The sequence below is a fragment of the Sarcophilus harrisii genome, chromosome 1 (assembly GCF_902635505.1).
Source record: "Sarcophilus harrisii chromosome 1, mSarHar1.11, whole genome shotgun sequence".
NCBI lineage: Eukaryota > Metazoa > Chordata > Mammalia > Dasyuromorphia > Dasyuridae > Sarcophilus > Sarcophilus harrisii.
In genome coordinates, this window is record NC_045426.1 from 171273619 (window position 1) to 171517411 (window position 243793).

Below are 243793 nucleotides of genomic sequence, written 5' to 3' on the forward strand. Positions count from 1 at the left end.
TAAAGAAGAAATGGAGGACGGACTTTGATTATGTCCTTCTTATTCCTCTCTACACAGATAAGTTATACAAAGGGATCTACCTCCACCCAAGTTTGTCTGAAGAGAGCACAATGGGCTAGAATTTGCCCAGATTAGATTATTTTTACTCTTTAATCTGAAGTAAACTTCCCCAATTAGGTGAGGTTTTAGAATAAGATCTAAAAGCTTGTACCTTGAGTATCTGGGCAATCTTTTCTATCAGCAATGTCTTTCAGATGCTCTCTGAATAATGTAGGAGGGATGATTTCTGAAGGAGGAAATACAAAAGCTCCATCCATATGTTTTGAAAATAAAAATCTTTAATAAAAAAATTTAAAAAGAAATACAAAAGGGAAAATCTTAATCTTAATTAATGTTTCATTAATACTATGAGAGAAATAATCGTTTCTCTCAATAGCATTTTCCATAATGGATCCTTTGGAATTGTCTTGGTTCAGAGTAGTTTAGTCTTTCATAGGTGATCATTCTTGCAATATTGCTCTTACTGTGTACAGTGTTCTCCTGGTTCTTCTCATTTCACTTTACATGAATTTGTATGAGAAAACATTTTTTCTTTAAAAATTTTTTATTAATTATATGTAGTTATTTTTAACATTTCTTTAAAAAAAAATTGAGTTCCAAATTCTCCCCTCTTTTACCCCTAAAAGGTAGGTAGGTGTTTGGGATGGCAAATCCTAACTCAAAACTGATTTCTCAGAGGTCTCTCAAAATGAAGGATAGAAGCTTTATTCAGGCATCTCATGAGAACCAGACATCCTTTTTTACTGGGGTTCTCCAGTAAAAAGGAGGTCACCCCTTCAGAAGTCAGGGGAGATTATATAGTCACAAGACATAAGAAATCACAACAACCCCCCTTCCCCTTATCCAGTCAATTCTCAATTAATGCCTGGAAGCAATATGGATTTGTTAAATTTTGACCTGAATTTTATGATGGTCAGTTTCACAAGTTTTACAATTGTTTTACTTTATCCAATATGAGCACCCTATCTCCCAAATTCCCCAGGTAAACTGAATCCAAGTTATAAATTCAATCTACCTTAATGATTTTATAAGAAACCATATAATTCCCTCACAAAGAGATTTGTTTAGAGGTAAGTAATCCATTAAACTAGGATAATCTAAGAGACTTGGTTTACCTCAGGCTTCCTCAACAAATAGAGATTACCTAGTTTACAGATCCCTTAGAATGTCTCCAGTTCATTAACTAGTTAGCTTCTTCTAAGAAGTTAAGTAAAGGTCCAGGAGACCAAATATTTCTACTAGATGAGCAGGTCTTTCGTTCTCTTTCCCAGAGCCTTAATAATTAACAGACCCTTGAAATTGGGTCTGGAATTATCAAGTGAGAGATCCTCAGTTTCCCCATTATACTCAGTAGGCAAGTAGTTTGACATAGGTTATATATTTGGAGTAATGCAAAAGATATTTCCATATTGATCATGTTGTGAAAGAGTCAAAAAACAAAAAAAGAAGAAAAAGTAAAACAAAATCTGTAGTCAGACAACATCAGTTCTTTTTCTGGAGGTAGATAGCATTTTTCATCATAAGTCAGAATTGAAATATATATTTTTGAATGGAAAAATTTAGGTACTATTTTACTTAGGGATAAAGGACATACCAAGTAAGGGAACAAGGATTTATTCAACATCTTATTGTGCCCAGTCTTGTTTAGGTTCTTGGCAGGAATGCTATATAAAAGGGGGGGAATGCAAAAAAAGTACAAGACCTTACTTTTAAGGACCTTATAATCTATTTGGGGAGACAGAATCTATACACATGTGAAAATTAAGTAACAACATAAAGTAGCATATAATTAAATGTCAGAATAAATGGTTACAGATTCTATTGTATCTTTTTCAATGAAAGATTTTCAATTACCAGTATGAAAATGTAAGAGTAATTTTTCTTCTTAACTCTAATAACTCTAACTAGGAAGCTTTGGTTCTTTTTTTACTTTTCTCCCTTTTGACATCATTATTGTTATATCTGTTTGGAACCCTTTCTTCTTAGCATAGCATGAATAGGTGGGATTGGATTCCATTCCCACTATATTTTTGGTGATTTATAATTATATGTTGTCATTCACCTTACTATTCTGTGCAACTTTATAGTATTTAAACATACATTACCATTTTACTTCTTATTCAAACTAAATGTAACACTTAAGGCATTTGAAGCAGTCTTAGGAAAGTGTCCAAGAATAAATAAATAAAATTTGCTAGAAATGAAATTGTGTTTGGAGGAAATTAAAGAGAAAAATTTTTCTTTGAAAATTTTAAGGTGGTTTATTGTGTTTTGTCTGAGGAATATGTTTGTATTTTTTGGTGTTTTGCTATAATTATACTGTATGATGCCATGTAGTTTATATTTGTTATTGTTACAGCATATACTTTGACATTACTTCAGGCCTGAGACAATCACTCAAAACTTACTGGTGTCCTCATTGGTGTGTTTTATTTTTCTCAGACATCTAGAAGACCCATTAGTACAAAAGACATTTAATTGAGTAGCATAGTAAATCCAATACAACACCAAGAAAAGGTTCCCTGTCACTTGTGTACACAAGATGCTATAGCTGCTTGACCTTCATTCTTGAGGAGACCATGACATCAGGGAGGTGTCAGGACATGCAAGTTAATTAGATTTGAGGGAGGGAGGGCTGGGAAAGGTTACCTGCCTCACTTTCCCCTGCAGAGCCCCCTGGATCCAGTGGGGACATAGAGATCAGAAGGACTGGAGATCGCATGTGGAGGGCACGGACAACGAATATGTATGGCCAGGGAGCGCACACCCCAGGAGCCCATGCAACTCGGGAATATTTTTGAAGGGCACAATTTAGCAGACACAGGCCAGGTAGATAGGTGGGGTTTCCGGGCTCCTGGTATTTTCTGGTGGTGTCATTATACCCAGCCAGGGCAGCTAGGATTGTACAGGGGGTAGAATGCTGGTTTGGAGTCAGGAAGTACTGACTTTGTAACCTTGGCAGGTAGGTGGAGGAGTGAACAGAGCCTGGCTCTGGAGTCCAGAAGGCTTATCTTCCTTGTGGTCAAATTGGGCCCCAGACGCTAAGTAGCTGTGTGACCCTGGGCAGGTCATGACCATGATTGCCTCAGTTTCTTCATCTGCAAAAAATGAACTGGAGAAGGAAATGGGAAACTACTCCAGGATCTTTGCCAAGAAAATCCCAAACCAGTCATCCACAACTGAAAAACAACTGAAAAACAGCACTTGGCAAGTTGCTTAACCTCCGTTTGCTTCAATTCCCTTATCTGTAAAATGGGGATGATAATAGCATTTATCTTCCAGAATTGCTGTGAGGATCAAGTGTTGTAAAAGATGGCACCTGACATATAGTATTATATAATTGTTGTTGTTATGTCTACTGCATCTCTTCTCCCCCCAGACCCATTGTCTCTGCTGAGCATTATTTATTGGTCTCCTGCTTCTCAGACTTCTTAATGTCGATGGCTGCTAGGTTTAATTTCTATATAGTCACCTGCTGGTTATTTCAGTTTGCATATGTTGTGGTACGATGACTAGGACTTTTTCAGCCAGCATAATGCTGGATGATGATTTTTTAAGTCCTTATTGCAAGTTTCTGAGGTAGTGTGATATGGTGGACTCACCGAACCTGGGCTTGTCTTTTAACTATTTAACCATTCAGTTGCTCTAGGCAACTTTCTAAGACCATAACAGGAATGACTTGCATTGCCTGAGATATTCACTATCACTATTTTTCCTTCCTTCCTTCCTTCCTTCCTTCCTTCCTTCCTTCCTTCCTTCCTTCCTTCCTTCCTTCCTTCCTTCCTTCCTCCTTCTTCTTCCTCTGTCTCTGTCTCTGTCTGTCTTTTTTTGAGAGTTTCTTAAATCAATGAAATCACAGGTCTGGTCCCTATGCCTTTCCTTTTATTTTAATATTTATTTTTCTATGTGAACTAGAGCAAATCACTGTTTACATTTAAAATTGTAATTGCTAAGTTTGATTTTTTGCTCCACTAAATCTTGCTTTGTTAATTATCTTATTACCTCTAAGACAATCTGCCATGTTTTATTGACATATCCTTCTCCCAGGTCCCTACTTTTTTCCTAATAAATTTATTTATTTTTAATACACATTGCTTTACAAATTACATTGGAAGAGAAAAATCAGAGCAAAAGGGAAAAACCATGGGAGAGATTAAAAAAACAACAACAAAAAAGTGAACATAGACTTTTTGTTGATTTATATTCAGTCTCCTTAATTATTTTCCTAGATTTCCTAGAAATTTCCTAGATTATTTGCCTAGATGGCATTTATTTGTTCTTTGTTTTGGCTCATTTGACATATTATTATTTCTCAGGTGATCTAAATCAGGGCTTAAACTTTTTCCACTCATCACATCTTTTTGCCCCAGAAATTTTTACTCAAGCCTGGAAATATAGGTTTATAAACTAGGTATACAAATCAAACTCTTACCGTTAATAAATTACAAAGAAATTTATTTTAAAACAATTCTTTGGTATACCACTTATTAAAGATGAAAGCAAATTTGCATACTAATGAGATGGATGTGCTTGTTTATTTTTACATAAAGAATTAAATCTTGGCAGAATATTTTGCTATCACCAAAATTTTCACAACCCCCAAATTCAATTACATGATTTCCCAAAGGGGTCATGACCTATAGTTTAAGAAGCTTTGATCTAAATAAACTGGACTCATTCACAATGACTCATTCTTCCATTTAGCTAGAATCCTACCTCTGTTTCAAAAGCACTGAATACCAGTTCTATCAAGATACAAATTTTATCTATAGCAGGATTAAAAGATTTCTTGATGAATTTTCTCAAAAATCCTGGTCTCATTTAATTTCAGGCAAATCGATTCTTTCTCTTGGTTTTAATTTCCTCATCTTGTTAAACTAAACAATTTGTGAGGTCCCTTCTAGCTTTGATATTCTATAAGCTTCAATTCTTCCCTTCCCTAGGAGGAGAGGGTATCAGCTAGATACCCCATGGACATGGCTGTACTGAATAGTGAAAGCAATTGGCCCTTTAACCTGAAGCTCAGGGGTAGCACAGGTGAGAACCTTGTAACTAATAAGCCCATAAACATTTATTAAGCACCTGCTAAGTGGCAGGCACTGTGCTAAACTATTCCAAAAAGAAGGGAAGTCAGAAAACTGGAACCATCAATTCCTACCCCATTTTGCTGCCTGCAAAGTATTCCCAAAGAAAACAAATTTTCTTTCTTTTCTGAGTTAAACAGATCTGAGCTCCTTTAACTTTTCTCAAATGCTATTTATAACAATTGTTAGAAATCCATGTACTTTTCAAGCAGTGTATGCCTGTTTTTTCCTTTTCACTGTCCTTCCTTCTTTATTAAATGGTCTTAGTTGCAAATGAATTCTATGGTAACAAGAATTCACTTATCCATCATGGTTCAGCTGGTGCCAGATGCACTCCTCTACTCTTGCCTTCTATCCTGTCTGGCTCTTAGTGAATGCTTGTTGAATTAAACAATTTGAAATGAATCTTTTACTTTAGTTATCTCTGACATGTGACAGTTTTGGCTACCCTAATCTCCAAGTTGTATTGGCAAGTTGGGTTACCTGAAGGATGACTATCATGGATTCAAAGTAATCTGTGAATATCTGCTTTCGTGAATTCATGAGCCCTAACCTTTAATAATCACTATTCTAAGCAAAATATACTGAGATAGCATTCTAATAATAACAGTAACCAACGCTGTCCCCTATTTAGTTTTTCATGCTTTAATGCTTTATCTAGCAAAATCTTGGAAAAGATAAAGGGAATTATGGATTATAATTTCATGCTTTAATTATTTCATATTTATTGTTTTGTTAATTCATACTTTAGCCTTATTGTGTGTGTATATGTAGAAAATAAATAGCTATGACTATATGCAACGATAGTAGTGAAAAGATATTTATATGAATAATATGTGGTTTCCTTCAAAGTCTTATACAATTTGCTATATCATTTTTTCAAGCCTATGGACCTTCACAACTGCACAGAATTATATTATTTGATGCTTCTTAAAATTGTTATTCTGTTATTAGGCTTAAATTCTGATAGAATTATAATAATTGATAGTTGAGTAGCTCATTAGCATTAATATTAATTATATCATTCTTATTCTCTGCTCAGATGGTTTAAAGTTTTACATAATATGTATTTTTTTTCCCCTCAAGGTGTGTTTTCAGAAATGTAAATTTTTTTTTTCTGTCATAAATTAAAAAAAAAATCTGGCTATTTCTAATAATTTTTAAATAAAATATATACATAGTACATATATGTACTATGTATATATTTTATTTAAAATTATTTTAGTATTTTCTCCAATTACATGTCAAATAAAATTTTAACATTTATTTATTTTTTTAAAAATTTGAATTCCAAATTGTCTCCCTTTTCCCCTGTTCTTGTCCCTCAGTGAGAAGGCAAGCAATTTGGTAGAGGTTATACATATATATGAGAAACATTTCCATATTTAGTCATGTTGTGAAAGAAAATAGATTTTAAAAATCCCCAAGAGAAATACTTCAAATTTTATTAGTTTTTTTTCTGAAGGTGGTTAGTTAGCATTTTTCTTTATCCTTTAGAATTGTCTTGAAGCATTGTATTGTTAAAACTAGCCAAGTCATTCACACTTGATCATCATATGATATTCTTTTGGTTCTGCTCATTTCACTTTATTTCAGTTCATGTGGTTTTTCCAAGTTCTGAAAGCATCCTGCCCAGCATTTCTTATAGCACAATAGTATCCATCACAATCATATATCACAACTTGTTCAGCTATTCTCCAGTTAAAGGGCATTCCCTCCATTTCCAATTCTTTGCCACCACTAAAAGAGCTGTGATAAGTTTTTTTGCTACATATAGGCCCTTTTCCTTTCTAATTTTTTTTTTTTTTATCTCTCTGGGATACAGATCTAATTGTGGTATCAGAAATCTAAATTCCTCGTGGAACCATGTCCTTTACCCTGGAGTAGTCCTATGGTCTTTACATATATTATCACTTTTAATCATTTCTAAGGAAAATATTTGCAAAATTTCAATTTTGCAAAAGGTTATCCTAAAAAAAAAAAAAACCCAAACCAAATAGCAACTTTGTATTAATTATCAAGATAGGTAAGTCAGGTGGGGGTAAAATATTGTAGCTTTTATCCAGTGTTGCCAGCCTTAATGATAACTCCTAGGCAGAATGTGCTGATAAATGTTTAACAAACAGTTATCCAGGAGAGAAAAATACCTACAATACACTTTTAAGTTTAATTCAATCAAAACAATAAAACAAATCCTGATTTGTGGCTTTTGCCAATTTCTGAGGTGTGATTGCTCACCCTGAAGTTTTAATAATCAGTTCTTTAGAGTTGATGTGAACCAGTGCTATTATACTATTCCTAGGAGATAGCACTATAGCTGGTTAAGTGGTTCTTCACAGCCTTCAGATGTGCATGTAGGAGCTTACAGTTACTTCATAATCATTTCAGTGACCCATGGAAATAGTTCTTGTAGCTAATAATTATAGCTTTGGTTCTTGTAGTTAATAATCAGAGTGTGAAAAGCTGTTAGCTGTCTAAGCTTTTACAGAAAACCCAGTGTTAAGATTATTGTCAGCTGACTTAGATGATTGTCACACCAAAATAACATTGTAGAAAAAAGAAAGTCAAAGCAAATCGGCAGAAGGTATAAGGTGCCTTCTGAATGCCTTACTCAAACAGATCTGGAGTTCATTGAATTGATGAGATGATGCAGATGCAGCTCAAGCCCATCTGCCCATCCTTTGGCAGTCCTCCCCCTGGAACCTTCCACATTATAAGTGTAGGGGACATCTCTGGTTCTCAAAACCTACTCCAGTGGAGAAGTGTTGGCAGGTTCTCCATGTTGCAAAGGCAACAATCCTGCACCAGACTAATATTCTGAGAACCATCCAAGCTAAGTACATAAGGGCTCATCAGTTCCATCTATAAGATTTTATTTGGCTGTCAGTGTTCTAAACGTGAGTCTCCTCTATCAATCAATTAATGTGTAGTTTAAGTACTGGAGCTTACACACACACCCCTAAAACAGTAAATGAAAGGCTTCATCCTCGATGCTGCATCTTCAAAGTCTTTTGAGAAGATTGTAATACTGTTTTAAACAAAGCTCCAGGTTTACTGCTAGAAGGCAGGGGAGTTCGGTGAATCTCTTTATGATTCTTCAGACCTTTTTCCTAAGGCACAGGAACCTTCCAGTTAACCAATTTTGATCAACTCTCCACCAAATTATATGATTTTTGAAATTCTGCTACTTCTATGAATATTTCCATCATGGATCAATGGAGAAGTGATTATTATGTTTGGGCCCTGACTTTTGCATTGGAATTTAGAGTCTGATGGTATTCTCTTCATGCTCTCTGCTCTTCCCAACTCCCCCACTGCTTTGACACTTGGTTGTAATGTTATGCTATAATAAGCTCTTCAGTCTGATTCTTAACTCCATTTCCAGCCTTAGAAATTTCTTCCCTTCAAGTTGCCCACAGTTTAGTTAAATTGATCTTACTACTTCTCATGCTTGGTCCTCCCATTTTTTCATCCCCCATATCTGGAATAGACTCTCTCCTCACCTCCATCTTTTGGAATCCCTAGTTTCCTTCAAGACTCAATTGAAATCTCACTTTCTTTGTAAAGCTTTTCCTGATTCCTCCATAATTGCTAATATTTTACCCATCCCATTACTTCATTTCTATTTTGCTGTTGTTCAATTATGTCCAATTAGTGATCCCATTTGGGTTTTTTTTTTTTTGACAGAGCTACTAATTTGCCATTTCCTTCTCCAGCCCATTTTATAGATGAGGAAATTGAGGCAAATAGGGTTAAGTAAGCTGTTTAGGGTCACATAGTGTTTAAGACCAAAGTTAAGCTCAAGAGAGATGAGTCTTCCTGACTCCAGGCCTGGTACCCTATCCACTATCCACTTTATATCACTTAGCTGCCCCATTTTGTATATATCTATATAGTCATGTACTGGGTTCACCAATAAAATGTAAGCTGTTTTGAAGGCAGACAGTGCCTTATCTCTATTTTTATATATCAAGCACACAGCACATTTCCTGGCACATAGTACTTAACTGTATTATGCAGACAGAGAAAGGTTTAGGGAATCAGTAATTTAACATAAGGATAGTAAAGCAAATTTGCTTTATTGAAGCATAAAATAGGAAGGGTAATTGAGGTTTATGGTGGAAACACACATCTGGTCTGCTGGGGCCCCAGGTGAAACTGTATACTCTCCTAGGATTCTGGAGGGAATGGGGCACCTTAATCAGCAATGTCCAGAGAGTTTTTGGAAAATTTTTATTTGGGTTCAGCAGGACTATGTTTTGGGAGAAAAGGAACATCTTAGACCTGGGGAGGGGGTAAGTCAGTAAACATTTATTAAAGTGCCTACTATGTGCTAGGCACAGTGCTGAGGATTATTAGTGGGCAAAGAAATATTGCTGGGGAATCAGCTGCTGGTTGACATCCAATTCCCTGCTCTGGAAGAGAGGAGGGGAGCTTTGGTCATCACTGCAGGTCTCATTCACAGGGTGACTCAGGGGTTTGGATCTTTCTTTGGGCTTTTTTATTTAGCAGGTTGGGGATACTACTGTATTCCTCACAGTCATTAAATATCTGGGGACTGAATTATTGATAAATATTCCACTGTGGCTTTTTAGCCTCTTCTCTGCATTGGCTCTACATCCCTGTCTACATCAGGGCTGTCTGTTTTAGTAAATTCCTTTGGGTCACTGAAAGTGCAGTTTCTTAGATGGATTTTGATGGTAGCGAAGACACTGTAGTTTTGTAAATGGTATGGGAGGTTGATTAAATCCTCAAGTTAAACCTATCAATGGCAGATCCTTAGAGAAGTTAATTATGCTTTTTCTCTTTCACTCACCAGGCTCAGGAGGTGAGGTCGCTCCTGCTCATAGGCTCCATCTGTTTTCCCTGCTCATTCCATGGAAGCCATGTGAACGAAGTTTTTAAAAACTTCCAGTCTGAAGGCTGATCTGGAGAGCAGCCTATCAATAATTTCCTTCTCACTTGTCCCTTTAAACATGTGGAACAGTAAATAAACCTTCCAGGTACAAATTGTTCTCTCCATTAGCTGCTTACGCAGGTTTCCGATGAGAACATTAGGACCCAGCCACACTTAATAGTGCTGCTCAAGGACAATTCTAGGGGCTCTTGTTTACTTGATTGGTGTCTTCCTTTCTATCTTTTTGTCCTTTTTCCTTGATTCAGATTTTTACATTGAAAATTTAAAATACCAGACTGCTGAAAGCTCTCCTCCCCATCCCACTTTACCTAGCTGTGGGAGAAAGCAGCTTCTATAAATACTAATAGCAGGTACTTAGAGCTTTTCATAGGATGAATGGACATGTGCTTGAAAGGCCCAGGAACACAGTGTCAGGGAACAGAGAGGCTCATTCACTCCCACATTTCTCTGAAAAGATGCCTCTGCTCTATGATTACCTTGCTGGGGGGAGGGGAGGGAGTCACATTTTTGAAAATGAGTGAAGAAGTCTATCGTACAATCAACAATTCCCTGAAATCACTAACAAGCATAGGCGATAAAAAAAGAAGTGAACTTTTTTTTTTTTTTTTGACAAATAACATCCAATTTCTTGTCAAAAGTTTCAATTCTGAAAGTGAGCCTTTTTTTTTTTTTTTTTAAGATTTGATTTTCCAAAGCAGCATTCTCCAAGCTATAAACATCTGTGCATTCTGTCTGACTAAAAGCAGAGAAGGTAAGGGGGAAAAAAAGGAAGATTAATTCCTATTTTAATTGTGGTTCCTGAAAAAGCCCACAGAAATGCTTAAACCTGATGTCTCCTTTCCATATTTATCTTGAATTGAAACTGTTAAAGAAGGAAATGGCAATTTTTTTTGTAGTGGCAAGGAACTGGAAATTAAGCAGATGCTCATCAGATGGGGAATGGCTGAATAAGTTGTGGTATGTGAATGTAGTGAAATATTATTGTTCTGTAAGAAATGATGAGCAGATTGATTTCAGAAAAGTCTGGAAAGACTTAGATGAACTGATGCTGAATGAAGTGAGCAGCAGAACCAAGAGAATATTGTACATTGTACATGGAAACAAGATTATGTGATGATCAACTGTGATGGACTTGGCTCTTTTCAACAATGAGGTGATTCAAGGCAATTCCAATAATCTTGAGATGCAAAGTGGGATCCACATCCAGAGAGAGAACTGTGGAGACTGAATGTGGATCAAAGCATAGTATTTTTTTTTTTTAACCATTTTTTGCTGTTGTTTTTCTTTCTTGTGTTTCTTTCCCTTTTAATCTGATTTTTTTTTTTTTTTTTTGCACAGCATGACAAATATGGAAATGTTTAGAAGAACTGCACATGCTTAATCTAAAAAAAAGAAGGAAATGGTAAGGAGGGCATACCCATAAACTAAAAAACAAAACATTGTGCCTGTCTTTCTCACTGGGATCAAATCATCTTTGGGGAAAAGAAGACCTTCCCTGAAAGAGAAACAATCAAACTAGGAAGATATTCATTAGAATTACATGTGGTTTTTTTTTTGGGACTACCTGCCATCTAGGGGAGGGAGTGGAGGGAAGGAGGGGAAAAGTTGAAACAGAAGTTTTTGTAAGGATCAATGTTGAAAAATTACCCATACATTTTTTTTTATATAAAAAGCTATAATAATAAAAAAAAAATTACACGTGTTTTGGGTTATTGATTAGTAAAAATGTTTGTTATTTCCATTCAGGTTTCTGAATTGTTAGATGAAAATGTTTCTAAGCTGGTGATTTAAAATCCACACATCTGCAAATTCCTGGTCAGGAATGATTTTTTTTTTCTTATCCATATGCAGGAAGAAGGAAAGGGAAAGGAAGAGGGAGAACAGAAGGATGAAAGATCTTCAAGTTTTAAAAGGTTTCAGAGCTCCTGGTTAGGACCAAGCAAATTATCTCTCAATGTTTCTCCCATTGTCCTGTACAAAAAGTTCCAACAAAATCCAATATGGCTTCCCAAATGCCACACAGAAAGTCCCAAGCAGTTCCTTTAGCATTATTTTTCAGAATACTGTTTTAGGAATAGTATGCCAGTTATCTTTAGGATACAGCTGCTGAACAACCATAGTTTACTCTCTAATTTTCCTTTGGCAATGGGGGAAGCTCTAGGTAAGTGGCCACTCTTGTTAGAAGTATCACCAGAAATATCCTTACAAGCATGGAGGATATTGAAAGACTTGCCTTTTATATTTCCCATCCTTCCTTTCAAAGACGTTATTCTAATTTTAATCATACATGACAATTGCCATCCTCACTCAAAACCTACTTATTCTTATTTTTAATATGATTCCAAGAAGCTTGTTTGGCTATTTTTCAAACTCATTAAAGATTAGAAAGAACAAATTGGTAGGTGGTAAGGCAGATGTTTTGCCAGACAATAAATGACTGATATAGAGGAAACAGAAAAACTATAAAAATCAAATAAACTAAAAAATTTCAGCATAATCTGTTTCATTATAAATGCTCTGGAACCAAGACTGTTACTATATTTAGTTCACATTACATATAGTTGTGAGCTCTTTGATTTAGAACTAGAAAGGCACTTAGAAGTTACTTAATTATCATATTGCTTACCTTCTTAGTGGGTGGTGGAGAAATTGAAGAAATGGAGAGAATTTTTGACCTCAAAATTTTAAAAAGTGAATATTAAAAAAAAGCCAAAAAAAGTTACTTAGTAAATCTGGTCATTTAAGATATGAAGAAATTTAGGTTTGACTGAGGTCCCATCGATAGTAAATTATAGGGTTAGGATTTGAAGTAGGGCTGGGATTTTTATCATTGTATCATGCTGCTTTAGTTATTTCTGGATTGACTTTAGATACCAATTGAAAGAAAATTGGAGAAACTTCTGCATATCATGGGATACGATTATCTCTTGTTCTCTCTTGGCAACAATGAAGCATTATTTTTATAGCCCAGCAGAGAAGCATCCTGAACTAGCAATGGAGTCACCAGTCCTATAAAGAAGTCAAAACAGCAAATTTTATGATAGTCTCTGAGACAGAAAGGACATCAAGATCTGTAGTTTCAGAGCTGAAGGAGTTGCCTTGGCTACATGTGTTCCCTATAATTATGCCATGGTTCTTTACATTTATGTCTGTTCTTCCTTATAGACACTACATGTGTAATGGTGGAAGTGTGCCTCAGCTTTATTGGTAGAAAATTGTATTATTGTTCTTGCTTTACCTTCTGAGTAAATACTTTTGTAAAGAATTGAATGAGCAGGCTATTTGTTAATGGAAAAATGTACATTCCCTGGTTATTGTTTAGTCAGTAGAGATGATCTGGTCTTCCACAAAAAACCTACTCTAACTCATCATAGCATGGATGTAATCTTGGGCTTTCAAATACAATTGCAACTGAGCACAAACTTGGAGGTTCTTCCATATTGTAAAGGCTTCTTGTATGGTCCTGAAAAATAAAGTAATATTGTAGTTTTCAGGCTAATCGTATTTGATGATGGACTTTATTTTTTAGCTTATATATATTTTTAAATTTTTAGTGATCACTTTTTACTTTCAAAATACATGCAGATAGTTTTCAACATTCACCCTTGAAAAATCTTGTACTCCAAATTTTCTTTCCCTTCCCTCCAATCCCTCCTCTAGATAGCAAGTAATCCAATATAGGTTAAACATGTACAATTCTTCTCTCTCTATATATATATCCACATTTATCAGGCTGCACAAAAAAAATCAGATAAAAAAATGAGAAATAAAAAAATAAGCAACAACAAAAAAAGTGAAAATACTTATGTTGTGATCCACATTCAATCACAACTCTCTTGGATGCAGATCACAAGTCTATTGGGATTGGTGTGGATCACTTCTTTGTTATAAAACAGCCAGCTCTTTCATAGTTGACCATCATAGTCTTGCCGTGTGCAACGATCTCCTGGTTCTGCTCATCTCACTCAGTATCAGTTCATCTGAGTCTCTCCAGGCCTTTCTGAAATCATCCTGCTGGTTATTTCTTATAGAACAATAATATTCCATAACATTCATACAGTATAACTTATTCAACCATTCTCCAATTGATGGGCATCAACTCAGTTTCCAGTTTCTTGCCACTACAAAGAGGGCTGCCACAAACATTCTTGCACATACAGGTCCCTTTCCCTTCTTTAAGATCTCTTTGGGAGATAAGCCCAGTAGAAACACTGCTGGGTCAAAGGGTATGCAGTTTGATAGCCCTTTGGGTATAATTCCAAATTGCTCTCCAGAATGGTCAGATCATTCCACAACTCCACCAACAATGAATGTATTAAGAGTCCTAGTTCTCCCATATCCCTTCCAGCATTTATATTATCTTTGATGAACTTTTTTCATTACAGAAACCCCTGAAAAGATACGTGTGTTTTATGTAGAAGTCTATTAATTTTGCTTCTATAGTTAGTGTCAAGGTATCAAAAAAAATCAAAAAAACAAAAATGGGGAGAGGGGAGGAGACAGAGTTCTAAGAATCATAATTTTTAGAATGACAATAACCTTTAACCTATTAACAATATCCAATGACCAAATAAATATACCCCTAAGAGAAGCCAAATCCTATTATTTTTGACACCTTTACCATAAACAAAACTTCAAGAAAGAAGGAACTTATGGTTAAATTGAAGGATAGCTCAGATACTCCTTGAAAAGTAAATAAAAGAATTGGTCAAATGGGTTTTATTGTATTCTACAAAGCTACAAGAGATACTTCCTAGGGACATTTAGTTATCATATATTGCAGTGCTACTAGTAAATATTTGCAAAAAGATCAATATTAAAATAACTGCAGTTATATACTACCATCAAGTGCTGAGGATGACATAGTAGAGAAATTCTATGTAGAACCTCATAAGACCCACTTAATCAAATCAACATATTCTTTGATATTTAGCAACTTCAATGTAAATGTGGGAAAAGGTGATGGGGTGAAATATATAAGATAATATGGTTTATAAGAAAGAAACAAAGCCCAATACCTTTAGATTATTCAAAAGTTTTACACCTCTGTTAATGCACTTTTTTTAAAAGAAAGGATCAGTAGGAATTAGACATAGCAAGCACAAAACAAAAACATTTAGAAAAAGTGAAATTGTTTACATTTTGACAGACAAGAAAAGATCTATTACGGATGTGGGAATTATTCTTTTTTTTAATTTTATTTTTTATTATAGCTTTTTATATACAAAACATGCATAGGCAATTTTTTAACATTGACCCTTGCAAAACCTGTTCCAACTTTCCCCTCCTTCCCCCCACCCCCTCCCCTAGATGGCAGGTAATCCTTGTAATGGGTTGAAGCTCGAGTTGATGCACTGAGGTCCCAAGCACGTGAGGCTAAATAGTAATTGGACCATACTCTATTAATATATATGCTTGGCCATTCTTTAATGGCCCCCGCCCACTCTCTGTGCAAGTCCTGATGTGTTGTATAGGAAATGGCGATTTTGGTGAGTGGAGGCAGAGGGGCAGGGAGAGACTGCTGGCTGGGGTCCTGTATTTAAAATACATGGTCATCATAAGTCCTATACATGTTAAATATGTCAAAGTATATGTTAAATAAAATATATGTATACATATTTATAATTAACTTGTTGCACAGGAAAGATCGGATTTAGAATGAAGGTAAAAATAACCCGAGAAGAAAAAAACAAAAATGCAAGCAAACAATAACAGAGTGGAAATGTTATATTGTGGTCCATACTCATTTCTGTGGGAATTATTCTTGAGTCATCTATCTGTGTATAACACCACTGACATTATCAGAGATAAAATCAGAATTTATAATATATAGACACAAAAGACAATAATGAGAAAAAGAAATAATACATAATTAAGATTTAAACCTGATTTAAAATGATCTATTGAAGACTGAAGATGTATAATAGAAATTATATTGACACAGACTATAATAACTTTATCCAGTTAAACTCAGGTAAATTAATTGCTTCAATAAAGGAGTTGAAAAGAATATAGAAAATGCCTTAGGATACATCTGACTTGGAGAAGGGAGAAAGATGACTGCCAAAGGCAACACTGAATTAAAATAGAAACTTTTTAATAAAATGTTGCAAAGGGTGTCAGACAATTTTAAGCATCATCATCTCATAAAGTCCAGAAAAGTAGTACACAATCAAATCAGTCTAAAGAAAGCTTGGCAAGATGACCAAATAGACAAAGTTATCTCAGTCATTCAAGAATAAAAAAGACTTATAAATGGAAGAAAAGTAGAAAAGATCTGCAAAAATGATTACAATAAACATTTTTTTCCCCATCAAGGATATTAGAAATCCTGCTCTTGGACCTTAACATCACAGTCCCAAAATACTTACAGAGGAAACAAAAATAGGACTAAAGAGAACAATGATGGGAAAAGCTGATAGTTGGATCAAGTGTATAAAGATGAGATCAAGCTAGATATGATACAATTGTGAAGGCATCAAGTTATCTAAAGGGGAAGATACCACAAGTGTGGAAAAATATCAGATTTTATTGATTTCAGCCTTCCTATCCTCTCCCAAAAAAGTGCCCGAGAAACTCAACAAATACTGACCCACATGCTTACTCTCTCATCTACACAAAATTTTTTTGAGGGCCTCTATAAACCAACTGAGGATAACTTTTTTGATGGGGAAAGTCAGCAAGAAACAAGAAGACTTTCAAAATTGTTATCTTTACCATTTCAAATTGAAACAGATATAAAATTTCATTGTGATTATTATTTAAATTTTTATTACTAAAAAAGCATTCAATAAAATAGAACAAAATGCCATTTTATAGATTCTTCTACAACGATGTCATTTTCCATTCAATATCAAGATCACTCAAGATTCCTTGGAAGATGTAATCAAGAGAAACAACCACATTCAATGGCTAGCTAAAAAGAAACACCAGTGAGGGTACAAAAACAGGGAGTTGCAATCACTCAAAGGAGTTTGGCCTGTCCAAACTGTGGAAAAAGAACTGAGAGAAACATGGTGAGTTATGAGTATAGCATATTACTGATCATGACACATATGTAAGAAGTCACATAAAGGACATCATCCAGAAATTAATGACAGCAAAAGGAAAAGTTATCTAGCTAGAAAGAGGAATCCAGCTGTTGGATCTGGAAATGGGAAGATCTAGATTGAAATCATGTCTCAGATAATTACTAGTTTTGTCACCTGGGCAAGTCACTTAACCTCCATTTACCTCAGTTTCCTCAGCTGCAAAATGGGGTCAATAATAGCACCTACCTCCCAGGGGAAACCTTAAAAGAGTTGGTATCCATGGAATGTAAGATTAAATGGAAGGCACATATAGTCCATTGGATAGAATTAGATAGACCTTTGGAAGATTTTGGACAAAAATAGCACAGAAAGAGAAAGGGTGGGTAACTTGTGATCTATACACAAGAAAGAAGCCACATCAATCAAATTATAAATACACTGCAGTCTTGGTTTGCTTTTATGTATTTTCTCTTTCCCCTTATAAGTTAACACACTATAGTGTTGATCTATAAAGTGATACTTCATATTTGAGAGACTAACACAGTTCAATTTAAATATTTTTTTTTAATAGTATTATAGACCATAGAATAAATGAATTGAGAGCAGAAAGAGACCTTAGGAAACATCTCATTCAAATCCTTCATCCTCCAAGTCTAAATACAACTTCCTTTCCATTGCACCATAATGCCTCCTAATTAATGGATTTTAAAATGTACATTATTGATGTCATATTGTATCACAGGCATTTCTATATTTATCATTTCTTATTTTGTTTTTTTTTTTCTTTCTTAAGGATCAGACCTTAAACCTTCTTTGAGCTTAGCTTTTTCATGGCACTCAGAGTGTGGAATCCCTTTCCGAGATCTGCTTCTATTCTCTAATCCCTTTGATAACCTTTCCACCACATGCCTTTTTTCAAGCCTTTCTTAACTCTCAACTTATTGGGTGAGTATATTTGCTATTTCTTAAAGAGAAATAGTATTTTTTGGTTTTGTTTTTATCTAAATTTTTCTTATTGTTCTTTTGTTTTTCTCACACTTCAGATTTCCTTTTCCTCTTAGAAAGACATCTCTTACAATAAAAGATAAGAAAAGGAAAAGCAATACATTAAAATTAACCAATATGTTAAAAGTTTGGTTATTATCAGTATTCCTCACCTATAGCTTCCCACTATGCAGAGAATCTGGAGGAGGTAGCTTCACATTACTTTTCTTTGAAGCTAAACTTGGTCATTATGATTTCCCAGTATTATTTCAATTATTTCATTATTATTTTCATGTACATTCCTGTAACTATAATTTTCCTGGATTACTGTAATAGTATGATGCTAAGTCTATGTGCTTCAAGTCTTTCCCCACTCCAATCCATTTGCCATTCAGTCACTAAAGTAATTTAAATAGCAAATTCCACCCACTCCTCTGCCCCTTAATTAATTTAGTGGCTTCCTATTTTCTCTAAGATCAAATACAAAATCCATTGTTTGGCATTCAAAGTCCTTCATAACCCAGGCCATCCTACCTTTCTAGTCTTCTTATGTCTTATATTCAACATATATTTTTCAATTGGATGACTCTGGCCTCCTGGCTATTCCATAAGCAGGATACTCTTACCTCTGGCATTTTCTCTGGCTGTCCTTCATTCTTTTGACTGTAATTTCCTTTATGTCTCAACTAAAATCCTACCTTCTATAAGAAGCCTTCCTCATTCCCTTATTTCTAGTACCTTCTTCTGTTAATTATTTACTATTTATCCTGTCTATTACTTACTTGTACATATTTGCTTGCATGTTGTCTTTCTCCATCATGACCCCTCTGAGGATAGGGACTGTCTTTTGCCTCTTTTTGTGTCCGCTGAGCTTAATACAGTGCCTGGCACATAGTAGGTGCTTAATAAATTTTTATTGGTACATTAAAAATAAAAAGAAACATTTCTATGAATGATTTTTAGACTAATGTCACACATACTTAATTTTTAGTGAAAAAATTATTTGGAAACAGCAGTCTTCAAGCTTTTCAAATTAATCATGTTTTTCATATACTTCAAATTTATACTGAATGCCTTTTTCTTCCTGGATATCAGTAAGAACACCTGGATATCTGAAAGAGAAAGGTATATGTATTAATAAATAATGTGACCCTCCTCAAAAAAATGTTAACTCTTTAAAGAAAGTCTGTTAAAATTAGTACTACTCACAACAAACAGCTTAGCTTAACCACAATCTTAAATTTTCCTTCTTTCTAATCAGCAACAGATTCAAAGAGTACTAACAACAAAGAACTTATCATGACTTAAGTAACTACTTGTTCTATAAGCAAAATGCAAGAGTTAGCATTAAATGATATAGTTTGATAAGTAGGTTTTATACTTATCAGAAATTGGGGGGATATTTTGGAATCCGTACTGTGTCTTTAAAAGAGATAGGTGCTACCAAAGCCAAAATAAAACTAGCCTGTTGATAAGAAAAACTTAATGAAAAACAGTGCAGAGAACCTTTTAAATTAGAAATTGGGAGAATGACCTTATTAGTTAGATCTGAGAAGTTTTGATGACAAACTCAACTCAAGAAAATCATGTTTTTAAGGCTGCTGACACATATGGGATATATCATAAAAATCATACTAAAATATGTAAGATTTTTTTATACAAGAAATTTAAATAATAAAACAAGTAAACTGAAATGCTTGAATTTAACTAAAGACCTTCTTGTAATTGGTATTTTAAAAACTTGCTAGAAGGGATAGCTAATGGTACTATTCGGGAAGTCAGTTCTAAGAAGAAATGTATTGCCCTTTTTGTAGTGGCTAGAAACTGGAAACTGAATGGATGCCCATCAGTTGGAGAATGGTTGAATAAATTGTGGTATATGAATATTATGGAATATTACTGTTCTGTAAGAAATGACCAACAGGATGATTTCAGAAAGGCCTGGAGAGACTTACACGAACTGATGCTGAGTGAAATGAGCAGCACCAGGAGATCATTATATACTTCAACAACAATACCAGTTCTGATGGCCCTGGCCATCCTCAGCAACGAGATCAACCAAATCATTTCCAATGGAGCAGTAATGAACTGAACCAGCTACACCCAGAGAAAGAACTCTGGGAGATGACTAAAAACCATTACATTGAATTCCCAATCCCTATATTTATGCCCACCTGCATTTTTGATTTCCTTCACAAGCTAATTGTACAATATTTCAGAGTCTGATTCTTTTTGTACAGCAAAATAACGTTTTGGTCATGTATACTTATTGTGTATCTAATTTATATTTTAATATATTTAACATCTACTGGTCATCCTGCCATCTGGGGGAGGGGGTGGGGGGTAAGAGGTGAAAAAATGGAACAAGAGGTTTGGCAATTGTTAATGCTGTAAAGTTACCCATGCATATAACCTGTAAATAAAAGGTTATTAAATAAAAAAAAAAGAAGAAGAAATGTATTATTATGAGAACTATCAAAAATTACAATGGCATAAAATCTTATAACACAAAGGAAATACTAGAAAATACCTGGGGGTATAAATGGTTCACTTAAATAGTAAGAAGTTGGTTAACAGGGTTATTTATTGAACCAAAAAGTCAGAAGACCAAAGATGAGGAATATTTCCCATACTGACTGAGGTGACAGATTGATCATATATAAAAATATATGCCTAATTCTTCAATGTGGGAATGTTTTGCTTGTTTATGCATATTTGTTACAAGATTTTTGGTTTTCTTTTTCTTACTGCAGAGAGGTCAGGGAAGGGGATGGAGATGGGAGAGAGAAAATAAATGTTGGTGTGTTGAAAATAAAAAGTAAACAAACCCCAAACTAAAAATCACAAATGATTCTGGGTATCATTGTCAGCAATGGGAAACAACAGAAAATAAGATAATATGATTTAAAAGAATTAGATGGCATGATCTCTATAATCCCTGTGGCTTATGACTCTATGATCTCTATGCTGAGAATACTCAATGGCAGGACCAATAACTTGCAAGAATACTTAAAAAATGCCCAGCAACTTCCTTTTTTCCATCCATCAATGAAAGTAAGAATGATTTGAAATACTAATTATGAAGTCAAGGCTCAAGAAAACTATTTGACAACGACTTAGATAATAATGATGAGTTTGGAGAAAGTATAAACCTGTGTTCTCTTTTTAAAACAAAAGACCTTAGGAGCCTATACATTTTTGGAATAATTTTTTTGGAATGACCTTCAGTCACAAAAATTAGAAACTGTTTCAGTGTACCACCCAGAAACAAAAACAACAAAAAATGGAACTGTTTAGACTGATCATTTACCATTTCTTTATAGACTTGGCTAAAATAACTTAGCTATTTCCAAGAATCAAATTTGCCTTTCACAGTTTAAATATCTGCCACCACTAAATATAGTCAAGAGGATGTGCTTCAGGTTCTGAAGGAAATTGCAAAAGATGATGTCCAAAAGTATAGGCAGTAACTATAGCCTTACTGGAATAAATATATTGTTTCTTAAGGAATTACTTTGAAGGGGATACCTTTCTCCTAAAAATAGAATCAAAAATGGAAAAGAATCAAACTCTGAAAAGGAATGAACAATGAAAGAAAGTTGAAGATGTTTCACTTTCTTGTAATAGTTGATCTAAGATTAGTAAAAGCTATAAAAAGCTTTTCCAATCCATATTTCCTTACACACATATAACTCTTGAGCTCAAAGTCTTTCAGTGGCTTCCCACCTCCAGTCATTCATGAAACCACCATCTACAGCCAATCTCTGCCAAAAAAGACCTTCCTTTCTTTCAAGTCCAAATTTGAGTTACTACCTTGTCAATGAAGCCTCCCCTGACTGTTCCCTAATCTCTATAATGTTGATGACTGTTTCCTAAATTTTTTTCACAGGACCTATTTTTGGTGCTATTTGGTGCTAATAATGACAGCATTTATACAGTTTTTTTAATGTTTAAAAAGCATCTTCCAAATATTTTTTTCATATAATAAATTTTGGATCTATTTTTGAACTTTTTTTTCCCTCAGCAACAAGGAGAGTGCCTCACACACATTTAGTATTTTGTCCGTTGAATGAACTGACTAAATGGAGACTCAGAAGATATACATACACATATTAAATGTATTTGTAACAGATTAGAATAACACACATGCACACATACTCCTTAGAAAACTTTCTTTTAAGACTATATAAGACACAAACAATTTCATGTAATTGCTCTAAGTAGCTTGATAATATAGTCACTATTCATTTGAGTTATATAAAAATCAATCATATAAGATCATAAAATTATCAGTAATTTTTAATGATTTTAATGAACTTCTATTTGACCTGCATATATTAGGTATTTAATAAATATTTTTGACTTGAACAGAATAGGCTACAAAATATTAATGTATATATATTATAAATTCACATCAAAGCCAAAACCAAGAAAAACTAACTCCAGATAAAACATGCTTTCAATTACTCTTTAGTGTAAAGTTCAAGAAAGTCTTCAGACGATAACTTACTCTGGGAGAAGTTTATATTTCTTTAGATCAATTTCTGGAAAAAATGTATCACACTCAAATTCTTGCAAAATTCTTGTCACAAACAGTCGCTGATGACCAGGTTTCTCCATTGCTTCCTTTGAAAAGAAGACAAAAATAACGAAATAAATGGATTAGCTACCTAATACAACCTGAGGGAGTGGTATTGGGAATAAATCACTGGGCAGTTAGGTAGTACAGTGGATAGAGCATCAGGGCTGGAGTCAGGAAGACTCATCTTTTTGGGCAAATCAATCTTGTTTACTTCAGTTTTCCTATTTGTCAAATAAGCTGTAAAAGGAAATGGCAAACCACTCCCAGTATCTTTGCAAAGAAAACACCAAATGGGGCCACAGAGAATTAGATGTGACTGAAGTGACTGACAACCAAAGACACTAAAGAAGAATGTAACTTGGTGAGAGGTGAGGGGTTTGTATTAACGATCTTATCTACAGTTCTAAATATCTGACAAGACACATATTGGTGATGATCTATAAAGTACTCTATTTAAATGTCTTAACTTATGGTTTCATATTTCCTTACGTTGGTGCTATGCTAGCACTGGCTATGGCTAAAGCAATATTAATGCTAAGAATGTGAAGCTACCAGCGATCTTTTGACCTTTTGACCAGCATCATGCTTTATAAACACTTCTATTTGTGGTGCAAGAAAAAAATGAAATTAAAAACAACTCATTTTGTTACTTGTTTCCAAAAAGTAGAGGAAGAAAGGAAGGGGAAATCATTTGTCAACAATTTCCAGATTATCTGTGATTTCAATGAGCTACATGCTTTTTCTGCCTGTGCTTCATAATAATGACAGCATTTATACAGTTTTTTAATGTTTAAAAAGCATCTTCCAAATATTTTTTTCATATAATAGTCCTGGGATATAGCTACTATTATTATATCCATTTTACAAATGAGGAAACAGGCCAACAGAAGTTAAGTGATTTGTTCAGTCACACAACTTGTAAATATTTGAGGCCAGAACTCAGATCTTCCTGACTTCAATCTATCTATAAGTCAAATAGCATTATTTGCTGTAGGAATAGAAAAGTTCTAGAACTGAATTTAAAAGAGTTTCTTATTTTTATTTTTGTTTAGGCAATGATTGGAAAAATGTTCTGGTTCTTTTAGAAATTCTAGATGTGTCTAAATGTGGCTTGTTGAGTAGTAATGTGATACCAGTACCATTTTTGCAGAAATTTCAATTCATTTCACAAATATTTACTGAGTACTTATTACAATGAAGATACCATGATAATGCTAATGATTAAAAAAATTTTTTTAGCTTAATGTTTCTAGTCTGTGACACAATGTTAGCAGGTTAATAAATATTGAATTGAAGATAGTCTGCCTTTAGGTAACATTCTAAGAGTTAATTGGCTGAAACTTTGAACATTTTTCTCAAGAGAAAACAGCATAAAGGTGAGTTAGAAGAAAATGAGGATGTGGATATCACCTTTGTAGAGATTCTGAATGGTGCTTGTGGGTACTTTCAGGGGTTTAAAATGTTAATGGCATTGTTTCTTTATTATGCTTAAATTTCTTCTCCACACTTATAGCTTTCCTTTTCCTTGACAGCACTATACTTATGCTTATTAGTCACAACAGATTAATTTTCTAACTCACAATTAAAATGGAGATGAACAAAGAAGATAAGAATATCAGAAAGATAAATTTTTTTCTAAGCTAAGCGGGCCAAGTATTAGATTATTATAGGACCACATAATAGCTAAAAAGGACCTCAGAACTCGGTGTAATCCTCCATTTTAAAGATAAGAAAAGTGAGAAAATCATAAAGATTTTTTTATAATCATACCAGCAAGAGTGACATTTGAATCCAAATCCTGACTGTAAATTCAACACTCTTTTCCTATGTTCCAGAGGGAGGGTAAAGAGGATGTAATTGTATGTATATGGTAAAAAGACTAGCTGAAGTATCGACATGTGAAGAAAAATGAAGAGTCGATGGTCTGGTAACATTCCAAAGGAGGAAGAAAGTTGTAGGAAGAAACAGTGGACAGAGATATTTTCCCATGTTAATCACTAGGTGAATCTGTTGGCCTCCTATAGCTTGATTTATTGTTTCAAAAAATATCTGAGGATTTGTAGGATGGGCATTATTGGTTATTCTTAGTGATAGGAAGGTAAGGAGGGGAATGGGTTCAGTATGTTATGGCCTAAGGCTTGTGAGGAAAGACTTTGGGCAACCAGCTACTCACAGTATAGGCTATTTCCAAGTGAGATTCAGCCAAGCAAAGGGATTCATTTATTTATTTAGCCAAGGGATTATTCTATTCCATAAGGTACCATGGTAGGTCCTGCTAGAGATACAAAGATTCATAAAACAGAATCTTCCACCCTAAAGGAGTTTCTGATTTAATAAGAGAGAGAACCCATTCTATCTTCTATAATAGTTTAAGATGATAATAATAGCTAGCATTTATACTGTATTTTCATGTTTGCATAGCACTTTCATGGCTTTAATTCTCCCCTCTATATGAATCTAAATAATATATGGAAAATTCTTTGCAAATCTTAATGTAAATGTGAGCTAGTATATTGTAACAGTCTAAACTATTATATATTATCCCATAAGATTTCAGTATAATATTGTAATATATCATAACAGTTCACATTTACATAAGGTTTTAAGGTTTTTGAGGAACTCATATTATTTCATTTGCTCCTCATAACTATCCTGGGAGAGAGAGAGATTATTATTCCCATTTCATAGATGAGGGACCCAAAACACATAGAGGATAAGAGAGGCATACAAAAAGAATTATGGGAATTTGGATGAGGGAGAATTAGACGATATTTTGAGATAATAATTAAAAAGCTATAAAAGTGAATGAGCCATCAAAGGAGAGTAGGTTGACTTTTTTTTTTTTTTAAAGAGGTTATTCTTTTCACCTCTGGGTAATGATTGTTAATTGAACATAAGGAAACATTCTCTTGCCAAGTTTTTTTTTTTTTAAAAAGCCAGTTTAGAAGGTCTCTTTTTTATTTACAACCAGGAGTTTAGTCTAAAGACTGAATATACCACATGTACATATGGAGAAAGGGTTTTTTTTTTTTTTTTAAATTAGTTAAAAAAGTCGATTGGTACCTTTACTCAAATCTGACTGGTGCTTTTGTATTTCAGTTATCTCTTTCAACAATGAGTGTTTCTGAAAGCCGCTCACCTGCCTCATACTCCTTATAACTAGACTTTGCCATGTTGTTAATGACTATGCCAAAGACTACAAAACTTATTCATGGAACATTAATCCAATGATCCTAAAAGCAGCACTGCTAAGAAAATGAGAGTTTTCAGAGAAACAACTTCGCGAATGATGGGTTTCTGAAAATGCTAAAAAGGAAAGAAATAATATTTCCTAAAAATAATTCCATGATTGTTTTGGAGAGGATGGATCTTAAAGCAACTAGGATATGAACATCATTGATGTCCTTCTGAACCTGTGTTAAGGCCTGGTCATAAGGCCAAATTTAAAGTCGTGCAAATTTTTTATTTTTCTATTTCTGAGGCCTTGTACCCTGCATTTCAACAGACTGTCTATTATGGTGGAAGAAGAAAATGAGGAATTTTGACAGGACCATGGAAAAATTTAGTTATTTCTTGTTATTTAGTAGGGAAATCTAATGTTATATAACACAGTACTACAAAGGACTTAAATCTTTTGGTGGATTAGCATATTTTTCCTAGCTTAATTTTTAAACAACATATTAATTGATGGTCACAAGATATCACATTAACACCTAAGATGACTTGCAGGTATACAACCTAGGGGCAGGACAATCAGACAGATGCTGGTAGATGTTTAACAAATTCTCAGGAGAAAAAAATTTTTATGCACAACAAATATTTATGTTTACTCTGTATTAACATTATTTCCATCCTTTTCTGAAGTCCAGGCAATCAATAAAATAAGACTTTGTTTGTAATGTTTGCCAATTTCTAAGGTGTAAATAGTTACATAGAAAATTTAACATGGTTCCTATGAGCTGGCTCCAATATACTCCCAAATATACCAATCTGGATATATGTTGGGCTTAATAATGATAACATTTTATCCTAGCATTTTAGAATGCTACTATGTGCCAGATACTATACTGAGCACTTTATAAATATTATTTCATTTAACCTTAAAGCAACTCTGGGAAGTAAGTGATAGTATAATATTAAATTTAGGAAACTGAAGCAAGAAACTGCAGTTGAAGAAACTGAGACATACAGGATTAAGTGATTTGCCCAGGGTCCCACTGCTAGTTGTGTCTGAGGTCATATTTGAACTCAAGTTTTCCTGATTCCATCCAGAGCTCTCTATTATGTCACATAGCTAAAATAAAATTTTAATAAATACTATAAGTATTTAAAAATTTCAAAGAAACCTTTTCTCAAGATGAATTCAGTATTCAACACAACAAACATGGCTACAGTTCCAATAATGGGAGAGGGAAGGGGGAAGAAGTCCCAGGATGGGCACTGAGTAGATGCAACACCTGAACTGTTTTTTTTTTAGGAAGTCAGGATGTCCATTAAGCAGAGATGATAACAAAAGAGGGCATTTCAGAAATAGAGGAATCTTTATACAAAAATATGGAGCTAGGATGTAGGACATCATGTACATGACTAGTAAGTGGGCAAGTTTGATTGGGGGAGGATAAAATAAAATAAATATGGAAAAACACTAAGTTGGGAGTCTGAATATAACATTTTATTAGATCTTATGGATGATTGGGATCTGTTGAAGATTTTTGAGTACAGATGGTGACATGGTTATATCAGTTTTGGGAGCATCAATTAGGCAAAGTCAAGGAATCCATGGGCTATCCAAGTAGAAATATTTAAAATTCAGAATGATATAGTAGGGGAAATTTGCATTCTAAATCCTGCTACTGATACTCTGAGTATCAGCATTCTTATCTGTAAATTAGGGAAAAATAAAACATGGATATACAATGGTTATTATTTATTATTATATTAATAAGTTATTAAATTGGGATCCAGGCTTTTCTCTTTGATTTTTTTCATTAAGGCCAACCCCTATAAAAGGTCAGTCTCTTGAAATACATGAATGATTGAGGAAGATTACACTTACCCACAAGGAACAAGCTTTTTAAATCATGGGTGGAAGCCCACCTGACTAGGAGACATTATAAAACAATCTAGTCAGGATGACTTCTTACCCAGGAGAAAAGACACTATTTTGTACAATTATATGCCAGTAAACCTAACAGAACACCCAGATTACAAGAAATAAAGAAATTCCTTAAATCCCTCCATTTGAGTTTAGGGTCATTTGGCTCATAAAGGAGAAAATCAACCAGAGCGATCTGGATGGAGATGGATTCTCCTAGCCAGGTTGCTGGAAGGTGCTGAATTTCGTGATCAAGATTTTAGCAGGAGGAACTAAAGATTTCTTGTCCACCTCCTCATTAAATGTCCACAATCAAGACTGACTTTCCTTTGTTAGAGGAATTCTCTTTCAAAAATTATTTGAGGCTTTGAGGCTCTTCAAGGGTCATCTCTGATTACTGAGAGAGAAAGCACCAATCATCATTTTATTGATTGTGACTAGCCTAATTGATAAATGACTTTAAGTTACTCAGAAACTCTGTCTTTCAGAGTTCTTCACTCATGACAATATCATAGGATTGTCAAGAGGATCAAATGAGATAATGGCTATAAGAAAGGTGGTCCTTGAACTCGGGTAAAAATGATCTTTGAAAAAGGGGGGGAAATGAGGATAACTGCTTTTCTCTATTCTTTTTCAGCTGTTAAACAGCTGCTCAGATAATTTTTTTTTTTTTTTTTAAGGGGGAAATGGAAATAGTGGGAGATTTTGGCTTATGTAGAGAACTGGCATAGAGAATTCCTGTTGTGGAAAATTATATGTAATTTTTACCCTAAGAACATTGCCTGGGGCATTTAGAGAGGTTAAATGACCCATATTCGGTCCCACTGGTAGTATATATGAGGAAAACATTTGAACCTATTTTCCTGACTCCTGAGATTTGCTTTCTACACTGCCTCTCCATCAAATAACAGATTATACTTTTACCTCTTTAACTAATTTTAAAGAACATAGTGAAAGTCCTCTTTAATGTTAAAGGTGGAAAAGACTTTAGTGAAAGAAAATGAGGCTTATTTTCAGAGGTGTGCTGAAGACAGTTTAAATAGACCCCTGGTTACATTTTCATTGTGCACACTACAATTTGGAAATGCTGTAAATGAGGGCTTGATTTACTATTTTGTTGATCATCTAGATTTAAGAAAGTATGGGAGAAAAATGAGTAGCACCCTATTTGAAAGATTAGAATCATCTACTTTTAGCTTGGCACGAAGAAAAATAAATGGATCTGGATTAATCAGAAAATTTCCCCTAAAAATGTTATTAAAAAAAAGGAATTAAGAGTATCCATTCTGTGATTATGACTACTGACCACTTGGTAAATCTTTTCCCAATATTATTACATAATATTATATAATTATATTAAAATTATATAATAACATTATCAGTCTGGGTCAAGCTACTTCTAGAAAAACTAACGTATTTGTTATCAATGACACATGTTGACCAAATTAGAAGAATCATATCTTAATCAGACCACTAGGGTTGGATCACAGGGAATGCAGGATAGCAGTGAAGGCAAGTTTTATTTCTCAGGGAAAAATCTAGAATGGCTTTTAAATTTGAAATGTTAAAAATATGAGGAAAAAGATGGTTCCATAAAATCACACAACACTATTTAAAATTCTACTCTTTAAAATGTAAATGGCTCAAATAAACATAGTCTGATATGAAGAATGATTTATTTGAAGCAAATCATTTTAAATCAAGCTAACTAAGAAAAAGTGGTAACTTTTCAAAAGAAAGCTTTCAAATCACAATGGTTGCGATTAAGGACAGTGGAGGAGGAATTTCTGATTTAGAAATGGGGCTTTAGTTTTCATTATACTCACATTTCATTCACACATGCAAAGGGAAAATTTAAAAATGCAAATTATCAGCATTTTGTTCTTAAAGAAGATAAAAATGTTTAAAAAGCTCTTGTTCCTCATTCTTTTTTATATTAAAAAACCCCCAGAAAATAGTTCTAACAAAACATAAGTTTTGTTAAAAGCCTTTTCTGTCTATCTCTTGACGTAATCATGTGATTTTTGTTATTCTGTTATTAATGTGGTCAATCATTTGTAGTTTTCCCAATACTGAACCAGCTCTTGTATTCCTGGTATAAATACAACCTGATCAGAACATAAAATTTTTGTGATGTATTGCTGTAATCCCTTTACTGATATTTTATTTAAAATTTTTTGCATCAATGTTCATTAGTAATATTGATCTGGGGCTTTCTTTTTCTGTTTTGACTCCCTTTAGTTTAGTTAGCAAAAATATATTTGATAGACAGAAGAAATTTTATAAAGTCCCATCTTTTGCTATTTTTGCAAATCCTTATGTAATACTGGAATTGTTTTTTGAACCTTTGATAAAATTCACTTGTGAATCCATCTACTGCTGGTAGATTTTTTCCTCTGGAAGCTCATTTATAACTTCTTCAATTCTTTTTTCTGAAATTTCTTTATTTCTTGGAATCTGGGTGGTTCTATTAGATTTGCTGGCAGTTGCACAAAATAGTTTCTAATAACTTCCTTTATTTCTTCTCCATTTGTTTTGAATTCTCTTTCTTCATTTTTGATACTGATAACTTGGTTTTCTTCTCTTTTAATCAAATTAGTAAATATTTTATCTATTTTGTTTTTTCTTCCCAAAACCATCTTTTAGTTTTATTAATTCAAAGGTTATTTTATTAAATTTCATTAATTTCTTTGATTTCCAGGATTTCTATTTTGGCATTTAGGTGAAGTTTTAAAATATTTTAGTCTTCTAGAGTTTTTTTTAAGCTATCAAGACAAATTTATTGATTTTTTTTCCTTTTATTGATTAAAATGCTTAGAGATAGAAGTTTTTTCCTAAATTGTCTTAATTATTTTTTAATTTAAAAAAGCTATATAATATTATAGCGAGGATGGATAGTGGGTAGTACTTCAAAATGTTCAGGATAAGATTATTTCAAGCATACACAAAATGTAATGAAACATCCTTGTTTAGATATACTATGAAATTGTAACTATACCTTATAAACAGAGCTGCCTCCAATTACCCAAATCATGTCCACTTTATCTGCTAGTTCTGGAAGTTCAAGAAGGTCTAATGCATCATCCAGACTTTTGGCAAGATAATGAGCTCCAGGAGGAGGTTCTCTAAGTTGGAGAAAAACAATAACAAGTGACTATATTTACTAGTCAAATAATTGTAAAAATCAATTTGTCAACTAGTATTTATCAGGTGTCTACTATGTGCCAGGCATTGAGGATGTCAATAAAGGCAAAAAACAGTTCCTGCTCTCAAAGAGTTCATGGTCTAAGAGTGGAGGCAACAAACAATTATATATATAAACAAATTATATACTGGATTAATATGCAATAGTCTCAGTGAGAAAGTACTAAGATTAAGAACTGGGAAAGATTTCTTGCAGAAGGCGAGACCTTACTGAATCCTGAAGGAAGTCAGGAGATAAGAGATGAAGAAGGAGAATCCCAGGAATGGGAAACAGCCAGAGAACCACTCAGAACTGGGAGATGGAGGATTGTGTTTGCAGAAAAGCAAGAAGTCAAATGTGACTGGATCTTAGTATATGTGGAGGAAATTAGATGTAACAAGACTGGAAAAGTAAGAAGATGGTGGGTTATGAAGAGTTTTAAAAACCAAAAAGAGGATTTTTATATTTGAATCTAGAGGTGACAGAGAATCACAGGATTTTATTGCAATATGGCAAAACCTTCATCTTTATAAACAAAAATTATAATACAAATTAAGTCAACATGATTGTTAGTAAAAAAAATGGAAGACAATTTTAAAGTACAAATTCCTGAAATAACTCTTGGTTATTTAGGACCTGCTTGGTCCTCCTCTTCCCCTTTAGCTAAAGAAATACAATTTAATTAAACAAGTGAATAACCAATTGATCTTTAAAACTGGTTTCTGAGAGGCAGCAAGGTGGCAAAGTAGACACAGCACCATCCTTGGGGTCAGGAGAACCTGAATTCAAATCTGGTCTCAGCTGTGTGACTGGGCAAATCACTTCATCCGAACTTTCTCAGAAAAAATTAGTTTCTGATTTTCACAAAAATTCCTTTTTATAAATTAAAGAACTCAAATCATTAGGGGTAAATTATTGATCTTCATTCATATGGTTATTAGAAAAACCAGTAAGTATAACTTAAAACGTTAACTTCTTAGCCTTGTATTTGTATATCCAATCTCTCTTTCTCTGTTTAAGAACAGTTTGTTTACATATGTGCTCTGATTTCTTCTTTGTGCTTCCTGTTGCTTTTTGCTTATTTCATTGGTTGTGGTTACCACTGGTGTATTTACAGTGAAATATAAAAAGAGAAACTCAAACCTGTTAATGCTACTTGCCAATAGCAAAGTTTGATGATAAAAGGTTGACAGAAGTAGCTATGGTTTTCTAATAATCTTTTCTAACACTTCAGTTTATATATAATCTCATTGATTTCCCTTCAGTGATATAGATCTCAACCCATCCATGCCTGCCCATCCTGACTAACTCTTGTTTATGTTTTCTGAAGAAGGAAGAAAAAAGGAAATAAGCATTTGTTAAATGCTTAATATGTGTCAGGCACAGTCCCAAACACTTTATAAGTAAATAAATATTATTTCATTTCAAACTCATAATAACCCTGGCATACATGTGCTATTATTACCCTGTTCTCCCCCCCCCCCCCATTTTGCAATTGAGGAAACTGAGGCAGACAGAGGTGAAGTCATTTGTCCAGGGTCACATGGCTAGTTAAGTGTCTAAGGCCAAATTTGAATTCCTGAATGCTGAACCAGTGTTCCATCTATAAGCTCATTCTAGGGAATCCATCAAATTTTTTCCTCTTTGGCTTCTCTAGACATCAAGAGGATAGCAAGCAAGCATGTGAGCTGCTTGTGTCATTATTCAAAGGATTAAATGATCCATTTAAAAATTCTCAAATGCCTACTCAGATGAGTTTTTTGGGGAATGAATGGGAAAAGAGCAATTCTGATAGGTGGGGAAAACAGAATACATCGAGGATTCCAAAAGTAGGTGACATTTGCAAATAGGTGTCCATAATTTCTTTCTATTTTAAAGACTTGTCTAAGAATCAGATCTAGGCTCCAATTTTAACAGTTACTGCATGTACTCAGGTAAATTCATTCTTTCAACAAACATGTTGCTAAATTCTTTGGAAACAATTACCAGTGGGGGAATTAGATAAAGATCAATGCAAGGCAATAGGCAAGAGAGGCAGGAAGTGGAAATTTGGAAGAGATAGCTTGGCTTAGTGATGTTCATTGATGACAGGGGCTCTTAATGTACAGTTTGTGAATTTTTTTTTAAAATTCAGAAAATGGTATTTCAAAATAATTGGCTTCATTTTGTATACACTGACTTTAAGATGATGGAGGAATATTCACCTGGAGATGTCTTGCCACTATTTACACATAAGACATTTTAATAGCAGTAAGAAATGTGACTTAGAGATTGAGGAATCACCCCCTAATAAAGTGATAGATGAAACAATGGGAATTAAAGACTCATTAAAAACATGTAGAGAACATCTAGGATAATGAATACTGCCTTTAAATTCACCCATTAAGAAAGGAAGTTACAGTCAAGGAGTCAGAAATATGGTTAGTAGTGGAAGAAAGACGAAACTGTAGTTTCATGGAACTGTAGGACAAGACAGAGTCAATAAAGAATTGTTTTTCTGCAACCTCCAAAGAACTAACTAAGAATAGAACAGAGAAATGACCATTGCATTTAATTACTATTAGGAAATTTCACTGAAGCAGATTATGGTGGAAGCCAGAGTCCAGAAGGATAAGAGAATAGACTGATAGGAAGAGGCAAAATACTTATACAGAATAGAAATTATCAGATAACCAGTTCCAATGGTCTTGTGATCAAAAGAGCCATCTATACCCAGAGAGAGACTGGGAACCAAGTGTGGTTTACAACATAGAATTCTCACTCTTTTTTTCATCATTTTATTTTCTGGTTTGATGTGATTTTTCTTGTATACCAAGATAATTGTATAAATATGTATGCATATATTGGATTTAACATATATTTTTTACCATGTTTAATATGTATTAGACTACTTGACATTTATGGGAGGGAGGTGGGAGAAGGGAGGGTAAACTGGAACACAAGGTTTTGCAAGGGCTAATGTTGCAGAATTATTTATGCATATGTTTTGAAAAATAAAAAAAATTATCAGGTAACTGAGAGAGCACAGATTTAGAAAAAGAAGTAACTTAGAGGTCAGATAGTGGAAGGACAGTAGCTGGAAAGGTTGGCATGGTCAAACAAAAGCTTTTTCATTTTAAGATAGGGAGACCTGAATATATCTGAAGGTAGAAAAGAAAGAGCCCAGAGAGAAGGTTATTAGACAGCTCCCTAAGGATGGAGATAATGCCTTATTCTTCTTTGTACTGCTTCAAGAGTCTCCAAATGCTTTGGTGTAGGGACTCAATAAATATACCAAATAAATGGATAATCATAGATTTGAATCCCTAGAGGTAGGAAAAGACAGGGTCCAGTGTTCAAGTGGAAGGATTGATTTTTGATTTGAAAAATCTCACTGAGTTTGGAAGGAAGATTAAGTTGTCAATTGTGTGAACAGGGATATACTGAGTTCAGGATTACAGGCATATTCTCACTTTTCTCCATACAGTAAAAAAAAGCACATCAGATAAAGTGGGGTCTGGCTGAGAATGAGGAGAATTAATGGTTTAGGTAGAAAAGATAAAGCCTGGAATAATTCTTGGCCATATTATGTAGACAATGAGTAAACGAATAAAAAAGAAAAATCTTCCTTTTGTCTATTTATACTATAGTTTTTTTTTCTCAATAGTATTTAATTTTTCCAAATACATATAAATGTAGTTTTCAACATTCATTTTTGTAATATTTTTTGTTCCAAATTTTTTCTTCCTCTCTCCCTTACCTCCCCAGACAGCAATCTGATATAGGTTACATATGTACAATTTACTTTTAAACATATTTCCATATGTCATCAAACTCTTTTTTAAAAAAAAGTTACAGTATCATATAAAAGTGCCATGTACGATAGTAGTTTTATCTTTTCGCTGGAGAGTTTTTTAGACTTATTGAAGAGAAGTGCTTATGAAGGTACTAAAAAGTGATTGATTTAGAGCTAAAAAGGATCAGAGGTGTTAAGCTGTCACTCATCCCCTGAATGAAAAAATTGAAACCAGGAATTAAATGTCTTTTTAAAAATCGTACAGGTCTCCACCTGTATGTATATCAAGTCTGGATTTAAACTCTGATTCCAAATCCAGTTCTGTTTTTTCATTCTACCAGTCTGATACAGAAAGGAGGTAGTTAGGTGATACAATGGACAGACAGAGCACCAGGCTTGGAATCAGGAAGACCTGAGTTTAAATGTGATCTCAGATATTTACTAGCTGTGTGATCCTGGGAAGTCAATTCATACTGTTTACCTTAATTTCCTCATCTGAAAAACAAGCTAGAGAAGGAAATGGTAAACCACTCCAGTGTCTGCCAAATAAACCCCAAATGGGGTCATGCAGAGTTGAACACTACTGAATAACAACAAAACCCAGAAAACTCTTGAAATCTGCTTCTGGTATGGTTCCAAATAAATCTTTCTAAAATGTAGCTGCCCAGATTAATTAAAATCTTTTAATTTAGGATTTGCTATATTATTATTTTATTTTAACCCTAGCTTGTTATTTTTTCTAGTGAATAGGGAAGGGGAAGGTGATAGGAAGAAAGTAAGTAAGAAGTTAGATGTCTGCAGTGCATAGGGCTTTTACAAAAAAAGTAATAATTTACATATGCAAATCTCTACCTTTTCAATCCATTTCAAGAATGGTTTTCCCCCTATGTATTTCAAGAGTGAGTAAGGGACCACTTGGGACAATATGAAGTAGCTTAGTTAATATTTATTTTAATTATTTGGCACCAACCCAACTCCCTACAGTACTTGATAACAAAGCTGTAAAATAAAATAAAAGTATCTACATGCCTTATAAATTTTTAATAAAGAGGCAAATAAAAACTATTAAATATAAATAAATAAAAAGCATCCCAAACCAATTATCTGCACCATTGGAGGCACATAAAGAATAAATTGTGCTTATTACTTTAGAATTGCTGACCTGAAATTGCACATTCCCTAGCAAAATATCTTTATGATTTGTTTTGGGTCTTGTTAACTATAAGTAACCTCTAGTATTTGGGAATGTATTATTAAAGAGTTCTCAGGAAAGCTGATATTGCTTACTGATTTGGGATTTACCAACATTAAAGAATAAATTAGATAAATATTCTGGCAACATGGGGGAGGGGGAAGGACAGGAAAAAAGTTTAGAAAACTACAAGATATACCTGCATTATTAAGCTGGAATTAATAAGATAGTTTAAATAACACATACTGTCCCCACTCTTACTTGGGTATTTAAGAAGAATTAACATTTCATTCTCAATTTTCTGAAAAACTCCAAGTCTATTTCATTATATATATGTAATCTATGACTTTAAAGAAATTTAAAAATTTTGAAAGTAAGACTTATCACAAAACATCAAGAAATAAAAGGTGAGGGCCATTAATTATTTCTGTCATGAATTTTGTTTGTTTGTATTTGTATCCTATTGCCTAGCACAGTGACTAGCACACTGTACATACTTAATAAATGCTTGCTGATTGATTGGATTTGTTGAATTATTATTCAATTCACTAAGCACTATAAGTAATAAAAGGGAAAATAAAGATTTCTTAATATTGTCTCTGCCTGTTATTTAGTCTGAAAAAAAAAAAGGAGAAAATTTAGGGTATATATTTAAAAAATAATACTCTTTTTGCTTGCCCTGGGAAAATATTTCAGTAAGACTTGGACTTGCTATATAAATGTTAACTACATATTGACATGGTAGGTCTTTCCACTGCAATGTATCAAGGGGAAAGAACTGGGTTTCGAGCTGACATTCATAACCTTGAACAAGTTGGTGAACTTTTTTTTCAATTCTACAAATATTTATGAGCCACTTATTGTATATAAGACTAAGTAATGGGAAAGATATCACTGGCAGTAACTAACATATCCTATCCCTGCTAAAGGAATGATTTCAGGTCACTGCATTCAGCAGTCAACTCTATGCAAAATTTGTGAAGTCCCAATAGGACACAGTGAATTCTATTATAGCTGATCAGACTAAAACAAGCTCATAATTCTCTACCACAAGTTGGACACAAATAGTCCATGTGAACATTTGGGGTGCATTTGCTAAATCTGCACTTTCTTTTGAGCTACTTAAATTTTGCTTTGCTTATAGAGCACAGCATCTTCTCTGATGAAGGCACATCATACTGAGTGGTCCTGTGCCAGCATCTTCCATGTCACAGAATCAGTTCCAAGGTTCTTAACAGTGACTTTGAGAGTGTCCTTGTACTGCTTTTTTTTTGACCACCATGTAGCACTTGTGTGTTCTCCATAAAATAGTCTTTTGGGGAAGTATATGTTGGCATTTGAGCAATGTTGCTAATCCAACAGAGTTGTTCTCAACAGACTGTCATCAATCAATGTTGAAGCCATTGCCCATTTATCTCAGGTTGAAGTCAATCCCTTCCTAACTGAAGTTCCAACAGAAGAGGTTTTGAATGCCATTTGGTTCCTTTCATGCAGCAAAGTACCTGGTGCTGATTCTATTCCAGCTGAGATTTACAAGGGTGTGTGTGTGTGTGTGTGTGTGTGTGTGTGTGTGTGTGTGTTTTAATGCTTATACAAAAGCTGACTAAAATTTTCTGGGTTTTGTGGCAAGAGGAAGTTATCCCCAGGAATGTGTGTGTGTGTCTTAGTTATTGTTGGCAAAATTCTTGCCAGAGTTCTCCTGAATAGGCTGATCCTTCACCTGGAAGATGGTCATCTCCCTGAGAGTCAGTTGGCTTCAGAAAAGGGCTCAGGAATGGGGATAGAGTATCCAAACCACTAATAATAAGTGAAATGTAAATCAAAACAACTCTGAGAATTTGCCTCACATCCAGTAAATTGGCAAAGGTGACAAAAGGAGGGAATGGCACAAGTTGAAGGGGTTGTGGGTAGAAAGACTTACTGATATCTTATTGGGCCTGGGAATTGGTACAATTATTCTGGAAAGTAATTTGGAAATATACAAATAAAATGAGATTCTACTACAAGGCACATACTTCATGGAATTCATGGATTTTAAAAACGGCTCCATTTCTGTAGTTCAGTTATTCCGCTGTATCCAACTCTTTGTGACCCCTATGGACCATAGCATTCCAAGTCCCTCTATCTTTCACTATCTCTCAAAGTCTGTCCAAGTTCAAGACAACATCTTTCCCATCCTCTACCATCCTGATTTTTTTCCTTTCACCTTCAATCTTTTCCAGTAACAGGGTCTTTTTTCAATGAGATCCATCTTCTGAATATGTGGCTCATTATTTAAACTTCAGCTTTAGTATTCTAACCTTATAATGAATAGCCTGAATTAATTTCTTTTAAGTATTGATTGATTTGATTTCCTTGTCTTCCAAGGGACTCTTAAAAATTTTCTCCAGTGCCCCAATTTTAAAAAAGCAATTCTGTTTTGCTCAGCTTTCCAAATAGCCTGTAATAGACATATACCGCTATTAGGCAAACTATAGCTTTGACTATTCAGACCTTTGTTGGCAATAGAGATTAAATGACTTGCTGTGGGTCACATAGCTTCTAAGTGTTTAAGTGTTTGAGACTGGATTTGAACTAAGCTCCTATTGACTCCAGGGCTGGTGCTCTATCCACTGAGCTACTCAGCTACCCCCACTTCATCCCCCCCAGCATATGCAAACTGATCTTTTCCAATCCAGTGGCCAATGGTAATATTTACAAATCTGTTGGCATACTGAATTCAGCACCTTAATACTTTCTTTTATTTTAGAAAGACTCCATAACCATCAAAATATATGTATCAGTACTTTTTGTAGTACCCCCAAAATAGTGATAAAACAGATGATCTTGATTAAGAAATGGCCAAACTGTGGTACATGAATGTATTGTGTTGTTGATTGTGTTGTCAAAAGCCATGGACATCATGAATACAGAGAAACATATACGAATTGATGCAAAGAGAAGTAAGCAGATTCAGGAAAATACCTACATATCTATACACTTATGCCTATATCAATGCAAATAGAAAGAACAACTACAAAATAATTAAGGATGAATATTGAGAAGTGATGAAGAACAAGCTTGGTCCCAAAGATGTGATGAGGGGGGGTCCACATCTGTGGAACATTACAAATAATGTCACATTTTTTTTTTTTTTGGATATAATGAGCAGTTTTGCTTAAATTTTTTTTAATTCAAAAAGTGACCAGTCACTGGAAAGCAGACTCTTTGGTTTTAGTTCCAGGGCAGGGAGGCGAGCTGAAGCTTGAAGCCCAGGAAAGGACTAAGAATGTTTGCGAAGACAGTGTTGCTGGGGGCCCTGGTATGGCTTTGGGACAGAGAGGAGTACTTGAGGTCAGGCCCCTACATACAGCTCAAAAACAACATCTCAAAAAACTTGAAACTTGAAACATTATTCCCCACACCTCAGGACTAGCACCCAACTAACACAAAATAAATACCTAGAAATAAGCTGCTAAGAAAAAAATATGAGTAAGCAAAAGAGAAAGATCTGAACCATAGATAACTACTATGGTGATAGAGAAGATCTGAAGTTAAAATATCTAGTTCTGCTTCAGAGAAAAACAGGGTTCTTAGAAGAGCTTAAATTAAAAAGGATTTTAAAAATCAAATAAGAGAAATTGAGGGAAAATAGGGGTGAAATCAAGAAAATTATGAAAAGAGAGTCAGCCAATTAGAAAAATAGATCCAAAAACTTACTCCTGAAAAATTAGAAACGGGCAAGGGGAAGCTAATGACTTTATAAGATATTAAGAAGTAATACAATAAAATCAAAAGAATGAAAAAAACCAGAAGAAAATGTGAAACATCTTATTTGAAAAATAACTGACCTTGAGAAAAGACAGAGGAGATGCAGCATAAGAATAGTTAGACTAGGGGCAGCTAGGTGGTGCAGTGGACAGAGCACAAGCCCTGAAGTCAGGAGGACCTGAGTTCAAATCTGGCCTCAAACACTTAATACTTCCGAGCTGTGTGACCCTGGGCAAATCACTTAATCCCAAATGCTTCAGGGGAAAAAAAAAAAGAATTGTTGGACTACCTGAAATGATCAAAAAAAAAGTACCCTCGCTACTATACTTAAAGCAATCTTTTAAGGAAAATTGCCCTGAAGTTTTAGAAATAGAGGGTAAAATACAAATTGAAAAAATCCACCAATTATCACCTGTGACCTGAAAGTCACAGAAATGTTATAGTTAATGAAGCTCTCATATCAAGAAGAATATACTACAAGCAAATAGAAAGAAACAATTTAAATAATGTAGAGTTACAGTTAGGATAATACAAGATTTAGCAGACTAAAGGACATGGAACATTGTATTCTGAAGAGCAATGGAACTGGATGTGCAACAAAAAATAATTTACTCAGCAGAGTATAATCCTGCATGGAAAAAAAAAGGATATTTAATGAATTAAAGGACATTCAATTCTTTGAGAACTGAACTGTGAGAAACAGAACTGGAACTATAAGAAATCTGAACTATAAGAATTGGCTGGAACATAAGAAGGTAAGCATTAAAGACTAATTAAAAGGGATTAAATAAGGTCAAACTGTTTACTTCTTACATAAGGAAAATATTACTTATAACTTTTAAAAATGTTATCATTACTTGGGTACTTGGGTATTTTGAAAGAGCATACATAGATAAAAGGCTTGGAGTTAAGCTGAATATAATGGGATGATCCTAAAAAATAAAACTGGGTAAGAAGAGTAAAATGGCACAATTATCCCATACAAAGGAGGCATAAATAAAGGAAGTGTTGTAGTGGAGGGCAGGAAGTACTAGAAACTTATTTTCATTAGAACTAAGTTAAAGAGGGAATAACCTAAAAATCTAGAAGGTTATAAAAGTCTCCTTAATTTATAAATAGGAGGAGAGAGGGAGAGTAAGTTGATAAAGGAGGGACTTTTACAAGGATGGACAGATGAAGTTTTAAAAGGGTAAGGAAGGGATTCTTAGTAGGGGTGATGGTTAGGAAGGTAGTAGTGAGAAATAAATTAGAGGAGGGACTTGGCACAACAACAAAACTAGCCTACTGTATCTACAGGCATCTAAGTGGCTCAGTGGATAGAGACAGGAAGACCTAAGTTCAAATCCAGTCTCAGATACTTAACTAGTTGTGTGACTTTAGGCAATTCACTTAACCCCATTTGCTTCAGTTCTTCATATGTAAAATGATCTAGAGAAAGAAATGGCAAACCATTCTAGTGTCTCTGCCAAGGAAAACCCAAATGGGGTGACAGAGTCAGACACGAATTGAAAAATGACTGAACAACAACATAATAGAGAAGGAGAAAATTAGATCCAAGACAAAGATCTTGGTGGAAACCCAAGGTCAATGAGTATGATCAGTGATCCAGCAAAGGAGACTTGGGAAGTGTGGTACAAAAATCCAGGAAGAGAGCAATGTCATGAAAACCTAGAGAAGAGAGATTATCTAGGAGGAGAGAGTGGTTGACAGTATTTTGAAAACATTATTAACAACCTTTATAGTAAAAATGATAATATTAAGAATAATGTTTTTCTATTTTAAAAATCCTTTTCCAGACTTCCTAACTGGACCTTGAGTTAGATCAAGGACTTTATTAAGGAAGGAAATACATCAAGGCTGGTAACCAAAACTTAATATAAAGAAGATTTTTAATCCTGTTAAGAATATAGCCAGAACATGATAACTGGATAAACATGTATGCATATATTGGATTTAACATATATTTCTACTATGTTTAACATATATTGGACTACTTGCTGTTTAGGGGAGGGTGTGGGGGAAGGGAGGGAAAATTGGAACATAGGGTTTTGCAAGGACTAATGTTGAAGAATTATCCACACATTGAGATCTCTTGTTTTAACTTCAGGAAAGTACTTAAGATAACTAAATAGTGACTTGTTGGAATGTCAGCCCTCAATTATAGTTTAACCCATTATGATCTTTTCTTTGTTGAAGATTTCTATAAATGCTTAAATACCTCAAATTATCTTGGGATAAGGAAATATATCAGAGAGCATGGAGGAAATATGTCACTTTGGATATCTACTCCCCAAGCTAGGAATGACCTGCATATGGAGTAATATTAAATGGGAAAAAATTATTGCTGGTAGACTTATGCTTCAAACATCTTATAAATATTAATATATTTTTTTGGTTTTTCAGTTGTGTCTCATTCTTTGTAATTGCATTTAGGGTTTTCTTGGCAAAGACACTGAAGTAGTTTGCTATTTTCTTCTCTAATTCCTTTCATGTATGAGGAAAATGAGGTAAATAGATTTAAGTGACTTGCTCAGGATCACACAGCTAGTAAATGTCTGAACTGCACTTGAACTCAGAAAAATGTATCTTCCTTACTCCAGATCCAAGACTTTATGCACTGTATCATCTGGGCATCTTATGTACTTTTTCAGACAGTGTTAAAGATCAGAAAAAAGTCAAGATGGTACAAGGTGGCACTATGAAGGCAGCCCAGGGCTTGGAGTCAGGAAACCTTATATTAATTTTGCTTGAAATATTTTAATAGTTATGGAGTGGATAAATTGCTTAAAATCTATGTGGCTGAGTTTTCCTATCTGTAAAATAAAAACAATAATGACAGTAATCTCACAGAATTGTTGTGAGGACCAAATGAGTTAACATATGTAAAATTTTGCAAAATTTACAATGTAATGTAAATGCTAGCTATTATTACATTTAATAAATCAAAAGATCATTGATAACTCTGGAAAAAGCTGATTCAGTTGAATAAGGAGGGATACCACATAGTGGAGAAGAGTGAGAGAGAGGAGGGAAGGGACAATGTAGAGAGCTTTCTCAAGGGGAGGAGATATAGGATGACAGTTAGTGAGAATGGCTGAATAAAGGATTTTTTTAAAAGGATGGTGGGAATTTGTAGTCAGCAAAGAAGATGCCAAAAGAAACAGAGATATTAAAATTTACAGTGAGAGGAGAGCATAGTCAGGGCAATGTACTGGAGGTCAGGTGATGGGTCAGGCAAGGAGACTGTGTACAAATTAATTCACTTAATCTACTGCTTGGCCTTGGGCACAAGACTGTTTTATATTCTATCCATTCTAGCCACTGAATCATTGGATGTGTAATGATAATGCTGCTTAACTGTTTCTACCACTGTGCAAGTCTTCTTTGGTTACCTCTTCCATATTTGTAATCTTTACCTATTAGAATATAAGCTCCTGAAGAATAAGTACTTTTTTACTCTATCTATAGTACTTAGCACAGTGGAGCAACTGGGTTGTTCAATGGATAGAATCCCAGACTTGGAGTCAGGAAGACTCCAAGTCAGGCCCTTACTATCTTTGTGATTCTAAGAGCAAGTCTATCATTTAATTTCGTTTGCCTCAGTTTCCTCATCTGTCAAATGAGCTGGAGAAGGAAATGGCAAACTATTCCAGTATCTTTGCCAAGAAAACCCCAAATGGGTTCAAGAAGACTCAGATATGATTAAAAGGACTGGTAACAATGCTCAGTAATCACCTGGAAAGCAGTGCTAAGAGCTTAATAAATGCTTCTTTCCATCCATTCATTCAGTCTTCTTGGTGACATTACCACCTGGTCATGAATAATGATAATGGTATCATTTCTATAAAGATGACTCCCTCTCTGTATCACCGGCTCTCTTTATCTCTTTCCTGAGATACAGGCCATCTCTGCTTACCCATTGGACATCTACAATGAGTTTTCCCAGTGGGACCTCAACTGCAACTTGCCAATAATAGAATGCATTATTTTCCTCCCAATCCATCTCTCTTCCAAACTTCCTCATTTATATTTAGGGCCCCACTATCTTTCCAATCACTCAGAATCATGACCTCAGAGTCACCTTTAACTACTGACTCATATTTACCTCACATTGAATCAGTTGCCAGTCTGACCTTTTCTACTGCTGTGAGATGTCTACTATCCATCCCCCTTTCAATAATCAATCATCGCCTCAGATTTTGGCCCACACGACCTTTTTTCTGGCATTTTGCAATGGCCTCTCATTGATTTCCCTGATTCCAGTCTTTTTCTCTCTAACCTTCATACCACTGACCAAATGAAATTCCTAAAGTATAGGGCCAAACACATTACTTGCATCCTGAAGATGATGTAGTGACTTTCTACTGCTTTTAACATAAAATAAAAATTCCTGTTTAGCTTTTAAATTTGTTCAAAATTTGCCTCCAATCTAGCTTTCCAGACCGATTTCATATTACTTCTCTAAAACTCGACTACTTTCCAGGCAGACTTACTTTTGATTGCCCGTAAAAATCATTTCATCTTTTCCCTTCTCAGTTACTGGAGAGAGTTCTCCAGGCATGGAATGTGTTCTATCTCCTTTCCATCCTTTGGAATCCCCTAGTCTCCTTTATGGATTATTTCAAATGTACTACCTTTCAAATTCCCTCTGATTTTTTTTTTTTTTTTTTAATTATAGTAACTTTTTATTGACAGAACCCATGCCAGGGTAATTTTTTTTACAACATTATCCCTTGCACTCACTTCTGTTCTGATTTTTCCCTCCTACCCTCTACCCCCTCCCCTAGATAGCAAGCATCAAATTCCCTCTGATTATCAGAGCTCACCCTACACTGAAATGTTTACATTTTATCTTTATTCCTTGATGTTCATGTTGGATCTTCCCACTAAAATGTTAACACCTTGAGGGCAGGAAGTATTGCTTTTTAATAATAGCAGCTAACAATATAGTGCTTATTATATACAAGGCATTGTGCTAACTTTTACAAATATTATCTAATATTTGATCCTCACAAAACCTGGCAAGTGGTTGTTATTATTATCCTTATTTTACATATGAAAAAACTGAGGTAAATAAAGACTAAAGACCTTGCCCAAAGTCATATAATCTACTATATAGTTTTTCTTGCACAAGTTACTTCAAGATGGTTGTTGAAATGATTTTTTTTCCCCCTCCAAGGAACATTTGATTTAGTAAATTTAATTTTGTTTTAAAATCATAGGATTATAGGTTTGGATGTAGGAGAGAACTTGAGTCCAATTTCATTTTATGAGAAGGGAAATGCAGCATAGATGAGTTAAGTAATTTGCTTAAGGTACTAAAGTTAACAAGCATCTGAATTGGACTATGAAACTAGGCCTTCCTGATTCCAAGTCCAGTCTCCTATATTTCTGCATGCTACCTCTCAATCTTTTGGTTCAGACACTGACTAAATCCTCAATAATTTTAATGGTGAATAACAACTAAGGGCTTACCTTTACTTGCTTCTTTAACAGTCATATATTTAATATAGTCTTTTGAGCCTGAGAAATGACTACTTACAAGTTTTAGACAACAAAGGCAATAAAACAATTAATAGATGTAAATTATTGCTCACTCCATTTTCTGCTTCTTAATTTATCTTGTTTCACAGGTTAGTAAGTTTAAATATCAGAGTTTAACAGTTCTTTTTCATTAGCTATATTCTCCTATTCCATCTTGTTACAAACTAGTCTTTAGGAGCTGAGTATATAACAAATGTGTTTGTACCAGTAACACTTACTTCAGTTCTCTACTGAGAACTAAGTTAATCCTATCTTTCAAAGGTCGATGCTTCTCAGGAATGGAGAACCAGGTTTTCTTTCCCATTATCAACAGATTCTGTTTACCTGTAAATCAAATGGAAAATTTAAGAGTCGAGTTTTATAATTAAATATAGTTATTATAGTGACATCTAGTGGATACTCTTTTCTCATATCATTTTCCTTATCTAAGAATATTTTGAAACAAAGTTAAGACTAATACCAAGTCAAATCGTGTCTCTTTAACCTCAGCTTTTGAGCTTCTTTATTAAATGTTTACTGTTTTCTGTATTGTGGTAGATGCAGAGGCTAAAATAATATATATGTGTGTGTGTGTGTGTGAGAGAGAGATACATCCCATCATACTACAATCTTTTAAATCTCTAAGTCTTTTTCTTTTTTTTTTTTTTTTAACTTTTAATGGCTTTTTCTTTTCAAAATACAAAGATAGTTTTCAACATTCACCCTTGCAAAACCTTGTGTTTCAAATTTTTCTCCTTCCCTTCCCTCCAACCCTTTCCCTAGATAGCAAGTAATCCAATATAAATTATACATGTTCAATTCTTTTTTTTTTTTTTTTTTAAATTTAAGCATTTTATTTACAAAACATATACATGGGTAATTTTTCAACACTGACCCTTGCAAAACTTTCTGTTCCAAATTTTTCCCTTCTTCTCCCTACTTCCTCCCCCAGATGGCAAGTAGTCCAATATGTGTTAAATCCAATATATGCATAGATATTTATACAGTTATCTTGCTGCATAAGAAAATTCAGATCTAGAAAGAAAAAAAAACTGAGAAGGCAAGCAAACATCAACATTAAGTACGAAAATGCTATGTTGTGATCCACATTCAGTTCTTACAGGCTTCTCTGTTTGTGTAGATGTCTCTCTTCATCACTCAACAATTGGAACTGATTTGAATCATCTCATTATTGAGGAACTGGTTTGAATCATTTCATTGTTGAAGAGAGCCACTTCAGAATTGATCATCACATAATCTTGTTAATGCCATGTATAATGATCTCCTGGTTCTGCTCATTTCACTTAGCATCAGTTCATCTAAGTCTCTCCAGGCCTCTCTGAAATCATCCTGCTGATTGTTTCCTACAGAATAATAATATTCCATATTCATATACCATATTCTTCATATACCATAATTTATTCAGCCATTCTCCAACTGATGGGCACCCATTCAGTTTCCAGTTCCTTGCCACTACAAAAAGGGCTATCACAAATATTTTTGCACTTGTGGATCCCTTTCCCTCCTTTTAAGATCTTTTTGGGATATAAGCCCAGTAGAAACACTGCTGGGTCAAAGGTAATGTGCGCAATTCTTTTAAAGATATTTCCACATTTGTCATTCTACACAAACAAAATCAGATCATAAAAGGAAAAAAATAAGAAAAAAAAGAAAAAGCAAGCAAACAACAACAAAAATGGTGAAAATACTATGTTGTAATCCACATTCAGTCTCCCACAGTCCTCCCTTTGGATGCAGATGGCTCTCTCCATCACTGTTGATCATCCCATAATTTTGTTGCTGTGTACAATGTTCTCTTGGTTCTACTCACTTCAGCATTAGTTCATTTCAAATCTTTCCAGGTTGCTCTGAAATCATCCTGCTGGTTACTTCTTATAAAACAATAATATCCCATAACATTCATATATAATAACTTATTCATTCTTCAACTGATGCACATCCACTAGGTTTCCAGTTCCTTGCTGCTACAAAAAGGGCTGTTACAAACCCATTTTTATGATCTCTTTGGGATATAGAACCAGTAGAAACACTGCTGGATCAAAGGGTATGCAGTTTGATAGCCCTTTGGGCATGGTTCCAAACTGCTCTCCAAAATGATTGAATCACCAGCAATGTATTAGTGTCCCAGTTTTCCCATATCCAACATTTATTATTACATTCTGTCATCTCTAAGTCTTTTTCATATAACTACTGTTACCTAGGCTACCTATATTGCATAGTTTATTCTTTTTTCCTTTTTTTTGCTGAGGCAATTGGGGTTAAGTGACTTGCCCAGGATCACACAGCTAAGAAGTGTTAAGTATTGAGGCCAGATTTGAACTCAGGTCCTCCTGACTTCAGGGCTGGCACTCTATCCATTAAATATGCTGCCTTATCTAGCTGCCCCAGTTTATTTTAAAAACAAAAATTTATTGAGAATGTTTTTTCCATTACTTAAACTCCTCCAATCTCTCTCTCCTTTTACTATATACTCATCTTTATAAAATACTAAGAACTGTACTGATCTCAGTTATTTCTTATTTGGAGCCAAAAAGATTCCCCCCCCCCCCAGTATATTTATTAATTTTTATACATATTACTTTATGAATCATGTTAGGAAAGAAAAATCAGAGCAAAAGGGAAAAACCATAGGAGAAATTAAAAAAAAAAAAAAAAGAACCAGAAAAAAGAAATGAACAAAGCATATGTTGATTTACATTCACTCTCCTTAGTTCTTTTTCTGGATAAAGATAGCATTTTCTATTCAAAGTATATTGGGATTGCTTTGGATCACTGAACTATTGAGAAGAACCAATTCTTTCATAGTTGATCATTGCACATTCTTTCTGTTATTGTGTACAATATATTTTTGGATCTGCTTGTTTCCTTCAGCATCAGTTCATGTAAATCTTTCCAGGCTTTTCTAAAATCAGTTTGTTCATTATTTTTTATAGAACATCAATAATCTATTATCTTCATATACCATAACTTGTTCAGCCATTCTCCAATTGATGGGCATCTACTCCTTTTCAAATTCTTTGGTACCACAAAAAGAGCTGCTACAAACAATTTTGCACATGTGGGTCCTTTCCCTCCTTTATGATTTCCTTGGAAAATAGACTTAGTAATGGCACTGATGGATCAAAGGGCATGCACAATTTGATAGCCCTCTGGGCATGGTTCAATTGCTCTCCAGAATGGTTTTATCATTTCCCAACTCTACCAACAATGCATTAATGACCCAGCTTTCCCACATACCTGGAGCCAAAAAGTCTTGACACTAATTTTTCACTCTTTCAATTTGATGGTATCCTTGAAAACCTTTAATGACCCTGTCCCCATATATGAAAACCACCAAATTTCTCAACCTAATATTCAAGGCCTCTTATTGTCCCAGCCTAACTCTTTTAAGTACCCTCTGCACTAGCCAAATTGGACCTTTGCTTTTCCCAGCACTTGCTCCCCAGTCTCCCTAAGCTCATACTTTTGCAGACAATGTCCTGTTTTTGAGCAAAAGCAGAGTCAGGAATTAACATTTAATGTAATGGGCTGAGGCTTGAGTTGATGCACTGAGGTCCCAAGCATGTGAAGCTAAATATTAATTGGACTATACTCTATTCATATACATGCTTGGATAAAGAATGGCCCTGCCCACTCTCTGTGCAAGTCCTTATGTGTTGTATAGGAAAGGACGATTTTGGTGGGTGGAGGCCCAGGGGCAGGAAGAGAGGCAGAGAGAGATTGCTGGCAGCGTTTGATTCTGGTGGCTGCTGGTCTGGCTAGCTTCTTGACTCAGCTGCTGACATTGCTATTGCCGATTCCCTTCTACCTCCGATCTTTCTTCATCTCTGTTAAGAATAAAGATTGACGATTTTCCCCTAACCTGAATTCCTGACTCCGTCTGATTTTAAAATACGCGGTCATCACAATTTAAGTGTTTGTAGGATAACATACAAAATCATTTTTCAAGGCACTGGCTGTGCTACTTCCTCCATGAAGCATCATATCCTTTTACTAAGAAGAGATCTCACTTCCCAACTTTATTATCCTCTTATGCTACAAAGGTAAATTATAAAGCATTCCAACTCCAAACTCTGGGCACTTTTATCGCAGATTAGAATGATCTACCTTTTCATTTCTATCACCTGGCTTTCTTCAGATAACAATCCTACTTTCTACAGGGAAACTTCCCAATCCTCTAATTCTGAAGTCCTGCCTCTGCTGATTATTTTCAATTTATTCGCTATGTTTATCTCTACACAGTTGTTGGAATGTTTCCTCCATTAGACTGGGAAAACCTTGAGAATTGGATTATCTTTTGTCTTTTTTGTATCCCTTGTGCTTAGCACAGTACTTGGAACGTAATAAATGTTTAATTAAAATAAAATAAAATGTTTAATAAATGTTTATTGACTGATTAGACCTTGCTTTATGTTTCCTATTATAGCCCCAGCTTTTGGCATGGCACCCATCCATCAGGAATCAGAGATTTAATTAAAGGAATGAAAACATCTAGCAGTAATAATAAACTTCAGGAAGAAACTGATTATAACAGCAGTCAGTTCAGTTTACCTTTGTAGCAATTTAAGTAGTTGTACTCAATTATTGCTTGCATTAATCCAAATACTGATTGCTAATTGTCTTGAAGAAAAGATGAATGTATACAAAAACAAGGTAAGATAAAAAGGAATAAAGAAATCAACAAACTGAGTAAAGAATCACTACTTTTGAAAAATAACCCAATGCTTTTTAAAATGGACAAAGACTGCAGTATTAAAAAATCCTTGGGAAAATTTGCTAAGTTTATCCTGGTAGAGGAACTGAGGAAATAAATTGTCTTCTAGAAGCTTTATTTATTATTTTTCTAATGTAAAAGATGAATCAAATCAACAAAAGATTCTGTTTTCCTCTATTTCTAAGCAATTTTGCTGTATTTAAAGTGACCCATTTATTTTTATGAACAATTTTGGAGGGAAGATGCATTAGTTTCTACCAATAGTAGGAGAATGTAAAAATCAAAGTCCATAAAGAAAGGAAAATGCATAATTAAAGGAAAAAATTCCCTTTCATTTAAATCCGTTTTGCTGACCACTTTGAGCATAATGGCTCTTGTGCACATTAACACAGGTTCCATAGTCAGTTAAAAAAAATGCAATGTTACCTTCTACTGAAGAAGTTGTAGTCATCTTCTGGAAGTAGTTGAATTCATTCCTAATAACAGGAGAGCCACAAGATTAGGCAACACCCACCGTACGAAGTGCGTGCTGGTGGACTTTGCTTAGGAAACTCCAGTTGACTCCTTAACACTGCCCAGCCCCCTTCAACTCCGTTCTGGCCAGATGACTGACCTTTGCCCCAGAATTGCAGCCCCTCCAACCTTCCCCCACCCCTTCCCCACATTTCTAAAAGTAAGCCTAAGGGGCGCTGCAAGAGCATCCTTTACAACGTGTTTCACCATTCTCTTAAGTGCCTATTACAGGCCAGGTACAAGCGCTAAGCTTGCAAAAAAGAGGCGAGGCAATTGCTGCTCTCACGTAGCTAACGGCGAAGGAGCTCGCGCGCACTAAGCCCCAGCTCCAGGCTCGGCCCAGGAGGGGTGGACGGGGTACCTGAGCGGGGGCCACGGCAGGTCCCCGTTCTTCCCTATGCCCATGTTCTGGGACACGGCCGCGATGCAGTTGATCGGACGCACCATGTCTGCACGCAACGGGGTTTGAGAAGGCGGCAGCTCTTTTCCGGGCAACCTGGGAAGAACCAAGGAGGGCGCGTGATACGCTGATTGGAGGAGGGAGGCGCGGGGGGCCCCCTCGGGCCCGCCCTTGACCTCCTATGCGCTGGCGGGCCGTGACGTCATTGTCGCGCGGGCTGGGACTTGGAAGAGGGCAGCGCGTGCTTTCTCACGCTTGCGCACCGGACCCCGGTGTAGTGGGGGCGGGGGGAGGGTTACTTTCGCGCTGGGCTCTGCTTTTCGTGTCCTCTGGCCGCCTGCTCCTAATGCCGCGGCGGAAGCCAGTCGCCGGCAGGGCCGGGGCCGCCCTGCCTGCTCCAGCGGCGGCCAGGCAAGCGGTGTTGAGTCGATTCTTTAAGCCGGCGGGACACCTTAAGTCCTCCTCCCCAGCGGGGGCACCTGGGGACTCCAGCTGTGACTCTGGAGCGCCCCCGGAGCAGCAGGAGCAGCAGCAGTCGGTGCGTGCTGAGGGAGGGGGTGGGCGGAGGCGGGCGGAAGGAGGCGGGGGCGGGCGGAAGGAGGCGGGGGCGGGCGGAAGGAGGAGGGGGCGGGCGGAAGGAGGCGGGGCCTGCACTTGGAAAAGCGCGGGAGGCTGTCTAAAATGCTGTACTGGTGGGGAGATGGCAAGGGAAGGGAAAAACGAGCTTGGGGCCGTGGTACCTCGATGCCGCCAGTTCTCGGAGGCTTCCTCCCGTTCTTTGGGTTCGTGAATCCCATCACGTTGACTCCTCCCTCCAGCAAGGAGTATTACGCTCCGTGCCCCACATCGCCCTTAAGTTCGACTCTTCCGAACCTCCCCAAGTTTGCGCTTTCATGGGAGACTCGTAGGAAAAGAGGGACTTAAGGACAACTCTAATTTATATTGCACTTAGTAGTAATAACAATCCGGATGGTGATAATAATTAACATTCATGCAGTGCTTGCAGGATGATAGACACTTTCTATATGCTTTTTTTGGTCCCGTCCGACTCTTTGTGACCACATTTGGGCTTGTTTTTTGGCAAAGATACCGGCATGGAATAGTACCATTTCCTTCTGTTTTTTTGGTAGATGAGGAAATTGAGACAAACAGGGGAAAGTGTTGGTGTTTCTTTTTCCAAAACACAGCCAGGTGATAAAAGTTCAAATCTTTTATTGTGTCCTTCAATATAGCCCGGTTAGCCCAGAGAGCTATCTCTCTGCAAAGCTCTTGCAGCTTTGTCCTTGGCTTCTGCCTCTGCTTTCTTCAGCCTCCAGCCAGCACCAAGGTAGAAGGTGCAATGGATCTCTCTTGCCTCGAAGAGAGGGCTTGTGGGCTTCCTCCCAGAGTGCTCCTCTCTCTCACGTGGCTCACTGGAGCTGTATTTATGCTACTTCTCCGAGAGTGGGATTGTGGGATATCTCCCAGCATGCTCTCTGAAATCTCCCAATCGCGTGAACTCCATTGAGTACTTAGATGCTTATGAGCTCTCTGAAGGTGTGAACACAAGCATTGTTTCCATCAGTTGTACTTAGTACCTAGTTCAAGTTCTGGCCCAAAATAGCTCCTTCTAAGATCAAATCAATCATATTGAACCATGCTAAATTAGATAATTATTGTCTCTATCAACTCCAATGGCTTAACACTTTGTAAAGATTCCAACAGGAAAGTAACCTGCCCAGTGTCATACAGCTAGTCTCTAAGGTCAGATTTGAACTTGGAAAGATTAGTTTTCCTAATTTTAGACCTAGCTCACTGGCACACACTTAATAGTAATAATAATAGATGATGATGATAGCTGATATTTATATAGAGCTTAATAATAATAGTTGATGACAATGATAGCTAATATTTATATAGTGCTTACTAATATAGCTAATTATTACTATATAGTCATAATAAAAGGTAATATTTACATAATACCTACTATGTGCCAGGCAATATGCTTAATCCTTTACAATTATTATCTCTTTTGATTCTCACAACAATCTCATTTGATTTTCTGGGAGATGGATGTTATTTACTTTTTTTTTTTTTAATTTAATAGCCTTTTATTTACAGGATATATGCATGGGTAACTTTACAGCATTAACAATTGCCAAACCTCTTGTTCCAATTTTTCACCTCTTACCCCCCCCCCCACCCCCTCCCCTAGATGGCAGGATGACCAGTAGATGTTAAATATATTAAAATATAAATTAGATACACAATAAGTATACATGACCAAAACGTTATTTTGCTGTACAAAAAGAATCAGACTCTGAAATATTGTACAATTAGCTTGTGAAGGAAATCAAAAATGCAGGTGTGCATAAATATAGGGATTGGGAATTCAATGTAATGGTTTTTAGTCATCTCCCAGAGTTCTTTTTCTGGGCATAGCTAGTTCAGTTCATTACTGCTCCATTAGAAATGATTTGGTTGATCTCGTTGCTGAGGATGGCCTGGTCCATCAGAACTGGTCATCATATAGTATTGTTGTTGAAGTATATAATGATCTCCTGGTCCTGCTCATTTCACTCAGCATCAGTTCGTGTAAGTCTCTCCAGGCCTTTCTGAAATCATCCTGTTGGTCATTTCTTACAGAACAGTAATATTCCATAATATTCATATACCACAATTTATTCAGCCATTCTCCAACTGATGGACATCCATTCAGTTTCCAGTTTTTAGCCACTATAAAGAGGGCTGCCACAAACATTCGTGCACATACAGGTCCCTTTCCCTTCTTTATAATCTCTTTGGGATATAATCCCAGCAGTAACACTGCTGGATCAAAGGGTGTGCACAGTTTGATAACTTTTTGAGCATAGTTCCAAACTACTCTCCAAAATGGTTGTATTCGTTCACAACTCCACCAACAATGCAGATGGATGTTATTTACAATCCTTATTTTACAGATTAGGATACTGAGGCAGATTGTGGTTTTTGACTTCTCCAGAATTACAAAATTCCTTGGCATTGAGTGACAGTGGAACAAGTCAACTGTTCATTAATTAACATTAGCTATAGCTATATGTCTGGCCCATCTTCTTTTCTTATATGTCTCTTAGAGTACTTCCATATCATCGCCTGTGCCCTTTGTTGGCAATGTGCTGAAGTCTACCCCTGCCCACCATGTGAGTCATCATCCTCTAGGAGATATGATATTTGGATACTGTGGTATTCCATGATTTCCTTCCATATATGGAGACTATTTATATTGAAAAGTCTGGCCTTTGTGTTATGGAAAACTTGGCATCATTATAAGATTGTATAATTTCCTACATGCATTCTGGTTCACATTGCCTATACAATTGTTGATCTCTGCCCCTCTCATAACTTCATCAAGGTTTCCCTGTGTATCTTTGTAGACTACTTATAAAGATAATAAGTGAGTAATAGAGAGATGAATAATAGAAATGGTAAGCAGGCTAGTGGATTGGTAGTTACTGATATTACCTTAGATATTATCTCAAAGATATTATTGCATCTTCTTGGTAGTAAACATTTGGCGTCTTCCTTTCAGATATTTTGAGAATCAATCTGTTAGCATCATCAAAATTGTGTCATTTCCAGCATGAACATTCTTTGTGTTTATTTGGCCTATTGGACCTATTTTTTCCTTTTTTCTTTTGTTTTCTTTGGCATTTCTTTAATACTTTTCTGGAATGTAACTTAGGAAGTACATAGAAACTCTTAGGATCCTACCTAAAACTTTTCTAGTTTAGCAAAATTACTCAGAACTTGTGTTCAGATGGCCTTGTCTTCAATCTACCAATCAACAAGCATTTATCAATTGCCTTTTGTATGTCAGGTACTGTGCTAGTACCTTAAGGATCCAAAGCCCAGAATGAATATTCCCTTTCCTTTGGAACCCATGCTCACGTTCATATCATAGCAAGCTTTGGAGTAGGACTTTAGAGGAAAAGAGATGAATGCAGAGAAAAAGGCATTAATAAGAGTTCTTGGAGTTTTTAGAGAGAGTAGTTTCGGTAGAATGATGAACATGCAAATCAAATTGCAGTAAAATGGGTGGGTTTCAAAAAAGTGGAAGTAAGCCCAAAAAGTTAATAAATTTCTGTGGTGTTTCAAGCTACTGTGAGCCAATGTGCAGTATACCATAGGTATAAATGTGCTCCACTGTAGTAGAGTACTGAAATTAAATTGTGTGAGTTTTCAAGGGACCTTTAAGCAATAAACATGCATCATTATTTCTGGAATTTTAGAGGTAAGGGGCAGGAGAAATCTAGGGTGATAACTTAAGGATAAACTGGAGTAAAAGGAATTTATTTACTTATTTTAAGATAGGGGGACCTGAGCAGGTTTGTTGGCAGATGGAACAGATTTGATGGAGAGAGGAATTAGAGATGGGAGAGAGAGAAATTAATAGAATAGGATATAAACTTGTCCTTGAGAAAAGGGATTGTTTCTTTCTTTATTTTTTTGTATGCCTACCACTTAACATTGTATATAGCATGAGGTAGGTGCTTGATAAAAGTGTATTAGTTGATTGAATAAGGCCTAGGAGAAGTTGGAATCAAGGGATCAAGAAATAGTTTAATAGCTTGACTTGGAGGAAAACCATCTTGATTTAAAGAGCTCCTTCTATGTCGAGGGTAATCTCAATACAGTCTTCTGAGTTAAATAGGCAGAGAGAGAGGGCAAAACTTGGAATACTTTCTGCAGGCTATGTTACAAAAAATCAATGAGAGATGAACAGAACAATTATGGCAGAGTAATGATGTTCCATTTGAAGCTAAATTGTGTGACTGCAAGGAAACAGTTGGTATATTTTTGCTGTGATTTCTTCTTTTTTTTTAATAATAGCTTTTTATTTTCAAGATACATAAGTTAGTTTTCATTATTTACCTTTGCAAAATCTTGTATTCCAGTTCTCCCTCCTTTCTTTCCCCCCTCCTCTAGATAACAAGTAATCCAATATAGGTTAAACATGTGCAGTTCTTCTCTACATATTTCCACATTTATCATGCTGCACAAGAAAAATCAGATCAAAAAGGAAAAAAAAAACGAGAGGAAAAAAACAAAAGCAAGTGAACAGCAACAAAAAAAGATGAAAATATTTATATGGTGATCCACATTCAGTCCACACAGTTCTCTTTCTAAATGCAGATGGCTCTCTCCATCACAGTCTATTGGAGTTGGCCTAAATCACCTCATAGTTGAAGAGAGCCAATCAGAATTGATCATCACATAGTCTTGTTGCCACTGTGTATAATGTTCTCTTGGTTCTACTCAGTTCATTTAGGATCAGTTTATGTTAAGTCTCTCCAGGCCCCTCTAAAATCATTCTGCCAATCGTTTCTTATAAAACAATAATAATCTATAACATTCACATACCATAACTTATTCAGTCATTCCTCAACTGATGCGCATCCATTCAGTTTCTAGGTATGATGTCGTTTTAATAGAAATTTTCTAACAAAGTAGAATGGGTAGGTAATAGGTTCCTTCAAAACTGGAAGTTTTTAAGGGGAAGCCATATATGACCACTTGTTAGTAATGTTATAAAAAAAAGATGGATTGGACTAGATGCTCTCTGAGGACCTTTCCAATTCTGATATTCTCTGTTTCTGTGAATCATGAATAGTTTAGCAAAAGTAATAGACATGACCTGTTGCTATGGTATAGAAGAATAAGGAGGCAGAGGATTCAGGAGTACAGGACACTATTGAAATGAAGCCAAATAAATGTTGATGGTTTGGGGGAAGAGGGATGGAACAAATGACAAGAGGTCCCGATCAAGGTGAAAACCAGGTTCGTGAGGAGCAAGTTTACAGGAAAAGGTGGATACAGAAGATTGCAACTACTTTTTGTAACTTCTATCTTTGTGACAAGGGCACCATCAGCCTTCCATTCACTCAGGTTTTCAGCTTTGAAGTTACTCTTGCTTTCCCCATCCCTTCATTACCAATCAATGCCAATTCTTATTGATTTTGATCCTGCAACATATATTCCATCTACTCCTTTCTTGATACCCATGTGAAAAACATACTGATTTGGATCATCATCATCTCTCACGGGGGATATTGCAATCAATCTTCTTTTTTATCTCTCCCCTCTACAATCCACTCTACAATTGATGGTTATATATCAATTGAATAACACTTTTTTTTTTTAAATAGTGTGTCTTATTATCTTGCCTAACAGCCACATAAGGGTCTGTCCCCATCTCCTCATTAGTGGACTGATAGATTTTCAACTTGGACTGTTTTACTCCTTAAACCAATGTGGTAGCCCACTTATCTCAAGGATTCATTGTATTGATGCTGGTAGCTCTATTTCAGCTGAGAATTCTTGAACTTATATCAATCCAGCAGCCTGAGCCTTCTCTATAGGTGTGGGCTTCTACTGATATTCAAACTGATATTCCCAAAGGGCAATCAGCATCAGTAGCTCCTTGATTCTCAATCTTGCATCTGTGCTGTCCTATCTTGCCCTCCTTTAATTCTGCCTTATTTAAACTGACAATCATTCCAACTCTGACAAATTGATTAGTGGCTCCCTAATTATATGTAAGCTTAGAAGATAAGTGTACAATGTATAAATAGATAACTAAGTAGGTAGCAAGGTAGGGTAGTAGATAGAGGGCAGGGCCTGAGTGTCAGGAATATCTCAGTTCAAATCCAGCCTCAGATGCATAATGACTATATGATCTTAGTGAATCACTTAAACTCTTTTTGTCTCAATTTCTTTATCTGTAAAATGGAGATAATAAACCATCTCTCAGGGTTGTTATGAAGATTAAATAAAATAATTATAAAGCACTTAGGACTGTGCCTAGCACATAGTAAGTGCTATATAAATTCTTGTTTTTATATTATTAGCTGAACTTAAATGGGGGCAAGTTGAGTTATGTAAATCTCAAAAATCGCTAAAGTGCAAAGCACTTTAAATATATTTCTTTTGATCCGTGAAACAACCATGTGAAGTAAGCTCTACTGTAAATCTCATTTTATAGATGAGATGACTGAGGTTAAGTAGTTTGTTCAGGTTCATACAACTAGGAAGTATCAGAAGCAGTATTTGAACTCAGATTTTCCAGACTCTAAAATCAGAGTGCCATCTGTGATACTAACTAGGTCTACTGAGTGGATGAGGAGTGAATCTGGAACCAGGACTGCTCTTTGGGAATGTCAGTTTGGCTGGGCTGCCTTGGTTTTAAAGAGATAATCTAGTATTTAAAAGAATGAAGTTTTCTTATGGTCGAAGCAAGATTATGAAGGATATTTTTCACATAGGGCATGTGTATTAGGACATTTCAGAAAAAAGACTTAAATTTGAACTCCACGATATTCATTCTCCAGGTCCTACAAATGGACATAATGATAAATCACATCTTAAATTTTCATGTTTTAGGAGTCTGGAGTTAATGGAAGTAAGAAGAGGATGCTGGAATATGATGAGCCTGTTAACAAGAGGGCAAAGAAAGCTCAAGGAAATAAAGGAGAAGAAAATGATGCTGGAATGATCAGGAGCTGTGGTTAGTTCCAGATTAACAGACTTTCAATGTAACTAAGCAGCCAAGAACCTGATTCTCTTGCTTTTTGGGTAGTGATAATGAAGTTGCTGGAAAACCTTATGCTTTTTTTCTTTCTCTTTTAAAATTGTTTATTGATTTTTTGTTGTTATATTATGTCTGTTTTCAAATATATTGCTCCTTCATCTCCTATTCAAAGATTATCTCTTATAGGAAAAAATAAAAAGTTTAGGAAAGAAAAAAACCCAGTTCAGCAAAACCAGCTTAGCACACCTACCAAATCTAGGAGTTTATTGTGTCCTCTGCAGAGAAGGGACAGATATTTTATTTTCTTATCTCTTCTTTGTGACCAAGGTGGGTCGTTGTAGTTACGTAGTGTTCCAGTTTTTAAATTTTTGGTTTTTACTTTTTTTTATTATTATTATATTGTTATTGTATTTATTACTTTCCTGGTCCTGCTTATATCACTTCTGTAGGAGTTCATAGGTCTTTTAGTGTTTCTGTAGTCTTCATTTTCATCATTTCTTATGGCCCGTAGGTAGTGTTGTGACTGGAGGACTGGACTTCGTGATTAGGAAGGCCTAAGCTTGAATCCTGCTTCAGTCATTTTTACTTGGTCAAGTCACTTTCCTCTTTTAGTATCTGTTTTCTCATCTATAAAATGAGTATTATAATAACAATAACAACTATCTCCATTGGATTATTAGGAAGATCAAATGAGATAATACCTGTAAAACAGCTTGCAAACCTTAAAATGCTATAGAATTGCTAGCTATTATTACTAATTATTGTTATTAGATGGTACTAATTCAAAAGTCTTTGTAGAGTTTTTAAGCTTTCATAGCTTTATACTTTTAGATTTCATAGCTTGAAACTACATAAAGACTTTTGAGACATTCTGTATCATCATGATGATAATGAAGTAATATTTCATTTACATTCATGAACTACATTTTGTTTAGCTATTCCCCAGTTCATGAGTGCTTTTTTTCTGTGGGGAAAGAACATTTTTTCCCATTATTTATGCGTGGAAGTATCTATCTATTCCTCACTCAGCATCTCAGGGTTTGGGGGAGAGAGGCCATGAAGGTGCTCCATGTTGTCATTCTCTAGTACCTTTGGTAACTCCTCAAGGGCTGGGTTTTTGTTGACTAAAGGGGCATCATTCAATCACTGTTTTTGATGAGTGGTTTTATTGTCATAGTCTCAGTAAACCTCTGAGACAGAAAAATTGGAGATGTTTTCTTCCCACAAAAGGTATTGCTGGGAGGAGTTAAAAGGAAAATGTGTCATATCATTGCTGCCATCATCTCTTACCCTCTTTCCCAAGGCATGATTTCACTTATTATAAATTTATAAGCCTCCACAGTGGGTAACTTACAGAAATAGTTAGAGTTTAAGAAAATTACATATCTGATAAAGTATTTTTTCTTTTATAAGAGAGATGGAGTAGTGATGTGGATGGTGGTGGTAGATATATGTAGGATCCTTGTGCCTTTTGTTTTTAGATTTGCTTCATCTCTTTTGGGTTTTCCTAATGAACTCTGTTCTTTTCTATTTACATCTAATACTTTCTTTTCACTTCCAAAAGTAATTTTAGAATTCCATTGTGTCATTTGATCTCTGGAGCCTGATGTTCCTTGTAGCTAGAGCAAGTATAGATGTAGCAGCTTTCTACTTGTAAGTCTCATTTCCTATCTGAGGTTGAAATGTGTGAGAGTGTGTATGTGTGTCTATATATATGTCATCTGTCTAGGTTGTCTAAAGTAACCAACTTGCATTTTATTTTATTTAAATTATAGCTTTTTATTTTTAAAACATATGCATAAGTAATTTTCAACATTCAGTTTTGCAAAACTTTATGTTCCAATTTTTTTTTCCTTCCCTTCTCCCCACCCTGTCCTTTAGATGGCAAGTAATCCAATATGCTAAACATGTGCAGTTCTTCTCTATGTATTTCCACAATTATTATGGTGCTAACTTGCATTTTCATTGCAGTACAGTTTTCCTTTGGGTTACATGCCTGATGGACATCAGTTTTGCTTTTTGTTTTTTTTAAACCAAAAGTGGAAGCTTGTTTAATATTGTTCCCCCATTATCCTGAAAGTCATAATAATTTGATTTACACATCTGAACTTATGGGAGTTTCAGAATCATATCTCCTTTTTGCATTTAACAATATATACAGTATAAAATAAATACATTTATACAAATGGACATTTGTTGGAGCACACAGAAATATATTGCTTTACAGCTGTGAAGTCCATCTACAGCTACAGACATGCCTTTTGGTTTTATTTCAGTTTGGTTTTTAACTACTGGCTATTATGCAAGTCCTGGATTATTATAAGCAGTTTAAATTTTTTGTCCTTTTATGATCTTTGCACATACGATTGTCATAAAACATTATCTTAGGCAGGTAAACAGAGATGCTTAAGTAATGAAGATGCAATCATCAACACCATTTCCTGTTCTCTAAGGAAAATAGCAGTTTAAAAATCTTTATATCTTTTATGTTATTATTTAAATGCAAAATAGTGGAATGAATACAATAATCTGATCTGATTGAAACACAAATGTAACTTCTGGGAATCACACAATCATATATAAGAAAAAAATAACTGAAGCAAACATAGAAGTTAGAATCATTATGGCTAAAACATACATCTTTAAAACTCTCCCAAACTTTGCATTAAGTAAGTGGTTTTGGTTGAACCTTTCAAGAACTCCCCTTCAGCAAAGTTTAACATAAACCTACTGTCTTTTGATTAGTTTTACTTTAGAAGCTTGGGATGGCCAGAAGTTACTGAAAAAGAAAGCTAAAATTTGTACTGTACTCCTTTAATACATCTCTATCACTTAGGTTTTTTGGCTTTTGACCCTGAAATCCAGATTCTTCAATATGATAGAATGAAAACAGTGTTTATGTATTTTTCTATATCAATTTCACTTTCAAAAGATGCCAAATCATATGCAAAACAAATATTTATTGTATAATTTTCAAAGGCTTTTTGATTTTGAATAATGAATGAATGAATGCCTTTATAAGTCATCCACTTATAACACTGGCCATCATTTATTTACATCCTTTGTACAGAAAGATCTATTTCTTAGTGTAGAACCTACTTTTAAAAAAATCTACTCATTATTAACTGTTATTTGATACTGAGATCCTGAAGTTAAATTTTCTTTTAATTTAAAAAATAAACTTCTGTTAATTATTAATATTTTTTGATACTGAGATCCTAAAATAATAGTTCCTTTTCCTTTTAAAAATAAACTTTTGCTCATTATTAATTATGTGATATTGAGATCCTAAAGACATATTTTCTAATTTCAAAAATAAACTTTGACTAATATTTGTTACTTTATTATAAAATACTAAAGTTATGTTTTCTTCTAATTTCATATGTAAGAACCAAAGAAATGTCTGAGGCCCAGGATGATTTTAAAGTCTCTGGAAAAATTAAAAGAATTCTGCTGTGATTCTGAGCTTCCGTATAGTAGATCTTCAACTGAACTGCCACAGAGGAGATTGGCAGTTTTACCAAAATGTACAGATTTTGAAGACATTAGTCTAAATGCAAAGCATATTGTTCCCTCTGAAGATTCCAGTTCTCAGAAGGTATGTATCTTGTGTCTAGAGGAGCATTTATTAGAGGACAATAGATTTTGGTTCCCACATAGGGTCTACTAGCTCTATTTAAGGGACTCAGAAGTGTATGCTTTCTTTCTTTCTCTAGCCAATTGTATTGTGGCAGTGGGTTCCATTTAGATTTTGACAGTGGAACAGAACCAAAGATTGCTCATTTCACTTTGGGATAGCTCTGTTAGGAAGTTTTTCTTGTATCAAGACTACTTTTGCCTTTTGTAACTTCTACTCAGTATAACTAGTTCTGTGCTTGGATCAGACAGAATAAATATTTCTGCTCTTCCAAATGGCAGCTTTTCTAAACTTGGGCACCTAGAATTGAACTTATTCCACCTGTGTTATGAGCAAAGCAAAATGCTGCTGGACTGCCTTCCCCCTATAAGATCTTGGACACTATGCCTCTTGATGCAACCCAAGATTGCATTAACTTTTTGTCTGAAATATTTTACTACTATCAACTTACGTTGAGTTTATAATCTCTTAAAATCCCCATTTATAAATAGATAAATTGCTGTGCAGCCATTCCTTTGCCATCTTGTCTTGGAAAAGTTGATTAGTTGAACTTGAATGTAAAACTTTACATTTGTTTTTTCATCTTGTGATTTCAGTCCAGTTTCCCAGCCTGTTGAGACTTTTTTTTTGGATTTTGACTCTCATGAAATGAGTCAGATACCCCTCCCAGTTTCCTGTCATTTACAGATCTCATTTAAGTCTTTATCTAAATCCTTGACAAAAGTGTTAAGTAGCATGAGTCTAAGTATAGATTCCAAGTTCAGGAGGACTTCAAGGAATGCTTTTCTATGACACTAAAAAAAGCTTCAAAAATCATAGTTTTTAGTTATTTTAATCATTTGCTAAGAAAAAGTCTAGCAGGTTATTAATAATAGAATGGCCATTTGACCATTCTCCTAGACCAAAGACTCCTAAGGGTGGTAGGGTTATAATTTATATGACCGTTGAAAAGGAAGTATTCCTGAAGGATGCCTAATTACCTCTGATTGGTCAATCAAATGGGAGATAGCTATCTTGGGATATAGTAGCTTAAGTCACTCAAATCTTGGTCTAAGAGATATTGATTTCTTTATCACCTGTCTTGATAATAGGGAGAAAAAGCATTTCCATAGGATCTAACTGAGCAAACACAATGAACAGGAATATACCCATTAACCCAAACTTAGAATTTCTTTTACTGTCTGACCTAAGTAAATTTTTAAAGGAATTTTCCCACATTGATTGGTGTCTGGATGAGGAAGTAGAAAAGGGGAAAAACTTTGGACTTAGTATAATAATTAATTATTAAATATAAGAGAGCAATATTCATTTCTCACATTTCCAAGTTTATGGAGAATCACTAATTTGAATCCAGCCATTTAACCAGTTCTAAATCTATCAATTTGTTCTGTCATCTAGCTTAGGCCCTCTTAAACTCTTTCTACTAGTGAGTGACCCTTTTTGCCTGAGAAATTTTTACATTATCCTAGGTATATAGATATATAAAATAGGCATACAAATTAAACATTTGCTAATAATAATAATTTCACTATTCCCACATTCAGTTATGAGACTACATATGCTATTATAAACTACTGTTTAAGAAGCTGATATCTAGCTCATACTGTAATGCCCGAGATAGAGATTAGAGAGTTTTAATATTTTATCTGAAAGGAAGAGATTTACTGGGACCAAATGGACCCATGGTTTGGTCCCAGGGCTGATTGAGACTATTGTCTCCAAGAATCCAGCCAACAATGTGAGTTCTCAATGATATATATAGATATAGATATAGGTATAGCTATAAATATAGCTATACCTATATCTATATATACATGTGGCTCAGGGGTATACTGAGGCAGGGGCGGAGTTAGAGTGCTAAGAGTGGGAACTGGATTAACAATCTGGTTCTGATAGTGTGTGGGGAGGCATTCAGATAAATTGGAATTACAGAATGGGGAAAGGCACCCAGCATTCTGATGATGTCTAAAATAGAAGGTCTTCTTATCTGGATTATCATGATTAAGAGGGAAGGGTGGTGTTGCAGGATTGAACTAAACAATTAGGAACTGAGGCAGAACAATTCAGGGAAATCGAGTCAGGACAGCAAAAGAGAACTGTGGCACATCATTGTCTTTTCCATATGAAGAACATGAAATACATTATCTAACACACTTCTAGCACTGATGTCTTGTGTTTTACATATCCTCTTGCATATGGGTTTGCTAGAAACTATGTAATTTCCTTTTGGAAAGAAGTCTAGAAAATTTGGTATTATGGTTTAATAGCCATAATCGTGTGGGGGAGATGATATGGGAGTGTGTCCCTCAGTACAGTATCACATTGACAGCAAATAGATAACTGGATAGCAAAGACAGGAGGTCAAAAATCACAGGAGACAAATCCAAGAACTCAAACAGACATTTAAAAAACTTTATTGATACCTTTTCTTTTTGAATCCCCTTTACTTCAAAACCTCTCTTTCCTGTTTTAAATTTGGCCTCAGACACTTTCTAGATGTGTGACCCTGGACAAGTCATTTCACCTTGTTTATCTCAGTTTCCTCAACTATCAACTGAGCTAAAGAAGGAAATGGCAAACCACTCCAGTATCTTTGCCAAGAAAATCCCAAATGGGGTCATAAAGATGCAGAACAATAACAAACAATAGATTATTAAAGTTACACAGTATTTAGCAGCGTTTTTCCTCTTCACATTAACATTTTTGTTGTTATTCTTTATATTGTTTTTCTCATTAAGCTTGCTTCACTCTTCATCAAGCATTAGAAATCATCCCTTAGCTTCTTGCATCTTTAATATTCATTGTTTCTTAAAGCATAATAATATTCCATTGTCTTCTTGAATTACAATCTAACTGTTCTCCAGTTGTTGGTCATCTACTTTGTTTCCAATTCTTTGCTACTTTGAAAAAAAACATTGCCATTTTTAAACTTACTTCTTTGTTACTTACTTAAACTTACTTACATCTACCCCGTAATTCCATTATATCTCGTGGTAATCTTTGTAGCCATAGGATTTTCTCAACAAATTGTTTCAGCTTCTTGAAATTAGTCTCTTGCCTTCAAAGAGAAAAATCTGCTTTTCAGGATAATTTCTTGAGGTTGCAGCTGTATTTTTCTTAATTTTGTATAACTTTTTTCCCCCTCCTTAACATACTCATCCCCCATCCCCCAAGTCTGAGTTCTAAGGTTATTCCCTTCTCCCTTCCCCATCTTTAAATGTTATTTCTCTTTTCTTCTTGACAACTTGGAAAATTGTAGCTTTTCCATTTAAAGTTAAAAACTTGGTGTGAATTTGGATTTGAGGATGTGCCATATTCTCCTCCCTTGCTGAGTTTATCCTTTTAGAAAATTTTCTTTCATTCTTTAGAACCAAGTATGTAGAGTATTCGAACAGTTAAGGGGACCTCTATGTATCAACATAGTTCTCACCTGTTCCTGGAGTGCATTTCCTCATCAGAATTTCAGAATCTTCCTTTTCTTTTTAATATTTCATTCAAGTTCTTTGTCCTTTGTCCTGCTGATAGTATTCTCTCCCATATTTTCCTGAAGCATTTTGTGTAGCTTTCTCCTGTCCCACTCTACTTTTTGATTCACTTTATCTGTATCCCTTGTCCTATTCCTTTGATAGAAAGTAGGCCCCTTTATGTTAGTTCTCTGAACACAGACAGACTACTGGCTCAGAGATGTGAGAAATAATTTCATTGAACTTGGGAGAAGTGAAGTTTAAAGTCTTTAATTGCACAACTGCAAAAGTGGGTATTCTATAGAATATGAATCCTTAGGATCAATAGACATAGTTTTTTTAATACTCCACATGCAAGTCCCTCCCCAGATTTCATATTGACTGAGTACCACTGAGGTCACAACCTCCCTGGAGGGCCTAATCTCCCCCCCCTTCTCACCCCCTCCCAATGTGAGCATGAATCTCCACTCCTGATTGCATCATTATACTTTCCCTTGGTGTTCACCTTTTTTGGATATAGTTCAGTTCTTCCTCTGATTCCCCACTGACTACTACAAAGGTTATGGCGTATCTGAAGAGCCTGATTCCCCTTGTGAGTTTAAGTCTTCTCTGATCATATTTCCATACTTTCTTTCCAAATCCCCAACTCTAATTATATTTTGCAATGTGTTTTCTTATTCTAAATTCTGAGTACATTTTTCTTCTGTTTTCAACTCTGAATCCCTCACCCCTGACTCATTTTCCTTTTATTAGTTTTGTTTCCTTTTTTTTTTTTTTTGCTTTTTCTGGGGGAGTAGGGGGGATTAGCCTCAAAATTTAATATAATGCCTGGCATACTTAATAAATGTTGATCAACTTCATTTGACTTGACTAATGATGTGGACATCCTTTTTAATTATTTTATTCCTATTCTTATTAGACAGATTCCTCTCACTTATGGTTAATGTTACTGCTGGGTTTGATATTGGATACTATTTAAGAAAATTCTTTTATTGTCCTAATTCCTATGCTTCACCTCATTTCTTTGTAGCTCTCCAATTTAGTTTTTGTAACTGGAAACCAGACCCCCATCCAATTCTCACATAGAGAGTTAGAATATTTGAAATTTAGGTGGTGTAGTGGACAAGCTTTTGTGACTTGGAGTCAAGAGGACATCTTTCTGAGTTCAAATTCAGCCTCAGACACTTAATAGCTGTGTGACCCTGTACAATTTGCTCTTTGCCTCAGTTTCTCATCTCTTAAAAGAGCTGGAGAAGAAAGTAGCTAACCACTCCACTATCTCTACCAAGAAAACCCCAAATAGGATTATGAAGAGACAAATATGACTGAAAAATTACTGAACATCACTTTTTGTCCCATTGACCAATGTTGTTCAAAGAATCATAGGATCTCAGGGTTGGAAGAAATCCCAGAAATTCTGGGATTTCTGTGTCTGAACAGAAATCCTTTTTGTAACGTGGCTGATGAACAGTTATCCAGCTCCTTGAATACCTGTGGTAATGTAGAGCTCACTCAGGCAACCCATTTCATTTTTGAATGATTTTCTTAGTAAATATTGTCTAGTATTAGATAGAATTAGCGGTGTCTGCAGCTTTTAATGCTTTGCACAGAGCCTCCCACATAGCATATGCTAATAAATGTTTGTGGAATATAATGTATTGCATTCTTCAGTGCTGTTAATTCTTATATCTGGAGTTAAATAAGTCTAATTCCTTGCCTGAGTCGAGCAAAACAAATATTCATATCTTAGAAGGGTTTCTTTCATGTCCACAGTTTCTCTTCCCTCTATGTCCCCTTCCCTTTTAAGTCTTCTCTATTCCACTTCCTTCATGACATCTTGCCATCCTAATTTATCCTCCTTTAGCATTGCCTTCCAGCTTGTGGGTTCTGTTTCTAAACTGTGATACCTGGATTTAGGCACAAGGCCTGATGCAGTTTGAACAGTCCTCCCAACTTACCTCTGCCTCCCAGACTCGCAAGATTCTTTCAAGTGCCATCTGCTTTAGGACACAAGTGTGCGCACGCACACGAACACACACACACACACACACACACACACACACACACTTTTCATTTTATGTACAGGTTATTACTTTTGTCCCCAATAAAAACTTAGTTCTTGAGGGCAGGAACTGTTAAGTTTTTCCTTATATCATTCTTAGTACCTAGTAAGTTGTCTGATAGTAGGCTCTTAATACGAGCTTCTTTGAATGGATGAATTTTGGACATTATCCTTATGGAACTATAGCCTGAGGTGACATTGGTGTTTTTGTTGTCACTGCACACACACTGTTGGTTCACATTAAGGTTGCAGTCTGCTAACAGCTTTTGATCTTTGTCACACAGCCGAAAAAATTATCTCTTGAATTAAATCCTTTGGCATCCAATTTGGTAAAGGATATAGAGGGTGTTTTGTCTGACAATCTCTTGAAGGAACTGGAGTTGTTTAGACTGGTGAAGAGAAGACTTGGGGTAGCCATCAAGTACTGTCCTCAAATATCTCAATAATTTTTTTTAATGGAAAAAAGTTTAAATTTATCATGTTTGGCTTCAGAAGGCATAGCCAGAAGTTTGAAGGGGGCAAAATGAGGTTTGATATTTTGTAACAGAACTATCTATAAGTTTCATAGACTGTTTTAGGAAGTAGCAGTTTTCTTTTAACTGCAGGAATTTAAGTAGAGACTGAATGACCATTTTAGGGTGTCTTAGAGTGGAGATTCTTTTTCAGATCTGTGTTGGTTTAGTTGGCTGCTTAAGACCCTTTTAGCTATTAATTCTTAACATATCAGCTTTCAATTTATTGGATTTGGCTCATTGCTTTAGCCTGATGAAATGTTTGTGAGTCTTGAGTTTGTCATTTGCTGTCAAATTATTCTTTTACAAATTTGGCTTGACTTCTGAAAAGTTGGTATGTATATAATCTATGTCTTTAGTTAAGTTCTTGATAAAAATGTTAAACAGAAATAGGCCAAGGATGGCCCTCTGGCATTCCATTATGTTTTTTTTTTTTTTTTTAAATCTGAGATTTTCTTGTAGTTTCTTTTAGGAATGTTTGATGGGGATTCTAATGTAAACCAAGAATGTGCTGAATTGAAGAAATGGAGTAATTTGATTAAACAATTAAAATGATATATGAGATATGATTATATATTTTAATTTTTCTTTTTCTTGACAGGGAGGATCACTTTTTGATTTTACTCATTTTTCATTATCAACTAAAAGTCATGAAAGCCTACAGAGTACATCTGAGCCCAAACCTACTAACAGAAGAACCAAAAGCATTTATACCCCATTAGAACTGCAATACTTAGAAATGAAAGAACAACATAAAGATGCCATCTTGTGTATTGAATGTGGATACAAATATAGGTTCTTTGGAGAAGATGCAGAGGTAAATTGCTTCTTTCAAATATTTTAGATTACTTTTCTTATCTAGTAGCATAAATTGTAGCTTATAGCATTTTCAAAAATTTTTGTTTCATATTTCTGACTTGGTGAGATTATTTTTAGCTAGTTAGGAAAAGTGAATCTTATCAAGCCCTTAAAATGTACCTATTTACTTTTTGTTTTTATGTAGAAAAATTAATTCAGAAGTGAATGAGGTTTTTTTAAAATCATATATATATATATATACATATATATATGTATATATATATATATATATATAATATGCAAATTTGTTTTTGTTTCTAACTGCCTACATCCTTGGCTGTTTTGATAGATTTGGGAAGATAAAGAAAATCCTTTTATATATCTTTATAAAAAGCTTTCAGATTCATTTGTTGATTCTTGAGGTCTAGTAGTTATATTTTGCAAAAAGGAAGTAAAGTATAGGATTCTGCACAGAAAAATAAGATTGTGAATTTAGTGAGTTTGTATGTATTTATATTTGTATTTTGCAGATTGCAGCACGGGAACTCAACATATATTGTCATTTAGATCATAACTTTATGACAGCAAGCATACCAACTCACAGACTTTTTGTTCATGTACGCCGTCTTGTGGCAAAAGGACATAAGGTAAGTGTTAGCTTTGGTTGGTTGGTAAATGAGCATGGCAGTTCTTGACATTAGAAAAAAATGAGTCTTTCTAATGAAATTTGAAAGCTCTCAGATTTGTATTTTGGCATATGGAAGAAATTTGTTTTTCTTGGTACTTTGTCTTTGTTGGGGTTTTTTTTGGTCATTTCCCTTTTTTAGATGCAGTTAAATGTGGCAGAAATCCAACTAGGTGGTGGAGTAGATAAAACAGTGGGTCTGCAGTCAGGAAGACCTGAGTTCAAATGGGGCCTTAGACATTTATTAATTGTGTGACCTTGGGAAAATCACTTAATTCTGTTTGCTTCAATTTTTTCATTTGTAAAATGAGCTGGAACAGAAGATGGCAAACCACTTCACTAACTTTGCCAAGAAAATCCTAAATGGGGTCACAAAGAATCAAACATGACTGAAAATGACTGAACAACAACAACATTAACATATATGGCAAAGCAATTCTAAATAATTTGTCTGGATAAACTTTTTTTTTTAATTTTAAATTTTTTTATTATATCATTTTATTTATAAAACATATGCATGGGTAATTTTTTCAACATTGACCTTTTCAAAACTTTCTGTTCCAGATTTTCCCCTCCTTCCCCCACCCCCTTCCCTAGATTTCAGGTTAGCCCTGGATAAACTTCTTAAGCTATTTCCATGTAGTACTATTACTATTACTCTCTACATCCAGCGTGCACAAATTAGCCTCTCAAGTTTAAAATGTAAGTATTTTAAAGTCTGACACTTGATTTTAAATTTTTTATGGCATAATCTTTTACAGGTGGGAGTAGTCAAGCAAACTGAAACTGCAGCACTGAAGGCTATTGGAGAGAATAAAAGTTCTCTCTTTACTCGAAAATTGACTGCTCTTTATACTAAATCTACACTTATTGGAGAAGATATCCTTTTGGAGTTGATAATTTAGCTTTTAAAAGTTCCTAATATTTTTTGTAGAATTTTTTTTTAAAGAAGAAGGTTTTATATAATCTTTCTTTCAAGTTGATACTTTTTGACATAGCAAACATCAAAATATGGGTATGTGCTATAATGATGTTTGATGGAAGATGAATGGGGAAAAAATAGTCAATTGAATTAGGGTTGAGAAAATAAATTTTTGGTAACAGCTTGGTAGAAGACAGTGATAATTCATGAATATCTTTTGTTTTTTGGTAATGTGGTTATGTTATGATACATCTATTATTGGAGAGACTGTCCCTAGGGACAGATTTTGTGATCAGAGACTTCATTACCAAAGGTAGAAATAAGATGAGATGCATAGGACTCTGTTCCAGGACTTTGAGCTTCTCTTTTTGCCATATCTTTTTTGTTGCCATACTTTTTCTGTTACTTGAGCAAGTATTTCCAGCTTTCTTGGCTTATTTTGTTATATTTCTATATATAAATATACTACATATGTATATATGTATATGTTATATATACACATACGTATACATAAAGATCTCCCACATCCTTCCCCCTTCTCCCCTTAGCACCGACACACACGCACATGCGTTGCACATTCATCTCAGTTATCCATTTATCTGTCTCATCTGCTGAATCAGGATTGAAATCCATTCATAAGATTCTTGCGCATTAGATTGCATAACTGCCTCTTACATAGATAGCTGCTGCTTCTGCCTTCACTTTTAGAATTTCTTTCATTTCCCTCAAAACTCAGGCCAATTTTTGTTAAAGGAAGCTTTTTCTTAAAAATGTATCAATTGAAGTCTTAATTGAATTCTTCCCTGTATTCTTTTAGTTATCTTCTCTTTTGTACTCTTAAGTCTCTCTTATTTTATATTTTTCCATTTCTTTCTACTTCTTTTCAATTTTTCCCAATTTTTCCTTGTCAGTTACTGGGTATTTTAAGGTTAAAAGGACGATTGCTTATATTGTGTCTTGGTTGCTTTGGCATATTTGTGCTTTTACTTTTGGCATTAATTTTATGATGGTGGCTTAGACCTCAAGTAGTATAACTCAGGAAGATCAGTGGTAACTATTAGAGTATCTACAGATATATATATATTTTTAAATACTCTGTAAATAGGAAGGTAGAATATTTTGAGGACATTGTTTCTGTGCTAGCAGAATTTAGATAAGTTGAAACTTAGAATTATAGAATAATAGAGCGGGAAGTACAGAATTGTAGAATAATAGAGCTGGGAGGTACTTAGTTAAAACTTCTTGCAGTTCTAGAGGGAACACTGGTTTGGCAGTCAAAGGGTATTGGTGCAAATCTCTACTCTTCTACTTATTACCTGGTTGACTTTGGGCCAATCATTTTCTTTTTAGTTTACTCACTTATAAAGTGAGGGGTAAATATCCCATGACCTTTCAGGTACCTTTTAGCTCTAAATCTATAATCCTATGAACTAAGAGTAAAAGTAAATAAGATTAGATGCTACTTAAACATGAGATATAAAGCTATATGAGAATGAGGTATAAAAAGTATGGATAACTGATCAGCTTTCTTGATGGAGAGAATAGATAGTAGATTTGCTGTTATTAGTAGGAGTTGAACAAATCAATTTTATTTCCTTAAGTAACTATTAAATGTGAATCCTTTGATCAAGTTAGATGACCCTGTAAATGTTGAAGAAATAACAAGTGACACATCTAACAATTATCTCCTGTGCATCTGTGAAAATAAAGAAAATATGAAAGATAAACAAAAGGGGAATATCACAATTGGCATTGTGGTAAGTAATATTTGGGTAAAATATGAATGTATATTTGACTGCAGATTTACTATAAAGCTTGTCATAGTGCATGCAACTGATATGGTGCCAAAATATTTTTCTGATTCATCATTAATGTAAACGTGTTCCTATTATATGCTTCATTGTGATTGCCATTTTATGAAATTATTATAGAAACTTCACTAGGTCAGACCTTGTTCTCCACAACTTTACAATTTAAGATGGACATACTTATGTGGACACACATGTGGTACTTTAGGATAGCAGAATGAAAATATTTAACAGTGACAGTGAAGTCATGTTTTATAAATTCAATAAGTCCATTTTATGTATAGCTTGCATAGGTAAAAAATTGTTAATCATTGCAGGTAATTATGGGAATATAATGCCTAGCTTTGGAAAAATAGGTCAGACAGAAAAAGATTAAATTCATTAAAGGAAAGTTTTAATCTACTTTATAGATAAAATTTATACAGCTTTATTTTCCTAATCTTCTCCAGTCAGTTTAAATGTAGTATATATGTTATACACTAAAGTCTTCTTCTGATGCCTCCTTTCTTGGCCAGAGGCTAAAGGAATTGGATTATATACCCATAAAGTTATTTTTGTTGTAAATTAAGTTGACAATGTTATTATATCATGCCTCATGGCTTTCTTCTGAGATGAGAATCTAGGAATCTAAATACTTGGTCATCTTGCCAGTCAGGGCTCAAAATGAATATAAATGTACATGTCTTTATGAAAATAATCCATTGCAGAAGCTGAGAATCGTGTGAAGTAACTTTTATTCAATGTGTACTTTGATAATCATTTACTTCATTATGAGATGAATGTGGGAAGATAGTGAAAACTTTGTTGGAAATTTTAGGTTCATGATTCAAAGACATACTTTTTTTGTTATGAATACTTTTTTAAGAAAAGAGTTGTAAGGCAAGTGTTGAATAACACCATTTTGAATGATCAGATTGACTATATCTTAACAGAAAATGACTGGCATTCATGGCCATTTAATTTTTTTTAATTTGAAAGATTTCATATTTTATGTTTTTCAAATTGTATGTGGAAAAAACTTTGAAACTTTCTTTTTTAAGTTTTCATCTCCAGATTCTCTTTCTTCCTTTTTACCTTCTCCCATCCTGAGATAGCAAGTAATTTGATATAGATTAGAAATGTGTAGATATGCAAAACATATTTCCTCTTAGAAGTATTGCAAAAGAAAATGCACATAACCACCTCTCCTCTCTCCCCCCCCCCCCCCCCCAATCAAGAAAAACTTTAAAAAGTGTAATGTCCAGGCTAGCGTTCTGGAGGTCTTCCAGACGGGCCTTGGTCTCAGCAGGATAGTCACTATGAGGATGAACAGGAATAGAGTCTAAAGTCTTTATTGGCTCCTTCACAGTCTGTGTCTGTCACAGTCTGAGTCTGCTATAGTCTGACCCAGTCTTGATCTTAGTGGAGGAGTGCAGAAGGCAGTGGAGCTACCAGGAAGATGGTCAAAGATGGAATGTGTCTGTTTCCAGTTCTCTCAGCTATTAAATACCTCACTATCATTACATCATTATAGCATGCTAAATGTGTGTGAACTAGAGAACCATTATATCACCATACAAAGTACTAAATATATGTGAACTAGAGAACCATCATCTCATCAATAACACTGAGTTAACACTTTGTTGTAAGTATCCTTGTTTCAAGTATACTTCTCCAGAGTTCTGGCCTTCTACGTCTCCCACTTTCTTTTATTTGAGAACACAAGCAGTTATTCCCTCCCTGACTTCTCAGAAAGAGAAGTGAAAATATCAAAAAAGAGGTGATCATACCTTCTCTGACTTCTCATGGAGGTGAGAACACCAAACCAGATATTGTTAGCAGGTTTCCTCTGGACTGAAAGGTCTTACTTGAAACAGATATACATAAATCCATTAGTATGGGAGGTATCACACAAACACATAGTAATATAACATACGCTGGTAGTGATGTAACAAACAAGATGAATCAACATGAGGAATTATACATATCCATAAGTTCTAGAAATATTCCAAAATCAATCTATTGTCTATTACTTCATGTGTCAGGGATTCCAATGATTCCTGCAAGTTTTGAAGTCCTGCAACAGTCTCATCATTAATTTTTGAGTTTTCTATGTGTAGTTGGATCATTAGCCCAGTTAAGCAAAGATCAAAATAAGCAAAATTCAAAGAAAGGATAAAGGTAGAGAGAAGAAACACTAGACTAGATCTGTTAGAACAAGTTGTGTCCAAAATTAGGAGATGAAAAAAAATAAAGACATTAACTCCCTGCATCACCATTGTTTAGAGAAATCAATGCAAAACCATTGCCAAAATAAGGCTGAAAGGACTTAGAACCTGTGTTCTACAAATGTCAAATAGAATCTCAGACTTGGAGACTTCATAGTTAATTTCTTCCAACCTGCACTTAAATACAAATTCTACAACATCCCTAATAAGGTGTGTGTGTGTGTGTGTGTGTGTATGTGTATTTGTTGTTGTTGTTGAGGCAATTGGGATTAAGTGACTTGCCCAGGATCAGACAGCTAGGAAGTGTTAAGTGTCTAAGGTGAGATTTGAACTCAGATCCTCCTGATTTCAGGGATAGTGCTCTATCCACTGCACCACCTAGCTGCCCCAACAAGGTATATAATCTTGTGTAGGCCTTGTGTAGGCTGTGAAACTTTCCTCAAAAACATTGTCTAGGAGAAACAGTGTAAGGAACATCATGAAGAAAAATGTGTGCCTGGAAAAGGAAATGTACGGGCCATATAGCATGAAAAAATCCTATTGAATAGCTAGGGTACTCTTCTGTCTATCACAAATAACAAAAAGTTTTCAGAAGGACCACAGAAAATTTAACTAAAGGAATGGAATCCTCCCTTCCACATATATTGGCTGCGTGCTTTTGGTCATTTAAAGATTACAGTTCTAGTAATTAGATCTTTTAAATTGTAGCAAAGAGATTTAGAAGATAAAAAAATTAATGGGAATTTCCTTCTTGGAAGATCCTCTACCAAGGAAATCAGAAGTCCTGAGTCTGCCTGCCTTGTCTAACCAACATAACACTCAGGTTGTCTATCTGTTGTCTCTCACTGATTGGCTACCTTCTTTTTGGGTCATATATGTTCTCTTTCATGCTACTTCTCATATGTATACTGTCTTTGATACGATGCTGTACCTTACTAATGTCCTCATGTCTGTAACTTTACATTACTTTGGGATATTGATCATTATTGCTCTTTTGAGATCATGCATTTCCATGATTTGTATCCATCTGATATAGCATTGGGAGAACACTGCTGTTAAAAGGATGGAGCAGGTTGGGATTTTGATTAGTGTTAAACAAATTCCTCATTGTTATACAGTCTAGTCACTATGTCTTCTAATGTTCTGGGTCTTGTTCAATATCTGCTTTTAATAATCAGGAGTATCCACCTGTGCTGAAGAAATCACAGACCTGTGAAAGTGCTGAAATACAAAATCTGCCTCATTTGTGAAAATCTGCCCATTTAGGATCATTTAGAACTATTAGAGTCATAAGCTCTGAGGTATATTATATACAATTGAGATCTTTTGACTAGCCAAGAACTTATGCTTATCTTTTCTGCCTTTTAAAATGTTCAAAATTGTCTTCAAAATGTCTTTCTATTAAGAGTTTGTTCTTTATTCTGCTTATATCAAATCAGGGAATGAAGTTTGCTTTATCGTTAGGCTATTTCTGAAATGGCTCAGCATAGCATTTGTTTTGGAATGGCTGTAGATTGTGTTCAGGACCAATATAGTAGCTCACAGTTAGGTATTGGTTAGGTTATTGGGCCTTATGTGAGTAGTAAAAATAATGATAATGATGACTGATATTTATATGATGATTTAGGTTTGTAAAAATCCTATATATGTTAGAAATTAACCCTAAAGAGCACAATAGAGGATGATGTCCTTAGCATTAGGTTTGCTGGTTAATTTACTCCTTAGCAGGAGGCAGGGGGACTGTATGAAATTGTGAGAAAAAAACATTGGATTTGAAGTCAAAGGATCTCTCTTCATGTTCTGGGTCTATGAAAATGGGGATGAGCATGAATTCCTACAAAACTTTTCTCTGATACTGTAAGGACACTTGGTTGGTCAAATGAGAAAATTTCAGTATATTTTGTGCTTGAAGTTTATTTTCGGTAGCAAGTTCACACATTCATAAGACAATAAAGATAGGACAGTAAAATATGACATAGCTTACTGTGACGTAGCTTATTGTTACTTCTTGGTTTGACTGATGCTCAAGCAACAGATATTGATATGTATACAATCTATACTTTAAAGATTACAGACTTATAGCTAAAGAATACTTGAAAAACAAATGTCAAATTTATAATAATACAAGTCATTCTCCAATTTATAAATGGTAAAAAAGATATGAACAGACAATTTTCAGATGACAAAATTAAAGCCATCTATAGTTACAAGAAAAATGCTCTAATTTACTATTAATTAGAGAAATGCAAATTAAAACAACTCTGAGGTATCACCTCACACCTTTCAGATTGGCTAAGATGGCAGGAAAAGATAATGATAAATGTTGGAGGGGATGTGGGAAAACTGTTACACTAATGCATAGTTGGAGTTATGAAGTGATCCAAGCATTTTGGAGAGCAATCTGGAACTATGCCCAAAAGACTATAAAACTGTGCATACCCTTTGACCCAGCAGTGCTATTTCTAGGCATTACCAAGGAAATCTTAAAGGAGGGAAAAGAACCCACATGTCTTTTCACCACAAGAACCCACAAGAATTGAAAAATGAGTAGATGTCCATCATATGGGGAATGCCTGAACAAGCTGTAGTAAATGAAGGTAATATAATATTATTCTATAAAAAATGATGAACAAGGCCTGGATTATAGAAAGGCCTGGAAAGATTTACAGGAATTGATGTTGAGTGAGAGAAGCAGAAGCAGGAATACATTGTACACAATAATAGCAAGAATGTGCGATGATCCACTTTGAAAAGTTTGCTTCTTTTCAGTGGTTCGGTGATCTGAAGCAGTCCAAATGGATAAAAAAGATCTAAGGAGACAGAATGTAGATAACACATGCTGTGGTCACTTCTTTTTTCTTTTCTTTTTTAAAAATTTCTCCCACAGTTTTTGTTCTGATTTTTCTCTCCCAACATGATTTATAAAGCAATGTGTATTAAAAATAAATAAATAATAATAATAAAAGAACAAACATGGAGTTTTACAAATGAGAGCAGACACTGAAAAAGCAGAATTAATTAAGGTCTGAAATGCTGAGATGGGCACCTTTGATTGCTGTTAATCCTTTGTTATTCTTGCCTCTTGGCCACCTCACTATTCCCTCTTTCCTCAGTTTTGTTTTCTGGTTTTTTTTTTTTTTTTTAATAGTTCCTCTTTAACTAAAAAGCATACCAAAAGCATTTTACAATATTAAATAGTATAAAGTCTGTTCTTTGCTAATCCAGCATAAACGTTTTTGGCTCCAGGCAGTTGGCTAATTGCAAAGCAAAGCTGTTTCTAGTTTTGGAATTTAAGTGTTTATTTTCAAACATTAATATTTCATTTTTGAGTAAAGCTATTTGTTTCTCTTAACTGCTTTTCTTTTGCTCTAGTCAGCATCATATGATTGTAAGGTTTTTTTCTTTTCAGAGTGGATGGGTGATCGCCTTGAGATAAAGGGGAAACTAAAGTGGATTACAGCTGTTTATGGGTTTTAAGAAATGTTTTCTTTAAAATCCACTTATTAAGTGAAGTTTAGAATGCTACTGTTCAGGATTATAATTCTTTCTTAAAAAAGAAATCATGTTTTCCATTAGGTTGGTGAGGGAAATGATTTGTTAGCCTTGGAAATGTATGGTAAGAGTCCAAATAGTTATTGTTGTTGCTGTTGTGATGTGATGATCAGTGACATAGTTAATTGATATTTTTTTTAACATCTCTTGTATCTTTGTAAAATATTTGAACTGTGAGGCTTATATAATCTATTATAAAGACTGGTATATAATAAGTGCTTAATAAATACTTAAACATAGCAAAACACCTATTTTCCATATGACATGGCATACCTATTTTTCAGGGAGTGCAGCCCACAACTGGTGAAGTCGTTTTTGATAGTTTCCAGGATTCAGTATCTCGTTCAGAATTAGAGACCCGTATTTCGAAATTGCAGCCTGTGGAACTTCTTCTACCCTCGGAGATGTCTGATCACACGGAAAGATTCATCAGGAGTATAACGTCTGTCAGGTGTGTATTTACATTTTTAATAAAATGGATTTGGTCAAGGTTGTTTAAAGTCAATTGTCTTAAAAGCTAAATTTCTTTAATAGTAGTCATTTAATTAATGAAAGCCATCTAAGGTTCATTCCTGAAAAAAATTTTGTTTAATTTTGAAAATGCCTATTCAGGTATCAAGTTTTATATTTTATAACTTTTTTCTGTGAGTTTTCTTTAGATGCAAATTCACATAAATTTTAAATATTTTTATATAGGAAGTTCCATACTGGTTGATTAACATTCAAGTTAATATGGGTTTTTTTCCTGCTTTAGTTTAGCTTCATTCTTGCAAAATGAAGTTTTCTATTTATAAAAGCTTCCCTGTAAAAAAATAAAAAAATATATTTTAGATAATTTTAAATATTACCACAAGAGGTCCCCATAGCATTTCCTATTTCATGAGTCACTAAGCCAATACTTTAAATGATTGAGAAACTGCTTTTATTTTTCAAGTTGCAAAACTACTTATATATATATATATATATATATATATATATATATATATATTTTTTTTTATTTAGTAATATGTGTTCATGTAGGATGAAATTAAGTTGCAGTTATGTTTATCTAACTGTTAAACTTTCAGTGTATTAGTTTCTTAGTTCTTGTTTTATTTAAACATGAAAATAAAACACTTGTGATTGATAGCAAGAGAATGGACATAATCATCTCTTTGTGTGATTGAGGTGGAGTGAAGGAGTGGATTATGGGAGCTGAAGAATTGTAAAGTTGGAGAATTTGAAGGATCATCAATATGTATGTTGACATTCTCTCCTATGAGGGAAAGAGTTGGGGTTGAGAAAATGATTGTGACCCACGCTCATGAATTTAGGAGGGAAGGAAGGAGAATGTCATAGCCATTGATAGTATTGGCTGCCAGGATCTGCACTGGCTATTAAATTGGAATGGTATAAATCTTAAAGGAAGAGAGTTTCCTGAGTGATGGAGGGAAAGAGATAACAGGAGTAGGGGTATGCTGACTCCTCCAGTATAAGCAGTAAATCAGGGGCTATGAGTGAAAATGTACCCTTTGCCAAAAAGGGTGACAGTAATGCTATATCATCAGGAGGAAGCCAGAAGGTGGAAGGATTGAAAGATTCAAGATGAAAGCAAGTTTTTAAGTTATAGAATAAATGTTCTAGAGAACATATTTGAAGGGGTAGAATTGAGGGTGGTGGGAATCAAGGGCACATAAAGCTGGGAATGAGGCTTATGTATCTTTGGTCATCAATTCACAATCACTGGCGTTATATGTTATATGTTAACTATTAGAAAATTAGTCAGACTTATCAGTGGTTTTCCCTGGTTCTACAGAGGTCTGTTTAGGGAGACAAGTGACTATACTCTTCTTGTTCTTATTTTAAGGACCATCTTTATATAAGGTAGTCATATTTTGTCTTGAGGCCCAGAAAACTCACCTCACTGCAAGCAGGAGCAAACTTGGGAGAGGCTTGTCAGGAGGTGGAAAGTGGAAATATGAAGTGGGATATGCCCTTCAAAGCATTAGAGAAGGTCCTGGGGTCAGTCACAGGTCTCACCCTTATTTTCCCTCTCTTTGTGCCTAGTTTACTCAGAAGACTGTCTTGAGGCTATCTTTGACATAAAAGGTCTGACACATAGCTTACTGGGAAGACTCTGTTCTATTGTGTTTCTGCCATATTACTCTGACAATTCAGAGAGAAGAGGCAAAGAATGGAGACAGATTGCTAAATTCTAGATGGAAGCCTCTTTTTGTGCCCTTTGGAATATTGTGTTCTCTATATATATTTATATATGTATTTTTTTTTTTAACTCATATCTATAGACTCAGTTCTTTATATGTGTGTTTGTGTGTCTGTGTGCGCATGCATAAAGTTCATTAAGGCCAGGTCCTCACTCTTAGATGGAGTAGTTAGGCCCTATTTACTCATAGAGCCTGATTTTTTTTTTAAATTGGATTCCTGCTTTTGACTTCCAGAGGGGTGGCAGACTTTGTTGTTTCTAGTTGAGAGACAGATTATAGGTAGAGGCGAAGGAACCAGTATAGAATAGGAAATTAAAGATACACTTGTGGGGATGATGGATAAAGCAAGATTCCAGAAGACAGGAGAGGCTAATAAAAGAGGATTAGTCTTGGCAAGGAGGATGGGCACTATAGCTTCTCCGACAAGAGAGGAAAAGATAGTTGAAGGAGAGAGAAATATTTTAGTATGGAAGAGGGGAGACAAAGAATCTCAATCATAAGGTTTCATTCTTATCAATAAAGTTAGAAGGAGGCCATTGGTGAAAAGAATAGGTGAAGATACAGGTGGAATTTGATAGTGAAAAAGAAGGAAGAGAAAACTTTAAAAAGCCTGTGTAGGAATGTATAGACAGAAGATTGTCTTATATTGATGCCATGAAGTCAGTCAAACTCTAGTGAAAATTGAAGGATTGAAATGTGAAAAGTTTCAAAAGAGAAAAAAAAATTGTATATTGAGAAAAGCAAGTACAGGAAAAACTGATGAATTAGAATAATACTAATTCTTAAACCCAGTATTTTATTAAACATAGGTATACCAAGTATGGGCTCACATATGGCTTCTGGAATGGCTTCTCAAATATGGACTTTGAATCTGAGAAACAATGCCTTAAATTTTTTTCTTCCTTTTCTCCTCTCTCCTTTTTAAAACCCCCCTACTTCCCTGGCTCATGTATCCTATATGAATAGTTCTTTGAGGGTTTGCCTTCCCAACTTTGGACCAATTCTTTTTAAAAAGACAAAAAAATTTTAAAAATTGATAAAATGGAGTTGCTTGAGCTATATATGCTTTCAGAAAGATAGTGTTAACATTTTTGAATAATATAGTAAAACTCTATAGATGCAAATTCATGTAGCTTGCTAAAAAGTCAGAAAAATCCCAAGTCTGAAAAAGTACATCCTGGCTTTTCTATAGCATTTGTTTCACCTCCTGGATGAAACTAGTGTCTTCTGACATTATTGGCAATTTCTCTCTTGACAGGTGCCAGTAAATTAAGTTCCTTCCTAGGTATAAGCAGACTAGAGACAGTTTAAACTGTTCTCAACATGTGTTAGTGCCACAGGCTTCTGAAAAATAAAACTTTTTGAGACTGGAAATTTTTACTATCTTAGAATTTTCAAAAGTGTCATGCATTATTTTTAACCTGTTGCATCATACAACTTAATGCATGAATGGACAAAGATCTCCTACCCCATAGTGTTAGTGCACTGATTAAGCTTTGCACTAAAATATTATTCAGAATATAAAATGCACTTGAAGAAGGTATTTTATGAAAACTCATTTGTCACACAGGTATCAGATTGGACTCTCCATCCCATTACTACATTAAAGATGCATTTTTAAATGTTGCCTGGAATTCTGATCAAGATCAGTATTAAATAGTACTTACATAAAATTATGATCTCAGATCATGTCACTGTGGTAATGGAAAGATCACTGACTTTACAATCAGGAGAGACCTAGATACAAATCCTGTGTTTTACACTAACGGTAAGTCACTTAATACTACCTCTGTTTCCATATCCTCATCAGCAAAATATAGATTATATCACCCATCTCATTGGGTTAATGTGAGGATCAAATGAGACAGACACTATCGCTTGAAAGAGCTTTATAAAAATTATTGTTGCTGCAACCATTGGTAGAATAATTTAGTTCCTTTTGCTTGCATGGACCAGTTTAGGACAGTGGAGAAAGAGAAATGAATACAAACTGCCATGGGGATATTGATGCTGTATCATGAGAGTGAGGTAGAAGTCTTGATGATTTTGGTATTGAGAAGTCAAAGAATAATTGATGGTAATGGATAAAGTCATGATTTTCTGAAAAACAAAAAAAAAAAAACAACTTAGAAGAAGTTTGCTTCAGTTTTTTTTTTCTTTTTAAGGTTTTAATTTTGTTGAAAACCAATGATGTACTGCTGGTCAGAAATTCTGCATTGGTGCTTGAATTGCTTCTTGTTTATGAAAAAAGATAATTTTTTTTTCCAGTCATGTCTGACTCTTTGTGACTCCATTTGGGATTTTCTTGGCAAAGATAATTAAGAGTAATTTGCTATTTGCTTTTTTCAGCTCATTTTATTGGTGAGTAACTAAGGCAAACAGGATGAAGCAACTTGCCCAGGGTCACACAGCCAGGAAGTGCCTGAGGTCGGATTTGAACTCAGATTCTACTCCAAGAAAGACACTCTACCTATCTATCCCTTGAGTCACCTAGTTGTTGAAAAAGAAATAGGAACAAGGGAAATAAACAGGAATAGTTTATAGAAAGTGAGATCTAGGGCCATTGCTAAGGTGAGTACTCATTCTTACTGTGCCCTCACCATCTGCATCCACAGCTGTGTTTTCAGCATATCACAGTAAGTTTGTAAATCCAGTCAGAAAATTGTTTGTTTTTCATAGTTGTGTGTGCCTGGGAAGGTCCTTCTCCTAGGTAGTGGCCACTAGGTGGCACCATAGTACACAATGTCAGGAAGATCAGAGTTCAAATTTGATTTCAGACTCTTCTGTTTTCCGTGGACAAATAGTTGGAACTCTGCTGCCTCAATTTCCTCAGCTATAGAATCAGGATCGTAACATTTTATTTACATGAACATAGTTTTATATTCATAGCAACTCTTTTCTCAGGGCAAAAAAAATAATGGAAATTGAGGGGATGCCCATCAGTAGGGAAATGACTCAATAAACTGTGGTATATGTTTATGATGTAATGTTCTATGGGAAATGATGAGTAGGATGTTTTCAGAAAAAAAAAATCTGGAAAATTCTCCATAAACGCAAGCAAAGTGAAATGTACTATATACAAAGTAAAAACAATGCTCTGGGATGACAGCTGTGAATGACTTTGCCATTCTCAGCAGTATGATGATCCAAGACTATTCTGAAGGACTTATGATGAAAAATCCTATCCATATCCAGAGAAGGAACTGATTGTATCTGAATACAGATAAAAGCATTCTCTCTCTTTTTTAACTTAATTTTTCTTGAGGGTTTTTATTTTCATTGGCATTGAAGATCTTTTTTTTTTCTCACAATTTGACTTTTATGGAAATGTTTTGCATATAGATGGAAATAAAGGAGAGAACCTAAAACTCAATAATTTTAAAAACAAAAAATAATTATTTTGAATGTAACTGGGGGAAAATATTAAATAAATAAAATAAAGCAAACTAATTTTAATTGTAAATTTTCATTAAATAAAATTGATGATAATATTCTCCACATGCTACTTTTCTTTGAAGTTTTTCAGTGAATCTGACCATGTTTGGAATTATATTATCACTGTGATATTTAAAAGGTTTGAAAGACATAATTTCTGGGTAATTAATAATTTTATTAATAATGCTAGCATTTTGTTAATAAAGTGACACTCTCGAATCCCAGAGACTCCTCATGGTGGTAGGCTCATAGTTTATATGATCTTGGAAGAATAGATCTTCTTGAGAGTGGCAATCAACTTATTTAAGTCCATTTGGACTTAACAAAAAGAACTGGACTCACCACAGTATAGGGCTGGGAGAGTGACATTTGGTAGCTCTTAGACAAAGAGACTATCTTACACCCAGACCATCCCCAGTCTTGAACAGTCTAGACTGAATATCTTATCTTTAGCTAAATTTGCTTGAGTATAACACAATGGACAATTTATCTAGATAAGATAGTGTTGGAGGATAAATTTTTGGCTGAGGTCTGCTATGTTCTTCAATAGCTGGGCCTTGAACAAGGAAATAGGACAGGGAAAAAATCTGCATCTCTCCCTTAATTAGTTATTGATAATCATTTCTCTTATCACTTTTGGGCTATGAATTTGCCTTTGAAATAGTAGAATAAAAGTAGTTTTCTGTGAAAAAAGAAAGTTATGTTGATTAAACAAGATAACATAAGATTGTGATTAAATGACAGTACATATCTATATCTATATCTATATCTATATATATCAAAGTACTTAGCACTGCGTCTAGCACATAATATAGGTGTCAATCAGTGTTTATTTCCTTCTTTCCTTACACAGAATGGGCATTTGATAAATGTTAAGAAGGCAGGTATGTTTTAAACACATTTTAGGAAGATTTCGTTTGAAATTAATTTTTATAAAGTATTTTGAACTTAATGCTAAAATATCTTAAAATTTACTTATCCAGAACAATGGATGAGATTAGAAGTTCTTTAGAAATAATTTAATTCTCTCATTTCACAGATAAGACTGGAACCCAGAGAGTACCCAGTGACTTGCCCATAAATTGCAAAGCAAGGGTTTAAACTCATAAATTATAGTAATTATTTCTTCTCTTTGTAATGATCTCCTGGTTCTGGTCATTTCTTACAGAACAATAATATTCCATAACATTCATTTATCACAATTTACCCAACCATTCTCCAGTTGATGGGCATCTACTCAGTTTCCAGTTTTTAGCCACTGCAAAAAGGCCTGGCACAAACATTTTGGCATATACAGGTCCCTTTCCCTTCTTTAGTATCTCTTTGGGATATAAGCCCAGTAGTAACACTGCTGGATCAAAGGGTATGCACAGTTTGATAACTTTGGGGACATAATTTCAGATTGCTCTCCAGAATGGTTGGATTCATTAACAACTCCACCAACCATGCATCAATGTTCCAGTTTTCCTGCATCCCCTCCAACATTCATCATTATTTTTTCCTGTCATCTTAGCCAGTCTGACAGGTGTATAGTGGTATCTCAAAGTTGTCTTAATTTGCATTTTTCTGATCAATAGTAACAGTATCTTTTTAAAAAATTACTTTGGCATTGCTCCCAAATGAACAGTGAATATGGGAAGATTTGTTTTTAAGTACCTTCTCATTTCCTATGGCAGCTAGTGATGCAGTGGATGGAGATCTAGGCTTGTGGTCCAGAAGACCTAAAAACTGGGCCTCAGACATTTACTAATTGTGTAACTTTGGTCTAGTCATTTATCCTCTGTTTACCTTAGTTTCCTCAACTGTAAAATGGGGAAAATAATAGCACCTACCTCTCAGGGTTATTGTGAGGATCAAATGAGATAATATTTATAAAACAAAAAAAAATCAAAAAACTTAACACAGTGTCTGGCACATAGTAGTCATTTATATAAATTTTTAATCCTTCTCCCATGGAAGTTTATAGATTATGTGAAGTTGCATCACCAGTTTTCCTACATGAGTTACTATTTCTTTTTTGTTGTTGTTGTTTAATATTTTTATTTTCCCTAGTTACATGTAAAACAATTTTTACATTTGGTTTTAAAACTTTGAATTTCAGATTTTCTTCATTCCTCTCCCTGCTCCCCTATTGAAAAGGCAAATGTGAAGTTATGTGAAACATTTTCATAAAAGACATGTTGCACAAGAAAACATATGTCTCCTCTGTGATTCCCCCTCCCCCCCAATTAAAAAAATCCCTCAAGAAAAATGAAGTTAAAAAAAGAGTATGCTTCAATCTGTATTCAGACACCATCAGTTCTTTCTCTGGTTATGGACAGGATTTTTCATCTGAAGTCCTTCTGAGTAGTCTTGGAACTTTGCTGAGAATAGCAAAGTCATTCATAGCTGATCATCCCACAACATTGCTATTATTTTTTACACTGTATATTTCACTTTGCTTAAGTTCATGGAAGACTTTCCAGGTTTTTCTGAGAACATCCTGCTCATCATTTCTTATAGAACATTAATATTCTATCATAATCATATACTACATTTTATTCAGCCGTTCTCCAATTGATGGGCATCTCCTCAATTTCCCATTTTTTGCCCTGGGAGAAGAGCTGATATAAATATTTGTAAATATAGACTTTTTCTTTTCTTTTTTCTTTTTCATTTTTTTTTTTTTAAATCTCTTGGGATTCATGCCTAGTTAGTGGTATTGTTAGGTCAAAGGATATGCAAGATTTTATAATCCTTTGGCCATAATTCATATCTTTTTATCATTTATCAATTGGGGAATGGCTCTTATTTGTTATAAATTTGTTTTAGTCCAAATACTTTTGAGAAATGAGAACTGCATCAGGGAAACTTGTTTCAAAAGTCTTTTCACAGTTATTATTGCTAATTGTATTTCCCCCATTTATTCTGTTTTCTCTCTTCTTTTACTCTGTCACTCCTCAAAAATGTTTTGCTTCTTACCACCCTCTCTCCTAATGTCTTTTATCACCCTCCCCTTTTCTCCGTCCCTTTCCCCTTTTACTTTCCTGCAAGGTAAGATAAATTTCTATACCCATATTGAGTGTTTGCATTATTTCCTCTTTGAGCCAATTCTTATCAAAGTAAGATTCATTCATGATGAGTGACTTTCAAAGTTTCATTCTAATAAGCATTAGATTTCACTTTCTTTATTGACTTTTTCTTTTAGTGTTTGTAATATATTTTTTCTCAGACTATATTCCTTATTTCTAGCCTATATAATATATAGGTAAAGTTGTTTATATGCATATTTGTATTTAATTTAAGAATGTGTATGTGATTTCATTGGTGTGGATATTCCAACAGATAAAGAGTACATTTCAGGGGCAGCTAGGTGGTGCAATGGATAGAGCACTAGTCCTAGCTGTGTGACTCTAGGCAAGTCACTAAACCACAATTGCCTCAGCAAAAAGAAAAAAGAAAAAAAAAAGTACGTTTCATCTCATGTCAGTAGACAAACATTTTGCTCATCAGAAAACTTTATCACCTGGTGGCAACCACAGATAGGTAATTAATCTCTCAACATTAAATAAAAAACAATATGTGAAAATTCAAATTTTCAAAACAGATAAATTCATGTTTATTTACTCACACTCATTGGGAAAGGATTATTAGGATTTCTTTGATTTCTGTGTCATTTTAAGTGATTCATTTTCATATAACTTTCCCAAAGTCATCATTTTTCAAAGGGAAAATTAATTTTAGTTTGTTGTTCAAACATCTCCTACTCCTTGTGACCCCATGGATGAACCCCAGTATTGTCTGTTGGGTTTTCTTGGCAAAGAGACTGAAGTGGTTTAGCATTTCCTTCTCATGTGGATTAAGGTAAACAGAGATTAAGTGATTTGCCCAGATTACATAGCTGAGATTACACAGGTGAGATTACAAATCTGAGGTGAGATTACAAATCTGAGGTGAGATTACAAATCTGAGGTCAGATTTGAACTCAGGTCTTCCTGACTCAAGGCCAAGCCCTCTGTCCATTGAGTCATCTTGCTGCTTCCAAGGCAAAAAGAGGTTAAGTGATTGATTGCCTTGGGGTAATGTTGCTCAATCATTTCAGTCATATCCAATTCTTCAGGATCTTATTTTGGCATTTTCTTGGCAAAGATATTGGAATGGTTTTCCATTTTCCTTTTCCAGCTTATTTGATAGATGAGGTAACTGAGGCAAACAGGATTAAGTAACACTCAGGGATGGATATTCCTGAGCCCAAGCCAACTGCTCAATTTTCTATGTCACCTTGCTGTACTAATTTTAGTAAAATTGTCAAATTAACAACATTTGAATAGAAAATGAATGTTATTTAAGTGGGTTTCTATAGAGAAGGTCCAAATTTTTGCAACAAGGGCTTTGGAATAGTTTTTTAAAGAAAGCACTGTCATTGTTTTCTAAACTCTTTGAATTTGGCAAACACATCTTTTTGTGTTGGGTTTGGATTAAGTTGCTTAAAACCACTAAGTGTTTGAATTGATCTGTGTGTTTTTGGCTTTGCTTGCAACTTTGTGTTGAAGATTCTTATGTGTTGGCAGCTTTTTGTTTTAAAAAATTGTATTTTTATATATTTAGTATGTAAAATGTATAGGAAAGACATACACTCAATGTGTTGCTTTGTTAGATATTGTAATTTTGATATTTATATAATTTAGGGAAGCCTGCTTGACTGAAAAAAGGAATTTTTCAAAAAAATTTCTTTTTGGCATTTTGGAGTGTATGTAACTTTTGTATAGGCCATTTGTTTTTCATATTATTATAATTAAATCTGATAAAACTGTTTTAAAGGAATTCTTCATTGGTTGAAACATAAGCAATAAAATGAGCACTTTAAAACTGTCCTGTATACTTGGAAAACTCTTTCCTTATATCTCCTCCTGGATTTTTTGGCCTCTTTTATATTTTAATTTTAAAAATTTAATTATATTTTAATTAATTAAAAAAAATTTAAAACATATTTTGTATTTCAGCTTTTTGGGGGGAGAGGGGGAGGCAAAGCAATTGGGGTTAAGTGATTTGCCCAAAGTCACACAACTAATAAGTATTAGTGGCTGAGGCTGGAGTTGAACTCAGATCCTCCTGACTTCAAGACCAGTATTCTTATCCATTAAAGCCCCCTCTTCAAGAAGGTGCCAACTGGAGGGTACAGTGAATAGAGAGCTGGACCTGGAGTTAGAAAGAAGGTTTAAATCTGTTCTCAGATACTTTTTAGTTATGTGACTTTAGGTAAGAAACTTAACCTTTTTTTTTTTGCCTTAGTTTCCTCAAGTTTAAAATGGGGATAATACTAGCATCTATGTCCCGGAGTTACTGTTGTAAGAATAAAATGAAATAACATTTGAATGTGCACAGCACCTGATACATAAAAGAGGTGCTAACTAAAAGCTAGCTATTAGAAGCTTTCTTCATTCATTAATCTTAGTGCCTTCTCTCTGAGATTTATTTCTAATTTATCCTGTATATATGTCTGTGTATGTGTATATATCTTTTTTGAACATAGTTGCTTGCCTGTTTTCTTCCCCTTTAGACTATGTGCTTTTTGAAAGCAGGGACTGTTTTTTGTCTTTCTTTAGCACAGTGACTAATATTTAGTAGGTATTTAATAAATGTTAGTTAACTATATTAAAGCATGCTTTTAAAATCTGTCTTTTGGTGTGTATAATTTTTTTTCCATCTTGCTGACATATCTTTATCTTACCCATAAGAATATCTTAACTATGTCAAATGCTTTGCTGAAATCCAGATATTGCTATTTCTTCTATTTAGTAAGTTTAGTAAACTTACCATGAAATGTAATTAAGTTAGTTTTATATGACTTGTTTTAAGGCTATTAGTAATCACTACTATTTCTTATGAGTTCATAAACACCCAATTAATAATTGGTTCTAGAATGTTTGGGAGGATTTTTGTTATGGTCACTCCTTTATAACTTCCAGAATCCATTTTATTTCTTCTCCCTTTTGAAAATTGGTGCATTTGCCCATTTCTGGTCTTCTGTCACCTTTGGGAGTAGCAAAAGAAAGGCCCATAATTTTGCCTTCCTGAAACCATACTAGCCAGAATTCTTTGGCCCAAGCTCTGATTATATTTTAGGATTCCAATTCTGAAAAACTCATTTAAACTTTAACTCCCAGCAAGTTATCTAGCTTAAAATCTCAATTTCATAGTGAAAATGTCCAGGTTAAGGATAGATCTTTGTATGACTTCAGAATTTGGGTCTAAGTATTTGAATATATTGCAATAATAATATATTTATTCATGTCACATTGACAATTTACAAATAACATTATTCATAGCATAATAATAAAAAGTAGCAATTATAAAAATAAATAAGTAGCAATTCAAGTATAATTGAGTTCATTTTATTTATTTATTTTTTTTGCAAAGCATTTGGGATTAAGTGACTTGCCCAGAATCACATAGCTAAGAAGTGGTAAGAGTATGAGGCTGAATATAAACTCAGGTCCTCTTGACTACAAGGCTGGTGCTCTATTGCGCCATCTTGTTGATCCCTATAATTGAGTTTAAATAGCAGTTCAAGTAAAATCTGTATTTATAGTTGAAGAAACAGGCTCAGCCACAATTTACCCAGAGTCTCATACCTAGGAATTGTCAGAGCTGGGAATATAACTCAACTATTCTTATCCTGTGCTGTTTGGATTATTGAGAGGCTCAAGTGACAAATTTTCCTGTCATGAAGGTAAGCTATTATTATCTTTCAATTTTGTATTTTTAGATACATAATTGTACCTAATAAATGTAAAAAAACCTGTCATCTTGCACTTTATCATTTGGAATAAAACTAGTATATCTAACATTCTCCACTTCAATTCTTCAATTTAATAACCAGACAGTTTACTTTGGTGAAAATCCAGTTTGAAAGAATATTCTCAAGGTCCTCACATTGTATCATATCTCCCTAAGTTTTCTCTTTTAAAGACTAAACATGCCATACAAAGTCCTCCAGCAAGTTTCATATCACATAATTTTAAGTCCTCTTATTATTACAATTGCCCTTCTCTGATCTCATTTGAACCTACCATTGTCCTTGATAAAAAAGGTATTACATTCATTGTCCTCTGATGTCCTTTCTAGCTCAAAAAACAGGATCATACATTTATGATCCTATGAAACTAAGAAGTAATTTCCAGAACTTAGTACAATGTCTGACTGTGGGAGCTTAATATATGTCTGTTGATTAATTAGTTCTGAAGAAATAATTTTGTTGTTGAATCATTTCAGTTGGATCTTTATGATCCCATTTTGGGATTTTCTTGGCAAAGATATTGGAGTGGTTTGCCATTTCCTTCTCCAATTCATTTTTACAGATGAGAAAACTAAGGCAAATTGGGTGAACTGGCTTTCCACGGTCATATAATTAGTAAGTGTCTGTTTCTAGTTTTGAATTCATGAATGTAATGGGCTGAAGCTGAGTCCTTGCACTGAGGTCCCAAGCACTTGAGGCTAATCAGCAATTGGACAATACTCTATTAATATATGCTTGGAGAAAGAATGGCCCCGCCCATTCTCTGTGCAAGTTTGATGTGTTGTATAGGAGATTGCATAGAGGATTTGGTGGGTGGAGTGTGAGAGCCAGAGGCACTGCTGGCCAGATTCCTGCTCTCACTTCTTATCGCCATTCCCCTTCACCTCCGCAAAGAATAAAGATCAAGCATTTTCCCTTATTCTGACTCCAGCTGATTTTAATATACTCTGGGTGCTAAACACAGTCATCACGATGAAGGTGATTGATTCTGATTCCAAGCCCAGTTCTCTATCTACTGTGCCACCTTGCTGTTCAAAGAAACTGAAAAATACTTGTTAAAAGTGATGAGGGGAGCCCAGAAACTCTATCTAAAACTCCTTGAAGGAGAGATTCTCCTTGAATCCTGGCCTCTATAAAAGACCCCACCCGAAGGAAACAGGACAAACAACTTTATTCTGTTATCTAGGTGAGGCTAGTTGAGTCTGTAGCTAGAGAATTCCAACCCTATTGAATTAAACGATTAGCCCAAAGACTCATCCAGTTATATTCAGATTCCAGCTCAAGCTGACCAGCCCCCATCAAGAGCAAACCCTAGCTTGTAGCCATAAAATGAGCCAACTTGGGGCTCAGTCCTTGCAGAGGACCTAACATGCCATACCATGCTATGCCAAGGAACCCTTTGCCTGTTGAATGATATTCTTTTTCAGCATTGCCCTCTCTTTATCTTTTTTATATATTTCCCAAACAAGACTTTATACCTCTCTGTCAGGATTTTTCTACTAGAAACTTTACTTCTCTGTCCGGACCTTGGCACTAAGGAATTCAGTATTTCTATTCATGCATAGCAAAGGCTGACTTCCCAAATGCCAATAATAAACTTCTTTTTATCAGTCTAGCTTTTCGGGTTCATAAATTCCTTTACGAAGGACCTCTGCGCTACCAGAAGGGGGTTCCTACAGCTCCCTATCCTCTGCTGAACCGTAAGGGGATTTAGGGGAGCCAAACCTCTTCATTTGGTTCCTTGAACCTGGAACCTGCCACTAACTTCATCATTTAACTCCCTGACTACCAGATACCCTAATCTCATCATTTTAGTTCCCTGACTGGGAATCCCGAAATCTAGATATCATCAAAAAGTATTCAAAATAATTTTTATGAGTTAGAATGCTTTGTGTAATATCAGAGAAACTGAGGCAAGACAGAGTTTAGGGCTTTTAATAATTTAATAATTTGGACTAGTGGCTGAACAGGACCCATGTCCAACCCCAAGCCAGCTGAATGGGACTCTTGTCTCAAAGTACCCAGCATCTAGCAATTAATTCCAGAGACTAATTAATAAGGCTCCAACTATCAGGGAAACAAAGGCAAGGTGGGAGAAACATTTAGTAAGTCATAATTTCAGGAAGGACCATAAATTCTGATAAGTTGTGAGTGAAGAAAATGGTCAAGCAGAAGATGGAGGGTGCCATCTAGGTATTTGAGATAAGCCATTTGGAGTTTTATGTTTTAAGTATAATGACTCTTTGGAGTGCCAGAGTAGCCAGAGCTCTTTAGCCCTAATTATCTGAGAACTAATGGCCAAGAAAGAGTGATGGTGGGGTCATAGCATACTAACTCAGGGAAACAGATATTATAATTCAGGGAAACTAACGCAGAGAAACTGAGGTATTACAATTCAGGGAAATTGAGGCATTTCAATTGTTATTCTATTATCTATTTCTAACTTGATACACCTTCTGTAAGCATAACTTATATAAGTTTATAAACAATTTTTATAAGGTACCTCAGGTAACAAAGTTTATTTGTCATAGGTAATGAATTGATAAAGGCCAAATGAGATTCTCTGTCTTTGCTTTCAGAACAAAATCTTGTGTATTCTGTCTTCCCTTGTGCTGAGAAGGGTAATGGAAAAAGCTTACCTTGTAGGTTGACTGTTATTTCCTTAGGGTGATGATTCCTAGCCTTTTTTGTTTCTAGAATTTCAACAATAACATCAATGTGTTGTGATCCTCCAGGGTAATTTGATGTACTACTGATTATATTCTTTTAGATTTTTTCATTAAGTGCTTACAGTAACTACAATGGTATCTCATGCCCCCCAAAGCTCCAAATTAAAATTTATATTACATAATTGTAATATATAAAATTTTATATTACTTATAATTATGAAAGCTCTAAATATAAAATTATAACAGTAATTATAAAATAATTATGAATATTTTATATGGGAAGTTCTGTGATATTTAAAAGTAATCCAATAAGACTTCATTTTAAATGTCTTTATTTTACAAATTTTGTTGGATATATATATATATATATATATATATATATAACTTTTTAATGAAATAAGTCATAATTTGGAAGATGTTTAGTAATGTAATAATCATATATAAAATTAATTTTGATGATGGACTTTTTTTCTATCAAAGTTTGCCTTACTGGCTTGATGCCAGACAAACCCAAGTTTAAATTTGGTTTTTCATCAAGTTTATTTCTGTTTTGATTTAAAACAATAATAAAGTAAAAACTCTTAACATGAATATGTGGTAGGAAAGTGATGGGAGAATTTTCTAAACTTGCTGACAACAAGTTAATGTATTTACTTTTTTTTTTTTACTGGTTAATGACAGGCATTATATTAAATGATAAACATCTTTAAAGTGCAATTGTATTTATTATTTCATTTTTTTAAAAGGATGTTCACAAATAAAGTTATCTTTAAAGGATAGAATCTCTTCAAATAGGTCTGTCCTTTATTCTCCCACTAGCACACTGGCTAAATTCTGAAAGAACCTTTACTGATTGACTGATCAATGTTGCCAATCAGTTTATTTGAAAATCCTCTATGGAATAAGAAAAAAAAAACCATAAGCATAGAATGTGTTTACATTGAAAAACAGCCAGAATGCTGTAGTGTGAGACAATAAAAAGTTTATTTCTGCAAGAAGATTGTGATGGTTTGGGATGGTTTTTTAAGATGATTTGTAGTGCTCAGCTATTGTAATTTGTTATAAACTGCTTGTAAACTTTTTTTTTTTTTTTTAAATTTGGCAAGGCAGTCAAGGTTAAATGACTTGTTCAGAGTTACACAGTAATTTTCAAGTATTTATGGTGAAATTTGAACTCAAGTTCTCATGCTTCCAGGGCTAGGGCTCTGTCTATTGCACCACCTTAGCTGTCCTCATAAGCTATTTTGTAAGGATAAAATCCATTTGTAACATTTTGATCTTATCATTACTTATCTGATTAATTGCTATTATGGAATAGCAAGAAGGGAACAAGGAAGCAACTCTAATGTAGTATATAAAGCATAAATGAAGGCATATGCGTACATCAGAACATCCTTTGGCCACCAGTTTGTGCTGTAATGTTGAACCCTTGTGGCAGTTTAGAAACATTTTGATGACACGTTGAGAAACTACAAGAACATGTTTGTGGCTTAGTCAGATGTGGTCAAAGTTTTCTCTAGTCACTACATGTACAACAAAATCATTGTGTGCATAATGGTGATGGTTTTGAATCCTTACAGTACGAAAACTGTAGTGCTTCAAACATGCATGTGCTTGTCAAAGAAAAATATATATGTAACATAATTGGATGATTTATGTACCTTTTCCTCTAATTATCTTGTACTTGCCTGTATGTATAATATGGATCCTAGATTTAAGCTATAAAGGAACTTGGAAATCATCTAGTTTAACCTCTCACACATATGTAAATTGAGGCCCAAGACTGAAAATGATTGACTTAATTGCCTAAGGCCATGTAGATAGAATGCTGTATATTTCTCCTGAAGAATATAAGCTCCTTTAGGGCAGGAGCTCTCTCTCTCTCTCAGGGCTGATTCATCCCAACATACTTTCACATTGGTAAGCCTAGAGTATTTTCTAGGAATAGAGGCCAACAGTGAATGGCCTTATTACTACAGCTCATTCTTGGGATTCTAGGGGTTAATCCAGCATGGGAGAAATTTACTTTTATTCTCCCAAATGTAGCTTCTGAGCCTCAGTCCATATATTTTCTATTTACACAAATCACTGAGAATAACAGAATAAACTTTTATTTTGAATATTTTATTTGTTTTAATCAGCCAAACTCTACTTTCTTTTCTCTTTACTCCCATCCTATTTACCTTTGTGGACATAAGAAAAGCAAAATCATATATATTATATGTATCACATTGATATATATGACACATGATATATGACACTGACATATATAGTCAATCAGAATACATTTGTACATTTGTCATATTCAAAAAAATTGTTTTTGTTTCATTCTGTGTAACGACTGCGCTCGCACCCAGGATACCCCAGAATCAGCCGGAGTCAGGATAAGCAAAAGTCCTCAATCTTTATTCTCGGTCCCCTTAAGCAGGATTGAACAGGATAGAAGCAGAATCAACCTGACAGCCTTCCCTCTCGTGTGCCATGAGAGTGTGTCCCTGGCTAACTTTTACTCCACCCCCTAGTTCCTCCTACAATCCTCTATACACCAATCATTGAGCCAGTATGGATAGTGGAAAGGACCATTTTCCCAAGCATATGCCCATAGAGTACTGTCCTATCAGTTTAGCCTCAAGTGCTCAGCAGTCCCGACTTCAGTGCATCAACCCAATAGTTTCAGCCCTCTACAATTCTGCATTCTGAATCCTTCACATTTTTATCAGGAAGTAGATACCATGTTTCGTCATTAATCCTCTGTGCAAAGTGTTCACACACTTATATGCTCTAATTTATTTCTTCATTCTCCAGTTTATAGGCATCCCCTTAGATTATCATCTTTTGCCACCTCAAAAAGAATTTACAAATATTTTAGAGTTTGTTTTTCTTATGACTAATCCCTTCTTAAATCTACTTTCCCTTTAATTATCTCTCCACTCTTTCTCTCCAATTTCCTTGTTGAGTGGAATGTATTTTAGTACCTAACTGTGTGTAGGTTCTTTCCTTTTTTGACCAATTCAAATCAGAGTAAGGTTCAAATTTCAGCTGCTCCCTTCCACCTTCTTGTTTGTATAACTATCTACTTATATAGCCTGATTATTTAAAATAACTTTCTTTAACATTTCCTTCTCTCTTCTACCAAGCATATCTTTTACCTTCTCTTTTCATCAAGACAAGAGAACAAATTCCAGGTCTGGTAAAATTAAGACTTTCTCTATGAATCTTGATGATGATAGGGGACACATGTATCATCTCCCTATATTTGAATCTAAGCAGTTTATTTTTATTTAGTCCTTTATTATTGTTCATTTGTCTACCTTTTTATACTCCTGTGTTTGTACTTCAGAGTTCCTCTATAGCTGTTTTTTTTTTTCCCCATCAGAAATACTTTGATGTTCTCTAATTCATTTAATATTCCTTCTTCCTGCCTCACTACCCCCATCCTACTCTACTCCTAGTATATAACTTACATAGTAAAACTGAGCTTAATATTAATATTAATTATTTGATTGTAAGCCCATATCCTTTGCCTTCTGGAATATCATATTCCAAGTTGTGGTTATTATGTAATGCCGGAGAAACTGAACAGGATAGAGATTAGAGAGTATTTAATAATTTATTAAATGGGAGAGAGATGCTGGAACCAAATGGATCCATGGTTTGGTCCCAGGGCTGAATGAGACTATCCTCTCCAAGAATTCAGCAAACATTGAGAGTTCTCAATGACTTATATACACACCTGGCTCAAACTCAGGGGGTAAACAAACTGAGGTGGGAGTGGAGTCAGGGTGCTGAGAATGGAACGGGACTCTGACAGGGTGGGGTAAGCCTCCTGAGAGGGGTGACATAATCAGGGGGAGGCACTCCGGACATGGAGAGAGGCATCTTGATAAGATGGTATCTGATATTCTGATAGCTTGGGATGGGGAGAGGCATTCTGATATTCTAAAACATAAGATCTTTTAAGGATAAAAGATCTTTTATCCTTATCAAATATTCTGATAAGGGAGAAAGAGGTTTTGCAGGACTGAGAAGCAGGGAAACTGAGTTAGGACTGAGTCAGAATAATTATGGAAACTGAGAACTGTGGCATAACAATTAAAGCATGTATGATCCTGACTGTGGTTCTTTGGTACTTGAATTCTTTCTTTCTGGCTGCTTATGGTATTTTTTCTTTGCCCAGGAAGTGGGAGATTTTGGTATGATGTTCATTGGAGTTTTCATTTTGGGATTTTGTTGCAGAGGTGATTAAGAGATTTTTTTTTTTTTTTTTCTATTTCTGCTTTGGTTTTTGGTTCTAAAAGAACTGAGCAGTTTCCCATTGAAATGAGACATCGAAGTTCTTTTTTAATTATTGAAATAGTTCAATGATTCTTAAATATTTTTTCTTCAAATTTTTTTTTGTAAGTTGTTTTGTGAGTTGATATATCTTGTAATTTGATATCATGTTAGCTCTGAGTTATCTTACATTTTTTTCTATTTCTTCATCATTTTGACTTTGTTTTAATATTTCTTGTTTCCTCATAAAATCATTAACTTCTTGGTCGATTCTGATTTTCAGGAATTTGGTTTACATGGGCAAAGTTTTTGTACTCCTGTCCCAAGTTGTTAATTCCCTTTCCAATTTTTCCTTTCATAGTTCTTATTTCTTCTTCAGTTATTTCCTTGAACACTCTCATTTTCTTTATAATAGCATTAAAAAAAACCCCAACTCTAGCTTCATCTATTTTATGGATTCTAATTGAGTTTGTGCCCAACCTGGTTTTTTTCTTGATATATTTCTTTTGGATGTTTTGGAGTCATTTTTGTCTTCATTCGAATCTTAAGCATCTCTGCTATCACAATAGATTATTATGCTGGGGTTCTTTTTTAGTTATCCATTCTTCTAACCTATTTCCTGATCTCAGACTTATTGTTAAGGATGACACTTTTGGAGGGAAGGTCTGAGCTGGTCTACTTGCTGCTTTCTTTGAGTATTAAGTGTTCTATTATTCTCAGGATAAATACTTAAATAGAAACATTTACTAAACTAATAGACAAAAGAGAGAAGGCAAAATCAGAGATTATTAAAACATAATATTCTACCTAATAATCATGAGTTAACACTTTTCCACTATTGCAGATAGTGTCAGTTCAGAGGAATGGACACAAACTGAGAAACTTAGCATTGAGGCAAACCCATGGAAAACCCAGAATAACTCTTGACTGGGGAGCAGTTTTCATCAAATGTCATTTGTTAAGAGAGACTTCCTGTTCTGCATTTCTCTGCTTCTCTGTAGGACAAGACTATCTCCGCTCTTCTTGGGCCAATAAAACAATTTTAAGCTATTAAGTAATATTTTCTTTAATTCTGGGTAATGCAAAGGTTTCCAGATCTTGGCAAGTAAAAAGTAGTTCCCTTTAATCCTAAATTCTATAATACTATTCACACTTTGCTTTCTGGAGGCTTTGAAGGAAACATCCCAATCCATAGAAGGTAGTAAAGGGCAACATAGGTAAGCCTTTGAGGGATTTCTTTTATTTTCATGCTATAGATGGTGCTGGAGTTCAAGTCAGCCTTTCACCAAACTGGCTCTTCCCTTCCAATTAGTGATTAGCATGATTAGCAGTCTAACTGTATATTATTCCCTACCTCAAACTCTTTGTTTTAGTGACATTAGCCTCTTAATTGTGATACAAACAAGACCTTCCATTTTTCTTCTCCAAGAATTTTTTTTCTGGCTATCTCTCCTGATTGAAACACTCTTACTTCCTCATGTCCACAATGTGTTATCTCTGCTTTCCTTTAAGTCTCATTTAAATAAGGAACCTTTCCCAACCTCTCTTAATTCTAGTATCTTTTTTCTCTGAATTATTTTGCATTTATCCTGCATATAGCTTGTTTGCACATCTTTGTGTGCTTATTGTCTTCTCCATTAAATTGTGAACTCCTGGAGGGCAGGGATTGTCTTTTGCCTTTTTGTTTCCCTTCCACTTAGTCCCATGCCTGGCACATAATACTTTACTTATTGACTGCCTAATTAGCAGAGCTTTTCTCCAATTTTGTCAGCTTGCTTCATCCACAGCAATCTTTAGTTGTCTGGTCTCAATCTCCAGCACCATTAGTTCCAATGACTTCTTAGTTCCCTAGGCTGTTATATTCTTATACCTTAATTTATGTAAGCAACTTTACTTGGTGGCTTCTGATCTCTCCTATACTCAGCTTCTTCTTGATCCTTTGATCTGGCCTCTAATGCTCAAATCAGGGCTTCCCATAAGTAATGACCGATAATCTAATTTAGATTATGGAAACCTTAAATTCATTTTTGTCTCACACATGACAGAGAAATCCATATACTGTAAATTACAAACAGTTCTTTGATTAAGAATTTCTCAGCAATAATTTCCTTCCCTTCTTCCTTTCTTCCCTCCCTTCCTCAAATTTCCTTTCTTCTTTTCTGCCTCTGCCTCTTCTTTTCTTCTCTTACTCCTTCTGATGAGGTCTAGATATGGGGTACCTAAATGAAATTAGGGTTTAATTGAGGTCTAGTGGCAGGTTCGAGATACAGGGAGTCACATGGAGCTCTCCTGCAACCCCATTGGATTCAGCACAAGGATGCGGTGGTAAATGAGGTCTAGTAGCAGAGTCTGCAATAAAGGCATTTATCAGCCCGAAAAGCTAGATTGATAAAAGAGGTTTATTATTGGGTTTGGAAGCAAGGTTAAAGTGTAGGTGAAGATAGAGATAAGAAGGGCACTGGACAGAGCGTCCAGTGGATAGAAAGTCCTGACATGGCTAGCATGTTTGGGATCTCTGCAAAGAGGGGGTCCCAGCGTGTCACTTTTATAATGGGAGATTTAGCTAGAGGGGCCTGTGGTGTAGCCCCAAAGTTGGTTCAGATCCGGATAGGGGATGGGACAGATCTGGATCTTCTATTGGAATTCAAAGGGACCAGGATTTGTGAGTCAAAAGGTAATTAATTACATTAACTAGGAGGGGTTGGGAATCACAGAGAAAGGAATATTAAAGGGGCCATATCCCCATCATTTCCTCTCTCCCTCCTCCCTCCTTCTTTCCTTCTTCTCTTTTTCCTTCCTTCCTGCCTTCCTTCTTTTCTCCCTCCCTTCCTTTCTTCCCTTTCTGCCTTCCTCCTTTCATTCCTCTTCCCCTCCCTTCTCTCTCTCTTCCTTTCTGTATCAGAGTTAAATTGAAGCAGGTTGTGGTCCCTTTAAGAAACTGTATTTCCTATTATTCTGTGATTCCTTTCAGATCCCAGCCCCTCCTGGCTAAGGCATATCATCCCAGACAAGTTGTCTTTCCAGGATGCCAGAGCCTTTGATTCAATTACAAATCCCGGTCAAAAGCATCCCTTTGAAGTGTTGTTAATTCCAGTAGGAGATTGGGCTGCCCCAGCCTCCCACTGGTTCTGATCTGCTCCGGTTGTCTCAGACCCCACCAAGACACCCAATTTAATAGCTTCCATCAACAAAGGCCTTTTGCAGATGGACCTTCGCAGTTCCCTTTGCTGTCAAGACCTTCTGTCCACTGAGAACTGCATTCTCAGTGCAAAACTCCATTTTCCATAGATCTGCTACTATAGAAGTCAGTCTCTTGGTAAACTGAGTTCTATCTAACAATAAACTTTCATTTTGCAACTAATATTTGGGAATGAGTGAATTCTTTCACTCCTAAAACCTGCGGCCAATTTAAAGGGGATTCTTAATAACTTTCTTATAGCCACTAACCACTAGACCACTAGGAATCTAGACCACTCAAACAGCATCAAAATGACTTGGCTAAGGTCATACAGCTGTTAAATGTTTGAGGTGGTATTTGAACAAAGGCCCTCCTGATTTCAGGGCTGGTATGCCATCTAGCTGACCCCAGCAATATCCTTCAATGGCCTGATAATAGTCATATTCACATTACTTGCTAGGAAACAAGTCATAGCCACTATTTCTACCATCATTCAGTGTAGCATCTTTCCTATTAAACAGCTGCTCTCTCTCAGGTAGTTTTAAGACATTTATCTAAGAGGCTAATCTTTTTTCAGTTTCTCCCCACATAGTGTTTATTCCTCTTCAAGCTGCTTTTCTCAGTATCTCACATAAAATATCCCTATTATGCCCCTTTCAACAGATGAAATGTCTACATAAAAAAGGCACAGTACCTTACAACATTATTTCAGAAAGTTATCTGTGGTAGTATGAAGCATTCATGAGTTTACTAATGGACCTAATCTATGTTTGAGTGTTACTCTTTGGTTCTGTTAGATCACTAAAAATGCTTGTGAACATATATAAAGAAATGGTGTAGTTATTCAAGAAAGATTTAATGTTCAGTGTTCAGAATTATGTAGCACTATAGAGTGTTCAGGGAAGAGTGGTGACTGCTATTTTTCCTCAAGGGAAGAATGAATGTTACATAATGATTTCGTGGCTTTGTCACTTAAGAAAATAAATTGTGATCTACAGGAGAGATTCATTAGGTTTTTGATATAAAATATATTAAAATAATCTTTTCATCAAATCTTGATAATAGCGAATAAAATATAAACTAATACTTTGAATTGGAATGTAAACAACACATTTTAAATTATATCGAACCTAGCATAATGCCTAAGGATATGTAGTAAGAGTTTAATAAATGTTGTACAATTCTTTTCCTTCAATGCATTCACTTTGATCACTGAATTAAAAATAGGGACCTGATACTAAAAATGCATGTGATCTCCAGTAGTTTGCAGAAGAACATTGTGAAGTATAAATAAATATGGGATATTGTAAAACCACTTATTTGAATTTAAATTAACTATGGCATTGTCTGTACATATATTAACTAATTAATGTCTCATTAAAAAACTTATTTAGTTAAAAAGTTTTAATATTTATATCTTTTTTTGATCAATTAACATTTTCTAATATTTTTCTCTCTTTCCTTTCTCCTACACCAAGAGAAACATCTCATAACAAAGGATAAAATATATAGGAGAAAAACATTACAGAAAAACTTAACAATATATTGAAAAACGGTGACATCTTATGCAGTGTTCCATATCCATAATTCACTATCTCTATTTAGATATTGAGTGGAAGTACCTTTTCATCCTCTACTTTGGGGTTCACCTTAGTCTTTGTAATTTTGCAATATTGTTGCCCTTGTTCTGCTTTCCATTTACATGGTTGTAGTTATAGTGTATATTGCTTTCCTGATTCTGTTTCACTTTTTATCAGTTTGTATAAGTTACCAAATTTGTATTAGTCAACAACAAGTCAACAAGGATTATTAGTTTTAAACTTTTTGGTAAGTGCTGGGTATACAAATACATGCAAAAAAGGAGGCACTTATCAGTGGCAAAAAGATGCCATCAGAAGGCAGGGATGTTTAGTGAGAAGGTTGCAGGGGAGAAGGGATCAGAGTTTTCCTATGCATCTTTGTATTCATAGTGTGCATTGTTTCTTACAGCATAGTAAATCTTATGTTACTTTCCCATCCAACATTTTTTTTTGTTTAGCTATTACCCAGTTGATTGGCATCTACTTTGTTTCTAGGGCTTTGCTACTCCGAAAAAAAAATGCTCCTATATATATATATATATTGTGTGTGTGTGTATGTGTGTGTCTAGCTAAATTTTTTTATTTTTATTAATCAGTAAGATTTTAATAAACTTATTTCAAAGATTATTATTATTGTCAATAATCCTTCATATTGATAAGTCATTCTTGTTTCATTTCAGATTGCTTTCTTTTGTTTCTTTTTTTAGGTGAAGGTGGGTAAAATTTTTTTCTTCCCTTCCCTTTCCTTACTTTTGATTGGCCATTAATGGCCTTAGTGTTTGCTCCAAACTAAATGATCCCAATTCCTTTTCTTCTTCTTTTTTAAAAATAGTACTTTATTTTTCCAAATACATGTAAAGATAGTTTTCAACATTCACCTTTGCAAAATCTTGTGTTCCACTTTTTTCTCCCTTTCCTTTCCCTACCTCCTTCCTAATGATGCAGGAAAGATTCCTTTCTTTGTGACTCCCAATCCCTCCCTAGTTAATGTAATTACCCTTTAACTCAAAAATCTGGGTTCCTTTGTATTCCAATGAAAGATTCAGACCTGTCCCAGCCCCCATCTAGATCTGAGCCAACTTTGGAGCTATACCCAAAAGTTCTTGGAGCTAAATCTCCCATTATGAAAGGGAGGTCCCAAACATGCTAGCCATGTCAGGACTCTCTGTCCACTGGACCCTCTGTCCGGTCCCCTTCTTATCTCTGCCTTTGCCTATTTCCTTAACTATGCATTAGCCTTACTTCCAAACCCCATAATAAACCTCTTTTATCAATGTAGCTTTCGGGCAGATAAATGCCTTTATTGGGGACTTGGGCAGCTACTAGACCTCATTTATTGCTGTATCCTTGCGCTGAATCCAAGGGGGTTGCAGGGGAGCTCTGTTTGACTCCCTGTACCCCAAACTTGCCACTAGACTCAACTAAACCCTAATTTTATTTAGGTACCCCAAATCTAGACCTCATCCTAAGGCAGAAAGCAGTCTGATATAGGTTAAGCATGTATAATTCTTCTAAACATAATTTCCACATTCATTGTGCTGCACAAAAAAAATCAGGTCAAAAGAGAAAAAACATAAGAAAGGGAAAAAAAAACCTAACCAAACAAACAGCAATTAAAAAAGGTGAAAATACTATGCTTTGATCCACATTCAATCTCCATAATTCTCTTTCTGGATGTGGATGGTACTTTCTATCACAAATTTATTGAAATTGCCTTGATTCATCTCATTATTGAGATGAACCAAGTCCATCACAGTTGATCATCATGTAATCTTGTTGCTGTGTACAATGTTCTCTTTGTTCTATTCACTTCACTCAGCATTAGTTCCTGCAAGTCTTTCCAGGGCTTTTTGATACCAGCCTGCTCCTCATTTTTTACAGAACAATAATATTTCTTTATATTCATATACCATAACTTATTCAGCCATTCCCTAACTGAGGGACATCCATTCAATTTCCAGTACCTTGCCACTACAAAAAAAGGACGGTTACAGACTTTTTTGCATATGTAAATCCTTTTCCCTCTTTTTTGATCTCTTTGGGATGCCGGCCCAGTAGAGACACTGCTGGATCAAATGGTATGCATAGTTTTAAAGCCCTTTGGGCATAGTTCCCAATTGTTCTCCAGAATGGTTGGATCATTTCACACCCATTCTTTTTCTTATTTCTCCTCTGGTCCTATCTTGCAGTGATAAAAAGGTTTCCATGAATTTTGCTTTCTTTGTCACTGTCATATCAAAACATTCTGAGTATGATCTTATACTTAGCTTAGATAAAATCAGTAGAATATCTAAATCTAGTTCTTCATAATCTGAATGGAGAAGGAAGACATTATATAAAGCAGCTAGACACTAAACAAAGTAAGTGTAATATAGTGTGAAGATTTGTTGATTAATAAGCTTAATTATTTAAGAAATTAAATTTTTTATAATTTGGTCCATGTTTAAGAAATAGACACTCTGTGGACCACAATATAGCATTCTCACTCTCTCTATTGTTTGCTTGCATTTTATTTTCTTTCTCAGCTTTTTTTTTCTTCCTTCTTGATGTGATTTTTCTTGTGCAGCAAGATAACTGTATAAATATGTATACATATATTGGATTTAACATATTTAGCATGTATTGGACTACTTGCCATCTAGGGGAGGGGTGGGTCGAAGGAGGGGAAAAATTAGAACAGAAAGTTTGCAAGGGTCAATGTTGAAAAGTTACCCATGCATATGTTTTATAAATAAAAAGCTTTAATTAAAAAAAAAAAAAAAGAAATAGACACTCCCAAACCTCTGTAAATTATGTGAAGCAGCTGAATGCATTCACAAGTATGTCGGACAATAATAGCATCTCTGCTCAGGGTCAATTTGTTTCCTTTAGGTTTGAAGTTTACCGGAGCCTATCCTAGCAAAACTATAAATAAAAAAAATTCTTTTTACACTCCAAAGGTTTATTTTCTGGATCCTTAGCTTCCTATTTTTCTGTCCTTTTCTCTTCTTGAATGTTCCCTACTTTTCCTACTTCAGGATCAATGCATTTCTGTATGTAGTCATTTGCTGAAAAGACCTCTTTCAGTTTTCCCTCCATTTTATTTCCTTTTGAAACTATCCCAATGCATAACCTTCTTCTTCAGGCTCTGATGAAGAGATGGCCCTTTTCCTTGTCAAAATCAACTCTTTGACACCATCCCCTCCCATCTTCTTTTAATAGTGGTCTCTACTCACTTCAGTATTCAATAAGATGTTCCTAATATACAGGTTCCTTCTCTGTTGTCTTCCTCCATTCTTAATTCCTGACTTGATCCTGCCTCTTCATCAGTTATTATCCCATATCTTTTCTTCTATTCTTAGTTAAACACTTTGAAAAAGAAGCTTCTCTTTCATCTCTTCTCACTTTCTTCTAAAATCTCTGCAATCTGGTTTTCTGCCTTATTCAGCCAACTGAAATAACTCTCTCCAAAGTCATCAATGATCTGTTAATTGCCATTCTTGTGAGACTTTCCTCAGTCCTCATCCTTTCTGATATCTAACTATTGTTATCCACATTTTACAGATGAAGAAACTGAGGCCTCAGAGGTGAAGTGCCATGTATATAGTCTTGCAGTTTGTATATGTCTCAAGTGGGATTTCTACTTGAATCTCTTGACTTTTAAATTTGGTACTTTACCCACACTGACAGTTGTCTATGTAATGCCAAATGTGATATCAAGTTTTTAAACTCTCTTTAGTTTCAGGAGTATTAAAGGCATCAGGTAATTTTTCTTAGTGTTGTAGAGCTCAAGTTTTTTACTGCCTTGCTTTATCTTGATCTCTAGAGCAACCAAAAAATAAGGAGTATCAATTGGCTTTGTCTGTTTGACTGAAATTGTACTCTCAGGATACATTTTCAAATTGTGAATTTCTTTTCTCAGACTGCCAAAACTGGGCCTGCAAACAGTTGGCTTTTTCTTTTTTTCTTTCTTTTTTTTTTTTTTTAATGCAGGGAATGCTAAGATCTTGTTGGATTAAATTGCTGGCAGGATATTGTTCATTATAACTCCAGTGTTACTAAATAGACTTTCATTTCAAAGATATGTAGATTTAGATTTACCACACAGACCTCCTTAATTAAGAATTACAGGGAAATAACAGATATGAGGTTTCATAACTCTAACCAATTTGTGAAAAACATTTGTATGTGAATGTTTAATATACAAATTGCAAAACTGAATTTAACATTCTTGCAAGGCTTCCATGAAAGCCTAAAAGAATTAGTTGGAAAACTGACAAGTCCATTTTCATCAAATTTAATGGGTTTCTAAATCCTTATCTGCTTATCAAACAAAACATTAATTAGAACAGTAATTGAGGAACCCAGCTGTCTCATGTGTTCTCTTTAGGAACTTGTATTAAAAACATTGTGGAGCTCATGTAAGGTCACTGTTTTTTGAGTTGCTAAATAATAACTTCATTGGTTTTCTGGAGATTGAGGTATTAAGGATAATTCAAAGGAAAAGAAAGTTGGTGGAAAGATTTATAATAGTTTTCAGTACCTGACTTCTCCCAGTTACATAGAAAGCTATAGATGGGAGAAAACCCTTCTTTTAATATCTTTTCCCATTTTCCTCTTACATCATATTACACCCAATTTGAGTGGAGAATTGTTTCCCAGAAGTACAGCCTTTACTCACACAGCAACTCCACAGAGCACCTCCAGCATTGACTGAAAAACTTGGAACTCTCCCTATAGTGGATGGGTGTGTTTGCATGGGGAAGCACAGTATAAGGCCACTGCAGTACTTTGCAAACCTTTGCAGGATGATGCTTTGTAAGTTTAATAACAACATCTGATGAAAATAAATTGGTCAGCAGGTTATATAGTATGGATACTCTTAAGTTATTCTTTTTGGCCAGCTGTATACTATGCTTTCTGCTTTTGGGTTATCCTTATTTCCCTTACACTGGATCTTTGAACTCTACATTTGAGTCACTGTGCTTTAATAGGGTAGATTTCACTTTATCTTGTTAGGGGCAGCCTCCTTCTCTCTTCTCCATAAAGATTTGAAGGGTAAGAGTTGACTTCATGATTTTTTTCTATCCATAGCATCTTTCACAGTGAACATTATTTGCTATTTGCACTTTGCACACTATAAATATGCAATAAAATATTTTTAATATAAAACCATTTTGCTAAGTTCAGTGACCTCATACTCTGAATGTGTATATCTAATAAAATATACCTAAAATATTTTTAATATAAAACCATCTTGCTAAGTTCAGTGACCTTATACTCTGAATGTGTATATCTAATAAGCACTTAATATATGCTTTATTTTTAAAAATATCTATCTAACGTTAAAATCATAGATAAATGCTCTGGATACCAGTTAAAAGCTAGTGGAATAAAGGAGAAAAATAGTAATAACTTACATTTATAACTAATTTAGCAAAGATTTATTAAGTGCCCATTATGTACCCACTGTGTAAGGTTATGGGAAACAGACACAAAAACCATTCCTTGCACTTTAGGAATATACTTTCCAGGGTGGTAGGGAGTGGTATCACATATTAGTTAGTTGGTTGGTTGGTTGATTTTTGTCCTTTGTTCTTGAAGAGCACCAAAATGATAAAATGTTAAGAGTTGAGCCACAGTGTGTAGCTGTGGCTGGCCAGATTAATATGAGCTTGGAAGGCTCTGCCATAGGTCAGGCACAAATAGTCCTTATGAACATTTGGAATAGCTTCTCTAATTTTGCACATCTTGCATTTCTTTTGAGTTAATTCAACTCTGCTTTACTCATAGAACACAGCACTTTTTCCAATGAGAGCACAACAAGCTGGGTGGTCCTGTGCCAATGTCACCCATGTCTTAAAATTGATTCTAAAGTTTCTTAGGAGAGACCTTGAGAGTGTCCTTCTCAGTTACATATATTACAATCATCTCCCCATAATGATATGCTAATTCCCCTTTTCACCCACTTGACTGATATTACTGAGATTTCATTGCAATTAGAAATTTTCTTGGCATAATTTGTCTGCTTGGGGAAATGTCTTCATGTGATTGATTTCTGATCTAAAGACAGAATTTTGATTCTTAAATTCAAATGCCTGGTAACTTGTTATTTAGAAAGAATTACATTGATATAACTTCTGCTTTATGGGGGTTGAATATATCTTTTATCTTATAAAGTAAATTTGTTTGGTATTTTGCTAATACAAAATTGAATATAATCTTTAAAATGTTATTTATGTTTACTTTTATAAAATTAATTTAGTTTATGTGAAGCATCAACACATAAAATGTCAATACAGATTATTGCCTGTGTGAACATAACCACTGGTTGTGTAATTGAGGTACTCCAACATTAGGTGGCCCTCACTAATTACTTAGTAAAATCTTCAATATAAATAAAATGTTCACTATAAGAAAAAAAGCTGAGGGTTCTGATAGGGCTAAATTTCTTCCATAATACATTATCTGAAAGATTGAATAAATTAGGTAGGTTTTTCTTTTTTAGGTAAATTTCCTGTGAAATTAGATTGAATTGGATTACTCTCAAACTAATCCTTAAATCCCATTGTTAAAACCATGAATTTGAAGGTTTGTTGCTCTAAAAGATCTGAAATACTTGATCATATCAGCAGTAATTTTTCAGTCATTTAAAAAAAATGCTTAATTTTTATATCCGGTATTTTTACCAGTTGGAGTTTTACTTTGTTTTGGAATATTTATTTTACTAGATTATTGAAAAGACTTCTGAAACCTACCCTTTCCATTAAGGCTTTTCAAAATTTACACTGTCAAGACATAAAGCACTCCTGACCTTTTCATCATAACAAAATTTCCCCTCTTACATTTCTGCATTTTACAAATATAGTATAACAATTCCCCATTCAGCTAGCATTGCTGGATAATGAAGCATTCCCCAGAAATGTATTTTCTGGATAAGGGAAGCTTATTCTTTCAAGCCTTTTGAAACTTTCACAGAACCAGAGAATTGGAATGGATCTCAACAGCTATTTCCTGATTCTGGCCTAGCACTATTCACTGTAGCACCTCTTTGTCCCTTGCATTTCCTAAAGCACCATATAAATGTTAGCAAGTGAGATGTTGGTTATTTGTCCTCTTAACAAATATCCCTAAACTGCGGTGCTTTTCTCTTTTCTGTCTTATGTAGTTATTTTGTCTTTTCTCTGACGTTCTTATTGTTAGAGCTTAACATCATGTACTAACATTATTATTTATCACTGTCAATCTGTTTTGATTTTATCTGATGCCTTATTGTTGTCTGTTTGAAAGCCCACATTTGGCCCTGCTGCTCCCCTGGACTAAATAAATGTTTGCTTATGGCTGTGCTGTCCCGGATTTTTTTTTTCATTCACTTTTTAGTTTGCATTCTAACTATTTGGAGGATATTTTTAATTCAACAAACATTTATTTAAATGCTTATTATGTGTAAGCCATTGTGCTAAGTACTAGAGCAACAAATAATGAATAAATAAAAAAAATTATTATAAAGTACATGCTATATGCCAAATGCTGTGCTAAGTTTTTTCAGGTACAAATATATAGAAGGTCTTCAAGGGAAAGTAGAGAGTTTGTGCTTGGACATTGAAAAAAGGGATAGTAGGTATGTATACAAGAAAAATATGGGTTCCAACAACTAGGTTGGATTGTAAGGTGTGAAAGGATATGTAGATTAATTTGGCAACTGGCTAAGAACTGGTACAAATATACAGGAGGTCAGACAACTAGAGTGTTAAGTGGTATGGGAAGCTGCAGGCTTGGTCTTCATGGTCCAAGTATCTACTACCAGTTAATAGAGATATTGGCTAAGTGGACTAATTTGAATCTACTTATTACTTTCTTCCAAGCCGTAAAAGGGAGGAGCTAAACAGATTTGGATCCTAGTAGCTAATTTAGAAATAGTGGGAAAGGACTTATAGAGTCACCTTTCCTCACTCTATTTAATCTAGTCGAGATCCTTCTTCTTTTCCCTTCTCTCTTCTCTTTGTGACTTGCCACACAAGCTAATAAGTCACATAGCTAAGGGTCTGAAGTCTTATTTGAACTTAGGTCCTCCTGACTCCAAGACCCATATACTATCTCCCATACCACTTAGCTTCCCTGATATTCAAGGCTTAATATATAGCCTTCTTTTTCTGTTATACTGCCTGTTCCAGAGAAACGGAATAGAGAGAAAGAAGATGCAGTCACTCCTTTTAAGTTTTACTGAGGGAGCCAGTCTTTTTGGCACATGTCCTCAAGGATTTTGCCTTCTTCTAGTGGCAGCGAGAAATATAACATTAATCAATCAAAAAATTTTAATTATCTCCTATTATGTACTGGGTGTGCTAGGAACAGTACAAAACATAAGATGGAAACCATTTCCACTTGCAGTAAGCTTACTTTCTAATGGGAGAGACAAAAAGTGCCTATAGGTGTCTAAGAAGGTTTGGTAATTTTAAACTATATATTAAATGCTGAAAATTGAACTTTAATGATACTATTTTGGCTTAAAATTGCACTGTTTTGGAGTAGCTTTTGTGAAAATATACACAATATAAATAGAATGTTACATATACAGCATAAATATAAGTTAATAAATATATATCCAAAAAACAGATTGAGAGAGAAAGCCATAGGAATTGGTGAGATCATGAAAAACTTCACACAGATGTGCCTGATCTATGGCTTTAAGGAAGAAAGGTGTTAGGATTCTTACAAGGTGCTAAGTCAGTTATCTAAATTAGCATGGTAGTTAACAGTTCTCTAGCTTAGTAAGCTACATTACATTACATTAGTAATGTACTTAGTACTTATTAGAGTTCTACAAGATTCACAATCTTTAAGAGAGCATATATAAGCTAGGAGCCTCAACCAGGATTGAGTTCAGGACATTCAGAAGTCATTCCTTCTTCCACCTTTGTGCTAGCTGGAGACATTCGGAGGGAGCTAGAGACAGAAGCTGGCAGAGAGGCAAAGGATTAGCGGCAAGAGCTCTTGGAACCAAGGAGAGAGATAAGCCTCTAAGAAAGCTACCTGGGCCCAAGGAAGGAGACAATATTTGAAAGAGAAAATAAAGGATTTGGACTTAAACTCCCGGCTGCACTTGTGGTGATTATTGGCTGCCTCTAGAAGCTCCCCAAGAAACCTGCTCCCAGAGAACATTATATTTTAGAGAAGAATATTACAGAAAGGAACTCTGGAAAGTGTAAATCTAGAGTAGGCTTTGCAGACATGGAAGACAGCCAGTGCAAAAGATGGAAATTGGAATATCTTGAGTGAGGAATACAAATAAGTCCAGTTTGTCTGGATTGCAGAGTAGGAGATACACAATACATGTTATAGAAAATAATTGAAAGTGGAAGAAAAAGTATTAAAAATTGGAGGGAAAAGGAAGGGCTTTCCTATAGGAGGGCCACAGTGGCACATTGGCTAGAGTTCTGCGCCTGCAGTCAGAAATACTTTGTAAGTTCAAATCTGTCCTCAGACAATGTAGGCAAGTCATTTGGCCCTGTTTATCTCAGTTTCCTCATTTGTAAAATGATCTGGAGAAGAAAATGGCAAACCACTCCAGTATCTTTGCCCTGCAAATGTCCATTAAGAATTGGATATGACTAAAAACAATGGAACAACAACAGATCCTGTAGGATCTGGCATCTAAATTAAGCCTTGGAGAAGACAAGAATTTGGAGAGTCAGAATAGAGGAAAGAGCTCATTTCATTTTATTCTAATAATAGAGGATGGCTTGAGTAAATAAAAGTGATGTGTAAGAGGTGGCATGGCTTTCGGAGAACACTTAGTGGTCCATTTGAATATGTGAATAAGGGATAGTATGAAATGAATATAGAAAGATCTATTGGAACCAGTCTGTGGAGAATCTTAAGTACCATTCAGAGAAATTTGCTTTTTATCCTAAATGCCAAGCTGAGGAATTTGCTTTTTCTCTTAGAGGCAATGGTTAGCCACTGAAAGTTTCCAAATAGGAGGGTGTCATGGTCAGACCTGTGCCTTGGGAAGATTGTTTTGGCATACCAAAAAGGTAACTTAAACTAATTCAGGATACCTTCAATTGATAAAATAGTTCAAGCATCACTTTCTGTGTGAAAACCTTTCCTGATCCCCAGAATTGTTAGCATCTTTCCTCTCTCATGTTTGTTTTGAATGGAAAGTTCCTTGAAGATGAGAATTGCTTTATTTATTTTTTTTAACCTTTGTATTCTTTAGCACCTAGTATAGTTCCTGGCATAATATTCATGCTGCTTAAAAGCTTATTGATTGATTGAATGAAAATGAAGGCCTGAACTATGGTATAGCATATGTGTTACTGGAGAGAAGAGGATGAATGCAGGAGATGTTATGGAGGTAGTATCTATAAAGACATAGAAATTAAATTGGATATGAAAGGTGAAGGGAGGTTTGGGGCTACAAGGAAGGAGAGAATCAAGGCTTACTCTGAATTTGTGAATTTGGACTTCTGCAAGCTGATCATACCCACAATAGACATTGTGTTTGTTGTAGAGTAGATTATTTAAATGTTAGGTGGAGGGATAAAATGATGAGTTTCATTTTGTATATATTAAATTGGAGGCCTCTATGAGTTTTTTAAAGGGTTGACTATTAGGTAACTAATATTATGGTTCCACAGATTAAGATTTTAGGCCTTATTTTATGAATTTGGAAATTATTTTCAAGATGATATTTGACCTGGGAAACAAATGAGATTATTAAGAGAAGAAGTGTAGACAGAAGAGTAGAATGCTAAGCATAGAACTTTGAGAGACACCAACACTAAAGGGTCAATATATATGGATAATAATATATCAAAAAAGATTAAGAAGAAGCAGCCAAATAGATAGGAGATGCCAGAGTAGCCTCATGGAAGCCAAGAATAGAGTATCCAGGTGGAGCATGTGGTCAGCCAGTAAGATCTGAAGGTGCAAAGAAGTCAAGAAAGATTTCTTATGATTATTGGTAACTTTGGAAACATCAGTTTCAAGGTTAGTGATCAAGTTAGAAGCCAGGATGCAAAGACATTGATAAATATAGATGATGAAGAAATAGATTGTAGGTGATTTTTCTAATGGTTTGACAGTGAATGGGAGAAGAAATACAGAACAGTAGCTTGAGAGAGTGGTGGGGTCAAATGAAAGTTTCAAAGGGTGAGGTGTGTCTAATAGGTTAAAGATAAGGAAATGAATGATTAACAGGCAAGCTTCCATAGGACATGAGTTTTATAGGAGAGACTGTGGTAAGGAGAAAATAAACCTGTTCCTCAAAGATTAAAGGACAGCAGGATAGGACTTTTTGCAGAGTAGACAGTTAAGCTCATGATGGATGGCCTTGGTTTTCTAAGTAAAGTGAAAAAGGAGTACATTTATTAAAAGAATAAAGATAGCTGGAATTTGGGTAGATTGCTTGAAGAGAAGAGATTTGGACCTGTTCATGGAGTTAGAATAGAGATCTAATCGATAAAAAAATAAAAGAATTTCTCTGTAACAGTGAGAACCCAGTTCAGATCAAATAGCATGTATTTGTATTATCCAGTAGTATGCAGTCTGCATAGCATGGGATTATGAACCTAGAAAGTAGATATTGAAGGTCATCCAGAGTTGAGGATTTGTAGAACACTAAGAGTAGAAGGACAAAGGAAGACAAGGACAGAATTGGTAAATTATAGAGCCAACTCTGTAAAGGGAGGAATGTGAGGCCAGAACATGCTTGAGAGACTAGGATAGGAAGTAGAGAAGGATGGAGGGGACTGGAGATGATTATGAAGATTAATAATAGGTTTAGGAGGCACAAGGCAGAGTGGGAAATGGGAAAGAACAGGTGATTATGATCATAAAGGTGAATTTCAGAATTCAGAATCAAGCAAGTAGTGCAATTATGTCTGGTGACATTTAAGCCATATCATGGATTTTGATAGACTAAAGATGCAGTTCTTGGGATTTGAAAAAATTAAGTGGGAGGCCAAGATGTTTTCATAATTCATCTGAGGAAAACTATTAGCCAGATACTAACTTCCTTGAGAAAAGAGAGGAAGATACCTAGAGGTTATATAAGAATATAGCTACAAGATGTTGAACTGAGTGACATAGACAAAATGAATCTAAAAGTGAGATTGCTGAGTGATAGTGTCATTAAGGGCAAAAGAGTAAGGAGCAATACCCATTTCCCTTCCTGGACCAGTTTGCTTTTAATGTTGTGGGTGGACTAGGAGTGAAAGAAGAAGAAACCAGCACTTGAAAAGTCTGGTCAGAGATGTGATATCTTCAGGAGAAAGTCAGATTTCTGTTGATGTAAGAATAAGATATCTGAGATGAAGGAGAATTCAAAAGGACAGAATGAAAGGCAGGGAGAAGGTTAAAAATAGTTGTGAACTGGATGGGAACAAGATTCTAGGGAGAGAAAATAATCAGAGGCCTCTCCTCCTGAGGACAGTTGTAAGGATTAGGAATCTAAGAGATATGACTTTGTAACCATACAGGTACAGAAATGCCAAGTGATTGGAATCCCTATCTTCCAGAGTCCTGTGATGATGGAGTACAGTGTTACTAGGGTAAAAAGAAACAGCATAATTTGGTAATGTTTGTAGTACTAGACTAGAGTTAGGAAGGACCTGAGTTTGAATCCTTTCTTAGACATTTATTAGGTGGGTAAATAAGGTAATTCACTTAATTTCTCTTTGCTTCAGTTTTCTTGACTGTAAAATGGGAGTAAATAATAGCACCTACCTCACAGGGTTTTTGTGAGGATCACCTGAAATAACATGTATTTTGTTAACCTCAAAGTGCTAGATGAATGTTAGTCTTATATTAATAGAATCATGTCTAGGACTAAGAGAAAATAGCTCTGCTGAACTTCTCTGGTTGAACTATCAAAATGCAAGAGATATTTTAATGCCAAGCATAAATTCTATGTTATCTATTTTATTATCTCATTTTTCATTTATGAACAAAAATAATTGAGGGTTATGTTTCAGTGTCTAGTTGTGGAAAGGGACAATAATCAATTTTAATGCCAATTTCTAGGATGATAATATTGTCTATCTGAGTTACAGTAGATATTAATCAGAATAAATAAGATAATTTACTAGAGTTGACTTTATAAATTCTCTATTTAGAGGCCAGAAATCAAAGATGATGTTGACCTTTGCTCTTTTCAGGTAATTTGCACTCAGAAAATTCTGATTAGAAATTAAGGGATCACCAAAGTATGAGTTTAACTTGATGGAAGTATTAATTCTTTCTGGTTGAGAAGTATGGTAGGAATGGTTTTTCAAAATGCTACTCAGACAAGGGCTTAATTTCTAGTAGTGGAAATAAGAAGTCCATGCCCCAGAATAATCACTTCATTTAAAATCTATTCTATTTATAGAACATTTAAAAACACATAAGTGGAAATTAGCTATGAATTTTAATTATTGTTTCTGTATATGGTACACAAAGAAGTAAAAATGCTTTCTGTTTTAAAATAGTTTTAATCAGAGTTAATTTTTTTCATAATTAGAAAGTACTTATGGTATGTCAGGTGGAATAATAATAACAATTACTAATTATTATTGTTATTATTTTATTTTAGATTTGTATAGGGCTCTTTTATAGGAATCCTGAGAAGATGACCTTCATAAAGAAGCTCTTGCAATATAAAATGACAATATAAGTTAACATATTATTTATTTATAAATAGTTTTGGTTTGATTTTTCTTAAACTATAGCTGGTGTGAAGGATCAGAGTTATTTTGGAGGGAAGCATCTGAAAGCAGATAATTCAGGATGACTAGAGATTTTCTCTTTGTAGTTAATCAGATTAGCTAAGAATACAACTCATGATTAAAATTGTCATTTAATTCTTTCAGTGTACAGGATGACAGAATTCGAGTAGAAAGGATGGATAACCTTTATTTTGAATACAGTCATGCTTTCCAGCAAATCACTGAGTTTTATGCAGAAGTACTTGATATCAAAGGTACAGGTTTTATTCTTTATAAGCAAAATTCTAGTATTTTGTTGAGTTAGGATATGAATAAAAGCCTAACTGCTTATTTTTCAGTCTACAATAAATAAAAATTATATAGAAGTCCCAAATTAGTTAATTTCATTACAAGGGCTTCCTACCCTATTGTTATCACATAATAATATATGTATATCATAATTGTCTACTATTTGGGGCGACAGATTCTTGTAGAAGTAGATGGTCTATATGTTATCAGCTTTTTGCCTCTCCCTGAAGAAGACATTGTCAGTCACTTGTATCTCTGCATGGTTTAAGACAATTAGATCATCTGAATTTAGAGTAGTTAGACTATCATTCATTCATTAATTTATTCACAAAACTTTTATTCAAGCTAAAACATGCCATTTTTGCCATTTTGGGAAAGTTTTAGTACCTGCACCTAATTTTGATAATATGCCTATTGCAAAATATTTGAATTTATAATAACTGGCAAAAGACATTATTACTAAGCTTTTTCACCTTGATAAAGAGGCAGCATACTCTGATGATTAAACCATTAATTTTGATTTAGAAATCTTGAAATGTATTTCTGGAATCAATATTGATTTCCTATATGACCTTTGGTTCCTTTCTCATTTACCTCATTACACAAAAGGGATTAATAGGTTTTAATACCAGTTTTTGATAGATTCAATACCAATCTAAATTTCAGTCTAAATATTGAGAGGGATCTGGGATCGTTAAAATGATGATTGTTATTGACATGCATAAAAACTTGAAATTGGAGTTGAAGTTTTCAGGATAACTGTTATTGATTTGCAAAAGACTTTTTAGAAGATTTAAAAATTATAACTCAAGTGATTATAAAATAAATGACATCTAATAAATGATATGTTTTTTAGTCATGACAGATAATAGTTTTTGATGGAAGGAAATAATCTTTTTCCCTCCCCCTCTTAGCTTCCCAGAGTTTTTCTGGAATATTAAATTTGGATAAGCCTGTGATTTGCTCTTTGGCAGCAGTTATTCGATACCTCAAAGAATTTAATTTAGAGAAAATGCTCCATAATCCTAGGTAAGTTATTTTTTTATTTTAATTCTAAAATTATTTTTAAAAGAAGAATAAATTTGATAATTTTACTTTAAAATTATATGCAGAAACTTTTGTTCCCCTAAAAGTTCACTTCTTATTTTGTTTTAAAGTACTTTATTCCTAAGGAAAATTCTTTATTTTTGCTTTAATAGTATAACCATTAGCCTCAGGTGGAAATATCCATGCAAATCATAGTCATTGCTTTGTAGTTTATACTGAAGGCAATTGTAGAATGTGAGGATTTGGAACTGAAATGGGTTTTAAGAGATTAATGTGTTACTTTAATAGACAAAGAAACTGAGGCCCTCAAAGGTGAAGTGTTTTCCTCAGGCTTACATAGCAGAATTGGGCATTGAATACAAATCTTCTGACTTTTAATCCAGTGGTATTTTTCTTACATTATTTAGTTGAGAACAGAACTAGGGATAACATGGTTGAGAGGCATTAAAAACTTTACTTGTGAATGTTTTCTATCCTAATTATTCTTGTTTCAAAATTTTATCATAAAGACCTTCAATAAAGGGCAGTTAATTTGACAGGTTTTTATAAGTGATTGATTTTGTAGATTCCTCTTCTTCCCCTCCTCCTCCCAGCCTCAGCCAAGCATCTTTACTGCCTTTTCTTTTGGATTAATTTGGGAAATGTGAATGTCATCTAATGATTAAAAGTAGCTAATTATGGTAACTGATAATTCTTATGCAATCATTACTGATCACAAAATAGAAAATTTCGATTATACCAAACTGAAAAGTTTTTGTACAAACAAAACTAATGCAGACAAGATTAGAAGGGAAGCAATAAACTGGGAAAATATTTTTACAGTCAAAGGTTCTGATAAAGGCCTCATTTCCAAAATATATAGAGAATTAACTCTAATTTATAAAAAATCAAGCCATTCTCCAATTGAAAAATGGTCAAAGGATATGAACAGACAATTCTCAGATGAAGAAATTGTAACTATTTCTAGTCATATGAAAAGATGCTCCAAGTCATTATTAATCAGAGAAATGCAAATTAAGACAACTCTAAGATACCACTACACACCTGTCAGATTGGCTAAGATGACAGGAAAAAATAATGATGATTGTTGGAGGGGATGTGGGAAAACTGGGACATTGATTCATTGTTGGTGGAGTTGTGAACGAATCCAACCATTTTGGAGAGTAGTTTGGAACTATGCTCAAAAAGTTATCAAACTGTGCATACCCTTTGATCCAGCAGTGTTACTACTGGGATTATATCCCAAAGAGATTATAAAGAAGGGAAAGGGACCTGTATGTGCACGAATGTTTGTGGCAGCCCTTTTTGTAGTGGCTAGAAACTGGAAACTGAATGGATGTCCATCAGTTGGAGAATGGCTGAATAAATTGTGGTATATGAAAATTATGGAATATTACTGTTCTGTAAGAAATGACCAACAGGATGATTTCAGAAAGGCCTGGAGAGACTTACACGAACTGATGCTAAGTGAAATGAGCAGGACCAGGAGATCATTATATACTTCAACAACAATACTAGATGATGACCAGTCCTGATAGATCAGGCCATCCTCAGCAACGAGATCAACCAAATCATTTCTAATGGAGCAGTAATGAACTGAACTAGCTATACCCAGAAAAAGAACTCTGGGAGATGACTAAAAACCATTACATTGAATTCCCAGTCCCTATATTTATGCACACCTGCATCTTTGATTTCCTTCACAAGCTAATTGTACAATAATTCAGAGTCTGATTCTTTTTGTACAGCAAAATAATGTTGTGGTCATGTATACTTATTGTGTATCTAAGTTATATTTTAATGTATTTAACATCTACTGGTCATCCTGCCATTTAGGGGAGGGGGTGGGGGGGGTAAGAGGTGAAAAATTGGAACAAGAGGTTTGGCAATTGTTAATGCTGTAAAGTTACCCATGTATATATCCTGTAAATTAAAGGCTATTAAATAAAAAAAAAAAAAAGATAATTCTTATGCAAAGAAAATATCAATGCAATATCTAGGACTTGGAAAAAAACAAAACATGGAGTTGTTATCCTTTTCTCACTTTTAACCCCAGCATCATTACTATCTTTTCTTGTCCTTGATCCTAGGAATTCCTATGATTTTGATTTGATTAACTCCTTCCCCAATTTGAGAAGGAATTTTGAAGAAAAACATTGAATCAGAAGTGCAGACTTGTATTAAGAGGAAAAAGCTTTCTGTGATAATCTAGCTTCTGCTTGAAGATCTCCTCACTGCCTCTCTATTCCCTTTTGTGGATGGCTTTGTTAAAAGATTTTTCCTGATATCAAGCAGAAGAAAGGGAAATTTAGATTTGACTTCTGTTGCTTTTCTTTGAGATCAGGTGAATAAATAATCCATTTCCTGCATGATAGTGCTGCATATACTTAAGAACACCGATCACATCTTATTTAAATTTTTTACTGCAAGAATGGTGGCACCATTTTTTGTTCTAAAAGGAAATGCATTTAATTTAAACTGCCATGAACTATTATTTTAAAAAATTTGTTTTATTCATATTTTTTGTCTTTTTACCCCTTTTTCTGCTCTTCTGACAGATTGTCTCTACAATTCTCCCTCCTGCCCCCATATATAATATTCATTCTTTTCCTATTTACTAGTTCCCTCCTTACTGCCTCCACATATACTTGTATTTCCCCAATCCATATGACCATTTCTTGAATTCTGGTCTGCATTACTGATTACCTACTGGACATTTCCAGTTGTATATCCTGCGGGTATCTCAAACTCAGTATATCCAGAACATAGACCTCATTTTCATCCCCAAACCTATCCTCCTAAATAGCCTTAACTTTGTTGATGGTGCCGCTGTTCTTGCAGTCAGCTGGGTTCATAACCTCAGTGTTATCTTTGGTTCCTTATTCTTCCTCAGGCCTAAGACATATTCATTTGCCAGTTGTGTTAATAAGGGGTCTTCCATAGCATCATAGCAAAACTCTTTTTGCTTTCCATAATTGTTTGAGGTAAATTCCAGAATGGATGAACATGGAATTTTTTGGGGGAAGTACCTCTCTGGGCTCAGTTAACTTATTCCCTCCCCCCCCCCCCCCCCCCCCCCCTTAATAGTATTTTTTTTTTTTTTTTTTTTGCTGAGGCAATTGGGGTTAAGTGACTTGCCCAGAGTCACACAGCTAGGAAGTGTTAAGTATCTGAGATCACATTTGAACTTGGGTCCGCCTGACTTCAAGGCTGGTGCGCTATCCACTGCGCCACCTAGTTGCCCCAAGATAGTTTTCAATATTTACTTTTTTAAGATTTTGATTTCCAGTTGTTTTCTCCCTCCTTTGTTTCTCGTATCCCTCCCTCAAGAAGGCAAGCAATTTGAAATAGGTTATACGTGTACAGTCATTAAACATATTTCCACATTAGTCATGTCATGAAAGAAGAATCAAACAAAAACAAAAAACCATGAGAAAGGAAAAAAAAAAAAGTAAAAATAGTATGCTTTCATCTGCATTCATATTCCATAGTTTTTTCTTTGAATTTAGATAATATTTTCCATCATGAGTCTTTTGGAACTGTCATAGATCTGAGAAGAGCTAAATCTATCACAATTAATCTTTGCACAATGTTGTTACTGTGCATAGTGTTCTCTTTGCTTCTGCTCACTTCACTCAGCATCAATTCATATATGCCTTACTGAATTTTTCTGAAATCTTCCTGCTCACTATTTCTTATAGAAAAATAGAATTGCGTTAGAACCATTTGTTCAGCCATTTCCTAATCTATGAGCAGCCCCTCAATTTCCAATTCTTTGCCACACAAAAAGATGTTATAGAAAGTTTTTATGATCTTTTTGGGATACAGATTTAATAGTGGCATTGTTGAATCAAAGGGTATGCACAGCTTTGAAGCTCTCCAGAATGGTTGAATCAGTTCACAACACCATCATTTAACTCTTTCAGAAGATTACTCTTTTAATTCTGTAACTTAAGAGAGTAAAAAGAAGCATAATACAGTTAAAATACTTGTGAAAAAACAAGTCATAGATATTCCTTTTAGGTTTTCCAGAATGAATTGACTTTAGACTAGATTTTTTTACTCTAAGAAAATAGTTTTACTTATAGAATCTGTGATAAGCAGCATATAAAATAAATGATACTCCTTTTCTGAAACTTCTTATATTATTGACTTGCATGTGTATGAAAAATTAAGCACTAGAAAAGGTAGTGAAAAATTTACTCAGCATCAGTTCATGTAAATCTTTCCAAGTCTTTCTGAAATCAGCCTGCTCATAATTTCTTATAGAACAATAATATTTCATTATCTTCATAACTTATACAGCCATTCCCTAACTGAGGGACATCCACTTCATTTCCAGTCCCTTGCCATTACAACAAGAGCTGCTGGAAACATTTTTGTACATGTGGATCCTTTCCCATCTTTTATGATCTCTTTAGAATATAGACCCAATAGAGAGACTACTGGATCAAATGATATGCACAGTATGCTCCCTTGGGCATAGTTTCAAATTGCTCTCCAGAATGGTTGGATCATTTCACAATTCCACCAGAAATGCCTTAATGTTTCAATTTTCCCACACCCTCTCCAATATTTATCATTATTTTTTTTCTGTCATCTTAGCCAATCTGAGAGTTATAAGGTGATACCTCAGAGTTGCCTTAATTTACATTTCTTTAATCAATAGTGACTTAGAGCATTTTTTCATACAACTATAATTGGCTTTAATTTCTTCATCTGAAAATCATCTATCTGTTCATATCCTTTGACCATTTATTAATTGAGGTATGACTTATATTATTATAAGTTTGAGTAAGTTTCCTATATATTTTAGAAGTGAGGCCTTTATTAGAAACTCTGGTCATAAATATTTTCCCCTAGCTTTCTGCTTCCCTTCATCTTGCCTACATTGGCTTTGTTTGTGCAAAACCTTTTTATTTTAATGAAATAAAAATTAAAATGATAAGAATTTTTAATGTCCTTTTTGTCTGAATAATTAGAGGAATGTTATTGACATGTCTTTTGGAATTGTAATATTAATAGGTATTTTATTTTTATTCATGATAAATATAATAAAGTACATAATACATTTGAATTTATCAGCATAAATATAATAACAGTAAAGTAAATTTCTTTTTACAAACTTCAATTTCTTTGATAAGATCTCAGTAAGAAGATTTGCTCTTGATTTATATCCTGTAGTCTTTTTTTCTATTCCAGACTGTGAAGAATGTTTAAAATGTCAGTAAAATATTATAAAGGTCTCCTTATAAGATTTCTATCCAAGAAAAATTTCATATAGAAGATCATACTATAGTCATCCATTATTTATGCCATTCATTTTGAAGTACATAAAATTTATTGTCTTCCTCCATATGGGTAGATAATTTTGTTACTCGGTTATTTCAGGTCAATGAGCTTATACTGGTATGTCAGTGAGCATGTTGTATGATACCACCTTTAGTCAGGGAGAAGTTTATAGTTCCTGATGTGATCAGAATGTAACCAGTATTGGGAAGAAAGACTATGAATTGCTAAATACTTTATCTTCTATGTCCAGTAGGAGGAGAAAGCATTAGCTCTGTTATTGTCTTGATAATGATTCTTTAATACCATATATTTTGTCAAATTTTCTTTATGGTATTTGTTTTTATTGGAAGTATTAATATAAATAATGTGGTACTTGTTTACTGAGAAAGTTGTGTAGTTTCTATGGAAGTATAGATAACATTTTGAAGGGTAGATAATCTAGGCAAAAAAAAACTCAGTGATTAATAATACTAGAAAATTATGAAGAAAATTACTAATAAAAACTTAAGAACTCTGGCAATAAGGATGCTAATATATTGTATTGCCTCTATAATATATGTGTTTGCCTATATAACTCTTGAATCATCTAAAATATCACAAGATGATGTTATCTTCAGGTTTAAATAGTGAGCAGTGTGGAGCCTTTTTTTGTTTATATAATATGACTTTTCCCTTTTTCCTCACTATGCGTCAATAAGAGGATCTGTCAGTGGTCTAGAAATCTTCTTGTGTCCTATGAGCATTGTGTCCTCAAGTATGTGCTCTTTCCATTTATTTATTTATTTTAAAGTTTATTTTCCCTCATTTCAGTCTCTCCCCAACTCATTGAGAAGGTAAGAAAAATAATACTCATTACACATGTGAAGTCAAGTAATACATATTTCCATGTTAACCATGTTCCTTCCTCCACCCAAAAAAAGGAGGAAAAAGAAAGAGGAAAAAAATGCACTTCACTCTAAGCTCATCAGTTTCTATTTGAGGGTGGATAATATATTTTTTTCATCATGAGTCCTTTGGAATTTTGGTGCGTCACTGAACTAATCAATATTTTTTACCTATTTCTTTCAAGTAATTATTTATCTTCTAGATAACTTAGGAAAGTTTCCAGAGAAATTCTGGAAGTTTAAAAATTTGAAAGCCAAAGAAGACCAATGGAGTACCCTTTGTTTATAGAGATAACAGTGAGGATTCTTTTGCCTATAGTGATGGATAGTTAGTAGTGATTATTCCAGTGGTTATTTGTTTTTCTGATCTAATTGAATGTATCTGAGAACTGTTTGAACCTATAAGTAATTTTTTTTTCTATGTGAATTTATTGACATCAAATAAAGGTTTTATTTTCCTTAACATCAGATTCCAACCTACATAACAGCATAGCTAACTTTCTGGACTCAAATCATAAATGGATTTTTAGATATTGAAGTCTTAGTCATGATTTCCCTGAAGCTATTTAAAGCATAGCCTTTATAGCCTGTTAATGTGTTGATTCTACCTCTGCTATATCTCTCATAGCTATCTTTTCCTTTCTACTCACATAATTTTTTTTTTTTAAATCACATTTCTCCTGGACTATTGCAATAGTCTCCTAATTAATTTTCTTGCAGTCTCAGTCTCTCTCCTCCATTTCAATCTTTACATAATTACTAAAGTAATATCCTAAAAATGCAGGTTGGACTACGTCACTTTCCTCTTACTAAACTCTAGTGGCTCCTTGTTACTTATAAGATCAAATAAATATTTGTTATTTAAAACCCTTTACAGCATGAATTCAAACTTTTAGTTCTATTATACATTACTCTCCTTTATGCATATATCAGTCTAAATAAACTGACCTTGTTGCTGTTTCTTACACACACAAGCTATCTCCCATGCCTATAATGAACATTTTCCTTCTGCTTCTTAGCATTCCAGTTTTCTTTTAAAGTGTAATATAAGCATCAGTTCTTTCTTACTAAGTTAGCTGATAGTCCTTCACCTAAAAAAGAAAAATCATTCTCTTTATTTACTTATCTGTTCATCTATTTGTTTATTTATTTAGTATGAATTTATATTACTATGTAGTTAGTTCTTGCCTTCACTATGTAGTTCATTGCCCCTTTTAAAGATGCTGAGGTTACTGTTGGTATATCTTTAATAGAGAATAGAATTTTGGAAGAGAAGCAGTTTAAATGTACTCTAGATAATTAACGGTTTTGATTAGAGAAAGACTCTTTGGTAATAAAAGACTAGAAAAATTTCTTTCCTAAGAGACCGAATTATTTGTCAAAGTGAAAGGCCAGCAAGAGATTTAGATCTGATTTTGAGGCAGCTTTGTGGTGCAGTAGATATAGCACTGGCCCTAGAGTCAGGAACACTTAAGCTCAAATTTAGCTTCAGATACTTAACACTTTACTAGCTATGTGACCCTGGACAAATCACTTAACCCCGATTGCCTCTCCAAAAAACAAAGAAACAAAAAACTGGTTGTTGTTCTTTGGAAAAGGTAGCTCAAATAGAATTGTCAGGTGTTTTTGACTTCTATCATGAAAGACCAAAGTGATAAAACAATTTTTCTAGAGTTGAGAAATCAACAGTTGAACTTAATAGGTAGGAATGTTTGTGATCTTTCTCATTCTGATACATTTTTAACATCTATAAATCTATCTTTGTCTTATTTGCTAATATTATTACTAAATTGTATAGTCATTAGCACTGGTATTTATTTAAAATTTCAGAATTATGGTATTTAAGAAAGAGGAAGTAAAGCTAATGGAAAAGGTTTTATCCTGTTCATTCTGTAAGCTAAAGTTAAATTAAGAGTTAATTGTTAAGAGTTCATTGACTAATGAGAAAGATTGTGCATTTCTCTTCATTTGTGAGGAAATATTAGTATGTATTTCTTGATTGCCTGAGATCATAATTCATGAGGTAATAAGTCAAGTCTGGGGTGAAGGTAAGAGTTATTAATGTAGTGTGCCATGAAACCAACCTCACTCAGACTACACATAGTATCACCTCTGCACTCTGCTATTTATATAACATGTTGCACCCAGGACTCTGTCCTGGTCCTTCTTTTCTCCCTGTATTATTTTACTTTGATAGTTTCATCTTCCATTGGATTTAATGAATGACTTTAGGCTAATGATTTTTTGATCTGCTTATCCAGTCCTAACTTCTCATATATACACTCACATCACTAACTTCCTGATAGACCTCTCAGATCAGATGTTCCATTGATATCTTCCATTCTGTATCATCAGACTGATCTTTCCCCCCAAACGTTTTCCCTTTCCAGACTTCCCTGTTACTATCAAGAGTGACTACCATGTTCCTATTCACTTAGGCTTGCAACTTTGGTGTTATCCTGAGCCTCTTAGTCTCTCTTACTCCTGAGGTTTAATCTACTGCCAAGTCTTTTTTGATTTTACCTTTTTAATCCCTCTTGTGTATTTTCTTTTCTTTTCTCTGACAATGCTACCACCATGGTGCAGGCACTTATCACCTCGTGCTTGGACTATTGTAGTAGCCAGCTGGTTGGTCTTTTCTTCAGTTTCTCTCTTCTCCAGTTCATTCTTCACTTTGCTGTCAAAATAATCTTTTTAAAAAGCAGATTTGACCATATCTTCTGCCATTCAAGAAAACTTCTTTCTAAACTCTGTCACTTCTGTGATAAAATATGAAATCCTATGACTGGCATATAACCTTCCCTCCCCCCCAATAGTCTGGCCTCTTCCTGCCTTTTCAGTCTTCTGATATCCTACACTCTCTTCCACACTTGAATGTCCAGCAACACTGTTCCCCTTGCTTTTCCTCATTTCATCATTTTCAAATGCTCGGCCTTTTTTTCGGCTTTTCTCCATTCCTAAAAACTCTCCCTCTTCATTTCTATTTCCCTGGCTTAGCTAAAATCCTAGCTTCTATAAGTACTGGTCCTTTTTAATATTAGTACCTTCCTTTTTTTGATTGTTTCCTATTTGTCTTGTACTTCTCATTTGCTGTTTGCAGGTTTCCACTGTTAGACTCTGAGTCCCTTGAAAGCATTGGACATTTAATTAATGCATATTGAATGACTGTTCCCCCGATTGAGTGTAAGCTCTATCATAGAATATTGAAAATACTTAATGAGGGATTGTGTGATTGATTATGCTCTAAATTGTTTTGTCATACTAAATTCTGAAATCTTTTGAAAGGTAAAACTTAAGTGTATACATCACATTTCCTTGTTTTCTATAGAGGCATCTTAACTAGTAATGAGTATGACTTAGCAGACTTGAATTTGGATTCTGTCTAGTAGCCAAATGACCATGGGCAAATCATTTAGCCATCTTTAAGTCTTAATTTCTTCATCTATAAAAGAGGGATAATAATAATGAAGATTTGTTGTGAGGTATAAATGATGTAATATGTATACAATAAGAATATATTTTGCAAACTTTAAGGTGCAATGTAAATTGTAGGTATTATTATTTATAGGTTTTTTTTGGAGTATATTTTTCTTTAACATACTAAACATTGATCATTGACCATAAGTTGTCACTTATGATAATAATAACAAAGAAACACTATGCATTTAGATGGCATTGAATACTAAATTCAATGTCAGGAAGTCCCAAGTTTTGTCTCAGATATTTACTAGCTGTGTGATATTAGACAAGTTATTTAACCTCTTCAAGAATCAGTTACTTTATCTATAAAATGGGGTGTTTGATATTTGCTACTTCACAGAGTTAATGTGAGCATCAATATGTAAAATGCTTTGTAAACCCTAAAGCAATATGCAAAAGCTTGTCATCTTCATTATTATTAATAAACTTCTTGGCTATATTATACTCCTTAAGTAGGACTTAAAACCAAGCCTTTTCAAAGTGATCATTTGTTAGAAGAATAAGGAGGACAGTTTAAAGCAGGGGTCCTCAAACTTTCTAAATAGGGGGCCAGTTCACTGTCCCTCACACTATTGGAGGATCGGACTATAGTAAAAACAAAAACTTTATTTTGTGGGCCTTTAAATAAAGAAACTTCATAGCCCTGGGTGAGCGGGATAAACGTCCTCAGCTGCCGCATCTGGCCTGCGGGCCACAGTTTGAGGACCTGTGGAACTTTAAAGTATCTAGAATCCTTTTCCTAGGTAATTTTATAACTTGTCCTGAATACTTACTATTGTATACTAAATCAATGATAAAAGATTTTGCTTTGTTCTATTCTTAAAAATAAGAAAAAAAAGTCATCTCTATAGTTCCTTATTGTCTTAATATCACTCAGTTTTTTAGTTTTGTTTTGTTTAATTTCTCTTTTCCCTCTTCTCCCATCAAGGCATTTAATAGCACATACATCAATGGAAGAATATTTCTCAGTGAATATTCCTTTTATCCTTTTGAGTTTGGCTTGATTATTTTACCAAGTGACAAATTTTCATTAGTCATGCTATTAGAATTTTTATCTGCTATCTAAATTAATTTTATTTCTTCCTGCTCTTAAGATTGGCATGATTATATTTCCTTCCATTTCTTTTTAGAAATTTAAAAAAGTTGTCAAGTGAACTGGAATTTATGACAATTAATGGTACAGCACTGAAGAATCTGGAAATCTTACAGAATCAGGTGAGGAAAAGATAACTAGTTGATTACAAATTGTTGTTGGGAGGAGGGAGAGTTATAGATAACCAGTGCTAATGAATGCATTTGAAACAGAAGATTAATCCTCTGTGTCCCAGCTGATCATTTTCTTATCTGATTCTTACTTGGAAGCAGCAGTTTCAGTATATTAACTTTAAAATAACACATTGAAAGATAAATATTTTCTTTTAGCAAGACATTTTATATGATTAATTTCTCCCTGGATTCCTTATAAATTTTTCTTAAGTTTATACCAAGAACTGTGTGAAATTGTTGCAAATTCATTCTCAAAACAAGCATGATACAAAATTGAATACAGTAAGACAGTATATTTCATTTTAGAAATATTAATTTTTGTGTTAGGTAATTGACAATATTTTTAAAGTAATGAAGACTTTAAATACTTTTATCTTTAGCTAAACTTAAGCTTGCAAGTGAAGTATATTTTAAAGACAATATTATAAAATTTGAGGACCAGAAGGACTTAGGATTATCTGTTGAAACAATTGTATGCTTACACTGTCTTAGATCTTTTATAAGTTTAAAGATCTTCAGGAATATTGCTGATAACTTAACAATGATTGAGCCTGGACTTGTGATTTTACTTGTGACAGGAAACTCCTATTTTGGAAACTCCCTCCTCTAATTCAAATTAGTGCTTTCTCTGCAACTTGCCTCAGGAAGTTGTCTAGGTCACCAAGAAGTCAAGTTATTTGGATCACATAGCCAGTGTGTGTTGGAGATAGGACTTGAACCCCATTGATTCTTTAATTGCCATGCCCTACTGCTTTTCATTATTACATTAACGTAGATTTTGCACTTGGATAGTCAATTATTAAGTACATAATATGTGCCAAACACTGTGCTGTGCACTGGGTACACAAATATAAGAAGAAAGAAAGACAGTTCTCACCTTCAAGAAACTTACATTCTAATGGAGGAAGACAGCACACAAGAAGTAGAAACAGAGTGACCAGGCATGGTAGAGGAAGTCTGGCATACAACCTGGAGGAGAAATGTGGCCTTCTGACTTATGTCCATCTTTATTTTTTTAAACATATTGTTGCTAGACAGATCTTTAGAAAATATTTATTCCTTTACTTAAAATCACACTATGGTTCTTTCTTTGTCTGCCACCTGACATGAGAGGGAGGAAGAAAATTATTTAGTTTCTGCTGTGTGCCAGGCATTGTACTAAACACTTTATGAATGTTAGCTCATTTCTCATAATAATCCTGGAGAGAAGGTATTGTTATCCCCATTTTACAGTAGAGAAAACTGAGGGAGACAGAGTTAAATAACTTGTTCAGGTCAGCTGTTAACAGTTTTGAGGCCCAAACTGAATGTAGGTTCTCCTGACTCCAGGCTCAATGCACTGTCCATGGCTTTATAGGGGCAAATTTAGGGTCAGGAAGAAGCTCAAATCTGGCCTTGACAATCCTCACCAAGTTACATAGTTTGTGCCTTAGCTTCTTTTCTGTAATGTGAGGGTTTTGGCATTGAGGGCCTGTAAGATCTCTTCCAGCTCTTGAACTCAATCCTATAATTGTCCATTTGACTTTGTATCCTTTATACACCAGCCTACTTATTTCTTTATTCCCTAATGCAAATCTTTTGGTTAGTTAGATCTCTGTATGGATCTCATTTGAAATGCTTTCCTTTCTCTTCTATTTATTCAGCTTCTATAGCCCTTCTTCATTTTACTGCAGGCTTTAACACCATCAGTCATTTTTCTGGCTACTCTCTCCACTCTAGGTTTTTGAGGAGCTGCTTTTTCCTGGTTTTCCTTCTACCTCTCTGCTTCTTCTCACACTCCTTTGTCATTCAGGTCAAGTCAACTAACTGTGTGTGCCCCACATTGGCCCTTTTCTCTTCTTCTGTATCTCTTGGTGATCTCATCAGCTGCTATGGAGTCCCTTTATTATCTTTGCTAATGAGTCTCATTTCTGCCTATCCAATCCTAACCTCTCTTTGGTATCTTCAGTCTTTCATCAACTTCCTATAGCAATAGCTATACCTGAATATTTTATAGTTATGTTAAACTCAACATTGTCTAAGACTGAATTCGTTATCTTTCCTTCCAAATCTTCCCCACTTCCTAATTTCCCAATTTCTTTCATGGGCACCATGATGTTCCCCATTCACCAATGCTCATAACCTAAGTGTCAATCTCAATTGCTCATTCTTCCCCCAGCCCCTAATCCCAATACCTAACCTGTTGTCAAATGATAAGAGTTTTTACCTTTACAACATTTCTTGTGTGGCCTCTTCTTGATGATTACAGAGCCTTCTTGGTGTAGGTCTCAGTTATCTCTTTCCTGGTCTATTGCACTAGCTCCCTGCCTTGTGTCTCTCAACTCCAATTCATCCTGCACTTAGCTGCCAGAAGTGTTCTTCCCTAAGTATAGGTCTCATTGTGTCACTCTCCATTTGCTTATTTATCAAGTGAACTTTAGGAGTTTTCTCTTGTCTTTAGGGTCAGGTATAAATTCTTATTTGACTTTTAAAGCCCTTTACAACTTCCTTTTCCTACGTTCCCAATCTCACACTCTTCCCATCATGTATTCTACATGCAGACACCGGCCTTCTTATCATCCCTGATCACTCCTGTTTCTGACTCTGTGCCTTTTTTCTGGTAATCTCCTGTGCATAGAATGGTTTTCCGTCTCACCTTTTTCCCCTGGCTTCTCTGGCTCCCTTCAAGACTCAGCTTAAATCTCACTTTCTGTAGGAGGCCTTTCCTGGTTGTCACCCTTTCACTGCAAATGCCTTCTCTCTGAGATTATTATGTATAGATCTTGTATGTATTAATTGTTAGCCTGTTGTTTGTTCCATTAGAATGGGAGCTCCTTGAGGGCAGAGACCATGTTTTACTTTTCTTTGTAGTCTCAGTAAGCATGGTAATATTGTTTGACTAACGACTGACTACTTTAGCTAGTCTTAATCTCTTTTTTTTGCAGTTTTCCAATAATTACTACATAAATTAGCATTTGACTATATACTTTCCTGTATTATTGGCTAATTGTTTTATATTTGTTCAGAGTGAAAAATAAGGACCCACTGTTATGTAAGGTTTTGAACTCTCCCTGGACACATGAACATGAACATGAATTTTTATTGATTGATGTGCAGAAAGGGACAGTAAAAATGAGCCCTTTTAAAAAAATCTTAATATTTTAAAGAAAAATTTTCAGCTTTTTACTTGTGGGAGAAAGGCAGATCATAGATAAATATGAAAAAAAGAAGTAAAATTTAAACATGCCTAAGTAGTATTATGTTTTATATTAATTAAATGATTAGTTTAAATAAATAAGCAAATGTTTGATTAATTTAATTTCAAATATTTTATTGTTCCTCCTTAGACGGATTCAAAATTCAGAGGCAGTTTGCTATGGGTCTTAGATCATACTAAAACTCCTTTTGGGCGACGAAAACTAAAGAAGTGGGTGACTCAGCCACTCCTCAAATCAAGGTAAAAATATCTATTTTTTTAAAGAGGTTTTTAAGGCTTTTTTAAAAAATTAATTTATCTTATAATAAATTTCAGAGTCCTATAAACCATATCCCAAGTCTATTAGTGATTGTAGTATCCCAGATTTGTTGGGGAGCAAGATATCTTAGGGAAACTATTAGTGAGAAACTTAGGAATTTGTAAAAAATAGTTTCTGTATTATAATGAGAGATAATGTGAAATGGTGCAGTAATTTCCAATGGTTTTTGTTCTTCAAATCTCTTTTCAAACAAAAACTGTGTTGTGGATCCTCATGGTAATTTTATATAGTGCTTGTGATATTCTTTCAGATTTATTTTCTAAGTACTTACAGTAATGGTGAAAACTTGCCCCAAAAGCTTCAAAATAAAAGTTACATGATATAATTATTATAAAATTTTGTTCTGCCTATAATTATGAAAGCTCTAACTATAAAATTATAAAGTTCTAATTATAAATTGTTATAAATATTTTATATGGGATATTCTGTAAGAATTTTTAAAAAAGTAATCCATCAAGATTATATGCTGACTATTATCTGCAAGATTTCATATTTTTAGTGATATGTTTCCTCTTGGAAGATGTTTTAATACTCATATATAAATTTAATTTTAAAGTTGGACTTTTGCTTTGAATAAAGGTTTACAATATTTAGCTCAATACTAGGTAGACGTGGTCTTAAATTTAGTTTCACCTCAAATTTATTTTTATATTTTGATTTAGAACAAGAAAAAAGGAAAACACTTGCTTACATAACTAACTGTGTGGTGAAAAATGGTTGGAGAATTTTACAAGCTTTCTTGATGAAAGGTGGAAATCCGCTTTTATTTTTTAGTCACCTCTAATTAGTCAATAAACATGAATGGTTAGTTATGATATAAAATATTTACTTTCCTTCTGGCCAGCTATATGAAATAGTAAACTTAATTGAAGTTTAGTTGCAGATACTGTTTCATTTTCAAAAGTGTTTATAAAGAAATTAAACTTTATAGGGGAAGAATGTCTTCAGATGGAACTTTTTTCTCTTTTACCACCAACTATACCTTTACAGGATCTATATTTGAAAGCATTACAGCCAATCATATCATATAAAAGTCTGCCAGATAAAATAATAGCAACAAATAATATAATAGCAATAAAATAATAGCAATAATAGCAGAAGGTACAACAGTCTTGCCATCACCCAGGCCCAAAACCTTGGTCTTTCCCTTTCATTCTTCCTTTTACTTTATCACTCAGAAAATCTCCCCTGCTTCCCACCACACATATACACATCCTTCCATAGCCAAGTATTGCTCTGTAGTAGAGGGAAGAGCAGTAAAAAATTTTTCCCCCCCCCAAAGGCAATTTAACAGTGGCTTCACTGGGATTATTTTATAATTTCTTCAGGAGTCTATTGCCTCTCATAGAAGTTGGGGAAAATTAAGAATTTAAACAACTTTGGAAGGGGGATGGAATGTGAAAGTATAGAAATATAATGGGGGGAAAGTAGGGATGCTGGTCTTGAGAACATGCCCCACTGTTGGCTATCTTTGGAAGGTGTCTTGATTGATTAATCACATATTCCATTGGGCTTATATGACTACCAAGGTCCCTGTGATTTCTCCTTGGAGACTACTGTCCTAGAGAATCTTTTCTTTAAATATTCTGAGTGACAGGAAGGAAAAAGTGTCCTATCAACTTGAATTCTTGGTAGAAATCTTGTGGAAATGCTTATGGATTAGTCAGATAAAGTCATATAATTATACTTCACTAAAGGAGATAGATTAGATCTTGTCTTCCCAATTTAAAATTTGTCTAATTTAAAGAACTCATTAGAGGCACAGTTGAATCACAACTGAGAGTTTAAACTTAGATACCCACAAAGGATCCATCGATACAGATGGAAACCCATCTAGGTCTGTCTTGTGGGACTCTTGTTCATGTCCTCCTGTAAGTTAGCCAGAGGGAGGCCAGTCAATGTTCTGGGGACATTCCTCCATTAAACTGAACATGTAAAAGATACCAGTGGAGCACATGGTTGGCAATTGATTATCCTTTGGTCTTGCCACATATCCAGGTGATCTCTTTTATTTGTACATTTTTTCAATGACATTCTTTACTTTATAGTTCCTCATTTGTTATATATTGCAATCTACTTAGATATGTCCTTTCACTGTCCTCTGGGAGATAACAATTTTAATTCTTTAGAGACTAGGATTCCTTGACACAGGCATAGAGCATCTCCACTGGTAGGAATATTATTATTTAAACTATCTCATTAGAAAAGATGTTTGGTAGCATTGTGACTTTCTGAAGCTGTTCAAGGTCATCTAGTAGAAAGAATTGCAGTATGTGAATTTGCTAATTGTCAATTTTCATAGATTCCATTATTTGAAAACTTCCTTTCTTTTGGCAGAAGTAGATAAAATGTATCCATCTGTTGAATGGAAACAAGTGTTTTGATTACCATTTAAATGCTTTGCACATTTTCTTAACATCTGATGTGATGTTGAGAAAAGCCTTCACATTTTGCCAGTTACCAACATTACTACAATTTCATGCCTCTCATATGCTTTCTGGGAAAATTATCCATCTCTCTTATCTTTGAAAGCCATTATAGGCTGCATCTATAATTCGTATTGCTGGTTAACTGTTTATGGGGCATAGATGGTATTTCTGTGTGAAAAAAAAAAACCCAACTTGAATGATTTATAAACTATGAAAATGAAAAATTTACATGAAAAAGAAAACAAAGTAAGAGATTGGAATGACTGAAAAGCTCAAACTTGAGAGATGAAAACAGAAGAAAAAAAAAAGAGCCTAGCTGGGATGAAAGTAGAAGAAAAGATATAAAATAGAACTGAGAAACTATTTTCTAAATAATTTATCACTTGGAGAAACAGGAGTGGGGGAAAGAGAAGGTTCATTTATATAATACTTTCTATGTACTGGACACTGCTAAGCACTTTACAAATGTTATCCCATTTAATTCTCACAACAGCTCTGATAGGAATTGGTGCTATTTTAGGATCCCCATTTTACAGTTGAGAAAACTGAAGTTAAGTGACTTGCCCAGTGTCATACAGCTAGCAAGTGACTTAGGCTGGATTAAACTCAAGTTTTCCTGACTCCATGCTCAAATCTTTATCATACAACTTTTCTACCTGTGACCATAGAAGGATCAAAGATGATGACACACATAATTGTGGAGAAACGTGATGTGTTTAGATGATGATTTGTCTGAAACATTGTCAAATTCAGTTCTTGAAATAGATTTAATATGTTCTCTATTCCTTTGTCCTTTTCTTTCTCAAATCTCTTGCTTTTAAAAAGCTGTGTATAGAGAATTAGTTTGTTAATGGTATAGGAGGAGTGCTATCACATTTGGTAATGATTAACCACATAGTATATTAACAAATTGTATGGTCAGGTCTTATCATGGGTGCATTCCTGAGGATCATAAGGAAACAACCATCACTGGAACAGAAGAGTCCCAGGAGTTCAGACCCATCTCTCAGTCATTTATTATCAAAATAGATAGTTATTTTGCATAGGTGCTAGGATAGAAAGACAAAAAAGAAAGTCGTTGCCCCCAAAAGGCTTTATAGTCTTGTTGGAGGAAACATACAGACACACATACACACATACATCAACATACACATGTGTGTATATATATTTTATACACACACATACAATTTTGGAGGGGGAGGGAGAATAGGAGGAAGCACTAGCTGTTGGGGTATTAGAAATGTCCTCTGGTGGCTTTGAGCTGAATATTAAATGAAGTTAGAGAAATCTAATTGGCCAGGTGTACAAAGGAACATGGCTTCAAAAGGAATAATACAATGCAGGTGAAAGAAGAAGGATTTAGTCACCAGACATCATATGAGTCTAAGTCTTCTGTAAATGTATCCCTAATAGTGTGTTCCTCAGAAGCATAATTCTGCACATGATTCCTGCTGAAAAGTAGCCAGTTTTGAATATATATATAAAAATAATAAAAATGTTAAGTATTTCCAAGTTCTTTGAGGTTCTGTTTTTTGTAAATATTCAGGACTTTCCCTATAATTTAATGCCATTGGAAAGTAAAGATTTGAATATTTCAAAAAAAGGAAAAATCACCTAATACAGGGAGATTTATAGATTATTAATTATTCTTAGTGCTTTTTTGGGTAAAAAAAAAGTCTGCCTCTACTAGAATAAGTTGTTGTTCAGTTGTCTTCAGTTGGTATCTGACTTTTGGTGACCTCATTTGGGCTTTTCTTGGCAGATACTGGAGTGGTTTGTTATTGCCTTCTCCAAATCATTTGACAGATGAGTCAAACAAGGTAAAATGACTTGCTCAAGTTCACACAGCATTTAAGTGTCTGAAACTAGATTTGAACTCATGAGGATGAGTCTTCCTGAGTCCAGGCCTGACACTCTATCCACTGCATGATCCAGCTGCCCTACTAGAATAAATAGTCCTTATTAAATACTTAGCAGTAGGAAAATCACAGGAAATTTGGAAAACATATAACATGACAATAGTGACATGACAAGAAATAAAAACTACCTATGTTTTACAAATCTATATTCAGGTGTAGTTTTAGTTCATTGGTTTTTAGCCCTTCTATCTTTATGATTTTCGTTATTTGTCCTTTCTAATGTTGGTTCATGTTAGAGTCTTGGTTAACAATTTTTATGCACTAAATAACTATTATAAATAATTAAACCAATCAAAAGTCAACAAACATTTATTAAATACAAGCACTTTATTAGGTACTTGGACACAAAGGAAAATAAATTTTTAAAAAAGTCCTTATTCTCAAGGACTCTACATTCTTTTGGGAGAGAAAACTATATACACATATATATGCAATATATACATAATACGTGTGTGTGTGTGTGTGTGTGTGTGTGTGTCTGCAGAATAAATTCAAAACATATACAAAGTAGTCTAGGGGGAGAGAGTGCTAGCTGTTAGGGATAGCAAGAACGATTATATAGTGCTAGTGCTTGAGTTAAATCTTAAAGGGAATAGAAGATTCCGTGACATCTAGATGAGGACGGAGATCATTCCAGGTATGAAGGACAGTCTATATAAAGGTATGGACACTGGGACTGGAATACCTTGTGGACAGAGAAACAAGAAGTCAGTTTGACTGGATAATGAATTTAAGAAATAACAATAATAGTGATATTAATATTTATATAACACTTGAAGATTTGCAAAAGGTGAACATATTCTAGGAGTGAATATTATGAATTCTTGGGTATCAATGTCGATGCTAGAACTTATAGTAATTTCTATGCTGGTTATTTTGAGTAGAACCAATTAAAAAAACAATGTTTAGACTGTTCTGTATAGTTGATATTAAATGATATCAGTCCCTTAATAGGTGACAATTATCTCTTCCTTAGTGTTAGAGAGGAAGAAGGATGAAGTACTTAACGATATAATAATAATTTGGTTAGTGATGAGGGTAAAAGGCTTAAAGATGATCATTTTTATCATTGTCTGCCTATAGCAGACATTCAGGGATAACCAGATTAAATGACTATCAGGCTTCTGGAGCCATAAGATTTCTCAGATATTCATTAATTATCACTTTTGAAAAGCATTTGTTGGTATGTTACTATTCTTATGGTGCTTTTGAACAGATGACTTAATAATAGTGTTATCCTTCATCTGTACTTGCCCATTTTGAGTTCAGTAATGCAAGATGGTCCCTATTAAAAAATTAGGTGGAGACACAGGAGACTTCATTGTTAAGTAGAAATGATATACTTAAGATTATGTTCTTCTGAGTCCCTCAGATATTAGTGCCTTTAGTGGAAAATTATAACATTGTCATGTTTAAGACTGAGACCTTGAGTCTAGATTCCACTACTTTGCCTCTTCCTGTACTTCATGGGGTCCTTACCTATAAGGAATTGGCTCTTGAGAAGCACTGTCTTGCTTGTCACACATGGCTTTGCCCACTGTGAGAGGGGTATGATCAACCATCTATTAATCCAGTAGGGAAGTGAGAAATGGGGCATGTAGACAACCTTAAACAATGGGATTGATAAATTCTTTATTTCTGTGTTTCTTAATCTGGATTCTATGAACTTTTTTCTTTATTTAAAAAATATATTTTGATTACTTTGATTATAGTTGATTCCTATATAATCTATATATTTTATTTTATGCATTTAAAAATTATTTTGAGAACAGGCTCATTGACTTCATTATTCCACTGAAGGAATATATGAAACAAAAAAAAAAAAAGATTAAGAACCCTTGATATATACTGATTCTTGGGAGGAGGATAATGTTTAATCATTCAGTCAACAAGCATTTATTAAGTGCCAAGAAAGAAAATCAAAAGACAGTTCCTATTCTCAAGAATTTACAGTCTGATGAGGAAGGCAGCACTCAAATATCCATTATAAACAATGTGTGGTATGGTGTAGTGTGGTGTGTGTGTGTGTGTGTGTGTGTGTGAGAGAGAGAGAGAGAGAGAGAGAGAGAGAGAGAGAGAGAGAGAGAGAGAGAAAGAGAAAGGTAGGTAGGTGGGGGGGAGAGGGGAGAGAGAGAGAAGTTAATTAACCAAAGGAAGGCATTACCCTTTAGAGGAAGGAAAGGCTTTTTGTAGGGTAGATTCTAGCTGGAATTTGAAGGAAACAAAAAGGCAGAATTGAGGAGAGAAAAAATAACTCCAGGCATGAAGGATAGACAATGAAAATGCCTGGAGTGAGAAGATGGAGGGTCCTGTGTGAAGAATGACAAGGAGGCCATAATCACTGAATTGACCAATATATTTTAGGAGTGAATAGGATGTAAGAAGACTATAAACATAAGAGGCTAAAAGACTTGATAGAAAAGGATAGTGTAAAGTTCATCTGGTTCATCAAGATGTGAGAATAGGAACAGGGAGAAAGAATAGCTAGCAAGGGGTGATAGCCTGGGAAAGAAAGGTCATGTTGGATTGGAGGTCATGTTGAAGATGAAGAATAGCATTTGGGATTGCAAAACAAAAAAGACAGGTGGAAGGAAAACAGATTATGATCAGATAAGGAAATTTCAGAGTTCATAATCATATAAGTAAGCAGTGCCTTTTAGATAATAGCAGTAATCATGTGTATGACTCTGTTTTTTCTTTTTTCTTTTTTTTAATCAATTATTTTAAAACTTTATTGCATTGAAATATTCATTAAAAAGATATAATTACAAATCCCTCTCTCTCCCTCTTAGTCCTCCAATGTCCACTGAAAAAACATGCAGTATTATATCAATTGTACATTTAAAGACATGCAAAACATATTTCCATATTAGCTTTTTTTTTTTTGGTTAAACATAGTAGAAATATATGTTAAAATCCAATATATGCATACATATTTATACAATTATGCTACACAAGAAAAATCAAATCAAACCAGTAAGAGAGAGAGAGAGAGAGAGAGAGAGAGAGAGAGAGAGAAGCAAAATAAAATGCAAGCAAACAACAACAAAAAGAGTGAAAATGCTGTGTTGTGATCCACACTCAGTTCCCACAATCCTCTCTCTGGGTGTAGATGGCTCTCTTCATCACTGAACAATTGGAACTGGTTTAAATCATGTCATTGTTGAAGAGAGCCACTTGTATGACTGTCTCTTTTGTCTAGTTGAGAAATATGGAGCCTGGAGAGAACAGACCTGATCAATTAAAGATTTTTCTCCTTGGCACTAATAGAGAAATTTTGTTGAGTATTCTCATTACATGCATCTGTTAGTAGAACATGTTCATGCCCTTCAAAGGTATCATACTTCTACTATTGAACTGAATAATCAAGTTGAGTAATGTAAGAAATTGGGTACAGGGTCCATTATCATCCTGTTTGTGGGAGCCAAGCTTTCTCTGTTGTGGTGAACACAGGATCAGATAGTCCCTTTAATAAAGGATGAGGGAGATATTTTTGCTTGATAATGAGGTTCCATGTGGGTGATTAGAGCATTCACCTTTGAAACATCAGTGTGGCATGAGCCTGCACAATTCATGACTTGCAGTTCTCTGTTTTGCTATTTAACTGCCTCCATTTTACTGCATAGAACATCTAAAATTGGGCCAATTGTCATCACATTTGATGGGTTTTCCATCTCACATCATCATCATCATCATCAAGCATATGGCATTATTAAATTATGGAATGAACTATTAAAGTAAGCTTTGACATCATAACGCTGATTATTAGAATTGGCAATCATAGCCCTCAAAAGCTGTCAGTGATGAATCAGCACTATTATAAGAAAGGAGAGGTCTCTTCCATCTAGTTGTCTGGAATCTGCTTTTCAGGAAGCATTGCCTAATAAGGATAGATTACTCTAGATTTAATCCTGGATGACCTTCTCTATTTCTTCTTTATTCCATTTCCCCTGTACATCTCTGAGTCCTTCCTTTTCAGAAAGTTCTAAATCTCCAAGGAAAATGTTTTAGGTCCTTGTTCATAGGTAGGTTCTTCTTTCCTCCAGAATGCTTTGGTACCATTATGGAAACTATAAAAAGAGCAGGTTGGGGGATAAAGGCATGGTATTGTTAGGAAGTGCTTTGCTTTTTAGTGATACAGGGAAGTGAACTTATCTTTTTTAACATTTAGAAGAAAGGGGTTTCCTTAGCCAACTTGGTGACATTCCCAGATGAAAGGGAGAAGTTGCTTTCCTTGTAAATAGAGTTAACTTTTTTTTAAAAAGAAGATTTTTGTATTCTTTGCTGTCTTTATCTTTCTTTTATTTAGTATTTTTATTTTATTTAGTATTAAGTTCTTCCTTTTATGCTGACTATGCTGTGCTTCTTTCTGAGATCTTTGTAATACATCTTTCTGAAGTCTTCACAAAATAATTCTGCGAAGTTATTTTGAGGCTATTTAAGTAGTGGAAGGTCCTTTACAGAATTTTTAGGACCTTGCCATAAAGAGGTGGGATGTAATAGGAATGGCATCAATTTTATGCAGGCTGGAAGGCAAAGGCATCATTCATGGACCATTGATTTGATTTCTTTGTCACCTTGTCTTTTTGACCCACCATTGCTGTATGATTCAGAGATTAAAGGGAACATCTTCCACTTGAATTAGTAAATTATATCCTTTTAACTTTTAAAATAGTAAATAAAGCTATTTTTATTGAATTTTTATAATTCACAAATATTTTGTTGCATCATAGTGTATCATTGTACTGTCCTGAGCTAAAGATTTACAATAGGCTCCAACCTATCTTTCTAGCTATGCTGAATTCCTTTTCTTCTCTTTTTCTTATGCTGCCCTCCAATAGAGTCACAGAAACTCAGTATTGTAGAGAATATCATTTTATCTAACCCCTTTATAATCATCAAGTGATCATCTGGTCTCTATGGATGTAAATGCTTCCTGTGGCATTCAAATTTCCACTGTATAGCTTTAATTGTGAGGAAATAAATTTCTCTCTCTCTTTTTTTTTTTTTTTTTTGAAGCCAAAATTGCCTCTCTCCAACCTTCCAAATCAGTCTTTCCTGATTTGCAATTTCTTGGATTTAGAATATATTTCCTAATCCTAGCCCTCCCTTCTCCCCAAAATCCATCTTCAGCTTTTAAAGTTCTTTTAGGTCCAAATGAAGTAATACCTTTTCCATTAAACCTTCCTCAAATATTTCCCTTTACACAGAAAGTAGTCTTATATTTCTTATAATATTTTGCCCCAAAGTTGTCAAACATTATATGATATGTACTTAGTTGTGTAAATGCCCCTTGTCCTTCTACCTACCCATTAGAATGTAAGCTCTTTGAAAGGGTCTTAATGTCATCAGTCTTTATACCTGCAGCACTTTATCCATTAGGCTGTGCTGTATCTTTAGTTCTTTGCAACTTAGTTAAAGGTAGAAAAGCTCAGCAATTTGAATCTTATCTTAAAAAGAGACTGTAATGGTATGTGCTTCTACATGTGCATATTTTTTGTTTGAGCTACAGCTTTCTATAACAAAGCTATTGCATTGGAGTAATGGAAGTTTTGCAAAATCAGTGATGAATAACAGAGCAGACATGATTACCAAAGAGAGGATCAGCTACACATTTTCTTGGTGTGAAAAAGGCTATCCAAGAGACCTTTGAAGCATAATCACGCACACAGAAGATTAATAACAGTAGCAGCTTTGTCTTCAAAAATGAGGGATTGTAGTGACATTCATATTTAGCCAGCTTCTCTTGAATGATCCAGAATAATCATTGTTATATCTGAAACTTCCACTCAATTGTTTCCTGTTTTTTAGAATGAAAATAACAAGTGCCAGGATTTCATGACCTGAGAATTTTTGATGTTCTCAGAACCTTTACCACTTAGCAATAATGTCTTTATTGTCATCCTCAGTTCCTAAAAGACAATGCAGTTTCCTGTTGAGCTGGAAATGATGATCAGCCTCTCCTACATGATTATGCCAAAAGACTACTTCCCTTTGTCTCCCTATCTATTATGCTGTTTTCTCAATATGATGATTGTTATAACCTTGTTTTAAGACAGCTACAGGACACAGAACTATTCCTAAGCTTATTTTTGTTGTTCTTCATATGGTTCACTTTGGTGCTTATAAAATAAATTTAGTTGTGTAGGTGGCCTTATCTTAAGATGAAGTGGCTTACTGTCTAGTTCTACCTTTGCTCTTAGTATAGCGTTGCCAAGTTACTTCCTTTAAATTTTCCCAAAGCCCAAACCTATTCAACACAGTGTGACATTTAAAAAGTTTGAGAGACATAGTTCTGGGTAATTTAACTATTTTATTAATAAGGTCAGCGTGTTTATTAATAAAAGGATAGTCATTTGACCATATCTCTCTTAGACCAGGATCCCACAAGATAGGAGGCTCACAATTTATATGCTCTTAGAAGAGTTAGTGATCCTAAAAGGTGCAATCAATTCTGATTGGTTAACAATGAAAAAATGAATATTACAATGAAAGGTTGGGCTATATTACAGTGAAGGTCTTGGAGTATTGATTTGGCTCATCCAAGTTTTAGTCAAAGAGACTTATAAATGTTGGTATCACTTGTTTGACAAAAGGGAGGATTCACTTTTTCCCAGATTTGTCTGAGCAAAAACAATAAGCAGGAATGTACCTATTAGCCTAAACTTAGAATTTCTTTTATTGTCTGATTAGATCTTGGCCTGGATAAACCAGAGATTTCCCACACTTGATGCCTGGAAGTAGAAAAGGAGAAAGTATCTTGGTTCTGAGTGAATAATTAGTTATTAACACAAGAGAGAAAATAATCATTTCTCACATCAGTTTTATTTTTTCAAAGCCTTATCCATAGAAATTTTTAGGTTTAAAAACAAACTTTTTACTAAGAATTTCCTCTACTAAATTTAATAAATCATTTATGGACTAATAATTGAGCATATTCCCTTCCTAGAGATACTTTATATATTTGAAAATGTAGTTTCCCAGGAAACATGTTTTTGCATGATTGCAAATGTATAGTCTATATCCATTTCAAAAACAGGGGAGGAGAGAGATGGAGAGAGAGAGTTTGAAGCTCTTTTTTTTTTTTCCCTGAGGCAATTGGGATTATGTGACTTGCCCAGGGTCACACAGCTAGGAAGTAGTAAATGTCTAAGGCTGGATTTGAACCCAGATCCTCCTGACTTCAGGCTGGTGTCCTATCCACTGTGCCATTTAGCTGCCCCAAAGCTCAAACTTTAAAAATTGATTTTACATGTAATTGGGAAAAAATAAAATACTCAAAATTTTTTTAAAGTATAGTTTTCTTTCTGGGGTTTATGATGTTACAAGAAGACTTTTTCTCCCCTATTCGGATACCTACCATATTTAGCTTCAATTTGATTTATCTCAAATGTTATCAACTCTCAGTTGTTCAGGAGTAAATGATTATCATAATGAGTCACAGGATTAGACACACATAACAGTGGAGTCATGCTGACTTTAACAAACCTTCCAGCAGGCATATCATTGGAGAAGTGAAAAGCCAAGAGTTGGGGCATGAGAGATGCTGTTTTTCTTTCTTATTGGCAGTTTCTTTGTGCTTTATCAAAAAAGTGAAGATTTAGGACCAGGTAATGACAATATTGAACACTGCTAGCTAAATAAGAAATTCTGTAGGCTTTGGAAGACTAGCCATTTGATGAAACTGCTATAAGGACAGATATGTATATATCTGTCAGTCAATCAACAAGCATTAGTTAAGTGGGTGATGTATGCCAGGCATTGTGTTAGATTCTGGGAATAGAAGTGCAAAGAATGAAATAACCCTAATTCTCAAGGAGCTAACATTCTTAAAAGAAAGCAAGAAGTATATGTGTATAATTCTCTCCTTAAGAAACTTGTGTGCCTCTGTGTGTGTGCTTGTATAGTTTGTGGGAAGAACACCAGCAGTTGGGATCAGGAAATGCTTCTTGTAGAGGGAAATCTTGAGCTATGTCCTGAAAGAAGTAAAGTATTCTTTATATGGGAGATAGTCTCACTGCAAAGATATGAAGATAGGAGATATTCTACTTTTTGTAGAACAAAGAGAAGACCAGACTGCTCAAATTGTTGAATGCAGAATGGGGACTAATAAGTTCAGAAAGATAGTTTGGGGTCAGACTATAAAAGACTTTCATAGAGTATATATTTTATCTTAGAGGCAATAGGGAACTCCTGGAATTAATAATTCACTATATAATTTCAAGAAGGCATTTTGATTGTAAAGCATAAAGATTCAAACTTATTTAAAGGAAGCATTCTATTCAAGTGTGGGAATAAAATTAAATAGCTATACTTGTTAGGAATTATTAAGAAAGGTAATAATAATAGCTTACAAAATTATCTTATTTGATCCTTTCAACAGCCTTGAGAAGTAGATGCTATTATCATTCCCATTTTACAGATGAGGAAATTGAGGCATAAATATTGTGACTTGCCCAGGGTCACAGATAGTAATTGGTTGAGACTGGATTTTAACTCAGATTTTACTGATTCTGAGTTCAGCTAGCTTCCTAGGTACCAAACTGTCCTTGTATTTGTTTTCTTTAGTAACTTTATTTTTAGGACTCTCTGCTTCATTTACTAATGTTAGTTTAGGTCTTTTAATAAAAGGATTATATTTTTGGTTTTAAAAAATCATAATTGAGAGAGAAAGTATTGTCTCTGTGAGACCTGACTGTTTGGACAATGGAGCCAAATCACTGACCGTCATGATCACAGTTCCAAATTGTGGGCCAACCACTACTGGGAGGAAATTAATAGTCTTAAAACTGCAGACTTGGTAAGTTTGTGTCTACTTTTGTAACTCTGTGAGAAGTCTGTCCTGTGTGGGAAAAGAGACCACCCATGCTGAGACTGTGAGAACCTTCTCTTAATTTTGGTGTTAGTTCCATGTAACCAGCTCAGGCTAAGAGACTTCAGTTATGACTCCGCGTATCTTGTTTGTCTCTGTTCCCTGGAGATCTGAGCTTTGTTATGGCCTCTGCTAGTCTGTTGCTTTTGGGGGCTTATTTGTCTTCCAGAGGGATAGTCTTTTGTTACTAAATGTTGCTAGCAATGATGGGGCTCATCGTTATTTGATCACTCTTGTCTGAGGTGAAATGACTCCTTGGCTTGAGCGTAGATGGGAACAGAATAGGAGGTCCAGAACATTATAACAGAAAGCCTCTTGAATACTAACTTTGTAAAGTCTCGTTTATAAATTTCACAGGAACAAAAAAATAAATATTGATCACTGACTATGTAAGAGTGTTATTGAGCTGTCCAAGTTCTATTTGTTCCACACAAACCTTATGAAGGATGTTTGTCTTTATAGTATTGTCTCCTTAGCAGGATTATATTCTTTGTTCTCTCCCCTTCTTCCCCTCCTTAAGCTTTGTTAATCTAGTATTAACTTTTAAGACCTATTTACTGTTGTTGCCAATTATTTCTTCTACTTTCCTGGGATTAGGGGCATGGCCCCTGGGATCTGGAAAATCATTATAAATTTTTTTTGTCTCTTTCTTCCCTCCAGAGAAATTTTCCTTTTCTCTCTTTGTCTCTTTCTTTCTCTCTGTTTCTCTTCTGCCCTTTCTATCTGTGTCTCTTCCCCTTGATAATGTACAATACTATACATCTATTTTATGCATTCTAAATTGTTGTGTCCTTTCCCCTTGATAATGTACAATTCTATACATCTATTTTATGCATTCTAAATTGTTGGGTCCTGCTTTCTAGAGCCCCCACACCGGGGTGATTAAAATATCTTGCTTTCTAGAGCCTCCATTCTGGAGTGATTAAAATATACCTTCCTAGTGGAGAAGTGATGAGGCGGGACTCCCGAGGATGGTGGAAAAATGGAGTCCCCTTATTTCAAGGGCTTTCCCCTTTATATATAATGTAACAAAAACAACACTGCACTCGTGGAACCACATAAATAACTTGCATTGTAGTTTGCAGCTTGGTATCACTCTGCTTCACTCTCCACACAGGTTGTCATTTCCCTCTGACTAATCAGGAAGGTCAAGGGCCCTTAGGGGAAATGGGGAGCCGAACCAGACATTGTTAGCAGGTTTCCTCTGGGCTGAAGGGTCTTATACCTCACCCAGAGTTTCCCCACTGATTGTGACTCTCTACATCTTGCCCTTTCTTTTGTTTAATTGAAGCAAGTATATACATCAGTGGTTAAATCCATCAGCATGGGAGGAATAACAAAGGCAAGTTGTAATATCATACAAGCAAGTAGTAACATAATAAACAATATGAATAAACAAAATACTATAGAAAATTTTCATGAGTCCCAGAAGAAAGGTATAAAAAATAACTATCAATTCACAACCACACATATACATCCTTCAGCAGCCAAGAAATAGTCCAAAACCAACCTATTGTCCATCACTTCATTTGTCAGGGAATCCAATGATTCCTGCAGGTTTTGAAGTCCTGCCTCACTTTATTGAGAATTATTTTTGATGTTCATGAGTCAGTTGCCATACACAAAGGGTTAACTGCCAGACTCTTTCAGTGGGGGGCACAGTCAGCGATGCAACCATCCGATGTTTCCTGAACCTTCTCCTTTGTTTCAAGGGTCTTCTCTTTTTCCATCTCTCTCTGATGGACAAGGTGGATACAGCTCATTGGCACCCATCGGGTTCCTTCTCTGTCTGTTGAGATACAAGCAAACCCTCTACCCCAAGCAATTAACCTATCTCTTTCCTTCCATTCACCACTCTTTGGATCTTTCCACATCACCTAGTGATAATCTAAAGATAGTGGAGCTGCTTGCACTGGACATTGCCCTTCCAGTGGGTTATGAAACCTGTCTGCTGGAGTCAGTGCATCTTTATTAAAAATCAAAAAATTTTTAATACATAAAATTAAATTTAGAAGTTTTCTAGGGTTACCAGTGGCACCCCCTTTAACTAAGCTTGTTTCATACTTCCCTTGGAAGGGAAGTTCATTTCTTAGCATTTGCCTTATTTCGATTGAAAAAGGAAAGTGACTAGATTAATCCTTACTGCTTCTTCCTGCTTATCTATTTTTATATTTAACCTTCCAGATCATGGGGACTTCTCCACTGAACTCAGCTGATCGTGTCAGTTGAGCTGATGTGTATAGGATGTCATCTAGAGCCCCACATTTGGGTACCAAATGTTGTGTCCTGCTTTCTAGAGCCCCCAAGTTGGGGTGACAAAATGTACCATTGCTTTCTAGAGCCCCCACACTGGAGTGATTAAAATATACCTTCCTAGTGGAGAAGTGATGAGACAGGACTCCCAAGGATGGTGGAAAAATGGAGTCCCCTTATTTCAAGGGCTTTCCCCTTTATATAATGTAACAAAACAACACTGCACATGAGACCACGTAAACAACTTGCTATTGTACATAATTTGCCACCTGGTATCACTCTTTCATCTGGTATCATTTTGCTTCAATCTCCACACAGATTGTCACCGCCCCCTGATTTCTTAGGAAGGCTGAGAGCCCTTAGGAGACATGGGGAGCCAAACCAGACATTGTTAGCAGGTTCCCTCTGGGCTGAAGGGTTTTATGCCTCACCCAGCGTTTCCCCACTGACTGTGACTCTCTACACTGAATTACTTAACTTTTTTTTTTTTAATCATTTGCTGGCCTTTGCATGTCATCTGTGCCTTCCGCAAAACTCAAGCAAAATTCAATTTTGTTTTTTAAGTAAACCCACAACATATTGAAACCATGCAATATGGAAGGCATAACTGAATTATAACTATAGTCTTTATGATCCTATTTGGGATTTTCTTGGCAAAGACACTGAAGTAATTTGCCATTTCCTTTTCCAGCTCATTTTACAGATAAGGAAACTGATTCCCAGGGTCACACCGCTTCTAAGTGTCTGAAGCTGAATTTGAACTCAGGTTTTCCTGACTCCAGATCCATCACTCTGGGTTAACAAGGATTGTTCATCTTTTGTTTTGAAGAGGATGGTGATATGGATGATATCTTGACTTGATTTTAAATTTGGGTTAAATGAGGTAGAATTGTGCAGTCATTAGCCTTCTCCCTTTCTTTCTTCCTTCCCTCTTTCCCTCCCTTCTCCCCTTCTTCTCTTCCTTTTCCCTTTCCCTCCCATCCTTTTCTCTTTCCCTTCCTCCACTCTCTACTCCCCCTTCCTTCTCTCCCTTCTCTCCCTTCCATTTTGCCTTCCTTTTAAATTGAATAGGTTGTATTATTTTATAGTTAAGGTCCCTTCAAGCTTTAAAATTCTTTTATTTTTTTGTGAGGTTTAATCAAGCAATCCATTCACCACAAAATGAATCAAATCAGTTCTTGATGGTTTCATGGTTATTGTCCAGTCACTTCAATTAAGATAATCACTACTATATCCCCATGCAGACACAACTTATGGATTTTCCATGTACTTTGATTAAATGGTAATTAAAGCATACAGGAGTAAAGATCCTTGTCCCTAGCAAAGACCTATGAAGGTTCTCTTATTTCACTGCATAGCTCATTTTATACAAGTCTTCCTTTTATTAAAGGTGCCTCACATGCTATAGAATTTCTGAAAGTTCCAACTGTATAATATTGGGAAGATTCTGTATTCTGAAGGATCAGAGCTCCTACATTTAAGGAGATTTTTTCGATGACTGCAATTGTTCTTCTCTAACAGGGAAATCAATGCTCGACTTGATGCAGTGTCAGAGATTATTCTCTCTGAGTCCAGTGTGTTTGGCCACATACAAAATCATTTGTGCAAATTACCTGATATAGAGAGAGGACTCTGCAGTATTTATCACAAAAAGGTAAGTTGGTAAAGATCATAACTAGATCTCAGGGATTATGAAAGATATCATTTCAGTTTTTTGGTATTTTTAGCATATACAATTTTGTACATAACAAAAGAAAATATTTGACTCCTCCAAAAGTTAAATCATACAAATCAATGTAATCTGACTTTTTCTGTTGTAAGAAATATAAAGTTAGCATACTTTAGTTGACCTATAAAAGAACATGTACTTTTACTTAATTTTTTTACCTTCTGTCTTCAACCTATAGCCCACTAGAAAGTTGGGTAACATTATTTATTTAAATTAACCTTGTGTCTTAAGGCCTGTGGGTATCTGCATATTTGACCTTATAGGATTTTTACTTGGCCATAAGCAGGTGTGTAAATGCCAGTGTTAAAATAATGATTTTAATATCTGTATTTGATATAGTTTCAATTATTTTTCCAGAAAAATGTATAGTATATTCTCTTTTACTTTGCCTTAACAAATCACTTGGGACTACAGTAAAACATAAAGGGAAAAGCAGTATTTTAATAGACAGATGATTCTCTTTAATTTCTCATTTTAATCTAGGATTTGCTAAAACAGAAAATTCACGATGAGTACCAGCAAACAAATTGGAAGTAATTATACCTTCATAGATGCATTTTCACTTAGAAGCTTTTTTACAAATTTAGGGACAGGCAGAATGAAATTCATTCTCTCAGTTTCTGATTTAAAGACTAAGTTTATCCCTAATTGTAAATTTTTTTTTAAAAAAATTTTCCAGAGAAATTTGTAATTTTCTGTTTCACTGTTTTAATACTTATATAAATATGTACCCCAACATTGGGTTGATTCATGTTGAAAAGTGGAGGGAAGAGAAAATTCAGAGACAGATCAGATTTGGAAAATATAAACATTTTATTACCAATTTCAATTGTATAGTGATCTGTGAAGTCCTTTCTAGCTTTAAATCCATGTTCAAAGGTACTTATCTATGCTTATTTTTGGCAAATTTGTTAGCTGACTCTTGGAACACATCATTAAACACATGTCTGTTCTTTAACATCAGCATACCCTAAATAAGCCTCTCCTTTGTGCACCAACTGGTGACTGATGCTTTGGGTACAAACTGTGCCAGTGGTCTGAAATTTATAAAACTGTAAGGAATTCTGAAGTGCTTTATTTGGATGTTGTGAAAATGGTTAGGCTAGGCCATATGGCTATGCAGAAAATGCTGGGCAGCAAACACAAATAGGTACTTTTGGGGATGATAATAATAGTGTATACCAAGTGGCACAAGGCTGGAGTTTTAAAAATAATTGTGTATTTTGGTAGCCAGAATTGTAAATTCAAATCTTGGGGAACAGTCTTAGTTACAAAAGCCAGGGATACTTGGCTGAACAGTTTAATCTTTTAATAAAAATCATGTGGTTTTGTAAATCCTTTTAAAAAGGATTCTCAACCTTTTTTTTGAGACATGGACCCCTTTGGAAGTCTGCTGAAGCATATAGATTTTCTCAAAAAATATTTTAAAATATACAAAATAAAATTACATAGGGTTACAAAGGATTTATTGAAATATTGATATATTGAAATGCAGATATTATACCGATCTCTGTTTTGGATTGCCTTAGCAGTCTTTACATGGCACTTTATAGTTTTCAACTTGCTTTATGTATGTGTTCTTATTTCATCTTCACAACAAACCTGTAAGGTAGGAGACATAATTATCAGTTCATTTTATAGATGGGTAAACTGAGACAGGAGACCAAGTGACTTATCCAAGGGCCACATACTGCTAGTATTTATAGTCAAAATTTGAACTCAGATCTTCCTGACTTTCAATTCTTGCCTCTTACCCACTGAGCCAACTACCAGCTTCCATAGACATGGATTATATAAGAAAAGGGCAGGATGATGCTGATAGAGAAATTCTGCTATCAGACCAACAGCCTCCACATCAGAAATGTTCACAAATTTCACAGGGAGAAGTGTACCAAAAAATTCAAGTCTTGTCTAGTCAGTCAACAAGCAATTATTAAATGTCTACTTTGTCCCATATACTGTGTTAGTGTTGGTGATATAAGACCAAAAAAGAACTGATTCCTGGACTCACTGCTTTATTTTGAGGGGACAGCTTGCACACACATTAGAATACACAAATTTTGCCTAGACTACAGAATATGTGCAGGGGGATAATTCATTTTTAGGCTGGAAAGATAGTTTGGAAGTAGGTTATGGATAACTTTATATGCCAGAGGAATTTCATTTTGTAGTTCTATAGATTTTGTATCCATAGGTACTGAGATACTCAAGTAGATCTGTTATCAATTTGGAAGTTCCTTCCAGCAATGTAGATAACCATCTATCCCTGCTTCCCAATTCTGTGATCCTAATCCATGTGCTCTCATAAATTTGCCTCAGGTGGTCCATCCTATAGGCCTTCTTCACTTTCCAATGGAGCCTTCTAACAATCTGCCTATCATCCTCACCTTTTGACTAACCTATTGTCTATCATATCATTTAAAAAAAAAATTATAAAATATTTATTTCAGTCATGTGTTCTAAAACTATATATATATATATATATATATATATATATATATATATATATATATTACAATCAAACTCTCAAGCACACCCTTTCTTGAAGTAGTTATCATCCTATTTACTAACCTCTTTTATTCCATCACAGTAAGAAAATTTTAAAAATGTTTTCACCTATTATCCCTGATCATTATCTTCCAATTTGAAATTGCATCTGCTTCTGCCAAACAGATTATCTCACTAGAATATTTTGTTCTTGGCATGGCATACAAAGGGTTAAATTGAAAGAGCAGTCTGCCACTGACTGGGTTAGTAAAAAGAGAATTAGGCAGCAATACATCTCTACTATCTCCTAGCTTCTTTTTGAAATTCCTTCCCTTTTCTTTCCTCTCCTGTGTTGGGGGGGGGATATGTAATTGTTCTCCAAACGTGCTGGAGTAGTGATGTCTTCAGCAAGTCCAATTTTATTTCCCTTGTTCAAAGAATGTTAGAGTTCTAAATTTCAAATCTCAAAGGATTCTTTGTAAAGGTAAATGTTCCTATGTTAGTACTTAACTCATCATTACTCTCTTTTTCCAAAATATTTCCTTAAATTTTGTCAGCCAAGAACTGCTGGAAAAAAATGACAAAACTCAAGAATCCGATTATTCAATCCCCCACATGATGCAGCATAATTGTAAAAGAGTGATAATTATTTTGTAAATAGGGATAAAAATAGCAAAGAATGAATTTGTAAAGAATGGAGATTAACCCATGGCATCAGTGTTCACTCAGGATGGGAAAAAGGTGAATTATGGAAGTAAATAGCATTTATCAGACCGATCATAAAGAAAATACATTACAAAGAAAACTTACCTAATAAAAAGGAAGGTTTCATTTTTTAATCAGTTTGTAATTTACTTCAGTTTCTTTGTTTCAGAAATAATGGCATGCATGTTATTGACTTCAAATATCTGAAGTAGGTCCTGTATAAAAGGCTGAAAGGCTGGGAAAAATTCATCATATTCTTCTAATTTATTGGTAATGCTTTTGATGTTGTAGGTCCCCAATACCTATTGAACATGTTTGACCACATCTTCATTAATTACTTTATACAATTTCCCAACTATATTCACTAGGACACTTAGTCATGATGAATTATCTAGTACTAGTACCTCATAAATATTTCTCACAGCATTTATTCATTTCTCCAAGCCTGAGGTAAACTTCATTTGAGGATAGATATCAGACTTGATAAAATAGCTTTTGGAAATGATTAAGAATTGCTTGTAAAGTTTCAGGGCATGGCATATCATCCTTTTTCTTATGTTCATCTTCTTCCAAAATGGTGTTGACAATAATAGGTCTTCCATTTTAATACACCTTCACTCTTATTATTTTGTATATGCCAAAGCAACAACTTCTTTGTCAGTGTTGTGAATAATATATACAAGTCCTTTAGAGATATTAGTCGGTCTGCTCACATTTCTATTATGGGAGGAAGTTGCTCAAATCCACATTTTAGACTGTTAGCTTTCTTATAACTTTGGAAGGGCCTCTTGCTTTGTTTGTTTATTACTATTGGAGCTCTTTGATTACTTATTGAGTTGATCTGGTTAAGATCTTGAAGTATTTCTGGTCAAATAAAGCCTGGCACTGGCTTTTTGGATTTCTTAGAATTTCTGTTGTCAAAGCTCTCAGATTTGTCTTCCTTGATGAATTCCTGTAATTTCCTACTTTTCTAAAGTGCTTTTTCCAGGTTCTTCACCTGCTTTTTTATAATGTTTTAAGTCTTGCCATGAGAGTCTGCCTTCTAAATCTTTGTGGAGATTTTGATTTTCATGTGAAAGTTTATTGATCTTGGCTGTGATTCTGGCATGACATGAGGTTTTTATAACTAGGTATTACTATCCACTACTGCAAAATCCCCTTTGCTCTTTTGGTTTCTGTATCTTCTTTAAAGTGCCTTAGTTCCTTTTGAATTTTTCTAATTTTTGATTCATAATAATCAGGATAAGCAATGGTTTATTGATAACATTATGTGTTGCTTGTTTGCAAAGCTGAATAAAAACTTTTCTTAGAGGCAACATGAAGTTCTTCCTCTTTCTGTAATTTGTGAAATTCCTTTTACAAACGAGTTTTCTGTTGCCCCATCCATTTTTGTTCACACTGTTGGTATTTTGCCTGTGCAGTTTTTTGATCTTTTTGAAATTATTTCACTTGATTGTGTTGCTGGGAAACCATGACTACAATTTTTAGTTCAGTGATTTTGGATTTCACACCAGCCACAATTTGTTCCAAATCATTAGCTCATTTTTCTTCCTAAGCTATTGATTTGCTTTGATAAGATGATAGTTTATATTCTGATTCTCTTTACCAACCTTTTTAAAGTCTATTTAATTTCTGTGATGATGCCTAGGTTTTTTTTCCCATGTGTTTTATGAAGAAAAGACACTGGTTTTAAGCTATTCATCAAAATTCTGCTTCTTGTTAACTTCCTATCAGATATTCTGCCAGTATATCTCCTGTCAGACATACTTCCTATATATCTAATAATTCAATTGATGTAGGGGATATCAGTGGAATGACTGACTCTGTGTGATCAGATGAAATAGGCAAAAAAAAAAAAAACCAAAACCAAAACAAAACAAAAACCTTGATTTACCTGACTGAAAGTCATATTCCAGTCTAATAATTATTTAGCATCCTGATTCAGATTTGATGCCATTTTCTGTACAACCAAGTGGAGTGGAGTTATCAGTGAAGAACTCCAACAGACTTAAGTCTTGGCAAATATCTCTTGCAACTTCTACTTGATGATTAAAGATGGCTGTTTAATGAATGATATCCTAAAAGACCTCTTTCATTAAAAAGAAAGATCAAAGCACTTCTGGTATCTGCATATAATTTCTTTTTAAAATTTTTACCCATGTATTCACTCATTCAGTCATTCATTTATTTTTATTTTATTTATTTTAAACTTAAATACAAAATAGGAAAGGAAAAAAAAAACCTCTATGTACACAGCAGAACATGGGAGGATTCAAAATATAAAAGCAATAAATTTTCATTTCAAGAAAGCTTGTATAATAAATATTATACATTACATTGAAAGCTGTCTATCCTTTCATTTTTGCTTCCTTGTAGGTTTTCCTTTTGTTCTCCTCTGTGCACTTTTTACTTTATTCTTTTTTCCCCCTTCTTCCTCCAAGGCTACAGTCAAGCTTGGAATATAATCATCTACATTTATGTATGCCCATCTACATTTACAAACATCTATGTAAGATTATAGCTTGTTTGTCCTCTGTTTCTCTAAAGGTGGATAACATCTTCCTTCATAAATCCAAGTCTTTCCATATTTTTCTAATTCCCTCTATCACAGTGATAGTCTAGTTGTTTTAAATAGTCTAAAACAATATTGATTAAGATAGCTGACATAGAGGGTAGTTTTCCTCTTTTCCTCTTGATTAAATTCATTTTACCTTTAACTTTGTCTGATTACTACCTCTCCCTTTTTTACATAATAAATTCTACTCATCTTTTACATTTTTTTTGTTGTTGTTGTTCAGAATTCTTCATTGGTTGTATGTTATGGCCTACTGACATCCACTATAATGCCCCTCTCTGTTGCCTCTTATAATAGTCATGTATAATCTTGGGATACAGTTGTATGCATTGTCATGTTGCCATACACTGGTAACAATACTAGTAGCATGTTGAAGTTGTGGGGTCAAGAAGCTGTAAAGCAAATTTGACACAGGTTGAATTAACTTCTCATTCAGGTGATTTAACTTGAAATCCATTGTAGATCTCTTAGAAGGTCAAAATCTATTTTTTTTTTTTTTTTTGGACATTGCTTTAGTGCTGCCCATGAAGAAAAATTAAATTTTTTTACATCCTTATTATCCTACAGACACTGGTAACATAGTCTATGTCTGCTTTTATTTATGGCTATACACTAAGCTAATTTTTACCATGTGAAAGAAAAAGGAAGAAACTTGGTTTCCTCACTGACCAGTGGTTTTTAAATTTTATCTTATTTAGAAATTAACACATACCAAATAAAATGAATGTTTTTGATAAAATAGAACTGAAAAAGAGAATTATACAAGAAACTGATTTTATTATGTGTGGCATATTTTTCCTAGGCATTTAATAATTTAAAATTCATAGTATCCTGCTTCTGTTTCCTTTTAGCCTTCTGTTTCTTTCTGTTCACTTCTTTAAATTCTTCAGTGACCTCCTTTTCTTTCTTTCCTTTTGAGGAGGAGGTATTATCTTCTCATTAGATCTCCTCTCTCCTAAATCCTATTCTCCCTGCAAGTAAGAAAAAAGTGGGAGAAAGCTTTTAACAACTATATGTAACTAAAACAAATCCCCACATTGTCCGTATCCAAAAATACCTGGCCCTCATTTTATATCTTGTCACCTTGTGAGGAAGTAAATAGAATGCTTTATGATTAGTCTTCTGGAATTGAAGTTGGTACATTCATTAGAGTTATTAAGACTTTGAAAATTGTTTTTCTTAATGATGTTGATGTTTTTGTATTATTGTTTTCTGGGTGCTGCTTGCTTTACTTTGTATCAGTCCATACAAACCTTCCTAGCTTTCTTTGAAATTGTCCCTTACATCATTTTATAGTATAAAAATATTCAGTAGAAATTATATCACATAATTTGTTCAGTCATGGACACCTTAATTCCAGTTCTTGTCCCTTTCTCCTTTCTTTGATCTCTTTGGAATATAGCCCTGAGAGTACTATCATTGGGTCAACTGGTATACAAAGTATACTGACTTGTTTGATATAGTTCCAAATTGCTTCTCAGAATGACTTTGCCAATTTACATCTCTAGGGCATAAATTTGCCTGTATTCCCTATAGTTAGTTCTCCCCATCCTCCATATATGATTTTCATTTATTTTATTTTTTTTTGGTTATTTTTGCAAATCTGATGAGCGTCAGTTGAAATCTTGTATTAATTTGTATTTGTATTTAATTTGTATTACTTTACCTACTTACTAGTAATTTGAGAGAAGGACTCAATACTTTAAAAAATTCTTTTCAACTCTAAATAAGTTCTATGCAGTCCAGGCTGTTCTATTCTTCAGTGCTAGACTCAACATATCTTAGTCTGCATAATAGCTCTTCTTCATCTCAGAATATATATATATATATATATATATATATATATATATATATAAGTATATAGTGTGTGCACATGTACATAAACATACATACACACATTCAAATATACAATGTATATAAAACAACACAACAGAGATTTTAAATGACTTGAAAAAGATTCCAACTAAATTTTCAGCATTTAGTGCAGTTCTGGTCATATACTGGGTATCCACAAAATGCTCATGGTTTAATTAGCCATTTAGTTATTTCTATATAGATTGAATTTTTTAGAAAAACTGCAATTTTTTTGGTTTCCTATCTTACCAGTCTGGAAAGTTCAGGGGCTACTAACAAACCAAGTCCCACTTTAATTAGTATACGCATTTTAACCTACTCTATTTCTATTCTGGGCCACATCCCCTCATCAGGCCAATTCCTTCTCCCATAATTGCCATCCCAGAAGCTCACCATATTAATGTTGAACTTGTTCCAGACACCCTATCAGTTTAGCTTAATGTGGCTCAAAATTCCTGAACTCAACAGTTCTGATACTGTTCAGTTTCCTGCGTAGTTGGGATTGCTGGTGTAAGCCACTATTTCTTGCACTTCCCTGAATTTCCAGTAGATTTTTAAAAATACTGAGTCCTTGCCTCAGTATTTGGGATCTTAGATTGATCGTACATTATGCTACCATGCTAATTTGCTTTTCCAAAAGGCCAATTTTGGACAGCTGCTTAAATTGGGATCATGGCATACAGACACAGATTTTCAAAGTAGTAGGTTATAGTTATAGAGAGTTATTATCTCTAAGCATGATTTCCATATTTGCATATTCAATCCTGGTTTCTTTCTTCACCTTCCATTGTGTATCTGTTGTTCAGTCACTCAGTTATGTTTAATTCTTTGTGATTCCATGGAGTTTTCTTGGCAAAAATACTAAATTGTTTTGCCATTTTTTTCTCCACTGGATTAAGGTAAACAGAGGTTAAGTGACTAGCCCAGGGTTACACAAGCCATATTTGAACTCAAAGATTCCTATTCACTGAGATACTCAGTGGCCTCCAGTCATACATTACCAACTGCCTATTGAATATTTCAGCATGTATCCTGTAGGCATTTCAAACTCAGTATGTTCATTTCAGCACTTGTTACTGTTCCCTGCCAAGCCCATCCTTACAAATTTTTTCTACTTAAATAAGCCCTTGTGTTTTGTTTGTTTGTTTGTTGTTTGTTTTTTGGCATGTGTGTTTATTTATTTTTCAATTATCTAACCAACTATTGTTATTTAGATATTTCTTTGAAGTAGGTCTTTCTATGTTTAGATTTTCATTGTAATATGACCTTTCCCCAGTCTTTTACAAAAACCAGGATTAAAAGGCAAGTTATTTTGTAACCCTTATTGTTGAGAATAGATTTGATGATTTATACATTTTGTCATCATTATAAGGAGGGAATTAGAGAACCAAACTTCCTTTGGTATAACAAAAGGAAAGAATTGTTTCAGAATCCAACTTTGTAGATAAAACAGTGGAGTAAAATTAAGAGGATGCAGATATACCTTAGATTTTTTCTCTCAATAAACAGTAGTTTATTTTTGAGGGGAAGGCTCATAATAAGGAAGATGTCTTGCTTCTGATACTTGCTATCTGATTAACAATGTCCAAGTCATTTTGCTTTTTAGTGTTCCAGACCTCCAGTTGCTCATTTATCTTTCCTAGTTCTGACCTAGCCCATAACAAATTTGTGGAATTCCTTGCAAATTAGTGAACTGTGAGATGTCTCTGTAGAAGAAAAAAAAGTAACAGTTTCTGAAAACAAAAATAAATGAAATTTATTCTATTATATAACAAAAGTAGATGCAGCTTTAACAGATTTAAAGTTGCAAAATTAACTTGCCTTACTGCCATCCTTGGGTTTTGATCTTTAAAGTCATTTTCCTACTCTGGAAAATCTAATAAGTAAATATATTAATGTTCAGAGCACAGCAGAAGACTTTTCCTTTTCTTATTTTCTCAAATAATAGTGTGATTATAAATAGAAACTTTAGTATTTCATGTGTAGTAATTGATGGTAAAAATCTAGTGAATTATTAAAAGGGGCAGTTCAGAAACAAATTTTCAGTGAATGTGTGTCATGTATTGTTTTGTTAGCAAAAATTAAATGAATGGAGGAGAGGACAGGAAGATAAAACTCAAAGACCCTAAAATTATATTGTCTATTGTTTGAATTTATTTTCCTGACATCTTTAATGTGTTTTTTCAAGTGCATTTTGAAAAATGAAAAACATCCTGGGTTTAAATAACTTCATCTACATCCTTAAAACATTCCTTATCTAAATATTTACTACATAAGCATTTGGTGGCAATTCTTTATTTTAATTGGCTGAATTTTTTATGTGCAAGATATACTCAGCAGAAGGGTAATCTTAAATCTGATCAACTTTAAAATGATTGATTAATCATTAAATTTCATTTTCAGGTATCTTACATTCTTTAGGTTAAAACTATTTCCATTTTCAGTGTTCCACTCAAGAGTTCTTCTTGATTGTTAAAGCCTTGTGTCACCTGAAGAGAGAAATTCAAGCATTAATTCCTGCTATCACTTCCCAAATTAAATCAGACTTGCTCAAACAATTCCTTCTGGAAATTCCTGAACATCTCAACCCAGTGGAGCACTATTTTAATATCCTTAATGAACAAGCTGCCAAGTAAGTATCAGACCTTTCAATATTTGTTTTAAAAAGTTAATGATTGGGGACTGACTAAAGAAAGAAAATTTGGTATATGAATGTTATGGAATACTTTTACTCCCTAAGAAACAGCGAGTGGCAGGAATTTGAAGAAGCAAAAAAAAGATATAAACTAATACAGGAAAGTAGACAGAACCAGGAAAACAGTATGTTAAATTCAGTTATTCAGTCAGTCAGCATTTATTAATGTATCAAGTGCTAAGGATACACAAAATAATGGCAAAAATAGTCCCTGTCCTCAAGGAGTATGTGTTTTAATAGAAGAGACAACATGTAATGAACTTAGCATACATGATATATACAGAGTAGATGGAAGGTAATCTGAGAGGGAAAGGCACTGGTAGCTGTTTGGATTTGGAAGGGCCTGATACAGAGATACCAGTAAAAGCATTCTGGGCATGGGGGACAACCAGTATCAAGATGCAGAAACAGGAGATGAGATGTTGTTTTCAAGGAATTGCATGTAGCTGAGAATATCATTTTGTGTGGGGAAAAAGGTGAAGAACTTACAGATCAAGCACATATTGATCAAGGACTGTTAGCTAAAGCCTTAAAGGCCTGTTTAGGGAGCATGTGATTTTTAGATAAGGCTTGGACTATATTCTATTGTTCAAAGGAGTATGCGAGGTGAGAAAGCTATATATCACTTTGTTTACTATATTCCACTGACCAAATAAGGGAATAGAGCCTATGTGACCAATCACACCATATAGAGGGTGGGATTTTTGGGGTTCTTTGTCTGAAATGTATAAAAACTGTGAACATTTTCAAGGGAGTGTCTCTCTCCTGTTGGGAAATTCGCTTCACAGACCAGGATGGGGTCCACTTCTCGAGAATCTAATAAATAATTCTGCTTTCTATGAGTGATCTGAGTAGTCAGTTTGGGTAGGTCTCTCTTTGTCCCAAACAATTTGGATCATAGAGTTTGAAGAGGGGAGTAAAATATAAGAAAACGGGGAAAATAGGAAAGGGTCAGGTTATGAAGAACTTTGAGTGCCCCCCCCCCAAAAAAAAAGACTTTATATTGGATCTGGATATAATAGGAAGCCCCTAATGGTCATTGAGAGATGAGTAAGTGACATGGTGAGACTTTTTGTTTTAGAAAATCACCTTGGCACCTCTGTGAGGGATAGTTTAGAGTAGGGAAAGAATTGAGACAAGGCAACAAGTTGGAAAGCTATTATAATAAAGTAATAAGAGTGAACTAAAATTGTGGTTAGATAATTAGAGATATGTAAAGAGAGTTGTAAAAGTAGAAATGTCAAAATTTGGCAAATGATTAGATGCTTGGGGATTGTGAGAGCAAGAGATTAAGCGTGGTACTAGGTGAGTGGGAGGGTGGTGTATCTTTGATAGTAATAAGGAAATTCAGAAGAGAGGAAGGTTTATGCAAAAATAAAATGAATTCTTTTTTTGAATATAATAAGTTTGAGATGCATTTGGGCCACCATCCAATTCAAGATAACCAAAGGGCAGTTGGTATTGTGTGACTTTAGCTCAGGAGAAAGACAAGGTCTTGATAAATTTATCTGGGAATGAACTATATGGAAGTTATAATTAAACAAATAGGAGCTGATGATATCACCAAGGGAAGGGGTGTAGAGCAAAAGAAAAGCCTCGGTGCTGAACTTTGGGAGAAACTCATGATTATTAGCTATGAAAAGGGGATAAGAAACAGCAAATAAAATTGAGGAGTGGTTGGAATGATGTAAGGAAAATCAGGAAAAAACTTTGTCATAAGAATCTAGAGTGGAGATTAGGAAAAAATTCTAAACTGGGAAATCTAGGAGGAAGTTATCAACTGTGTCAAATGAAGCAAAGAACTCAAGAAGAATAAGAATTGAGAAATGTGTGTTCAATTTGTCAATTAAGCAATTATTGGTAACTTTGGAAAGGGTCAGTTGAATAGTGAGGTTGAAAGTCATAATTTACAGATTTAGAAGTAGAATGTGAAAAATGGAGGCCCTGAGTGTGGAATTTAATCATAAAGCAGGTAAGAAATAAAGGATGATTATCATAGGAATGAAAGTGAAAATCTTTTAAACATGATTATATTAAATATGAAAAGAGCCAGTAGGTAGGGAGACATTGAAGATGAGAGATAGTAGAGAGGATAGTCATAGTGATCTGTTTGGAGAAGGCAGGAGTAGATGAGATATCTCAAAGGTACAAAGAGAGAACTTGGCCTTGGCAAGAAGAGAGAGAGGGGGGAGAGAGGAGAGACAGAGAGAGAGAGAGAGAAATACTCCACTATTTACTACCTCACACAGAGCATGTCCAATTTTGGGGGGTTCTCACCTTCTTGAAAAGTCAGGGAGGTCATGACCACCTATATTCTAAAAATAAAAGAAAGTGGGAGATGTTATGGGCCAGGACTTGAAACAAGGTATACATAAATCTATCAATATGGGAGGTATTACACATAATCACATAAATTACATAAGCACATAGTAACACAGGCTAGTAGTGATGTGACAAATAACATGAATCAACATGAGGAAATTATACATGTCCTAAGTCCTAGAAATAGTCCAAAAGGAATCTATTGTCCATTAGTTCATGTGCCAGGAATCCAATAATTCCTGCAAGTTTTGAAGTCCTTCAATAGTCTCATCATGTGTTAGAGAATCCAATGATTCCTGCAGATTTTAAAGTTCTTTAACAGTCTCATTATCGGAGCAGTAATGAACTGAACCAGCTACACCCAGCAAAAGAACTCTGGGAGATGACTAAGAACCATTACATTGAATTCCCAATCCTCATATTTTTGCCCACCTGCATTTTTTATTTCCTTCACAGGCTAATTGTACAATATTTCAGAGTCTGATTCTTTTTGTACAGCAAAATAACGGTTTGGTCATGTATACTTATTGTGTATCTAATTTATATTTTAATACATTTAACATCTACTGGTCATCTTGCCATCTGGGGGAGGGGGTGGGGGAAAGAGGGTAAAAATTGGAACAAGAGGTTTGGCAATTGTCAATGCTTTAAAGTTACCCATACATATAACCTGTAAACAAAAGGCTATTAAATAAAAAAAAATAAAAATAAAAATAAAAAAAACAGTCTCATTATCAGCCAGGCTCTTTCAGTGTCATGTTTTTTAGGTCTTCTCCTTTGTTTCGAGGTTTTTCTTTTTTTCTGTCTCTCTCTGATGGACAAGGCGAATATGGCTCGTTGGCATCCATCTGATTCTTTCTCTGTCTGTAGAAATACAAGCAAACCCTCTCCCTCAAGCAGTTAACCTATCTGGTCCCTTCCATTCACCACTTTCTGTATCTCCCTACATCACCTGGCGATTATTTAAAGATAGTGGAGCTGCTCGCACTGGATGGACACTGCCCTTCCAGTGGGTTATAAAACCTGTTTGCTGGAGCCAGTGCATCTTTGTCAAAAATCAAGAAGTTAATAGTATAAAGGGTTAGATTTAGAAGTTCTCTAGGGTTACCTGTGGCTCCCCCTTTCTTTTGTTTTTAGAGGAGTGTCATTATCTCTGTTTCTCCTCTCTACTATTGCCTGTCCTTGAGGATTAAAGGGTATGCCAGTGGTGTGTAAAATCTTATACTGTGCACAAAAGAGTATAAAATGTTTAGAAGTATATTCAGGTCATTATCTGTTTTTATTGCTTGTGGCACACCCATAATTGCAAATGCTTGGATGGGGAACTCACTGACCACTTGAGCTGTCTCTTTTGCTGCTGGTATTGCAAGAGTGAATCCTGAAAAGATGTCTACCACAACATAGCTAAAAGACAGACAACCAAAAGAGTTATAATGGGTCACATCCATTTGCCATATTTCATTGGGTCTCAAACCATGAGGGTTCTTCCCTGGAGGGAACATAGGAGCGTGGAAAGGAAGGCAAGCTGTACAGCCTTTTACTGTGTTCCTAGCTTCCTCTTTTGTTGAGGAGAGCCATTATATCACTATATTATCTTAAATATATGTACTTAACAAGAAAGAATACATCAATAGCTAGAGAATCATTATCTCATTAATTATCTGAGTCTCAAGTACACCTAGCATTCAGAATTTGTTGTTGCTGTTGATGATGTTTTTCTTTCCATTCACTTTAGTATGCTATATAATTATAGTGACCATACTTGATCCTAAAGAAGATGTGAGAAAATAAATTTTATCTTTTTTGGCAGAGGTGGGACACTCTGGGTATAGAGTATGGCATATGCTTTTTGATTTGGTTGTGTTAGTTATTTTTATTGAGCTATTTTTTTCCTCATTAATTTTTTGTTTAAAGCTTATTGGTTAGAGCAGGTATATATTCAGAAAAGAAAGTAATGTAAAAACAAAAGCTGCTTCAAATTAAAAAAAAAAAAGATGGTTAGGCACATTTGCCATTTCAAGTACATTCTTTTACTCTGACTTGGGAGCAGTGGGCATTTGTATGCATTTGAAATGAGAAACGTAATCAGATTCTAAGGGATCTGAACTAAAGATTTCCAAGTGCAGATAGAAAATAAAAATTTAACTGGCTGTCACTTCACCAGTCCTGCTAGATTTGGGATTTCCCACAGGATTCATATAATAAGGGTGGGCATAGGAAGAACTAAGCTGGAGCAGCTTGTTTAACCCAAATGGTAGTATCCTATTGGCATCTTACATATATTTCCTGGCTGACTGTACAGTCTGTTTTATAATTAGGATCTACAGATTCTAATGTCTAGAGGTAGATTTTTCCACAGATGAAGTGGTTCTCTTGTTTAAAGCAGATAAAATTATCTTAAAGGTACTGAGTTCAATGCAAATGTATATCTTTTATATCACTTTTTATAATTAACAAAGTACTTTTACCCCCATCGTATCAGAGTCCCATTTAGAACCCAGGGTTTCTGATTCTAACCACATTTTTATTTCTATTATATCATACTGCTTTGGAATGGTGCTCTTTCAAGCATTTATATATTTATCCTCATCTTCTTCCCTAGTTTAAGAACTGAATATGGCTAACCTTTCCACTTGTTCTGTTGATTCCATCCTTTGCTTTTTTTAATATGACTTTGTTTAAATTCATTTCTTCTCTGTTGTGTATATTTAACCCTTTCCTATCAGCATTTTTCTGTCTGAAAATGTGTTTAGATTTCACGTTTCTAAAAATGTCTTCCCTTGACCAAGATTTTTTAGCTCTCATTCTATAGTTTACCTCCCCTGACTAATAAAATTCTCAAAAACTTCATGTATGAAGAATAGTCTTTTGCTCAGATTACAAGAAATATAAGGATGGATAAACCTGTAGACCTTCCCTCCCCTCCCCTCCATCAGTAAAAGTATCTGAGACAGAAACATACAGATGGACAAGCTGGGCTCAGAGCAGACTTTCACTTACTGTCTTTCTTCAATGCTCCTGAAATCTAATTCCCATCCCTGCTCTTCTCTTGGAATTGTCTTTAAGGACATCAGCAACTACTCCTTATTGCTAAAAGATCAGTCATATGATTGAGAACAGAAAACTAATCCTATAGATTATCCAGCCCATCCTATTCATCATATAGATGAAAAATTGGGTTCCAAAAATGTTAAATGACTTGTTCAAAGTTACCATAATAATATGATACTTACCTACCACAGAGATCATCTTGTGCCACTACCTTATTTTATAGCTTAGCTGAGAATAAGAAAAAATGTTCTAAGATTATAGTGGTAATTTTGGACAAAGATGAGTCTGGAGATCTCAACCTGGTATTATTTACACCATATTCTTATGGAAATGCTGTCTGGTGCTTAGTCCCACTCATAAATAGATTCTTCATGAGTATAAACATACTTTTTGTTTTTTAGAATTGGAGATAAAACTGAGTTATTCAAGGACCTCACAGATTTCCCCTCAATAAGTAAGAGGAAAGAGGAAATACAAGTGGTTACTACCAAAATCAACCTACATTTGCAAGAAATACGAAGAATATTAAAAAGTCCTTCTGCACATTTCAAAACAGTGTTGGGACAGGAGGTAATATGAATCTATAGCTGACTGAATTTTATTTTCATGAATTCATTTTGCTAAGTGAAATGAAAATTTGTTGAGAAATAATCCTGTTATTACATTATCTTGAATTTGTTTTGCCATAGTTTTGAAAAGAACAGTTCTGATAGCACTATTTTTTGGTACAGCTTGTCAGAAAATCTGGCTGCAGAAAATAATCTTGTGTTCCGTTCTGTTTTGTTTGGTTATACGGAATGGGTTTTTCTTCTTAAGTAATTGATGTATTTTTCAGATTTCAAAAATGTAGAGCTGAAAGAGCCCCATAGAGTTATCTGACCAATCCTTTTTACTTTATAGATTTAGAGATAAGTCTCAAAAATTTAGAATTCTCCTTTTTATTGGGTCATATTTTTATAACAAGGTATATATCCTGTTTTGTTTTGCATTGGACTTGAAGTGCACTTTTAGGGGGCTCAGAGTCAAAGAAAAGCTTCATCACTGAGGCAAATGCTTAGAAATCATTTTGTCTTTGCTACTTTACCCTATCTTAACAGCCACTTCCCATGAATGCTTGCAAAAATTATGTTAAATTTTTAAAATTGAGAAATTTTTTAAATTGTTAGAAAAATTTTTAAAAATAACTAAGGAACCTGTTCTGATTTATTATTATTGTTTACTAAGTATTTGTTTATAAGATCATTACACTATATTAGCAGGAGTAGAGGATTTGAAGTCAAAGAAGCTAGGTTCAGCTTTCCACTTAATTCTTTGTCTTTCTGGGCCCATAATATCCTTATGTGCAAAAGAACTAGAATGAACTACTTGCCCCCTAACTCTATTACCACAGAAGGAAAAATTGCTAATTTCTTCAGTACTTCATCAATGTAAGATGAGTGTTTGGGAGTTTCCATGTTAGCTTAAAAAGTGAAATGTGATTTTTATGAATATCAATATGAAGCATGATTTTGATTAGGAAGAATTTTTGTAATTAATACTTATCAACTGATTTCTTTATTGTATTGGGATAGTCTTTGTTATGCTCCTTTGAATTATGACTGAATACTTGATTGTAATATTAGAGAGACTTGGATTAATTTGTGTTAATATGTAAATAATAATAATAATAATGGCTAGCATTTGCATAGTGCTTTAAGGTTTGCAGAGCACTCAATCTCTCTTCAACTTTGGAAGGTAGATACTATTGTTATTTTATAGTTGAGAAATTGAAACAGTGCCTGGGGTCCCAACAGTTTTTAAATTTCTGGATGGAATTAAACTAAGGTCTTCCTGACTCTGGGTCCAACACTTAATCTTCTGGGCTACCTATATTCATATATTAATGGAATTAAGATTTAAAAATTTTTTTTATTCAGTATAAATGCCTCAAGATAGAATGACTCTTTGGATTTCACATGCTATATCCTAATGTGAATTTTTCTTGAAAGGTATATGTTCAGTGTGTTTTGTGATTTCATGCACTTCTGAGTACTCTCAGAATACTTAATGATGGCAGTGTTTTTGCAGGTTATGTAGCATGGATCTTTCATGTAATAAATAGCTCATTCACATAACATTTTTTTTTGGTAGGTACTTAAATGTTTATTGACCAACTCAGATTAATTACAAATAATTGTAAATGAATCAAATGAAGCAGATGCAGGATTTAAACATTTGAATTACCATTCTAATGTAGATGCCAACCTCTTCTTCATCCCTGCTATTAGATTCCTTCCCCTTTGTCAATGTAGGCTACCATTCCAAGGCCAACCACTGACTTATTCACACAATATTCTTGAAAGAAGTAGAGTAAACGATAAAGTTTAATGAAAAGCTTACCTTATGTAGAGTCACACAGTGGCTTACTGGCAGGCCTGCTGTATCAGGTCAGGCGCTTCTAGGCATACTACACAGCCTGCAAAGTATTAACCAACATCACTCCATATTCTGATTTAAAGATTAGAGATAATAAGAAATAATAGATGTCTACTTTTAAAGAAAGTGATAGTCTTTTGACCTATCCAGAGTCCATTAGCCATGATGTTTTCCCATATCTTATATTTAGTAAAAATTTGAAGATTTTAAATGGAGACTTTGAAAAATGAAACCTTGTGATTTGAGTAATAAAACTGGATAATTTGTAAAATGTATTTTTATAATTTAAAGACATCATTTTGAAGTAATTCCAGAAATTCCTGATGTTTCTTTTTTAGAAGGGAAGAGACCAAGGAAAATAAAGAGTAACTTTACATAATTATTATATTGACTTCTGTTTAGCTTTATTTTCTCAGAGTTGATGTGGAACGTAAGTGATCATTTAAAAATTTCAGCTGTTTAATAAGTGACAGTCTTCAAGGACATTTTGCATGAATCTTATTTTTTGTGTGTGTGCTTAAATAATCTTTTTTTATTGCCAACTTCTCTGAGAATTAAAATTATTAATATCTTACATTTAAGTTTACCTTCCTCCATTTTCAAAGGAGCATTATTATCAAAATTAACTATATATGATTAATAGGGAAAAAATAATAAATGAGAGAAAAATAAAAGGCAGGAAAAGCTCCATAAATCACAATGGACAAAAAAATAAATTGACCCTGAATTAGCAATTTGGCATTTTCATTTTAAAAACAGATGTAATTCTGAGATCAAATAATAGGGTTATATGAGTTATGTTGGACAGTCACCCTCATTTTATACTCAGCACTGCTGTATCATTGAGCATTAGAGCCAAAGTGAGACAGGAAGAAACTAGAAAGGATTCAGAAAAGGAGCCCCAAAATGATTTAAAGAACAGATAAAGATAAATTAAGAAGAGTTATTAGTATTATAGAATTTATCACTTTGGAGATGAGTAGGCAATTTTATAAAGGTTCTTAAAAAGAAATAGTGATTCTGTTGTCAGTCTTTTAAGCCTGAAAGATATTAAATACATGCTGCAACCTAAAGGATGCAAAGAAGGTAAAAAGAATTACCTAATAATTATTGAGTGAGTTACCAAAAGCTGTTATGAACTTAACTTTAAAAATGCCAGAGTCAAGACCCTTTCAAAAGGATCACCAAAGAGGAATTCTACAGAGGAATGGATTAATTTACATTTGAAGATCTCTTCTGGCTCCAAGATTTAATGATTTCTGTGCTATATATTGCCATGATTTGCAACTGATACCAATATGTCTGACACATTTAGTGTCAGAACAAGCAGTTTTTTGGTGTGAGGACAACTTTTTAGGTACCATCATACCTGCATGGCACAAGGGATAGAGCACTAAGCCTGGAGTCAAGAGTTCAAATTCAGTCTCAGACACTGGCTGGATTATCCTGGTAATGTTACTTTCCCTATTTGCCTCAGTTTTCTATGTAATGAGTTTCCTGTAAAATGATATGGGGAAGGAAATGGCAAACCATTCCAGTATCTTTGCCACAAAAGTTCCAGTGGTATTCACAAAGAGTCAGACATAACTGAAATGACTGAACAACAAAAACAATACCTTGAAGGTGACATGCCCATGACTTAGTAGTTCCATTGACTTTGTCCATATGTCTTCCCTTACCTGTCACAAATAGTGGCAGATTTAGATACTTCTCACTGATGACAGAGTTAGATACATTCATCTGTATTCCTTTTGCTTCTTTACACACAAAGTATAAGAAGAGGATCTCAGATGTGGAATGTGTATCATAGGCACTGCTGTCTCAGGGACTAATAATATTTTTCCAGAATGTTCCATTAGTTAATGCTCAGGACTAATTGTAATTTAAGTTCATTCATATCCAGTAATCAGCTGTTTAAATAACCAGTGAATTTTTGGAATTTAAAAATTTGTGAATACTTTTTGGACTTTTTCCTTAAATATCTAACATTTCTTTTTCCTTTATTTTAGTTTCTCATAGAAGTAAAGAACTCTCTTGTATCTTCAATACCATCTGATTGGGTTAAGATTGGAAGGTAGGTTAAAAAATAATTTTTTTTCTCTTATTTAACTTTATGATGACATTACTGTTTCTGTGTATAATTGGAATATGAATAGTCAAATTTTCAACTTAAAAACAAAGCCTTTATTTTAGTTTTGATAAGGGACATTAAATAAACAACATCATTGTTCTAGCCATTCTAATCATTATTTTAAAAGATGATTTTCTTTTCATTTTAAAATAAATGCTTCATTGGGAATTTTGTATATCAGTAGTTTTTGTCTTTTGTCCAATTAGCTGAAGTTAGTGATTTTGCTAGAGACATGTATGTGAGAAAAAGAGAAACTTTCAGATTTTAGGGGGGGTTTCTTCTGCCTGAGTATTTTAATATTTTTGCTGTCAGATGCTTTTTTAAATCATATAAAAATTTAATTTCCAGCTTCAGATAGATTATGATCTCTTCATTTTTACTAATTTTCATAGCATAGAGTAAGCTTATTCATTCTCACGTGTCAAGTTCTACTAACAGATTGACAGCAGTAGATTCATCATATATTAGCATCTGGGGCCAGAATGGAGATAGAGTTTTTTTTCTTTCAGAATAAGGAATGACTCTTGTAACAAAGACTTTATTTCAAAGGACAATAGAAGTTACCAAAGAATAGTATGGTATTATGTGTTAATTAGGTCAGTAATTAACTTCAATATAATATCCTTCACAAAAATGAATGATTTCATCCTTAATTACACTTACAATACTGAGTTTTTGTGGGTTCACAGTGAAATTATCTTTTTAGATAGAGTTGACATTAAAGGAAGAGTAAAGTTGGCCATAGTATTAAAGAAATTGTAAAAAGGACTGCAAAGACCATTTTCATTTATTCTCAGTGTCAGAAACAGATTAGAGCCTATATTACAAGGACATATTGAATAATATATCATTTTAATTGTTGTATTAATGATTTGTTATTTATTGCCAATAGCACAAGAAGCTCCCAACTGCCCAGACCTATCTTATAAATTCCTAACACTTTTCTTTTTTTCCCCTACTGTATATTTGGAATAAGATATTATAGCATCTTTTCTTCCTCCCAGATCTATTTTCCCTTCACTGCCTTTTCAGGCATTCTTCCTTTTGTCTTTTCCTTTTACTCCACTCTTATCTTAGCCTCCAGCTAGTTAGTGGAAGTCTTATTTTCAGAGAACTTACTTGATATTGAATCATGGGAATCTCTTCAGATCTACAATTGTGATGTCATTAAATTATTTATACCAGAAGAGAGAGCTAGGATAAAATGTATTTGCATAGAAACTTAAACTATATTTAGTATAAAGGAAATAAGCATGGGATAGTATAGTAGCAGTTATTTTCTGAGCATTCAGTAAAGATAGTAGAGTGAATGAATAACAGCTTTTAAAGAAATTTATTACAAGTTTTTTTTAATGCCTCATTATTTGGCTTTTGGGACTACAGGAAGGGCAGGTTAGTTCATCATGAGCCAGACCTTTAAAGTGATATGATAGAGTAGATAAATTCATCCTCTTGGTATAATGACTTGTCAAGATAAAGTTGATTAATGTGACAGCACTATGGACAGGGACAATGGAAAAGGAACAGAGAACAAGTTATAGTTCTTGCCATCAGACAGTTTACCCAAACCCTGTTCTTTTCCTAATGTCAAAATTGATGGGAATATATGGGGATTATGTATAGAAAGATTAGTAAAATCACACTGACTTTGCATCATTTTTCTGTGTGGGAAATTTAGAAAATATAGTTCATTTTCCAAAGATTTGTTTCACCTTCGTTTCACCTTTGAATTAATTTATTGTGTTTTGCTATCCCACATATGTATTTCTATTAATCAAACTGGTTTTCCATTAGCAAATTTTAACAGAATAGAACTTTCTATTGCTAAAGCTAAACATTTGGAATACTGAATTTATCATACTGATTTTATATTCAAGAATAACTTTCAAAAGCTTTCTGTCCAGATCTTTCTATAGAATCTAAGAGCTTTTCTTTATGGTAAAGATTATTGAAACGAATAGATTTGGGTAGCATAATAATAGAATGCTCCCTCTTTACATCTATTTCCAAGGTTTATCAGAGAATAATAAAGAACTACTTTAATTTTCTGAAGTGATGGTATTACTGATTTCTAAGTAACCTTGATTTCCTATTTATGTTTTTCTTCTCTTCTAGCACAAAAGCTGTTAGCCGCTTTCACTCTCCTTTTATTGTAGAAAATTACAGACATCTGAATCAGCTCCGGGAGCAGCTAGTCCTTGACTGCAACACTGAATGGCTAAATTTTTTAGAGTGAGTTTACAATGAAATGTATAATTTGACTCTTGCTCTGAGAAATAGACCGGAAAATCTTTCCTTCAAAAGGAAAAGTTGAAATTACTGCTTTGATTTCTTTTGGCCTGACATAAAACAGTTGAATTCGTGTGCTCTTTGATTTTATTTTTAATCCATTGAAATGTAAGCTTATCTTAAAGTCTTTGCTTGTGGAATAAACATTTATTTGTGGTTAGTACTATAAATTTGAGCCTAAGGATTTGATATAATCAGTAAGTAAGTCATTGCCTTCAGTTATTATTTAATTCTATCACATACTCAACATTTTTTTCCAAATCAGAGAAAATATGAATCAGTAATTTGGGAATAATCTATTTCCTTACAAGCATTAAAGTAAATTTACATTTTTTCTTCTACATTGGTCTTAATTGCTGGACACCAGAGTATATAGTTGGTTATTTTTCTGTGTTTTATGTATATTTTGATATTATTCTATAGAAGTAGTATATTCCAGCTAGTCAATTTTTCAGATATGAAATTTCTGTATTGTCCAAAGTATTTTATAGAAATTTTGTCTCTGACAACTAGTATGTTAAAGGTGACCACATTCCTACTATTAAGTGCATACTGCCTGCCAAATACAATATATTTTAGAGTAAGTCTTCTTTGTTGTAAATTGTTCTTACTTCCTCTTAACATTGACTTTTGCCCATGTTGGTCATATGTTCATGGCTAATGCTAATCTTTGAGGTAGTTGTTTTTTTTTTTTTTTTCATTTTTGTAATCATACTTTGTATAATGTTACATAAAAGTCATTAATAACCCCATTGCTGTGGATCCCCATCAATATTGTGATATTTTTCAACCAGGCACTCAAGACAATTATAATGTCTACCTTTCTCCCCTCTTCAGGCTATTTCATCCAAAATTTCATTTTTATACAACTAATTAGCTAAACTAGGCAAGATATGCTTGGATTTTCAAAAGTTTTTTTCCTTAATTTATATCTTTACTTTTTATTTCACTTTCCTTTACAAATATATCCATCCACCTTCCATACCCAATAAAACATCCTATATAATGAGCCATACCTTTTAATATAGAGTGAAAAGAAAGAGAAAAAGTCAAACAAAACAAATACCAGTGATCTAAGGGCATATTCAATGTTCCTCACCCATAATTTCCCAAATTAATAAAGATGGAAGTGATTTACATTTTCTCATTTCTTCTCCACAGCCAATAGTGACCATTATAATTAATTTCATAGCATTCAATTTTGGTTCTCCTTTATTTTTATATTGTTTTAGTTTTTATATATACTTTGTCCCTGGTTCTTCTTACTTTGCTCTTTTTTTTTTTAAATTAAAAAAAAGGTTTTTTCTTTTTTTTTTTTTTAATTAAAGCTTTTTATTTTCAAAACATATGCATGGATAATTTTCACCATTCATCCTTGCATATCCTTTTGTTCCAAATTTTTTCCCTCCCTTCCTCCCATCCCCTCCCCTAAATGGCAAATAATCCAATATATGTTAAACATGTGCAATTCTTCTTTACATAATTCCACAATTATTGTGCTATACAAGAAATATCAAATCAAAAAGGGAAAAAAATGAGAAAGAAAACAAAATGCAAGCCAATTAAATAAAAAAGTGAAAATACTGTGTTGTGATCCATACTCAGTTCCCACAGCATCTGTCTGAGTGCAGATGACTCTTCATCATAAGATCATTGGAACTGGCTTGAAGAGCCATGTAAATCAGAATTGATTATCATATAAACTAGTTGTTGCTGTGCTTACTTTGCTCTTCATCATTTTAAGTTTTTCCATAATGTTTCTGAATTCTTTATACTCATTTGGTTTTTTTTGAAGTAATATTCCACAATCATGTGCAAATTTTTTTAATTTTGGCTATCCCTTACTCAGTATGATTTTTGGCCAGCTAGGTGATGCAACAAATGGAGTGCCACGCCTGGAATCAGGCCTTCCTCACTAAGTATGTGACCCTGGGCAAGTAACTTAACTTTGTTTGCCTTTTCTTCATTTGTAAAATAAATTCAAGCAGAAATGGCAAACCACTCTAGTATTTTTGCCAAAAAAATCCCTGTCATGAAGAGCTGGATACAACTGAAATGACTAAATAATAACAATAGCAATCAATAAGTGCACTTGAATTTCTAGAGAATTCCTTGGCAAATGTTTACAAGATAATTGAACAGGTACAATAAAAGCAAAATTTAGAAAAAATTCTAGAAGGGAATAGTGGGGTAGTAATAAGTGTACTATACTTATTTTATTTTTATAATCTTAATTTTGCTTTCTTCTTTACCTCAAGCATTTCTACCTCTTTATAGACAGATCATAAGCCTTTGCCACTTTAATAGATGAGGTTTGCAATTCTCCCAGACTGAAAACCATAACTTTTTTTTTTTTTTTTTTTTTTTAAATTGGAGACATTAAGCTTTTCCTGGTTGAAGAGCATTTTGTTTAGGCATTTTTCAATTGTCTCTGATTCTTTGTGACCCCATTAGAGATTTTCTTGGCAGAGATATTAGATTGATTTCCCATTTCCTTTTCCAGCTCATTTTACAGATGAGAAAAGAAAAATAGTTAAGTGACTTGTCTAGTGTCACAGTTAATTTATAAGTGTCTGATGCAAGATTTGAACTCATGAAGTTTTCCTGACCTGGCATTATCCATTGTGTCTCCTAGTTTTAGTAGAAGTTAGTTCAGTACAATTCAACAGACACTTATTAAAAATATGTGCAAGTCATTGTTTTAGATCTTGAGGATGTTAAAAATGTGCTCAGGAGTTCTTAACTGGTGTCTGTGAATTTAGTTTTTGGAAATCTTTTGATAACTGTATTTCAATTCATAATGGAATGAAATTGGCTTTGTCTTTTTTGGGGTAATCTTACATATTTTATTTGATACATTTAAACCATTCCAAAATGGGGCCCCTGGACCTTATGAGATTGCTAAAGGGGTACATAATACAGAAAAGGTAGAGAAGCCCTCTAGACTATGCTTTTTTAGGAGCCTGCAATATAAGAAGAAAAGACATTTAACACAGATATCAGACAAAGAACAATGCAAAAAGGAGAGAATGGGACAGGAATCACTTGTTTGAAGGAATGACAATTTGACCTAAAGAACAGGTTAGCCTGGCCGGAACATAGAATATTTAAAGGTGGGTGGATGGGGATAGCATGAAATTACAAAAATAGGTAGGAACGAGCCAGTGGAAACCTTGGAATGTCTTGGTTCAAGCCTATCCTTTTTGTAATTGGTAGTGAAGATTTTCTTAGTTGAGTAATAACATTGTCTGCTATCTTTTTTGAGTCAACTACTGATTTATTACAACTTGTAATGCTTAGAAGGAAGGAAGGATAGAAATGAGAAAAAAGTCATGTAAAAATATCCTTACATCTTCAACCTGACCTATTTAAATATTTTTCACATCTAAAAGTGGAAAGGAGGAAAAAATTAAGTCCAATGATAGTGATTATAACGATTTTGTTAATTATGTTTAACCAATATAAAACAATTGTCAAAAGAAGTGACAAAAAGAATCTAAAAACTAATACTTGATTTACTGTCATTGATCTCTGCTCAGGTGGGAAATTTCATTTCTTAATGCTAGCTGTGTATGGTTACTTTTTTATGGCATCAGTAACACAAATAGTTGATGCTATCAAATCTTCAGTGACTCCTTGATCCCTTTTCTTTCAAAGTAGAACATCAAATATAGTTTATTTTATTTTTCTCTAAACCTATTATCCATACTGAAGCTTATCTGCCAGTTTTCTGTATTTTCGTATGACCTTTATGAGATCTTAGGTATCCTTTTCATCTTGTGTTTACTTTTCAGAAAATTTTGATCCAAAAGGGCTGGTTATATAAGTTGTTATTGATTAGGCAGGTCTAGACTAAAGCCTTTGACAGCAATTCTGGAAATGGATTTTTCCAGGCTGCTTCAGAGAGCATTATTTCATTAGTTTTTTTTTTTTTTGATCCATGGCCCTCTTACTACACTGTAGACTTGACTAATATATCAAAATTGGCAAGACTATCCCATGACACCCTGACAGTCAATTGCCTGGTTTTGTAGTATCTGACTCAATTTGCCTCACGTCACCTCATTTAACCCCTTGTGTTTAACCCCTTCTGGCCTAGTCCAAAGACCTTGTGTAACACCTAGCACTACTTACCAACTGAAGGAAAGAAGTCTAATACTCTTCTCTTCTCACTTTGGCAACCTTTTCAATTAAAAACAAATGAACATGTTTTGCTCTCTTCATTAGCAATTCCACTAGTTATTAGTCAGGGTTGAAGGATGAAGCAAGGAAAACTGGAATTAGCTTATTTGGATTCTTTTTAGTTTCTCTGATAAGACATTTATTAGACCAGTATGTTAAAATTAATAATTGGATGATGAATGGTTAAAACATATCACCTTATTCAGTTATCCATGTATCTCCCCCTATTGTCTCTTGCCACAGATAATCAAACATTGATTGAGCTTTAACCAGCACTCTTGCAGAGAAAACTCCCAAGAAAGAAAGGCACTGGTTGCCATGAGCACTGTTTAATGAGATGTCATATGGTCTCAGTTTTTATTTTATTTTTTCACTAACCCTGGTGAACCCAGCATCAAAGAATTGAATGCTAGTGATATAACAAGTGTATCTGTCTCTTCCTGGCATACACGTATTTGTATTATTAACATTGTTTTTGATCAGAATACTATTGGAAATAAAAGATGTCAGAAATCAGTGAGTGAAAAAGAAATGTATTTCTTGCTTGCATTCTGGGGAAAAAAAAGCTAAGTACTAGATTGTGCTCTGTTGGACTTGGAAACCTTTTCATTTGAAAATTCTTTTAAAATTGAATTATACTAGATCTAAAGCAAAGTTCAAACATGTTCACAAACAAGTAGGAAAATATTTCCCTTTCTCAGTTTAATTCATATTCATGGAACAGAGTCTAATCCAAAACTCAGATCTTTATAGCCTTAAGAACTTCTAGCATGGATTTTTTTGTTTGCCAAAGACTGAGCAATATTTATTTCACACAGATGCAGGCAATACTGAAAACATAGTATAATTTTCATTTTCTTTTTGATTTTTGGATTTATAGTGTCACTGAATATTATTAAAAGCGGAATCAAAAACCAAAATTTCCTTGAGAACACAGACTCTCTTTTGCCCTTTCTTTGTATTCCTAGCACTTAGCTTAGTGCTTATTCTTGAGTTGATTTAGTTGTATCCCAGTCTTTGTGAACCCTTTTTGGTGTTTTCTTGGCAAAGGTATTAGAGTGGTTTGCCATTTCCCTCTCTAGCTCATTTTACAGATAAGGAAACTGAGGCAAATAGGGTGAAGTGACTTGCCCAGGGTCATACAGTTGAGGCCAGATTTAAATCCATGAAGGTAAATTTTGCAGATTCCAGATCCAGTATTCTATCCATTGTCGCCTAGCTGCCCAATTTGGAACGGAGTCTTCCAAAGAAAGGAGTGGAGCCTCATGCAGATCTGGCTTTCCTTAAGTATGTGATTGTGGGAAGATTGATTACATCCAACTGTCCTCAATACTAATAATTGTCTCTAAAACAACTGTACACTATACTATACAACCATATCCACCATAGCCTATTACTCCTCTACTTTACCTGCTTCTGCAGATTTGTAAACTCAATCTAATTTTACCTTGACTTTACAGTTGTGTTAGTAGGATCCTAGATTTGGAGTTTGAAGGCACCTTGGAGGCTGTTGAGTCCAAACTCTCATTTTGTAGATGTGGAAACCAAAGGCAGAGTTTTTGTTAAATCATCGATTTGAATACTTCCTCAGATGCTTACTATTTTTTTGACTCTGAGGAAGCTATTTAATCTCAGATTTTTTATCTCTAAAATGAAGCACCTGCAAATGAAGCAAGCTGACCTCTCAAGATCCTTTCTGCTTTAAATCTATAATCTTCTGATCTTCAGTGACTTGTGTAGGTTCATGCATTTGAAGTAAGATTTCAGGTCAAGTCCTCCTGAATCTGAAGGCATTTCCATCCCCTAAGATAACACAGTAGAAATGAACACACACACACACACACACACACACACACACAATATTGTGTTGGGACTGGGATACAGATTACCCTAGGTAAAAAAAAAACAAAAACAAAAAAAAACCTGGATGCTGAGCCCCAGAAGTAGATCATAGAGCAGATGTGGAGGCATGATGTAATTATGGTGGATTTCAGCTGTCTGGACATGTGTTAGAGCATTTTTTTCCTGCTGAAAGCAGAGTAGCCTTCAAATTCTTGAGTTGCCCAATGAAAATTTCATTCTTGAGAAGGTGGAAAAACCAGTAAAGAAAGCTGTCATTTTGTAAATGATTCTGATCAATGCCAAATAAATACTGGGGACCAATATGGATATTGAAATAGAGACTGTTAGGAAGAAGACAATAAACTAATATATAGTTTATGACAGGTAATGAAGTCAGTGCTGAAAATAGTTCCATATATACACCATAGATTTTGGTAGTGTTTTTCAGAGTTCAGGAAAAGAACATGTAGAATTTAAACTCGGTTCAAGAGATGTAGGATGTTTTCAACAATGACATCCTTACAATACAAATGCAACACAACAGGTGAAAAAAGGAAATTGACAAAAAAGAAATTATCTGTGATAGTTTCAGAATGAAAAATTGAGTTTTCAAAAAAAAATTTTGTACAACCTCACACCCTAAATTTTTATTAAGATAATATATTATTAAAAATCTAAGTGTACTTTTCCCCTTCCAGTTCTAAATCTGGTATTCTCCAGTGCAAAAGTGGGAAATAATGGAGTTGTTGTTGTTGTTCATCTATCATTTTTGGAGAAATATTACATATACTGCTGTTAGACCCTCAGTTTATCAATTGGTTTCACTGACCTGGTTTTTTCCTTTTTTTAAAAATATTTGTTACCCAGAGAAGACTTTTTATTAGGTAAAGGATATGGGATACATTTTGAAATGAATGTGTTTTTAAAATAGAAAACAAATAAAAGAGTGATTTTGTTTTTTCAAAAAAGGAAATTCTTACTAGATCAAGAAATTATAATATTGGTGGGTGGTGTTGTAAAAATGGAAACATGATTTGCTTGTGTACACAGTATTTTATTAATTATATATTTATAAATATATATTATTCCACCCCCTAACAATACAAAAAAAGAACCTACATGTTCCAGTGGTTGTCTTATTAAGAAAAATAAGATGCGAGATTCAGGGGCTGTTTCTCCTGTGCATGTTGAGTATGTCCACGTGAAATAACCTAAGTTTGTGCTTCTAAAGGTTAACTAAAGGTATTATTTTTGACATGACCAGCCTAGCTGTCAAAAATCAATGTTTCACTTTTCATGTTTGTTTTTGTGCTTCTACAGTCATTTCAGTGAACACTATCACTCTTTGTGTAAAGCGGTTCATCACTTAGCAACTGTCGACTGCATTTTCTCACTGGCCAAGGTCGCTAAGCAAGGAGATTATTGCAGGTAATCTGTTTTACTTATGTCTCTTTTTTATTGTTTTAAATCAGTTAGTCATTCCTCCTCTCTCTTTTAGAGTTTTATTTAAAAAGTAAAATTACTCATTTATTTGATGTGTGATATGTGTATCATACATCTGACATTGTTTTACTAATAGGGATGAATAGCTCATGCTTATCATCTCATAAAGTACCTCAGTACTCAAACTAGGGATTTTTTGAGGCTATATCTACCTATTTTGCCCAGGCTGGCAGTAGAGCACTCAGATTCCTCTACTAATTAGCTTGGAAACTTTGACCTCTTCCATTTCTGGCCTGAGCTGCTTTATTCCTCCAGAGGCAACCTGATGGTCTGTCCATCCTCCTTAGTCACTCCGGGGCGGGGGAGGAGGGGCGGTCTCATCATATTGATGCTGGATGTTAGTATGGACCTCCAATCAGTTTTAGATGTTCTTATTAAGTTTAAAACTCCCTAGTTCAAGCAGCTTCCATAGTAGTAAAGGATTACAAATGTGTACCATACCTTGATCAAGACAAGACTTTTATTGTAATTTAAGCAAGTCACCTTCTATAAAAGCAATTTGAATGGTTCTTATTATGTGAAAAAATGCTTTGCTCTTTATTCCCTTTGTTTACAGTATTAAGGGAAATCATCAAGACTTAAATATTATTTTAGGATGACATCTGTGATTTTTAAAGTTTCAGTAGATAAATTGGAAGATGGATGATGTATTGCCATACTGTGAGCTGAAGCCCTAAATCCCTCCTATTACTCATGGAGAGATAATGTTTAAAGAAACTTAACCATACATGTCTCTAGAGCGAGTCACCCCAAGTCATAGAGCTAATGAGTAGCTGAATCCAGGCCTTCCAGCTCCAAGTCTGGTGCTCTTTTTATTATGCAGTGTTGCTTCTATCACAGGGATAAAAGTTGATAAGATTTTTCTTGGCTTCCTTCTTTTTCCCTTACTTTGCTTCTCAATCAGTAAATCTATAAATATTTATTCAGCACCCACTTTCCATGTGTCAAGCATTGTGCTAAGTGCTAGAGATACACAAAAAGGCAAAAGACAATTTCTGCCCTCAAGGGGCTCACAATATAAATGAAGGAGAAAATATTCAAACAGATGTACACACAAGCTGTGAACAGGATAAAAAGGAGAAAAAAATGAGAGTGAAGGCAATAGAATTAAGAGGGATTGGGAAGGCTTCTTATAGAAAGCAGGGTTTTAGCTGGGACATAAAGGATGTCAGTAATCAGAGATGAGGAGGGAGAAGAGTGTTTTAGTCATGGAGATAGTGAGAAAGAATGCTGGAGCCAAGATATGGAGTGTTTAAATGTGGAACAGCCACAAGGTTATGATGGCTGAATAGAAGATGGACTAGAGTAGGGAGAGAGACTTCCAGGCAGACAGATATCACCTCCTATTGGTATTATAGTTGTACCAGATGACACAAAGTATGTGTGTGTATACACATTTAGTATTTTAGCAGAGTGCTTTACGTAATAATTTTATTCTCATAGGAACTTTGTTATTACAGATATTTAGTGCAGGTATAATTGACCGAATTAGAATATTAGAGTTGAAAAGGTCCTGAAAGATTATCTCTTCCCACACTCTTATTTTCTAAATTAGGAAATTGTGATTCATTGAGCATAAGTGACTTGCCTGTGATCACAGAGCTAGTAAGTATCAGAGAAGGTGTTTGAACCAGATCTTCTTGACATTATAGCTGTTTGTTTCTCCCTAAACCAAGCTACCACTGATGACCATTCCAACTCCTTCAAGAAGAGTTGGAACATACTAGTTATGAGCATCAGAAGACATAAAAGTACATTCCAAAGCTGTTTTAGAGCCAAAAGCAGAGATAAAATGCCTGAATATAAGAGAAGACAGAGATGAAATAAGGTGGGAGAATATCTTCAGAAGTGCAGAACACTGGATTAAGAAGAGGAATGGCCTCAGTCTGTGTGCTTTGGACACATGTTTAGAAAGATACATCTGATACTTTTGATTTAGGAGAGACTGATTTTTCTGCCATGTAAAGGTTCTTGGGCAGCTGGGTGGCACAATGGATAGAGAGCCAGGCCTGAAGTCTCATCTTCCTGAGTTCAAATCCTGTCTCACACAATTACTAGCTGTGTGACCGTGGAAAAGTCATTTAACTGTTTGCCTCAGTTTCCTCATCTGAAAAATGAACTAGAAAAGGAAATTGCAAACCACTCTAGCATATTTGCCACGGAAATCCCAAATGGGATCATGAAGGGTCAGACAAGATTGAAATTACTGAATAGCAACAAGGGTTCTTGAGTTTCTTAAAACCCTCACTTGAGTTAAGGAGAAGAAAAATTTATTGCATAATTTATAATAAATGATAAACATGCAGGTTGAAATAGTTTGTATAAACAGTGAAAATACATCCCATACCATCTTGTTATCTAGGATACAAATTAGTTTTTGACTTTTCCACCAACCAAAAATAATGACCTTCTTTTGACTCTGTTACAAAGAACCTATAGAGATTTTTCCTTTAGCACCTTCTTTTTATAGGTGAGGGGAATTGAGGTCAGCGAAGTTTTGCAGCTTGTATTCTGACTCCAACTCTCATGCTTTATTTACAACACATTGAATATCTATGATTTGCAGGATGTGAGATGGACCTTTCAATTTGGGACTCCTTGGACAGCAAGTTTTTTGTTATCATATTTAGAGGACAAAACAAGTAAAATCTTATTCACTTTTGAAAGATTAAATAATTCACAGCTCTAAATGGTTTTGAGGTTTTATATTGATAAGGAACATGTTTCTCAATTAAGTTTAATAAGGAATGATCATGTAAATGTTCTCCCAGAACAGAAAGGCCAGTGATTTTTTTTAAAAGACCACTTAAAGGAATAGACCAATTTGAAATTCCTTATTATTCTAAAATGTTGGTAAGTAAAATGGTTTTTCATTTGTCCTTCCAACCGATGAAAGAAATTTCAAAATTGTTTCATGTACCAGCAAACATCCTAAATCTTAGTGGTTTCTATACAGAATATATTAAGAAAATATTTTTAAAATCATTTTAATTGTTAACAGTTACTATTTTTTGTATTGTAAAATAAAAAATTAATTCAAGAATTAAGACAACGCTGAGATACCACTACACACCTCTCAGATTGAGTAATTTTCTCCTGGCTCTGCTCATTTCACTCAGCATCAATTCATGCAAGTCTCTCCAGACCTCTCTGAAATCATACTGTTGGTCATTTCATAACGAACAAGAGTATTCTCATACTCTTGAGAGTATCTCATACATATATGAGATGATTCAAACCAGTTCCACTTGTTCAGTGATGAAGAAAACCATGTACACCCAGAGAGAGGCCTGTAGCAACTGATTGTGGATCACAGCATAGCATTCTCACTCTTCTGAAAAAAAAATATGAATGCAAGATGACTTCAGAAACATTTTAGTTTCAATTTGAGGGTTACAAGAACAAGATGATATTTTAGATACTTTCCCCAGTTCTCATTAATTGTGGGGGAAAAAACTAACCAAACCAGAAAGAGGAATCATATTAGTCATAGAGCAATTGCAGAGGAATCATAAGTCAAGGAAGGATGGAGACAAATCACTGCCAGTATCTTGGGCCACTACTTATTCTCAGACTCTACTGGAGAAAGCCTGAGAGACCCCAAGAGTAATGGGGTTACTATTGCTCCCCAGATGATCAGTTCTGCCATCAGGGAGCAGTTATTTATAAAAGGGTGCCATTGTCCTCACCAACATCAATCATTGACCAGCTGCCACTGATGATTGGTCAGCCCAAGAGACTTGGAAATACCATTGCTTCCAAGACTTATCAAGTCTTTTGTTTTCTCCATCCTTAAAACCAGTCATGATACCATAAAGCAGCATTTTTGAAGATGTGACATCTGCAGGTGCTTTAGCCCATGGCTCTTCAGCAATCACAGCCAAGAAAAACCCAGAGTGGAGTAATTTCTCATCATCAAAATTCTTGATATTGTCAGATGTTTAAGAATTAGAAAAAGATATAATTTCATTAATGGTAACATTACACCCAATATATGATACTTCAGAAAAAGCCAAAAACAAACCCTAGAGAAGAAGATGCATTACCATTTGCTTTATCACTACACCCTGAAAATTATGGGACCATACAATCTAAATTGTAATTGAAACCTCTTACCTTGAGATCAGGGATCATCTCCACTTTTCTATTTGTATCCTCAGTACTTAGCACAGTAATTTGCTCTGTGCAGATTTATAATGTTTTCTAATATATTCACATATATATATGTGTGTATGTGTTTATAATTATTTATAGTGCTTTGCATTTCATTTTTTCATTCAGAGACCCTCAACAAGATAAAATCTTTATGAAGTAAAAAAAAAATTAATTGTAATGCTTAAAATGTACATAGTATCCCTTCCTGAAAATAGGATTTATGCTCCCAGAAGACATGCATAAAACTGATGGACAGGCTCATGCCCATGGCTTATATTAGATTCTCTTGCTGGAAGCTGCTGAAATTTTGCAGGCACACTTTAGTCCTTTTCTGCTTCCCCCAGCAAGAAGCTGCAGATACACATTTTGTTTTTAAAATCCTATATGTAAAGGAATAGAGAAAAACCAATGCTGCCTTCTTCTTGAGATGGTCCTAGATTAAGGACATTCTCAGCACATTCTTCCCATACTCTCTCTCCTGCAAAAAATGGCAGACATTCACCTCATTAATCTCAAAGTAGGATAAAGAGAGTTGATGGAGTAACAAGGGCAAGGGGCCAGAGTGGCTAGTCTGGGCCTGAAGAAATGGGAACTGAAACTCAACTAGAATCAATCCATCTTGAACTACTTGGGTCTGGGCAGAGACTGGTGATACCTAAACCTAAATCTGAATGAAACCATAACTAAGGCTAAGGCAGCTTTGCAATACAGTCTTAAAGATGTTCCTATTTGCAGTTCAGGGAGGAAACAAAAGACTTAGGAAAAGGAAAATTGTGCTAAGTGCTTGGAATATACAATAAGGCAAAAGACAATTTCTGCCCTCAAGTACTATTATTATCCCCATTTTGCAAATGAGAAAACTGAGGCAAGCAGAAAGGTTAGGTGACTTGTCTAGGACCCTGCAGCTAGTTTGTGTCTGAGAGTGAATTTAAAATCATATCTTTCTGATACCAGCCCCAGAGCTTTATCCATTTTACCATCAAGCTATCCCATAAGCATAAGCAGATTAATCAACAGAAAGGATCCTAAAACTAAAAAGAACATTCAGTACTAATTCCTCAAAGAAATGCTATAACTCTCTTAACAAATATTATAAGACAAAGTGAAAAAAATTCACATATCTGTAAAATACCAAAAGAGTGCAAAAAACAAGAAGAAATTATACAAGAGTTCAGAAAAAGAAATGAAATACATGAAAGGAGAAATTTGGAATGAATATTTGTCTGAATTTTTAACTCTAAAGGTAGAAATTTTAAAAACTCAGTAGACTAGGGAAAAAAAAATCAAATCTATGGTGGGGAGTTTCCTCTAAGAAAGAAAAGAGAAAACAATAGATTTAATATGTAAAATATTGATGTGAAGAAAAATCTGTTGAAAGAGAAGCTAACAATGGAAGAAAACATAAAACGTTCACTTTGATGATAGGATGTATAAAGATAACATAACGATCACAGGTCTCCCAGAAGACTATGATTAAATAAACTAAAATACCCCAAACACCTTATTGCAAAAAATAATATGAAAACTCTATGGAACTTCTGAATGTAGATAGCAAAATACAAATTAGAAGAATCCAGTAATCTTAAGACAAAAGCAAGCAAAAAACTTCTCTGTATATCACACTCCAAAATACAGTGTGTTATATTAATGATTCCAGTGACACTAAGTTCTGCAGTCAGCCAGGATGAAGAATTTTAAATTCGAATACCAGGATTATTTAAAAGTCACCAGAAACGATGCCCGGGGTGGGGTGAGGGGTTGAGGGGGAGGAAGGAAAGGAGGAAGGAATAGTTTATTCTGGGAAGCAAAGAAGCTCATTCTAAAACTTTGAATGACAAACTCTGCTAACATGTATCTAATCATCAGTGGGGGAAAAAAAAGTTATCATTCAATTAAAGAGACATTCCTTCTCTCCTCTCAAAGAAAAAGATATGAAGAGAGAATATTTGACTTGAAAACACCCCAGACAGTAAGACACAAGAAAGGCAAATAAGTATAATTACAAAGGAAAGAATAAATAATGAAAGTACTTACCCTCATGTTTAGAGGCATTTTTTTTTTTTTTTAACAGAGAGGAAGGGAAAAAAAAGAACTGTCCTGCATTTAAAAAAAACAGGGTGAGGTATTAAGGGAGTCATCAAGATTTTTAAAAATACATAAAGATATAAAGATGCTAAGCGAAATTTTAAGAAAAAGAGATGAAAGTACAAGGGGAGAACTAACCTTTTATAGGCGAATAAGTGTATTTTATGAGTCAAAATTAGAGAATGAAAGAGCCCATAAATGGGGAGAAGGAAGATAGAAAACAGCAGCAATTGCATAATATGCACTCTTATAAATCCATGAATGAACAATGAAGTATTTATGAGTTTCAGCAAGAAGAGGGGTTATAGAAGAATGGGAAATGACACAAAAAAGGAGAGATTGAAACTGTCAGTGAAAGGGGAGAGTCTTAATTCAGTTCAGGTAGGTGCCCCTGTAAACCTCATGGTGTTTTGAATCTCAGGAAAGTTGGCATTTACAATGCCTCTTCTAAGGGTTGGGTTTCCTTGAACAACATCTTATCTCATGAAAAGGGATATGAAAGTTCCTAGATATCCAGTTAGCACCCAGAAAAGTATAGGAGATATGTATCCTTAAATGATATGACATAGTCAATGGAAAGATCTTATAGGGCCAGGATATTGGTAGAACAGGAGCAGTGGGAATTACTTCTTCCCATATATATTTATCCCTAAGTCCCACCACACATGTACTCACTACTATAATACTAGCCAGGACTGTTGCGAGAAAGTAGATTATGGTGCAAACTTACTTAACTAGAAAGGCAGAAAGATGTAACTCCTTAAGTAAAAGAAAGGAAAAAGGGGCTATAAATAAAATCCCAAAACTAAGTAAATAATTGACAAACTGGAGTAAACATGAGAAAAGTTGGGAAGAGAGTATATTGGAATGGGGTCACATCATGGTACATTAACCAAAACTAAATGTATGGACAACATATTGACTTAAAAAAAAAAAAGAGAGAGAGAGAGAGAGAGAAAGACTTTTATTTATTTTTTATTTTTTAATAGCTTTTTATTTACAAGTTATATGCATGGGTAATTTTATAGCATTGACAATTGCCAACTTTTTGTTCCAATTTTTCCCCTCCTTCCCCTCACCCCTTCCTCTAGATGGCAGGATGACCAATACATGTTAAATATATCAGAGTATAAATTAAATACAAAATAAGTATACATGTCCAAACCATTATTTTGCTGTACAAAAAGAATCAGACTCTGAAATATTGTACAGTTAGCTTGTGAAGGAAATCAAAAATGCAGGGGCAAAAATATAGGGATTGGGAATTCGATGTAATGGTTTTTAGTCATGTCCCAGAATTTTTTCACTGGGTGTAGCTGTTTCAGTTCATTATTGCTCCATTAGAACTGATTTGGTTCATCTCATTGCTGAAGATGGCCACGTCCATCAGAATTGATCATCATATAGTATTGTTGTTGAAGTATATAATGATCTCCTGGTCTTGCTCATTTCACTTAGCATCAGTTCGTGTAAGTCTCTCCAGGCCTTTCTGAAATCATCCTGTTGGTCGTATAGGACTGTAAACAGTTAACTCCTTTATGATATCCCTTTCTTGATTACCTCCTTATGCTTCTCCTGAGTCCTATATTTGAAAATTAAATTTTCTATTCATCTCTGGTCTTTTCATCATGAATGCTGGAAAGTCCTGTATTTCATTGAATTTCCACCTTTTTTCCCTGAAGGATTTTACTCATTTTTGTTGCAGTAGATGTACTTCTAGTGCCATTGTTTTCCAGAATATCATGTTACAAGGCCTTTGGTCCTTTAATGTGGAAATTGCTAAATCTTGTGTCACCTTAACTGTGGCTCCACAATATTTGAATTGTTTCTTTCTGGATGCTTGCAGTATTTTCTCTTTGACTTGGAAGTTATGGAATTTGGCTATAATATTCCTGGGAGATTTCATTTTTGGATCTCTTTTCAGGAGATGATCTATGGATTCTTTCAGTTTCTATTTTGCCCTCTGGTTCTAGAATATCAGTACACTCTTCCTTGATAATTTTTTGAAAAATGATGTCCATATTCTTTTTTTTGATCATAGGTTTCAGGTAGGCCAATAATTTTTAAATTACCTCTCCTGGATCTGTTTTCTAGGTCAGTTGGTTTTCCAATGAGATATTTCACTTTTTTTTTTCTTTTTTTGATCTTGCTTTATTGTATCTTGGTTTATCATAAAGTCATTAGCTTCAGTTTTCTCAATTCTAATTTTTAAGGAATTATTTTCCTCAGTGAGCTTTTGTATCTCATTTCTCACTTAGCCAATTTTGCTTTTTAAGACCTTTTTCTCCTTTAACTTTTAGTATTTCCTTTTGCACCACTCTCAATTCTCTTCCTAATTTTTCCTCTGTCTCTCATATTTGATTTTCAAAATCCATTTTCAAAATTCAAAATCCAATAGTCTGAGACCAATTCTTCTTTTTCTTGAAGGCTTTGGATTTTCTTATCTTCTTCTGAGTGCGTGTTTTGGTCTTCCTTGTTCACCATAATAACTTTCTATTGTCAGAAACTTTTTCTGTTGTTTGCACATTTTCCTAGCCTCTTACTTGATTTTTAACTCTTTGTTAAAGTAGGTCTCTACCTAAAGTAGGTTAAAGTAGGTTTCCATGGTGGAGGGTACACTGTCCCAAGCTTTAAGAGATTTTGTGCAGCTGTTTTCAGAGATCCTTCTCTGGATCTGACCACCAGCCCTCTTTTCTGCCCTGGAAATGCTAGACATGTCCCTGCCTCACTATACCTTTAAGATCCAGTGTGCTAAAGCTACAGAGTCCCGCTTTGCTGGTGCTGGAGGTGTGCTGGAATTGCTTGATGGATTTCCATCCTGTTGCCATAGATCTTCTTTTGCTGACTTTTCAAGTCCACTTTGGTGTCTCTGGTCTGAGAGGTCTGGAAAACATCTACCTCTGATTTTGAAGTCTCTAGATCCATTCATGCTTTGCTGCATGGGCCTGGGACTGGGATTGGGACTGGGCCAGGGGCTAGGGCTGGGATTGCGCTGGTATGGCCTGTACCTGGACTGTGTACTGGATTCCTACCCTAGTGTCATAGACCTCCCCACTGATCCAAGTTGCCTTCGGCTAGAAAATGTTCTACTCTGTCTTTTGGGGTATTCTGATGCTCTAAAATATGTTTTAGTGTCATTTAAAGGAATTTAGAACAGTTTGGGGGAGAGGTTGGGTTAGTTCTTACCTTTACTCCACCAGCTTGACATTGCTTGGAAATCAAAATCTTATAAAAGCGAACATTGAAAACTATTTTTAAAAGTAAATAGAAAAAATTAAAGTGTTACTAAGTGAAAGAAAAAATCACAAAAAAAGAAAAATAATAAACAAGTAAAGTTGAAAGGGGAAAGGCATTATTTAACTGAAAGGGAAAAAAGATATAACTTATTAAATAAAGGAAAGGAAACGTAAAGTAAAATCTCCAAAGTATGGAAAGGCTTCACAATCTTAAGTGGGGGTAGGTCACTCAGGGTAGAGAGTCTGTAGCACAGAAGTTATACTATTGTACCTTGAGGAAGACTAATTGTAGGGATAACATATTGACTTAAAAAGGAAAGGGATTTTTTTTTAATTTTTAAAAAAATACTGGAGACTACAGAAGAAAATCTTCAAAAACAAAATTTGGAGGAAAATTACAAGTCTGATAACATTCATAATTTTACAAGTGAATTAAACACTAAATATAATAAAATCAAAGTTACAAACTAGATTAAAAAACAAAACTGTACAATATGTAAAAACATATCTACAGTCAATATGAGAGGATGGAATTACATTTACTATGTTCCAGATAAATCCAAAAAAGCAGGAATGTAATTATGTTATCAGAGCAAAAATAAAAATTTACTTTATCACTAGAGATGAAGAAATTCTATTTAAGCTTAAACAGACCATAAATAATGAATTAATATCAATATTAATGTTCCAAATTGTACAGGAGCTATATCATTATGTTACAATTAACTGAATTTCTAAAAGAATAGCTTGGCATTTGGGGTTTTCTTGGTAAAGGTACTAGAATAGTTTGCTGTTTTCTTTTTCAGCTTGTTTTATAGATTTGAACTTGGGAAGATGAATCTTCCCGATTCCAGGCTTGGCATTCTATTTACTGTACCACCTAGCACCCACTGTGTGTCAAATACTACGAATACTGTTAATATAAAATAAGACAATCCCTGCCCTCAATGAACTCGTAATATAATGGGGGGAGAGAACACACAAGACAATGCAGAAAAGAGGATAGGAAGACACTGTCATTTTCTATGGAATTGATCCAGATAGAGCAGCAGATGCAGAGTAAATAAAAGTTTCTGTCCTTCATAAAGGTCGGAATTGAGAGTTTTGTCTTCCATTCTCCAACCAAATCAAAGGGGAGAGGAGGCTGAGGGAGGTAATGTTGGTCAAGCTTGAGTTAGTAGCATGATGATGAGATTAGAGGTGAAGAGTTTAACCTGGCTTGGGTTGCAGGGGAATGGTGAACTAAAGCTTTGGGAGATCAAGGAAGTAAGGGCTTGAGGGAGCAGCTAGATGGTACAATGAATAGAGTACTGAGGTCACAAAAAGCCTGACATGACTGAAAACAACTAGAAATAGGCCTTGAGAGACAAAATGATCATAATAGGGAATAAAACCTTTATTTGAATATTGAATAAGTGCTTTTTCCATAATACCATGATTCTTTGAGCATTTTTTAAATTATCATTTTTTTATAACTAAGATGACCTTTGTATTTAAACCATATTATTTAAATGTTTTATTTTGTTTTGTTTTGTTTTGGTAAGGTGATTGGGGTTGAGTGACTTGCCCAGAGTTACATAACTAGTTAAGTGTCTTGTCTAAGGCTGGATTTGAACTCAGGTGCTCCTGATTCCAGGACTGTTGCTCTTTTCACTAACCACCTAACTACACCTTGAAGATACAATCTTTAAGAAGTTTGAAATTTTTTGTTTGTATTGCATATTTCTTGTTTGTTTTGTGCTATTTTAAAAATGATTTCTGTAACATTTTCAAATACTGAATTAAAGTATTTCTTTTTTGTAGACCAATTTTGCAAGAAGAAAGAAAAATAGTGATAAAAAATGGTCGACATCCTGTGATTGATGTGTTATTGGGAGAGCAGGATCAGTATGTTCCCAATAGTACATATTTATCAGTAAGTATTGTATTATGATGAAAACCAAGTAGAGAAAGTTAACTTTTGACTGATTTTACATATATATGCATATGTATATTTGTGTATATATGTATACATATGTGTGTGGACATGGGGGGGGTGTGTTTGGATGATATATATATGTGTGTGTGTGTGTGTATATATATATATATATAAAACCAAATGCATAATTAATAATCTATTAGAGTTTTCGTTTTACAAGGATCAACACTTGAATGTAGCCTTTTCTGTGATATTATGCCCAGCACTGCTATTACTGGTGAAGAATCATGTGCTGACTAAAAAATTTGGCAAATAAAGAATTTGCCCCTGGTTATCAATTCTTGTTAATTAGAATCATACTACATTAATGTTTCATTAACTCTTAGTGTTTCACTCTTTATCCTTGTTCTTTTTCCTCACCTAACTTATGCTACTTTTCCAATTTTTTTTTTCCTAATGCATAGTTTTGATCTCTTAATACAATAAGAACTTGAAACTCTAGTCACTTTTGTTGTACAAAGGCTTCTTGAACTTTTAGTAACTTTAGCTCTTATTAGGAAAACAATGTAAATGACATCATTTATTAGATTAAGCTAGTAAGCAATAATACATTTTTAAAAATACTATGTAAATATGTTACCTTTTATTTCCCAAAGTATCAATAGGTACTTTTAGTTGGAAAAATAGTATAAGTGGACCATTTGAAATTTCTTTAATTTGATTTATATTCTGTTTACAAATTAATTTAATCATTTGCTAGCAAAACTTGAATAATTAATTTATCTTAGTCATTTTTATTGGCTTTGAAAAAGCTTATGATGTTTAATAAAGTGTCTTTTGGGAAGCTAAAATAACATTACAAGAAAGTTTTCAGAAATATTGAACCACCATTTGCAAAATAATTTTTCTGTTTTATCCTAGCAAAATACATTTCTGGAATGCTCTGAAATATCAGTGACTTTTATAGACCCTCTTTCTAAAATTAGTGTAGGAGTTGATGTAGAATTGTTGCTATGGTGAAATGCATTCTTTGTATGGCATAAATTTATATATGGATAGAGTTAAGAAAAAATATTAAGAAAAACTTGTTTAAAAAATTTTATGGTAGGTAATTACAAACCATACTATGGGGGAAAGATACTTTTAGCAGAAAGCACAGCTAATTTTGCTAATGACATAATATTAAAAATCAGCTTTTTTGGAGCATGCATAATTGAGGTAGAGTTTTTGGAATTCTGTATTATATGAAGTTTTCTCATTGCTTCTGATATAGCTGTTTCTCAGGTAATTCTGCTCTAAGCTATTCTAAGCACTTTCTTACATTCTGGAAACCCTCCTCCTCCCTTCTAAAAAAAAACAAAAACAAAAACCTATACACTCCCTTCCTTTCATCTCTTTGATTTTTGCATAATCCATAATTCTTGTATACCTGCCTATTAGTTGTGTCTCCAAGAACTGCTAATCCTCTTCTAAAAAGGACTCTGGAAAGCATTGAAAAATCTTATTTAGGTACACATTTACTATAATAACCAGCATATTACAAAGGAGATTTGGGGTTCGGGTGTTTCCCCTACTCATTCCCAGTCCAAAGCCTCAATGTAGGTTTTTTTATGCTCCATATACTATCCATGGTCTGCAGGGCCTTAGAACAGCTAATTCTACTTGTTCTAGCCAGCCATATCTCCTAAAACCCTCAAACAAGGATTATCCACTTTAATCAAACCAGTCTTTTTATTTTTCCTTCATAGTCATTCTGTTGTCTGTGCTTTTATTTGTTATTTCTCCAAACAGGAATAGTCAATACTTTCTTTTCTGCTTATTAAAATTGTTTTTCTTTCAAGACCAAGTTAAGTTACAAACTAATCTAACACGTTCAGGTGTCTTTTATCTCTGAGCTTCCCTGTGGAAAAAGATACATGTCTGTAGTCTTTGCTTATATTCTGTCATGTGATTTCCTGATATGACTTGTCTTCTACATAAAATTATGAGCGCCTTATATTTCTTTTATTTCTAGCAGCACCTAGCTTGGTGCTGAACAGCATTCATTGCTTGATAAGTATCTGTTGGTTTATTATTGTTTGGAGTTTTATCTTTTAGACACAGCAAGTGCTTCAGAGAGGGTAGAGGCATGCTTGCTTCCAGTAGGATTGTTCACATTTCTTGCTGGGTAGGTCAGATAATTGAACTTTGGACCACTATTGACTTTTCCAGTATTTTTTTCTTTCTGATGGAATATTATAATGATCTTGCTTCTTGATCTTTTAGACTACTTAAAAAACCACAAATGTTTAGTCCTTCTCTCTTAATGATATAGGGCTAAGTAGTAGCAGGAGGTGAAATGAACTATTTAAATGCATATTATAGATGTGTAAACTATAATAATTTTAGTAAATAAGTTTATAAATGAAATCTGCATTTTCCTACCCACTTAGAGCCCAAGGTGTTTTATAATTCTAGAGGTAAGTCATAAGATAGTTGAGGAGAAGACAGATAGAAAGCAGAGAGAGGAGCCTATATATTTAACTTCTAAATTTGTGATTGAATCTAAGCACTTTGAATCTTGTTTTTGTCACAAATCCTAAAGTTATTTGTCCAAGACTTTTAGCAAGGTTGCAAGACATAACCATAGTCGTAGAAGGAAGGCACTTGTTTCTGGAGGGAAGGAAAACCAAAGCTAATCATAATAATGTTGGGGTGTGAATATGTGTGAATTCTTTCTTGTTGATCCTCACAACAACATTGTGAAATAGATGCTATTGTTATCCTCATTTTATAGAAGAAACTGAAGCAAAGAGGTAACATGCCATGTCAAAGTTCACTCTACTAATAAGTGTCTGAAATGGAATTTGAACTCAGGAAGCCAAACAAATAGAACAGGCTAAAAACAGGAGAGTCAGGACACAAACAGAAGCTTCATTAATTTCAGAGTAAAGAAATGAGTAAAGTCTGCAAATGGAGTGCCCCACTAAGGTTGGAGACCTTAATGCTGTTGATGCTGGATTACTTATATACATGAAAGGGGTTGGTCCTCAATACAGTCATTCTTAGATCTTGAGGCAGTTCTCATGGTTAACATTTCTTAGGATAATGCAGGGATTCTTAGTCCCATGGGAATAGTCATTGTCTCAAATCTTGGGGTCATGGCCAATCTGCAAGCACAGAATCAGATTCGGAGTTCTATGACGGGTACAGGAGTATAAGGACCTGTCAGTGACAAAGAACAGGGAGCGTAAACATGTGGTGGACATCTCTGGGGAATAAGGGAGCTAGATTCCTTAGTGACATTTTGCCAGAGGGTGAGATTATTCTAGTGTGCAAAGAATTATTGTTATGCAAAACTTAGGACATAACCTTCTTTACTGGGTCTTAACTATGGGGAACAGGGACTTCTCCAAAATATTTTGACATAATCAAGCTACATTCAGAAGCCTCTTATAAGCCACATGAAAAAACATGGAGAGCCAGAGTCTCTGAATTGGTTTTTGAAGATTACATGACAGTTTCAGAACTATATTTGTTAGAATAAGCAGAGAAAGGAAACTGGGTGACATCTTCTTAATGGCAGAGTGGGATGGTTCTTGTGTTCCTGGCGCAGTGTCCTATTCCCTATCCTCTCTGGCATGTAATGTTAGATTTGTAGTTGGAAGGAGTTTTAGAGGTCACTTAGTTTCCTGTACAATATTACTAGCAAGTAATGTCCCTAGCACACCTGCCAGTATGGATCATTACTGTGACATCATTAAGCATTTATTATGTGCTTTGTGGCAGGTGTGCTAGGGACATTTCTTTAAAAAGCTAGTAATAGCCCCTCCCCTTGAAGTTTGCATCTAATGGAGGACACAATATGTAATAACTAAATACATGCAAGATAAATCTAGAGTAAATGGAAGGGACTCTAAAGAGGAATAATCTGCTAACTTTTGAGGAATTCATTCCATTTCAGCTATTAGGAAATTTTTCCTTTTTATCATGTCTAAATTTGATTCTCTGCAACTTCCACTCATGGCTGCTATTTCTGATTAAGGTAGGGAAAGGAATGAGAGATAGTTTAGGGGCCTAGGGAAAGAAGACAGTGTCACTAAAGAAGCTGTATGATAGTAGTAGGGAATTTTGGATAGCGAAAGAAAAAATCGGGGATGCTAATCTTCTGGAGGATGGAAGAGGTAGGGAGGAAGGAAAATGGTGGTGGTGTAAGAAAGAATATTGGTGAAAGGAAGTAAACTTGTAGTTTGAAAACAGTTGACTAACCATTGTCATTTTTTTTTCAACCATTATTCATATGGCATGATCCCAAAGCCTGTTGTGGTCACCCTCTAAATTAAGTGTTCTTCCCTAAAATGTGATGAGCAAACTGGGCACAGTACTCTAGATGTAGTCTGACCAATACTGTGAGTATATAGCCTTTCTTTTTCTGAACATTAAACTTGTATTGGATATTTTTGACTGCATATTGGTCTCTTCACCTATATTCAGCTTTGATTCCACTAATCTACTAGATCTTAATCAGAAAAACTGTCATCTAGCTGTACCTCTACAACTTATACTTGTGAAAATTAATTTTTTAACCTATTATTATATAATAAGACTTTTTGAATCCAAGATAAAGGAAATCTGACACTGAAATCCATAGTTGACTGCATGGTCAATTTTATTTTAACTAGCTTCTGTCATCAGTTTCTTCTTTTTTCCAGCCTTATTCTTAACTCTCTTTTCAACTGTCTATGTGCACAATTTTAAATTTGCTACTGAGGCTACAGAATTTGATAACCGTTTTCCCCAGCCTCTATCCCAGAACCCACCATAGTCAATTAATATAGTTGACACTTATTTATCCAGAATGGTCAAAGAATTATTTATTCTTGTTAATTTAATATTCTAATTAAATCATAGAGTTACTTTGTAAATGAATTATTATGTGGGGTAGAATAGGGAAGGGAGAATATTCCCTCAGCTAACATCCATCAACCACTTATTCACAGCTTCTGTTAAAGGTTTACGTGCTCTAAGAAGTTAAGTAACTTATCTATATTCACCTATCTACCCTCGTGTCAGAGGTAGAACTTGGTTTTCCTGATTCCTGGCTTCCTTTCTGCTTTGCCTCATTGCTGCTCATACATGGACTGCCAATATTCAAATAATTAGAATTAATCAAATAAACTTAACATTAAGCAGTAGAGTAGACATAATTTAATCTTTGTGGAATAAAAGGATCTTAGTGTCATAATTATGAATATTAGCCATATAACAACCTGGAAGCCCAGTAATTTGGGCTTCTTGATTAGAATGATAAAGAATAACATCTGTGATTGGTGAGTTTTCTTGATGCAGATTGGTTCATAATTTAGCTTCTTTCTGGTTTGGTTAATAGTCTGTAGTGCAGAAGAGTCCACAACTTATTTGTCTTCTTGTAGATTCAGAAAAAGTCATTGACCCATAGTAATTTCTGAGTGATTGTTTCAAGGACTCATGATTTTGTTTGCATCTGTTGAACTGGAAGAATTTCTGAGAGTACTAGCAGTAAAATCTCATACTGAATTTGTAATGCAAAACTGAGTGATTCCATATATGATTCCATGTAGGAATGGACAGGGATCCAAGAAGAGTTCAGGAAGAACTCTAGGAGATTAGCGCCCCTCAATTTTTTCCTTGGCTATCCAAAATCACCTACTATTATCATACAACCTCTCTATGGGCTCTTCCTTCTAACCCTAGGTCTGCTCTCTCCAGCAGTGCCCCAGGCTCCTCAATTGTGTTTCATTTCTTTCCCTAACTTAATCAAAATTTTGCTCTAGTGATGAGATGTTTGAAAAACTGACTAAACTAAAGGAAACTCATGATGGTTTTGTGATTCACATTTTTGACATTTATGATGGGCAACTCCCTATCCACTAGCTACATGATGATCTTTTAAAAGTACTTTTAACTGATCCCTTTTGTCTCTATGTCATACTTTTTTCAAACTCTGCCTTTTCCAGAATAAATCCTCCCTGATAAACTTCCCATATAGTGACTACATTTGACAATGTATAACTTTTTTTTCTCTTAGTAATCCCACATTTCTCTGGCAAGAGAGAAGTTTGTTTATTATTCTTTCTTTGTGCTTCTTACTGGTTTTTCCATTATTTAGAGTTAAGCTTACTTTTAGTGATCTACTCACTTTTTGATTCTACTCATTTAGCTCCGTATTAGTTCTTTAAAACTTTGCTTTGTTTTCTGAATGCTTTGGGGTTTTTGTAAATAATAGTTCATTACATCTATATACTATATATTGTAATGCCAGAGAAACTGAGGCAAGATAGAGATTAGAGAGTTTTTAATATTTTATTAATTGGAAAGTATAATTGACTGGACAGGACTCTCATCTCAAAGTATCCAGTGATGAATGGGAGAATCTCAAGTCTTTTTATACCTTTTTCAAACAAAGAAGGGGAAAAAAGTGGGAAACGTCTTTACAGACCCATTTGGTTCTGTCAGGATGAGGGAAGGCTATAAATTCTTAGTAAAAGCCAGAGTCAGGATGTCTGAATAAACAGAAGTAAAGATGTCAATGAGGTATCCGGGATAGTCTTATCTTTTGGAATACTTTAGAGGGGGTAGTGTCATAAATTCTTGAGGGCAGAAGGAGTTAGGAGCCAAGAAGTCCGATCTCCCCCTCTTCTTGAGTCTTACATTGACAATTTATAACCTTAGAGCAAATAGTCCTCAGTCTTAATGGACCAGAGGGAGGTTTTACAACTAAGGGGATTGAGGCAGAACAGTTAAGGATATTGAGATAGAACAATTTAGGGAAACTCAGTCAGGACAATAAGGGAAACTAGTGCAGGGAAACTGAGGTAGAACAATTCAAGGAGACTGTGGCATAACAATATATTATATTAGTTATACTTGTTGTATAATAATAGTTCATTACATCCATATATTGTATATGTTACATATATATGTCAGTTATTCCCCAAATATTGGTCATCCACTTTATTTGCAGGTCTTTGCTAACACAAAAATTGCTGCTTTAAATATTTTAGGAAATACTGAATCTTTGTTTCAGATTTTGACCTTTTGGAAATCTATGTCCAGAAGAATTATTTCTGAGTCAAAGGCTATAAAAAGTGTATTTATTTTTCTGGCCTCATATCCAGATTGTAATCTAGCATAACTGGGCACTTGAGCTCCACTAGCCAAATTGGATCATTGTCTTTCCATAATGATTTTTTTTTTAACCACAGTTTTCTGTTGCCTTTTACTCTCAATATAGGATATGCTAGACATTCAGTTCAATTGAACCAGCCTCTATTAAGAACCTATATTCAAGTGCTAGAACACTGAGGATATAAATATAAAAAGAAAGAAAACAGTCCTTGAACATTATTTAATGTTTAGGCTTGTCCAGTCTCCTAACTTCTAATTTTAACAGCTTAAGATTATTTTTAAAATATCAACTACCAGTGAGATAGGCTTTTCTCCTATTGTTTATTTCTCAGATTGAGTTCCATCTGCTTAGTCAAGGAATATTAATATTGAGGGGAACCCTAGAAATCATCTAGTTCTGGGGTCCTTAAGATTTTTGTTATGCCATCAACCCCTTTGGCTATCTGATAAAGCCTAGAGGCCCTTGCTCAGAATAATGTTTTTAAATGCTTAGGATGTATAGAATTACCAAAGAGGTCTATTATATTGGAATACAATCATCAAAATATTTTTTAAACAAGTTCACAAGACCCAGGTTAAAACAAGGCCTGGGGCAGCTAGGTAGTTCAATGGATAGAATACTATCTCTGTTGTCAGGAGGACCTAAATTCAAATTAGACTTGATACTTACTAGCTGTGTCACTTAACCCTAATTTCCTTGCAAAAAAAAAAAAAAAGTTTTCATCATATAGGTGAGGAAGCTAAGATACAAAATTCACATAGCTTGTTAGTGGCAGAATTAGAAATAGACCCTAATAGTCTCCTGAACATTGGTGCACGACCCATTCCACCAAACCATCCTAAACCATACTTTCCTTTGTTCTGTGTTGGATATGATCTCAACAGTCTGACATACGAGCAGAATTACAAAAGGGTCATGCAAAGTGCTGCTACTCAAAATTTCTTTGACAAGTGATCTCATCTATACAAATTGACCAACAGAAGCCTTAAACTTGTCTTATTAATGTTAATGACACTTCTCTCCTGCTTCCTAAATGAACCCTTCAATCTGCTTTCCAAGAACCAAATAGTCTACCCCCAACTGCCTTAGATTTCTTTGAGGATCACACTATGCTAAAAAATCCTTCCCAAAGCAGATTGAAGCAGTTTATTTTATTTACCAGCAGTAGAAAACTATTTGAGGCCATCCTACTCATTTTGGACATGGGTTTTGCTAGCATGAAATTATTTTGCTTTAAGTTTTCATTAACTGGAATCTTTTAGTTCCCTCTAGACTTCATCTTTTTTTTTTTTTTGGCTGAGGCAACTGGGGTTAAGTGACTTGCCCAGGGTCACACAACTAGGAAGTGTTACAGGTCTGAGTCCAGATTTCAGAACCTCCTGACTTCAGGGCTGGTGCTTTATCTACTGTGTCACTTAGCTGCCCTAGACTTTGTCTTAAAAGCTACTTTTTTGTTTTCTTTTTGGCCGTCTTCACTATCAGTTTTTTTTTTTTTTTTTTTTTTTTTTTTTTTTTTTTGCTGAGGAAATTGTCATTTAATCCCATTTGCCTCAGTTTCATCATTTATAAAATGAGCTGGAGAAGGAAATATTAAACCATTCTAGCATCTTTGCCAGGAAAACCCCAAATGGGGTAAGATGAATTGGACACTAATGAAACAATGAACAATAACATGTGAAGACTCACATAAGCAAGGAATGAGGCAATTAATTGAAACTACATGAGGGACTGCCATTTTATAGAACCAATAGCATTGGACTTTAAGTCATCGTATCCTAAATATCAGCAGCATTTCAGTGCTACAATGCCACCCCATTTTGTGTCTTCTCCTATTCTTCACTGTCAGATACACTAATGTCTTCTTCACACTTTGTCCACATCCACTTTGAACCCAGATAATTACTTCTCACTATGTCACTCAATACACACATGAGCCACTACTGCCCATTCTTACCCCCTGCCTTGCCCCCACACACAGAATAAGAGGTTGCTTTCCGAGGCTTCTAATCCAACCTGTATATATCCAAGAATCCATTTTCTAGCATTGCTAGCAAGTGATCAGCCTCTATTTGAAAGTCTCCATTAAAGTCTATCTAGGCAACCATCCTATTTGGGATTAGCTTTGATGATTGAGATAATTTTTTTAAAAATTAAAACAAAATCTGCCTCTTTGGAAACTTCTACTCATTGCCTCCTCATTCAAGCAAAACGATATGGCAACTCTTCTGAATGAAAACCTATCAGATACTTTAAGACATCATTTATATCCTTCCTGAGTTATTTGTTCTCCAGGCTAAATATCCCCCATTCTTTCCTATGTCACTGTTTGCAGTTTGGTCACCATTGTGCTCATGTTCCTGTGGACATAGTATAGCTTATTAATGTCATTTCCAAAAACACTGTACCAGAACTGAATAAAATATTTAGATGTGTTTTGACCAGGATACAGAGTACAGTGGACCACCACCTTCATTCTGGATACTCTGCCTTCCTTGATAGAACCTTAGTAAAATTTGGTTATTTTGTCATATCTTTGATTCATATTGAATTTTATAGTCCACTAAAACTCCTGGATCTTTTTTTATCCTTATCTAATCATCTCCTGCCATCTTGTATTTGTGTCACTGATCATTTTGAACCCTGAAAAAGAATTTTATATTTATTCTTCTTGGATTGTACTAGATTTGGCTCATCCTTCTAGTGTGATTTTAATGCAAGCTTCACCTAATGTATATTAACTATACCTCTCAGCTTCCTGTCATCTGCAAGTTTTGATTCAGCATGTCAACTATGCCATCATTGAAGCTATTAATAAAATCTTGAATAGCCAAGGACAGATCCGGGAGCACTCCACTAGACCCTTTTCTTCAAGCTGACATAGAGAATAAATGACTCCACTCTGAATCTAGTCATTCAACCAGTTATAAATCTACTTAGCTGTACTGGCCTTGAGCTTATATCTCTTAATCTTATTCACAACGATATAATGAGAAACTTTTGTCAAATAATTGGTAAAAAAATCTTTGCTATACTCTATTCTCTGTTTCTAGCATTCTCATAATCAGCTTTTTGATCAGAAAAGAAAAAGAAGTTATTTTAGTGTATGACCCTATTCCTGATAAAGTCACACTGGTTTTGGGATTACAGCTTTGCATTAGTATTGAATTCTAGAATTTTGCCAGCATTTGAAGTCAAGTTTGCCAGCATCTGGTGTCCAGACTCTTACCTTCTTCACTTTTTTGAAAGTCTTGGCAGGGATAGCTTGATGCCACAGAGACTAGAGCACTGGGTCTGGAATCAGGAAGACCTGAGTTCAAATCTGGCTTTAGAACTTAATATTTACTAACTGTGTGAGTCTAGGCAAGTCATTTAACCCCAATTGCCTTGCCAAAAGAAAATCAAGGTAGCACTTTCCTTTCTTTAGTCCCATGATAATACTTCTGTTGTCCATGGTCTCTCAAAGATGAGCAATAATAGCCCATATTCTGGTTCTTTCAGTACTCTAGGATCAAGACCATGTGAGCTTGGTAATTTTTCCTCTGAGTACTCTCTTACCATTGGAAGGACTTAATCATGTTGCTTGTCCTTTATACATCCACATCACTTTTACAAATATTTTGCATCTGACACTCACATATCTTCCTTCACATTGTTTCTCCCACATCCTCTATTTGACTTCAAAATTTCTCCAATCCCTTTATTTCACAGTGTTTGACTGACCCCCAAAGATTATATCAGATCATAATTTATGGATTCTGTCTGTATATTCTAAACCAAAAGATGTTTTACAGTCAAATTATTTTTAAAAATCCTTATCTAGACCATCCATTTGTGTTTATGACTGTAGAAATTGAGTCCCCTAGTAAGTAAGTGGATCACTTACTGATAGAGAGTGAATATCACAATTAAATGTCTAAAACTTTCCCTTACAAATGACAAGAGTATCCTATAATCTACTCTGAAGTTTGAATGACTAACTTTCTAATTTTCACATCAGTATTTTTTTCTCATTAAATGAATTGAATTATTAATTGGCAGAATTCTAGGCAGATCTGTAGGACTTTTTTTTTTTAAGGGAGCACGCATAATTATAAAAAATCATAACATTTATCTTGCTATAGCTACTTGTTGTAGTCTGACCTTGGTTTCAAGAGACAAGAAAAGGACGTAGCCAACACTTCAGCAGTAAGCATTTATTAAATACATACTATATGCCAGGCACCATATTAAAGATGGAGCATATGAAGATAGGCAAAAAACATTTCCTGTTCCTAAGGGGTTGCACAGTCTAATGAAGATGACAGCATACAAGGGATTATATACAAAGAAGATATTTGCAGGATAAATTGGAGCTAATCTTAGAAGAAAGGCACCATATCTCCTCTTGCCAGGATGTAAAAGGAAGAAGAGGAAAAAATTGGGCAGAGAAGGCAGCCATTATGAAGCTGGATTTATAACCTAAACTCAAGTAACTGCACCTATTCACTTTACTGCCATGGGGCTATTCACAGTATTGTGAGCTAACATAGTGTTAGTAATGGGATCCTAGGGATGACAGACTTCAGATGAGTTAGTACCTTCCTTAATATTAGAAAAGGCACTCCAGTTTTCTAATTATAGGTAAGAAAGTGGTTAGGGAGGGAAGTAGAGAGTGACACTGAAATGATGTACTGTTATCCCTTCCAAATTGTAACTTTTCCACATAACGATTTGGATATATCATGGGTTGGCATAAGAAATTAAATGGGAATTTTGGGGGAATTTTATGGAGGCAGCAGAAAAAAATACAGAAAAAGTTTAGAAACTCAGAAGTACATAAAATACATGTATAGTGTTACATAATATCAACCCAGATTTTACAATAAGATACTGTAAATATACTGTAAACAAAAAAGAAAAAAATTCTGACTTCTCTTATATGAAGAAAGGACCAAAATTTTATTTTGTTTGAATATAGATTGAATTTATTCTCTTTCTCTTTTTAAACTTTATTTTTTATTGAGAGTTTTTTCCTTTTTATTATTTTTTTTAGTACAGCTTTTTACTTTCAAAACATATACATGTGATATTTGTGGAAATATGTATAGATAAATTGCATATGTTTAACATTTTTTGCATCACTTTCCGACTGGGTCAGAGGATGGGGGAAAGGGAGGGAAAAAATGAGAACACAGGATTTTGTTGGAGTGAATGTCAAAAATTATTCATGTATATATTTTGAAAATAAAAAGCTTTATTTAAAAAAAAAGAAAAAAAAACATGCATGAATGATTTTTCAACATGGATCCTTATAAAACCTTGTGTTTCAAATTTTTCCCTTCCTTCCTCCCATTCCCTCCCCTAGATGGCAAGTAATCCAATATGTTAAACATGTTTAAAAAATATGTTAAATCTAATATATGTATACATATTTATACAGTTATTACACTACACAAGAAAAATCAGAACAAAAAGGGAAAAAAAAACATGAGAAAGAAAAATGCAAGCAAACAACAAAAAGAGTGAGAATGCTATGTTGTGAGCTACACTCAATTTCTACAGTCCTCTCTCTGGGTGTAGATGGCTCTCTTCATCACAAGATCATTGAAACTAGCTTCAATCTTCTCATTGTTGCAAAGAGCCACATCCATCAGAATTGATTGTCATATAATATTGCTGTTGCTATGTATAATGATCTCCTGCTTCTCCTCATTTCACTTAGCATCAGTTCATATAAGTCTCTCCAATCCTCGCTGACATCATCCTGCTGACCGTTTCTTATAGAAATTCTTATAGAATTATTCTATTAAATAGAATAATATTCCATAACATTTATATACTATAATATATTCAGCCATTCCTCAACTGATGGGCATCCACTAGTTTCCAGTTTCTTGGCACAAAAAAAGGGCTGCCACAAACATTTTTGCACATGTGGATCCTTTTCTTTCCTTTATGATCTCTTTGAGTTATAAACTCAATATAAACATTGCTGGATCAAAGGGTATATGCACAGTTTGATAATTTTCTGAGCATAGTTCCAAATTGCTCTCCAGAGTGGTTGGATCTGTTCACAATTCCACCAACAGTATTAGTGTCCTAGTTTTCCCACATCCCTCCAACGTCCTCATTATCTTTTCCTGTCATCTTAGCCAATCTGAGAGGTATATAGTGGACCAAAAAATTTTAAGTAGGTTTTCCAGATTGCAAGGATGTTGTGTCTCTAATCCCTGCAATGTGAGAGTGATAAGTATGCTTCTTTCTCCCTTTTTCTTTTCTCTTCTCTTTGTCTTCTAGATATTTCTTTCTTTTTCTTTCTTTTCTTTCTTTTCTTTCTTTCTTTCTTTCTTTCTTTCTTTCTTTCTTTCTTTCTTTCGAGGCAATTGGAGTTAAGTGACTTGCCCATGGTTATACAGCTAGTAAGTATTAATTGTTAAATATTTGAGTCTGTATTTGAACTCAGGTCCTCCTGATTTCAGGGCTCATGCTCTATCCACTGTGCCACCTAGCTACCCCTTTTCTCTCTCTTTCTAAGTAACTTCAGAAATTTGGTTATGAGACCATTTGCAGTCATTTACATAAATTACTGCTATGACATAGAAAATAGAGAACAGCTCTTGGAGCCAGGAACAACTGGATTCAGATCCTGCCTTAGATACATGCTAGCAGTGTGAACATAGGTACGTTACTTATTCTCTTACTGTGCTTCCACCCAACTGTCTCAGTCTATATTAATGACAGACAAGTTGCTTCTCTATCTCAGTGGAGGAAATTTCCTGAAAACAATGAAATCACAAGTTTAGCCCAACTTTCCCTTCTATTAAAGTAAAATGTAAACTTCTGGCCATCTCCACCTTTTTATTATGTACTAGCGGTTTTATATATACCAAAGTTAAGCTTATCAAACATGCATAAAATACCTATCATGTGCTTGGCAATGGAAATACTTCATAGTTTCACTCAATTCCTAAGCTTATGAATATGAGCCATGCAGATCAGAATCCATTTATACCTTCTCTATCCAATATGCTAGTTGCCTTCCTCTACTTTCCTTAGCATAGGAATGCTGGTTCAATATTCTAGTTACTCATTTGCTGCTTCTTTTCTTTCTGTGTGTTTAGGATATTAGAAAATATTTCTATTACACATGAACTGGATTATATCTTTTATACCACTTCTTGTCATTGTTGGTAATATCCTTATGCTAACCTTATTTCTTTGTTCCAGACTCTAGGGGATTGGTCCAAGTATCTTGGCTTTCATGTAGCTGTGCAGCTGTACTCCCTTTTTCCTTTTGTTTCTTTTTTTTAGGCACCCATGTCACTAGTGAGGCAATAAAACTAACCAAAAGAAAATCTTTTGCCAAGTAAGCAAGTACTTATGGAGTGCCTACTATGTGCTAGGCATTGTTCAAGATGATAGGAACACAAATATGAAATCAGCACCATTGTTGTTCTTACAATCTAACCATGATTAGACAATCGGTTGCTTCCACTGGCTTGGGGAAAAAAAGTATTTTGTCACGTAATTGCCATGTTCATGACAACACAAACTGGGATGAAGTAATATGTCTCCAAAATGAAATCTGATTCTTTTCAAAATCATTCCACCATCTTATTCATTTCATCCTTTCCCATCAACTTAGAATCGTTATCTACCTCCATGTTATTTAAATCTTGGTTCAAATGATATCTCTTCCTTCACTATGACTTCTTGTAATACCTTGATTATACCTGTTATGCTACTAATTCCTTAAAGTTGTGATTTCTATACTTATCTAAATTTATACATTATCTTAACCAAATTATCAGCTTCTTGAACAAGTCTTATACTTCTATATATGATCATCTCTTACTTACCCCTTTTCTTCCCCAATTAAAACTCTTTTTTTCCTCTCTCTGTCTTTATCATCTAGCATTTATGTCTTACATAATGTATAATGGTTCAAGAAGTATTTGCCAAAGATAATTAAAGTTTAAATTAAAAGAAAAAAATTACTTCCACAGTGCAGTTTCTCTCCTCCCCCACCCACAAAGTATCCTACAAGAATATTAGCAAGAAGAAAGTATTTGTCTTTTTTCCCCTCTTCATTCATTCTTTCAGTAAATATTTCAAGAAGAAATCAGTTCCGCACATAACAAATATTTACTAAGGATTTACTACATACAGAACTAGTCTTTGGGGAATGACCTGAGTGACAATCATCACTCCCCACTCTAGAATTATTTGAACTATATCCTCCTAACTTCTGCTATACAACCTGTGCAGCCCCCTCTGCTCAGTCATGCCCTTCTGTTTTCAGGCTGACAGCATGTCTGGAGGAGGCTGTTGCTATTCATTCTGTTGAAGAACATTGTCACTGACTGACATTATCAGTGTACAAAAGGCTTTGAAACCTCAGTACTTTTCAACAATTTGCAGCTGTTATAAAAATAGTTCTACCATGATGGCTTTTAAAATATGTGTATATCAATTTGTGTACTTGTTAAATTAAAATAATTTTTTACTGTCAACTTATGGGCAATTCTTGTCAGCAAATTTAGGACCACTTTAATATAGAACCTTTTCTCTTTTTTAATTTTTTACATTGTGAAATTCTAATTTGTATTCTCACTTCTATATTTTTTATCAAGTTCTTTCCTTCCCTCCCTCCCCAATCCCAACTTAAAGAAATTGATTAATGCATTGTTGGTGGAATTATGACCTGATTCAACCATTCTGTAGAGCAATTTGGAACTATACACAAAGAGTCATAAAATAATATATACCCCTTGGCCTAACAATACCACTATTAGATATGTGTCCCAAAAGATTTTTTTTTAAAAAGGAGAAAGACCTATATGTAAAAAAATATATATATAGTAGCTCTTTTCTCAGGGCAATGAATTGGAAATTGAGGGATTCCCATCAAACTATGGAATGGCTGAATAAATTGTGGTATGTGATTGTGATGGAATATTATTGTTCTATAAGAAATGATGAGCAGGATGCTTTCAGAAAAACCTGAAAAATCCTCCATGAGCTCAAGCAAAGTGAAATGTACTGTGTATAAAATAATAGCAGTGTTGTGGGATGATCAGCTGTGAATGACTGCTATTTTCAGCAATACAGTGTTCCAGGACAGCTCTGAAGGACTTATGATGAAAAATGCTATCCATATTCAAAGAAAGAAATGATTTTGTCAGAATATAGATTGAAGCATACTTTTTTAAACTTCATTTTTCTTGAGGGTTTTTGTGTGTGTGTGTGTGTGGGGAGATCTGTATTTTCTTTCATAACATGATGTTTGTGTAAATATTTTGTATAACTTTACATGTGCCTTCTCAATGGCAATGGAGTAGGGAGGGAGGAAAGAAGAGACTCTAGAAACAAATGTTAAAAAATTGTTTTACATGTAATTGGGAAAAATAAAATATTAAGTAATGTTGGAGAAAATTTTGGTCGCCCTTTAACTTTTTTGTTTTCTATTGATCACAAATTTTGAGCTGAGACATCATTTTCTTTTCATCTGTGATATAGATCATGCGTTAGTAAGTAACTAATTGCTGTAGTTACTTCATAGATGCCCATTGTAATCCCCCTATTGTGGAGTTTGTATCTATTCTTTTCTAAAGAAAAGCCAACAACACTTTGGAGATCTTCCTATGGTTTTTCATCTTTAGTTACTAAGATTGTGCTTTTGTAGTCTCTCATTCTCAACTTCACTACATCTTTTAATTTTGATGTTATTCAACAATAAGAAGTTAGATCATGCTATTATCAGAATTTATTGAAGATGTCAGTGTTGATTTTAAGGAAGTGATTCCATTTTTAAGACTTTATTTAGTTTGGTTTATTAAATTTGTCTTCCAGCTATGAAGAATTTCTGATCATTAGCATAAGAACATGTAAAGATTAAATGTTGAATGAGCTTTATTTTTTGCATTGTTTATGTTTCATAGGAATTGTGGAGAAGAGTGATCTCCCTCTCCACTTCAAGGTTCCCAGTTAATTCTAGAGAGAGTGTGAAACATTATCTTTTAACTTATAAGAGCTAGAATACTCTTAGGCTAGAACATTTTGGAAGTGGATTTGTTCTATTTCTGTGATTTCATGAGTACTGGGAAATCTATCTATCAATGGAGACTGGAAATTTTTCCATGTCTTATCCTGGTGGGTAGAGAGCTGACCTTAGATCCAATAATACTTAGGTTTAAATCATTCCTCTGGCATATATTGTCTGTCTCCCTCGGTAAGTCATTTAAATTCTTAGTACCTCAAGCCATTCACTATGGCAACCACAAAGAAGATATTAGGATTTACTTGGAAAGGTGGCATTTAGTTACATTAAAAAAAAAGTTTCTAGATTTTGAATATAGTCAGTTCTCTTCATGCCCAGTACCAAGGTCAGCTAAATTGTGTGCCCCTGCATATGTTCCCTCTTTGCTAATTACAGGTCTTCTAAGACTCTGGTCCAAGTCCTTATCATCTCATGCCAAGGCTTAGTGCAGTGCCTGGCTAATAGTAACCCTTTAATAAATGCTGGGTGACTGACTAGTCCAACATATAGTAAACCAAAAGAGTCTTCTTCTATCAGCAAGGGTTCAACTAACTCCTAGTCATCACTGTTCCCAGAGTTCTCATACAGATGAGTTCCAAAGCTTTCTCCTTTAATATGTATTAACTCCAAAGTAAGTGTGATCTTGAAATACAGCTGTACCCTGTATTTTGAGCCATTGTGATCCATCTTTGATCCAGCTTTGGATCCATATTTTAATCTTGGAGTCATAGGACTAAAAGCTAGAATTCACCTTATCCATTCTCTTCTATTTGTAGATGAAGATAGTGAGACTAGGGCAGCTAAGTGGCACAATGGATAGAGCACTAGCCCTGAAGTCAAGAGGGCCTGAGTTCAAATTTGGCCTCAGATATTTAACATTTCCTACCTGTGTGACCCTGGGCAAGTCACTTAACCCCAAATGCCTCAGCAAAAAAGAAAGAAAGAAAGTGAGACTCAAAGGTTAATTATCTTGCCTAAGATCACATGTCTAGTTGGTGTCAGAGCTGAGACTAGAGCTGTTTCACCTCAGCCTCTTTTATTCCCTGAAATTTTTTCTGTGCTCTCATCCAGATTTATATTTAAGCGAACTAGAATGTTTCTATAATCCCCCTACCCTCCAATTATTTTCTATATTTAACATTGTAAAATTAAGATAGGACTTCATACTTTGGAAGAACTCATTGGTATATTTGTCTTCCTTTAAAGTTGTTTGAGGATATTTGTTTTTATGCTTGTTTGTTTTTTTCCAGATTGTGAAATCTTATTCTTCATGTGTTTTTAAAAGTATTTTTTGTGTATTTCAGTATTTTTATTCTTAGTGACCTGGTCATATTTTGCAGTTGTATTATATGAATAGATAGTCCTCTTGTCTATCAGTTTCCAACAATGGATCCTGTCACCTGGAAAGAAGACACAATTACTTACATTGTAATGTTTGTTTTCTGATGTATTGAGTTAAAAGATCACCATTGACCCATCTATCTTCCTTGTAGAGCTGAGGCTTTTCTTATTTGAAGGGTTTTTTTTTTTTTTTTTTTTTTTTTTTTATTCCAGTGCTTCCCCTCAAATTTTGTATTTTTAAAAGACTGACAGAAAAGCGTTTAGACAATTTTGATATTTAGTTGTTCCTATTTCCCTGATCAAAGGCTTTTAATGTTGGAGAAGTTTTTTATTTATCATTAGGCAAAAATAGTTTAGGTGGTATGTACATACTTATTATTTTAGCATATTAAAGGATGAGAATGATTGGTAAATTTTAAAAAAATGTTAGAATCTTCTGTTCTCCTTAATTGAACTTTTGAGTCTATACATTTTTTTTTTCATATCTTCAGTTTCTGTGTTGTTTTAAGTAGACTGTAAAGCTTAGAAATTTGTCCTTTTTCTTTCAAAAAAAATTCAGGTCTCATATACCACTCGATAGATAATTACATGTCACCTATCTTTTAAATGGTCAACAATCATAGAATCCAAGAGTTAGAATGGTCCTTAGAGGACATCCCATTCACTAGTTCATACCCATAAAGCAGTAAGAAATGGTAGCCAAGAAAGCTATTCATTCTTATGCTGCAATAAGAGAAATATGGTGTTTAGGGCAAGAGAGGGGTAATAGTCCTGCTTTAATCTTCCCTGCTTATATCCCATCTAGAGCATTGTGTTCTGTTCCAGATGCCACAATTTAAAGAGACATTGATAAGTAGCAGAAAGTGTCAAGATTAGTATAACCAGGATGGTTTCAATTTTTGCTATGAGAATTTGTAAAAGAGATTGACAGTGTTTAGCATGATCAAAGGGAAACTTTTAAAACAGAACAGTTCAAAGAATACAAAAATCCAGTCCAAGAAAACATGGCATTCATAATAGTTCAGTAAAGCAAGCCAACTTTATTGAGGAGAGATACACACAAAATGATGGGAAGTCATGAGAATAATGAAAACAGATTCACAGGAGGAATGAGGTACTTTCTTTCCCCAAACCATTAAAATCTGTCCCCAAACCTGGAGCTAGAGAGGCATTGATGCTTTATGATAATGTGGTTGAAGGAAGACTTCTAGGGAATTTGCAGCTAATTGCTATTCATAGTCCCCATCAGTGGAAAAAGGGACTTTGGGTCATTATTACTGGTCTTATTCTAAGTGAAAAAGAATCTTTTGAGCAATCCCAGCACTTCTTGCTGTATTGGTTGGGGAAGCTACTGTATTTCTTAAAAAGACTTAGTATAAGCAAGACAGCTGTATTTAGATATTTGAGGACTAGCATGTAGGTGGAGGATTATTGTGAAGACCGTGTATTTTAAAATCAGCCGGAGTCAGGAATTCAGGTTAGGGGAAAGTCGTCAGTCTTTATTCTCAGTGAAGAAAGATCCAAGGTGGAAGAGAATGGGCAATAGCAATGTGTGTAGCTGAGTCAAGAAGCTAGCTAGACCAACAGCCACACAACCAGCAGCTGCTAACATGAAACCCAGGCCAATCTCTCCCCACCTCTCTTCCTGTCTCTCTGTCTCCACCCACCAAAATCATCATTTCCTATACAACACATCAGGACTTGCACAGAGAGTGGGCAGGGACCATTCTTTATCCAATCATGTATATTAATAGAGTATAGTCCAATTGCTATTTAGCCTCACATGCTTGGGACCTCAGTGCATCAACTCAAGCCTCAGCCCATTACAGATTATGTTTATTTTGTTTGGTCCCAAAGGGACTAAGAGTAACAAGTGATAGCTGCAAAGAGACAAAATTATAATTGAGGTAGGGAAAAACTCCCTAACAATGAGAGCTAACAAAAAAGTGAAATGGGATATTTCGAGAAGCAGAATGCTTCATCCCAAGGATCTCACAGAGACAGGTTCTAGAACAAGCTCTTGTATCTAAAGATAGAAAGGATTCTAATTCAGATACAGCTCAAAATAGATGACCTCTGAGGTCTATTTCATCTGTGATTCTTTATACCAATGAGCAGATCTATTGACCAATTAAGCTTTTAAAAGAGAAGGTGGGAGGGAGAGGAGTGTTGCTTGTTGCAAAGAATGAATTTATGCCATGGCAAGTTACTTAAAATCCTTTAAAATAACATATTTTCATGATCTTTGTGGTGGACTAGTTAGTATATATCAAAATAGAATACTCAAATAATGTGTTGTATTTTTTATTCTTTTTTTTTCCCTCCAGATTAGGCCCTTTTAATGTATCCTATGACAGGCTGCTAAAGCAAAAACCATGAGAAAACTTTTGCATTTTTTCTTTACAGCTCAAAAAAGAGATAAATTAAAAAAAAAAAAAACAAGCACTACATATATTTGTAGGGGAAAACTGATTTTGTATATGGGGTGTAACAATATAAACTCAAGACAACTCATAGAAAAAAAAAAGGTTAACTCCCACATCTATCACCCATTTTTTGCAAAAAAGTTTGTATGGAACATTCGTCCAGTCAAAACCACTATGCTCCCTCCCTTGAAAGGTCATTCAGCTTTTTCCAAGATGACCTACAAACTTCATACTTGTCTTGAAATGTTCTCAGAAGACTCTGTCAAGGATAAGATGACAGGATAAATCTCCCAGAGTCCTTCACATGGTCAAGGAAAAGAAAATAGTAAAAAGCTATTCAAACTTCTCCAAAAAAATGTTTTTTAAGGATGATTCCTTTAATTAAACTTAGGTTAGTAAACATTTATTAAGCATCTCCCATGTATAAAGACAAAAATAAAAGTCTTTTCTGTCTTCATTTTACTGAAGCTTAGGGAGAGGATAAAGTACTATAATATATGTGGGGATAGGGAATGACCTATGATTTCATTTGTATAGAGAACTCTCAGATAAGGAAATTTCTCTTACTTAAGTGAATAGAGGTCATTTCTGAGCCTTATTGTGTTAGCTGTCCAGAGCAGTAACCCAGGATCACATAATCAGTATGTCAAAGGTGGGACCTGGAAACTGAAGTTTATCATCCATATCAGGGCTTCTTAAACTTTTTCCATTCATAATCCCTTTTTGCCCAAGAATTTTTCATGTGACATCAGGTATAGAGATATAAAATTGGTGTACAAATCAAACATTTACTAATAATAAATTACAATTTAGCAACTTCTACATTCAGTTATGAGACTCCATATGGAAACCCACAGTTTAAGAAACTAGGCTTTATACCACATTGCACTCATAAGATGTTTACAGATAACTTGGGGAGAAGGAAAGCACTACCAGTCTCCATGGAGCGAGGGACACCTGAGTCAAGCCTCGAAGAAGATAAAAAATCTTGGGAGCTAAGAGGGAGCTGGAAGGCATTACAAGCATAGGGTCAGTTTGTGCAAATTTGTAGAGGCAAGAGATGGAATGCCAGGAACCAAGAGCACTTTTGAGTCCAGTTTGGCTGGAGCATAGCACATGAAAAAATAAAGCTAGAGAAGTAAAGGGAGTCCCACTGTGGAAGTTACCAAGTCAAAATCTGAGACGATAAATTGTTGCTGAATGTTTTTTGACCAGAGGAACAAAATGGTCAGACCTCTATCCCAAGACACCTTTAGAAACCAGAAATTTCTGGAGGTGAAGATGAAAATAAAAGTTCATTGAATTTGAGAGAGAGAGAAAGAGTGTGAGAGAGTGAGTGTGTATGTGTGTGTGTGTGTATGTGAGACAGACAGACAGACACTTATAGAGGAGCATATTATCTGTGGGCAGTTTTCATCCTTTTTTTCTTCCCTTGCCTGTGAGATAAAATTAAAATTCAGAAATAGTAGTTTTTCTATTCATGCCAATACTGTATACTAGCACTATAAATGAGTTTTATGTTTACTATTAACATTCTGCCTGCAAAAAAATTATTTTTGCTTTTGAATTTAATTTTTGGTAATTTCTCAGCAATTGAGAAATTGAGCTCTCTATTTTGGACTTTTTCCAGATGTTGCTGAAGTTGGTATTTGAGGGCCCCTCCCCCCTTTTTTTCAATTGTAAGTCAGTTTATTTAACTTTTTTTGTTTTTCCTTTCTAATGTTATTTTGTGGGAAACCAGTATTTTTCTCCCTACCTTACCTCCACCTCCTCCCTTAGATTGTAAGTAATCTAATATTTGTTAAACATACAATTCTTCTATTCATATTTCTGGCATTTATCATGCTGCACAGAAAAATCAGATCAAAAAGGAGAAAGAATGAGAAAGAAAATAGAAAGCAAGATAACAACAGCAGAAAAGGTGAAAATACTGTGTTGTGATCCACATTCAGTTCCCACAGTCCTCTCTCTGGATGCAGATGACTCTCTCCATCACAGAACCATTGGGAATGGCCTGAATCACCTCATTGTTAAAAAGAGCCACATCCATCACAGTTGATCATCACATAATCTTGTTGTTGCTATATACAATATTCTCTTGATTCTACTAACTTCATTCAGCATCAGTTCATGTAAATCTCTCCAGCCTTTCTGAAATCATTCTGCTGATTGTTTCTTATAGAACAATAATATTCCATAGTATTCATACACCACAACTTATTCAGCCATTCCCCAACTGATGGGCATCTACTAAGTTTTCAATTCCTTGCCACTACAAAAAGGGCTACTACAAACATTTTTGCACATGTGGGTCTTTTTCCCTTTTTTCTGATCTATTTGGAATATAGGCTCAGTAGAGACATTGTTGAATCAAAGAGTATGGCTCATTTGATAGCCCTTTGGACATAGTTCCAAATTGCTCTCCAGAATGGTTGGATCCGTTCACAATTCCACCAACAATGTATTAGTGTCCCAGTTTTCCCACATCCCTTCCAACATTATCTTTTCCTGTCATCTTAGCCAATCTGTGAGGTGTGTAGTAGTACTTCAGAGTTGTCTTAATTTGCATTTCTCTCATCAAAAATGATTTAGAGCATTTTTTTATATGACTAGAAATGGTTTTAATTTCTTTGTATGAAAATTGTCTGTTTATATCCTTTGACCATTTATCAACTGGAGAATGGCTTGCATTCTTATAAATTTGAGTCAGTTCTCTGTATTTTAGAAATGAGGCCCTTTATTAAAACCCTCCAATATAAAATTGTTTTCCTAGTTTTTTGCTTTCCTACAAGAAGATTTTCTTGTTTCCTCTTAATGCTAGTACCTTCCTTCTCTTGATCATCTCCATTTTATTATGTGGATATCTCCATTGTACAGAGTTGTTTGCATGTAGTCTCCCCCATTAGAATGTGAACTCTTTAAGAGCAGGAATTGTCTTCTGCCTTTCCTTGTATCTCTAGAGCTTAATACAATGACTGCTATTTAGCAGATACTTTTTAACTGCTTTTTTAAGTCATTTACCACTAAGATGATCTGGATCTATCAAGTTACAAATGGTTTTCAATTGTTTTCAGTCATGTCCAACTCTGTGACCCCATTTGGGGTTTTATCGGCAAAGACAGTAGAGTGGTTTTCTTTTTTTCAGCTCGTTGGAAACCAAAACAAACAGGTTGAAATGAGTTGACCAGAATCATATAGCTAGTAAGTGAGGGCTACATTTGAACTTAGAATGATGAATCATCTTGATTCTATGCCTGTTGTGATATTCATTGGGTCAACATCAGTTCATACTGAAGGAGAATTTACACATTTTAAATCCCCTAGATGAAAGGTGTTTTGAGCATTAAGAAGTTTAGCTACGACTCATTTCCAACTGTCTTCCTCTCTCCTCACTTATAGTCCTTTTTAACTGAATAGAAAGAAGGAATAGTGGAAAGCATAATTGAGGAGCATTTTGAGATTTGGTTTGGTGTGTATATTTCTAGCACTCATTCATTTATGAAATGGGAAGAATATAAGCAAAGCTGAGGAAGGTCAGACAACCTGAGTGTTTCCTTTGCATGATTCAACTTTCCTAAAGTACTGATTTTGATTTTGGTCTTATTCCTTAAATTGTTTAACCTTGATTATGCTAATTCCAATCAGTTTTGTCTGAATGTTGGATCCACAGCTCAGTAAACTATATCCTGAGTTCTCATTTTTTTACAATTGTATGTAGGATTCTACTGTGTGCTATTTAATTTTTTTTAATGAGCTTTTCTTCCTATTAATCTGTTTTTAGGTGGTATACTAGAAATCCAGAATGCTAGTAACATTTGGCAGGCCTTTTTTTTTTTTTAAACTTAATAGTATTTTTTTTTCCTATTACATATAAAATAGTTTTCAACATTCATCTTTGTAAGATTTTGACCTCCAAATTTCTCTCCCTTCCTCCCTTTATTCTTTCCTCTCCCCAAGACAGCAAGTAATCTGATACAGCAATGTTATACATGTACAACATATTATAACCATATTTCCACATTAGTTATATTGTGAAAGAAAACTTAGGATAAAAGGAAAAAATCATAAAGAAGAAGAAACAAACAAAAACCAACAAAAGTGAAAAATAGTGTGCTTTGATCTGTATTCAGGCTCCATAGTTCTTCTCTGAATATGGTCAGCATTTTCTATTATGAGTCTTCTGGAATTGTCTTGGATCATTACATAGTTGAGAAGAGTTAAGTCTGTTATAGTTGATCATCACATAATGTAGCTGTTACTGTGTACGATGTTCTTTGGGTTCTGCTCACTTCATTCAGCATCAGTTCATGTAAGTCTTTCCAAATTTTTATAAAATCTTTGGCAGGTATTTTTATTTAAATCAAAAATATTTCTATAGAATCTGCTTTTGACTATTCAAAAAGTTGGGAAACAGAGAGTATATAAATCTTTAATTTTAAAGAAAATTTATCCCAAATTTTAGTTATTAGTTTTAGCATACACCTTCATTAACCCCTTTTCCATGACTGTGAAGAAATAGAATTTTATTCAGTATTCAATTGGCAGTCATTTTTTGAGTACCCATTATAGAGAAAACACTGTAGAATATAAAAAGACATTGTAACTGGTCTCAGGAAATTTTTTCCCTTTCCCAAAAAGTCTTTTTACTCTTTTTCCTACTAAGACAAAGGTAGAAACGGGAAAGTAGAATGAGAATTAAGTTTGATTTAAGGTTTTTAATTACTTTGATGTCTGTATAAGATGGACAGTGTTTTATTCTTTGAGTATAATATGCTAAAATCCCATAGTGCCTTGCTAGCACATCCATATCCCTTTTCCCCTTGCATATACACTAGCCTATTATAACTGAAAGGAGAATAATTCTGGATAGTCAGACATTCAGATAATCCAGAATGCTTTATTCATTTGCTTCTCTCTCAGCCAACATAGTCAAGAAAATTTATCCCCATCCAAGATTTGGGATATTTTATTTATAAATGCTTGCAATATTGGCTGGATTAGAATTATGAAATGAAATTAAAATAGACAAATGGCTATTGGGTAGTTTTAGTGACTATTCTTAAGAACTAATCAGTGTAAAGGCAAAGCAGAGACAGATTAGTGAACATCTGTTAAGGATATAGTGAGTCACCCAGCCTATGTTATTTTGTATTCTCCCTCAACATTCTGCCTTAATATGAGGACCTCACAAGAGGCAGCATATAGTCAATAAAGGGCTGGATTCAAAGACAAGAAGTCCTGGGTTCAAATTCTCTTTGTGTGACACAGCCTGGCTATGTGACCCTGGGCAAATTACTTAACCTGTCATTATTCTAGGTGGTGTATTAAGACTATAAATGGCAGAGAAAGCACAATCCTGCCCTGGTAGAGGGCACTTCTTCACCAGAGAGTTCCATATTCTAATGAAATTACAGATGAAGTCCCTATTTCCCCAAAGTCTTTATTACCTTTAAGAAATAACTTGTTGTGGATCCTTGCTCCCTACCTGTCCCAACCTATACACATTATTAGTAAAGCCTTTTGGAAATTTATCTTTGAAACAAAAGTACTTCTTAATGAAGTTCTTTATCTGTTCTTCTCTCTATTGCTAGACCAGGGAGCCAGGGGTCTTCAAAACATCACACACATGGATCTTTAGGCCATGATCAAAGGTGAAAAAAAATGGAATTTAAGGAATATGTTATATTTTGGTTTACAATAAACAGAACTTATTGTTCTGAATGATTTGTCTGTGACTTTCTTGATATGAAAGATTATAAAAAAGGAAGAAAGGAAAGAAAGAACGAAATTAATTACCTAGTCCTGAAATTCTTGCTTTGGATTTACATCTCTCCATAGCAATGTACTTTCCTTTATTTAAAATCCTCTCCCTCCTGGGGGAGAGGGTAAGTGAGTAAACCATACTCTTATCAGAATTGGCTCAAAAAGGAAATAAAATGCACACTCAATATGGATATAGAAATCTACCTTATCCTGCAGGAAAATAGGAGGGGAATGGGATATGAGAAGGGGAGAGAGTGATAGAAGGGAGAGCACTTTGGGGGAAGGGATGGCCAGAAAAAAAAATTTTTTTTGAAGGACAGGTTGAATAAAGAGAGAGTAGAATAAACAAGGAGAAATACAGTTTAAAAAGAATTTCAAAGCAAGTTTCTCTGATAAGGTCTTATTTCTCAAACACAAAGAAAATTGAATAAATTTATAAAAAAATATAAGAACCATGCCTCAATTGATAAAATGATCAAAAGATATGATCTGTGTCCAAACAACTCTAAATTCATGCATGTCTTTTGACCTAATAACACCACTGTTAGGCATGACTGCCAAAAGAGATTTAAGAAAGGAAAAGGACCTATATGTACAAAAATATTTGTAACAACTCTCTTCTAAGGGCAAGAAATTGGAAATTGAGGGGATGTCCATCAATTAGGGAATGGCTGAATAAATTGTGGTGTGGTTGTCATGGAATATTATTGTATCAAAATAATAGCATTGTTCTGAGATGATCACCTTGTAAATGTCTTTGCCATTCTCTATAGTACAGTGATCCAGGACTACTCTGAAGGACTTAAGATGAATTATTTTTTCCTTACTTTATTTTCCTAGCACTTAGCAGAGTGCTTAGCACATAGAAAGCATGTAATAAATGTTTATAGACTTGACTTGACTCTTATTAAACACTGTAGTGCTGCAAGACATCAAAAGGGAGAGTTTTAGAGAAAGCTGCATGTACTAACTGATGTGGAAAGAAATGAACAGAAGTAGGAGAACAGTTAATATGATGTGTAATAATAACACTGTAAAGATAATTTTTAAAAGATTTAAGAACTCTAACCAGTGCAGTCACCAACCATGTTTTGAGGGGAGAGAGAGATGATGATGCATAGTCATCCTGAAAGAGAGGTAATAGACTCGGTGTGGAATGAGACCTTTATTTTTGGACATGGTCAATGTAAGAATTTGTTTTGTTTAATTAGGTGCTTTTATTGCAACAGCTTTGTTTTTCTTTTGGGGTGAAGGAAAGGTGAGAGGTACAGAAAATAAATGCTTTGTTATTTAAAAAAAAATTAAAAGTACAATAAATAAAGCTCTCATTCAGAACTTTCAAATCCTTATAAACTGCTCAATTCACATATGTCTCTAGATCCTGCTACACATGGACATAACCAAAGATCTATAAAGGATTTTTCCCAGGCATACCAGATATCCAAACTCTCTTCCTAGGACCAAAATTTAAGATTTTAACCCACAAAGAAATATACAGACTTTGAATATAGTGGCACAGAGCAATCTGGCTTTTAGGAGGTGTCAGGACCTTTCTAGCCCTTTATTTTTCTAAAGTCCAGTTCATTAAAACTGGCACCCAAACATGCTTTGTGATAGAATCTTATAGTTAATGCAGGACCACTTTAGGAGTGGATAGTAAAAAAAAAAAAAAAAAAAAAAGGAGTGGATAGTAGAGGAATTGGTTCCCTCAAATAACAACAGGCAAAGGATCTATACTGTGGCTACTTCGAAGTTTCATGTGATTCTTCAAGGGAGCTGAATGGAAGCCTACTACAGCCTGTGACAGCTCCAGGTCACCATTGTCTGTTTACTTCATGACATGATTGGTGACGTATTTTAAAGTAGAGAGAAGAATCCTGTAGATAATGAATTCAATTTATGAAATACATTGTACCTGTTAAATAAGAATGTCTCTGGAATGATATGTTAAATTGTTATTAAATTTTCTAGGGTGACTCTGAAAGAGTGATGATAATTACTGGACCGAACATGGGTGGAAAGAGCTCCTACATAAAACAAGTTGCATTGATTACTATCATGGCACAAATTGGTTCCTATGTTCCTGCAGAACAAGCTACAATTGGGATTGTAGATGGTATTTTCACAAGGTAAAATTATTGGTTCCATTTAAATATATTCCTGAAAATGAATCTCATTAACTTTTCTTTTCATTTAAATTTTTAAACTGATACATTTTTCTTAAATGTTTTGGTTCTTGTAAAAATTATTTCATCATGAATCATAGAACTGCAGAATGCCTTATTGCTCATATGTTGCAGAATTTTCATTTTATACATGAGGAAACTAAGGTCCAAAGAGGTAAAAAGACTTGTCTGAGCAGTTTATTTCATAGTTGATTACCTGCTAGTGTGTCCAGTAAGAAGAACACTTCTTTCTGACTTGGAGTTAGAAGAATTAGTTTTTGTCTCAGCTCCACCATTTTCAATGTCAAATAGTCATGTCTAGGTGACACAGCTAGAAAATGATAACTCTGGGACAAAAAGCTTCAATGTCCTTTCACTTCTCTGGGCTTCAGTTTCCTCATTTGTAAATGAGGAGAAAGTCTATAAAAAGGAAAAATATTGCTAGTAATATTTCTAAGCCTAGTTTATATGTGTGAGAGTGCTTTAGTTCTATAAAGTCCTATATAAATACCAGCTATGATACTGGTAACTATAATTTAATTTTGCTTTTTTTTATCATAATGTGTAAATTTAACTGCCATTGACAAAATATAAGTAGTCATATATGTAAACTAGCATAGGAAGATGGAAAAAACATGAATGCAAGGTTACCTTTTTTTTTTAATTTTAAGACTTTTGTTGTAGTTATAAGGCTGGATTGTGACTTAACTTGAATTTCATGGTATGTGAAGATTATGGAAAAATAGAATTATTTTACTGAAACAGTAACTTGAAACATGATAACTTTACATTTAACTTGGCTTAAGAACATTTCTCTGACATATTGTCTCACTTAAAAAGATGCTACCAGTGATTTGTATTTCATATTTGATTCATAATTGAGGTTCATATTTACAAAATTTATCAGCTGGGACTTATTTGCTACGTGGCATTCACTTTCAGAGGATATTAAAATATCACTATTCAAAACTGATTTAATTATCATGTCTATGTAGATGACTCCTAGCTCTCTGTCTCTATCCCTATTATCTCTTCTTAGCTTCTGTCATATATCTCCAGTTGCCTTTTGAACATTTCATATGGATGTCCTAGTGGCATTACAAAGTCAATACATCCAAAACAAAAGCCTTTTTTCTCCCCAAACCCACCTCATTCCCAGTTTTTCTTAAGGGCCCTGCTTTCCTCCCCCTTACCAATGCCATGGCATTATACTTGACTCCTCACTCCACATATCCAAATTCTGATCCAAAACCTTACATTCATCTCCTTCTCTCCACAAACATAACCATCATCCTATTGCAGAATCTCATCAACCTTTACCTGTCTCGAGATACAAAGTCAACACAAAAAAATGTTGCACAACTTTAATTAAAAAAATACTAAAAGAAAAAGGTTATTTTCTGATAACATCGTAACACACAGCCTCACAATATTACTATTTATTATGGGCCAGCATTGAGTATAAGGAAGGCTTGTCTTAAATACTGGATGAGTGACTTTGGTTACTAACATGCTAAAAAGACCTTATTATAAGCTAGTTTTTCAGGAACAGAACCTGAAAATATCTTGAAAATGTGGTTTCTGTATAATAATTAGAATGTTGGGAAATACAAATGCTTCATTGAAAAATAAGATATAGGATCAGGAATTGCTTTTCTTACACACTCAGTGGTATACTTTGTATCATTATCTTCAGCAAGTAGTGAGGATTCACTCAATTTTACACAAAGAGTCATAGATGTATAACTAGATGTTAGATTTTACCTAACATAACTTTCTCATTTTGGAGTTGAGGTTACTGAAAGCTAGAGAGATAAGTAATTTGTCCAGTGTGCAAACTACAGAACTGGGCTTTGAATTCAGGTCTGATTTCAAATCTGCCATACTATAACCATTTATAGGTTATTGTGGATTCCTTTTACTCTTTGGTTCTGTGGCTTGAATGGGATAGTTTATTAATATTCATAATTACTTTAGTTTAAAAAAAATAGTACCTTTCTTAAGAGTCAGCTAGGTGGTGTAGTAGTTAGAGTCAGAAAGACTGAGTTTAAATGCTGCCTCATATACTATCCTGGAAAAGTCACTTAGCTTTTGTTTGCCTCAGTTTTCTCTTCTATAAAAATGGGAATAATAATAGCATCTACCTCATAGTAGTTAGGATTACACTAAATATTTGTAAAATACCTCACCAACCTTATAGCACTGTATAAATGCTCCATAACTGTTGCTATTTGTAAGGTGTTCTCTCTCTCTCTCTCTCTCTCTCTCTCTCTCTCTCTCTCATTTCCTTTCCAAAGGGAGTATGTTGAAACAGTTATTTGGATAATTCTACACTATTGGTTTCCTTTGAGAGGAATCTACCTGTATCCTTAACAAGAAACATGTAACAGTTTTGTAGACCATGTAATATACCTTGTTTCATATGAGATTTTACAAGTTTAGCATTTTCCTAGATTTCCTATCTTGATTTAAGTTGATGTTTCCATGGAAATAAAAAGATTGCTACAGTGGTTTTTCCCCTGGTTATATTTGGCAGTTATGCATTAAAGCTTTTCTAAATTGACTTTAAATACTGCAGTGTGATCTAACACTTATAAGGGAGGGTTGCTTTAGAGAAAGGAACTTTTTTTTTTTCCATTGCAAAGAGTAATAATTTTGATACTAGTGAAATATTTCACTGTTACTGCATGAAAGCATGTTATCTATCCTAGTAATTATGTACAATCCACTCCAGGTTAGTGTAATGAAGTGGTATTGTGTAGTGTACTTAAATTTGGCATTTCTTACCATTTCTGTAATATATGTAAAGTATGTATTCAATACCACAATTTGTATGCTTTTTTGTCACTGTTTATTGTCTATTCTGATAAATAGTTTCCCTAATTATTTGTCACTTTCCAGATTTCCTCTCTTCTCAGTCAACCTGTAATTCTTGGCTCCTTTTCTTTCATCTTACAGCTTTCCCAGAAGTTTGAGTAATTTACCCTTTTCTGGGGAATGCTTTTCATTTCATGTAGGTGTGAAGGTGTCAATGTGTCATGACTTTGTCATTCATAGTGGAATTCAATTAGAACATTACCTTTGTCAGCAAACTTCATTTAAACAGGAAAATAGAACCTTGTCTTGTGCTACCCCTGAATATGTATATAACAGTGCCTTATGTTATTTCAAACAGAATCCTTCCTTCCATGCTAATTACAAATTTTACCTGGACTTCCCTACACTAACCTTTTGATATTCTAGTTGTGAATGACTAGCCTGGGGTGCCTAGTTTATCCATAATGAAACCTTCAGACTTAATCTGTATTTCATTGGTTGTTTCTATGCAGCTGTGGAAGATAGGTGCTCTTATTCCCATTTTACAGATGAAATTGAGAAAAGCAGATTAAATGATATGCCCAGGGTCAGTCATTCAGTCAATAAACATTTATTAAGCACCAACTCTGTGCCAGGCTTTATGGAAAGCACTAGAGATAGGGGCATGAGAACCTGCTCTCTTGGAACCTATAAACTATAGCAAGAAGCTAAAAAATAGAAAGCTGCCCAAAATGGGAGCACAATGGAAACCAGTCCAAGAAAGAGCAGTTTGTGGGAAATAAAGAGATGACTTGTTTGAGAGTGCTCTTTAAATGGAGGCTTTGGGAAAATTTTTTTGCTCTGTTGTCCAGTCATCCAATCAGAGAAACAGAGAGTACTGATGAAATGTCATTACCAAAGGTGATACATATCCTTATAGGTTAACATGGACTTGTAATGGATGCAATTTGGAAACAGCTCTTTGTTGGAAGATTGTGTAGGATATTGCTTCCTAAACCAGGTAGTAAGGCATATTCAGGGGTATTCTGAATTCTTGGAAGCCTATAGATTATTAACTGGGGATTAAGAGGATCTGTTATACAGAGCTGCTCAGATCTCTTTCCTGTTTCATTTCCTAGAACCCCATGTGCCCATCCCCCTTTACTTCCTTATACAGCTGCCTTTCTTCCCTTTCTCTAAGGCTTAGAGATGTTGATTTAAAAGGGAGAGAACAGCATCCCTAAAGATGTAATTGGGCATTTGGGTACTACTATTTTAGTATACCATTTCAAATCTTTAATAGAAATTTACTTGATTGAGTTGTCAATGAAGTGTTCTTAACCATGTAAAGCAGCTCATAAATTAATAAATTCCTTGGCTCCATTAATGCATTATTAACTGTTCGTCTGACCTATATAAGGGTTAGAAAGGAGGATTAGAAGGATTAAGTCTGCCTGTCACTCCTAAAAATATCCTAGAGGGTTCCCCTCTTTCCCCCCCTTAATCACATAACTACAACCTTCTGTGTAGCTTGAGCTGGCCAACTTTTCAGTACTTTTACCATGAAACCTAAGAAATTTCATGTAGCTTTTCTGTTATATTTGGGTGAGAATACATACAAAGTGATAATGAAAATCAGGTAATGTTTATTCATTTCATAACAATGTTCTGGGCTTTCCTTTATTTTTAAAAAAAAATTCAAAATTAAAAAAATTTAAAACTCTCCACATGGTATAGTGTCTGGCTCATAATCACTCAAATGATTTATGAATAGATGAAAATTTAAACTAAAAAATGCATTAGGCTGACAATTTATTGGGAAATATTTAGCACAGCTATCTAATATCTAGCCTAAGATCTTAGTGAGTCATCAGCACCTATTTTGCACAGGGTATGTCATGAGGTGTTACTGAAAGCAATAAATCCAAGAGAAAACTTGTTAGTCCCTGTCCCTAGAGGGCTACAGACATTACCAAAATACATTAAGGAAAAAAAAAGACAATATTTAACAAATTTCAACTTACACTTAAGTGTGATAGAGTAGAAGGAAGACTGATAGACTGATAGGAGAGTCAGATGTAGATGCTAATTTCTGATGTTTCACTGATGTGCTTTGGGACATAATCTCTCCCTCTTAAAATTCCTTCAGCTATTAAATGAGTGACTGGACATGATGAATTTTGAAGAGAAATTAATAGTTTACACTATTATAAGTTACACATATAAGGACTAATAAAGTTCATGGAGATTAGTTAAATGAAAATTTTAAAGGAGAAAAATGTAGGGAAAGACCAGAAAGAAGGAAGGAGGGTTATTGCCTTTTAGTTCCTCATTGATAAAGAAGATGGCTGGATTCTTAGTGCTTTCTAATCCTAACTCTGTGATCTCATACAGATTAAGGAAGGATTGCTGAGAAATTTGCGAGGAATGTGAGAGGCAATCAGAAAATTCTGAATTTGTGAGCTAAGGATCAGATGAACAGAACTATCCTTATGTATTTGACTGAATAGAAGCAGTTATGAACCTACTTAGCTTGTTTCCAAGAGCTATGAACTTTTATTTTTTAAAGACCTGCAAAAATCCAATCTAGCAATGGCAATGCTACTACTGTATAAGATATCCTAATAGCAGATCAAGAAGTGCAGGACTGATTTTAGTTTTTACTTATGAATGTGTTATCTGGAATCACACACAACCTCTCTTAAGCTCATTTTTCTTATGAGACAGTAAGACTAGAGATTTAGAGCTGGGAGGGACCTTAGAGGTCCCTAAATGTCACCTCTTCTTTTTACAGATGAAGAAATTGATACTAGATAGGTCTGATCACTTGACCAGAATCATCCAGCTTGCAGACTCTGAAAGGAGATTTAAACCTAATTCTTCATGTCGAAAGAAAGTTCACTGCCTACCCTTTTTTCTATATAAAGCCCCTTGCATTTATATATCTAGGGAACCTATGTAAATAAATGTTCATTATTATTTTTGTTGTTACATTATGCAGCTAGCTGGTACAGTGGATTGAGTGCTGGCCTTGAATTATCTTCCTGAATTCAAATCTGCCCTCCCATACGTCTTAGCTGTGTGACCCTGGGCAAGTCACTTCATCCTCCTTGCCTCAGTTTCCTCTTCTTTTAAAATATGTTGGGAAGGAGGTATGCTAAGAAAACCCCAGAAGAAATTACAGAGTCAGACATGACTGAAAAACCATTAAATAACTATTGTTATTATTATTATTTATCCTAACTCCAAATCTAGTGTCATTATGCCATTATGCCCATTGAAGAGGACCTAGAAGATATTGACAAGGATAGTTCCCAAAAAGGGGATGATATAAAACAAGAGGTTTTAATAATAATAGCTTGCTCATATCTATTTTTTCAAAAAACTTATCTCATCTGATCTTCACAACTACCCAGTAAAGAAGGTGATAAAATCCCCATTTTACAGATGAGATTTGAAAAATAGTAAATGATTTGTCCAGTGTGATATATCTGTGGCAGGATTTGAACTCAGATCTTCTTGAATCCAAATGAAACAATAGTTAGCATTAAAAGTATTTTTTAAAAATATCAGGCATTGTTGAAACCAATTTGGCTTTAATACCAGTAGTTTAGCCTAGAGTAACCTATTTAAAACATACCATTTAATGATGTTTTAAATTAAATTTTATTCTGTATAATAACTGTGATGAAAATGACTTTTTCATACATGATTTTTATCTGAGCTAGAAAATATTAAATAATAAGTTTGTAGTTATTTGCACAATTTTTAACTAATTTCAGATACTGTTTTATTGTAATACTAAACTTTCAGAGTAGAACATTAAAAGGTAATTTGAATACCATTAAAAAAAAACAGAATTCAAGAATCTATTAACTTCCTTTCCAATTAATATTTATTTTAATTTTGTGACTTTTGGAACCATATAACTTTGGAAATATGTACAATGTCCAAATATATAAGGAGGAATAAAGGAAAATTTCAATCTTAATCCTATTTTCATTATTTACTACTTTTTTTTCAAATGACTCATTAGTATGTGTGGGAATTTTTCCCTCACAAAAGTTTTAGTTAATTTGATCAGATTATGCAAAACAGCCTGATTAGCCAATATACAAATACAATAATTAATGTGTTTGCATGAAATATAAAGCACCTTCTCATCTGCAACCTTGAGAGATAAGGATGCAAGGAATTATTATTCAGCTGGATGGGGCAGTAGTAGAGTCCTGGGTCTAGAGCCCAGAAGAGACTCATCTTCATGAGTTTAAATCCAGCCACAGATACTTAACAACTGGATGCTTCAGTTCCTCATCTCTGTAAAATCAGTCATGCCATGTTTACTTCCAGTTTGTTCATTGTATCTCACTTGTACCTAATTGTTTGCATGTTGTCTCCCTTGTTAAGACTGTGCCTTTCTTTGTATTCCCCAAAAGTTTAGCACAATTATTAAGCACATAGTAGCTGCTTAATAAAAGTTTATTGATGAGCTAATTGTCCTGTTGCCTAAAATAATCTTGGATAATAAGGCCTTGGTTGTTTTCAATTTTCTAATGGGTTTCAAAAAGGTTAGTTTTCTACCTTAATATACTTTAGGTTGGGATGAAGGTGGAGCAATTTCCAGTGTGTTTTTAAGTTCCATATAGTTTAAAGTTTCACTCATTTAACAGGTTCCATTCATAAAAAGGACCAAAGTCTATGTTGCTGAAGGAGAAAGATTAAGGATATCTATGTTCTTTGATTCCCTTACACAGAAACGAGTAGGACTTCTGCCTTTGTTTTTAATATAATATTAGAAAATGTCTTAATTTTAAAAAAGGGAGGGAGACTTCCTGCCTAAGCTGAATGTCTGATTAAAATGCTTTTGAACATTTGGCTATTATCCTAATTCTTATGAAACTAATTTGTATGTATTTGTACATGCATATAATTATATTCAGTGCATTAAAGATTAGATAATTTTTCTCTTATCAACTAATAACCAGGGAGGTATTTAGGCACAAATCGATGTGAAGATTAAATGATTGTTGAACATTATTATTTTAAATGTTTCAAAGTAACATTAAAGATTAAAAAGCTATTTTTCATATTGACATAAGTTTAGGAAAAGATTAGTAGGCATTAGTAAATTGAGATAAATAATGCACATTTGTGTTTTTAAAAGTAATCGAAGTACTCTTAGTTTAGGAACTTTTTAGGGAAGCTTTAAAAAAAAAAAGGCAAAATCTAAAGCCAAAGAGGACCTCAAAGATATCTGTTCCAACTTCTTCTCATTTTACAGATGAAGAAAACAGCCACAGGTGAAAAGATAAAGTGCATAAACCTCACATAGGAATCAAGACTTTCAGCACCACATGAGATGGGGGAGCTTCTGTCTTATAGGAATGATAAAGAATCATTCTATTATTTAACAAGTATTTCTTATACTGTGATGACCTCTTCCTGTCCACTAAAGGCCACAATGAAGGGCACAATGGAGTCTAGGTGTACTGATTATACCAGGATAATCTCAGTTTTGGGTGACCTCACATAATAATAATAGTTATTTAATGGTTTTTTTGTCATGTCTAATTTTTTGTGATCCCATCTGGGGTTTTCTTAGCATACATACTGAAGTGGTAGGATATTCAGGAATGCTTTGGTCCTTTTTTTCAGGACCAAAGAGACTTTGAGGACAATTGTAAATTTAAAAAAAAAAGTTAAATGCATACTGCTGAATAAATTATGGTGTTTCAGCTAAAATGATAAAGTTGCTTGGTGAATTATTAAGATAAACTAGCAATAGGTAATTAATGGAGGAGTAAATTTCATGATACATAACCACTATTTCCTCCCCTCCTTATCCCAGCCCCGTATCTATAGAGCCTGGACAAACAGAAAAGCCATATTTATAGTATAATCAGCTTATCTCAGGCAACATCTAAGACAAAGTTTCTGCCCCCATGATTTCTCTAATTATCTCTCCCCCACCTTCTTGGATTATCACCTTGATTCCCTCACTATATTGCTGTGATACTTAGAAACATGGTTGAAAGAGTAAAGATTTAGTATTATGATGGGAAGATGGAACAGAGTTCTCCCTGTAGTGAGATATAGTTGCATTCTTTGTCCCATGGCTCCAGAGGTCAGACTTAGGCTCATCATGAGATTTTTGAAGAAGGAAAGTAAGCTAATTATTGATTGCCTTGCAGTTTGGGGGCAATGTATCTCTTAGGCTTAGAGTTAGCAACATATGTAGGAAAATACTTGAGAAATCCCCCTGACTGGGTGCACATGCTCTTTAAACATCATATTACAGTAAATTATTATGTTGTCCACACTGGAGTAGAAAGGCATTTCTATATGTTATGCTGAGGGGAATAAATGTAGAGTACCTCCTTTAAGTTTCAGATTTAATCTAGCATATTCCCAGGAAATACACTTTTGATATATAGCCACCTCGATATTGAACACAGAGTTTATTTTATTAATTTCTTGTTAATAACAATGCTTATTGGACTTTGGGAGGAATTATTATTTTTGTTGTTATTGTTGTTTGCAGCTGACATTTTCTTTGTATTCTCTGGAAACACATACTGATTCTGGTGATAGACTTGATATCTGTAACCTAAGAACCACACTAGCTAAGTTCAGAAAGATTTATCACCAGATTGGCAACAAATGATTTTCAGCAACATCAACTCATGCTGCTGAAGTGTAGAGAAGTTGCATTCTGTCAGTGGTAGGAGGATCTAAATGAATTTAACCATAGATACATTGAAACATTAAATATATTCTCCAGAAGGGATATTTTGCTCTCATATGAGGAAAGAGAATTTATATAAACTCTTCTTTCTCCTTTGAGATCCAGACCTGCACATCCAACTACCTTAAGATATGTTGTGCAGTGTTTCATTTGTGTCTAACTTTTTTGTGACCCTATTTGGGATTTTCTTGGCAAAGATATTGGCATGATTTGCCATTTTCTTCTCCAGCCCATTTATAGATCAGGAAACTGAAACTAATGTTGTGAAGTGATCAATCAACTATGATAGACTTGATTCCTCTCAGCAATATGATAATTCCAAACATGATTGAAAATGTTATCCACATCTAGAGAAAGAACTATGGAGCCTGAATACAGATCAAAGTATAATATTTTCATTTTTTTTTTGGTTGTTTTTTCTTTCTCATGCTTTTTCTCTTTGGTTTTGCTTCTTCTTTCACAACATGATTAATGTGAAAATATGTTAAACATGTTTATACATGTATAACCCTTGTCAGATTGCTTATTGTCTTGGAGAGATGGCGGTGAAGAAAGTGGGGCTGTGTGGAATTTGGAACTCAACTTTTCTTTTACCAACTGTCATTTGGGGAATGGCTCTAATTCTTTTAAATTTTAATCAGTTCTTTATTTATAATGGAAATGAGGTCCTTATCAGAGAAGTATACTGCAAATATTTTCCCCATTTCCTATTTCTTTTGTAATTTTAGTTGAATTGGTTTTGTACAAAAACTCATAATTTGATGTAATAGCATTATCCATCATATTCTCTATAACCATATCTATGCTTGTTTTTATCATGAACTATTCCCCTAGCCATAGATATGAAAGACAATTTCTTTTACTCATTCATGTCTAAATTATGTATCCATTTGGAGCTTGTCGTAGGATAACATATTGATTTAAACTTAATTTATGACAGAACGTTTTTCAGTTTTCATAGCAATTCTTGACAGATATTAAGTTCTCACCACATTAAGTAAAATATTTACATTTCCAGGCACTAGGCTACTGTGGATATTTGCTTTCTATATGTTATGTAGCTATTATATTATGTTCCACTGACAAACATGTCTATTTCTTACAATACAGAATTGTTTGGACAATTACTTCTTTGCAGTATAGTTTGAGATCTTGTATTGCTAAAGTTCTCTTCCCACCTTTTTTCATTATTTCCTTTATAGAATCTTGAATTTTGCTTTTCTAGTCAAATTTTGTTATAATTTTTTTCTAGCTCTATAAACTAATTGTTTGGGAGTTTTATTGGCATGGCACTGAATAAGTAAATTATTATTGTGGTTGTTATTATATATTAGCTTGGCCTACCCATATAAAATTAATATTTCAATAATTACTTAAGTCTGTATTTCTTTAGAAATGGAGTAGTAAAAAATAAAGAAACAAATAAAAAAGAAATGAAGTAGTTAGATTCATATGATTTCTATGTGTATGTCTTGGCAGATAGACTCACAAGTATTATAATTATTTTAAAAGTCATTTCTTTATCTTTGCTGCTTAATTTTGTTGGTAAAATACAGAAATGCTGATGATTTATATGGATTTATCTTGCAGCTTTGCTGAAATTATTTCAATTAATGTTTAATTGATTCCCTTTCTCTGTGGTTCTCTAAGTAAAAGTGATAATTTTGTTTTCACTTTTTCTTTGCTTATTCCTACTATTTCTCTCCAATTATTGCTATAGCTAGCATTTCTAGTAATACATCCCAGTTGTGGTTGATATTAAAAATAATTGATCTCTTTGTTCTTGTTGGAAACTCTTAGTTAATCTCCATTATATATAAAACTATTTTCTTGGTTTTAGTAAGAAAATTCCTTTTATTCCTCTGTTTTCTAGTGTTTTTAACCGGAATGGGTGTTTTATCTTGTTACAACCTTCTCTGTATTGTATACATATATGTATACATACATGTATACATATACATATGTATGTAATATATATATTCTCTGTGTGTGTGTGTGTGTGTGTGTGTGTGTATGCTGTTATGTTCATAGTGTTCCTAATATTGAGTCATTCCTGCATTCCTGGCATAAAACTAGTCTGTATATAGTGTATAATTTTTGTGATACATTTCTGTAGTCACCTTACTAATGTTTTTACCTCAGTTTTCATTAAGGATTGTTATCTTTCTATTTTGACTTTCTTTAGGTATCAAAACTTTATTTGTATCACAGAAGAAATTTCTTAAAATCCCTTCTTTTCTTTTTTTTTTCAAAGACTTTATGTAATATTGGAACCATCTTTGTTTATTACTCTCTTCCCCATGTTATGTGCTTCACTCACTTTAGAATACTCTCTATAGACTAATTTGCCCTGCTTTTCCCCAGTTTGTTCCCTCAATGATTTGTCCTTATGATTTGTCCTCTTCAGCTGTTAAATTTCTATTGTGATACATCAGTCTAGTGGAATGGACCACAAATATGATCTGAAGAATACAAAAAGTGGGGAACATGCTTAGATGACTTATATATCAATGAAGAAAACAAAATCAGAAATAAATATTATTTTTGTTATTATTATTATTATTTTGCTGAGGCAGTTAATGTTAAGTGACTTGCCCAGGGTCACACAGCTAGGAAGTGTTAAGTATCTGAGTCAGATTTGAACTTAGGTCCTCCTGACTTTAGAGCTGGTGCTCTATCCACTACACCACTTAGCTTCCCCAATAAACGTTATTTTTAAAGAATTATTTTAAAAAATACACATACATACACACACACACACACACACACACACACACACACACATACACATGCACACACATTTTAAATTAAATCTTTTTCTGTCTGTCCATTATAATCTAACTTAAACATCTCTTTCTCCATGAATCCTTCCTTAACTTAACTTCTCTACTATCAGCAACAACCTTTTCCCTTTCAAATTTTACAAATTAATATTTTGAAGTTCCTCTAAATATCTCTTTATTTTATTTTGCACTTATCAGTATATATGTTAGGTGTGTCGAGGGACCATAGAAATTTTCTGTCTCCCTTGCCTCTATCACAGGAAACTGCATATATACAAACATATATAGCCACTTAATTAATGTTTGTTGAATTTAATTGCTCTCCAAGGATAAAAATAGTATATTTGTCTTACTTGTAGGATGGGAGCTGCAGATAATATATACAAGGGACAGAGTACCTTTATGGAAGAACTGACAGACACAGCAGAGATCATAAGAAAAGCAACATCACAATCCCTAGTTATCTTGGATGAATTGGGAAGAGGGACAAGTACTCATGATGGAATCGCCATTGCTTATGCTACTCTGGAGCATTTTATTCGAGATGTAAGTATATTATATTTTCCTTATAAAATGTATATATAGTCTCAGCACCCTAGATTGAACTTTCTACATATCACAGCTACCACTTAGAACTGATTTTTTAAATTAAAATTTTATTTTCAAAATACATGCAAAGATAGTTTTCAACATTCACCCTTGTAAAACCTTGTGTTCCAAACTTTTCTTCCTCCTTTCCCCCACCCCCTCCCTAAATAGCAAGTAATCCAATATATATTAAATATGTCCAATTCCTCTCTATATATATTTCCACATTTATCATGCTGCACAAGAAAAATCAGATCAGAAAGGAAAAAAAATGAGAAAAAACAAAAAGCAAGCAAACAACAAAAAAGGTGAAAAAGCTATGTTGTGAAAAGAAATGTTGTGATCAACATTTAATCCTTATAGTCCTCTCTCTGGATATGAATGGCTCTCTCCATCACAAGTCTATTGGAATTGACTTGAATCCCTTCATTGTTGAAAAAAGCCAAGTCCATCACAATTGATCATCAAATAATCTTCATTTTTCTACTCATTTCCCTTAGTATCAGTTTATGTAAGTCTCTCCAGGCCTCTCTGAAATCATCCTGCTGATCGTTTCTTATAGAATAATAATATTCTAAAACATTCACATATCATGACTTCAGCCGTTCTCCAATTGATGGACATCCACTCAGTTTCCAATTCCTTGCCACTACAAAAAGAGCTGCTATAAATATTTTGCACATTGCCCTTTCCCTCCTTTAAGATTTCTTTGGGATATAGGCCCAGAGAAGATACTGCTGGATCAAAAGGTATGCACAATTTGATATCCTTTTGGACATAGCACCAAAATGCTGTCCAGAATGGTTGCATCAGTTTACAACTCCACAGAAATGTATTAGTGTCCCAATTTTCTCACATTCTTCCAATATTCATCATTATCTTTTCTTGTCATCTTAGCTAATCTTAGAGGTATATAGTGGTACTTTAGAGTTGTCTTAATTTGCATTTCTCAGATCAAAAATTATTTAGAGCATTTTTTCATATGACAAGAAGTGGTTTTAATTTCTTCATCTGAATATTGTCTATTCATATTCTTTGACCAATTATCAATTGGAGAATGGCTTGTATTCTTATAAATTTGAGTATCTATATATTCTCTATATGTTTTAGAAATGAGTCCTTTTTCAGAATCCTTGGATATAAAGATATTTTCCCCAGTTTTTTGCTTCCCTTTTAATCTTGTCTATATTGATTTTGTTTTTACAAAACCTTTTTAATTTAATGTAATCAAAATTATCCATTTTGCATTTCATAATATACTCTAGTTCTTCTTTGGTCATAAATTCCTTTCTTTTCCACAGATTTGACCCTTTTGATTTGCTAAGGCAATTGGGTCAAATGACTTGCCCAGGGTCACACAATTCAGAATTACATGTCTGAGGTCAAATTTGAATTTAGGTCCTCCTGACTTCAGGGCTAGGATGAACAAAAGCTCACTGAACAAAAGAATTTCTTAAAATTTAGAATTAGGCAAGTGAAAATTAATGACTCCATGAGACATCAAGATTCAAGAGATTATCAAGGAAAAGTTCCCTGATATCCTAGAAACCAGATGGTAAAGTAGAAATTGAAAGATTCTACTGATTACCTCATGAAAGAAATCCTAGGATGAAAGCTCCCAGCAATATTATAGCCAAATTCCAGAGCTCCCAGACCATGGAGAAAATACTGCAAGCAGCCAGAAACAAACAATTCAAATATTATGGAGCCACATTCAGGATAACAAAATTTACCATCTTCCACAACAAAGGAGTAGAAGGCTTAGAATATGATATTCCAGAAGCAAAGGAACTAGGATTATCACCAAGAATAATCTAGCAAAGCTGAGTATAATCTTTCAGGGGCAAAACTTCAGTAAATAGGAAACTTTAATTTATTTAGAACATTTGATTTTTGCATACAAGACTCAAAATAAGCATAAAAATATAAACAGGAAAGACAAATCATGTGGAATTCAATAAATTGTTTACATTCATCCATAAGAAATCATAAGAACTTTGTCATGATTAGGGCAGTTGGAAGGAATATACATAGACAAAGGTTATGGACCTGAGTTGAGTATGACAAAACTTCTTAAACTGTGGGTTGCAATTCCATATGGGGTCACATAACTGAATGTAGGGATTGCAAAATTATGATTTATTGTCAGTAAATGTTTGATTTGTGTATCTGTTTTATATATGAACTTATTTGGGGTTATATAAAAATTTCTTGGGTGAAAAGTAGAACAAGTTAAGAAGCCCTGGACATGATATCTAAAAAAATAAATGGTAAGAGAGAGAGATGCACTGGGAGAAAGGGGAAGACAAAGATAGAACAGGACAAGTTATCACACATAATAGAGGCTCAAAAAAGCATTTATAATGAAAGGAAAAATGGGGGTGGGCCAGAGGCAGTCAATGCTTGAACTTTATTTTATCTCAGTTGACTTAAAGAAGGATTTGATTGGCTGTAGAAATTTGCCTTAGCCTATAGGGCAGTAAGAGAGGAAGGGAACAAGAAAAAGAAGAGCAGACTGAGGTAGATGGTGGTTAGAAGGACACTTTTGAGGAGGAACAGGGTGAAAGGACAGAATGTTAAACAGGTAAAAAGTTAGAGTGGAAGGAAAACACAGTAAACACAATTGTGAAAAAAAAATTTTGTTGAGTTTCTCTAATAAAGGCCTCATGTATAAAGAATTGAGACAAATTTATAAGAATACCAGTCATTCCCCAATTGATAAATGATCAAAGGATAAGAACAGACAATTTTCAGAATAAATCAAAACTACCTATATTCATATGAAAAAATGCTCCAAATCACTATAGATTGACTTAGTTATTCTTAGCAATACAATGATCTAAGTCAGTTCCAAAGGATTTATGATGAAAAATATTATCCATCTCCAGCAAAATATACAGATGAAAACATACTTTTTATCTTTTTGATTTAGAGTTTTTGTCTTGTTTTGTATTTTTCCTTTTTATTTTTTTGGCGGGTCAGGGGAGTCTCTTTTCTTTCACAACATAACCAGTATATATATATAGTATATATAATATGTTATATATGACTTCACATGTAGCACCTAAATCAAATTGCTTGCCTTCTCAATGAGGAGAAAAAAGAAGAAAGGAGGAAGAGAATTTGGAACTCAATTTACAAAAAAAAAAAAAAAGCTAAAAATTGCTTTTACATGTGATTATTAAAAAAAAATAACAAAAAGAATCATCACTTTTAATAAAGGAAGTCATCACAGGGCCTACCACATACAGAGTGTTCTGCAAAAAAAAAAAAAAAAAAAAAAAAAGACTTATGAAAGATCAAAAAATGTTTTGTTCATTTGTTCTTATAACTGATGTTTACCTGCCTTAACATCTACTAGTTTGTCACTTTTTATTTTAATGAGTCTTCTCCAGCTATTTAAAGTGAAAATCAAGAATGTTATTTTAATTGTGATGGAGGCCAAGCTTGTCATGGTCCATTTACCATGGTTTCCAAACTTCTAACTTGGTACAAAACAAACAATTTTGAACTAATATTATCAGAACTAGTCTGAACTAATAATTTAAATAATATAATATGATACTGAATTTAACTACTTTTAAATTTGATTTTTCAGATTTACTAAAGATCTTTAAAAAAAAATTAAATCTAATGAAGGCTAAGTAGTTTGAAGTCATATAGATATGTATGTGTGTGTGTATGTAGGCAGCTAGAGATATCTATATCTAAATATATGTGAATGTATATGTATATATCTATATATACACACACATACATGTTTATACATATCTGTGTATACATACAGATACACACAACAATTTCCAGCAACTTTTTATGAATTCATTTTACAAATCTAAATGGAAAGCCCCAGAGTGTGAGAAGGTACACTAAGGCCTTTCTGATAGAGATGCTAATGAAAGGGGGGGAGCACAATGAGCTAACATCTACATGATTGCCATTGCCAGCTTTCAAGAAGCCTTTGATTACATAGCTTTCGTACTCTAATTTCATTTTATAATGTAAATGGTACTCTAATAGTTATCAGTTCTTGACTGCATTTCATTATTTTCTGTACTATGTTATCACTTTCTGTAAGAGAGGAATTCAAAATAAGTTTACAAAATTGAAAATGTGTCTTAAACATTTTTTTATTATATCATTTTAGGTGGAGTCATTGACCTTGTTTGTCACACATTATCCTCCTGTATGTGAACTAGAAAAAACTTATCCACAGTGGGTAGGGAACTACCACATGGGATTCCTTGTTAATGAAGATGAAAGTACACAAAAACCAGGTATGGAGCATTTTTAACAGAAGTTAACAGGTCCCAATTTAAGTTTCACTTTGATTGGAACTTTTATTGGAATGTGGACTTTTTTGTTGATTAATATTATCTTTTATTATATTGGAAATATTGGCCTTGCATAAATGTCTATTGTGGGCCAGATAAGTGACAAAATAAATAGAGCTCTGGCCCTGGAGTCGGGAAAATTCATCTTTCTGAGTTCAAATCTGGCCTGAGACCCTTTCTGGCTATGTGACCATAGGGAAGTCATTTAACCTTGTTTGCCTCGGTTTCCTCATGTGTAAAATGAGCTGAAAAAGGAAATGGCAAACCACTCCAGTAATTTTGCCAAGAAAACACACAAAGAGTCAGACATGACTGAAAACCACTGAACAACAACAAAAATAACAAAGTCCTATTGTGATGTCTAATTTAGTTATTTAGGAGACTTTGGATGCTTAAATACAATCCCAACCAAACAGAAGATTTGTTGGTTTCCACAGTTGCTTTGTGTACAGTAGGCAGTAATGGGTTGAATTTCTTTCTTTTGTGAACCAGCTTAATTATGTTTGGAGAATCTCATTGCCAGGTTGTCTACAGGGAGATGAGTTTTTCAGCAATCACAGTCCTGAAAAGTTATCTGTCGGGTTGTACAGAGGTTGAGATCTTTGTTAATAGAGTTAATATCTGTAACAACAAAATCATGGAAATCTGAATAATTACTTAGTCCTATGTTTATAATAGCCTCATATACTTCTTATCTACTCTAAAAATAAACAGAAGCAGGGACATGAAAATTAAAAAAATTTAATATAGGAAAAAATAAGAAAAATTAGAAAATAGGCTACTACTTATACTAAGGCTTATTTCCAGCAAATGTTCCAAGTAGGAGAAAGAGGTACTGAATTTATTGATGCATTTAGAGTCTATATTTTTGTGGTTAGAAATGAATTGTATTATTGAATTAATTATATAGAACATTATTAGGCCCTTTGAAAATAACTTCATTTATGTGATCATCAGATAATTTGGAGCATTAATGTTTTATTATTACAATCCATCTGGAAGATGCAAATGCACCCACACATTTAACAAGATAAATAAAAAGAGCAAACCCATTGCAAATGAAACAAACAATTGATATAATTCCAAGGAAGAGCTATATATGTAGACACACACACACACACACACACACACACACACACACACACACATATACACACACAATTTCTAAATAAGTTTTTTCTTGTCTTGGAAACCAGTTGGATTTATGATCATGTGGTTTTCTCCAAGTTTCCCTGTAATGTCTTCATCCATGAATAGAGAGTGATAATAATGCTTAAAACTCAATTGTTAATAAAAGCTACTCATTTGGGAGAATAAAAGTAAAATATGAATTATGACAACTTCAATTTGAAATATGTTACTGGGTAGTTTGGCAGGGCAAACCTTCCATTTATCCAGAATGCAAGTAACTAGAATATTCAGATAGCTTAGAATTTTTCCCTCTTTTGGTTACAATGATAATGCATTTATATTTATAATGAGACCTTATAGCAGGAGAGGAGCCTAATATGCTTTCTGATTAATCAAAAAAAAATTAAATTTTCTTCATCATGTTTTTTTTTTAGCATTATTAACTTTATTATATTGTAATTCTTTAAAAGATGATAATATATGATGGATATGTTAACTTTCAGTTATTCAGATTTTTCATTAACCAGAAGGCCTCATTCCCATATATTAAAATTGTACAGATTGTCTTTAAAAAAGAGAAAGAGACGATTCTAGTATGCTCACAACCATTATCTCATAAGATCAACTTTGTACCATCTCCAGTGTATTTAACAGAAAATTGCCCAAAGGTGAAGAGTCTTTTCTTCTATACTGAATTATTATAAAACTGATGCAAACACATTTTATATAGCTACAACTCAATTTCCTCATCTGGAAAATTCATTGCTAAAGCTACATTTGATTTCCTGAGTCCCTTCTAATTAATTCTGTGAATCAAAATGTCCTCAACATAAATTTAAAGCCAAAGAACTGTGAATTAATGGTTTATACCTAACAAAAACAAAATACAAGAACATGATTTATACTATTTATTAATGTGTGTAATTTACAGTTGTGGAAAAAAGGTAAAATGGTATATGGCATACAATAAATAAATTTTTTTAAGTTGTGAATTTTAATAAATGTTTTAAAATGGCATTTTAAATATATTAATTAATCCTTTCCTTTCAGTTTTATAATGTATTTTTTTCCCAATCTGTTTTTATTTTTCCTTTTTTTCTGTTATAGGTCAGGAAGATGAAGAAATCCCTGATTTTGTCACTTTTCTTTATCAAATAACCAGAGGAGTTGCTTCAAGGAGTTATGGGCTAAATGTAGCCAAACTAGCAGATGTCCCTGAAGAAATCTTAAAGAAAGCGGCTTACAAATCAAAGGAACTTGAAAGATTAGTTAATGTGAAAAGGTCAGAATCATCCCACTTGTACTTTTGACTCTGTCATGACACTATCAAATGGGAACAAGGAGAAATGGATTGTCTAATAAATGAACATCCAGCATAGTTTTGAGTATTTCTCCAGGTTCCCTGAAACACATCATTAAGATAAAAGGAAAAATAGCCCTTGCAAAAAGCTTATGTGAAACCATCTTGCCCTTTAATCACATCTTTTAAAATTAAATTGTTTGGTTTTTTAGTCCTTCTTATAAAGATTGAAATGAATCAATTAAAGTATACAAATGGAATATTTAAGAAATTACTGAAGGTAGAGAGCATTTCAAATCTATAATTTTTGTTTTAGCCGTTTTTAAAAATTAAAATTAGGTAAGGAAATTTCCCAAAATAATTACATAACTAATCTATACTGAATGATTTCTGATTATGTTACCCATTTTATAGATCAAGTCCTTATTTATTTAAATATTCTCCTGAAATTAAAATTATATTCTTTTAACTTTGATATAAGCATATCAGCAATTGAGAGTACTGTGTAAACAAGTTTTGATAGAAATGTTTCTATTCCCTATATACCATGGACATTGGACTTGAAATTAGTGGATCTGGATTCTAATTTCAACTCTGCCAGTTGCTACTTATTTGACCTTGAACAAGTTATTGCATCTCTCTGGCATGAGTTTCCTCATGCATAAAATAATTGTTGACCTGTAAAGTCCCTTCACTCTCAATTTATGAACCAGTGAACAACTCTTGCTCGAGTTCCACTGTTCTAATGCCAATACTGACTCTTCATTTCATCTGGGTATCATCACCTTGTAATTAACAGTAGAATGACTTTTGCCTCACCCTAGCAAACACTGTACCTCGACCAAGATTACTGTTATTCACAGTTCATTTACCATGGAACTGTAAATTGGCTTCCTCTGTCTGAAAATACTAAGTCAAAGATCACAACTGCATAATAATAGAAGCCCTTTCCCAACAATCACAAGTAATCTTGACTGAATATATTTCAAGGAGAAATTTATAGGAAATAATTTTAAAGCTAGGTTTTATAAGATTACTTTAGAATCTAGTATACTTCAAAGTTCATAGTTAAATTTTAAGCTTCCTGTGTGCTTTATTAAGTTCCTTTCTCTCCTCATCCCACCTAGCCCCCAAGGAACTACAACAATGAAATCTCAGTAGAAGATATGGAACCCGTTGCAGAGAAGATGACAGCTTACACATGATATTATTTATAGTTTTTGATTTACAAGTAATAAAGTCTATTGATTACTTATAAAAATTTAACTCACTTGAGATATAAAAGTTTTGAAATCTTTAAAATTGCTTTGATGAGAGATGAGTCTGCAGTTAAAAATTTACCCTTCTTGCTTACATTGTGACATAAAACAAATATTTGATATTTTGCCTCTATGGCCTGCATACTAATCTCAGTTTTCATATCATTCCATATTTTCATCAGCATAATTTTCAAGATTTGAAATAATATATTTTGTGATTTTTTTTCTACCTTCCTAGGAAAAGACTGAAATCTTTTGCAAAACTGTGGAATGCAACTGATGTTACAGAAGTACAGGAATGGACAAACACAGTTGAAACTGAATGAACTTCAGCCTGTTGTTGCTGTCTCAAATGGAGAATAACATTGGTGTATAAAAATAAAATGCTGAAAATACAGTTCATCTAAAACAAAGTAATAGCCTAACCTTACGTGATATTCAGACTGTTTTAAGACAAATGATAGAGACCACAGAATTATGTTTAGTGTGGTTTTTAGGTTGAAATGGAGAGACATTCTATGCAAGCAATCTTTTACCAGATTCTCAGCTCTTACATTTTTAAATAAAAGTATAAGGTGTGGTTTTGCCCGTGAAAAACATCTGCTATGAAACTAGACGGCTGGTTGGCTCAGAAATTTCTGCAGAAAAAAATTTTTATGCACATTAATAAATAGTATAAATCATGTTCTTGTATTTTGTTTTTGGTAGGTATAAACCATTAATTCACAGTTCTTTGGCTTTCATTTAAGAAAACTGCTTACGATTGGCTGAAGTATGACAGTCAGCATCTCCACTGCTATTTTAAATCAATTGCTTTGGAGACACTATCACTTTTATGACTCAGAAAATAAGAATGTACAATTGGTGAGCTTTAGAAAAGGAACAATTAGATACTATGGTACAAATAACTAAGAAGGAAGAGCTGGCCTTCAAATCAGGAAAGCCAAGGTTTGAGCAGGGTCTCTGACAAACCCTGGGTGGGAAGGAAGGAAGTTTCTTTTCTATTTTTTAAAGTCCCCATATTGATGGAATTATAATAGGTTTTTGGCAACCCTCCCATCCCCAACCCATCTAAAAAACAAACACAAAATTATTAAATATCTACTACAAATAATGCCTGAACCTGAAGAGGCTTTTCTTCTATAAATGATGGTATCATGATAAATTCTTTAATACATTAAGAAATTTTCAAGTAAAAGAAGTGATATTTATGTTTAATAAACCCAAGACTTATTACACTAACCTAGTGATGTATTGTGTACATAGGTATGTGTGGTCAGTTAATTAATGAATGCCATAATCTAAATGAAATGGATTATTCATCAATTTTGAAAGTTTTATACTATTTAATTATCCCTTGAGTGTTTGAGATTTCATAAATATAGCCCTTTCTTATAGCTTGTGGTTCACTATAAATTGTAGGTCTTTTCTCCCCCTATATCACTTGTGCCTTGCTTCTCATCTCTCTCTCTTTCTCCACTCCCCTACCTCTCTCCCTCCTTCCCTCCTTCCTCTTCCCCCTCCCCCCACCTCTTATTGCTCTTATAGGTTTTATTGTGCCTTTGCCTAGAGGAATTACATCCTGTTTTCTATAGTATATACAACCCTACCCATTTTAGATCTTCTCTAGATTTTATGAACATGTCTGTGCCTTTATTGATGTTATTGGTTTTTAACAACAGAAACCTTGTCCTAAAGTTGATTGTTGGAATATAATAATTGATATGCCTTTTCAAATCATTAGATCACAGGATCATAAGAATTAGAAAGAAATTTTGAGTCTTTCTAGTTTAATTTTTTGTGTACTGATCAGAAAACAGGCCCAGAGAGGTTGTATTTTACCGAGTCACATAGTAAGTATCAGGGCTAGTATACTTATCTATTTGATTCCATTAGACTTTTCAAGTTATTTTAAGGCAGGGAGCCTATGGCATTGAAGTTGTTATTGTTTTTGTTTTAAATATTTTGATAAATGTATTTAATATAATTGTATCCTTTTCTAATTCCATGTATTTTTTCTTATTCATTTTTTCCCCTTAAGTTTCAAGGAGTCTACAGGCATCACTCTGTGACTTACAAAAAGGTGAAGAATCCCTGTCTTAGATATCTTGGAATTCTAACTCAGCTCCCTACCCTCCCTAAAATGTCATCAAAATAAAATTGATTATAACTCAGTCTAGTTCAAAAAAGAAAAAAATGCCATTTTAGCATTTAAAAAGAGTGAAATGATTTTTCACTCCTTGTTATTAAACATGTATTGTTCTTTGTTGTTCTGGCTAGCTCTCTGGAGATCCTCCAAATGGGCCTTGGATTCAGCAGAATAATCATCACAAGAATAGTCAGGAATAAAGTCCAAAGACTTTTTTATCTCCTTCATAGTCTGTCTCTTTCCCCTGGGGCTGGGCTAGCTTTCTGGGAGACCTTCAGACAGGCCTTGATCTTAGTAGAGGAAAATGCAGAAGGCAGGAGAGCTACCAAGATGGTGGGAGATGGAATGTCTCTGTTCCAGTGGCTCTTATATACCTTATTGTAGTTACATAATTACAGCATACTGATTATGTATGAATTTAGAGAACCATTACATCACCATGCTAAGTACTAAGTATATATGTAAACTAGATAACCATTGTCTCATCAATTCCTCTGAGTTAATACCTTGTTTCAAGTAAACTTCTCCAGAGTTCTGGCTCTCTACATCATTCTGTCTTCTAAAATCTCAAAGTCAGTTAACTATTCTATAAAACGACTAGAACCAGCTTTTAAGAGGAATGTTTATCCTTTCTCAAAAAAAAATTTATCTTGGCTTTCTTTCTATATAGTAACAATAGCTCTGCTCTAGCTAGCATCTACCAGTCTCTCAAATACCTTTGAAACATGGTCTACTGATTTGAGTATATTCTACTTTTTTTAAAAAAAACTAAATTTTTCTTAATTTAGTTTAATTCCTTCTTCCATTCCTTCATCCTTGATACTCTTATTCCTTATTCACTTATCACATCATTAATTGACAGTCACTCTGCTTAATCAAAACTTCATCTGTTCATAGAGTAATGAAAAAACAAATAGAAGTATATTCATTTTACTGATGACTCTGTATTTACCCCATATTTCAAATTCCCCTACTCTGAAAAAGACTATCTGAAAATAAAAAATTAATAACAACTTTTATTGTATTAATAACAACAACTCAAACTCTGGTTTGAGCTTTTGGTGGTATATGTAATAAGGATATGATTGTCTTTTGCATATATTTCCCCTTTTTAATATACCATTTTTAATCTTAAAGAATAAATTCTGTTCTTGAGTTGAAACTAGATTAAATTTCATTTAGGCTGTTCCACTTTAAGGTTGATCTGCATTGATGTCAGAGATCAGAATGAACAACTTCCTTTCTGTTTCCATATTTTTGTTCACTTTGTATCAGGAGAGGAGTGATATAGGTGAGTGAGGAAAAAAGATTAGTGAATTATTATTAGCTTTGAGCTTTACCATTATTGGTAAATTCAGTTCTTAGAATGGCTGAAAAAAATTATGACATATGAATGTATGGAATACTATTGTATACTGTACAAAACAAGGCAAAGGATGATTTCAACAAAACTTGGAAGACTTTTATGAACTGATGTAAAATCAAGTGAAGTAACCAGAACTAGAAGAATAATTTATGGAGTTACATTGTAAAGACAATCTATTTTGAAAGATTTAAGAATTCTCTTCAGTACAGTGATCAACCACGATAACAGATATCCAGT

At 34.3% G+C, this 243793-nt stretch overlaps 2 protein-coding genes and 1 pseudogene across 3 annotated transcripts; 1 reads left to right on the forward strand and 2 right to left on the reverse strand.

The window, feature by feature from the left end:
* Positions 1-18969: 18969 nt before the first annotated feature.
* On the reverse strand, positions 18970-50928 carry DHFR (dihydrofolate reductase). Its single transcript, XM_031966994.1, has 6 exons — positions 50788-50928; positions 50340-50389; positions 45418-45523; positions 30753-30879; positions 22588-22703; positions 18970-19189 (listed from the first exon to the last, which is right to left on the reverse strand). Exons 1-6 carry the CDS (start codon positions 50871-50873, stop codon positions 19111-19113), a joined length of 564 nt encoding a protein of 187 aa, XP_031822854.1. The 5' UTR covers positions 50874-50928; the 3' UTR covers positions 18970-19110.
* Positions 50929-50995: 67 nt separating this feature from the next.
* Positions 50996-240724, forward strand: MSH3 (mutS homolog 3). 2 transcript variants are annotated; one of them, XM_031966986.1, is made up of 24 exons: positions 50996-51364; positions 58225-58348; positions 61762-61970; positions 68649-68864; positions 69376-69492; positions 70292-70409; positions 72064-72209; positions 78304-78470; positions 115971-116080; positions 117029-117143; positions 127948-128032; positions 131410-131519; positions 148593-148725; positions 158866-159053; positions 164891-165059; positions 168914-168978; positions 171151-171267; positions 178669-178776; positions 190131-190242; positions 218912-219069; positions 231789-231975; positions 236165-236294; positions 238590-238764; positions 240280-240724. In XM_031966986.1, exons 1-24 carry the CDS (start codon positions 51008-51010, stop codon positions 240365-240367), a joined length of 3504 nt encoding a protein of 1167 aa, XP_031822846.1. In that variant the 5' UTR covers positions 50996-51007; the 3' UTR covers positions 240368-240724. The 2 variants fall into 2 exon arrangements, with proteins under 2 accessions (XP_031822846.1, XP_031822850.1); XM_031966990.1 differs by lacking the exons at positions 115971-116080; positions 117029-117143.
* On the reverse strand, positions 152127-153949 carry LOC111719052 (annotated as a pseudogene).
* Positions 240725-243793: the final 3069 nt, after the last annotated feature.

Bases quoted from the DNA above. Each gene is read 5' to 3' on its own strand.
- DHFR (XM_031966994.1), bottom strand. From the start codon at position 50,873: ATGGTGCGTCCGATCAACTGCATCGCGGCCGTGTCCCAGAACATGGGC. The intron at 45,524-50,339 runs GTAACATTGCAT...TTTGATTTACAG, and splicing joins TACAACTTCTTCAGTAGAAG to GTAAACAGAATCTGTTGATA. The intron at 30,880-45,417 runs GTAAGTGTTACT...TCTCCAACTTAG, and splicing joins GTTCTCAGTAGAGAACTGAA to AGAACCTCCTCCTGGAGCTC.
- MSH3 (XM_031966986.1), top strand. From the start codon at position 51,008: ATGCGCTGGCGGGCCGTGACGTCATTGTCGCGCGGGCTGGGACTTGGA. The intron at 51,365-58,224 runs GTGCGTGCTGAG...TTCATGTTTTAG, and splicing joins AGCAGGAGCAGCAGCAGTCG to GAGTCTGGAGTTAATGGAAG. The intron at 165,060-168,913 runs GTAATATGAATC...CCTTTATTTTAG, and splicing joins AAACAGTGTTGGGACAGGAG to TTTCTCATAGAAGTAAAGAA.